The following is a 288,358-nucleotide window of genomic DNA, read 5'->3' as shown; positions in this document are numbered from 1 at the left end:
TGCATTGTACAATAATCCTGGGTCCACCACCATTTAATGCCCCATGCGGTGGTGATGGAACGGCACATGCACCTTCCCCTGACTCCTCCCACAAGTGCATTGAAAGATTGTGAGAATAGTGCAGAGGTCTTAGGACAAAAGATTAATGATTATGTTGCTTCTTTGGTGGCTAGCGCTTCTTTTATCTCTCGCCAGATACAACAATACCGGGGAGGCCCAGAAGAAGCCAAGAGAGCAATTGCAAAAGCGTGACGCAAGACCCTGATCTTAAAAACCCTCTGAGAGTGGGGGACATTGTCCTCTGCAGGAACTTTGTGAGGTGCTGGAATGCACCACAGTTCACTGGTCCACATGTAGTGGAGAAAGTGGCAGACCATTCTGTCAAACTGGAGGGAAAGGCGGTCTGGGCTCAGTTGGTGGTTGTCAAGACCTACAAATCAGTGGCCTCAACTGACAACAGCATCAAATACACCGACGGGGCCAATGCTCAGCACTTAGAAAAGCTACAAGCACGTTCTGCACTTTTACAACAGAGAGGAGGACATCCAATGGTCATGCGTTCACAAGCAGCAGAAGAAGAGACTGGACTACTTGTTGATGAAGACTAGGGCACATTGTCTATTTGTTTTATGTTTCCTTTTCCACACAGAGTCTATGTGAAATCTGATGTGACTGTACTGTTTTTTCATATTCATGTTGCCCTCTACCCACCACCCAGATACTTTCTCGAACCAATGTGTTCATACTGTACGGAGACCAAGCAGATTCTAAGCCGAGTATATTATCTTGGCTTTATAGAATATTTAGTTGAGCATGGTGAACCCCCAGTACTTTTTACAAAACGATGGGTATCCCCTTCATCGTGGACCTGGGGAACATAAAGGATCAAGAAAACCAAGGGAAATAGTCACACAGAAAAATTATTTTCAGTTTGGAATGAAAATTCAATCTACTCGGTTGGATAGCAAACAGGATAAGCTTGGTCAGTAGTCATAATTATATTGTCGTATTTTATTAATATAATAAACACAGTTGTAAATAATGGCAAAATATTAGTCATAGAATGTATACAAAAATATGAAAGTTCTAAGAACAATTCAATCTGATACTTCATGACACTATCTATATATAGAGAGATTTTTCATATGCAAAAATGTCCCTAGAAAACTGGGTACTAAATAGACTGTGTCATAACTGGCCAAACAACCCTATTATACTGATTATTCTTAGGGCTTATAGCTGTATTTCTCTCAAGTTGAAAGTTCAATAATGCCTCAATTCCATGAATATTAAAGACAAAAAGTGCAAAGTATCATCAAAGAGCTAAGACAGTGCATGAATGCTGACAGAAAAAAATTCTGAGTGTTGACTACAAGTATCTTGCATGAGCTAGCTTGTATGATGCATATCTCATAATATCTTATTTTTTGGTAGTTTCGACGAGCCCTTATATCTAGTCCAAGCCATAAAAAAGGGGAGAACTGATATTCATCTTCCTCAGGACACAAACACTGCAAAGAGACTGTTAGGAACACCATCCTTCGGTGTAATAGTTTTAATTCCCAGGCTTTATGTGAAAGCATTCCCTACGGACAATTCCTAAGAGCTAGACGAAATTGTTCCAAACTAGAGGACTACACGTCCAAAGCAGACATTATTCAAAACAGGCTACATGAAAGAGGTTACCCTTCCCATTTATTAAGACAATCTCGGAAGGAGAGGAGGAGCAAAGGACGAGATTGTGGCTGAAAGGGACAAGCGAAGAGAAAGAATAGCACAATGCAACCTGTTCCCAACTAGCACAATGCAGTTGGACAACCCATTCAATGCAAAATACTATGAAGGGAAATGGGTGTGTAGCAACCACGAAGGAGTGTGTTATTACGTGAACTGGTTGTTTGGTGACCACACAAACTACTGTGAGCACCTCAGAAGAATAACAAATATATGGCAGCCCAGAACAAAAGGACAGTCATACAAGGATGTGGTCAACAGGTCGAACAGAAGGGGGACTGAAGAGGGATGGGAAAGCCTTCTGCACCCTCCCCCTTCTACCAAGTTCATGACGAGGAAGAAGGCCAGAATAAACAGCAATCACCCATTCTATTTTGGACAAATTCCCAATGGACCCATGATTAACAAGTATGTCGGGAGGTATCCCCTCAGCCAGCCATACCGCTCGAGAGACATACATATCTACCCCTGGGAGGATGAAGAGCCACAGGCCATGATTAAGGACACATGTATGGACAGCTTGGACTAAAACACACAGAAGCCAAGTTGCTGATGCCGTTAGAGACACCACGACATAGAAGTGTTAGACATGAAGCACACGTGCCATCCGCACTGCGGGACACAAACACACACTCAAATACCTGAAGACCGCGTGCATACAGATCTGTAGATAGAGGACAGATACATATACATACTGTCATAGCTTGTATTATGTTTGCCATTAGCCAAAAGCAGCAACACTGAACCCACAAGAAACAATAGATCCTGAGCAAGGCTTGCAGATGCTTACATGTAAATAACCCAATGGAACAGCAGGAGCACCTATGAGACCTGACAGAACCAAGTGTGACTAACCTATGGAAATGTAGGATAGCATGGACACGGTAGAAACTACATTATTTTGAATAGAATATTTATCAATATACTTAGAAAACCAGAAGTCTGTGCATATGAATGCCGGAGCCAACGAGTGCCAGAGTGAACGGACGTGTTGCGTAGAGCGGACGAAATCGTATAACGAACAAGCACAGATTGCATCCAATATTGATGAGTGCGTAGAATGGATGAATACGTAGAGCGGCCGAATGCGTGGAGCATGGGACAGACAGGAGTGCATGCGTGGGACAGACAGAGGTGCATAAGTGGAGCAGACAGGAGTGCATGCGTGGAGCAGACAGGAGTACATGTGTGGCGCAGACAGGAGTGCATGCGTGGAGCAGACAGGAGTGCATGCGTGGGGCAGACAGGAGTGCATGCGTGGGGCAGACAGGAGTGCATGCGTGGAGCAGACAGGAGTGCATGCGTGGGGCAGACAAGAGTGCATGCGTGGGGCAGACAAAAGTACATGCGTGGGGCCGACTGGAGTACGCACGCGGACTGGAGAGCGCAGAGCGGACTCGAGCGTGAGGGGCGAGCCGGAATGCATGAATGCGTGGAACGGACCCGAGTGTATGGAGCAGACTGGGATGCATGGAGTGGATAGGAGTGCATGGAATGGACTGGAGCGCATAGAATTGCGTGACGTATATAGTATGGTTTGCTTAGTTATCTTAGTTACTACCCATGGTGATTTTACAGATATCATGAGGCTACCTTTAGGTCTCCCTTTTGGGCCCTTTCTGTGCTAACTGCTGCATTGTGCATCACCCATCAAATTGAATAATGTCGGTGTACAACGTCTCCTGCAGTGCTACGACTAGTAGCTTATCTAATATAGTAACTAATCCATCAGTATCAAATAGATGTACATGTCCCATAGTATTCCATGTATAAAGTCAATTAATATTATCATGGATACTCCGAGGTGAAATGAGACTTAAAGCCTATTGGAAGCCACTGCCAATACCCAATATTAGATGAGTCATATTTGTCAGGTGCGTTTTCACTACTTCGATTTACTAATGGTTTTGCCATCATTGTTACATCTGAGGTTGTCTTACTGCCGTAGCACTTTCACTTAAGCCAACATCCCCACCAACCACCCCAAGACCGACTGATGGAACCTGTGGGATGCTTGCTTGGACGCAAGCATTCGATTGCACTTGAGGGCGATTCCTAATTGTTGGTATTGACACCACTTGATATGAGTAGCCCATTCTCAGAAACTCAGCTTTGTGTGTCATCACATAACCTAATATTGTTTCTGAGGTGAACCAAACATTAGAGATAAACTCATTGGCTACCTCCACTTGGTCGACAATTTCTATATCTCATGTCGTAATTGTTCTCAGAGATACTACTGAGTGCAATAAGCATACAACCGCCACTCTATTTAAGGGATATTCTGTACCCTCTTTGCATACTAGGGAACAATTGCAATGCATTGACCTGAGTATTAATATCAGGTGCCTTGACATTGTCACCCGTACGTATAGGCCTCATTACGGCACTCTTATTGTTTTGTGCCGGCCATAAATGTGGGATTGTAATTTGGATCTTCACAGGGATTATGGATTTACCCCACACAACCATTACTGGGGCCATACCAGATGGCACCATATTAACCCCCTCAATAGGAGAGTTTGTTATGTCCTGCTGTGAGTCACACACTACTGGATAATTACCGTTTTGCCTCTCACTGTTGAGCATGAGCGAGATGTGCATGGATTTTTCCTGTTCCAGTGCTGATCCCTGTTGGCTTTTCTTGTGATAAACTGCAGTTTGAACTCGCCGTTGAGTGAGTCCTTTGTGTATCCTGCAAGAGGGTGTTGGGCCCTACAAGTCTGCAGACTTCCAGTGCCCGTCTAGCAGACCTGGGGGTCCGTCCCCAACAGTATTTTGAACTTGCTTGTATTTCTTCCATGTTGGATGCTTCCAATATCTCTATCTGGGATATTGCAGATTCCTCGCATATCATCTCAGCCATTTTATCCTGTTGCTCTGTATCCATACTGTGACTTAGCGGACGGTCTTGTCGCTTTTGAATATGGGCCACATTACGGTCTGGTGGTAACTCTGCAGGTGCTACCAGTGGGTTTACGCCAGACCCATAAAAAATTACTGGCGCTAACTTCCCGGTGCCACCAGGCTATTCCACGTCCATCATCCGGGAAGTCAGGCGCCGGCAATTTTTGTTAATCCCCATTTCCATGGAGGCCGATAGGACTCCATGGGAATATGGACATGGAAGCACCAACACCGTTGCTAACGGTGTCGGTGCTCCCGTGAAAACTCTGCGAGCAGCAGATCTGACCCAGGGACAGCACCCGCCCGCAGAGTTGTAGTGTGCCAGTCCAGAAACAACAGTGCCAGTAAACTTACCGCCACCATTGTTTCAGGACCGGCGCAGTTATAATGAGGCCCATATTCAATAATACTTGATTCTATACCTTTTTGAGGTGCCAGATGTTCTTCTTCAAATTCTACAACAGTCATGGTTGGGAGCTGAGCTTGATTCTGTTCAACCCCCTGTTAGGCTTCATTGGCAATAAAATTCTGAGCAGCCATTTCTGTAATATAACCCTAGTAAATTTGGTATTTAAAGTCCACAAAAAGAAAATGCCTGGTCATTTATTTTTCCATGTAATGACTCATGTAGTTTAAGCATCGTCGATAAAGCAAATTGTAAAGATGTCAATGTTTCTACTACGTTATCCTGATGGCAAGGGACACAGTGTATTGATATTGAATCAGGAGTGGAATGCTCTGATGAGGAATAAGGATGTGCCATATCTCCTCTTATCAGGCTATGAAAGTGGGGAAGCTGAGAATGATATCGGAAGCTCCCTAATTGTGTTCTCAGAGTTTCTATAGGGAGTGGTCTTTTTTCTGGCAAGTTGCTATTTGCCAACGTCTTTGTGACACCAGTTATAATTGTTTGTTGCAGGCCTGTTTCTGAGATAGCTCTCATAGCAATTGACCCACTCGGCACACTTTCTTCCTCGAGATTTGATATCGCTCGGGAGATGTGTTTTGATCCTCAAATGACATTCTCACAATGTCCTTTTGATTTGTTTGATTTGGCTGAGTTACGGGGACCTGATCCACCAACATGAGGGTGTCTTCTGAGGGCAGTCCATTTAAATCTGTTTGCCATGGGCCAGGCCCAGTTTTAGGAAAATATGCAGTCATTTTAGTAACTGTATTTTTGGGGACCGCAGTTTTTGTTTTTTCTAAAAGTCTTTCAGGTTCTGCAGGTGTAAGTGAAACCAACAGGACCATTTTATAAAGGGGCCCATTTATCTTGCTAATGTCAAAGTTGGGGCTTGTGCCAAAGTTAAGGGACTCAAACCAGTTGATGTTACAGCTGGCGGGGTCAGACACTGGTCCAAACACAGCACGTTCTCTGACCTTAGCTCCTTCAGCAATGTCGGCTGATTATGAGCAATGTCCCGCAGTCTCTGTTTGATTTGGTGGCATTTTAAAACTAAACATTCCTATTAATTGTATTTCTTCGATTTACAGACTAAAGGCAGCATGCTAGGAAGCCAGAACTATTAAGAACTACACTTCCACCCTCGCTCCAGCCTTGGCCGATTTCTCTAATCACCCTTTCACCGCTCTCAATATTTCCCCTCTCTCCTCAAGCACTCCCTTGTGCACCCCATCCTGAAAAAGCCTTCTGCCTATCCTACCTATCTGGCTAGCTATCACCTGATTTCTATTACTCCTTTCCTGCGCTATCTCCTGAAAAAGCTGGCCATCTCCCAGCGTACTCTCTATACTGAATCTGTTGGCCAACTCCCTGACCATCAGTCTGGTTTAAGAGCAGCCAGAGGCACCGAAACTGCTCTGCTGAACACCCATGAAGATTTGCTCTCTAATCTTGATTCCAACTCTGCCTCTGTTCTCTTCTTCCTTGACCTTTCCTCTGTGTCAATCACGCCACACTGATAAATCAACACTATGAGAACCTGCGCATCGTGGATCAGGCCTTGCCGTGGCCGACCTCCTTCCTCATGGACTGACACTCCCAGGTCCAACATGGGTCCTTTCTCTCCACCACGTCTCCCTCCACATGTGGTGTCTCCCAGGGTTATATCCTCTCACCCTGGCTCTTCAATGTCTATCTGGCCCCTTTGGCACACCTGATATCCACCTTCTCTTCTTAATTTCAGTGTTTTATGCGGATGACACTCAGCTTTCATTGAGGCTTCCCTCAGCCTCCTCTCCTTCCTTGCTCATTCCTGACTTTATATCTGTGATTCAGGAGTGTTGTGCCTCCAACAATCTCTGCCTTAATTCCAGTAAGACTGGGCTTCTTCTCATTAGGACCCCTGCTCCCGCTTTCCCTCTCTCACTCTGGCTGCCCGCCTTGGGCCCTCTACTCTCGCCTTCCAGTGAGGCAACTTGGTGTCATCCTCAAATCCACTCTCTCCTTCTCCCATCACATCTCAGACCTTGCCAATAAGGCCCACTTCCAGCTGCACCTCCTCAGAGGTATTTTACCTTTTCTCACCTTCCCCTAGGAGCTCACTGTCTCCAGAGCTCTGGTTCTCTCCAGGCTGGACTACTGCAACATAATCTTTCACAAACTGCCTATCTCTACTCTTTGTCCCCAGCAACTAATACAGAACAGGACTGCAAGACTTATCCTTGGCCTCAAACCCAAGGACCACATCTCTCCATTCCTGAAATCTCTCCAATGGCTCCTGGCAGCTGCAAGGATCAAGATCAAGACTCTGCATCATCCACAAGGCTTCATGGGACAGGGTCCCTATTATATCCAACTCTCTCTGTCTAAATACCTTCCCACTATAGTCCTTCACTCAGCTACCTCTAACTCTCTGTGGGTCAGACGCTACTCCAAGCAGAGAGTGGTGGGTAGATCTCTCCCCTTTACAGGTGCCTCCCTCTGAATGGCCACCTGTCCCTCTCAGACTTCAGCCAGACCACCTGAAGTTCCGGAAGCAGCTCAAGACCTTCCATTTCTCCCTTCCTTCTCTCTCTCACTTCCTTGCTAACTTACATGTCTGTTGAACTGACTGGCTGCTTGGTACCCTCAAGATCTTCCATGTTCCCCCTAGACATGTCTGTCCTACACTGGCTGCTGGCCTACCATGTACTGTTACTGTAACCCATACAGGCCACCTGCCTCCTTGCGCTTACCCATAGCGGCCCTGCCCTGGCTGCACTTACTCTGAGCCATGCTGCCCTGAACGCACATCCCTCTACACTTTCCCCTGAACTTCCCCCTCTCCCTTCCCCCTGCACTACTCGTTTTTGCACTTGCATGATCCAAATGCCATAGGGCCTAGTAGGATTGTTTGTCTTGTCTTCCCTCTGTCTTCTCTCCCTTGTCTTGTGGTGCCTAGAAACACTTGTGTACAGGTGTGTTATTCATATCTTATCATATCAAATATCATATCATATCATGCTGAAAAAACTTGAATTGCAAAGTTTACTTACTTTGGTCTTCTAATGTCTTGTGTCTTAACCACTCAGGCATTACTCACCTGCAGCTATAAGCAGGAAACAGCTTTCACTCTGCTCCGTCTCAATAGCAAAATACAGCTTGTCACAATAACGGGATCATGACAGCTACTCCAAGGAGCTTGGTAGGCCGCTCTCTGTCTCGCTGCCTCTAAGCACCAAGGCACACTCAGCATACACACCATGCATTAGCCTGATTAAGTATGAGCATACCGGGTGGTGCTGCAGAGAACAGAGCCACCTGCATGAGGTGAGGATAATTGATAAAAGAAAAATGGATACAATTCCAGTAACAAAGTATCCAAGCAGTCGCAGCCATGATATAGGAGGTGACTTCCAGAGGCTCCTGCCGATCCTGCATGTTCCTGTGGGTAACATATGCTAAAACTAATGGAATTGAGCTAGTACCGAAGCCATGGCTGTGGGAACATGCAGTGAATGATGGAACTGTCCTCTCACGAAGATCCAGACTGGGACAAGTAACAAAAAAGTCGAGAGGTCCGAGAAAATCCTGAGGTGTAAAGGAAGAAATGGTGCCCGCACCAGAACAAAGGAACAGACGGCTGAAGGAGCAGTAGACGAAGTGAAATGGGAACGCAACATTTCAAGTTGGTTACGAGGCACAACTATAAACGTTGCCACAACCCATTGAGCAGCGGATATACGAGCCCGCAATGATCCGACGGCAGTGAAATCCACCGTGCTGATGGGAGATGAGGAACGTAGGGCACACAAGCCCCGGAATGCACAGATTGCCTAGGAGGATACATATCGTTAGTGTAAACTGGTGCAGTCGGATCGGCAGGGGCCTGCCTTGACTATCCCAGCAGAGAAAACAGAGGTCATTGAGGATTGGGTGGCACGGACCCCTACAAGATGGAGTGGGTTGCACTCTGCCACGATTCGTCAATCAGCAAGAACTACCTGTCGAACTGGGAGACATTATACACAAACTCATGCACAGCGCTGCACACTGAGTGTGAGTAATATGATGCAAGTGAACCTCCTTTAATTTGGGCATACCCCGGACAATGTTATTACAGTAATCCACACACAAAAGCACTGCTAACGTGACATGCGAAAAGAAACTGACGAGCCACCAGCCTTTGCGGACCGTGTGAGGAAACATTAAAGGAGCCGAGCGGCAACAGTAGCACGATGAATGTAACTGTGGCACCTGACCATAGGCAGGAATGGAACAGAGCCTGACAACCTAGAAAACAGAAAGGGCCTGATGCTTGGCGATCCGATGCGGCTGGGAGGGCATTGGAACAAACTACCCAACGCATGAACAAAGATAGGGTGGTGTATGGCAGACCACTGAACAAGAAGAACACACGCAAGAACGGAAGACATTTTGTGCGAACTAAGATGCGGTGCTGCACACCGCTGAGAGGGATAACAGTGTTAGTGACCCGTCCCCAATACACGGGGACCCCAGGACAAGTTACAATATTTCCCGCAGGACCACGACAACTGATGCATGCAATGGCTGCTCACGCTGCGCCCCGAATGAAACCGACGAGTCAGCTGATACAGAGAACAAAGGATATAGAAGAGGTGAGGCTGCAACGTTATGTAGGTGGACATAACGGCACAATTCGAGGAAGGGACCTGATGAGGACAGACACCCAGAAATTGTAGGTGTCTGAGAGGTGAAGCAGCATGTGGAAGCAGCAGCTAATGGGTGGACAGCTGCTCAGGAGAGGAATAGCCACTAAGACCAGCTGGAAATAGGGGCTGTGCATACATAAAACAATAGGGTAACCCCACAGAATGGAATCAAGGAATGGAATACAGCCCTGGCAGGACTCCCAGGTGCGCAGCCGATTTAGAGTTAAAGCGGGGAAGGGGAAGGAGGTTACTGAAGTGGCAAGACTGAAGCATGAACTGCAAGAGAGCCAGATAGACTAGGCGAACACCAGAACACCTAAGATCGGGAGAGAACAGTATTGTGCTGGGCTAGACACTCCCAACGGGAAGTGAGGGTGGCAAGACAGCTGCACACACCAATTGAAAAGGGGTCACTTAACTGCAGGTGACACCACACACGTGGCGGCTGCAAAGAAAGGGGATACCAGCCTTGGCCAAGGGCAACTCACCCACAGGAACATACCGACGTTGAACAGCCTGGGACAACTGTGGGTATCTACCAAGGACACAAGGCTGCCTTGACATATGGAGATGGTACCCAGCCCAGCCCACTGGGAGTAGGGGGCAGGGATGCACGCTGGTCAATAACAAGGACGCAACAGCAGCTCCAGACAGTTTGAGGAATCCCAAGGCATGCAAAGAAGAACAGTAGCAGGTAACACGCAGAAGCAGGAAAGGCATCCAAATCAGGCAAACCCAAGGTGAAACAACCTTCCATAGACACCTTCACCATACCAACCCAATCAATGGAAGGAGTGAAAACTCTGAGACCGGGTACACAAGGAGATGCAACGGCAATACGCAACGACCAGCAGATCCTGGAGGCCATTGCAAAGTGGAAGGCATCGTGGGAGTCCAAGATTGATGCTGCCATTGCAGAATTGAAGACATCACTGGAGTTCATGATCGACGCGGTCAGCGTGGATGTCAACCTCCTGAGACAGGACGTGAGAGTGCTGGTGGAGCACACGGGAGGGCTGGAAAAAGAGGTGAAGGCTAACACGAGCACTGGCATCAGCAACGCTAACAAAGTCTCCACACTACAACAAGTGCGAAAAATGGAAACCAGAGCTGAGGAGGCGGAAGGACGGGCGTGCAGAAACAATATACAGATAGTGGGGCTCCCAGAAGGAGAGGAAAGTCCAGACATGACAAATTATGTTGAAAACATGCTCCTACAGGAAATAGTTGGTGGGACGCTCTCCAAGGGGTTTGCAGTGTAAAGAGCACACAGAGCCCTAATCAGGAATCCGCCACCAAGAGCCCCCACCAAGGGAGATCATTACTAAGATACTCAATTACAAAGACAGGGAAAAGATCCTGGAGCATTTTTGCAAGGGAGGAACAATAAGCAGCGCGTCTGCGATGATCACGCCGTACCCGATTACACCTTCCAGGTACACAAAAGCGCCTGATCTATGTGGCAGTTAAGAGGAGGTTGCGTGAAACTAGCCTCAAATACATGTTAGTGTGCCCTGCAAAACTGAAGGTCCTGCATAAAGGTAGAGAACTCTTTTTCGAGATGCCGGAGGACACGACGAAATGGATGGGCTCGACGAATTGCCCGGAGGGAGCAGACGTCCAAACGGAAAAAGGACAGGATAAGTGACTTTGTGTTTCTTCAGTGACTTACTCCCGATGAGGGAGAGATTGCGGGGTAACGTGTTGAGAGGAAGACAGTGATGTTGGGATAGTAGCATAATCCAAATATGATGAACACTAAAATTAATTGTGCAGTGCAGGAGACGCAAGGGCAGTTTAGGAACAAACTGCGCCTGGAAGCACACTATCATCCCCTAGAAGTTTGTGTAGTTAGGATACTAATAGTGTAGTATCCTCCTGCTGCGCTCCTAGTACCGGCTATAGGCCGGGCAAAGAACGTGATGCGGGGTAGCACAAGTCAAAATGCCATATGAGGAGAGTGGGGGCCGAGAAGGGAGGATTAGAAAATATAAAAAATGGGAGAATTGAAAATAGCAACCTGGAATGTAAGGGGGCTCAATAACTATATTAAATGCCACAGGGTTGTGATGTATTTTAGGAGACAGAGAATAGATATAGCTTTGTTACAGGAGAATCATTTGACCAAGGAAAAGCAGGAGGTGATAACAAGGAAATGGAAAAAAAACAACTTTGGGTACAACGTATTCTGTGTACATCAGAGGGGTCATAGGATGGTGTTACTTAGGGGGCTGGTGGAAATTAAGGAATTATGCATTATTAACGTTTATAACCAGAACCAAGATACTACAGCATACATCAGAACCCTCTATGCCAAGTTAAATCCGTATATGGACAGAACAGTAGTGTGGGGGGGGCTTTAACTGTACTCTGGAGGCGGGGATCAATAGGTCGGACGGGAAGGTCACACAACCGACCCCGACGGCGAAGGCCTTTTGCACCCTGCTGGAAGCTTTTACGCTAGTGGATGTTTGGAGATTGCTACATTCACAAGATAGGGGGTACTCTCATTATTCAGCCCCACAGAACCTACACACAGGCTATATTATATATTTATGGGATAGGGGGCAATAAAAAGAAGTGACAGAGGCAGAATACAAGGCCAGAGTCTTCTCTGACCATGCCCCGCTCATGATGAAGTGGCAAATTCTACCACCCAGAGACAAAATTCCGACATGGAGACTCAGGGCTGAAGCATTGAAGGATACAGGGTTCAGAGAAGACTTGAGGAAAGAGATAAAGGAGTATTTTGTACACAACACAGGTAGCGTAGACTCGGCTGGGACAGTGTGGAGGGATGTAAGTTCATGCTAAGGTGGGCAGCAATGTCCAAATCAAAGGTGCTGCAAGGTGAGGTAATGCGAGAATTACAGGACGCACAGCGGGAGCTAGAATTGAAGGTGAAGGGGGGCACAGTCTCCCCAGAGGAGGCTAAGTCCATTAAAAAAGACTACAACAAAAGTGCAGCCATCACTGGGGGAGGCTAAGTAATCTGAGTTACGGGAAATATATGGAGAGACAGCGCGCCAAAGGGGACAAACCAGGCAGATTGCTGGCCTGGCTATACAAAAGTGAGACCCAGAGACAACCCATTAGAGCAATACAAGGGACGGATGGTCAGCTACGAGAAACCCAAGAAGGAGTAAACAAATGCTTTTTCAAATTCTACAGGAGGTTATACTCAGACCCCTCTGAGGGAGACGAGATAGATGCCCTGGAAGTATTAACAGAGATTACACTCCCTAAACGTGGGGCAGCCGAAAAGGAGAATTGAGAGGTCCAAATAACAATAGAAGAGCTTGAATAAGTGATCAAGCCTCTGCCCGCAAACAGGTCCCAGGGACAAATGGACTCCCAAGTGAATTCTATAAAATCTACAAAACAGAAATACTTCCCCCAGTGCTGGCCATGCTAAACAAAGCATTTAACACACTAACTTTGCCCGGGTCCTTACGGGAAACTATTATTGTTCCTCTCCTTAAACCCAACAAACCAGAAACGGAGTGTGGATCTTATAGACTGCTCTTGCTGTTCAATCAGGACAGTAAGATCCTGACAGCAGTGATGGCGAATAGACTACCACCAGTCATACACAAACTCATACATTCAGACCAAACAGGATATGTCCCGCACAGGAACATTTCAGATAACCTGCGGAGGCTCCATCATGTTATAGACTATGTCCAGGGGAGTTCTCAAGAGGTGGCGATAATATCACTAGATGTGGTGAAAGCTTTCAACTCGGTTAAATGGCCATGGATGTGGGCAGTGCTGGAATAATTTGGCATCGGCCCAGCGTATTTGAAAGGAGTCTGACTGTTGTACAGTAAACCAGTGGCGAGAGTTAGAACAGGAGCGAATTTCTCAGAACAGTGGCAACTGAGCAAAGGCACCAGACAAGATTTCCCATGGTCCTCAATGCTTTTCATATTAGCAATAGAACCCCTAGCAACATGTCTAAGGCAGAAATTTGGAGAGGTGGGAATTAGTACCAAAGGTGGGCAACATCTGATATCGATGTATGTGGATGAGAAACTGTTGAATCTGAAATACCCGGAAGAGAACTTACAATATATCCTAGAAGTCATGGAGCAATAGGCGTGGTTGTCAGGTATAACAATTAACCCCAAAAAAGTCAAGCATATTCCCCCTAAGGGGATATGTAGGAGTGCCATACCAGAGGATGCCGGTTCTACAGATACAGTGGGAAACAGTGATGTTCAGATATCTGGGGATGGATATATATCACAATACTTAAAATGGGCATAGACATAATACAGTGAAGGCGGTAACTAAAATAGAACATAGTATGGCATTTTGGGAGAAGCTACCACTGACTATGATGTGAAGGGTGGCGTTGTTGAAGATGTTGGTATTGCCTAGACTATTACACTATTTTGCAAACATCCCACATACAATACCCAAGCGATTCTTCTCGAAATTACAAAGCATATGCAGGGGGTTTATTTGGCATAACTCTAGGAATAGAATTGCACTATGGAAGCTAAAGAACTCGTACGAGCAGGGGGGCATCAAGTTGCCGAATTCTGAAGTATACTATCTGGTCAGTCATCTACAATATGTAGCAAGATGGCTATCAGAAGATCAAACACTTGAGCATAAATTGTTGAGTTCCGAGTGTACTCTGTATTTCTGGAATGAGAGGATGTGGTTGCATGAACAACAAAAGGATGGAGAGGGCAGATTATTCAGCCTGTGAGGGAAAATGTGGGGTAGGGTGTGCGGCTATTGGGGAGTCTGACCATGTGCTCCCCACAGATCCTGCTGGTGGGACTAGAAGTTATAGATGAGCAAATGAGGCTGAACATCAGGAGGAAGTGGGAACCGGTAGGCATAGCGACAATGAGAGATGTGTGGCGGGATGGTGGGGTGCTGGGGTTTGATGCGCTAATGGAAGCCATAGGGTTGCATCGGGGACAACACATCACATTTTCTAGGCTGGTAAGCATTATCAAGGGCAAGTGATCCGAAGCGATGTTGGCCAAATAACCTGAAGACGTCATAGAGACATTTTATGATGTTTCTGACAGAGGCCGTGAAGTCTTTCGTATTTATAGGCTACTGATGTCTGGGGTTGGGAAAGAAGTGGTCCAGACAAGGTGGAACTGGGAGGAGGATGTAGAAGAAGCAATGGCAGATGGACTGTGGGTCAGGGCACAGAGATACCATAAAAAGGTGTCAAGAAATACGAGGCTACAACGGATTCAGCTATATCACACACACAGAGCATACATGACCCCTAAGAAAGTACCTCAGTTTAAACACGCAGGTGCTCACAGATGTCCGAAATGTGGGAAAGAGTATACAGGGATGGTACACATGTTTTGGTCATGGCCAGAAATAGGTGATTTTTGGAAGGAGGTAGCCCGCTTAATGGGGGACAAAGGGATAAACCTGGACGTGAGCTCTCCATGGGCGTGCCTGTTCGGAGGGTTCCCCAGGTCTAATAAAGCTAAACACGTGAGCAAACTAAAAGACCTGGCATACATACTAGTGAAATGCAGGATAGCGATGAGCTGGAAGGCGAGTCGGAGATCACCAGCACAGGTCTGGTGGCAAGATGTAAGGAAATTGGCTGATATCGAGACAACTGTGTGGCAAGAAGCAACAAACAGAGGGGGGAGGGAAAGGCAGACACGCTGGTTGCATGGAGGCTACTAATTGCGACATTATCTGCATCAGTCCCGTTCATTTCCGGAGAAGATAACCCATTAGAAGCCGAGTAGCAAAGGGAAGACGGATGGAGAGGAGAGAGAAGAGTTTGAGAAGTGCTGTAGACAGGGGTGTGGGGGATGGTGGGAGTTTGAGGGAAGAAATACAAAAAACAACATGCAACTGTATGTAAGATTTAACGTATATAATGGTATTGTGCCGTAGGGATGTCATGTTGGAAATAATACAATAAAATAATAAAATATACAAATAAAATAATTGGTTTGAACCAGTGTTCCAAACACCAAGGTACACTCAGCTTACACTCGCCAACGCTTTGTTCTCCCAGTTGCCGCCCTTGCAGTAGTGTGCACTGTTCTGCAGACTGCTACCATTGCCTAATGATGACACACACTTGTTTCCCCGCCAGACACTCCTAGTTTTATCCTCCATGCCACTTCTCTGCATTCCGAACTCGGCCCAATGTCAACAAACGCAAACCACAATGGACACCTAACGTTTTGACGCGCACATACCTTCACAGCACGAGTTCGACATTTCCTTACTGGCTGCCAATGGTTAAAGAGCTCCCCCTAACCCCAGCCTCACAACAAGAACAAAAACCAGAACGACTTTCTGTACTCCAGCATAGCGCCCATGATTATTTGCCTGTCTCGCTGCTTCCTTCTGCATGTTGTCTCGCCTGGCTTTCCGCTCTGTGCAAACTGCAGCTTCACCCTTGGGACAATACCCGCCCCACAGGCTCCTGCCCATGCACTTGCCAGCTGCTTGCAGTCTCCAGTTTGGCACCCCCTAAGACAACTCCAAACATGGGTGTACTCCAAACCATGGCATTGTATGCTGAGAGTCCATCACCAGGCACTTGCTAGGTCCCGGCGATTGTCTACAAAACACATGGTACAATAGCAATCTCCTGTCTAGAGCCCCTCTTCCAGCTGATTAAGTAACTTGCACCACCTTGCCTGTGAGTTCTGCCCCCAACGCACCTTCCTGCTGGCAATACTTGGGGTGTGGATAGGTCAGTGGAGAGCAGTGGTCATCGCTTTGCTGCTCCCTCTGCCACAACACTCCTGGTTCCTGTACCCTATATTCCTGCAATCCGAAGAAGTCCACCTCATCACCAAAATGTAGTGGGTTTGTCTGCCACAGAATACACAGGGCATAAGCTAAACTATAAGTATCTTTAATGTGCGTTGGAGTACAAGAAGGTAAGGACCATGCATGTTAGTATGTATGTATACATAAACCATTGACAGACACACTGGCCATCCATACCCAGCCAGCTTCCAGTTGTAACTGCTATTCCCAGAACACTCATACAATCACACACACTAACAATCCACGCTGCCCTTGCCACAGTCCAATGTCTTAGCGTTGCAAACTGAGATCCCAACAGCAATGCAAAAAAGGTAGCAGGCACTCCTCTCTTGCAAGAACATGGCATGATAACCTGATCTGTGGTTTTTACCCAATGTGAGAGTCTGCAGCCATTACTTTTAGCTCACTGTACTTTTCACAAAGGATGAATAACCATTTGCATATCAGTCTTTTTTCCTTCCACAAGGGCAGTCCAGCACCGAAATGCCAGGTAAACCTCCTTTGAACAAGAGTACCAATAGCAACCCCATACACGTGATTCAGCATTGTTGGGCCTCATCAGTTGTGAGTCCAGAAACTACCCTCCCATAATATAGGCAATGTATTTTGTTGGCTGGAAACCAACCGCCTCATATGTTCAGCATTTATTAGTACAGACTCATAAGCATGATCAGAGAGCGTCCATTTTGTAGGAATAGAATTAGCCATTTTGACTCATTTTCGCTTTTTGCTTTCTGTTCAAACTGCTTTGCTGTAAGTGTATTCTATTCCGTTATTCCGTTATTGCTCATGCATAAAGCAAGGCCACAAGATACATGTTGAAACACAATGCAGGCAACCCAGACAGCAATGCCCAGTCCCATCCCTCACAAGTCCTTGGAAGTAAGCAACAAGGCGTTTAATCACTATGCAGGTGCCGGCTAGTCTCGCTGACGCGGTAGAAACGGTAGAAACGAACAATAAATGGCTTGAATTATGCTGTTTTACGGCCCCCCTTCACTGAGCCCTGTAGAGCGAGCTGAACCCCTAGGACAAGAATAGAAACTAGAAGATAGTGTGGCCTGGAATGTGTCTCTCCCCTGCACGCAGCTTGCGTGTAAGAACAAGAGCAGTATCCCTAAAACAAAGAACCGTGTCTGCAAGTCCACAAATCGCAAACTGTTTCTAAATGAATGTCTGAAGGTGTCATATTCGTCACAATTGTCAATCATCAAATCCATTTCAAAGGAAGTACATTATGGGCGGTATTGAATATGTCATTACTGATAAGATGTTCGTTTTGTATATATGTAACTGTTGTAGAATGCTTGCTCTCTTGCGTCCCGCAACGTGCGTCTGGAGACACACGTTGCGGGACGTGAGACCCAGTTGGCCAACTGAGACTATTTGCTTTGCAATAAATCCTAGATTTTGGGACTTGTACCTTGTGTCTGGTGTATCAGTTTGTGTGTGGTGATTGTGCCTTGTTTCCATACGCGAGGGTCCACTAGGGGCCCCATCACAGTGAGGTGGAGCTGTGCCTCTCTGAGCACAGTGAGCAAGGGGTCCATGTATGGGTTCCTCTGGGTAACTTAGGGTGAACATCCCCAAGTTCCTTACAAAAATGCAACAAATGAAGCAGGCACCCCTCTCTCAGAAGAAAATATTGCTTTGCAAAGTCAACTATCTCCCCACTCAATGAAACATAGACTTTTTGACGAAAGGAGCCTTTACCAAGCATGATCAATCTGATGAAACTCTAATCTTTAACCTCATCACCTTTTAACTGTTTTTGCTATTGGTAGGCAGAATTGCAGGCAGTACCCCCTGGGAACACCACACACAATTAGAACTACAGGTGTAAGCAAAAACCAACCTTTGGTATAAGTCTGTACCACACACTTTTGAGGGAAAAGGGGGGATATGAGCAGTAGAAGAAGTTACACAGAAGTATCCCAATCACAGTGGTTCAAGTAGACACTTACACTCAAGGTTTATTGGTAAAAAAATACTTAAACATTTATTTACACAGTCATTTAGAAAACTTTCACTAGTAGGAATCAACTCAATATTAAAAACCAATATACTACAGTAACAAACTCTAAGTTATAAAGACAGTTTGCACTCCCCTGAAAAAGGAGCCAAATAGCACTTCAGTACTTTTCAATGGGAATAAAAAGCAAAGGTTTCTACAAAGGGTTAGATAACACTTCTTTCAGACAATGCAAAGGTTCAATGTACCACGAGGGTCAGTTCAATTCAATAGGCCAGCCCAAAGTCAATAGTCTAGTGTTCTTGGATAGGACAGCACAGTTCTGGTACAAATAGAGAAGTCTTTGTAAATGTTTTTAGAAGTAGTTCATGCGATAGGCCTGCCAGGTGGGAAAGTTTCACGAACTTCCACCATGAGAGTTAGGATCTCTCAACCATATGGCACATTGCCTTAAAGTGGAGCAAAAAGATGCAGCTGAAGACGTTGGTTCCTGGCAGGTCCTGCAGGTCTCGCTGTTCCTGAGCCTCAGTCATGGGGACAAGAGGGAGGACATCAGGGGACTCCTGCACTTGACGGGGTTGTCATCGGAGCAAACAAAATGGCATCACTTCAGCTCAAGTGTAGCTGTGGCTTCCAAACACAAACTTGTGTCCTTTCCCCTGGTTAACCTTAACCAGGTCTGAGAATGGAATCCAGGCATTTGCTGAGTTGATTGGTCCCACCAACTCAAAGGAAGAAGCCGCCCTTGAAGGAGCTTCTCTGTCAATTGGAGATCTGGCAAATCGGGGTTGCAGCAGGGCTTCACCGGACAAACCAACTGTCCAGTGGTCAGAGGTGTAGCCAGGATTGTCTAACAAGTGGGGCCATCAAAAAATGTAGTTGAGCCCATCGCAGTGACATTAACATCTGTACATGCCCACACAGCGCTGATGAGTGGGCATTTATAGATTTTGGGTGTGCTTTGCCCCCTCAGGCCATACCCTGTCCACGCCTCTGCCAGTGATTGCAGCAGCAGTCCTCTTCCAGCTCGTCTTTGGTTCTTTCGTTACAGTGGTCGACTCTACCTTCCAGTCCTGGAGACTCGCCTTTTAAACAGTTTTCTCCCATTCATTCCAGCTAAGCTGCCACTCACCCAGCAGGGTGGCTGTCCTTGCCGGACAGTCAGCAACCCAATCATGCCAGACTGCATTTGGGTCTCCTAGGAGACTAAGCACAGGGAGTTTCAGACACCTCCCTCACTTCCTGCCCACCCCAGACACTCAGACGCCATGGGCGGACTTCAGTCCTAGAGCCCGCCAAAGGCTCAGGAACAAAGGGACCAAACATAGTTTGGCACGCAGAGTTAAACACCAGAAGGACCTTTCCACAAAGAAACGATGAAAAAGATGACCAGAGTCTGTTTTTGCAAAGTGGGCCCCATATTGAAAAACATGGTGGCCCCGATTTTTAGCTACCAGTGTTCGCAGTCGGGAAAAATCATGGTAGTTCGTTATAAAACCACTGCCACCAGCCATTTCAATGGAAAAGGGTAGCTTTTGACAGCTACAATAGTGTTTAGACATAGGGGATACTAAGTAACCCCTTCAGCACTGTATAGGAAGATAGTTTGTGCTGGGTCTATGAATTTAAAAAGACTAGTAAAGTCAATTTAACTTTACATTCTCTGGGGAAAAGTAGTTCATCCCAGAGAAAGTAGTTAAACCTTGGGGAGTCCAAAGGACACACACCCCTCTGCCACTGAACTAAAGGTGCTGTGCGACACAACAATAAAAAGATGATACCTATGGGGTTATCTAAAACTGTATAACCAAAGAACACAAGATTAAAACACACATCAAAATACTCGAGAGAGTGGGAAAAGGCTCACACTTTCTCCAGGAAAAAAAAAAAAAACAAGCCCTCAAAATCCTGCTAATTTGCTGGGGGTCTCTAAGGTGAAGGGAAATAAGCACATTTCTGAGAATTCTTCCTAGCACGTATGAACATGTTTTTTTAACAAGTGGTGAAACTAAAACTGAACCCGAATCCACCATATTGAAGCTAATCACATCCTCCCCTCTCAATGTAACCACTCACTCCATCCACTCACAAGCACCCACTTCACACAGCATTCTGAAGCAGTCGTCTGACAGTGACGTGCAATGAAAGGGAGTACATTCCACTTTAAACTATATATATTAAATAAAATCAATGTGTTTACAAATATTTACTAAAATAAATATATTCACATATAAGATAGAACTTCAAATAAAGAGAGGTCATTTCGCCATGCAAGCCCATGGATCGTCTGAAAGAAATCTGTGATTCTTCTGCACTAATTAACATAATTGTAATGACAATACTATAGTGTGTTGCAATAATCACGCTGTTTGAAAACCTAATTCAAAATATATTTAACTGATGTTATAAACATCACTGTTAGTCAGATCCACTGGGGAAGAGCAGTATTGCCACTCAGTTTTGTATTTACATTACGGTAAGGAAGAGATCTGGTCAGGAAAGTTAGTTCGAGAGCCCTGCAGAGCCCCGGATCAAGGGCAATACTTGGAGACTTGGGGGTGTCCTGGCCTGCCCTGGCCCAATTATCCTCCCAGTTGTACTAAATCGAATGTTGTTTTGACTTGCATGATTTATTGGAAAATATCTGGCTTAGAGATATGTTTTCTCCGAAGAAATCTAATTGGACAGTGTTTCACACAAGATTCACGAAAAAATGTGTCTTACCATTCTGTCCCAGAGAAGTTACTTAACTTTACACAAACCGCCCCCTCAATCAAACAGACTCCCTGCCGCGACAGCCATCCAATCTGCAAAGCTCGGAATGGTCGATTTATCTTTGAATCCATTCACTGTAACCAAAGACCCTCCCTCCATTTGGGAGGGCCTACTTCGCTGGCGACACTGCCTACATGGCGGCGGTGCCGCCACCGGCCCACAAACTTCTGGCCATTAAAACCACGCAACATGACATGCTGTGATTATTATTTTTGCCGCCGAATTTGAGCGGCCGTTCATCAATTTGTAGATGAGGTGTGAAAATAGAGAGTGGGATCCAGCATCAAAGTCACATGTGTCCATAGTGCGCCCATAGTTTCCATAGTGCGCCCCGGCACTTCTCCCCGAGGAGGCGCTTTTGGGTATGCCCTCCGTGTAAACATAACCAAGGACCCCACTGAGCAACAACATCCAGAGCGGAGAGTAGAGGGGGCCGTGGGTCTTTCAAATAAATAGTAGCCTTTTTTTTACTGAAAAACGAGCTGCGAAAAAGACATTTGTAAAATACACAAACATACAAGGCCTTTCTGGATAAACACATTTGGAGAGCGTTTGATGAGATCCGATAAGTTCCACGACCTACAATTGCTGCGTGTGTTTCGTTGCGCACTTTCGCCCGTCACTTATCGGCTGCAAGAGGTGGGTGGTTTCGGCTGGAAACAGAGCCCGAGGGACTCCATGGGGCGACGGCGGCGCTCAGGTTTACGCCAAACACCGTTAACCTGAAACCTGCTCCTAATTCTCGCTTATTAAAAAAGTCTGTTGGCTGCTAACGCAATTGCAAACCCATTAGCGTCCTGCCCTTCGCAGGGAAGGAATGTAACTGAGGAGTTTATGGGCTGCGTCGTGATGGCTAAGCTACTGCTCTATTGGCTTTGAGAGGTGGTCCATTAGCGAGGCATTATATCCACACTAATGCTTCCAACGGAATCTCTAGCGGTCTGTTGGGGGGCTGGAGCAAAGAGGGAGTCTGTGGTGCCAAGGAAAGAGGTAGGGTGTGTGGCCACTGTGATGCGAATTACTGCTTGGCACGGAGCACATTATTGAAACTGGGGAGGTGGCAGGACAGACCTCTTAAACGACAATAAGGTTTGGCCTGTGGCCCGTCCGTCTCTCAGCCAGAGATGGGCAGTCCCCGAAGGGCAGTTTGAAGGCGATACATTACGCTGAAAGTCCGCTTTGCTTAAGCCGTTTTCGAAAAGAGAAATACAACAGGGAGGCGTGCTGAGCTGTATAGGAGAGAGAATTGTGAATTATGCACCACCCCAGTTCTATAAAATGGGCACTCATTTCTTTGAGCGATAAGGATGTTGCCCTCCTCAGAAGTCTAAAACGAGGCAGGTAGTTTGGCATAAAAGAATGCCGAAAAATAAATCTTTCCTTCTTCTCGAAAGACGGTCAGATCGAACTTGGGAATCCCGTGAACAAACATGGAGCCAAAGACGAGTTCCTAGCAGGGGGAATGGAAAAAAAACAGTTCATAAAACCCACGATGTGTTATTTCTTCTCTAGTTAATAATGTACTCATGTTTGGTTTATAAATGATTAATGTGTGTATTTTTGTTAATGATACAGGTAGAAAATGCCTGTATGAAAAATCATTATATCAACAGCATGGGGAGGCTGGTCATGTGACTAGGACCTGCCGCTCAGTTTCTCTGCCCACTAGCAGTTTTCGCAACTTCCTAGCTGCTGTTAAAGGACTGCAGGCCACCTGCATGAGAGGAGCTTTGAGGAGGCTGATGGTCACGTTACCAGGCACGGCCAGTCAGTTGCTTTGCCCCCCACAAGTTTTCCAGCCTTCCAGAAAACCTGTTTTCCTTTGCATTTGGTGAGCAGGTGCAACTCACTGCCTCTCCTTTCTTAACTCTTAGATCAAAAGCATTTCTCGGGTGGGCGTCCAAAGTGAAGCATAGATGAAGAAAAGGGTAATTCCTGTTTTGACCTTTTCCGACAGGGGTACCCTGGACCAGAACCCCAGCTCCTCTAATATTGGGTAATATCCCACAAATATGTGTTTAACCCCTCTTTCCCAACAGCCCATGCCTGCTATCACCACTCATTGCCAACCACATTGATCACCAACAACGTTGTGTACCACATTGCATGCAATATCATCCGCCTCGACATAGACCCCATCAGCACTCCATCATCCACCACTAGACAAAAACATATGCTCGCCAATGTCCACGCAACAACCAACCAAGCAGCAGACATCACCGACCTCATCACCAACATGACTTGGATGCCATCTTTATTACTGAGACCTGAATGACATCCACCCCCACCAACATCCTTGATGTCATCATTCTGACCGGCTACAGAATTCTAGAAAGAAACTGTCCAAACAAGTTTGCCAGAGGCTTTGGGATCATTAATAAGGTATAAGGTATCACAGCCACGTAATCAGCTGGACATCGCCACCATTGTCACTTTCGAAAACCTTTACTCACTTCCTGTTCTCCCTTCGGGTACAGTCACTTTTTACTATATATATATATATATATACCACCCAAGCCCAAAAACCTCCTTCATCAAAGACTTCTCAGACGTGGTCTCCACCATCTACACCATGTCTCTCAAGCATTCCAGCAACAACTTCCTCTGTGACGTAAACATCCCTGGTACTCCAGCAACCAATTCAATGAAGAAAGATCTCCAATATCTACACAACGACTCAACAATCTGATCCGCACACAGCACATGAAATAATCAACTCACAGGAAGAGTAATATCCTCGACCTCATCATCAAGGCCTACCCACCATCCATAACAGCTCTCAAATCCTGCTTGACTTGTCAGAGCATCTGGCAATCCCCTTTGACATTAACCACACAAAACCTGTCAATAAACCCATCAGAAACCCAAATAACAAGCCTTCAGATCATTCAAGAACTTCCCAGTGGAGGCTCTCATGGAAGGTCTTGCCAAACTCCACTTCACATGCCTTGATCTACCTTTGTTGAACCAGGACTTCGACTCGTGTTTCCAAGAAACCAACACCACCCATGCCCCAGGGAAACAACACACCCTGAAGCCTAAACCTTCTGCACCCAGTGCACTCAAGAATTCATCCTCAACTAATGAGCCATCAGAAAACAAGAAAATAATTGGCGACTATCCTGCAGTGCATCCAACCTCACCTTGCTGAATGAACTTTGAACTGCATGCAGACAACTGATCAAAATTGCCAAGGACAACTAATAAAATACCATGACCAATGACAATGAAAGCAGAGCCCTCTTCAAAGCCATCAAGCACTGCATCAACCTGCTGCCTGACCCACCCATACTGCACTCCATTGAAAAGTCTGCAGCCATACACTCTTTCGTCATCATCATCAACAAGATCAGCCTGATCCGCCAACATATAGAGGGCAATGCTGACAACACCCTATACAACTCACCTCTTAAAACCATAACTACTTGGACAACCTTCAAGTCACTCACTATGAAAAACCTCACTGCCACCCTAGCATCCCTCAAGGCCACATTGTACAAACACAACATCATCATTGCCTCCATACGCTCTGACAGGAGCATGCCTGTCTTACTTGACAATCATCAACAGCTCCCTAATTCAAGGCACCTTCTCATCAGCCCTCAAGACCAGGGAAATTCTCCTGCTTCTAAAAAAAAAAAGACACTGAAACCTGATGACCTCAGCAAATAACACCACATAACCCATCTGCCCTTCCTAGGTAAAACACTTGAGAAAGCAGTAGACATGCAACTCCCCAAACACATCAAAGCCAAAAACCACCGTCAGTACTGTCAATCTGGCTTCAGACCCACATGCAGCACAGAAATGGCTGCCATCAAGGTGATACATTATGTCCTTGTAATCCTTCATGATGGCCATCCCGGTTCTCCTTGATCTCACAGCAGCATTCGACACAGTATTCGACACGAGAAGACCACCAGACACTCACTGACAATCTCCATCGTCACACGGGGATCAGCAAGATAGTCTTCCTCTGGTTCAAATCCTACCTTTCTAATCAACACCAGCTCGTACTAATGGATTCCTTCAGAGCACCACCTATACCCATCACCTGTGGAGCCCCGCAAGCATCCATCTCGGGAGTCTCGGGAGATTAGCTCAGGGGCAATGTGCCAGCCTTGGAAGCAACACGAAACGGAGCAGCACAGGTCTGATCCCCAGGTCTGCACTTAGAAACCTCTGGGTATTAAGCACGTTATAAATAACCTATCATATATCATATTATATATCCTATCCCTGTGATCTTAAATCTTTACATGGAGCCGCTTGGAACCCTCCTCATTCTACACAACATCATCCACATCCACCAATATTCAGATAATCTGCAACTCTACCTCAAGATATGCTCCATCAATGACATACATAGGCTCAATGGCAGTGGCTCTTTCATCCAGTTGTAGATGTCTAGTGCCTAGCGGAAGCTCAACCACACAATGACTGAATTCCTACTGCTGACCTTCAACACTGAATATCCTGACATCCAGACCTGACTCTCTGCTATGCACCTCGAGGCCTTCACACCCCAGCTGGCCACTTTCACCAGGTCCTTTTGGTTCGATCTTGACAAGCACCTTTCATTCAAACTGCACCTAGCAATGATGATCCAAATGGATTGAAACAAACTTTCTGTCCTGTGGAAAATCAAGCTCTTCATCCCAGAAAACAACTCAAGATCTGCTGTCAAAGCCTTGGTCCTCTCTCACCTTAATGGTTGAAAGGCCCTTTTGGGTGGACTTCCAGACCCTCTGAAACCCGTGAGATGTGTCCTGCATGCTGCATCATGAATCCAAGACCACTGCAATTCAACCACATCACCCAATCCTCACGGAACTGCACTGGCCCTTGCCGTAAGCCTGTATTATCTTCAAGTCCTGTTGCATCATCTATAAAGCTTTCACCCTGAAGGCCCCAGGCTACCTCAGTCAGAAACTCAGCATCTCTGGAGGCCTGTGATCCACTGGCAGTAAGGACATGTTCAGACTTAAACTCGGCCGGTGGAGGAAGGCAAGAACCAGAAGACAGGTATTTTCTGTCTATGCCCCAAGACTTTGGAACCTCCTCCCATCAACATCGCCCTCTCCCTTATACAGTTCAGCATAGAGCCCAGGACACCCCTCTTCATGGAAAGGCTTCCTTGTAACTAGGCCCTCACACCCTCCACTCATCACCCCACTGTTTCCTCCAATGATTGCTTCTAGATCCCTTGCTGTGTAAGAGGATTCAATTCAATACTACAGCTAAGTCAATGCCTAGTCTGGGATACTGAATGGAAACCCTTATTGATATATCTTTATGTCCAGTTCATGAGTTCTGGATGACTACCCCTATATAACACCCCTCTCTTGGAATCCCCCTGACCCCACTGAGCCAAGAAGTAGTTCTGTTTTGCAAGTTAAAAGGTTTATTTGAGAATTTAAACAATATATATATATATATATCACACTTTATAATAAATTAATAATTGAATGTCACATTTAATCTGAGCAGTAATCAATAATGGATAGTCTGGCACTAGCACACTTCTTTATAATCAATGATGAGTGGTTATAGGATGGATAAGATAGCAACAATACTTTTATGGTTTCAAATGGATGCAAGGTGGAATGAAAATGCAGTACAGAAAATAACTTGATAGGGTTTCAGCAAAAGACAATGTAATCACTTTCTTGGACAATTCCCCCCCCAGCAGCTTATACAACAGATAGGAGTTTTGCAACACAGGAAAAATGCTTTGAATATAGTGACAATGCAGTGAGAAATATGCTGAAAATGCTTTTAATTCCCTTCAGGATGTTCAGGGTGAGTGAAATATACTTGGGATGAGTTCAGGCTCATTTTAGCAAGGATCTAGGAGTGACTAGCAGGTTAAACAAATTTTTGGCAAAGGAAAGCAAGGAAGCTGCTGTTTTCACACGTGGCTGGATTTTTAACCAAATCGCGAATCGCGGCAAAATTCGCGAATGCGTGAATCACGATTATGGCAAATGTATGAGTAGCGGGTTGGTTCTAAGCTTTTTGAAAAGCTGAGATTCTAAGCTTTCAGAGGAAAGTTAAACCAAGTTCCTAGCCCAAACGGTTCCAGAGATACGGACGATTAAATAAAGGTAGTTTTTCGGATTTGAAATTTTAAAAGTTCAAAGCGACAGGTTACAGCTTGCAGCTAGAAAATGACAGGTGACAGCTTTGCAAATGACAGGTGACAGTTAGGAGGCAGTTCTGGTTAGAGTAAAATAGTTTGGATTAGATTATGTTAACTAAGAGATTGGTTCTGCACAGTTCTGCTAGGTACTCACAATATATTTTTGAATTAGGCCTCCCACGGATCTGGTCAGGTTTTGGACTGGACTCCGGTTCTGGTCTCGGCACTTCACAGTGATCTGGATCAGCTCTCTGTTCTGCTAACAGCGGTCTGGGTCACTCTGGATCTCTGGCCTCTGGTTCTGGATACTGCTCTGCTTTCTCTGGGTACAGCACTGCTTCTGGATCTTTCTGCACAGCTTTCTCTGGACCCAGCACTGATCTGCACGGCTCCTGGATGCTGCTACAGCTGTTAGGTTTGCTGGATGCTAAGGCCTACTGAGAAGAGTTCTCAGTTTGTTGGTTTAGGCCCTTGCTTTGAGTCCTGAATAAAGTTCTTTGGAGTTTTAAAGTCTAAGTGTTGGATCTAGTATCTTCTGGATGTTGTGTGGTCCGGCAGAGCGCGTTGCAGCAAATGGATTTGAATGTCCTCTCTAGCTTCCAGTGGCTCTTTTTATGTCTTTTGAAAGTGGGTGTAGAGGCTAGCTTTCTAGGCCCAACCCCTTCAGAGTTCTGATAGGTTGGAGAATTCTTTGCGTTCTCACTGGAGAGCAGGATTGTGTGTCAGAATGATGTCATTTAATGGCTTGCAGAAAGGATACTCCCCTGTCAAATTGCACACAAATTTATATTTGACCCAAAATACACATTTCTCAAATACATAGTGGTTTGTCATTGCATGTACATATTACCTATCGCATGAGGTATACTCTGTTCAAACTCTGATGTTTCTAAGAGCTTGCATTCAGAAAAGGCAACATTTTGCGTTTTTTAACTGGCTTTGCAATATTAGTTTTTCATTAAAAATTATACACATATACACGGCCTGTCCATACATACTCCAGTAAATTCCCATGTCTCTAGCTTAAACACAGAGTCTGTAGTATACATAAATAGCAGGGTTTTGCCCCAGAACATCACACAAATTGGAGTTTGGGATTGAATCGAAGGTACATTTTTTAAATGAAGGCTCTCAAAGTTATACATTCCTGTCATTTGATTACAAAGAGTTATCAGTGTTTCTGTAAAATATATATTTTGCTTTCAATTCAGTTCTCAGAGTGTTGGAGTCCGCCTCCAAGACTTGGGTGGGTCAGTGATCACATGTGTCTTCTGGCAGGCAGGCCTTTGTTGACAGGAAACAGTCAAAATCAACATATCCTATTCAAGTGCAAGAGCCTATTGTGTGGTCTCCAGGAGGCTCCCAGCCAGTCTGCCTTCTATCAATCAAGAGGTCATGTGAGATTCTAACTCCTGGTGTGAATCTCTGGAGGTGAGAGGTTTCCCAGCCTTTGGCCTGTTAATTAAATCAGATTGTCTTCTGGGAACAGCATGTGGTTAAGATTTTAATTAACTCCCAGCCTTTGATGTAAAGGCCTCTCCTGCAACTCCTGACATACAGTTTCCCTGTCAGAGTTTAGACCGCTAGCGCCGCCCTCAGTCAAAAGTGGGTACTGCATGCAATTTTGGGATCTTTCTAGGATTAATGCATTCTAAACAGGAATGGTTCTTACATGGTAGTAAATCCTTGCTTAACATTGTTTTGATGGGGCTCCTTACAGTAAAATGGTTATGTGGAACCCCACAAAAGGGTGGAATCTTTAAAGTGGTCCAATGCAACTTTTTGACATCCGTAACAGTCGTTTTGTTAACAAAGATCTTTCTTTACACTGGTGGGTGGCAAGTTAGGTAACCATTTTGGTGTGCGCACAAACTGCGTGGTTCTCCTGGATTCTGGCGCACATGTGGGCTTTTTGGCCATCTTGGATTTTCTAAGCCCACAGCACCAAATGTTGCAGCATGATAGCTCAAACGTGGGTCAGGACACCCAACAAAGCCCCCAACCCGACTGCACTTTAAATGTGAGTCGATGGGGAGTCGGGTGCACAAAAGGTGATGACCCACGCACTGGTATGTCCGCATAATCTTCTTCCAATTCTGCAAATGGCACAGTTCAGCATCTTTTCCTCCATCCGGTATTGATCGATCGGTTCTCCTCGCCGGTCCTCATGGGAATGTTGGGCGGTACTCCGGGCCCCTTGCGTCTCTGCTCCCGGTCTCCGGATCGTCCTCCCTGGCCAGTCTCAAGGTTTTCTTTCTCCTAGGACGACAAAGGAAGAGCGGCAATACCTATTCATGGACATTTCTCCCCCACCATTGATATAGTGGGGTGGCATATATATTTTAGAACTCAACAGATATGATCATGCACATTTTTTTAAATTAAGAGACAGGAACACATAAACTTGAGAAACAAGAATTTGATAGGCTATATGTAGGATATTTAAAGTTAGGAATTGAATTACTCTGGAGCGGTACCCTCTGGGATTCCAGTGGATTCCTCCAATTGTTGCAGAGTGTGCCTGGAATGGCAACACTTCAACTGGTTGATGTGGACCCACTTGTCTTCCCCCTCTGCCAAACCGCCTTTAGGGATGTGGATCTTGTAGGCCACAGGGGAGATCTTGTCTATAATCTCAAAGGGTCCTTTCCATGTAGGCAAAAATTTCCTCTGTTTGGCCTGGTTCCTTTGGAAGTTATATAGGTAGACCCGGTCCCCCACCTGATATTCCTTCCTGGAAGTTTTCAGGTCATAGTGGGTCCTCATACTCTCAGCTGATCTTTCTAGATTCCGCTGAGCATAGGCAAAAGCATGTTGAAGGTGTTTCCTTAAATTCTCCACATACTCATGAGTTGTGGAAGCATTTATGAGTGTCTGCTCTTGGGTCCTGTAGAGCAAATGCTGCGGAAGCACCATCTTGCGTCCAGTCATCAACTCGAATGGTGACATTTTAGTTGCAGCTGAACGGGTAGATCTGATGGCCATTAGGACCAGAGGTAATCGGATATCCCAACTTGGCCCAGAATCTGCCACAAACTTCTTTAATATGCTCACAATGGTTCGGTTATATCTCTCTACTGCCCCAGAAGAAGCTGGCCTGTAAGCAAAGTGTAGCTTTCTCTTAACCCCCAGTATCTCCCACATCTTTGTCATTACTTCACTGGTGAAGTGGCTACCCCTGTCTGACTCAATCCTTTGAGGTAGACCAAAACGGGAAAAGATGTGGTTAATCATCAGGGCAGCTGCTATTTCTGCCTTGCAGTTTGGGGCTGGGAGACATTCCACCCACTTGGTAAACAAGCATGTCACAGTCAACATGTACTTATTCCCCCTAGCAGAGCGAATCACGGGGCCTACAAAGTCAATTTGCAAATCTGACCATGGCAGTGTCATCGCCCTCTTTTGGAGAGGCGCCCGGTGTGTGAGGGATGATGGCTGAAATTGTGCACACACAAGACACCCCTTCAAGTATTGGTCGAGGTCCTGTCCCATGTGTGGCCAGTATGCAACCTCTCTTAAGATTTCCAGTGTTGTGTGAAACCCCCTACAACCGGCGGTGGCCGCATCATGGGCGTGACTTAACATCAGGCTTCGGAATGAGGTAGGAACCACCCACTGATCGTGGCCAGCTTCGGATTTCCTTACCAGCAAACCGTCTTGGACCGGAACATTTTTGGACATTTCATCAACACTCTTAGGTCCTCTTTCCCAATGTAATCGGTATCCGTCAGGGGAAAGTTCTCAGGGTCATCAAGGTGTTGGTAAAACTTAACAATAATTGGATCACCCTTCTGAGCTGTAATCAAATCAGCATCAGGGGTCTCCTTACTCCATTGGGCAGTTGAAAGATCATTGTGAGCATTTGTCTGGGACCTAGTAATAGCAGTGACCTGGATTTCCCCCAACAGGGATTCAATCTCAATTAGATCCCCTTGGATGGCCCCGGTTTTGGCCAGCTGATCAGCTAAGTCATTTACAGTTTTGTCTGGTCCCTCTACTTTGGAATGACCCTTGATCTTTTTCCAGTAGATGGTCATCCCATTCGATGTGACCAGATCATCAATGTTTTGGATCAACTTCCCCTGTTTCAAGGGTTTGTTGTTAGCACATAACATGCCTCTGGTTTTCCAATTAACCAGGTGCTCCACGAACCCGTTCCGTACATAATCAGAATCTGTGATTATGACCAGTTCGTGGAGTTGATGCTGGACAGCAGTGAGGATGGCCTGATGACAGCCATCAATTCTGCCACCTGACTACTTCGGGGACCAATTTTGTATCCAGCAGAGGGTTCTGGGAACTCCTTCACCCATGCATTCCCTACGCCAGCCACCAGTTCTTTCTCCCCGTTGTTGTCAACATGGTAAGAGCATCCATCCACATAGACAGTGGGCATTCCCTCACACTTGTCCTCTTCAAAGACTTTGTGTGGGGAATTAAGGTATGCCTCCGTGTTGTCCTTGATTTTTAGACTTTCGTCCTCGAGACAGTTTTCTCTGGCACAATCATGCAAGTCAGTCAGACCTTGCGCGAGGGGACTCTTCTTGTTTTGGCCATATCTGACCTCCACAGGAAAGCCTTGCATTGACAGAACCCAGGAAGTAATTCGGGAATTACTCACATTTCCGGCCCGGATTCTGTCACTTTGGAGATATTGCAGAGGCTGGTGTGGAGTCTCCACTATGATGTGTTCCCCCTGGATAAACAGGCGGTAATTCTTCAATGCCCACACCGTTGCCAGGAGTGCCTTCTCACAATCGTTGAATTTTTCCTCCACAGAGGATAAAGGTTTGCTCGCATAGTCATTGTCATGCTTTTGGTATAATACTGCCGTCAAGCACGTATTAGAGAACCCCGTCTCCAGGAAGAACTCCTTGTTTCTGACAGGGTAAGCTAGGCAAGGCGCTTGTGAGAGGCTTCTTTTGAGTTGACTTACTGCCTCGGCTTGTTCTGGACCCCATTTCCACTTGACCCCCCCCTTCAGGAGATGAATCAGGGGTCTGGTGATCTCTGCGTAGCCCTCAATGAACTTTCTGCTGTAATTAGTAATTCCAAGGAGGCTCCTTAGTTCCCGCAGAGTTGTGGGGTCTTTCAGTTTCTGAAGTGCTTCCACTTTCATTTCCTGGGGACAGAGACCCTGAGGAGTAATCTCATGCCCCAAGAAAATAACACGGGTTCTACACCACTGTGCTTTCTGAAGGGAAAGTTTCACTCCGGCGGCCCTCAACTGGGTCAGAACATAACGGATCTCCGCTATGTGTTCCTCCACAGATGAACTTTTGATGGGGACATCATCTACATAAGCCAGGTTACCCCTCGCACCCAGGTCGGGCATGGCCTTATGTAGGAAAATGTTGAATTCATTGCCGGAGTTGAGGTATCCGAAGGGAGTCCGGATCCATGTGTACTGCTGGCCCCCAAAGGTAAAAGCCAGCTTGTATTGGTCCTTCCTACTGACAGGCACGGTCCAGTATCCATTGGTCAGGTCTATTGCAGTGAATACCTGTGACCCCTGGATCTGGGCCAGCCCTTGGTCAATGTAGGGTAGAGGCCATCGGGAAGTATGGACCCGTTTGTTGAGCTCCCTAAGGTCGGCGCAGAGTCTCCACTGGCCGTTTGGCTTCAATATTCCCAGCACCGGGGAATTGAAGGTGCTGTGTATTGGACAAATTATTCCCCGGGTTCTTAATTATTTCAGTAAGGGACTCCATTGATGCGAGAGGCAAGCGATATTGCTTCACAAACACTGGAGTCATGCCAGGGTCCATGGGGATTGTTGTTGTGTGGATGTCGGTGCGGCCACAGTCATATGAGTCTACCGCAAAGAGATCTTGGAAATCCAAGAAAACTTGTTTCAACTTTTGCTTCTGTTCCAGAGTTACACAGGCATCTGCTAGGTTGACTCCCTCTTCCACCATCTGCCTGAAGCCTGGAAAGACTTCTGGTTTGGCTATCTCAGCGGCCTCCTCCAGCTGGGTGGAGAAGTCCCTGGTCAGAGCGCTGATTTGGACTGGAAGCCCCAGGTGGGAAAGGCAGCCTTCATGAACCTGGAAAATCACCTCATCCCTTCTGAAGTCACAAGTCACATCCTCCTTACCATAAGGGCAGGAAGTGTACACCAGGAAGTTCCCCCCATGCCGGGTAAACATCCTGTCTGGTGTTGTATTGTCCTCACTGTCACTGTCAAAACAGTCCTTGGGGATTGGTCCTAACAGTTAATTTCCTAAATCGATGGAAAAATGTTGGTCATCAACCGCCATTCCAATAATGGTGCCTGCGGCTAGAGTAATACTCTTTAAGTCGCTGTTATCCACCTCTATTAGAATGGTGTCATGTTCTATGTTGACTAATGGAGTTGGGTTTACCCCCAACCCTTGCTGTTGGAGAGAAGCGTTTAGATGTATGTAAGCATCAGGGTTTTTCAAATGTTGTCCTCTTTTAACTTTCACTTCCAGGGAGATTTGTCAGGTCCTTTCTGGGATGGTGACTTCCTCTTTAATCTGAATTTCAACTGCATAAGGTAGCAATTGAGCTGACCTAAATGCTTTTTCTGGATCATCAAAGCCCATGGGATTATCTGCTAATCGGGACCAAGCTTTGAAGTTTATTAGGTCCAAACTAATGGCAAAGCGATTGAGAATGTCACTGCCTAAGTAAAAGACGGCAGTGACGTCTCGCACGACCCAACAATTATGGACTATGCTCTGGTTGCCAATGGAGATTTTGAGCATACACCTGCTTTGCAGGAGCTGTTTGGAATTAGGTGCTTCCAGGTCCATTTCCCATTTGTCTATCAGTTTGAATGTGGGAATGGCTGGATCTTTTGGGAGTTGGCGGAACATGGCTTCGCTGATGAAGCTCTTACCGTTGTTCACGCACACTCGAGCGAGAACAGAGTCCTTCCCATCATTTAACTGAACAGGGATGAACAACTGCTCTCCAATTTGCTGAATCGCAGCCAGGCTCTGAGCTGATTTCACATCTTTCTGGACTTTAGGAGTGGGAGTTTCTGATTGTGGATTAGTAAAGAATTTCAGGGTGTTTCCTTCCAGTGTGGAATACCACTTTAAACTGGAAGGAAGGTTGATTTTCAGAAATAGAGAGGACCCCCCATCACCAGTCTGTTGTCCTACTGCTATTACTGTCACGTCTGGAATTTGGTTGTTCTGGAAGTGAAATTGTACTTGGTCAGATTTTTGTTCAACCATGTGGCAGGTGCCATTTAAACTAACATTGTTGACACTCTGTTTTAATTTTATTGGTCGGCTATTCTGGGTCCAGAGGACCTTGTTTACACAATCTATTAGGGGTGACAACCTTCTCAGGAGGACATTCCCTAGTAAATAAGGGGTGCCCTCTGGAGTCACTACTATGACCGGGTGTTTCACCTTGTGTCGCCCAATTTTAATGTCCAAGTCTGCAGTCCCCTCAACGGGAATTTCCTTCCCGTCAAAGTTCTGCAGTTGTCCAGGAAGAGAGGTGAGAGGAATATGGTAATTCTCCCCCCTTCCGGCATTTAGTTCCTCAAAGGCCCTTTTGCACAGAAGAGTAGCTTGGGATCCAGTGTCCACCAGTGCCAAAATTGTACCCTGCCCCTGTACTTGTACCGGGGCATAGTATCTTCCCTCCTTCTCCTCAAGGGGGCACAGATAATGCATATTTTTGGACAACTGGAGGGCTAACTTTCTGGTTTTGGACATTGCTAGAGAAGAGATTTGGGCAGAATTCTGTGGAGAGTCTTGGGAATCTGAAAGAAAAAGTTGGCAACTGGAGATCAGAGCCATTGTGGGTTCCCCTGGTTCCGGTTCTGGGCCGCCCCCCCCCTTTTTGGAGGCAGTCACCAGGATGGGTTTGAACCAGGGGATTTTGGTATTGTGGGTTCTGGGATGAGATGATGGGCGGCGGTAGCTCAGTCTCCATATCTCCCCAGTCTGGATTGGAATCCCTTGGGACCCATTTTTCTTTGGGAGGAGTTCCCCCATCTCTGAAGGAGAAGGTCCTTTCCCCAGGATCCTCTGAGGATCCCTCTCTCTCAAATTGGAAGATCTGTACCTCCTCCACAAAGTGGGTCTGTTTGGGTCCTTTGTTTCTCCTACCCCCCCCTCTGCTCCTTGGGAGGCAGGCTTTCAGGGGCAGGAGATTTTGTTTCCGGTTCCTAGTTTTCCAGGGGCTGTTTACAAGTTGGGAAGGAAGCTTCCTCCAAGGCTTTACACCCCCCTTACCCTTGTGCCTCCTCCCTGGGAACCGGTGTGTTATCGGGGTGCTGCCCCGTCATTGTTCTGGAGCACCAGGTCCAGAGTTTGGGGCATTCTGCGGTGGCATGCTCATCTGAGGGTTCTGTTGAGCCCTCAGTATGTGACCCAGATCCCGTGCCATATTTTGGACCTGGCGCTCTAACTGGGAAACCCGCTCAGGCTGATACGGGGCTCTATTTTCTCCCCTGGGCTGATCCCGGGAAGGGTAGCTATCCCTTCTCTGGTAGTACCCCTGGTTGGGAAGATTTTGGTACCCGTCCACCCTTGGCCTCCCCTCTCCCGGATTAGGTTGTCTGGGCTCAGGGAATTGGGGAAAGAAGGGTGGAGGATTTTGGGGCTGGAAATTGGGTGGATACCTGGGGAAAAAGTTCTGCCCAGGATTTGGAGAATTTCTGCCCTCCTGGGGGAAGTTAGGAGGGAAGTTCCCCGGGTAAGGTGCTTGGCTGGAACACCCCCTTGGGCTGGAGGAGTCCACACATAACCCAGGATTGGTCGGTTTCCCTTGTAGCGGGGACTTACATAGTCAGGGGAGCTGGGGACCCCATTTGTGGGACTACCTCCTCGACTCTCTGTCTGTGGCTGGCCCGAGGGCCTTCTGGGCTGTGAATTATTAGGTGCAGGTAGGTTTTTAGGCCCCCCCATCTCCAAATCCAAAACGGGGGTGACCTTTACCTCTGCCACCTTGGCAGCAGCAGGGGTGCTGTTGGTTTTGGGATTTTTCTGGGTATTGATTTTATTTTCTATGGGCTTCTGCACCTCATAGATCCGGGTAGCCTGTTCAATGACCCAGTCTAAAGATCTTTTCTCATGAAAATCTCTCACGAGCAGGGTCATTATATATTTGGGCAAGGCATGGAAAAATGTATTGACAAATTCTCTGCTGTCTGTGCGCACCCTTCTGGTGGTCTGCGCAAAGGGACGTTTCAGTTCTTGCACAAACTCTTGTGGGGCCTGATCCTCCCCACATTGCAAATTGTAGGCTGCCTTGCGAGCCTCTTGAGGATTTCTGTGAACAGAAAAATGTTTCAAGATGGCCGTCTTATAGGTGGACCATCTTAAATGCTTTTGGTCCTCCAGCCCCTCAAAGGAACTGGAGTATTCTGGTGAGAAGGTCCACTCTACATATTGAATACAGCTTTGGCTGTCCTTCAAATGGAAAGTCTCCATCATTTGCTCGTAAAGCTCCAAGTGTTCCCAAACAGAATACTTGGCGTTCTTGTGATAAGGCGTGATGACACTCCTTATTGCCTTTATTTGCTTCAATGGGTCCTTAAGCAAGGCCCTTTTTGCCTTATTGGCCTTTTTGGTTCGGGTAACCCTGGTCCATTCATCCTCTGACTCAGAGGCACTGCTCCCAGAGGTTCCTGTCTGATCTTCCAGGTTTTCCCAGATTCTGCGGGCCTGGGATTGGCTGGCAGAATGTGGGGACCTAGTCTCCTGTGTCCTGCGCCGTTCAGAGGAGTCTTCAGATTCCTCCTTTCTGCCAGGATTTGATGGGTACCCCCCCCACTGACCTAACTGGGCAGAAGTTCTCAGGATGCCCTTAATGGGCCTATTCTCCTGGGGTTCCCCACTAAATTGCACTGTGCTTGGGTGCCCATACCCGGATGCCTGCCCATCCATTCCTGGGAGGTACTGGCCTATGAGCCCCATGCTTCTGCCTGGATAATAATCTGCCATCCCTGTGGCCCGGTGCTCATGTGCGCCAGTGGACATGGGGGTGGCAGAGTCCAGGGACTGAGAGAGATAAAGGCCTCTGGTACTAGGGCTCCTGAGGTTATGCTCAGGAGTTTCCTTTTCCCAGCGAACCTGATCTCTATCCGCCCCTGCTCGCTGTTGCAATGCAAGAGCCTGCGCTTTCAGTTCCTCAGTTAAGGCCTTACTAGACTCTATCAGTCGCTCCTGCATCGCTACCTGTTGTTGGAGCCTATCATTGTGCTGACAGAGAGCCTCATTTTCTCTCTGTGCCTCCTGATTGGTCCTGGAGTACTGGGCCAGTCTCTGCTGCAGGAGGGTTACCTCCTGAGCTGTGTCCCTATTGGCCTGCTCCTTTCTTGCCAGAGCATCCTCCACCCTCCTGGTGTGCTCTAACAAGTTCTGGTGTTCTTTTTGGAGGTCACCCAGTCCCTGGAGGGCCAGGTGATTTTCTTCCATTTTCCTTTTTAAGTGGCAGACTTCCTGGCCTAAGGTATCCCTTTCCTGACTAAGAGCCTGCATCTGTGCCGCCAGGTCGTCCCTTTGCCTTTGGAAGGCACCAGCTTTCTGGCGCTCCTGGTCAAACTCTGCCTGGGTATCCAGGTCTTTCAAGATCAGTTTATTGCTCTCTGCCTTCTCCCTATCTAGGTGGCTTTGCAGGGTGACTACCTGCTCAGCACATGCCCTATTGAAGTCTAACTGTTGCTCCAGCTTTTTCTGGCTCTACAGTAGAGAGTCCAAACCTTCTTGGTACTCCTTCTGCAAGGCCAGAAATCTGGTATCCTGGTCCGCCTTTTCCTGTTGCAGCACATCCATATCCTCCTTTATTTTAGTGATGTACCGTCTGCTGTCATTTTCTGACTCCTGGCTCCTGAGCAGCCTCTGCTCAGAAGAGTCCAGATCAGATTGGGCCTTCTGTAGTGCCAGCAGTTGCCTACTCGCCAGATCTTGGCCTTCAGCACATTTGTCCTGCATGGCTCCCATATGTAAATATAAATATGCCGCTACCCTGGCAATCTTGTGGTGCTCCTCCTTGTCCTTAGGGGCCATATATAGTTCACTCAGGGCCACATGTAGGGGACCCTGATCTCACCATATATCTGACCCTGTTTCAGTGACCTGTTGCGCGATTGCCTGCAACCAGACCGTTTGGTCCTGATGAGTCCACTCACCTCTCACAAATAGCTTATGTAAGAAGTGTTCTCTGGCTATTTTCATATCTACCAAGGTCGTCATTCTGGAATTTGAGTTCCTTCCTGACTTACAGAAGTTTGTATTTTATTTTTGCAAAACAGACCTTTTCCTTAGAGTGTTCCTTTGAGGAGTGCTTTACAGCGTAACACAGCGTGGTGATCCGACCGGTTATGTGTATCTGGTCAGCTGGCACACTGTATTAATCTGCACAAGTGATAGATCTAACCCAATCGTCCGGCTCGAGCCCCCACTTTGTAAGAGGATTCAATTCAATACTACAGCTAAGTCAATGCCTAGTCTGGGATACTGAATGGAAACCCTTATTGATATATCTTTATGTCCAGTTCATGAGTTCTGGATGACTACCCCTATATAACACCCCTCTCTTGGAATCCCCCTGACCCCACTGAGCCAAGAAGTAGTTCTGTTTTGCAAGTTAAAAGGTTTATTTGAGAATTTAAACAATATATATATATATATATATATATATATATATATATATATATATATATATATATATATATATATATATATATATATATCACACTTTATAATAAATTAATAATTGAATATCACACTTAATCTGAGTAGTAATCAATAATGGATAGTCTGGCACTAGCACACTTCTTTATAATCAATGATGAGTGGTTATAGGATGGATAAGATAGCAACAATACTTTTATGGTTTCAAATGGATGCAAGGTGGAATGAAAATGCAGTACAGAAAATAACTTGATAGGGTTTCAGCAAAAGACAATGTAATCCCTTTCTTGGACAATTCCCCCCCAGCAGCTTATACAACAGATAGGAGTTTTGAAACATAGACAAAATGCTTTGAATATGGTGACAATGCAGTGAGAAATATGCTGAAAATGCTTTTAATTCCCTTCAGGATGTTCAGGGTGAGTGAAATATACTTGGAATGAGTTCAGGCTCACTTTAGCAAGGATCTAGGAGTAACTAGCAGGTTAAACGAATTTTTGGCAAAGGAAAGCAAGGAAGCTGCTGTTTTCACACGTGGCTGGATTTTTAACCAAATCGCGAATCGTGGCAAAATTCGCGAATGCGTGAATCACGATTACGGCAAATGTATGAGGAGTAGCGAGTCGGTTCTAAGCGTGTTGAAAAGCTGAGCTGAGATTCTAAGCTTTCAGAGGAAAGTTAAACCAAGTTCCTAGCCCAAACGGTTCCAGAGATACGGAAGATTAAATAAAGGTAGTTTTTCGGATTTGAAATTTTAAAAGTTCAAAGCGACAGGTTACAGCTTGCAGCTAGAAAATGACAGGTGACAGCTTTGCAAATGACAGGTGACAGTTAGGAGGCAGTTCTGGTTAGATTAAAATAGTTTGGATTAGATTATGTTAACTAAGAGATTGGTTCTGCACAGTTCTGCTAGGTACTCACAATATATTTTTGAATTAGGCCTCCCCACGGATCTGGTCAGGTTTTGGACTGGACTCCGGTTCTGGTCTCGGCACTTCACAGTGATCTGGATCAGCTCTCTGGTTCTGCTAACAGCGGTCTGGGTCACTCTGGATCTCTGGCCTCTGGTTCTGGATACTGCTCTGCTTTCTCTGGGTACAGCACTGCTTCTGGATCTTTCTGCACAGCTTTCTCTGGACCCAGCGCTGATCTGCACGGCTCCTGGATGCTGCTACCGCTGTTAGGTTTGCTGGATGCTGAGGCCTACTGAGAAGAGTTCCCAGTTTGTGGGTTTAGGCCCTTGCTTTGAGTCCTGAATCAAGTTCTTAGGAGTTTTAAAGTCTAAGTGTTGGATCTAGTATCTTCTGGATGTTGTGTGGTCCGGCAGAGCGCGTTGCAGCAAATGGATTTGTATGTCCTCTCTAGCTTCCAGTGGCTCTTTTTATGTCTTTTGAAAGTGGGTGTAGAGGCTAGCTTTCTAGGCCCAACCCCTTCAGAGTTCTGATAGGTTGGAGAATTCTTTGCGTTCTCACTGGAGAGCAGGATTGTGTGTCAGAATGATGTCATTTAATGGCTTGCAGAAAGGATACTCCCCTGTCAAATTGCACACACATTTATATTTGACCCAAAATACACATTTCTCAAATACATAGTGGTTTGTCATTGCATATACATATTACCTATCGCATGAGGTATACTCTGTTCAAACTCTGATGTTTCTAAGAGCTTGCATTCAGAAAAGGCAACATTTTGCGTTTTTTAACTGGTTTTGCAATATTAGTTTTTCATTAAAAATTATACACATATACACGGCCTGTCCATACATACTCCAGTAAATTCCCATGTCTCTAGCTTAAACACAGAGTCTGTAGTATACATAAATAGCAGGGTTTTGCCCCAGAACATCACACAAATTGGAGTTTGGGCTTGAATCGAAGGTACATTTTTTAAATGAAGGCTCTCAAAGTTATACATTCCTGTCATTTGATTACAAAGAGTTATCAGTGTTTCTGTAAAATATATATTTTGCTTTCAATTCAGTTCTCAGAGTGTTGGAGTCCGCCTCCAAGACTTGGGTGGGTCAGTGATCACATGTGTCTTCTGGCAGGCAGGACTTTTTTGACAGGAAACAGTCAAAATCAACATATCCTATTCAAGTGCAAGAGCCTATTGTGTGGTCTCCAGGAGGCTCCCAGCCAGTCTGCCTTCTATCAATCAAGAGGTCATGTGAGATTCTAACTCCTGGTGTGAATCTCTGGAGGTGAGGGGTTTCCCAGCCTTTGGCCTGTTAATTAAATCAGATTGTCTTCTGGGAACAGCATGTGGTTAAGATTTTAATTAACTCCCAGCCTTTGATGTAAAGGCCTCTCCTGCAACTCCTGACATGCAGTTTCCCTGTCAGAGTTTAGACCGCTAGCAACGCCCTCAGTCAAAAGCGGGTACTGCATGCAATTTTGGGATCTTTCTTGGATTAATGCATTCTAAACAGGAATGGTTCTTACATGGTAGTAAATCCTTGCTTAACATTGTTTTGATGGGGCTCCTTACAGTAAAATGGTTATGTGGAACCCCACAAAAGGGTTGAATCTTTAAAGTGGTCCGATGAGCCACGATTTCAGCAACTTTTTGACATCCGTAACAGTGGATTTTGTTAACAAAGATCTTTCTTTACACTGGTGGGTGGCAAGTTAGGTAACCATTTTGGTGTGCGCACAAACTGCGTGGTTCTCCTGGATTCTGGCGCACATGTGGGCTTTTTGGCCATCTTGGATTTTCTAAGCCCACAGCACCAAATGTTGCAGCATGATAGCTCAAACGTGGGTCAGGACACCCAACAGCTGACAAATTGTCCACCCTCCCACTTCCCTGTTGTCAGCTCCCCACTCACTTGTTTCTCTGCTGTACTCACTATTTTCTTCCCCCTACACTGCTTCCTGAAGCTAGGCCTGTGCTCAGTAAAAACAAATATAATAATAATAATAATAATAATAATAATAATAATAATAATAATAATAATAATAATAATAATAATAATAATAATAATAATAATAAAACAACATTGTGCAATGCAAAAACACCTGTTATAACAACCCACTTTTATGATACTCAATTTATCAAGCTCAAATCATCCACTACAGTTTGCTAAAATGACTTGGAAGAAAGTGCTTGACACTCTGAATTGTCTTATCAGTTAGAATGTACTGATTGCCATTAATGGATTGGGACCCTCTGTACTCGATTATTTTTATTTGAGTGATTTGTATAGTGCACCGGGCAGAATATACTGAATCTGCACGCAGATTGATGACAAAGAGGAAACTCATGTACATCAACCCATCAGTCAAATGCAAAATTCAATTATTTGAACAAATATCTTTTTAAGGCTTTCTGAAATTTTAAGAGCTCTGCAGCACTCCGAAGCTCCCAGGGCAGAGAGTTCCAGAGTCTCGGGCCCTAAACTGCAGAGCACCTATCACCCCTAGAGACACATCTTGTGGCTGGAATAGTCAAGCAAAATTTATCTGAGGAACAAAGCAGGCGAGTTTGTTCATAACCTGTCAGTTTATCAGCAAGGTATTTAGGTGCAGGATTGTGGATGTACCGAAAACCCAGGCCAAGGTTTTTAAAAGCAATCCTTTCTTTAATAGGCAGCCAGTGGAGGGATCTTAGTAGCGTATATATATATCTGCTGCACAGCGTATGCATTTATAGCAGGTTAGAAGTTGTAAATCCTTGCTCCATCCCCCAAAAACATGAGTGCATGAAATCTGCTCTTGTGAGACAACCTCGAGAAGTCTGCAGGGTTGTTTAAATTCAAGGTACGTGTGATTCTAGGTCTATTTTTTGTGCCGTGACAAAGAAAGTGTCCAACTTCACCAGTTGTATTTGTTTTATTTTTTTTTTATACAATTGTTTATTTGTTTTTAGTCGAGAAAAACATCAAGACCCCAAATATTTCGCATTTAACTCATAACATTTGTTAATTTAACAAAATTACAATTCACAGATTAATAAAAGCAAGCACAATCACATACACCAAACAATCACAAGATTAAAATCAACGTAACCGTACAACAACGAAACTCAAAGCAAAAATACCCAGTCCTATAATATCATACTTAAACAGACGAATAAGCCATTTCACCAAAACTGCACATCTCCATACACACAAGGGTAGACTTCGTCAAAACTACTTCTTCATCTGTCAGGTATTACACTGAGCAAACGCTGTCAATTTCAAACGCAATGGACTTTACTAATCTTGTCGTCCTAATTAGCAAAGCGTTTGTTGCACCCCACATGCATTTAATCCAAATCCATTCTCTACTTGAGATCGTATTTGCATCTACGAAAGACTCAATAATTCTGCAACAAGCATTTTCAAAATGAGTGCAGTATAAAAAAAGATGTTTAAGGGTCTCATGTGTCTGCTTACTTAAACAGCATATTACACAAGTATCGTCTACAGCCTGTTTATACCAGTGCTTTTGTCTAACACGTGTATGTCACAAATGAAGTCTAAACAACATGAAGGTTTGACAGACCTTAGGACAAGGGCATAAAGTTAAGTACGCCATACGCGGTACTTGTTTGTGTGCAAATTTATAATATTCTGCAAAAGTAGTGTAACTGGCCATCTTCATGCAAGTGTCGACCCAATCACATTGGAACAATTTTTTCTTGATCGTTTCCTGTAAGAGCTCCAAATCTTCAATTGGAAGGTTAATCTTTTCCATAATCTCTTACATACGTTTTTTAAATTGGGACATAGAGGGTGGATTATTGTTCAACATCATAGTGTGTAAATCTATATATAGTGAATTTCGATGTGGAAATAATATTTTCGCAAAATTCACCAGTAGTCACCAGTTGTATTTGGCAGATAATGAATTCAGTCCCAACTCATGTTGTCAAGGGTTTTGACCCATGTTGAATCCTTAGACTGGGTAGATGTGGGGATGACTTGTCGCTGCCCATTATTCTATCCCAGAACAAACTAAATCAATAGACTGGGTGGATGTGTGGATGAGCTGTCGCCGCCCACATTCACGCCAGAATCCAGGAGAACTGCGCAGTTGGCACAAGACCACTACAAAGATACAACCTTCTTGTGGGGGGCTCCACATCACCACTCTACTGTAAGGATGCCATCAAAACAATGTTAAGCAAGGGTCCTATACTATCAAGAAAAAGACCACTCTATTGAAATGCAGTAATTCAAGACAGATCCCAAAAATGAATGCAATACCGGTACTCACCATTATCAGAAAGCCGGCGTTTTAAAACCACCAGACTTTTGTGTAAAACTGAACAGAGCAACCCAAACCAGGCCAAGGAAAGACTTGCTAAGAGGTGGATACAATATAAAACTATATTCTGAAATGACTTGAAGGAAGTAATTATTTAATGTATATGTAAAAATTGTAAGTTTTGATTTAAACTGGGAACTAAAGTGACATTTAGCTGAATTCTGCCTGACAACAACCCCCGACAGGAGTTGAAACTTGATCAAACTGCATTCCCAGGCCTGGCTGCCTCCTGCTTCCCCCCCAAAAGGAGATGACACCTCTCTGATTAGATTAGCGGGGGCACCTGCAGGAGGTTGAACAAAGCCTTGTCCTGGACTCAGGCAAATGTTATATTGGGGGTCCGTAAAGTGGCTTCCTCTTGGGAGAAGTGGGAGGAGAAGTGCCTCTGGGAGCCACCCGAGCTGGAGGCGGGGACAGACAGAAGCTTCCCCCATGTGCTTTGGAACCTAAACCACACCCATCTGAGCCAGAGCATAATTTTAAAAAAAGATGGATAATTCATAGTACGGACTTGCCAGAATTATATAAGTAATATCATTATTCTGGTGATATTTCTGTGCAGGTTTTAAGAGGTGTAAGGACCCTGTGGTGTATTCTGGAGGGTTGCTAGCGGAAAATAGGGTTTTACTCCAAATGTCTGCATGTTAAAAATCTGACACTTCATCAATTAATGTCCATACTCCTTGCGCACATTTGTGTAATTTCTGGTATATGTCCGATATTGGTAAACCAGTCAAAAAGCGCAAAATGTTGTCATTTTTTAATGCAAGCCCCCAGGAAGATCAGAGGCGGACAAGCATGGACCATAAGGAATATATAATGTGTACATGTAATTTCAACAAATTGTATATCTGGGAAATATGTATTTGAATCAAATATAGATTTGTGGGCATGGGAGAGGGAGAATTGGGCCAATGACAAGTAGAGAGGGGCAGGCTCAGTTATGCCACGCACACACCAACTTCCAAAACACATAAAAAGAGACTGCTGGGACAGGTAGGGACATTCATTTTCCATTTCTGCGGAGAATTTTGACGGCCGACATCCCATCCAGACAGTGACCAGAACCAGAGACCCATAGACTACAGAACTTTGACCTAGAAGGCCCACTGCAAGCAAAAGTATTCTCAGCAGGCCTTCAGAATCCAGCAAACCTAACCAAACTATTCTACAGCCGGGCGAGCTGTTTGAAATCTTTGCCAAGAACGTTTGCCGGAAACGCAGACAAGACCCAGACCGCTGTGAGCAGAACCAGAGATCCGGATCGCTGTGAGAAGAACCGGTGCCGATTGACCCGCCGAGCAGAGAGAACCGCCGCCGGATGTGTTGACCAGATCCGTGACAAGGTCTATTTCAAATTTATATTGTGAGTACCTAGCAGAACTGTGCAGAACCAATCTCTTAGTTAAACTAATCTAATTCAAGCTATTTTAACCTATTTAGAACTACCTCATAGGAATTGTGTGTGTCATTCTGTCATTTTTAAAGCTGCGCAACTGTCACCTGTCAATTCTGCAGATGCAAGCTGTCACCTGTCATTTTGAGTTTAAGTTTAAAGCCGAAAAACTACCTTCACAAAATCGTCCGTATCTCTGGAACCGTTTGTCCTAGGAACGAGATTTAACTTCCCTCTGAAAGCTTAGAATCTACAACAAGCCTAGAACCGAATTCCTACTTTTACCGCAATCACGATTTACGCACTTGCAAAATTTACCGCGATTTACGATTTGGCCTGATTTCGTTATCTGTAAAAAGATAGCCGCTTTTGCCTGAACTGCTAAAATTCGTTTGCAACCTAATAACCATCCCTGAACCATTGTTAGGGCTGACCTGAACTGATTTAAAGTGTCTACCACCCACCCTGAACCTCCTATAGGGACTTAAAAGCAATGTTAGCATTTTTCACTTCGTTGCCACCACATTACAAAGCACTCTTGCCCATGTTTTAAAAGGCATACCTGTTGTCTAAGCTTGCTGGGGGGGAACTGAATTCCGTATTGCATATAGGGGGGGGTGAATTGCCACCAGGGGAAAAGTGAACATATTATCTCTTGTGAAACCATATCAGTTTATTTTCTGTACTGCATTTATTCCACCTTGCATTTCCTTGAAACCATAAAGTATTTCAGCTACCTCATCCTCTATACTACTTCTAATTAACCAAATCAGTTTACCAGTAGAACATTATCCATTGTTGATCACTGTCATATTTTAAGTGTGATATCCAATATTAATTTATTATAAAAGTGTGATAGATATATATTGTTCTATTTCTCAAATAAACCTTTTAAATTTGCAAAACAGACCTACTTCTTGGCTCAGTGGGGTCAGGGGGATTCTAAGAGAGGGGTGTTATATAAGGGTTGTCATCCAGAGTACATGAACTGGACCTAAAAATATATCAATAAGGGTTTCCATCAGCATCCCAGACTAGGCATTGACTTAGCTGTAGTGTTGAAGTGAGGCCGCTTAACAAAGTGGGGGCTCGTAGTCGGGATCTTCTGGGTTAGATTTATCACTTGTGCAGATTAATACAGTGTGCTAACTGACAGGAGACATACATCCAGTCGGATCACCAGGCTGTGTTACGCTGTAAAGCACTCCTCAAAGGAACGCTCTAAGGAGAAGGTCTGTTTTGCAAAATAAAATACAAACTTCTGTAAGTCAGGAAGGAACTCAAATTCCAGAATGACGACACTGGTAAACATCAAAATAGCCAGAGAACACTTCTTACATAAGCTATTTGTGAGAGGTGAGTGGACTCATCAGGACCAAACGGTCCGGTTGCATGCATTCGCGCAACAGGTCACTGAAACAGGGTCAGATACATGGAGAGATCAGGGTCCATTAAATGTGGCCCTGAGTGAACTATATATGGCTCCTAAAGCTAAAGATGAACACGCCAAGATGGTTAGGATAGCGGCATATTTGTATCTATATATGGGAGCCATACAGGACAAATGTGCTGAAGGCCAAGATCTGGCAAATAGGCAACAGATGGCGTTAGAGAAGGCCCAATCTGATCTGGACTCTTCTGAGCAGAGGCTGCTCAGGAGCCAGGAGTCAGAAAATGAGAGTAGACAGCACATCATTAAAATAAAGAGGGATATGGACATCCTGCAACAGGAAAAGGCTGACCAGGATACCAGATTTCTGGCCTTGCAGAAGGAGTACCAAGAAGGTTTGGACTCCCTACTGCAGAGCCAGAAAAAGCTGGAGCAACAGTTACACTTCAATAGGGCATGTGCTGAGCAGGTAGTCACCCTGCAAAGCCACCTAGATAGGGAAAAAGAGGAAAGCAATAAATTGATTCTGAAAGACCTGGATACCCAGGCAGAGTTTGATCAGGAGCGCCAGAAAGCTGGTGCCTTCCAAAGGCAGAGGGACGACCTGGTGGCACAGATGCAGGTTCTTAGTCAGGAAAGGGATACCTTAGGCCAGGAAGTCTGCCACTTAAAAAGGAAAATGGAAGAAAATCACCTGGCCCTCCAGGGACTGGGTGACCTCCAAAAAGAACACCAGAACTTGTTAGAGCACACCAAGAGGGTGGAGGATGCTCTGGCAAGAAAGGAGCAGGCCAATAGGGACACAGCTCAGGAGGTAACCCTCCTGCAGCAAAGACTGGCCCAGTACTCCAGGACCAATCAGGAGGCACAGAGAGAGAATGAGGCTCTCTGCCAGCACAATGATATGCTCCAGCAACAGGTAGCGATGCAGGAGAGACTGACAGAGTCTAGTAAGACCTTAACTGAGGAACTGAAAGCGCAGGCTCTTGCATTGCAACAGGGAGCAGGGGCGGATAGAGATGAGGTTCGCTGGGAAAGAGAAACTCCTGAGCATAACCTCAGGAGCCCTAGTACCAGAGGCCTTCATCTCTCCCAGTCCCTGGACTCTGCCACCCCCATGTCCCCTCGCGCACATGAGCCCACGGCCACGGGGATGTCAGATTACTATCCAGCTAGAAGTATGGGGCTCATAGGCCAGTACCTCCCAGGAATGGATGGGCGGGCATCTGGGTATGGGCACCCAAGCACAGTGCAATTTAGTGGGGAACCCCAGGAGAGTAGGCCCATTAAGGGCATCCTGAAAACCTCTGCCAGTTAGGTCAGTGGGGGGGGGGTACCCATCAAATCCTGGCAGCAAGGAGGAATCTGAAGACTCCTCTGAGCGTCACAGGACACAGGAGACCAGGTCCCCACATTCTGCCAGCCATTCCCATGCTCGCAGAATCCGGGAGAGCCTGGAAGATCAGACGGGCACCTCTGGGAGCAGTGCTTCTGAGTCAGAGGATGAATGGATCAGGGTTACCCGAACCAAAAAGGCCAATAAGGCAAGAAGGGCCTTGCTTAAGGACCCATTGAAACAAATAAAGGCAATAAGGAGTGTCATCACGCCTTATCATAAGAACGCCAAGTATTCTGTTTGGGAACACTTGGAGCTCTATGAGCAAATGATGGAGACTTTCCATTTGAAGGACAGCAGTAGCTGCATCCAGTACGTGAAATGGACCTTCTCACCAGAATACTCCAGTTTCTTTGCAGGGCTGGAGCCATTCAAGGAGGTCCACATACAGGGCAGCCATCTTGAAACATTTTTCTGTGCACAGAAATCCTCAAGAGGCTCGCAAGGCAGCCTACAATTTGCAATGTGGGGAGGATCAGCCCCCACAAGAGTTTGTGCAAGAATTAAAGCGTGCTTTTGCGCAGACCACCAGAAGGGTGTGCACGGATAGCAGAGAATTTATCAATATGTTTTTCCATGCCTTACCCAAATACATAATGACCCAGCTCGTGAGAGATTTTCATGAGAAGAGATCTTTAGACTGGGTCATTGAACAGGCTACCCGGATCTATGAGGTGCAGAAGCCCATCGAAAATAAAAATAATGCGCAGAAAAACAGCAAAACCAACAGCACCCCTGCTGCTGCCAAGTTGGCAGAGGTAAAGGTCACCCACGTTTTGGATTTGGAGATGGGGGCCTAAAAACCTACCTGCACCTAATAATGCCAAGCCCAGAAGGCCCTTGGGCCAGTCACAGACAGGGAGCCAAGGAGGTAGTCCCACAAATGGGGTCACTCACTCCCCTGATTATGTCAGTCCCCGCTACAAGGGAAACCGACCCATCCTGGGTTATGTGTGGACTCCTCCAGCCCAAGGTGGGGGATCCAGCCAAGCACCTAAACCAGGGAACTTCCCTCCCAACTTCCCACTGGAGGGCAGAAATTCTCCAAATCCTGGGCAGAACTTTTTCCCCAGGTATACGCCCAATTTCCAGCCCCAAAATCATCCATCCTTCTTTCCCCAATTCCCTGAGCCCAGACAACCTAATCCGGGAGAGGGGAGGCCAAGGGTGGAGGGGTACCAAAATCTTCCCAACCAGGGGTACTACCAGAGAAGGGATAGCTACCCTTCCCGGGATCATCCCAGGGGAGAAAATAGAGCCCCGTATCAGCCTGAGCGGGTTTCACAACTTGAGCGCCAGGTCCAAAATATGGCACATGATCTGGGTCACATACTGAGGGCTCAACAGACCCTCAGATGAGCATGCCACCGCAGAATGCCCCAAATTCTGGGCCTGGTGCTCCGGAACAATGACGGGGGCAGCACCCCCATAATCCACCGGTTCCCAGGGAGGAGGCACAAGGGGAAGAGGGGTGTAAAGCCTCGGAGGAAGCTTCCTTCCTCACTTGTAAACAGCCCCTGGAAACCCAGGAACCGGAAACAAAATCTCCTGCCCCTGAAAGTCTGCCTCCAAAGGAGCAGAGGGGGGGTAGGAGAAACAAAGTACCCAAACAGGCCCAGTTTGTGGAGGAGGTACAGATCTTCCAATTTAGGGAGAGGAATCCTCAGAGGATCCTGGGAAAAGGATCTTCTCCTTTAGAGATGGGGGAACTCCTCCCAAAGAAAAATGGGTCCCAAGGGATTCCAATCCAGACTGGGGAGATATGAAGACTGAGCTACCGCCGCCCATCATCTCATCCCAGAACCCACAATACCGAAATCCCCTGGTTCAAACCCATCCTGGTGACTGCCTCCAAAAAGGGGGGGGGCACCCAGAACCGGAACCAGGGGAACCCACAATGGCTCTGATCTCCAGTTGCCAACTTTTTCTTTCAGATTCCCCAGGCTCTTCACAGAATTCTGCCCAAATATCTTCGCTAGCAATGTCCAAAACGAGAAAGTTAGCCCACCAGTTGTCCAACAATGTGCATTATCTGTGCCACCTTGAAGAGAAGGAGGGAAGATATTATGCCCCGGTACAAGTACAGGGGCAGGGTACAATTTTGACACTGGTGGACACTGGATCCCAAGCTACCCTTCTGTCCAAAAGGGCCTTTGATGAATTAAATACAGGAAGGGGGGAGAATTACCGTATTCCTCTCACCTCTCTTCCTGGACAACTGCAGAACTTTGACGGGAAGGAAATTCCTGTCGAGGGGACTGCAGATTTGAACATCAAAATTGGGCGACACAAGGTGAAACACCCGGTCATAGTAGTGACTCCAGAGGGCACCCCTTGTTTACTAGGGAATGACCTCCTGAGAAGGATGTCACCCCTAATAGATTGCGTAAACAAGGTCCTCTGGACCCAGACTAGCCGACCAATAAAATTAAAACAGAGTGTCAACCATGTTAGTTTAAACAGCACCTGTCACATGGTTGAAAAAAAATCTGACCAAGTAGAATTTCACTTCCAGAACAACCAAATTCCAGACGTGACAGTAATAGCAGTAGGACAACAGACTGGTGGTGGGGGGTCCTCTCTATTTCTGAAAATCAACCTTCCTTCCAGTTTAAGGTGGTATTCCACACTGGAAGGAAACACTCTGAAATTCTTTACCAATCCACAATCAGACACTCCCACTCCTATAGTCCAGAAAGATGAGAAATCAGCTCAGAGCCTGGCTGATATTCAGCAAATTGGAGAGCAGTTGTTCATCCCTGTTCAGTTAAATGATGGGAAGGACTCTGTTCTCGCTCGAGTGTGTGTGAACAACAGTAAGAGCTTCATTAGCGAAGCCATGTTCCGCCAACTCCCAAAAGATCCAGCCATTCCCACATTGATAGACAAATGGGAAATGGACCTGGAAGCACCCAATTCCAAACATCTCCTGCCAAGCAGGTGCATGCTCAAAATCTCCATTGGCAGCAAGAGCATAGTCCATAATTGTTGGGTAGTGCGAGACGTCACTGCCGCCTTTTACTTAGGCAGTGACATTCAAAATCCCTTTGCCATTAGTTTGGACCTAATAAACTTCAAAGCTTGGTCCCGATTAGCAGATAATCCCATGGGCTTTGATGATCAAGACAAAGCATTTAGGTCAGCTCAATTGCTACCTTATGCAGTTGAAATTCAGCTTAAAGAGGAAGTCACCATCCCAGAAAGGACCCGACAATTCTCCCTGGAAGTGAAAGTTAAAAGAGGACAAAAAATGAAAAACCCTGATGCTTATATTCATCTAAATGCTTCTCTCCAACAACAAGGGTTAGGGGTAAACCCAACACCATTAGTCAACATAGAACATGACACCATTCCAATAGAGGTGGATAACAGCAACTTACAGAGTATTACTCTAGCCGCAGGCACCATCATTGGAATGGCGGTTGATGACCGACATTTCTCCATTGATTTAGGAAATGAACTGTTAGGACAAATCCCCAAGGACTGTTTTGACAGTGACAGTGATGACAATACAACACCAGACAGGATTTTCACCCGGCATGGGGGGAACTTCCTGGTGTACACTTCTTGCCCTTATGGTAAGGAAGATGTGACTTGTGACTTCAGCAGGGATGAGGTGATTTTCCAGGTCCATGAGGGCTGCCTTTCCCACCTGAAGCCTCCAGTCCAAATCAACACTCTGACCAGGGACTTCTCCACCCAGCTGGAGGAGGCCGCTGAGATAGCCAAACCAGAAGTCTTTCCAGGCTTCAGGCAGATGGTGGAATAGAGGGTCAACCTAGCTGATGCCTGCATGACTCTGGAACAGAAGCAAAAGTTGAAACAAGTTTTCTTGTATTTCCAAGATCTCCTTGCGGTAGACTCATATGACTGTGGTCGCACCGACATCCACACCACAATAATTCCCACCCTGGAATGACTCCAGTGTTTGTGAATCAATATAGTTTTCCTCTCGCATCCATGGAGTCCCTTACTGAAATAATTAAGAACCTTGAGTCCCGGGGAATAATCTGTCCAGTACACAGCACCTTCAATAATCCAGTGCTGGGAATATTGAAGCCAAACGGCCAGTGGAGACTCTACGCCGACCTTAGGGAGCTCAACAAACGGGTCCATACTTCCCGATGGCCTCTGCCCTACATTGACCAAGGGCTGGCCCAGATTCAGGGGTCACAGGTATTCACATCAATAGACCTGACCAATGGATACTGGACCGTGCGTGTCAGTAGGGAGGACCAATACAAACTGGCTTTTACCTTTGGGGGCCAGCAGTACACATGGACCCGGACTCCCTTCGGATACCTCAACTCCGGCAATGAATTCAACATTTTTCTACATAAGGCCATGCCCGACCTGGGTGCGAGGGGTAACCTGGCTCATGTAGATGATGTCCTCATCAAAAGTTCATCTGTGGAGGAACACATAGCGGAGATCCGTTATGTTCTGACACAGTTGAGGGGGGCCGGAGCAAAACTTTCCTTTCAGAAAGCACAGTGTTGTAGAACCCATGTTAATTTCTTGGGGCATGAGATTACTCCTCAGGGAATCTGTCCCCAAGAAAAGAAAGTGGAAGCACTCCAGAAACTGAAGGATCCCACAACTCTGCTGGAACTAAGGAGCCTCCTTGGACTGTATAATTACAGCAGAAAGTTCATTGAGGGCTACGCAGAGATTCAAAGCCTGAAGGGGGGGGCAAGTGGGAATGGGGTCCAGAACAATCCGAGGCAGTAAGACAACTCAAAAGAAGCCTCTCACAAGCGCCTTGCCTAGCTTACCCTGTCAGAAAAAGGAGTTCTTCCTGGAGACAGGGTTCTCTAATACGTGCTTGACGGCAGTATTATACCAAAAGCATGACAAGGTCAATAAAGTAATCTCTTATGCGAGCAAAACTTTATCCTCTATGGAGGAAAAATTCGACGATTGTGAGAAGGCACTCCTGGCAACGGTGTGGGCATTGAAGAATTACCGCCCGTTTATCCAGGGGGAACACATCATAGTGGAGACTCCACTCCAGCCTCTTCAATATCTTCAGAGTGACAGAATCCGGGCCGGAAATGTGAGTAATTCCCAAATTACTTCCTGGATTCTGTCAATGCAGGGCTTTCCTGTGGAGGTCAGATATGGCCAAAACAAGAAGAGTCCCCTCGCGCAAGGTCTGGCTGACTTGCATGATTGTGCCAGAGAAAACTGTCTCGAGGACGAAAGTCTAAAAATCAAGGACAACATGGAGGCATAACTCAATTCCCCACACAAAGTCTTTGAAGAGGACAAGTGTGAGGGAATGCCCACTGGCTATGTGGATGGATGCTCTTACCATGTTGACAACCACGGGGAGAAAAAACTGGTAGCCGGCGTAGGGAATGCATGGGTGAAGGAGTTTCCTGAACCCTCCGCTGGGTACAAAATTGGTCCCCGAAGTAGTCAGGTGGCAGAATTGATGGCTGTGCATCAGGCCATCCTCACTGCTGTCCAGCATCAACTCCACGAACTGGTCATAATCACAGATTCGGATTATGTACGGAACGGGTTCGTGGAGCACCTGGTTAATTGAAAAACCAGAGGCATGTTATGTGCTAATAACAAACCCCTGAAACATGGGAAGCTAATCCAAAATATTGATGATCTGGTCACATCGAATGGGAAGACCATCTACTGGAAAAAGATCAAGGGTCATTCCAAAGTAGAGGGACCAGACAAAACTGGAAATGACTTAGCTGATCAGCTGGCCAAAACCGGGGCCATCCAAGGGGAGCTAATCAAAATAGAGTCCCTATTGGGGGAAATCCAGGTCACTGCTATCACTAGGTCCCAGACAAATGCTCACAATGATCTTTCAACTGCACAATGGAGTAGGAGACCCCTGATGCTGATTTGATTACAGCTCAGAAGGGGGATCCAATAATTGGTAAGTTTTACTAACATATTGAGGACCCTGAGAACTTTCCGCTGACGGATACCGATTACATTGGGAAAGAGGACCTAAGAGTGTTGATGAAATGTCCAAAAAGGTTCCGAATCCAAGACGGTTTGTTGGTAAGGAAATCCCAAGCTGGCCATGATCAGTGGGTGGTCCCTACCTCATTCCGAAGCCTGATGTTAAGTCACGCCCCTGATGCGGCCACCGCCAGTCATAGGGGGTTTCACACAACACTGGAAATATTAAGAGAGGTTGCATACTGGCCACACATGGGGCAGGACCTCGACCAATACTTGAAGGGGTGTCTTGTGTGTGCACAATTTCAGCCATCATCCCTCACACACCGTGCGCCTCTCCAAAAGAGGGGGATAACACTGCCATGGTCAGATTTGCAAATCGACTTTGTAGGCCCCGTGATTCGCTCGTCTAGAGTAAACAAGTACATGTTGACCGTTACATGCTTGTTTACCAAGTGGGTGGAATGTCTCCCCGCCCCAAACTGCAAGGCAGAAATAGCAGCTGCCCTGATGATTAACCACATCTTTTCCCGTTTTGGTCTACCTCAAAGGATTGAGTCAGACAGAGGTAGCCACTTCACCAGCGAAGTAATGACAAAGATGTGGGAGATACTGGGGGTTAAAAGGAAGCTACACATTGCTTACAGGCCAGCTTCTTCTGGAGCAGTAGAGAGATACAACCGAACCATTGTGAGCACATTAAAAAAGTTTGTGTTAGATTCTGGGCCAAGTTGGGATATCCGATTACCTCTGGTCCTAATGGCCATCAGATCTACCCCTTCATCTGCAACTAAAATGTCACCATTTGAGTTGATGACCGGACGCAAGATGGTGCTTCCCCAGCATCTGCTCTACAGGACCCAAGAGCAGACACTGATAAATGCCTCCACAACTCATGAGTGTGTGGAGAATTTAAGGAAACACCTTCAGCATGCTTTTGCCTATGCTCAGCGGAATCTAGAAAGATCAGCTGATAGCATGAAAACCCACTATGACCTGAAGACCACCAGGAAGGAATATACTGTGGGGGACCGGGTCTATCTATACAATTTCCAAAGGAACCAGGCCTAACAGCGAAAATGTTTGCCTACATGGAAGGGACTGTTTGAAATTATAGACAAGATCTCCCCTGTAGCGTACAAGATCCACATCCCCAAAGGCAGTTCGGCAGAGGGGGAAGACAAGTGGGTACATATAAATCAGTTAAAGTGTTGCCATCGCAGGCACACCCTGCAACAACTGGAGGAGTCCTCTGCATTACCAGAGGGGGCCGCTCCAGAGTAAGTCAGTTCAAACTCTAGAATATTCCACATATCAAAAATATAGTAACGTAATGCAAATGTTCCCTGTTAAATATTGTTTTTAAAATCAGACTGCAAAATGCATTCGGATGTATAAAATGTATTTGTTCGCCACACCATTAATAGTGATGGAAAAATGTCTAGGAATGTGTATTGCCGCTTTTGCTTTATCATCCTAGGAGAGAGGAAACCATGGAGACTGACCAGGGAGGACGACCGGGGACCAGGAGCAGAGACCCGAGGGGTCCGGGGTACCGCCCAATATTCCCATCAGGACCGGCGAGGAGAACCAATCGATCCAACTGGATGGAGGAAAAGATGCTGAACTGTGCCATCTACAGAATTGGAAGAAGATAATGCAGACATACCAGCACAGGGCTCAAAACATCCTTGGCACCGACTTCCCCTCGACTCGAATCAAAGCGCAGTCGGGCGGGGAGGTTTGTCAAGGGCTTTGACTCATGTTGAATCCTTAGACTGGGTAGATGTGGGGATGAGCTGTCGCCGCCCATTATTCTATCCCAGAACAAACTAAATCAATAGACTGGGTGGATGTGGGGATGAGCTGTCGCCGCCCACATTCACGCCAGAATCCAGAAGAACTGTGCAGTTGGCACAAGACCACTCCAAAGATACAACCTTCTTGTGGGGGGTTCCACATCACCACTCTACTGTAAGGATGCCATCAAAATAATGTTAAGCAAGGGTCCTATCCTATCAAGCAAAAGACCACTCTATTGAAATGCAGTAATTCAAGACAGATCCCAAAAATGGATGCAATACCGGTACTCACCACTATCAGAAAGCCGGCGTTTTAAAACCACCAGACTTTTGTGTAAAACTGAACAGAGGAACCCAAACCAGGCCAAGGAAAGACTTGCTAAGAGGTGGATACAATGTAAAACTATATTCTGAAACGACTTGAAGGAAGTCATTATTTAATGTATATGTAAAAATTGTAAGTTTTTATTTAAACTGGGAAATAAAGTGACATTTAGCTGAATTCTGCCTGACAACAACCCCCGACAGGAGTTGAAACTTGATCAAACTGCATTCCCAGGCCTGGCTGCCTCCTGCTTCCCCACCAAAAGGAGATGACACCTCTCTGATTAGATTAGGGGAGGTGCACCTGCAGGAGGTTGAACAAAGCCTTGTCCTGGACTCAGGCAAATGTTATATTGGGGGGCCGTAAAGTGGCTTCCTCTTGGGAGACGTGGGAGGAGAAGTGCCTCTGGGAGCCACCCGAGCTGGAGGCGGGGACAGACAGAAGCTTCCCCCATGTGCTTTGGAACCTAAACCACACCCATCTGAGCCATAGCATAATTTAAAAAAAGATGGATAATTCATAGTACGGACTTGTCAGAATTATATAAGTAATATCATTATTCTGGTGATTTTTCTGTGCACGTTTTAAGAGGTGTTAGGACCCTGTGGTGTATTCTGGAGGGTTGCTAGTGGAAAATAGGGTTTTACTCCAAATTTCTGCATGATAAAAATCTGACATTTCATCAATTAATGTCCATACTCCTTGCGCACATTTGTGTAATTTTTGGTAAATGTCCGATATTGGTAAACCAGTCAAAAAGCGCAAAATGTTGTCATTTTTTAATTCAAGCCCCCAGGAAGATCAGAGGCGGACAAGCATGGACCATAAGGAATATATAATGTGCACATGTAATTTCAACAAATTGTGTATCTGGGAAATATGTATTTGAATCAAATATAGATTTGTGGGCAAATTGACCAGGGGAGGATCCTCTGACCCATAAACAGACCTCATCATGATGACAATCCATTTCCTTGCCCCAATCATGGGAGAGGGGAGAATTGGGCCAATGACGAGTAGAGAGGGGCAGGCTCAGTTATGCCACGCACACACCCACTTCCAAAACACATAAAAAGAGACTGCTGGGACAGGTAGGGACATTCATTTTCCATTTCTGCTGAGCATTTTGACGGCCGACATCCCATCCAGACAGAGACCAGAATCAGAGACCCATAGACTACAGAACTTTGAACCTAGAAGGCCCACTGCAAGCAAAAGTATTCTCAGCAGGCCTTCAGAATCCAGCAAACCTAACCAAACTATTCAACAGCCGGGCGAGCTGTTTGAAATCTTTGCCAAGAACTTTTGCCGGAACCACAGACCAGGCCCAGACCGCTGTGAGCAGAACCAGAGATCCGGATCGCTGTGAGCAGAACCGGTGCCCGATTGACCCGCCGAGCAGAGAGAACCACCGCCGGACGTATTGACCAGATCCGTGACGAGGCCTATTTCAAATTTATATTGTGAGTGCCTAGCAGAACTGTGCAGTACATATCTCTTAGTTAAAATAATCTAATTCAAGCTATTTTAACCTATTTAGAACTACCTCATAGGAATCGTGTGTGTCATTCTGTCATTTTTAAAGCTGCACAACTGTCACCTGTCAATTCTGCAGCTGCAAGCTGTCACCTGTCATTTTGAGTTTACTTTAAATCCAAAAAACTACCTTAACAAAATCGTCCGTATCTCTGGAACCGTTTGTCCTAGGAACGAGATTTAGCTTTCCAACAAGCCTAGAACCGACTTCCTACTCCTTATACTTTTACCGCAATCACGATTTGCGATTTGGCCTGATTTCGTCATCTGTAAAAAGATAGCCGCTTTTGCCTGAACTGCTAAAATTCGTTTGCAACCTAATAACCATCCCTGGACCATTGTTAGGGCTGACCTGAACTGATTTAAAGTGTCTACCACTCACCCTGAACCTCCTATAGGGAATTAAAAGCAATTTTAGCCTTTTTACACTTCCTTGCCACCACATTACAAAGCACTCTTGCCCATGTTTTAAAAAGCATACCTGTTGTCTAAGCTTGCTGGGGGGGAACTGAATTCCGTATTGTATTTGATTGTATTCCTGAAGACTGTGTGTGTTACTTCCATCTCCTTGCATTGCATATGGGGGGGGTGAATTGCCACCAGGGGAAAAGTGAACATATTATCTCTTGTGAAACCATATCAGTTTATTTTCTGTACTGCATTTATTCCACCTTGCATTTCCTTGAAACCATAAAGCATTTCAGCTACCTCATCCTCTATACTACTTCTAAGTAACCAAATCAGTTTACCAGTAGAACATTATCCATTGTTGATCACTGTCATATTTTAAGAGTGATATCCAATATTAATTTATTATAAAAGTGTGATAGATATATATTGTTATATTTCTCAAATAAACCTTTTAAATTTGCAAAACAGACCTACTTCTTGGCTCAGTGGGGTCAGGGGGATTCTAAGAGAGGGGTGTTATATAAGGGTTGTCATCCAGAGTACATGAACCGGACCTTAACATATATCAATAAGGGTTTCCCTCAGCATCCCAGATTAGGCATTGACTTAGCTGTAGTGTTGAAGTGAGGCCGCTTAACAATGTCTAACAATAGCGTTTGGCATGGATGACGGTAAGCCAAGGGTATATTTCCACATCTGCCCCTGCAATTGGTCTAATAATGGGCCCAAATCACATAGATATAACTCCACACCATACAGCATTATAGCCTCTACTTTTTTAAGATAAAATTCTAGCAGAGGTGTTAATGAAAATTTACAGATCTTATGTTGTAATACCTTCATTTGACACTTTAAAGTCACTGCCTTGATAGTAAGAACTTCCTTGATTCTTTTAAATGACATGTTTTTGGATAAGTCCCAGATAGGGGAGTTCAACTGTCGTCACAATCGGAGCGCCGTCAATTCTCCATATGAAATGACGCACTTTTATTTTGTTCGCAAAAATGATAATGTTGGATTTTTGGGGATTCACCAACAAGTTGTTACTCATACAATAATGCGTAAAGCTTTCTAGTTTATATTGAAGTCCAGCCTGTGTGCGGTTGAAAAGCAATATGTCGTCCGCATATGCGAGCCATGACAAGGAAAGCGGTCCAATTCAAATCACAACTGATTTCTCCCCATCCCAAATCTCTTCAATCTCTGCAAGATACAAGTTGAAGAGAATCGCTGCGAGATTGCAGCCTTGTTTCACCCCTATCAGAGATGGTATGGCTTGACTTCAATATATAACCACCAGTTGTATTACCAGAGATTGCCACCTACCTCCATGGTTCACATAAACCAGGAATAACCATCACCTAGTATTGAATATTTGTGATGTCAGTGGGAAAAGAAAGACTTTTAAGCTCCATGATAAAAAAAAACAAGCTATGTTAGAAACCTATCATTGAAGGACCTACAAATCAGAAGGGACTCACTTAGAAAAGAGTAAGGTAAGAGTTTTGATTAGCAGTGAACTAAGACTGATGCTGTAGACTATAGTGATAACCTGCACTTTCTATGGTGTGAAGCCTTAGGACCCTTACCTGCGCTCATCCAGATCGAGGAGGTTTTCATTATTAGCACCCAAAGGATCCTTTTGAGGATCTAATTGTGGTTTATATTTTTCTTAGGTAAATTGGCTCCATGCATGTTGCACTTTCCCAATTTCCTGAAGGAATAAGTACAACACATACAGACGCCATGGAAAATAGTAAAGGATTAACTATTTCCATGGCTGCCATCAGAAAGAAGAATGGACCGAAGGTCTGCCAGAGAATGTAAGTCAGCTTGGGATTCTATGGGGGCTAGGACAGGGGGAAGACAGGAAGCGGCCCTATGCACTTGGGGCAACAAAAAACAGTATTGGACACGTGGTGGTGGATAGAACAAGGGTTGTTATTTATGCATTTTGCCTCCATGCCTTGTCACATGATTATCCAAACTCTCTCCCAGGTGTTGTGTCTTACTGCATGACCAAGATCCTTTTGCTTCTTCTACAAAAAGAATAATCAGCTTCTGCTAAATCCCACCTATGATCACCGTCATGATCCACATGATGACCATGACACTGACTCAAGGTGCCTTATCTATAACCCAAAACACCAAGGTAGAAGCCAATGATGAAATAATGATGGAATGTAGGGAAGGAGCCAATTCTGGGCCAGTCTTGAGCAAACCAATCAGATGTGCACAACCTTAGATTACTTTATGCGGGGTGCAGCAGTTTTCCATGGGGACACCTTACAGTATGATGTGAGTATTTTTCGCTATGGGGTGGCCAGTCTTTGAGTCCTTCCGTGCTGTCGGGGTGTCATTGTAGGTGTGGGAACAATACACAGGATACATGAGAGTAAATATCCCTCTTCTCACTCTTTAGTCCTCCAATAGAAAGGTTCTAATACCAGGAAAGCTGGATGGAAATGCACACACTATTTAATCAGTGATGTCATCAATGACATTTGTGATGTAATCTTTGATGTCCTGGATCTTAGTCTTAGCGGTGCACAGTGGGTGCGCTAGTTATGGTTGCTTAGCTTACCATAACGGGCACATTTCTGGGGGTTTTTGGTTTAACTTGCAAACATAATGTCTCTTTAACAACATTTTTTCACTGAATTTCATAGGTGTTTATGAGTGAAAATGTTTCATGCTGTTACATCACTGTATGTAAGTTATTAATAATTGCTCTTTTAACATATATGAAAGAATTGTAAACCTCCTTTAACAAACATATTTTTTGCAACGCATACTGATCTGTGTCATTATCAGCAGCACATGCTGGGGATGCAAGTCATGGTTGAATTGCTTAGGGCATGAGGCTTGACCATGACCCCAACCTCACCAAACCACCCCCGTTATCCACTGCTCCTACCCTGCATCCTAGCTCAGTGTCCGCCCTACCCTCAAAATGTGACAAATAGCCAGTGCTCATGGCTTGCAGCCATGGGCAGTCTCCATACTCCATGGGGCATGGGCTTCAGCCATGCCACATTCCCCAATAGACAAATCAGAGTAGACATTTGTCCTTGCCAAGGGCCAGGCCCATTGCCCAGGCAGAACAGTTATATCATAAATGTTTGTACTTACTTTTTGACACTTTCAAAAAAGTAAAATAGGATAGATTTGCAAGAGCATGCGTTCAGGTCCTTACTGATGCTCCACGCACAAGTTTGCTAAAATCCCGTCCAGCAGTTCGGGCTGCAGCTGCAAGAAGATTATTATTTTTCCCCATTTAAACCTAGGGCTTAATTCACAGTAGGCATTTGTCCTTGCCGATGGTCAGGACCACTGTCCATGCACAAAAGTTATATCGCAATTTTTTTACTTACATTTTGACACTTTGGATAAATAAAACACGAAACAAATTTGCAAAAGCATGCTTTCGGATCCTTGCTGATGAGCAAGGTTTATTATAAACCAGACCAGTACTTCAGGCTGTAGCCACAAGTAGAATAGTTCTTCCGATTCAAACCTCGGACTTCGTCGTTGCCGCAAGCCCCAATAAGCAAATCAGAGAACACCTTTGTCCTTGCTCAGAGGAGGCCTATTGCCCAGGCACCGAAGTTATATCAATTTTAAAATAAACCACAGGACAGATTTGCAAAAACATGCTTTGAGGTCATTGCTGATGTTCCTTGCAAATTCTTTCTGCAATCCTGTCCAGCACTTCAGGCTGTAGCCATGAGCAGAATTTGTTTTTCCCATTCAAACCTATCCCGATTTTGAAAAACTTTACGACATAGTCCCCTATTGGCCATGCCCACTTTAACCCCATGCCAGTCCCTCGTGGCCATGCCCAGTAGGCAGATTGTCCGGGCCTTTGGCCATGACCCGGATAACATGGCTAATGCCCATGGCCACATACTATACCTCATCCACCTAGGGTAAATCACAATTGTTTGTGCCTACATTATGACACGCACACATTTGCAAAACCATGCTTTCAGGGCTTTGCCAATGCTCCTTCCACGCGTTTGCTACAAATCTGTCAATATTTTATTTTTTGAAAAGTGTGAAAATGTATGAACAAATAATAGTCATATAACTTAGCCCCCACTAGACAAAAACCATTCAGACTTTGCGCAAACATTAAAGTTTGGGTCTATAATCTTTCTGTTAACGTTTGGGCAGATATGTCAAACAGCAACAACGTTATAAGCCATCTGAACATTTTGAGACACCCCTCTAATTTTGCCCGCTCTTGACAAAATCCCACCAGACCTGGCAAAAACATTGAATTCTGGGTCTAAAATCATTTAGCAAACTTTTGTGCATATTCGTCAAACGGCACAACATTTAGAAGCATTTCAAATATTTTGGGTCCCTCCTAATTTTTTCCCCTCTTGGCGAAACAGCACCAACATTTGCAGGACCATTCGGGGTCAGGTCTAAAATGCAATTGCAAAATGTCATGCAAATTCATTGAGTACTATCAAAAGTGTAAGCCGTCCAAACATTGCAGTTCACCATCCGTGTAATGCGGAAATATGCATGGATGTCCTCAAAAATTTGTCAAGTTTTCGAACCTCTCAGCAATGTCCCAGAACATTGTAGAAGAGAAACACCTGTTTTTTTGGCTTTTTATGGCCATATCCATTCCCATTCCCATTGTCATCACTCCTCAACTCCCCAGAGATTGTTTAATTTGTTTGACAAGTGCAATTTGGTGTTTTTTTATTTGTTTTACTGTGATGTTCGGGACGATGGGTGCTGTTTGTGAATGCAACATGGTGTCCATTTCAAACGTTTTGACGCACCTCACATTTTTATATGACCAATCTGTGGGCACGTATGATGTCTGCGAACCTCACGCTACACTCTGATTGGTCTAGGGGGTTGTCCGCAGACCACAAATCAGGAAATGAGTCTGTGGACCGGACCCAGATATCACACATATTTTTCCCTACTTTTTGGCCACTTTTTAAAAAACTACTGGAGGGATTTACACCACATTTGCAAAAACACACTTTCAGGACCAAGCTGCCACTCTTCAAGCAAGTTTGGTGCAAATCGTTCCAGCGGTTTGGGCTGTATGCGCAAGCAACATTTATTTCCCATTGTGTCTGTGATGATTTCAAAAACTTATAACTTTGCATCCCTTGATAAAACTGCACTGAGTGTGCTGTGTATTTTTTTGCAATGTTTGTTGAGGATTCGTCCATGGGGGACAAAGTTATAAGCCACCCAAAAAAGTGTTCTTCCTATGGGTTGAGCACTTAACCATAATGACAGGGCCGCTAACACAGGTATCTTGGGCTGATATTTTGGGCTGCCGGGCCGTTCTCCCCCGTTCCAGCCCCTGGAAAAAGAGATGACTGCCACATTATTTCCATTAGCATAACACAAAATGATAATGGAAATGTTGGATGATATTTTTTTTAAAAACATATTTTTGCAGGAGATGTCAGAAAGTAAGGTTGGTGTGAAATGAGGAAAGATGCACCAAGCACTAATATGGAGGGCCAGGTGGACAGGGGAAGATGTTGCATGTGTTTGATATGTAAGGTAGGGGCAGGGATTCTCATGCTCCTTGATTACAGCTTCAAAAGCACTATGAAATTGCTCCCCCCTTGCAGAGTGGTGTGCTGCAGTATATACAGAATACTATTGTCTTCGAAAGATATGGATCAACAGCCTCTTTTACCACTTGTAAAGTAGCTGCTGGAATTCTCTGTGCCACAGAAGTAGGCTGTGTGGTTATAGAAATTGGTTGAGGAAGATGAGGTGGAGGCAGACAGCCTACTACTTGCTATGAAAGGAACAACCTTTCTAAGAGCATTGCAGTGGTTGGATTTGGTGTGACGGCACATGCAGGAAGTCCAGTAGGAGTACTGTCCAGGTAGCACGTGACTGAGTACAACGTTGCACTTTTTTAAAAAAAAAAGTTTTTTATTGACATTGTACATACAAGGTAGGGTGCACCAGCAATCCCCACCTGCCATAGAATAAGCAAACAAAGGTGTCAACATTCTTATCTTTTAGTCCCACGCCCCTCCCTCCTCCCTCCCCACTCCCCCAACTTTGCAGCATACCAAGTCTTGAGGTTTTGCAGGTTATGGAAGTTGCCGAGAGAACATTCAAACATCGTTGTATACATTGTTATGCACTTTTGACATCGTGGGGTCCGCTTGATTCAAAGCAAACTGAGGGCCAAACTCTAACTCAGCCAGTGCTGAGATGGATACAGAGGATACGTAATAAAGCATATTTTACAGACCCATTGAAACGCAGTCATCATGGAGGAGAACCAGAGCCCATTCCTGCGTAAATTCGACACTGTGTCATTTTTCACTGCTGTAAGATTTTCATAGGTGAAAATCGACCTTAATTTACAAAGCCATTCCTCCTAGATGGTGCTAGAGCGCTTTTCCACTTTTGGGCCAGTGCTAACCTCCCCGCCCTCAACATGGCCCCAATGACTCTTGGGAATCCGTTCTGTTCCATCTCCGGCATGGGGGTACCCAGGAGGATTTCCAGGGGGAGTAGGGATGGGCAGAACCCCTCTATGTCCTTAATCCAGCTGAGCAGTTCCGACCAGTACACCTGAATGACCGGACATCCCCACCACTTATGGAACCATGTGCCCCTTTGGAGACATAACCTACGACAGAAGGGGGATACCTCTACAAACATTCTGGACAGGGTGGCCAGGGGGCGATGCCAGGAATAGAGAATCTTGAAGCTGTGCTCCATGGCAGCAGTATACAGGGAGCCCGTGAATATAGTTTTAAAAATTGCCCTCCATGTGTGGTCATCCATGGTCATGCCCAGCCTTTCTTCCCAAATTTGTTTAAATGGTTGTCTACCCTCCAAGTTAGCCGTTATCAGTGTACTGTAAAACTTAGATAGGGAGCCCTTCCGAGAGACACTTTTAGCTATTACATCTTCAAAGGGGGTGAGGAGGCGTTCAAGGTTGTCAGCCCACTGAGGGTGAGTCGGAATTCCCTTCAAGCGCAGATACTCAAAAATCGAGGGTGGTTTGTCGCCCAGTGCCTCACTCAATTGGTCGTAGTCTATGAAGCCCTCTTCACGGGAGAGTTGGGAAATCCTCTCCAAACCCATGTCTGACCATGCTTGGGCATCACGGAAGCCTCTGGTGTCTAGATTGACAGGGGGGCCCCACAATGATGTTAAAGGGGATGGCCAGGATGACAGCATTTTGTTATCTTTATTCGGTTTCCAGGCTGCCCATAGGACCGCTAATGTAAGGTGTGTTCTGAGGTGGGAGGGGAGGGCTTTAGGGGAAGCCCATAGCATGTCTCTGACTTTTTTCGGGTGGGTGTGGATATCTTCAATGTATGTCCAATATGTCCTCATATCTTCTCTCATATGTTCCAACATCACCCGGAGCTGAGCTGCTTTATAGTATAGCCTAAAGTCAGGAAGGCCGAATCCACCATGAGACTTCAGAAGGGTCAAAGTGGAGAACTTGACTCTTGCTCTCCTCCCGTCCCATATAAACTGAAGGACTCGGGATTGTAAAACCTTAAAAAGGCGTCAGGGATCACCACAGGGAGGGCTGCAAAGAGATACAGTAGGCGAGGGAAGACGTTCATTTTAACCGTAACCATACGCCCAAACCAAGAGAGTGGAAGAGGTGCCCAACGTTTGAGATCGCTGCTAATCTTGGCCAAAATTATGGGGAAGTTACACTGGTATAGCAGTGAAAGGTTCCTAGGAATGCAGGTACCCAGATACCCAGTGGACACTCGTTCTATTCTTACTCCCAATATTTCGGAGCAATCCTCAATATCTTGGTCCCCAGGACCCATAGGCATAATGCTAGACTTGGACGTGTTTATCTTAAGTCGCGAAAAGGCACCATAGAAATTTATAAGATCGAACAGTCTAGGTAGTGAAACCTGGAGGTTGGTTAGGTAGCCCAAGATATCATCTGCAAACAGAGAAAGTTTAAAGTCGCAATCACCACAACGTATCCCTGTGATTTCCTGGTCCGCTCTAATCGCTATGGCCAGGGGCTCCATTGCCAGAGCATATAGAAGGGGTGAAAGAGGGCAGCCCTGCCGGGTTCCTCTAGATAAGGCCAGGGGTTCTGATGTGCCACCATTGACCAAAACTCTTGCTGTAGGACCATTATATAGTGCTGAGACCCACCCACAAAAGTTGTCCCCCAGGCCCATTTTCTGGAGAACTCTACCCATATAAGGCCATTCAACATGGTTAAAGGCCTTTTCAGAGTCCAATGCCAGCAAGTAGCCCTCCACCCCCTGCCTTGAAGCCTCGTGCATGAGGTCTAGGGTCTTCCGTATATTGTCCGAACCCTGGCGTCCTGGAATGAAGCCTACCTGATCTCCATGTATTAGGGAGGGGAGGAGCTTCGCCAGTCTATTTGCTAAAAGTTTAGCCAGGATCTTAACATCCACGTTAAGAAGGGATATAGGGCGATAAGAGTGACACTGGGAATGATCCTTCCCCTCTTTGGGGAGTACTACTATCAGTGCAGACATCATCGAGGGTGGGAGGTTGCCCTGATCAAGTGCTGAGTGAAACATCTTAGCCATAAACGGGGCTAGCGTTGACCGATAGGTCTTGTAAAACTTGACTGTGAACCCATCATCCCCTGGGGCTGTTCCACTCTTCAAAGAGGATATAGTGTCTATTATCTCCTCTGGGGTTACGGGGAGTTCTAGTGTACTTGCTTTTTCGGGTGAGAGGCCAGGAATCTCGGTTCCATCCCCTGCGTACTCCGAGCAATACAGGAGCTCATAATACTGCCGAAAATGTTCAGCTATTTTACTATCTCTTACCGTCGATTCCTCTCCCGGTGAACGGATGGAATTCACCCTTCTATTGTTTCTGAGCTCGCGAAGCCTCCAAGCTAATATCTTATCCGCTTTTTCCCCTTTTTCCATGTACTTCTGTTTCAGGAAGGACAGCTTTCTTTCCGTTTGTCCCACCCGGAGGTCTGCCAACTTTGAGCGCAACCTTTGAAGCGCCTCCCACTTTCCGGGGAACATTTGCGTTTTTAATTTCCCACCCGGTTGGATAGCCTCTATCTTTTCCTTCAATAGTTTCTCCTCATGGCCCCTCTCCCTCTTTTTCCTCGAACCTGTCTCAATGAGAATGCCCCTAATGGTTGCCTTGAATGCCTCCCAGACTCCCATGACCCCGACTTCCCCATTATCGTTGATGGAGAAGTATTCTGTAATAGCTGTCAGGAGGGATTGGCGCACTTCCTTGTCGTGCAGAAGGAGGTTGTTACATCTCCATAGGGAGCCGGGTGTCGGGGCCGGGGGATACCCATTTTTATTCTAACCAAGTCATGGTCTGTCCAAGGAACAACCTCCACCCCCGATTCTGTGACCTCTCCCTGAAGCGTGGAATCAACTAAAATATAATCAATACGGGAAAATGTAGCATGAGGTTTTGAGAAAAATGTGAAGTCTTGCTTAGTGTGGTGTGTATCGCTCAAACCCAGATCTTCGTTAACTGTTTGGAAAGCCTCAGCCAATTTTTTATGGAATCGCTGATTAGGACATGGGTTTGGCGACCTCCTGTCCCGTTCAGGGCAAAGAACCATGTTGAAATCCCCACCAACCAGTAGAGTACCCTCGGAAAAAGCTATAATTTTCTCTCTCATCCCCACCCAGAAGCCATCTTGCGCCTCATTTGGAGCATATATACGAACCAGTGTAAACAACCGACCTCTCACCTCCCCCTTGACCATGATATATCGTCCTTCCGGGTCTACCCTCTGAGCTTTGAGTACGAAATGGGCCCCGGGAGAGACCAGTTGGGCAACTCCACGTTTCTTAGCCAAAAAGGACGCTGCATACACCTGTTCAATGGTTTTAGCCCTCAGCTTTGGTTCCTTGCCCCTGACCCAGTGTGTTTCTTGCACGAATAGGAAGTGGAGCCGGAGCCTTGAAAATTCCCTCACCAGCAGCGACCTTTTAGTGGGAGAATTAAGCCCCCGTACATTTAACGAACCCACTGTCAAAAATTGAAATGAATAATCCATCACAGCGATGGTAAAAGCTCATGTCTCCCTCCACAAAGCAACTAATTTCAGTGCTCCCGCAATACTTCCGCCCCCTGCTTTAGTCAAAAAACAGATCTGTAGTTACGAAACAGACCAGAAAACTTGGCTTGTCCCAGCTAAAACCCCATTGAACAAACCCCAACTTTTCCCTCCCCCCCTCCTTCCTGCCCCCTGAACGCCTGGTAGACCAGCGGCTTCATCCTGTCGCTGAGCCAGGCCACCAGTGTCTCCCCCCTCCGGGCTCTTGAACTCTTCAACAACAACAACTTGAGCCCCCCCACCCCCCTATAGCATTTAGATTGTGAACATTTACAGTGCTCCCCCTTTCGGAATAAAGTACAAACTTGACCGTGAAGCGTCCTGTGGTTCCTCAAGTGTCAGGTTGTCCAGGGGATGTCGGAGCCACTCTTCTAAACTTCCTGTGGCCTCGGACTTTACGTCTCTCCTGTGGAGCCTTTGTCCCCCCGGGGCCAACCGGCTTTCTTCCGCGCTCTTGCTCTCCCACCTCCATGCTTGGTTCATCGAGGAGTTCTCCCGACACCCTGCGAATATCATCCTCCGTGACCAGGGCATATTTGTATCCTTCCAGTTCGAAGGAAAGTGAAAAGGGTATCCCCATCTGTATCGAACCCCCTTGGCTTGGAGCATTTTCGTTAGCGGAGAGCACAGTCGACGTCTTGCCAGGGTGAAGGCGGACAGATCTTGATACACTGAAATCCGTGCCCCCTCCCAGTCCACCGGACCCTTCTTACGTGCCAGTTCCAAGATTTTGCTTTTCTCCGTGAAATAATGGAATCGTACGAGAATGGATCTGGGGCCTCTGTTAGCCGCACCCGCTCTGTGAGCTCTCTCGATAGTAGGTTCATTCGTATTTGCACCTTCAAAAAGAGTTCCCACCACTGCATTAACAGCTTTGATAATGTCCATTTGCGTTTCGCCCTCCCGCTCAGGGAAGCCCAAAAAACGCAGATTACAGCGGCGTTCCCTATTCTCTAAGTCATCAAGCTTTAGGGAGCATTTCTCTTCTCTCCTCTCGAGTTCCGATAAGCGCATGTCGAATTGAGTCTCAAAAATGTCATTCGAGGCTATGTTGTTTTCAAGCATTTGGACCCTGTCATCTATATTGTCCACTTTTTTTATCCAAGGTGTCCAACCGTATCGTTATGTCCGCTCTGAAGCCTCTTATTTCCTCCAAGAGGGCAGCCATACCTTTGGTGACTGTGCTAGTATCAGACATTTCCTGATGCGTCGGGGACGCCATCTCAGGGCAGGTTGGCGAGCTTGAGGGCATGCGTCGAAATCTCTGTAGGGATTCCTTCCAGTTCATGGGCTCCCCCGACCATCTCCACAAGGTCTCCTCGTGAACGCCCCACGTAAAGTGGGCTACGCCGCTGGGCCTCCAAACAACTCTAGAGGGAGAGCAACGGGGGCACTTCTCTGTATACGGCCTTGACTCTGCACTCTCTGTTGAGGCGGGAGGTTACTCGTGACAAATCTCCAGGCCACGGCCAACAGCGGTCTATCGCTCTCTGTCCCCGTGTTATTTCGGGACCCTACTGCTCAAAAAAAACCTCAAGGGGGCGGACACTGTTGTGGGGCCAGGCAGCAGGTGCGGTAGTAATCCTCTTTGCCCTTAATGCTGATTAATAATCTGGGGCGCTCTCATTCCCCATGGAGCTATCGGAGCTCTCTTCTCACCTCTCTTGGGCAACACAGAATCCAGGGAAGGCCCAATGGGGGAGGTAAGGAGGGACTGCTGTAGGCCCCCCTGCAAGGGGGAGGCTCCCGCTCTCTCGCTCCGCCGGTGGGGGCCCGGGCTCTCGGGGGCTCCCAATGAAGAATGGCCCTGCGGGTCGTGAGGGGGCCAAAAACTTTTGAGGGAGCAATTCGCGCCCTCTGTGTGCGCTCCCGCGCCAGTTCCCCAGTCCACCTGTGTCCCCTGGGGGACTACAAGCTGTAGGGCCCGGCACACGGCCCCAGGCTGTGGTACCAGAAAAAGAAAACCAACTCAAAGACGCTGAGTGATCTCGTCTGGGCGTCGATGGGTCTGGAAATCCCCCACCACTGTGTCTGGGGGTGGCGGGGCGCTCTTCCGAGCCGTCCGGCGCTGGTATGGGCCTCACGTAGGCCTCAGCTCACCGGAGCCCAGTGTGGAGCCGCTGCGCCAGGGGAGGTGGGGCTTGCTCTCCCTCCCGGGCTCAAATGGTTGCAAGGTCCGCCGCAAGGATGCCCAGTGTGGAGGGGGGTCGCTTCCCGTGGGCCCCAGCCCATCCGCGGCTCTCCATTACTTCTTGCAGAGCTGCGGCGCAGGGGAAGGTGGAGCTCTCTCTCCCTCCTCTTTCAAGGGGCCAGAACTCGGCGAAATCTCTGCGTCGGGCAACCGTAGTTGGGGCGTGCGGGGGCTCCGCGATGTCAGCAGGCTGCGAGGGGGGTCGGCACTGCACTCCTGGGGGCATGGGGGTGCTCAAGTCCCTCTGATGGTGCCCTTTGGAGGAGACTAGTGCAGATGCGTCAGTGCATCTCTGCGCCCCCTGGTGGTCGGGAACGTTGCACTTTAACGTGCATTTTACTTTTGTAGCTTTAGACTTTGGTACATTTGCAACAGTGGTAAAGAACTGCCACACCCATTATTGATCCTCTCGGTGCTAGAGGTAAGCCCTTCTTCTACCTCATCTTCTTGGTCCTCCTCAGTGTCTTTGGAAGCACTGCGCTTTTTTTTTTGTTGTGTAGGTCCTCCCACTTGGGGAGGAGGGATGTCTATAGCTGATGTCATTTTTAAGATACATAGCAATTTTGCTAATGTTCTTCCAAGTATGTGCTGTGTGCTAGATTGTTAATGGATAATGAGTAAGAGTAGGTGCAGGAGAGCAGCAAGGGTACATTTTGAGCTTGAAAGTTCCTAGATCAGTAGAAAATGCCATGCACGCATGGTGATGCTGTCTGAAAAATCTGTGATGATGTCAGACGTTCGCGCATGTCGCCGAATGTAAAAACATTGCAAAAAGTTATGCTAGAAAGTTGGAAATGGCAGAGTTTTAAGGTGAAACTTTGTAAAGTGGACAAAAATGTTGCTATATTGGGTTAATTATGATAAACAGATCAGCCAGTCCGATGCCCGGTCCATGATTCTAAAGGTATCATCTAACCATTTAATAAGGATACAATGGTTCACCGAATGAAAGGTGGACGAGACATCAAGGAGCACTATCCTCAATTGTAGTACAATCATAAATGCTATATACATTTTAACCATATCATTCCACCATATTACAAATACTGTATTACTATACTAGAATCTGTCCACTGGCCACCACCACCACAATAGATTTCAACATACAATATACCTTCAAATAACAAAACTCATCCAAGACCCACAACTATCCATATCATGTCCACGTACAGTATGAGGTGACCGCCGACTCTGCAGGACCTGCACACCCCTTTTTTTTTATATAAAACAACTCTGTATTATCTTCATTCCAGTCCCCTACCCTTTCCACACCCTCTTCCAGCCATCAAATACCCCAAGTGTTTTTTCCAAATTGTTTGTTCACAGCGCTGTTCGCGTACTAAAGTGGTGACCCACACCAACTTTTTTCACCTAGAAAAAATGCTCCATATCATTTTTATTCCGCCCCGACCCCTTCCTGCCCCTCTTTCGACCACCCAATAACAATGTTTTCGAGACTTTTTCTCACCACGCTTTTTGCAAATACCGATTGATACTCAGCGGTCCCAACATTGCGACCGTTTCCAAAAATATTACACACATCATGCTTTTCACCATCCAATCAGCAGGTGCGTCCGATTTCCACAGACATCACGCCAGACCCTGATTAGTCCGGGAGGAGTGTCCACAGACAAATAGGGAAGTGGGTCTGTGGACCAGACCCAGATATCACTAATTTATTTTTCCCTACGTTTTGGCCATTTTTTTTTTAAACTATTGGACAGATTTACAACACATTTTCAAAAGCACACTTTTGAGACCATGCCATCACTCCTGGCGTGAATTTGGTGAAAATCCATCCAGCTGTTTGGGCTGTAGGCGTGAGAGAAATTATTTTTCCATTGTGTCTATGAGGATTTGCACACATTTTGGGACCTCCCCTATAACTTTGTCCCCCTTGACGAAACCACAACAAACTTTGCAGAATCATTCCGACAGGGCCATATATTTTTTTTTTTTGCAAATTTGATGAGGATTTGTCCAGGGGGGCCAAGTTACAAGCCACCAAAAAAAGTGCTCTTTCTATGAGTAGAGCAACTTAAGCATAACTAATGGGCCGCTACCGCAGGCCCTGTAATATATATAGTTCAAATATAAACTGTTACCCGTTTTTATGCTCTATCACTATAATGAAAGATTTGCCTTGTATTCATATCCATTTCAATGATACTGCTGACAGATAAAAAAAAGAAAACCAAAAAAGTTTACCCTTTCGATTCTGCTATGATCCCACATGGGATCCACTAGCAGAAGCAAGCGGGTGGGACTCTGAAAGTCAGCAATGGAAAATCGAGACCATGTTCATGATTTTTCAGAGGGACACTGAATAGACACGTAGATGTGTGTGCAGAGCAGGCGGGAGAGGTTATTGGAAATGGGAGAAGAAAGGGTAAGAGATGACGCTTTAAGTAAAATGGATAAAATTGGGGAATGATAAGAATAAGGTATAAATGAGAATGGAACAGGGTGCAATGTAAATATTGTTTTTTTTATTTTTTATTTTTTAACCCAGCACTCCATAGATCTGTTTTCACTTGTTGAAACAAAAACAAAAAAAAAAAGAAACACCAATTAATTAGGCTTGCTTCATAAAGATTTTAATTCTCACCCCTTCATTCTTTTGTCCAGTTGCTTTATTAAAACATTGTGATGCAATGCCCTCTTGGCTCCCGGTTACAAATATGACCAAGCCTCCCTCGATTAAAAGGACTTCTTTTTACAGCAGTACATTAAAAGCAAACTCAAACCTGCCAAGCTTTGTATAAAAGACTATTTATTTTCTTCCAATTTGATAACCCCCGTTTTCAGTAATTCAATTTTCTGTGGTCAGAAAAGCTGTAATCCTAGAAACCAAATAAATATTTTAGATAAAAATGGAGCATTGAGAAGCCATATAATAATGTTAATTTTTTTTTTTACATGAAACCACTTAGAGAAAAAGAATATGTAAGGAAATTCATATTACACCTTTAGGTTTTTCCGTCTTTTGGTTCCCAAAGGATATTGACTTTTACGTTGGTTTAGCAGAGGGCAGTGTTTACTGGAAACAAAAAGAACGCTGCTTCCCTGAAGCGTATCTATCTATGAGCTCAACAGCATTTACATCACAGGGGTGATTTCATCAAGAATCTTTTATTTTTTATTTGAAAATGTAAAACTTTAAGCCAGTCATTAGTAACTGGGGCAGAAGGGTTGACCTAGAATGACCTGGATCCATCGTGAAATCCAGCTGCAGTAATAATGCCACATAGTGCAGCGCAATAGTTGCAAAACGAAAACCACTGTTCATCATTTGGTAACACGCAGATCACAGAGTTCCCCTTCTGAATGTTCTAATCAGGTGTTTTCAGCAGCTGACCATCGAATGTGAATTATTTTGTAAAGCAGAGTAACCTCGACATTATTCTTTTGGGGAAAGCTTTAAAACCTTGTTAGTAATCCTTATTTTACCTTCCATCTAGTGTCCTAGCCCCTGAAATTTACAATGATTTATTTCTTTTCTTTTTCCGGTGCAGCTCTTCGTCCACTTTCTTTTCTACAACGTTATACTTCATGTTTTACTATTATATTTGAATTGTTCTTTTGTGTCCTTCTGTTAATTGTTAGATTGCATATTATTTTAAATATGGACTGCTTGCTGCTATTTTTAACATTGTCTTTTTGTACAGGGCCCCTTTCTTTACTCTGGGAATAAAGGTCGCTTCATTGAATTCTTAAATGAATAGTGCATGCATAGATAAATAAGAGGGGAGAGGTGCTGTGTGTGTCTTCATAAAATGAGTTGCATTGTTGAAAATATGAAAGAAAAAGACAAGGGTTGTCTGTGCCGAAACGGGCCATGTTTTCCTAATGTATGAAATTATGAGTACTCAGGTTCCTTTATATATTAGATGTTTTTACCCAATAATCACTTGCTTACTTACAAAGTGCAACTTTGCCATAACATCTTGCTTTACCCCTTTATCACCTCTTTCTGCTGCAGAGTTTCAGACTCACTTTAAGCATTTTCTCCGTTTTGGGTCTTTTTCTTATTATTAGCTTAAATGAAGAGCTCCACTTACATCTCTTATCAAGGAGGCCTACAACTCAGTCAGTGGAGAACAGTGGAGACGTAGGAAACAAAGTGACTCACAATCATGCCACAAACACGCAATCTCCAAGAGACAACTATATTGGGTGGATGTCCTCAGCCTCAGGTATTTTCTCAGCAGAGGCCATCAATAAGGTTCTGTAGAGCCTGAAGTGGGAAAGAAGAGGACTGAAGAACATACAAATGGAGAAGTAAATGGCCACACATCTTATCCACCAGAAATGCCCCCCCTTTCACATCTCGCTCGCCTTTGCCCTGGGAGAGCATTCTGCTTACAACTTTCAGCAATGAAACATATTCCAAACATTAACCAGCCAATCCATAACACTGCATACATAAAGAGGTAGGTAGTCTCTTTTCACCTCTCACCCCTACACCTGAATTAAAAGACAGAGCTGCAGTCTCCTGCCTATAGATCCTGTCTCGGTGCCTGGCCTTTAGCTTGATCTTTGAACATTCTGCAAATTGCCTATTATCTACTGTTCCATTTACTTGAGATCCATCCATAACCTGATGTCCCCCGACGCGTACCCTATTGCTAACCAGCCGGATACTGGGTCAGAACAGGCAAACACTCACGATTAATGGTAATGTTACTCCGGGGCTTCTGTCTCTGTAAATTACTGACTCATGCATCTAGTCCACACCGAACGCTTACTTATGCATAGGTGCCTGTTCGTATATTAACATCAGCCCGTTTGCTCCGGTCCTGTAGCACCTGTAATATGATACATAGTTTGAACTAACTTACCCTCAATGCAAGCCCACTTCCTTGTGCACCAGTCCACCTAGATCAGCTTATTCCACATAGCCTCCCTGCCAATAGGGGACTAGGGGACTAGCCGACTTTGAATAGGTAACTGACCAATATATGTGGGACCAGCCTATTTGATCCAATTGCAACCATGCTAATGTGGGACTAGCCTATTTGATCTGATTGTAATCATGGTAATGTGGGACTAGCCTATTTGATCTGATTGTAACCATGCTAATGTGGGACCAGCCTATTTCTGATTTGCAACTACCCCATTGTTGTGGAGCTAGACTATTTTGCCGTTATCTGCCCTACCTATGAGGGTCTAGCCTATTTTTGACCTTATATGCGAGACTAGCCTACTTAACTGCTACCACCTCACTAACGCAGACTAGCATACTTGCTTAGCATTTGCCTTGCCCATGTCGTACTAGCCTTTCCGACTGGCATTACACACCACTACTGAATACCAGATATTGCAGCCAAACAGAGAATGCACACCAAAAAGTCCCAGTTGACCAACACACGACTGTCACTTCTTTGCACCCTCACGATAATTGCCTGCATCAATCTGATACCATGCTCCTTGCAGGACAGAAACCACAGACTACCAGCACGACTACCCCGTCTTCACAAGCCTAAGACTAATAGAATCAGGCTCCAAAACCCTACCCCAATTATAACACTACCAGCATAGATCAGGAACCCTCCAAATCAGTTCTAGAAACCTTGCAAAAAACACAGAACTGTGCCATCCCCCCTCTCTTCACACCCATACGAGAACCAATCACCCCAAATACAGACCCCCCCCCTCGCCAAGGACAGAACACGATGACAACAAACTTAGGAGCTCTTATTAACGCAAGATCTCTTATGGCACATACTACTGAAATTGCAACATATTATCCATTAATGATTTAGACATCTTGGGAGTTACTGAATCCTGGCTTCATGATGCAGCAGGACCAGCCTCATGCTCGCGATTCCAGATATATACCAAATACTCAGAGTAGACAGGCCCAATGCCAGAGGAGGCGGCCTAGTTATTAGAGCGACAACAAATCTGGCAGTAAGACTAACCACACCTCCCCAAATTAAATCTTGTGAAATACTCTCTGCCAAATTACCTATATCCAACAACCGTACACTAACTATCTTCTTGTTATATAGACCTCCAGGACCAATAGGCACCTCTGAGGAGGACTTACTGAGTTTCCTTACTAACAACACTAAGGGCTCTACACAGCTTCTACTCCTAGGAGACTTCAATCTGGGCTTCAACAACCCTGAAGACAAACACGCCCATTCAGTTGAAGCTATCTTGACTGAACATGGTCTTACCCAAAAAGTTCTTGCTCAAATCACACCAAAGGGAGAACACTAGACTGGGTCACCAACCTAAACTGCACTATCGCTATCACTATCACTAAAATAACACCACAACCCTGGACCGACCACCACCTAATTGGCTTCTCTTCCACAATAGAGCCCCAAAAGCTCAAAAATGCAGATATAGTACCCCCCCTCCAGACCAGATGTAAAAAAGACATCACAGCTGAAAAATTACTTCCTCACCTCCTCCCTACCCTCATCTCTCTCACTAACAATTGTGACCTTAATGTACTAGTAGAGACCTTCAACAACACTATTACCAAGGCCCTTAACATCATTGCCCGATCAAACTACGTAAAAGAAAACAGAAGTCCTACCTTAACACCTGGTTCACCCCAAGCTTAATGAACTACAACTTCAAAAAAGAAGACTCCAAGCTATATTGCAACACTTACCTACGGACGAGAACAAAGTCCAATTAACCAACTTCACCAATATGTACAAAAAAGAAATAATCCTCACCAAAAGGAATATGTTCAATGACAGAATTTCCAAGGCCAATTCCAACACCAAGGAGTTATTCACCATCCTCTGTGAAATGGAAACCCCCATTCCACCCACAGACAATGTCCCTAAAGATAAGCAATGGTGCACGAGTATCCAGAATGCTCTATCCAACAAAATAGCTACTCTTCAGACTAAAATAGCCAACAAAAAGATCATCTCTGCTCTCCGCTGAGATGCAACCCACCCTACCTACTGTAATACCTAGCACCAACACACCTTTCAGATTCACTAAAATCTCTATACTAGAAACGGAAAAAGTCATACTATCTCTGAAGCCTTCAAATTGTCAGGGTGACAGTTGTCCAGCACAAATAATTAAGGACACAGCTAGAGATTTAGCACCATTCATTTCTAAACTATTTAATGCCTCCTTCAAGACTAGCACTGTCACAAATAATCACAAAGAATCCTGGTTTATACCATTACTAAAGAAACAGACCCTAAACCCTTCCATCCCGACGAACTACAGACCAATTACCACGGTCCCTTTTCTCCTTAAAATAATTGCCAGAGTAGCTTATCTCCAAATTCAGAACCATCTTGTAGCTAACCACTTAGTAGGCTCCCGCCAATCCGGATTCAGACCACAACATGGAATGGAAACGGCACTTATTGATTTAAAGACTCAAATCAACGAGCTGAAGGACAACTGTAAAACAGCTATGTTACTCCTGCTTGACCTATCGGTAGCCTTTGACCTGGTGGATCACGCACTGTTATGCAAACACCTGGCGTCAGCAGCCCATTTCTCGAGTGATGCTATAGCCTGGGTACAATCCTTCCTAGCAAACCGTACGATGAGAGTGTTCTCCCCCTCAGCATCCGCAGACCCAATCCAAACTACCTGTGCTGTTCCACAGGGATCATGCGTCTCACTGACAATGTATAACATCTTTAGAAAGCCACTCTTCGACAAATTGGATAGACTGGGTGTCACCTACACTAATTATGCAGACGATACCCAGATCCTCATACCTCTTTGGGGCAATTTTGCTGAAGACACAGATATTGTAAACAAGAGATACCTCCTCATTCAGGCATGGATGACATCACATGGACTCTGCCTGAATGACGACAAAACTAAGATCCTGATATGGGCTCTGACGCTAACCTACGCTGCATTCAATATTGACGACAATGTAATTAAAGTAGAAACCGAGGTAAAAACATTTGGATTTTACCTAGACTCTACCTTATCACTAAAAAAACAAGTCAGCACCATGGCATCATCAACTGCCTATACCTGCAAACCTATAAGGGCTTGCAGACCCTTCCTTTCCAAAGCTAGCTGCATCACGCTCGCCAATGCACTTGTAATGTCCAAATTAGACTACTGCAATGCCCTATGCACAGGAGCTAACAAATACATCTTAGATAAAATGCAAACACTACAAAACAATGCCCTCAGAGCTGCTCTGAACATACCCAGTAGAGAGCACATCTCCAGTATTAGAAGAGACCAGCACTGGCTAAAAATCAGAGACAGGATCCTTCTCAAAACTGTATCCCTCACCTTCAAATGCCTAAACAATGCTGCACCCCCATATCTCTCAGACTGATTAGAAGAACCTCGACCCGCCCTACCAGATCATCTAACTCCAATTGTTTAGAAATTCCCAGATTTAAACTCTCCAAATCTGGCGTAGCGAGTTTCCCAGTTAAAGCAGTTCTATCCTGGAATGCACTCCCCCAAGCCTTCAGAATTGAACAGCCATACCCTAGATTTAGACACAATGGCCCTTATTCCGAGTTGGGCGGTAAGGGCTGGTAAGGAGACCGGTGCCGTTAAACCCTTACTGCCCAAATCCAAGGTCTGACCACACGTCCTTTGCGGGTCCCGCTAAGGGACCAGGGCACTAATAACGGGCCCGCTATTTGCGGGCCCGTAATTAGTGCCTTCCCCATTCCCATTGAGCCCTATGGGCCCTATGGGGGCTCAATGGGAATGGGGAATGTTCTACAGAATGGGAACTTACCAGGTCCTCCAAGGTCGGAATGACCCGATAAGTCCCCATTCTGCCAGACCGGACCCGGGTTTGGAGGCAGCCATGCCGCTAATAGCGCCATGGCTACCTCCAAACTTGGAATGAGGCCCAATATGTTAAACTGGCTTTGAGCTAATGACAACTAATACTTGCTTGTTTCGCTGTAACCATAAGTGCGCTTGACTACTCGACTACTCTTTTATTTAATGTACCATACTGTTGAATTAACCACTGCACTTCTTTTGTATGTTACTCCTTACCCATTTCACTCCCAATTTGCGTTACTGTACCTATTTACATGTTGTAACTAAGCTTCATGTATACATGTGTCTGTTGCACCCAGCTACCTAAGAGTTTGGTGTGCATTACCAAATAAATAAAAAAATAAGCAAACAAACAAACTGGGAACTGAAAAACCCACAGTTCCTGTGTCATGCTATTCCTGTGTAAAGTAGGGCTAAGGTCAGAGAACATAAGGTCTCAGAATGACATATTTTCCTTTAGACTAAAATTCTACACAAACAATGATGCTTCTTTCACATCAGCAATCCTCAATATGAGTAGGATTGTGCTCCCAGGCTTTTGCCCGATTTTAGCCACTAGCAGGGAATATGTACAGCTGCAGAACTGTGGGACATTCCCTTGTGAATTTTGACACAGATTGTCCACCAAGAGCGACCCAACCTGTGGAGCATTGTCTCTTCTGTATTCTCCCAGGGAGCCCAGGCAATGCATGTGTGACCCTTCGGCTAATAGTATCCATGACTTACAATCTAGATAGCGGCCTACATTATTTCAGCAGCATTCCTTTTACATTTGACATTACCACTGCATGCTTTACAGCTGTACAGGCTGATGCAACTTTAACAATGACATCTGTAAGAAGAACAAGTGGTGCACAGTTTAACTAGGACAAGAATGTTGTTGACAACTCAGACTTCTATAGAAGGGGTATGCCTGGGTATAAATAGTGCATACAGTGGGTGTGTTTGAATTAGCATTGATGTGAGACACTGATGTCAATTCACACAAACCAAAGTTAGCGTGAATTGGGATTTAGCAATACATAGCATTACACAGCATAGCATAGGCATAATGCATGCTTAGTATAAGGACTAATACCTTGACACTAATCCCCTAACATTTCTAATCACTAAACTCAAACCTCTAACTCACTTTTACAATTAGTGATTGGAATGGACAGCTTAGTCCATATCAAATGAGGCAGACTAAGGGTGCAAACTTGGTTGTTGATGCAAACTGTAGACAGATTCTGCAATGTTGCTTAGAAAATAAAATGCTTGAAATTAAAACAGTGCTTGCGATAGGCACATGAAGATCAGAGTATGAGGAATTTGCTAAATCATTTTGCCCAAAGTAGTCCCATTGTCTAAGTTGTTAGCACAGGAAGACAGAATGTAAGAATTTTAAATATGCACCCAGAGCTGAACCCTATACAAAGGTAATAGCTCGTTTTAGTTTTCTGGAAAATTACAGGGAGTGCACTCCAGCACAGATTTCTCTGACGGATGACATCACAGCCAGGGATGGAATATGGTATGTTTTCTGTAGGGAGCCATAAGTAAGGAGGAGGAAAGCAGAAGTGGACTTATAAAGGTGGAGAAGGAGGAGCTGGGGGCTTCTCTGTTTGGGCCGGGGATCAGGAGAGAGTGGAGAAAAGAGAAAAAGGTGCTGGGATCCGAGGCCTTGCTGAGTGACTGTGTACTGAAGACTGCAGTGTCGAGGAGGGGTCGCATGTTTTTTGGCTGAGTCCTGACTACAGTGATGGGACTGATGGCCTGCGCTAAGCCGTGCTGACAAAGTGACATCATTCAGTTGGTAATCATGAAGTGACAAATGAAGAGAGATGTTTACACATGTTATAGATAATCTTATACTCATCAGGTATTTCCATAGAAGATCACTTAGAGGGCGTAACTGACATTTTTCAGGCACTTGAGTTTGCCAGAGCCCAATATGGTAAATCTTTTCATCTTACAATAGACCCTGCTTCTGCTTGTTTTGTTCAAGGTTAAAATGAGGAAAATAATGTGTCATGGGAGGACTTTGAAAGAGAGATTAAGAGACAGTTCTCACCATATAATTATATCAAAGAGGCTAAGAATGCTGCATGCAGCATGCCACAGTTAGATGAGTTGCCATGCCCGTTCTTGCAAAATTTGAAAAGAGCATTCTCACGTTTTGATGTGGTATGTGACCCTAATTCAACAGAATTTAAAACCACATTTTTCAATGGATTTAAATAGGACATAGTTTCCCAGCTTGCCCGTGAATTCAACTGAGATTAAACCTTAGAATGGATCATTAAACAAGCCACTTAAATCTACAAAATAATCTTTCATGAGAAGAGAGAGTTTTGAAGTAAGGAACCCAAACAAAAAATTAAAGAATCTACTCCTGCAATTGTAGAGGTAAAATCTGGGAATATGCCATTGTAGACAGCTCAAATTCAAATAAGTAATGACACCCCACATAATCAGAGGGGCATGGCCTTGCAAGGAAAGGGAGGGCTGACCCAAACACCCATATTCCAATGAATAGATTGAAGTAACAGAAGCTCATACATTATTCCTCGGTACCTTGATAACTCACCAAAGGTGAGATGCTGGGGCCAAATAATACCCAGAATTAGATGTAAAACACGCCATACCAGGCCTTCGGGGTCCAGAGTAAATTGGACCCTGCCACAATTTTGTATGGAAATCAGGAAAGGCCAATGTATGTATATAGATTAATTAAAAATGGGAGCAAGCTGAGGGAACAATTTCAGCCAAGTGAAAGACAGAATGTAAACTACGCACCTCGTCATTATGCTCATCCTCCCCACTGCTTGACCATGTTCATAGGACAGTCACCCCACGCTCTTCGCGGAAACACAAATAGGAAGCATTCTCCTGAAATGTACTAGAACAATCCTGAGCAGGGTGAATTCTACCAGAACTGGACTAGAGCACAGAGAGATGAGTTCAAGTATATGGACAGATTCCAGTGCTTGGAGGCCCAGATAAAAATGTTGTCTGAGCAGACAGGGATACTGTGTGAGATACAGAAACAGCAACTGAATGAAAGTGCAGAGGGTCACAAGAGTGACATTGCAGGGAGTGATAATAAATGACTACTTAGCCAGGCTTCCCACAATGAAAGAGTGAATGACAGTTATTTACCATTGAATGAACAAATTAAATTGCCTAATTATCTAAAACCAAGAAAATAAATGAACCACAATACTATTGAAAATGAAGGGGGTATGGTTTAATCTGGGATTGAACCAAGTCATGCATGTGTATGAAAATGAGAAATAACAAAACAGAAATACAGAAGAACCACCTAAGGAACACAGAATCAAAATACAGCTTTTAAAGGATATGTCATGTGAAACAAATGAAATGATGGGTGATGCTACAAAAGCAGGTGAAGAAATAGCATTGCCTGACAGTTCTGAGAGTGTTCATGATCTCCACAAAAATGAAAGTATTGCAAAGATCAGATGGAAATGAATTTCCTGAAAAATATTTTGAGCCACTGATGTTTCAATGAGGCAAAAATAACAGCTATGGTACCCACAATAGGTAAGTGTCACACACCAGAAACCAATGCTCTGCCACATGACACTTATGAAAATACAGAACAATTGTTTGTAGCTGTAGCAAGATATAGTTGGGATTTTTGACTCCCTCTGGTGCTAATGGATATTAGGCCAACACCGTCAAAGTCCACAAACCTCAATCCACACAAAATTATGACAGGCATAAACATGTTTAGCCACATTTGTTAGCTCAAAAAAGCATTTGCAGAACACATTTTCTTTTGTGATGCACAATCTGGAAAGAGACGCTGAAAGTGCAAAATCATACTAAGATAAGAAAAAATATGTGAGAGAGTATGAAATAAGTGATCAAGTTTTCAAATTTGATTTTACAAAAGGTAAACACAAGAATGCCAAATTTCTAGCATCCTGGCATGGCCCATACACAATTGTGGACAACGTTTCAACAGTAGTCTACAGAATTGTGATAAAGGAAGGAGAGCTGACTCTGGAACAATTTGTCAACATCAATCAAATAAAGTGTTTTCACCTGAAACATGAGGTGAAAAGCATAGGACAAGCTTGAGAAACTGGTAGGAAATTAAAGATGTAGTTGTATACTGAAATCAAAGCATATTTACTTTGAAGGGTTTTACTGTAACAGGTAAGTAGATGCACTGTAGCAGGTAAGTATGTGTGAATGGAATTATTAAGATAAGTGGTAAAAAGTGGGATTCATCAGGTAAGTAGTTGTGCTTAAGAGTATGGATGTTAGGTGTGAAGATAAGTAAGACAGATACAAATACATAAAGAGTAAAGGTGTTTAGGCTTATAATATTGGATGTTTAGGTTAATGATAGGTAGTATACATTGCGACTTCCAAATAGGTGGAACGAATGTGGGATATGTTTGAGTTGTATATTTGTCATGATGTATAATCCATTAATTGGTTTTCATGAGTTGCAGAGGAATCTGTTATATGCTTTTGTTTTCAGGAAAAAGAATGAGAATGAGATGTTGTATAATCTATTTGTATATTGTATAATACGTAACATGTATTCCATATCATGAAGGAAAATGGAGTAATGGCAATAAAAAAAGGTATTTGACTTGATACTTAATCTGTATATTTCTCTTAAGATTTAGATATTAATCACTTCCTTCACCACCGACCCCCTGTACCTGGGTGTCGTCGGTAGGGACCCTTGGACCAAAACCCCCTGGACCAAAGAAGGGGGGAAATATGGCAAATGGGAAAGAATTCCACACATATTGAAATTGGAAACTTGCTACCATGTCAAAGAAAACTGTGCCATGGACACATGCCTGTTGATAAACAGACACATTTTGCAAAGCTCTAGGGCCAGCTCTTGGCCTTTTGATGGATTTCCCACCCCTAGTTTATAAGAGTTGTCATTTTCGAAACAATTCTATGCTATTTGCATTCATTCTTGCCTTATCTACCCTTGCCACATGAGCAATTGAAGGATGAACATTCATTTTAGGAGTGATTCATTCTATCGACACATACATTGGTTTCAACTCATTTTCTCTATGTGTGGAAAGCTACAGCCATCTATTCCTAAAATATGCAGCAGTTACTAACCACATGGACAAATATTGCAAGATTTATCTTTCAGCAAAAGGACTTGGAGTGACTTGGTTTTGTGATTCATTTGTAAGATACAACAAAAGATTATCAAACAAAAACAGGATGATGAAAAAGAGTTTATAAAAAAGAGGATTATTACAAAGAAAATCAATCAATCAAATCATATTTAAATAATTGCAACTGATATCTAATGTCACGACAACTTGTGAATGAGTGATTTTGCCAACGATAACAGATGGTTTTAAAGTTGTGAGTAGCAATACAAACACAAGTTTGACTGGCGGATGGCATCACAGCCAGAGCTGCAATATTATATGTTTTCTGTAGGGATCCATAAGTAAGGAGGAGGGAAGGAGAAGTGGACTTAAAAAGGCTGAGAAGGCCGGGGATCGAGAGAGTTTAGAGAATAAAAAAAGATGCTGGCATCTGAGGCCTTTCTGAGTGACTGCATGTGTACTGAAAGACTGCAGTGTCGAGGAAGGGTCGAGCATTTCTTGGCTGAGTCCTGACTGTATTGAGGGGACAGGCGGCCTGCGCTCTGCCAAAGTGACATTGATCCGTTGGTAAACATGAAGTGATAAATGAAGAGAGATTTATACACATGTTTTAGATAATTTTACACTCATTAGCAAAAAGTAAAATTAGGCATCATGAAAACCCCTTTGTTCTACATTCGCTGGAGAGCAAATGCATTTTCGTTTGTGAAGCTCGTTGCTTACAAAAGGGAAGGGAGTTATCATGCTCCTAAAGCTGTAAGTGCAACAGTTGTATCTCAAGGTTAATATTATTTAAAAAAGTGTGTTCTCTGCCAAGTTTAGAAAATGAAAGGCCTGCTTTGCTGTTCATGTAGGAGAGCCTTTTGCTAGGGGTGAGAAAGCCAGTAAAAGGTTGTGAAATTTCTATTAACATAAATGCACTGCTTCATTGTTGACAGATTGTGAAACTGCAGAAACAAATAAGCTGGAATATGTTTCTTCTCAGTCTGTGTTCAATGTTACATGTGCCCAATGATTACAAATCATGTTTATTTCTGTGTGTTTTTATTAAGATCTGCAGGCAATCTATAAAGTGTATTACAGAATAACGAAAAGCTGTGCCTTGCTAGTTATTGTGCGGAAAACCTATTTTTGGAATTTTTAGAGGATGCAAATGCATGTTCAAATTTAGATTGGTCTGCACAATGCGCAGTCCGGCAGTGACCTTAGTCAGAGTGCTGAATAAAAAAATATACATTTTGTAATGAGCTGATCTCCACGCTAGATATTAGAGAAACACATAAGTCAGCACATGAAATTGTAGAGGTCTGGAGATTAAAAAATATATCTGACACACCTAATGATTCAGTTCCCCTAAACACACTATGTGCCTGGGGTTTTCAGCAGTCAAACAACATATTGTACTCTGGTGGAAATCTATTGGACTCACTTTCAGAACTGCACTGTTCTCTTCTAAAGTGTGCAGACACATCTAAGCACAAAATGGTTGTCGGCAAACCAAAATAGGCATTGGCAGAGCTAAAAGTTTGGTCTTTTGTGTAGGCAAGGGAAGAACCCTTACCAGCCATGACCGTAGTAGTATTAACTGGCCATTGATGGTAACAGGAGCAAATTGGTGCAAAAGCCGAAGCTTGTTTTTGACAGTACTTCAGTGCAGAACAGATGTAATGTTTATACATCTAGTGGATGAAGACAGACCTGGTAAAGACATTTTGTTACATCAGTAGTAGGTTTACAGCTCCATTTCAGTCATTAACAGAAGACTGCTTTGAAATAAAACAATGGCAGGCACTTTGTGTGCAAAGTTTGATGGTAAGGCTTGACTAAAGCGAGCTCAACGAGTTTCCATGAGGAGGTATTCTGGGTGAGGAGGGGCAGGGACTGGGTGGGAATGGCCTTAGGGATTAGCATGGTACATGGCCAGTCAATGGGTGGACAAATAACCTTGTGTCATTTCTTCTTATATGTACTCTAATGAAATGTTGGATGAACTGAATTTAAGCCCAGTTCCCAAAACATTCCTGATTGCTTCAAATGTGATCAGCAAATCAACATGTGATCATACATCTGAAATATCCACCAAGCTATGACATTTAGCTTAATTCCATTTTGTATGACAGTCCAACATAAAGCATAGAAAATAAAGATGCCTCCGGCACAGTAATGGTAATTGATGACTCTTGGCTGTCAAGTGTTCTTGTTCCATGTGGAATCTTTGAGCCAGACCAGATAATGTTCTTCTTCGCACTGCATGCTGGGACTTGTAATGGGCAAAACAAAACTACACGTTTCAGCATGCAATTGGAAGCAATAACCTGGACTGGCATGCAGTGTCCCACATGGAACTAATAAACTTGTCAGGGAGGATAGCTGGAATGTCTTCAATATTTTGAACTACACACACCACCTCTGCTTCAATGATGGCCCTACACTAATTGGCGGTGGGCAGAGTCCCTCCCCAAGTATGGTGATAGCAGGAGAGAAAAGGAGACTTTTCCCATATGAGATTATCTGCTTGACTGTAACTAAATTAAGCAACTGTAAGGCTGAGCCCGGTGGAGTCCTATGCTAGACATAAAACACCCTGAATAATTCTGGGTGCAAAAGTGACAGCTGACAGGGTATATATACCAAAATGTATGCATACAGGGCGTCATATACACATAGAGCATTGCCATATATATATTCCCTGAAAAGAAATGATGTTATGCTTAGGTTGAAGCAACACAAATCTATCATATTCAGTGAAACAAACTTTGTTAAAGACATGTTATGGCTACGTTGTACTAAAAAAACCTTCCAAATTCAGGGGAAAACAGTGTTAAAGGGACGTTATGGTGCCAAGTAAAATCAAAAAGTAATTCACCAGTTATGGTAAGGTATGCAACCATAACTCGTGCCACCACCATGCACTAACACCCAGATCATAAAATATGACATAACAAATGACATTACATACCTGGGGTGGTTGTTTGGGTTCAGAGACAGTATTCATTTCAAGCTCAGCACTTCATTTGGTTATACCACATTGAAACCATGATGCACATACTATAAAAGTACTGTGCATGTAGAGCTTGACCTTGTGCTATATTCTGAAGTTATTTTGCTTAGGGTTTTCCCTGAGGTCATAATGCACAAACATAGAGCAACAATCAGGTCCCATGCTGATAAGATATTTCTCAAGAATGTGTATGCTTCTACTTATCATTGTACTACCTACACATACCATTTTAAGAATACTTTAGTTCTATGATCCATACTCCATTCATAGTTTCTCGTTATGTAATATTTGATTGCTGTATTCACAAAAAGAACTAAGAACAACGTTTCTTTTTCAAAAGCGCCTTTGATGTGACATAGAGAAGTTTATTACAAGGCTACTGATCACCTTTAATATGTCACCTTTGATATGTTGTAAATGACACTGTAAGCAGTATGCCTTATTCAAACCTTCCATTTGCATTGTTACACAGTTGCAATATCATAGGCCACGAGAATAGCTCAGGGGCAACGTGTTTGTCTTGGAAGCAAGACAACACATAGCAACACTGGTTTAATTCCCGATCTCACACTTAGAAACTGGTCTTCCGTGTTAAGTGTGTTATAAAAGAACAATTATAATTATATGTGGTGTTATTTGTGATGTCATCATTGATGTCCTGGGTGTTAGTGTTAGCAGTGCATGGTGGTGGTGCAAGTTATGGTTGCATAGCTTACCCCATCTGGCACATTTCTTGGGTTTTGCCTAATTTTACTTTTTGCTAAAATATTTTTCCCTGAATTAGATAGGTTTTTGTTGGTGCAACTTAACCATAACGTCCCTTTAACAAAGTTTTTTCACTGAATTTGATAGGTTTTTGTTACTGCAACCTAACCAAAATGTCAGTTTAACAACATTTTTTCACTGAATTTCGTAGGTTTTTATTCATGCCACCTAAGCATATCGTTCCTTTAACTACGATTTTTCACTGAATAGCTGTTTTAGACTTAACCACCACGTCCTTTTAACAACATTTTTTCACTGCAATTGATAGGTTAGAGGGCAACATTTGGTGGCGAACATTGGGATTACCCCCAATGTATGCCTATGGAGGTAATAACATTGGAGCTAGGTTTCACCTCATTGACTGGACCTTTCTTGATGCAACAAAGTATATTATACTTAAAAAGCAGTAATCAGTCCTGATTGCTCTCTTCTCTCGATGCTTGGGACTAATATTGTGGAATCAAAGGCAAATGCATTAACTGAGATTACAAATGTACATTTTAAGATGTTTCATACCAGTGGATGGGACCCAAACTGGTATATGTATTTCCATCAATTAAAAAAACAGATTTAATGTGCTGAAAAGGAATTAAAGGAGTAGGATTAGAACTGCAACCACAATCATTTAGTTACCCTAAAAACACTATGGGCCTCATTACGAGTTGGCTGTTAAAAAAATCAAATTACCCGGCATGCCGGTGCAGCCGTGTCTGTGTTGCACTGCTGCTGGAATCAACGGTTGATGAGGTAAGGCCCTCCAAACCCCTGATACAGGCATCATACATGCCGCAGACACAGGCACTGGCATCATAGATGCCGTACAGAACGGAACCGTTGATACTGGTAACGTTCATACCGGCACCGGAGTGCCGGTTCCGGAAGCAACGTCATTGCGCTGGAACGGGAAAAGCTCCAGCGGCCATCTTTAAAAACACAATCCATTGCAATCCTCTGCCTACAGCACCTGGATTGGCAAACTGTGGACTGTGTTAGCAAGGACATACCCAAGGCAACCCGAAAAGGCACAGTGCGGCTACGAAAGACACGTTTTTCTATTGAGGAACTTAACATGCTCGCCGACACTCTGGTCGAGCATGTGGATGTCGTGTTCTGCCCAGACATGCGCCGTGCGGCACAAATAAGAAAAAAAAAACATCTGGGAGGAGGTGGCGCAGTGGTTCTCTGCGGTGGAGACAAACACACGCACAGTTAAAGACTGCAGGAAATATTGGGATGATCTGCGGCTGCATGTCCGCAGAATCCTCTTGGCAATCCGCAGCCAGGCACAGGCAATAGGCACTGGCACTTTGGGAGGAAACCTGCAGCTCTGTTATAGACATGGAGGCCATTGAGGCTGTTGGCCATACCGAGATGGGAGTCCCATCATCGGTGGAAGATGATGAGTGACCATTAGCGTAATACAATAGTCACCAAACACACCCAATACCCCAAGTACAATGGTAGAGTTCAAATAGAAAGTAGATGAGAGCAAATACATAGGCCATCACCTCCCACCTAAAGTCAGCCCCTACAAAACCGCAACATCCCTGCCATGAAAACACACAACTAACCCCACTGACACAAACCTCATGGGTCCCCAATTGCAAACACACGCACCATCTGCAGGCAACAACACACGTATACATCACTGTAAAGATACAGGCCTGACGACTGTGCCATCCTATTGCATGTTGCACACATCTCCACTACCGATTGCACATGTGACCCACATCCAAACAGCACCTGGCACACAGCCCTTGAGGCATGCCTACATCACGCAAGCCACAATACACCTGTAGCCCACCCAACAGACACCATGCCCATCATGGCTGCACCAGAAGGTTTCCCAAACACTGTACCCCCCCAACTCCTGTTAGCACCGTGGACGCCCCTCCAAACTTGTTCACGAGAATGCACAGGACTCTAAATGTACTAGCATCAATGTATATAGGATGTACGTTCACCCATAACTGATGCTGTGCCTCTCTGTCCCCCACATGCACAGGATCGGACAGCGAGGCGGAACACACCACAACACCTAAAAAGCCAACATCAGGTCTGAAATGGGTGCAATGGGTGTGGGGCTGTTGGGGGGAGGTGGGTTTTGGGCATGGTGTGTGGTCATGGTGTGTGGGGATGTTGGGGGGTGGCGATGTTGGGGGGTGTGGGTAAGTGGGGATGTTGGGGGAGGTGGGTGGGAGGCATGGGTGAGTGGGGATGTTGGGGTAGGGGGGTGGGGGCCGTGGGTGAGTGGGAATGTTGGGGGAGGGGGGTGGAGGTGTGGGTGAGGGGGGATTTTGGGGGGAGGTGGGTGGGGCCATGGGTGTGTGGGGATGCTGGGGTTTGGGGGTGGGGGGTAGTTTGTTGAATATTGAGGGGTAGAGATCCAGTGTGCATAAGAAAAACACATGATTGGGCATTGCTTCTTGAGTGTGTGTCAATTTATTTCTAAACAGTGCCCAGTGCTCAGTGTCCCCCATTCCGAGTGCCTTGTGTCACACAGTCCATCAAAAGTATTGTGCAATCAAAGTTTGCCGTACAACACATCCTTCATTCACATTGTGCCGTGGTCGATATGCATCTTCTTCACCATCATCCTCCTCATCTTCTGGTGGAATGTGGTCCGTGTTCGGGGGCAGGGGTACATTGCACCGGATGCACATTTTGTGCAGCATGGCACATGCCAACACTATCTTACCTACCTTCTCAGGCCTGTAAATGAGTGCCCCACCCAACCTGCCGAGGCAGCAAAAAACAGGCCTTCAACAGGCCAAAAGTCTGCTCAATTGTGACACGAGTGCGTGCATGTGCACGGTTGTAATCCTCTTCGTGCCTGTTGTCGGGTTGCCTGATGGGGGTCAGGAAAGTGTATTTGTGAACATTGTTGTCATTCCTTGTGTGCAATGCCTGTATAGTGTTCATAGTCACATGCCATAGATTCATCATGACTGCACTTGACATTTCCTTATAGTAAGACCCAGGTAAGTGTACTTAGGGATGATCCCTGCTTGGGCGGTATGTGTGCCGTTCACGTCTTAGGGACCTTTCCATCAGATACAGCACTCACACATATGAGTTGATAATGACCATGATCTGCTGACATCTGTTGGGTGTGTTGCATTTGAAATGTGTACCATACATGTGGAATGCATCATGCCTGATGTGCTTCATGATACACAGTGGTTTGCTAATCATGCTAACGACTACTTGATGTCACCATGTACTTGTCCATCACTGCCTTCCACCATATGACCAAGGCCCAATGGCAATGGTGGTATGGTCCGCCAGTGACGGCAAACATTTCTGTGAGGGGGCTGGGTGTGTACTGGCATGGTGGAGCAGAGGTGCTGTGGATGGGTCCTGCGCCACTCGCTCATACGTTAGTGTTGGTAATTGATAGGTGATTACATACATTTCCTTGCTTGCACCATTGCAATTGCAAGTGGCCCTTGAGATGCCTGGCCTGGTATACTGGTCTGCAGTGTCCCTGAGGGGTGGGTGCAGTGACAGAGATTTCCATGTGTGGCAGTAGGATTTGCCACAGGCATGGCTGCATGTCCCGTGATGGACTTTGCTCCGTTCATGTATTTCAGGCATTGTGCAGGGTGGTGCATCGTGGTACTCGTGGGTCATGTCCGATGTTGTTCAAGGTGCATGTTCTGGGGTGGACACTGTGTATGTTGCTTACATTTACACACAGCTGTGTAGGCATGTCACATCTGCATCCATTGGCTGTGTCGAACATTCTGTTGAGGTGATTGGGATCACAGTTTTGCCACCCAGGTCGCTGTGTTCCCCCCCGACCCTGAACAGCAACCCTCATACCCCAGCTAGCAGACAGGTTGCCTATGTTTGTGCCACCCCAGGCAACACCCCTCATACACCAGCCAGCAGACAGATTGCCTATGCTTGTGGTCTACACCCAGGCAACACCCCTCATTGCCCTGTTGTTGGACTTACCCAGCAGCCAGGTACATTGTGCAGCGCATCGTGCCATGTAGCGGGGAAGCCTGGAGTTGTGCAGCACCATGGCATCATGTGTGGATCCCGGGAATCTTGCACAGCAGTGCATGATTAATTGCATCACGCACCATCTGGATATTCAGGGAATGGTTGAGCTTCCTGTTGTGGGACACTACCTCCTCAGAATGCCAGACTACCAGCTCCACATGGGTGCAGTCGATGGCACCAATTACGTTTGGCATGCCTACCAGTGCATAGTATGCTCTTTTGGTAGCATTCACCTCCTCTACAGTCCGTGATACTTATATGTGTTCCCTTCCATGTCTCAGGAGGGCATCTAGCACCTGGTTGAGCACACAGGAGAAACATGGTTGTGAGATGCCATGCAGCTGCCCCACTGTGTGCTGGTAGGTGCCTGGCTTTGGCAAGGAAGTACAGCACAGACACTACCGTCAGCAAAAGGAGAATGCCTGTTAGGATGTTGATGAGGCTTACTAGGTCGTCATGGATGAGGTCCAGTATTGTGCATATGGTGTCCCTGTCCAGGCAGTAGAGGGTGTGGATCTGTGCAGGGGTTAGGTCAAATGGACTGGTCCTTAGGCTAGGTATTGGTGGCTGCATGCGGGGTACAACTGCCTGTCCTCGTGGTATGTTTGGGCCCTGTCTCATCCCTGTTTCAATGCCAGCTGGAGAAGTAGCAGTGCAGGCATGTCCTCGAGCCCCAGTATTGCAACTGCTAATAGTAGCATTTTGGGTTTGGAAGGGGTGTGGTGTGTGGGTGTGATCCTTGTGTGCAGTATCAGACTCCATTGCCTCCACCTGTGCTGATTGTGTGCACCTGTGGCAGCTTTCAACACAGCAGAATGCTATTAACGGCTGCCTTGTGATGCCTGCGTTAACGGCATCATGGTACCCGTTCTTACCGGCATCTGGATGCCAGTAAGTGCATGTCCGTGAACCTCATAATGTGAACTTACTTACGGCATGCCAGTGTTACTGGCACGGCTGCCGCTTGCCTGTGCCCATTCCAGATAGGTGCTACCCAGTCACAACGGGTGCCTGCAGATGCCGGAAGCACCGGCATCGTGGGTCGTAATGCACCGGTCTGGTAAACAATGCCAGTGTTCCCTTACCGGTATCATTATTACCAGACTGGCAACCTTGTAATGAGGCCCTATGGGTCTATATAGTGGGCCCACTGACTTACATGGGCCCAGCAAAAATAGTTTTTACTAACAACCTCGCACGCTCTGAAGAGATTTGTCCTAGTAATGCGGTTTAACCTACATTTGCGGTAAATGGATTCCCTAAAAATCAAGGAAGGTGCAGGCTATGTAAATATGACCATTTGTTGGAAACAAACCGACATATTTTAACTAATGTCAAATCCTACGGTCTGTATATGTTATTCACTCAGGGAAGTTTGTCCATGACCCAGATTGGATCAAATAATTAGGGAAAGAGCCTTGTATATTTGAGCCTTGTAATTAGGGAACATTGCATTATATAGAATGTGGCAGGAAATTGTAGGGAAACTAGCAGACACAAGTAAACATTTAGGGGTAATGATGGAAGATAAATGTAAATAATTTGGAATCTAAGTTAAGTAACTGCTATGGAGACAAAAGATTATTTTAACTTGCGCATCACTGATAACAAATATTTATTAACCAATATTTATCTGGAAATTAGGGAAGAGTTATTCATTTTTTAAAGACAAGAACATAGAAAAGTCAATTGTTTTTAGAAAGTAATAACATTGTCACATGCCTATATTATTATATTATGCATGTTTATATGATGTATTTTAATAGATTTTTGACAATTGATGTGAAAAATTCAATGAACTAAAGCATATAAATAAATGATAAATATATATACATATATATCACTGGGCCTGTGGTAGCAGCCCAGTAGTTATGGTTAAGTTGCTCATCTCATATGAAAAACACTTTTGGGTGGCTTATAACTTTGCTCCCTCTAGACAAATCCTCACCAAACTTTGCAAAAACAGTATATGGCCGGCTCTGAATCTGCAAAGTTTGGTGAGAATTGGTCAAGAGGGGGCAAAGTTATAGGGGGATCCCAAAATTATTTTTTTTGCCATAGATTGAATGGAGAAAAACTTTGCTCATGCCTGCAGCCGAAACAGCTGGACGGATTTGCACCAAATTTGCGGCAGGAGCAGCACTTGGTCTCGAAAGCGTGCTTTTGTAAATTTGGTGGAAATCCATCAAGTAGTTTCTTTTTTTAAAACACAAAAAAGTAGGTGCAAAATAATTTGAGATATCTGGGTCCGCTCCGCGGACACAGTTCCCTGTTCGCTCCGCTGAGAGGACACTGATTGGTCAATGGATGTGCGTCATGTCTGTGGACAGGCAACGTGCACGCTGATTGGTTGGCGTGAAGCGTGAGGAGCGTCACATTTTCTCGATGCACCCGCCATGTTGGACCTGCGGACATCTGTGGATGGCGCATCGTGGAACAGAGATGGAATTTAATTTTGGGGAGTGTGTTGGTGTGGAAGAATGGCTGGAGAGGGTGGGGGGGTGAGAGATAGGTCACATACTGTATTTGTTTAGGTGGGAAAAGGCTGTGATGTGATTGTGCTGCCCGTGGTCACTGCGGCTGTTCGCAGACATCTAGGTCTTGTTCATGCTCCCACTGGCTCTATCTTTTGCTGCCCTTTCGTAGGCATTTTCTTTCTGGGCCGACATCAGCCCCCTCCTAGATTCTTTTTCAATCTTTATTGTTATGAGTTCTCATTTATTGGCCAAACAGGGCAATGCCGTACATCTAGTTAGTCTCTTTCTCACTCTCTCACTCTCTCACTCACATACACACACACTCAAATATTTTGATTGTGGTATGTGGGCTGCCTAGGGGGTATGTTTTCAAAGGTTTGTGTATTGGTTGCAGTAGTGTAATAGTATTTATAGGGCAGTGGACATGGTGTGTGGTAGTTGGTTTGTTGGCCTGTGCTTAGAATGTTGGTATCTAAGACTCTAGGCATTTTGGGTTGTAGTTAGTGGGCAGGTGTTTGCTTGCATGAGTGTGTTATGTTGTGGTGGTTGTGATTCCAATCATTGTATATTCACTGTTTGCTTTGTTGAGGCTGTATGCAGTGTTTTGTCACGCAATGCACCCAAGACTGTAGGCACTGATCACAACCATTGCAGTATAAGAAACCCATGCAAGCAATCAATTTGGGTTGTGTTGAGTGGTTACATGTTTGCTTTTATGGGTGTGTTATGTTGTGTTGTTTGTGACTCCAATCATTGTATACTTACTGTTTGCTTTGTTGACATTGTACGTTGTTTTTTCATGGTATGGGAAATTGGAGCAGACATTGGGCCTCATTATGACCCTGTCGATAGAGGGTTAACAGCGCTGGTAGAGCTGTTGGCCCCATTAACCCTCTACCGCCTCATTACAAGGTCTGCTCGCGGGACCCGCTAAGAACGCCTGGTAAAACCAGGCGTCCTTAGCGGGTCCCGCGAGCAGAGCAAGATGCTAACAACGGGCCTGTCATTAACGGGCCCGTTGTTAGCATCCTCCCCATTCCGATTGTGTGCTATGGGGGCTCAAATGAGAATAGGGATGTACCGGGTCCAGGTTCCTTGAATAGGGAAATATCGGGCCCTCCAAGGCCGGAATGGCCGGGTATTTCTCCATTCAAGGAACCCGGACCTGGGACCCAGTATGGGGTTAGCCATGCTGCTAAAAGCGGCATGTCTCCCTCCATACTTGTAATGAGGCCCATTGTTTTTTCATTCTCTGTGATAAAGGAAAATATCACATGTTAGTTAAGTTAGTTTGTAATGATATATTGCATTTCATAGCAGACATTTCTGTACTTTGTCGACCCTCATAGTTAGTGTTTTAGAAGCACTATGCTTCAAACAAGTGTACTGTGCAATTTGACCAGTTCCTGTGTTTGTTCGTAAAATCATTGCTTCTGTGGGATAAAAAATCCATGAGGATTAAAAAAAAAATGTTCTACATTATGGTACAATATTTTTCGGTGTTTGATTTCAGTAGGATGAATTGAATAGGTGTATGGTTTTTGGTTTGGAAGTGGTGGTACTATTGTTGTGATTAGATAGCAGTTGGTGTATTCTAACTGTTCATTTCTTGTTGCATTTTAGCAGTATTGTTTTATATGTTTGATTTTTGCATAATTTTGGGGCTGTTAGATACCTGTTGGCGTATGCTAACTTTTGATAGTTTTGAAGTTGTTGAGATAATTTTATATGTAAAAAGTGTTGTAGAGTTTCCTTAGAAAAATGTATATTGCAGTTGTCTGGTTGTAGTTAGATACTGGTTGGTGTCTTCTAACTGTTTATAGTTTTTCACTGTTAGATAGCTGTTGTTCTTTTCTATTATTGTATGGATTTAAAGGTTGTTGAGGACATTTTGTAGATGTTTATACTCAGGTTAATTAATACATTTTGGTCTTCAGAATATTAAATAAGCATTTACAAGATTTGCTGGTAATCTTTCTTTTAGAGTAATGGAAGTATCATTACATTCGAATCCTCCACATTTCTTTTTTATGTATGCAGTGTAATGACCTGCATTGGTTGTGGCTCCTTTGTGGTAGATTATGCCTACTGTTGTGAAGGTTTTCTTACCAAGTGATACTTGTCCATGTGTGAATCCAGTCAGCTTGCAGTTTTTGGTACCATCTGCATTGTACCGTAAAAGCATTACTATTACGTATTCACTGTGTGATTGTATGTTTAAAGTGGAACAATTACCAGAATTGCAAGTAGTACATAATCTGCCACTGTTTGCATTGTGTACAAGTTGCTGAAATGGAATGGATTCACAGTTAGGTATGGATACATACATGAAGCGTTCATTAGGGATTTGTTCCCGTGCCACACGGTTGCAGAGAGTGCATGTATGTTTCCATATGTATGAAATCTGGAAGGTTTCATTTATAGGTATGTTTTTGGTTTCTAGTACTTGTAGTAAGTACATTACACATTTTTGTGGATCTTCTTGTGTGTTTATAGTGAATCTGACCATTGTTGGTTATATTTCTGTGAAGAACTAATATATGCAAACATAATTGGTCCGTCCTGTTTGAGTAAAGGTTTTCAATAATTGGTTGCAATTAGAATAAAATATTGATTGCTACATTTGCATTGCAATTTACACCAGTTGCATTTGAAAATGTGAATGGCCCAGACAGTTCTGTGTCTAAGACTGTTATTGGAACTGTTTGTTGTTTCTTTGAAGATGTAGTTGGTATTGTTTCTGTAGTAGATCCTTCTTTGGTTGTGGTCATTGAAGTATTAGCTTCTTTTAATTTCTTTGGAGGGATGGTTGTTATATCCTGTTACATTTGAGTCTGAACCAGTTTTCTTTTACAAACTTTAGCTTTTAGAGGAACAGGATAGGTTTTTAGATGGGGTGCGTAGAAGGCACATAGTCTATTGCATTCTAGAATGCAAGGAATATCAGTGTTTACTTTACTTGCATCAAAGTTAACTAGAAAAACACCTTCAAGTGTGCGCAGGCGTGATAATGCTACATAGCTCATGCCTTCTTTAAACAATGTGCTGCTAATATCTATCAATGCTTGATCTAGGGTAAGACCTTGTCAACAATGAATGGTGACTGCATATGCTAGAGATAGAGAAAATTGTTCTCTGCGTACAAACATGTCTTTGAAAAGTAGGAATCGGCCTTTGAGCATCCTATCCTTTTAACTTCTGATAGTTTGTCAAAATGAATATTGACAAACTGAATGTTGTTGTCACGTGTGTATTTTTGAAAGCCAACAACTGTACCAAGTGCTCCATTAACTAGTCATTGCCCCACGTCAAGGTTACGTTTGAGCATTACTCTACAGTTTAAAGATAATTTTAATATTTTCTCTAAACCAGCTGTGTTAGAGATAGAGTTTTCTAAGGTATTTAGTCATGCCTGTGGCTTGTTCACACGTGAGCCGATTATTACATGCAATTTAAGTTACTCAACATGGCAAGGATGAGGAGCTGTATTGATAGAGCATTCTGTGATTGGTTGTTTGAGTCACGTGAGCACCAAGGCACACGTGACGAATCACGTTTATTTTTTCATCCGTGATGTGCTTTACTCGGATGACATGGTACAGAGCAGCATCCGAGTGGCTATGTGGACGCTTTAGCTTGTGCAGGAGATGGCAGTTTCTTTGTTGAGGTAAGACTGTTTATATTTGCTTATTGTGTACTGCGTATACATAAAGCCCGCGGTTGTAGCAAAATGGTTCTGCACTGACTTTAAGTACGTGATCTTCGTATTATTTTGTTTTTAGATGCAGATCATTGCTTCATTATACACATTGGAGCTCTTCAGTGACCCGACTCATTTTTATTTAGACTGTTTGGCTGAACAGCCTTCACTTTCAGGTAAATTACACCAGGGTGTTATTGGCTGTAGATTACAAGGTGCTGGGGCACACAAACCATTTTGGTTCAGGGATTTTTCACTCTTACATATAACTTGCATTATTTATGCTGTTTACACAGGTTCGTTGAAGACGACTTTTGCATTAATTCCGAATACAATTTTCAGCATAGTAGCAGCGTCAGTAGGACTTCAATTATGTAACATATATTTTTTGACCAAGTGACAGCCTGAGCACATTGGGTTGCACTTAAGAGGTGTGGTGGTGGATCGAGGAGTACTCAGTGTTATCAGGGCATGCCAGTAGTAATATCACTTTTGGATTGCGAGCAGGCACTCGGCCACCGGCAATTCGGGGCTTTAGTTTATGGGCAGCACATTTCATGACCTAGCCTAGTTGGGCACATTGTCAATATAGGTCCATGGTGTATAAGAGGGTGAGTTAGAACATGCTGGGTTTGTATTTGTCAGGTCCTGCTGAATGGTCCGTTGTATAATTTTGATTGATTTACCCTGTTTAACAATGAGGCTAATTTGGCCTCTGGCCTATGTGCTTTCTTTTTCTTTGCTATAATCTTATTGTCTATCATATGATGACATGGTCTGGAACATGTATGACGATTATGGTTTGGTGACCTTGGAAATATATGTATTCATATTTTGACATTATTTTTGAATGTGTTTTTGTTATCCCATGTATACATCCATTGGAATCCACATGCATGTATATGTCACAATTCAAATGTATGTTTTTTATGGGATATTTTGATGACAAAAATGTTCTTTGGATTTATTGGTGGTCGGATTGTATTGGTTCGTGTATGTAATCCAGAATTCTGTTGCCTTGAGAAAGACCGTAGAAGGTCAAAACACGTGTCGGCAAATCTTTCTGGCTGATGAAAAGCACTTTGAATACAAGATACATTGGACTGTAAGGATATTTGGCGTGTTAAAACACAGAGTACAGCACTACTGCACAGGTAGCATTTTTTTATGCAGCACCACTACATGGGTGTGGTGCATTGCTATATGTGTTGCCAGAGTAACATGGACATATGAGTAAAGACAGGCTATTCAGTCAAAAATGATTTTTACATATAAGATGCAAATCTATTTTTACAGTTAAAAGCACACATGTGCACATTCTAAATGCACACTATTTTTCACCTGAAATGCATATGTTGCAAGAGACACATTTGAAAATTAATAACTAACCTTATTAACAACTAACCTGACTAATAAAACTTCATTTAACATAACCCACTAATAAAAATGTGTCTCCACTGCAGAATTAGGCCTACTCTGAAAGTGAACTTTTAAACGCACATTCATTTTTTTTCTCTGCTGCTCTGTGCACATAACTACAGGAAGCAAAGAGCTCGTAGGAACAGGAAATCAGTTTGTTACAATTGCCACTGTAGAAGTGAGCCATTGTGTAGTGAGGGAGGAGATGACATGATTGATTCTGATTGGAGCAGCGTCATAGCAAGTATCATGCTAGAGGCTGTGATTAGAACTTTGCTGGAGAAGCTTGAGGGGTGGGGGAGAACAATCAAGATCTTGCAGAGCTGGGAGAAGGACCTGTTTCCTGGCTGGGGCATTCCTGCTGCAAAAGCTGAGAGTTCCAGGCAATAACCCCGGTTTGAGAACGGCAGACGCTTGTTCTCACTGGGGTTGATTTTCAGGGGAGCCAAATTCAGAAAGAGAATAGGCGAAGAAAACTCATGCTGAACAGATAAGGTAATTATAGAAGCGAGTGGGAGCTGTGCGAAAGTGTGCGAAACTGTTCAGTCAGCGTATTAAAGGGAGTCTCAGTCTCTTATCAGCATATTTAATGTTACCAATTGAATCTATTCTCGCAGCTCTCTGTTAATTTTATCACAAATAATGTTGTACCATTTCATTTATTTCTGTAAAAAAAGTTAAACTGTGTTCAAAAGAAATTTCTATAATACAAAAACATTTGAAAACAGATAGCTAGTGTGTATTATTTCTCTCTTTCATTTTGCATGGGGAAAGATTTAAACGTGGGGAGATTTTTAAACAGTGTAATTGTCATTTTAAAGCAGATGTGTGCATGATTCTATTTAGTATGGACAGTTGTGAGTGACTGTTTGTAGCATAGCCTGTTGGAGGTACATGAGTCAACGGGAAGAGAGACTCTCTGGACATAGTTCCCTACCGTATATAAGGTAGTGGAAATTAGCACAAAAATACCACAATAGCCCATGGTGGCACACAACACTAACACTGAAAATGTGGTATCCCTAAAATGTAGGCCTGAGGTCTCTCTAGTGATCAAGAACAATCTAGATAAAAAACAAGGGATTTTGGATATTGGGGCCACAAATAAACCAACCACTATACCAACCAACCACGCAAACTACTGAGCATACCATCTAAATAGGTCTGAATTCTGAAATAATGCAATGTATTATTGTCATGTGTGACCCAATATGAATACAGAGAGTGATTATTGCTAAAGGTATTTTGGCGGTAAGAAAATACTGCAAAGCCCCAAATATCCACAAAATACCCTACAGGACATTCATTTTGTGTTTCCATTCTTGTTTGATCACAATTAGTCATTTTATTTACACTTCTTTTGAAATATAGAGAGTCTAGCAGCGCAACGTATTTAGTGGAGCTCAACCTTTGTTGGTTTTGTTATCCTTGTTCACACATGGCTAGTGTCATACTGTGCACGTCCAGTTTGTCTCTGGAGCAAATTTGAACTATTGGTTGTATTTGTTTTTTTCAAAATTGTTTCATTGAATTGTGCACAGCTTGCAAGAGTTGGCATCAAGGACATACAGTTTACATTTTTGTGTGGTAATTGTTCCATGGCATCAGTAGCACATGAGTTATGACCGTATAGGTCATGGATGTGTCTGATATTAAAGATATTCTCTGCCTCTTTAGATAGAACACCAATCCGAATATTTTTCAAAATGTTGGCATAGGTGAGGTCTGCAGACTGTCGCATGTTTTCAGTTAATTCTTTGTATTGAAAATGTTGCCAAAGATTGACATTTCCTATGCTGCCGAGAGTTTTACGGCATAGTTTGTGCCATAAGGTTTTGAAAATAGATTCCCCTTTAACTGGTGTTAATTGAAGAAGATCTCTGAAAACAATAATGTGTTTTCCTCCAAAGAGCTCTTCGTAGTCTGTTTTGAGGACCTCTTGTAACCTGAGGGGAATCAAATCCAACATTAGGTTGGAGACCATGCTCACCTCATCTATTAGAAGCATTTCCATTTGTTACAAAACTCTGCATAGTTCCATTGCAGATTCTGGAGAAAGTTTATAGTAGTCTAATTTGTTTTGGTGTTCTCCTGGAAGGAGTAGTAATCGGTGTAAAGTGACACCACCTATGTTGTAGGCAGCTAAACCTGTGGGGGCAGTTACAACAGCTGACAGTTTGTTGTTTGTCAATTGTTGGAAGAACTTGCGGATGATTTTTATTAAGAATGTTTTCCCTGAACCAGCTTGACCACTCACATATAGCAGTATAGGTTTGTATTCTTGGCAGGTACAAGTTTGAGTTTCGTGCTGCATGCCATGTTCAATTTGTTTTCTTATTTCTAGGAAAATGCTGCACTGTTCATTGTTTAATTGTGATTTGAGTATAGCAAAGTCTTCTGTAGACTTTCATACTGCTACATGGTACTTTCTACTTCAGTCATGGCTAATTCAGCCTCATTTGCTATGAGTGTTTGTCCAAGTGGTTCTTGGCTTTCTGTTAGAGAAGGTTGATGATGTCTGGAGTGTCTATATTTAGTGGTGCTTGGAGTTCTTCTTCTTGTGTCTGTTCATTGTCTAACATTGTTTTGTATTGTGGGACGTGTATGTCTGTAATAGTGCTTGCATTTGCTTTGAAGGCATCTTCATAGGAGACATGGGTAGCTAATAAATCTTCATGTTTTCTGCATGGTTTAAAATGTTGTAGTAGAGACATGTAATACAGTTGTTTATGTTGAGGAGTTTTTAATGGCAATTTTGTATCATCAATTAAGTTTCATTTGGTAAATTTCCCTAGGCTGCCTTCACAATTTTCGACTTTGTATCTACCTTGCTTCTCATCTGGTTTAATATTATTTTTGTATGTGACGTTTTGGGCTATGTGGTATAGACACATAGTTTCCAAAGTGGTACTCTTGTTTGAGTAGTATGTGTCTGGTAAATTGTTTTTCAAAATGTCTTGGCTGTTGGGATCATTTTTGGCTATTGTTTCTATGTCTTCATATTATTTGAGAACTTTTTTTTCTGGATTTGGCAGATCCAAGGCTTAGCCATACTATGTTTTCATATTTTCCATACAACGCAGTACCGGGTAAACGCTATGCGGCTACGTAGCAGCCACAATCTCTATGGGAGAGCATTTTTATGCCTAAGCTGTACAATTTCTGTGACAGTGTTTGTCAGATGATATGTCGTCCCAGAGGTCTTTGAGTTCTATTTTTTCTGCTTCGGCTAAGTAGGCTTTGACATATTGTGCAATTGCAGTGGAATTGTCTGCAGTGTATTGCACATCTATATTTGCATTCCATAGGAGGGCAATGATTGCCTTGTAATCATTGATGTGCTTTGATCCTTCTGTTCTTTTTATGCAGTAAGTATTCTTAGGTGATTTACCTTTTACACTATGGGGGTCATTACGAGTTTGGAGGCAGCCATGGTGCTATTAGGTTCCTTGAATGGGGAATTACCAGGCCATTCCGACCTAGGAGGGTCTGGTATTTCCCCATTCAGGGAACCCGGACCATCCCCATTCCCATTCGAGCCCACATAGGGCTCAATGGGAATGGGGATAATGCTAACAACGGGCCCGTTAGTAGCAGGACCGTTGTTAGCATGCTGGTCCCCTCGCCAGACCTGCAAAGGACGTCTTCACTGACCAGACTTCCAGAGCGGGTCCCGCGAGGGAACCTCGTAATGAGGCAGAATGGGTTTAACGGCACCGGCACCTTTACCGGCAACGTTAAACCCATTCCACCAGGGTCCTAATGAGGCCCTTTGTCTTTGTCTTGCAATTTTTGTAGCAATTGTCTAGCATACATATTTTGAAATTGGTACCTGATTTCAATGTCTGTGCAACTCTGTAGCATATAGTTGCTAGTTCACTTTCAAAGAGAAGGTGGAATATGTATTCTACGTTTATATGTATTCCACGTTTTGTCTGAATCTGGGATCTTCAGAATACATTCGTAAAGAGCAGCATTCTGATCCATATTTGTGTGGGTCTTTCATCATACCTTCCTCCGTTTCCAGTCAGAAAGAGTAGAGTGAAGGCTGATGCTTCTACTCTTTTTTCCAATATGGTGATTGGAGATCCTTTGGCTTGCCGCATTCGGTAAGTTTCCAGTGCATCATTTATGGTGTCTTTAGAGTGCAATGGATGAATTGTATAATCGTCTCACATATTGGATTCTGTCGTAGGATCTAGAAGTTGAAATTGGCCCAGTTTCTGATGAGTCTTGAAATATGTTGGTGGTTTTGGCCTTTGCACTCCCAGAGTGGGTACATTTTCTTTAAAATAAACTACTTTGCCACAAATGCCTTTTATTAATTCAGATGGAGTTAGTTTTGTTGGTTTTGGTTGAAGGTGTATTATTGCTTGAAATGGGTGCACTGTTTGAATTATAATGCTCTCATACAAGTTAAGTTGTTGCAGTGGTTTTGGTATTGAGACTTATTCCAAGTTATTAGTGATAGCACATGAAGGTATTTGGTTGTTGTCACGTTTTGCAGTGCAGAGTTTGCAAAGTATTGAGGGGTTAGTAATTTGGTATTTGTTTTCTGCTATAAGATAGAGAGCCAATTGGAACCATTTGGAATCTTCATTGTCTTCTATTTTGTACATTATGTCTACAGTTATTGTGCTATTTTTATAAAAAGTCCTGCAGCAACACAGACACACATGGTTTGGTGCTTCAGCAGATGTGCTTTTAAACTTTAGTATTTCTTTTTTGTATGTGTGTAGTAGAAAGTTGCCATCTGTAAAGTTGTTTCAAGTCTGTTCTAAAGTTATTGGATTTTGTAAGTGGCTTTCACCTCCAAAATATTTTCTCTGGATGTGCTCTATTTCATCGAGTAGTTCTTTGGCTGTACCATGTAGCAGATTGCTATTTAAATGGGCCAGTGCTAAAGCAGGACTTTTGGCAAAGTACAGTTTATGAACAAGATTTCTTACAGTTGAATGGTGTGTTACTATCATTGTGATATGGTGGAAGGTGCTTTTGCAAATAGGTCCAGATATGCAGGCTAATGAATGTCCTTGTAGTCCTGTGTATTTGCGCACTGGACAGGATCCATAGTTTGTAATAGTTTTATTTTAAAATTATCTTTGCCTTTCACATACTGATTGAGGAACTGGTGTATAGATGTGAAAGATGTTTTTGCTATGTTAAACATTGATGTGCATGGCCATTTGTAGACTGGACGTATTGGTTCTGTGGAATGGAGAGTTGATGCTAACAGGCCGATTCATGGAATAATTAGCGCAAGTGGCCAAAAACGTGCGATTCGCAGTGGAATAGCGAAAATCGCAGTGCAAGTGCGAAAATCGCACGAAAAGCAGCGCACATCGATTCATGGAAGGCTGTGCGCGAGAAAACCATCGGATGTGCGCTAAAAAAAGTGTGCGGCGCACGTTGGCGCACAGGCCATCTAACGGCGTGCGCCAGGTCACAGCGAAAATCGCACAGGCTACAGCGAAAATCGCACATAGTGCGGCGCACACAACAAAAGTAGGCGGAACACAGGGCGTAACACTCGGAATGGGGAACAACTTGCCAAAATGTGGGCGTCACGGGGGAAGTACAGGGTGCAAGTGCGTGGAACGCCCACACGCTCGCCTACAACACGTATTCATGGAATCGAATAGGGCAAAAAAGCGCACAGTCAAACCAGCGCACAGGCACAAACACGACCGCCACAAGAAAGCAGGCAGTAGCGTCTCAGTGCCTGTAATAAATGTGCGCCAAAAGGTGCACCAACAAATAGCACCTATATACAGCCTTGATGAATGTCCTATACTGTGGCCCTCCAGGACAAATGACGTGCAAAGTGGTACCCACAAACACGGACACCGGCTGACTGAAAAATAACGTGTGCGTGTATTCCGGGGTGCGCGGGAACTTTCACACGCGATTTGGCTGGGTACGTGGATCTCAGGGGTGCGCGGGAAGACCCACACGCGATTTGGCTGGGTACGTGTATCTGAGGGGTGCGCGGGAAGTCCCACACGCGATTTGGCAGGGTACGTGGATTTCAGGGTTGCGCGGGAAGTTCCACACGCAATTTGGCCGGGTACGTGCGCGGGAATTTACACACGCGACTTGGCTGGGTACGTGGATCTCAGGGGTGAGCGGGAAGTCTCACAGGCAATTTGGCTGGGTACGTGGATCTCAGGGTTGCGCGGGAAGTCTCACACGCGATTTGGCTGGGTACGTGGATCTGAGGGGTGCGCGGGAAGTCCCACACGCGATTTGGCAGGGTACGTGGATTTCAGGGTTGCGCGGGAAGTTCCACACGTAATTTGGCCGGGTACGTGCGCGGGAATTTACACACGCGACTTGGCTGGGTACGTGGATCTCAGGGGTGCGCGGGAAGTCTCACAGGCAATTTGGCTGGGTACGTGGATCTCAGGGGTGCGCGGGAAGTCTCACACGCGATTTGGCAGGGTATGTGTATTTCAGGGGTGCGCGGGAAGTTCCACACGCGATTTGGCCGGGTACGTGCACGGGAATTCACACACGCGATTTGGCTGGGTACGTGGATCTCAGGGGTGCACGGGAAGTCTCACACGCGATTTGGCAGGGTACATGGATTTCAGGGGTGCGCGGGAAGTTCCACACGCGATTTGGCCGGGTACGTGCGCGGGAGTTTACACACGCGATTTGGCTGGGTAGGTGGATCTCAGGGGTGCGCGGGAAGTCTCACACGCGATTTGACAGGGTACGTGGAATTCAGGGGTGCACGGGAAGTTCCACACACGATTTTGCCGGGTACGTGCGCAGGAATTTACACACGCGACTTGGCTGGGTACGTGGATCTCAGGGGTGCGCGGGAAGTCCCACACGAGATTTGGCAGGGTACATGGATTTCAGGGGTGCGCGGGAAGTTCCATACGCGATTTGGCCGGGTATGTGCGTGGGAATTTACACACGCGATTTGGCTGGGTACGTGTATTTCAGGGGTACGTGGGAAATTCTACACGCGATTTGGCTGTGTGCTCCCAGGTATTCCCTGTACACCCTCCACGGCCCCTGCAGGCAGCCGACACCAAAGGGGACTACCCTGCACACCTGCTCATGTCACCCAGCACCCCCACCCCCCAGCATCCAGGGGCAGCCTCCATCAGGCCCCCACCCATGTCTCCTACCACCCCCACCCCCCAGCCACCATGGGCATCCCCCACCAGGCCCCCACTCATGTCTCCCACCCACCCCCACCCCCCAGCCACCATGGGCAGCCCCCACCAGGCCCCCACTCATGTCTCCCACCCACCCCCACCCCCCAGCCACCATGGGCAGCCCCCACCAGGTCCCCACTCATGTCTCCCACCCACCCCCACCCCCCAGCATCCAGGGGCACCCTCCACCAGGCCCCCACTCATGTCTCCCACCACCCCCACCCCCCAGCCACCATGGGAATCCCCCACCAGGCCCCCACTCATGTCTCCCACCACCCCCACCCCCCCAGCCACCCTGGGCAGCCCCCACCAGGCCCCCACTCATGTCTCCCACCACCCCCACCCCCCAGCATCCAGGGGCACCCTCCACCAGGCCCCCACTCATGTCTCCCACCACCCCCACCCCCCAGCCACCATGGGCATCCCCCACCAGGCCACCACCAATTTCTCCCACCACCCCCACCCCCCCAGCCACCATGGGCAGCCCCCACCAGGCCCCCACTCATGTCTCCCACCACCCCCACCCCCCAGCAGTGCAGGGGCAGCACCACCAGGCCCCCACTCATGTCCAACTCATGTCTCCCACCACCCCACCCCCCCAGCCACCATGGGCATCCCCCACCAGGGCCCACTCATGTCTCCCACCCCCCAGCAGTGCAGGGGCAGCACCACCAGGCCCCCACTTATGGCCCCTATCACCCCCACCCACCAGCCACCATGGGCATCCCCAACAAGGCCCCCACTCATGTCTCCCACCACCCCCACCCCCCAGCAGTGCAGGGGCAGCACCACCAGGCCCCCACTCATGTCCAACCCATGTCACCCACCACCCCCACCCCCCCAGCCACCATGTGCATCCCCCACCAGGCCCCCACTCATGTCTCCCACCCACCCCCACCTCCCAGCCACCATGGGCATCCCCCACCAGGCCCCCACTCATGTCTCCCACCAACCCCCACCCCCCAGCCACCATGGGCATCCCCCACCAGGCCCCCACTCATGTCTCCCACCACCCCCACCCCCCAGCAGTGCAGGGGCAGCACCACCAGGCCCCCACTCATGTCCAACTTATGTCTCCCACCACCCCCACCCCCCCAGCATCCAGGGGCACCCTCCACCAGGCCCCCACTCATGTCTCCCACCACCCCCACCCCCCAGCCACCATGGGCATCCCCCACCAGGCCCCCACTCATGTCTCCCACCACCCCCACCACGAGCAGTGCAGGGGCAGCCTCCACCAGGCCCCCACTTATGGCCCCTATCACCCCCACCCCCCAGCATCCAGGGGCACCCTCCACCAGGCCCCCACTCATGTCTCCCACCACCCCCACCCCACAGCCACCATGGGCATCCCCCACCAGGCCACCACCCATGTCTCCCACCACCCCCACCCCCCCAGCCACCATGGGCATCCCCCACCAGGCCCCCACTCATGTCTCCCACCACCCCCACCCCCCAGCCACCATGGGCATCCCCCACCAGGCCCCCACTCATGTCTCCCACCACCCCCACCCCCCAGCAGTGCAGGGGCAGCCTCCACCAGGCCCCCACTTATGGCCCCTATCACCCCCACCCCCCAGCCACCATGGGCATCCCCCACCAGGCCCCCACTCATGTCTCCCACCACCCCCAGCCCACAGCAGTGCAGGGGCAGCACCACCAGGCCCCCACTCATGTCCACTCATGTCTCCCACCCACCCCCACCCCCCAGCCACCATGGGCAGCACCCACCAGGCCCCCACTCATGTCTCCCACCACCCCCACCCCCCAGCCACCATGGGCATCCCCCACCAGGCCACCACCCATGTCTCCCACCACCCCTACCCCCCCAGCCACCATGGGCAGCCCCCACCAGGCCCCCACTCATGTCTCCCACCACCCCCACCCCCCAGCAGTGCAGGGGCAGCACCACCAGGCCCCCACTCATGTCCAACTCATGTCTCCCACCACCCCCACCCCCCCAGCCACCATGGGCATCCCCCACCAGGCCCCCACTCATGTCTCCCATCCACCCCCACCCCCCAGCCACCATGGGCAGCCCTCACCAGGCCCCCACTCATGTCTCTCACCCACCCCCACCGCCCAGCCACCATGGGCAGCCCCCACCAGGCCCCCACTCATGTCTCCCACCCACCCCCACCCACCAGCATCCAGGGGCACCCTCCACCAGGCCCCCACTCATGTCTCCCACCACCCCCACCCCCCAGCAGTGCAGGGGCAGCACCATCAGGCCCCCACTCATGTCCAACTCATGTCTCCCACCACCCCCACGCCCCAGCCACCATGGGCAGCCCCCACCAGGCCCCCACTCATGTCTCCCACCACCCCCACCCCCTATCCACCATGGGCAGCCCCCAACACGCCCCCACTCAAGTCTCCCACCCACCCCCACCCCCCAGCCACCATGGGCATCCCCCACCAGGCCCCCACTCATGTCTCCCACCAACCCCACCCCCCAGCAGTGCAGGGGCAGCACCACCAGACACCCACTCATGTCCAACTAATGTCTCCCACCACCCCCACCCCCCCAGCATCCAGGGGCACCCTCCACCAAGCCCCCACTCATGTCTCCCACCACCCCCACCCCCCAGCAGTGCAGGGGCAGCCTCCACCAGGCCCCCACTTATGGCCCCTATCAACCCCCACCCCGCAGCATCCAGGGGCACCCTCCACCAGGTCCCCACTCATGTCTCCCACCACCCCCACCCTCCAGCCACCATGGGAAGCCCCCACCAGGCCCCCACTCATGTCGCCCACCCACTCCCACCCCCCAGCAGTGCTGGGGCAGCACCACCAGGCCCCCACTCATGTCCAACTCATGTCTCCCACAACCCCCATCCCCCAGCATCCAGGGGCACCCTCCACCAGGCCCCCACTCATGTCTCACACCACCCCCACCCCCAGCCACCATGGGCATCCCCCACCAGGCCACCACCCAAGTCTCCCACCACCCCCACTCCCCCAGCCACCATGGGCAGCTCCCCGCCAGGCCCCCCCTCATGTCTCCCACCACCCCCACCCCCCAGCAGTGCAGGAGCAGCACCACCAGGCCCCCACTCATGTCCAACTCATGGCTCCCACCCACCCCCACACCCCCAGCATCCAGGGGCACCCTCCACAAGTTCCCACTCATGTCTCCCACCACCCCCACCCCCCAGTCACCATGGGCATCCCCCACCAGGCCCCCACTCATGTCTCCCACCACCTTCACCCCCCAGCAGTGCAGGGGCAGCCTCCACCAGGCCCCCACTTATGGCCCCTATCACCCCCACCCCCCAGCATCCAGGTGCACCCTCCACCAGGCCCCCACTCATGTCTCCCACCACCCCCACCCCCCAGCCATCATGGGCAGCCCCCACCAGGCCCCCACTCATGTCTCCCACCCACCCCCACCCCCCAGCAGTGCAGGGGCAGCACCACCAGGCCCCACTCATGTCCAACTCATGTCTCCCACCACCTCCACCCCCCCAGCCACCATGGGCATCCCCCACCAGGCCCCCACTCATGTCCCCCTGCACCCAGGTCCTCACAATCCCCAATCATGTGCGTTATGGTCAGCCTCCACAGCCAAAAGGCCCTACCAAGTAACCCATTCACCCACATGGAAATGGAAATTACATGTTACACCCCCAATGTTCATAAAGCAAATGAACCCATGTCCGTCACACACAATGGTTGCAAATGAATGGGAAAACACCCAACATGACATGCATGAAACCAATGAGATGATACCACACAGTGAAGTATGAAAACAAAATTGTATTAAAAAAAATTGAATGCAAATGAAATGAAACAAACTACAAGGGCAATGAAAAAAAGATAAGCTGCATGTCCGTCCAAAAAAATCAAAACTACAAATCCAAATCCAAAAAAATGTTGTTGAAAGTCACATTAAAAATAAAATCAATCCGAGAGAGAAAAATAAATGCAAAGACCATTGCTCCATGGAGAATAAATCAAAAATAAAAAAATAAAACAATCCAATGAAGAACTATGTACAAAACATCCAAGGGTCCATGAGCACAACTGAACAAAGGAAACCTACAAAATACCCTAACTAAAATCCAACTATATACAAAAAGTGGAGCAGTGTCCGTCGACTCCAAATCATAAGAAGAAACAAAGGAAACCTAAAACTAAAGAACTATATACAAAGGCGGCGGGCAAGTCCAGCGGTTCACTCCGTGGTGTTCCGAGCCAGGGCATCATCAAACTCCTCGTCTATGTTCCGGAGGCGGTCCTGTTCCATGGCCCCTAGGGTCCGCAGGGATGAAGCCATCTGCTCCTCCAACCCCCTGTGGATTGCCTCGAGGCACTCGGCCCGCCTCAGGGCCCTCCGCATGGAGTTCTCTGCCCTGACCATCGTGAGCCGCGCCTCTTCCGCCCGCCGCCGCTCCGCACCTATCTGCTGGCCCAACCGCAGCCACACGGAAGACACTTCCTGTCCTGGGTCCTCCTGCCCTCCGGCCGATGCCTGCCCCTCCGATGTTGATGGCCCCGAGCCATGATGCCTCCCACGTTGACTCTGCTGCTGCCTCCGACGCAACTGCCTCTGCCAGCACGACGGCATCCAGGCTGATGGAATCCACCGACGCCATCGTGCACGTGCCCTGCCTGATGATGCCGGCACATCCTCCATCTGCTCGGGTACAGTTGCTGTGGTGTCCACCCCTGCTGGACTTCCGACTCCCGACTGTGGTAGGGATGGGATCCCCACCGAGCTGGCTGCATTGGTCAGGGCAGGTCCACAGGGGGCCCTGGTGGCATCTGGGCCAGAAGACGGCAAGGAGAATGACCGGCGTATAGCCTCCACAGAGGAGGAGAGGGCCGCCAGATTGGCCGACACATGCAGGAAACCCCCGAACATGGAAGATCCCATTTGGGCCACGTCGGCACGGTGCTCTTCGTGATGATGTGCGTGCTCCTCCCGGGAAGCACGCACGTCATCACGAATTGCACCCGCGCGCATCGCGACCCCAATCAGGACCTTCTCCATACGGACACGGGTCCCCTCGTCAGCAGGTGGAGGGGAGTCAGTTGACATGGACATCCCCTCTACCTGCGGACGGGCCTGGGACGGGGCATCCCTGCTGGTGCATGGTGGTGCACTCACAGGGTCAGGGACAGCGACATGCCCAGGCCCCTCCACGGTGACCTGTGCTGCCTCCTGCCCCTGGACTGCACCACTTGCACCAGCAGGGATGCCCCCTCCAGGCCCCATGTGTGCCTCAGTGGCGGCCTCCTCCTCCTCTGTGGAAACCACCAACCTGGATGGCTCCTCACCGTCTTCCGCCATAGCAGGCCCCTGTGGGGGCTCACCCATCCCTTCCACTGCAGCCGTGGGGGCATCCCTGCCGCCTTGCTCCACAGCGCCATGTCCGCCCTCTTCTTCACTAGCCGCTGCGTAGAGGGAGACATAGAACACAAGCATCAGGGTACTGTTCAATGGTCCCCTAGACAGATAGCAATAGCAGATGAGTACCACTGTCAAAGTACACTTCCATCATGTCCCTCCACAACACATGGGTCAGTCCAGGCAAAACACACACAGTAACAGGCATGGTGCAGGCCATGGACATTTCCATACATGTCCAATGGACTCTTGAAACATACAATGATATGGAACTCACATGCATCATGGGTCATGCCTATCACATGCACACACTTCACCTCAGTCACATCCATCTGGCGTCATACACCCCAAACACAGCGGATACAAGGGTAACTAGGCTGCATCAGTGAATCTGTGCATTGTCACACACATGTGTCATGCATCCATGGCATTCACAAGTCACAGACACGCAGGTCAGGCACACAGACATGGCTACCACATATGTACCTGGCATCAGCACCCATCCCTCACCCCCACCCATGTCCAGGAACAGAGACTGGCATGCTCTCATGTGTAAAATCTGCATAGGGCTCCCCATTTCGCATTTAAACACATGCAACAACCATGTGGTTCACACATCACTGGTCGCACATGCATTACCATGATGTCCCTGCAGACATATATGCATACATGTCCTATGTCACACATACAGGCAAGTATCAGACAACCAGCACACCGCAATGCCCTGTCTCACACAGCAATGCTTGGACACTTACCGCTCAACTCCAGATGGGTCTCCCTCTCAAGGATCTGGGCGTGGAGCGCTGGGCGTACGCGTTCCAGGACCGTCATCTGGATGGAACTCTTGCGGCCCCGGCCCCCCTCCACGAGGCGCCGGGCCTTCACGAGGGTCCTGGACCTCAAGTCCTCCCAGCGCTTCTTGATCTTCTGGACGTCGCGGGTTGCCATCTCCTCCGCGTTGATGGCAACCACACAGTCGGCCCAGATCCTCTCTCGTCCTTCCTTGCTGGCGCGGGCCGATCCAAAGAGGGCATCATACTGCCCCAGGACATGCTCCACCAGGACACCAACTTCAGTGGCAGTGAAGCTGGTGCCCCTCTGCCCCTCTGGCCTGGGGTTGCCACTGGTGCCAGATGTGGAAGTGCCCGACATGGCAACCCCAGAGGCAGGAGTGGGTGGGCAACTGGGTGCTGGGCTGTGGAGCGATGTTATCCCAGTCGGGAGTCTTCTGTTCCAGCAGGGGTGGACACATCAACTGGACCCCTGCAGATGGCTGATGTTCAGGCACCAAATGGCAGGGCACGGTGGCAGCAGGCAGGCAGGCAGGCAGCAGCAGCAGATGGCACGTGGGAGGCTGCCCGGGGCACTGGGGGGCAGTAATTCGGCCTTCTGGGCAGGAGCGTGGTCTTCTGTGTTTTCGCGTGGCCAGCTTGATACGGAGTGATTTGGCACGTGAAAATCCTGCACGTCAGCGTGAAATTCGAGGAAAGGCCCTTAGCGCGTAAGCGCGTCAGCACGCATACGCGATTCTATTGTGACGTGACCCGCACGGATGTTTCCCTCATAGCACGTGATGATGGAGCACACGTGGAAAGACTGCACGTCAGAGTGTCATCGCGTGTAATTGGACAAAAGTGCGCGTACACGCGATTGGCCTATGTACGTGTATTTCAGGGGTGCGCGGGCACTTACACACGCGAGTACATCAGCGCACGTGTATACCGGGGTGCGCGGGAATTTCCACACGCTATTGGCCTGGGTAATGGATTTCAGGGGTGCGCGGGAAGTTTCACACGCGAGGACATCAGCGCACGTGTATACCGGGGTGCGCGGGAATTTTCACACGCTATTGGCCTGGGTACTGGATTTCAGGGGTGCGCGGGAAGTTTCACACGCTCGCCTGCAACACAGGCAAAGAAACACTTACGCCAGTAGGAAGCAGGCATACGTCGACCCGCGACGCATAAATTTGCACGCAAAAAAAATAACAAGCTCAGACGCCAGGATGAATATACCGTTCCTAGCAGCAGTGGCCGCGGGCTACCAAAGGAGGAGGAGGAGGAGAGTCAGGGCCAGAATATTCACACCCAGAACCAGCCTTTTCGGGATGCCAGATGACCAGGTGTATGGGAGGTACAGGTTTCCACCACACATAATACTGGACCTGGTGAGTGAGTGGGAGGATGACCTCACATCACCCACCCTGTGCTCCCAAGCACTCAGCCCCCTGGAGAAGGTCCTCAATGTACTGCACTTCTTAGCCACTGGATCATTTCAGCGGACAAGTGCCATAGTGGGTGGGGTGTCACAGGCCACGCAGTCACGCTGCCTACACCAGGTCTTGAACATCATCACTGCACGCCCATCAGTCCGCAGGCACATATACCTGCCCAGAACACCTACAGAAAGGCATGCTGCCGCCCTGGATTTTTACGGTGTGACACGATTCCACAAAGTGCTAGGTGCCATCGACTGCACCCATGTGGCTCTACGTCCCCCCAGGGCATCTGAGCACATCTATAGGAACCACAAGCACTGGCATTCCATCAACGTGCAGGTAGTATGTAATGCCAAGGGAATCATCACCTCAGTATATGCCAACTATCCCGGGTCCACCCACGACAGCTTCATTTACCGAATGTCCACCCTAAGCCGGGACCTAGAAGCTGGGCGGCATGGCGATACATGGCTGCTTGGTGAGTATGAATGCCACTGCACATGCATGCATGTCAGATACTGAGCAAGGTCACAACCCCACCAATGATACCAATCACCACCTCCACGGGGGACAGTGCCTACCCTCTCAGCCCCCACATGATGACGCCAATTCGGAACCCCACCACGCCACCCGAGGTAAGATATAACACAGCCCACATTGCAACCCGGGGCATGGTGGAGCGCACATTCGGCGTGCTTAAGTCACGCTTTCGCTCCCTAGACCGTTCTGGCGGGCAGCTGTTATACGCTCCCCCAGTAGTGTGCAGGATCATAGTGGCAGCATGTGTCATGCACAACGTTGCAACACGCTGGGGCCTGGCCGTGGACATGGTGGTGGCCCCACATCCCCAACCACATGCACGGCCGCTGCGCATGGGAGGGGAAAGGGCACGGGGGAGGCAGCCCGTACACAGCTAGTGGCTAATTACTTCACATAGAAATCACACCCCTGTGGAGTGCACACTGCCCTGGCACATACCATCTGACAATCAATGATGACTCAACCTGACACTGATCCTGAATGTCTGGAGAATCAACCGTCAAAACCATATCAGCCTGAGATTGTTCACCTGGAAGTGTTACAATGTGTGCATCCCTATCTACACAGACACCACCAATGCAGTTTCGTGAAAAAACACATTCATGCAGCTAAAATGAATACCCACTTGCAAAATGCAACATGAGGACAGTGCCATGTCACCCAACCCATCCCCAGCACCGCCACACGACACACCGTGCCATGTCATGCTATGTGCAGGTAAACACAGTAATCCCCACAACATGACACAAGTGTCACAATGTACAGTGTCCCTAATTGAAACTCGCGACACCTGAAATGCTCACAGTAATGCAGGACCAACAACACACTTGAGCAGGTATTTAGCAATAACACTTATCAGCTACTGACCCTCAAAACTACCATTAACATGACATTACGAATGTAAGGAATTAGTAGTCTCACCACCTGTAAATGCCTGCACTCCCACCACTTCCAACTGTACAGTGTTGCCGCCATGTAGAGTTGTAGGTGCACTGCTGCCAACATGGACCCCATCTCCAAAGTATAGGGCCTTGTGTAGACATGAGGAAAGGACCTGCAAATTAGGAGGTAGACACGGATGATGAGTTACACATCAATGCAACATCCAGTGTACAACACAACAGCAATATGCACTAGGAATGTATACACAGTATTGACTAGACTACCCACACATGTAGTGGGAGTCCAATGTCACCATGTACGTCAATGTCACTTGGGCACACCCTTTGCAAGCCCATGGAAACGGGAAGCAGGAGGGGTGTGTGTGACAAAAACCCAATCATCTGAACCAAATGCATGACAAGCCTGCACGTGCCCAGCCACAATGCAGCGTATGCCCACAGAAGCCACAGAAGGCAACACATTGTCCCAAAAAAAATAAAAATAAAGATAAAAAAAAAAAAAAAATCAAAAATGGCGATTAGTGGGCCCGGGGGGGTTGGGGAGGCCACCCAGGAGGTCCGAGGACAGGGTGCACACCAAAACCCACGTGTGTGGATCTTGCGAAATAAAAAACACCTCCATGGGCTCATGGCCCACACGGCTACCCTATTGTGGGAGTATCACTGCTGTCGCTATTATCACCCTGTGCAGCTGCATCCGGAGGTTGTTGCACTTTGGGAGGCAGCCCACGCAAGGCCCTAGTCATTTCCTCCATGGCTGCAAGCATGCGGGTGTGGTAGGTCTCGTTCTGGAGGATGAGTGTGCGGAGGTCCCCATGCAACAACTCACAGGCGTAGCTGCCAACACTGACATCCCCATTGAGGGTTCTGACCCTGGTGCAGGTGGGTGGGACAGAACAGAATGCCCGGACCTCCACCCTAGTTGCCTGCATCTCAGCTGAGAGCGTACGGGTGAGACGCTCCAGCTGCTGTTCTGTCCTTCGGTTTGTTGAAGCCTCAAGCTCAACAAGAGTCGTCCTGAGGTGAAGGAGCTCCAGCCTCAGGGCTTCCCTGTGGCCCTGGGACTCTATGGAGATGGCTTCCTGCAGAGTCGCCAGTGCCGCCCGTCTGTCCCTGTTGGACGCCAACATGTCCTCCCTGTGTGACTGGCAGATGGAGTCGGTTGCCTGCTGTAGTCGCTCCATCAGCCTTTCGGGGGGGACAATGGAAGTGGCCACCCTATCCATGGCCTGAGCCATCATCTCTGATTATGCTGCCTGTTGGGTTGCCATACCGTAAATGGATTGCTCCCATGCGGTATTGCCAGGTGGTGTACGGCCACCACGTCGGCGGGCACCACATCTGTCTGGGGCAAGGCGAACTGCGCCTTGCTGTGCCGGCACTGCCTGAGGCTGCAGGACTGCATTCCCTCTCTGATCTGCTGGCCCAGGAACAGGATCAGATGTCGCGGAGTGTGACCCTGCATCCGTAACCACCAAAGGCGTAGCTGCCAACACTGACATCCCCATTGAGGGTTCTGACCCTGGTGCACGTGGGTGGGACAGAACAGAATCCCTCCCAGGAACACTCACCTGCGACGGCACGTAGGTCTCATCATCCGAATCAACACCTGAGTACAGCTTGGGGGAGGTGCAGCCAGAGACACCCCTTGAGAGCACGACCTGCAGCAGTTGTAGGTTCTCACCCACCACCACACCACGTCCCGCACTGGTGGTCGGTCGGCCCTCAGACCCCTCCTGGGTCTGCACCATCTCCACAACCCCAGCAGTATCAGGTGTGTCTTCCCCTGCAAAGACATAAAAGCAAACAAATGGAAACAGGCATTAGCACCATGGCAACCACTGAGGGCTGAAAAGCAACAGAACCAGTACTTGATTTACACATGTCCCACATGACTAAAACCCTCCCATGCATGCACCCTCACTGCGTATGAAGGGCAGGCAAATGGCACACACTGATGACACCAAGATGGAAGATGAACACATTTTCTGCATGCTGCCTGGCAGTGGCATCACACATTGGCCTGTGATTGCCAAGTGAAATACACATGCCATCACACAGATGGCATGTACCATTGCTATTGAGTGAAGATGGAGAGGAGGGCAGCACGTATTCATTCAGTCCAGTTCCCTCATGTAATAGCTTTTCTAATTCAAACAGGTCTGATTTTTCACCTGGACCTGCCAGTCCAAAATGGTCCGATTGTACAGGGACATGTGTGAACAAATGATATCCAGGTAACAAAGTCACTCCACTTTACCATAGCCATGTCAGACATGTGATTAGAGGACTGAGAAATGCCTAGTAAAAGTGGTGGAATGCAAACAATCTGCCTGAATGAACAGAGAAAAATAAGCAACAATGTTGTGGCAAGGTAACACTTCAAGGGCAACTGGCGTGCTGTTGGGCTAGATGTCTACTGTTGGCAGAAGGGATACTGCTATGGCCAAATGCTGCTGCGCAGAATGTATTGCATGAAGCACATGGGTCACCCAAACGACTCAGGCGCACACACCCTCACCTGGCACACAAACAGAAGCCCTCACACACACACCATGCACATGGATGACACACACATGCATGTGCACTCACCGGACAATGCCTCATAATCAGGCAGATCTCCACACCTTGGATCTGTTCCTCCGTGACGTAGGTCCCAGCGACTGACTCATGTGGAGTGAGTTCCATGTCTTCCACTGGAGACCCACCTCTAGTCACTAGAGTTGCGGCATGACTTGAGGCCAGCTTATTCTTTGCCCTGCACTTTAGGTCATTCCAGCGCTTATAGCAATCATTGGCTGTGCGCCTCACGATTCCAAGGGCACTTACGATGTCCGCAACGGTCTGCCAGTGTGCCTGGCATTGTGCAGGTGTGGACCATCTCGTTATCATGTGCGGACACATACTCAACAAGTACATTCAGTTCGGCATCCGTGAAGCTGGGCTTCCTCGACGGGCCGGACTGTGTAGCCGTGTCTGGGGCATCAGCCTGTGACGGACGAGCACTCTTCCTCTTCCGCTTGGAAGGTGGTGGTGATCCTGAGTGTCCTGCGCCGCTCTGGACACTAGGGGCAGGAGCCCTGGTGGACTCTGTATCAGGAGTGTGGGATTGCACACTCAGCATGGGAGTTGGTGCAGGCATTGGCTCAAGTGTAATGGTGTCAGGGGGAATGTCAGCAGGATGGACTAGGACCAACACTGTCCTGGCTGGGTGTGTGGGAGCTGGGGTGGATGGAGCCGCAGCTGCCCCTGCAGCCTCTCCACCCTGCCTACTTGGGGCAGCAGATGACCTTGCTGCCCCTGATCCACGTGGCCTGATGACATCAACGTGCACCAGCGCACGTGTCATAGGCCTGCTGACCTGGAAGTCAGCCATGGAGTCAGCCAGGTCTGGTGCCACAATGGGCTGGTCCAACAAGGGCTGAGCATGGATGGTGTCAGCCACATCAGCCACAACCAGGGGGGGGGATTATGGGTGCCCTTGACTAGTCCTCCACACATGGGGGGACAGGGTCACCCTGCAAGTAACGACCACGTCCCCTACCGGATCCACCACGGCCACCACTTGTGGCTCGTCCACCTTTGCCACCCTTACGGATTCCTCGCCTCCCAACCATGGCACTGATGTTAATGTGCGTATGGGAGTGGCTGTAAACTATTGTCCTGGGCAATTGGGGGTCAAAGGGGTTGGGTACCAGATGGTAACTGTACCCTAGTGCTCTAGCAAGGCTGAATGTGACCCCTGGGGAAAGATGACGGGTCACGTAACACACAGGAAGCCCAAAAAAGGGAGATGACGTGCACGCAACCCCTCCTAGACCACGTGTGCGGAAAAAAAACCTGCACTACGCTGTGGCACCCAGTAACACAAGAATGAACGTTGTGTGTCACACGCAGCCTAGAATGACCTCTGAAGGGGTAGGCTACACACGGGGCAAGCACAGATGTTAGATACGTGCGTGACTCACCGTCTGCCATGAAAAAGAGCGTGAAAAAGAAGCGCGTTTGGTTGGCAACACCCCCGCCAAAAGAAGAATTGTACGCTGTCTGAGGAGACAGGACAACAGTAGAAGGGAACACTCTTTGAGGGAACAGGCCCAGGAAAACCAGAAAAAGAGAAAAAAGAGAAAAAGCTGTCAGAGGTAACAGGGAGTACGAACTTGAAACACCGTGAAGTAAATCGCGTGTGAACCGACAAGAAGTACAGATTTCACCCACTCGCTCTCCACGAAAAGCACGTACAAGGAAATGGTGTTCTACACATACCTTTTATGCAGGCCCACACGTCCAGCGTCACTTCCGTGTGTACGCGTTAGGGCCATTTCCACCAATTACACGCTTTGTCACTTCCGCGTGTACGCGCTATTTCCACCAATTACACGCTTTGTCACTTCCGCGTGTACGCGCTATTTCCACCAATTACACGCTTTGACACTCGGACGTGTCTTTCATTTTTTTAACACGCAACATTTCAAACGTGTGACATATTCAACGTGCACGTGACTTCATAGACCCGCATACGCTGGTGGCCTTTGGGCCAATGAATGTACTGACGTGTGCTGACGCGCTTACGCGCTAAGGGCCTTTCCTCATATTACATGCAGACGTGCTGGATTTTCACGTGCAAAATCACTCCGTATCAAGCTGGCCACGCGTTCACACATGAAAGACCACGCTCCTGCCCCCAAGAGCGCTGAGCACGCTCCCACCTGCCATCTGCTGCTGCCTGACTGCCTGCTGCCCACGTGCCCTGCCATTTGCTGCCTGCACATCAGCCAGGGGTGCTGTTGCTGTGACCACCCCTGCTGGAACCGAAGACTCCCGACTGCTTTTCCATCGCCCCACAGCCCAGCCCCAGGACCCAGTTGCCCACCCACTCCTGCCTCTGGGGTTGCCATGTCGGGCACTGCAACATCTGGCACTAGTGGCAACCCCCGGCCAAGGAGGCAGAGGGGCACCAGCTTCACTGCCACCGAAGTTGGTGTCCTGGTGGAGCATGTCCTGGGTCAGTATGATGCCCTCTTTCGAAGGTTGCGCGCCGACAAGGAATGACGGACTCGGATCTGGATGGACATCGTGACTGCCATCAACGCAGAGGAGGTGGCAGTCCGCGACTACAAACGTGTCAGGAAGCGCTGGGAGGACTTCAGGTCCAGGACCCTCAGGGGCCACTTGTCGGAAGATCAGATGAGGGTCCTGGAACGCATATCCCCAGCGCTCCACGTCCAGGTCCTTGAGAGGTAGACCCGTCTGGAGTCGAGCGGTAATTGTACATGCATACTGATTGTAAGCTGTGCGTGTGGTGTGCCAGGAGTGTGCAGGTTGAACATGTATTTTTATGTGGGCAAGTAGGGGGGGGTGTACAGGGTCGTGAGGGTGACACATGCGAGGGGTCTCATGTGTGACACATGGATGGTGCTTGTGTGTGTGGGCTTGCATGGCACAGGATGTGGAAGAATGATTGTGTGGTGTGACATGGATGTCGATAGGAACACTGCGACAGTTGGCGGAGGTGTACACATGCATGCAAGTTTGGTGGTGTGTGTGCATGTTTAGTGTACTCCCTATGTTGCATGTGATGTGTGGATGACCTTTGGCTGCTCATGCTGTTGTATGTGAATGGATGGTGCTGGCTGTTGCAATATGCCTGTGGTATGGCTCATGTGTGCAAGTTGAAATGACATGTGTGTTGGGGATTGTGATGCCATGTCTGAGGTTTACCAATGCCACTCATGTATGACTGTCATGTGTGTATGAGTCCATTGGACATTGCCTTGATGCCTGTGTTTTCTTTCTCCCTGTCTGCAGCGTCAACTGATGAAGAGGGCGGAGAAGGTGCTGTGGAGCACAGCGGCAGGGGTCGCACCACCAGCCGGAGACGCAAGGCCCGGATCCCTTCCCAGGTTCTGATCTCATCGGGGAGTGAGGAGTTCGGTGCCGTGTCCCAGGCCGCAGTTGCCGGGGGGAGGTCAAAGAGGTGGAGGTTGGAGTTGGACTCCTCGGCAGCAGAAGGGGCAGCTGGGACCCCACAGGGCCCAACGGAGGAAGATGGCATGGAGTCATCCAGGTTGGTGGGGGGTTTGGAGGAGGAGGAGGCCGTGCAAGCGACAGAGGCGGGGTCTGGAGGTGGGGATTCCACTGGTAATAGTGGTTCAGTGCAGGATCTGGGACAGGAGGCAGCACAGGCCGCCGCGGAGGTGCCTGTGTGCAATCCTGTCCCTGCTCCTGTCACTGCATCATCTTGCACCAGCGGGGATGCCTACCTCCAGACCCGTTCTCAGGGAGGGGATTGGCTTAAAACACCTGGCCTTCCTCTCCCTGCGGATGTGGCTATCCTGCACCAGGTTGAGCCTGTCCAGGGTGGGGTGGCGTTGCGTCAATGGGCCATGCGAGCTGACCTGCAGTGTTTTCATGATGAGTCTGCACGTCTTCTTGCATGGCTCGTTGACTGCGTTGACCCACTGGGACAGCTCCCAGGGCTGGATTCCTCCGTTTCCTGGACCTTGTTCCGACCCCCTCCTCCACGGAACCCCCTATGCCCCAGTCGTCCTCCATGCCATCTTCCCACCCATGTGTCACCTGGGTGCCCTGTGGAGCTGCCTCCGACCGTGCGGCCAGGCTGGTGGACAACAGATCCCTGCCACAGTCGGGAGTCGGATGTCCAACAGGGGTGGCCACATCAACGACAGCACCCCAGCTGGAGGAGGATGTGCAGGCACCATCGGACAGGGCACATGGACAGCAGCAGCTGCAGCAGCAGGAGGCTGTAGGTGGGAGCCACGATAGCTCGGGGCCTTCAACATCGGAGGGGCAGGCATCGGCCGGAGGGCAGGAGGACCCTGGACGGGAAGAGTCTTCCGTGTGACAGCGGTTGGGCCACGCCATAGATGCGGAGCGGCAGCTGGCGGAAGAGGCGCGGCTCACGATGGTCAGGGCGGAGAACTCCATGCGGAGGGCCCTGAGGCGGGCCGAGTGCCTCGAGGCAATCCGCAGGGAGTTGGAGGTGAACATGTCGGCGTCCCTGCGGACCCTCGGGGCCATGGAACAGGACCGCCTCCGGGACATAGACGAGGAGTTCGATGATGCCCTGGCCCGGAACACCACTAAGTGAGCGGCTGGACTGGCCCGCCGCCATTGTATATTGTTATTGAGTGATAGGTTTATTTATATTTTATATTTATTTGGAGTCGACGGACACTGCTCCACCTTTTGTATATATTTCCATTTTAGATTAGGTTTTTTGGTAGGTTTCATTTCTTCTGTTGGGATGATGGACCCTGAATACTTTGTACATAGTTGGACTTTGGATTTGGATATTTTTGGTGGCTGGGGGGTGGGGTGGCCTGGTGGAGGCTGCCCATGGTGGCTGGGGGGGTGGGGTGGTGGGAGACATGAGTGGGGGCCTGGTGGAGGCTGCCCTTGGTGGCTCGGGGTGGGGGTGGTGGGAGACATGGGTGGGGGCCTGGTGGAGGCTGCCCCTGCACTGCTGGGGGGGTGGGGGTGGTGGGAGACATGGGTGGTGGCCTGGTGGGGGATGCCCCTGCACTGCTGGGAGGGTGGGGGTGGTGGGAGACATGAGTGGGGGCCTGGTGGAGGCTGCCCATGGTGGCTGGGGGGTGAGGGTGGTGGGAGACATGGGTGGGGGCCTGGTGGGGGCTGGCCATGGTGGCTGGGGGTGGGGGTGGTGGGAGACATGAGTGGGGGCCTGGTGGGGGATGCCCATGGTGGCTGGGGGGTGGGGGTGGTGGGAGACATGAGTGGGGGCCTGGTGGGGGTTGCCCATGGTGGTTGGGGGGTGTGGGTGTATGGGAGACATGAGTGGGGGCCTGGTGGGGGATGCCCATGGTGGCTGGGGGGGTGGGGGTGGTGGGAGACATGGGTGGGGGCCTGGTGGGGCCTGCCCATGGTGGCTGGGGGGTGGGGGTGGTGGGAGACATGAGTGGGGGCCTGGTGGAGGCTGCCCATGGTGGCTGGGGGCGTGGGGGTGGTGGGAGACATGAGTGGGGGCCTGGTGGAGGCTGCCCATGGTGGCTGGGGGGTGGGGAAGGTGGGAGACATGGGTGGGGGCCTGGTGGAGGCTGCCCCTGCACTGCTGGAGGGGTGGGGGTGGTGGGAGACATGAGTGGGGGCCTGGTTGGTGCTGCCCATGGTGGCTGGGGAGGTGGGGGTGGTGGGAGACATGAGTGGGGGCCTGGTGGGGGATGCCCATGGTGGCTGGGGGGGTGGGGGTGGTGGGAGACATGAGTTGGACATGAGTGGGGGCCTGGTGGTGCTGCCCTTGCACTGCTGGGGGGTGGGGGTGGTGGGAGACATGAGTGGGGGCCTGGTGGAGGCTGCCCATGGTGGCTGGGGGGTGGGGGTGGTGGGAGACATGGGTGGGGGCCTGGTGGAGGCTGCCCCTGCACTGCTGGGGGGGTGGGGGTGGTGGGAGACATGGGTGGGGGCCTGGTGGGGGATGCCCCTGCACTGCTGGGGGGTGGGGGTGGTGGGAGACATGAGTGGGGGCCTGGTGGGGGCTGCCCATTGTGGCTGGGGGGTGGGGGTGGTGGTAGACATGGGTGGGAGCCTGGTGGAGGCTGCCCCTGCACTGCTGGGGGGGTGGGGGTGGTGGGAGACATGAGTGGGGGCCTGGTGGAGGCTGACCATGGTGGCTGGGGGGTGGGGGTGGTGGGGGACATGGGTGGGGGCCTGTTGGAGGTTGCCCCACACTGCTGGGGGAGTGGGGGTGGTGGGAGACATGAGCAGGTGTGCAGGGTAGTCCCCTGTTTTGTGGGCTGCCTGCAGGGGCCGTGGAGGGTGTACAGGGTACACCTGTGAGGACCCACCCAGCCTAATCGCGTGTGATTACTCCCGCGCACCCCGGTAATACACGTACCCAGCCAAATCGCGTGTGATAATTCCCGCACACCCCTGTAATACACGTACCCAGCCAAATCGCGTGTGATTATTCCCGCGCACCTCTGTAATACACGTACCCTGGCTAATCGCGTGTAAAACTTCACGCGTACCCCTGTCATACACGTACCCAGCCAAATCGCGTGTGACAATTCCTGCGTACCCCTGTAATACACGTACCCTGGCTAATCGTGTGTTTAACTTCACGCGTACCCCTGTCATACACGTACCCTGGCTAATCGCATGTAAAACTTCCCGCGTACCCCTGATATGCACGTTACCCGCTTTGCGTTCCTTGTTTGGCAGCCGTATCAACTGGTCCAGGGTTAGCGCAGCCCTTTGTGATGATTTAGCGATTTTGATGGCTTTTCCTTGCGCGAGGGCGTTCTTGGGGGCGTTACTGGCGCTGCTGCAGGGTCGCTGCGATACTCTGCGCCACAGCTGGTTTGGGAGCGACAGTTTTCTGTGAAATTCTATGAATTACCCTGATAGTTTGCTAGAGATATTTGTGTGAGCAGCATTTCTTGTTCCATGATGGTATTATTCATCTTTTCATACCCTCGTCCACTGCTATGTATGACAATTGGGTTTGTTTGTTTTTGTTTGTATGTTTCTTCATTGAATTATGGCTCTGTGCTTGTGGTGTGTCTCCATTCACCTGCACAGATGTTTGCAAAGCTATCTTTGTTGATATTCCGTTTGTTGAGAAGTCCTTGTTGTAGTTTAGTTCTTAGTTTTGTTAGTGGTTTCATTCTGTTAAAAATTAATATAAGTAATTTCCTTTTGAGAAAGATTGCACTGTCTATAAGAGCATCCAGGATTAGTCTTCTGCGGTAGGTTTTAAGGGTTGATCATGATTTCTCTCCTGTTTTTATAAGGTTCTGAAGGACTCTGTGGCGGACCATTTTTTGTAAAATAATTTTTTTGGTAGGCTTACTTGTGGCAACATCAATATTTAGAGCCGCAGTATTAGCACTGTTTAGTTTTAAATTTTGAAAGAGGAGTCAAAGTGTCTTTACTGCAAGCTGCATTAGTTTTGCTTAGTAACTGTATTAGCTGTTTTGTTGGAATTTTTTTGAATACATTCTGCTAGAGGTGGATGCCTATTGTGTACACTTTTATTTTGATTTGCTCTATGTTTGCATTGCTTTCTACAAAGTAGCTTTTTGGTAGGCATTCTTTGGTGTCAGTTGGAGAAAAACAGAAAGTCTGGGTTGGGATGTTGTGCAATGTATGTGTGCATTGTGCATGAGTGTCTGAGTATGATGATAGACATGTCTGTAGAGGTGTGTGATTGTGAATGGGCTGTTACTTGAGGTTGGGAAGGCTATTCTCGTATTTGTGTGTTACTATACTAGTGTTGAGATAACAATACAATGTGTACACCTGTTGAGGTGCAATTAGTAATACTGAATTTAATACTGTAGGGTTGATACAATTGGTTGTTCTACAATACTAGAGTTTTATAGTGTTTGAGTAACAGTTAGAACATTGCGACAGCATTGCACTTATTTTGGTGGATATGAAGAGTAGGTTTCTTCTGGGTTCTGTCTTGTACTTCAGACGCTGCTGGTTTTTAGGAGTGTGGCCTTCACTGCAATTGTGAAAGAAGGAAGTTAGTACATATGTCTGTTAATGTCACAGTAATTTCCCTTGAATAATAGATTAGTTACATTTGCAAAAGGAATTATTTCTAGGAAGAGGTACTGTATGTTTTAAATTGCATAGCTTTGTATATGAATGGGGATTTTGGAGCATCAGCTTCATTCCTAAGGGGGTTAGTGGAGTATTTATAGGTGTGTCCTATGAGGTGAACTTTTGAAAGTATGTGTTGCTGTTGCACTGTTTAGTGTGGTAATAGATTAGTGGAATTTGTAGTAGGGCGAGAAAGAACGCTTGCAAAAATATACAGATTCAAAGGGAGAATGTTTTTGTGTGTGTAATTCCATTAAATTCTTTTTTGCATAGATGTTTCCTACATGAGTGCTGGAAACCTTTCAGTTCTTTGACTTTGTTATGCACATTCCTATTAGCACTGTTCAGAATGTACACTTGTATTTGTTTGATTTTGCAAGTATGGCAAGTGTCAGGCATTCTGTTTGAATAAATATATTTTCTGTACTTGCAATGCTTTTGTAAGATAAAAGCTGGTCTCATGTTTTGTGTGCATTCTAGGAATTTCTAATAGTGTGTTAAAAGGTACGTGGTTGTAAAAATGACAGAAGGAAATAAGAGAATTATAGGTTGGACATAGGTTGGACATTGCAATGAGTAATATGGGTAAATTAAACTTTGGGAAGCAGACAGATCTGTATTTGAACTAGATTATAGGAGATGGGAATAATTAGAGTATGCTTTCTTTGCAAATTATGTGGAAGAGTCCAGATGTAGTGGTACTGCATTGGGATGCTGTGCATTTGGGATACATCAGTGTTCCTAGTTTGTTGAAAACCTGGTTCGGGCAGTGATGGAGGTTGTTCCAAAGGCCAAGGTGATTTTTTCAGAAATATTGCTTAGGGTACTATGAGAAAATTCTAATGTTGTCTGTCCCCAGCAAAAAATGGTGCAAGGTGTTTTGTTAACAGAGAGATGTCTGCTTTCCCTTTTTAAAAGTGGAATGTTGTCTTGTAACAACGACAATGTTGATTTTGTTAATGGTGACTATTTTAAAGCAGATGGCATTTCTTTATCCATATTGGGAAATTCTATGTTATTTCAAAATATAAGGAGTACTTTACAGAGGATAATGTGAAGACATCAGGAAGGAAATAAGTGAAAAAAAGAAAATTAAAGGTGTTTTTTTTATAAGCACTTTTGAAAAAAACAAAATAGGATCTTTTCAGAGCCACCCTCAAAGGGGAGGTGGGGTACACTATTTAAATTTTCATTCCCTACTCTCAGATTTCACGATCTGTCCGTGGACACCACTGCTGTCTGCGGATCACACATTTTACATACAGAATTTTGAGGCTGAGAGGCATGCACATGAGACTGTGCAGGCCAAGGGATTGGTCAATAAGGTTTACTGGGTGTGATGTGTAACTTTTGCAGAAAGTCTGTTTCCTGAAGGGAGAGTAGATATCTATGGCTGTGTCTTTCCAAAGGCAGATTGTCTGGATCTTGGGTGACTCATGTATAAATTGGTTGGAATGTGCATACAGATCGCTTTGGAATGGCTGCAGATCTCCTTCATGTGATTATTCACTGGCATGGAGTGCGCGGAATGAAGTGGTTAGATTTGGTTCCTCTTTGTGCCACTTTGATGACACACTGTCATCCAGACATTATCATTATTCATTGTGGAGGGAATAGTTTAGGACATGTCTCTGGAATCTTATTGCAATTTGCAATGAAAGAAGGACTTGGGAAAGTCCCGAGCAATTTTTTCTCGTATTGCGCAGAGACAAATGTGGCTGCGTTCTTCTTCATTTGGTCCATAAATGGAGAAAGTAAGGCACAATGTCATCAAGGCTGTTTGCACTTTTTCAAGAGATGTTGTTATGTCCTCTTTCACAATGAAAATATTATGTTTTCGTAGCACACACCTTTTTCACAGAGATGAAGTCCATCTTACTCATGCTGGGAATCAGATTTTTCTGCGAAATATGCAAAATGCATTGCAACCCTTTTTGGAATTAAATCAATCATTTTTCCAGTAGTTGTTGACCACTTAAAGTTTTCGAAACACAAACAAACAGCACAAAAATGCTCTTTTCAGAGCCACCACTTCCTCCCAGAGAAGAGTGCAATGGCGTTGCAGTACCCTAGAAAGGTAACGGTCTTCTGCAGCACGTATGGCCTGTGAGGCTGGCAGGGATGCGCTGCCCCACAGGGGAGTTTCTTGTGGTGACATGAGCAGAAACAGAGCCTGCTGTAGAGGAACTCAACCTACTACTTTTATCAAAGGGGACGACCCTCCAAATTGCCCCTGTGTGGAGTGATGTTAGGTGTCGCCATATGGAGGTAGTCCCGTAACTGTACAAATCTGGTTTGCCATGACTGAGCTCCATCTGGCACTCAGTGCAGCGCACCTTGTGTGCACGAGCTTTGGGTACCCCTCCAATGGTGGTAAACAGCCTCCACACCCAAGATTCACAGGGGCTGCTAGTAGTAGGGACTTTCACTACCTCAACCATGTCATACTCTTCATCATTCTCTGCATCTCCATGCCTGTTCCCCTTTCCTGGTCCTTGGGGTGGTGCTGGAGGGGGTGGAGGTGGTGCTGAGGCAGAACTAGCACCAGCAGCCATGGTTGCCATCTTCAATGGTGTCATGAGGCTCAGATAAGTCAGCAATTTGCAGAATATCAAATCCAGCAATGTGAAGCAGTGTCTGTCCTGAAACTCCAAAAACAGAATGAGAAGCAGCCCTGGGGTGTGGCCTTTTATAGAGGTGCTGGGGAGTGCATCGCGGACAGCTGCGCTTTCTGCGAACACTTCAAATGGCAATAAGCGCTCAAAAAGTTAAAAAAATATCCAGATAACTAGGGACATGGTCTGGGACATGTGCAAGCGTGACGTTTCACAGTAAAATATCTTGGATTCCTCAGAAAAGCACTTTTTTGGTGTCCGGGGCTCAGACTGTGTCCACGGATAAGGACCCACACTTAGCGTGGGTGCAGTCTCATGATGACGTCGCAGACACGTTCGCAAATCGGACAGCTGTCCGTAGGACACTGAATGCACGGGTTTGTTGTGCGCATGCATACGAGTGTTCGACGGACAGTGTTTGGGTACCCGAACAAATTAAAAGTGCGACACACTTGTGGCAGACAGTTACGGACAAGCGCAACGTTCGTAGGACCTGAGGGTGGGTTGTGCATGCAAATAAGTGTCTCCCGGACAGGGTTTCGGTCCCCGAACTAATTAAAGGTTTGTCACTACTTTGCAAACATGCGACGGGGTTACGTGTTCTACAGACACTTACACTTTGGATGCGGACAATACGAACAGGGGGTGTTCTTAGGACACCCCATTTTGATTAATTACGGACATGCAGACAGATTATGTGTTACACAGACACCTCCATTTTGATTGTGGACAGTACAAAAAGGCATAGTGTCCTTAGGACACCCCCATTTTAGATAATTGCGGACATCCCAGACAGCAGCATTGTCCGCGGACACCCAAACAACTGTTTAAGAAAAAATAAAACACAGAGAAATATAGTAACAGTATAGATAAAATGCTATTGTTGTACAAAAATATAGAAATTGTGAAAGAAAGGGGGAAGCAGTAATTGAGACATATACAGGGGATTTAGGGTTTTCTACATGTTGGATGGTAGGGGAGGACGGTATTGAAGACTCATCATAACGTTTTGGGTGATGGGGATTTTTTGGGGATGGTTGACTGGGACATGGAGAAGCGGTACAGGTGCATGTGGGACAGTGTTATTTAATTTTTCCATGATATGGTTTTCTAAAATGTTCTTCAAAACAATGAAATTGGTTATTAATTGATCCATGTTATGTTCTAAATGCTGTTGATGATTTTCCACACTATCTTTTTCAGTGATATTCTTATTTTCTGTATGTTCTGTAAAAAAGAAATGTGTTAGGTTCACATAAAATAATGTGTATTAATTGGTTTACTTTGAAAACTGCATTGTCTACCATTAGTATCACTGTTTTCACTCATTTCATCCTGGAAAACATTTTCTTCAAGCCACTCCAGCGTGGTAGTCATTTCTGTGTAAAAACAAAAAGATACATATTTTTTTTTTAGTGTATCCTACTATAGAAAGTTTATAACTATATGAATGAATATAGTGTACTTACCAGTTTGTTTTTCAGTTTTCCTGATAGTGCTTTGTAGATGTGCTGTTGATATTTGTTGTGCAGTTTCTGTATAAACTATCAGTGAGGTATTTCTGGTGGAGGCATATGTTATTTTCTTTTGGTATGTTCCATTATGTTTCATATCCGATGTAATTGGAATTTAGGTGTCTTACATATACAGTTTGTACTTCTTATTTATTTTTAAGGTAATTTATTTATATGCTGTTCTTCGAACATGTTCAGTGTGTTTGTTGTATGATACAACAATATAAAATACCCTCTGAGCTTTTGGACAGTGTTGATGTTGACCAAGCCAGTCCTTGGACATTCGCATGGTCCGTGGACATTTTAGTCACTAGCATTAAACAGGGGGTACAGGATGTTGTATGGTATATTTTTATAAACTAAGGGTATTCTAGTAAACACCTATGAAATTTATGATATCTATAGGTATATTCAGTGAAGAAATGTGTTTAAGTGATGTTATGGTTAAGTTGCGCTACTAAAAACCTATGAAATTCTGTGAAAAACTTTTTTAAAGGGACGTTATTGTTAAGTTGCGCTACTAAAAACCTATTAAATTCAGTAAAAAAATGTTGCCAGTTATGGTAAACTAAGCAACCATAACTCGCGCCACCACCTTGCACTGCTAAAAATAACATCCATGACATCAACGATGACATCACAAATATCATAGATTACATCACTGATGACATTGCATGTGCATTTACTATTTGGTTAATGTAATGTTGGCAGAAAAGGGATCATCAGGAGATGTGCAATGAACTACATACTTCATTACGCAATGCACTGCTCCAAAGAACTTTCCATTGCAGTGTTCTTTCTAGTACAGGAACCTACTCATACAGAAAAGTAGGTATTGACTGCAGCATACACCATAGAGGTGCAATATTTGTAATTTCCCAATGTTAGATAGTAAAACAGTGAATGCTTCTGTATCAGACTTTTCCGTACTGTGAAACATGTACTAAGTAGCTAATAGTGCACCACTTACTACATACTTGTATTACTACACACAAAATATAAAGAGACCACGATACATACAAATATAGAGCTTATGTAGGGAGAGTAAAGTAAGCAAACAAGAGGCAGAATCATTAGCAACTGTATAACTGCAATGATTAGTTTCACGCACAAAAATGATTGAACTCTAAGGAAAGTCGTGTAAGAACTTGTGAGAATGGAAACGTCTACAAATGTAATACCTTTTGAATTTTAAGTTTCTGACTGTCAGTGAATAAACCCACCTGGCCTAGATATGTCAGTGAACAAAAAAGAAGGGCATAGATATGTGATGTCATCAGTGATGTCATCAATGATATTTGTGATGTCATCTTTGATGTCATGGGTGTTTTTATTAGCAGTGCACAGTGGTGGCGTGAGTTTTGGTTGCCTTGATTACAATAACAGGCACATTTCAGGGGGTTTTCGGTTTTACTTGTAACCATAACATCCCTTTAACAATGTTTTTTCACTGAATTTCATAGGTTTTTAGTAGCGCAACTTAACCATAACATCCCTTTAACAAAGTTTTTTCACTGAATACATATATACATATATATGTGATCAAGCAACGGGAGCGTTGCGAAATGCATCGTAGTTCTGACATGCCTTTAATAAAGCTGGATATGGCATAAAGAAATCCTTTGGCGAATGGTGGATTTATTTTGGAGACAACTGTTGACGTCCTGACAGCTTCGAGTGCCGTCCTCATCTGGAAAAGCGAAAATACTTTTCCTTTTGGTTTGAATATATGATATGTATATATATATTTTACACAGCCTGTGGTAGCAGCTGTGTAGTTATGGTTAAGTTGCTCAACTCATAGGAAGAACACTTTTTGGGCGTCTTATAACTTTGCTCCCCTTCCTCACCAAACTTGTCAAAAAAAGTATATGTCTTGATCTAAATATTTTGACAAGTTTGGTGAGGGGGCAAAGTTATAGGGGGGGACACATTTTTTTTCCATAGACTGAATGGAAAAAAAAACATTGCTCACGCCTACAGCCCAAACCACTGGACGGATGTTCACCAAATATGTGACAGGAGCGGCAGCGTTGGTTCCAAAAGTGTGCTTTTGTAAATTTGGTGTAAATCAGTAAATATTTTTTTTTTAAATGACCAAAAAGTAGGTCCCAGAAAATGTGTGATATCTGGGTTCGGTCCGCTGACCCATTTCCCTGTTCGGTCCGCAGACAAGCCTCCGATTGGCTTACAGGGTGTTGATGTCTGTGGACATAAACATATAAAAAAACACAACATTGCACTTGTCAAAATAATCAAACAATCTCTGGGGAGTTGAGGGGTGATGAGGACGGGATGGAATATCATCATAAGAAGCCCAAAAAAATGGTGTTTTTCACCATAAAAGTCCACAAACAGTCCTGATGTTCACAAACAGTCCTGTGAAGTTTGCGGACACTTACAGGGTTGGTGAAAACTAATTTTTGGATGGCTTATAACTTTGCCACCACTCAATGAAACTGCATTGAATTGTGAAATTCTATTCTAGACCTAGTTCTGAAAGGTTTGGTGGGATTCTGTGAAGAGGGGGAAAATTTAGAGGAAGGGTGCCAAAATAATGTAAAGGCTTATAAATGTGGTGCCTTTTGACAAATCTGCACATATGTTTGCTAAGCTATTTTAAATCTGGATATAAATGTCTTTGCAAAGTTTGGTTGGATTCTGTCAAGAGGGGCAAAATTAATGGGGGTGTCCTAAAATATTGTAAAGGCTTGTAATGTGGTGCCATTTGACGAATCGGCACTAAAGTTTGTAAAAACGATTTTAAATTAGATATGACTGTTTTTGTAAAGTTTGGTTGGATTTTCACAGGAGGGGGCTAAATTAGAGGGGGGTCACAACATTTTTAGATGGCTTATAACTTTGATTCTGTTTGACGAATGTGGACAAAGGTTTTCAGAAAGATTATAGACCCAAGCTTGAATGTTTGTGTAAAGTCTGATTGGGTTTTGTCAAGTTGGGGGCTAAGTTATATGACTATTGTACGAACATAAATTTTGACACTTTTGAAAAAAATAAAACATGGGTGGATTTCAAGCAAACGTGTGTAAGGAGCATTGGCAAGGACCTGAAAGCATGGTTTTGCAAATGTGCCTGTGTTTTATTTTTTGACAAGTGTCATAATGTAGGCACAAAAAACATGACCTGGATAATATGGCTACTGGCCATGATCGCAAGGGACAAAACAAATTGGGTTAAAGTGGCCCTGTCCAACTGGGACCAGCTATGTGGTAGAGTTATTCAAAAGTGGGATAGGTTTGAAGGGGAAAAAAATGTGCTTGTGGTAATATGGTCATAGGGTTCTGTCTTTGCCTTCAGCATGCAGCCATGGAAAGGGAAGAGGTCGAAAAAAATGTGCTTGTGGTAATATGGACATAGGGTTCTGTCTTCGTCTTCAGAAGGCTGTCATGGAAAGGGAAGAGGGGCTCTGTATGGAGCACTGCCTTCCCTTTCCATGGTGGGCATCTTGGAAAAGGATTTTCCTTCCCACAGCGGGACGCCGCAGGTGTCCCGCTTTAGGAAGAAAAATCAATTTTTTAGCACCCCGGGTTCCCGCTTTGGGAACCAGGGTTGCTAATGGCCTTTATCCCCCATCGCAGGGCCTGGATTGGAGGATAATGGTCCAGAGCCCTCGTTATTTATTTATTTATTAGTGTTTCTCATGCTCCTTGATGACTGCTTCAAAAGCACTTTGAAATTGCTTTCCCCTGCAGAGTGGTGTGTTGCAGTACATACAGAGGACTGTTGTCTTCGAATGATATGGCTCAATACCCTCTTTTATTGTGTGCAAGGTAGCTGGTGGGATTTTGTGTCCCACTGAAGTAGGCTGTGTGGTTACAGCATTGGTTGAGGAAGATGATGTGCAGGAAGACAGCCTACTACTTGCTAAGAAAGGAACAATCTTTCTGAGAGCATTGCAGTGGTTGGATTTCATGTGGCGGCGCATGAAGGTGGTCCCATAGGAGTAATGTCCAGGTAGCCTGCGACTGAGTACAAAGCTTCACTCAGTGCATTTCACTTTTTTAGATTTAGCCTTGGTACATTCCCAACAGAGGTAAAGAACAGCCACACCCATGATTCTCTTGGGTGCTAGAGGTAGGCACTTCCTCTACCTCATCTGCTTGGTTCTCTTCATTGTCTTTGGAAATACTGTGCTTTTTTCGTTGTGTGGGTCCTCCAGCTGGTGGTGGTGCTTCTTGGAGAGGAGGGATGGCAATAGATGATGCCTTTGCTAAGATAAATAAAAGTTTTGCTACTATTCTTCCAAGTATGTGATTTGTATTTGATTGTTAATGGATAATGAGTAAGTATAGGTGTAGGATCTGTGCAAGGGTACATTTTGAGCTTAAAAGTTCCTAGATCAGTAGAAAATGCAATTCTGAACTGTCCTTGAAGCAAGGACCCGAACGTGAAGTGTAAACTTGTTCATGGACATGTATAATGCGGCAAGTGAGCGCATGGTCACGTGGCACTGTCTGGAAGGTCCGCAATGATGTCAGATGTTCAGGGACGTCCACGGAAGCAAAAACAGTGGAACAAGTATAGACATGTTAAAAATGATGGTAGAAGGTGAGAAATGGCAGAGGTTTAAGGTGAAACGTTGTAAATTGGACAAAAATGTTGCTACTTCAGGTAAGTATAATAGCATGCACTGGTAAAAAAAAACCATGAAATTCTTTGAAAAAAGCTTTGTTAAAGAAACTTTATGGTTAAGTTGCACTAATAAAAACCTATGAATTTCAATGGAAAAAACTTTGTTAAAGGGACGTTATGGTTAAGTTGCACTGATAAAAACCTATGAAATTCAATGAAAAAACGTGTTAAAGGGACGTTATGATTAAGTTGCACTAATATAAACCTATGAAATTCAATGAAAAAAGGTTGTTAAAGGGACGTTATAGTTACAAGTAAAATCAAAAAACCTCAGAAATTTGCCAGTTATGGTAAGCTAAGCACATAACTTGCGCCACCACTGTGCACTGCAAAGACTAACACCCAGGAGATCAAAGATATAATCACAAATGCCATTGATATGGCATAAAAGCTACTTTATAAGAAGTGAAATTAGAAGGCACAATGGTTGCAATATGCTTTGCTGTTTCTGCCTAGGACCCAGAGTCTGCAGTGATAGGGAGTGAGGGTATAAGTGAACATGGCCATGGTGTGGTGGTGTGTTTGTGTGCATTTTGTACTGTCTTGGTTGTATGGCTGCAGAAAACACACGCAAAACTAACCTTAAAAGTAGTGAAATTAGAAGCACCATGGTTTTGATATGTAGCGATGTTTGTGGGTAGGATGGGTTATACATCAAAGATGCTATGTCTAGCCTATAGTCACTGTACCATATTACTGCTATAGATTAGCCGTGTTGATTCGCATATGTATGAAATGCCTATAATAATACTTACTGTTTAATTTGTGCAGAATCCACATATGTTTTACATGACTGGAGTACTTGGCACACCTAGCCTTTTTTAATTTCTGTGATAAAAGAAAAAAACATGTTAGTGTTTGCATTTTATGAAGACTTCTTACATTGTATAATAGACAGTTTAGCTTTTTTTTTAGCCTCATACTTAGTTTACAAACCAGTGTACTGTGCATTGTGATCAGTTTATGTGTTTGTTTTTGAAATCCTTGGGTCTGGGAGAAAAAAATCCTTGTCGGATAAAAAAAAAACTTCATTTGCTATGGTACAAACTATTTCTTTCCTTTCTTTGAGTGTTTCGTTGTTCTTTCTGATTTATGTTATGCTTGTAGCCTTGTTGATATTTTTAACAGCATCTAGATACCTGTTGGCGTATTCTAACTGTGTATTTGTTGTTATGCTTCTGTGGTATTAATTTATCTGTGTTCTTGTTATACACTCTTGGGCAGTTAAATACCTGTTGGCGTATTCTAACTGTATGTAGGCTTTCACTTCATTTTTTGGTAATGTTGAAGTGCACATTAGTCATTAAATGTTGGCTTTAAGAAGATTAAATACACAGTTGTAAGATTAGCTGGCAATCTCTGCTTCAGAGTAATGGTGCTATCGTTACATTCCACCCATCCACATTACTTTTTAATGTATGCAGTGTAGTGACCTGCATTGGTTGTAGTTCCTGCATGGTAGATTATACCTAATGTTGTAAAGGTTTTCTTTCCCAGTAACACTTGACCTAGTGTGAATCCGGTCAGTTTACAGTTGTTTTTGGTACCATCTGCATTATAACATAGCAGCATAAATATTATGTACTTACTATGAGTGTTTTATCAGTAAGGTGGAGCGATTGTCTGAGTTGCAGATACTACATAATCTGGCATGGTTTGCACTCTGTACCAGTTGCTGAAATGGAATGGATTCAAAATTAGGTATGAATACATACACAAATCGCTCATTTGGGATTTTTTCCTGTATGACATTGCTACAGAGAGTGCACGTATGTTTCCACATGTATGAAATTTGGAAGATTTCATTTATAGGTATGCTTTTGTTTTCCAGTACTTGTAAGTACATTAGAAATTCTTGTGGATATTTCTGTGTGTTTATAGTGAATCTCACCATTCCAGCACAGTTGTCCAATTCTTGTCTTATTCCATGAACACTGTACATGCTGTCAGGATTGTTTGTTGCGTTTCTATGAAGGACTAACATTTGCAAACACAATTGGTCTGTACTGTGTAAGTAAATATTGTTCACCATTGGTGGCAAGTGAAATAAAATATTCATTGTGACGTTTGCATAGCAACTTACACCACTTTCATTTGAAAATTTGAATGGACCAGCTACTTCCGTTTCAGAGTGCTTTTTTCGGAGTTTCACTTCCTTCTTTGAAGAAGTACCTGGTTTACTTTCCCTAATAGGTTCTTCTTTGCTTGTGGTAATTGATTACCCTTTTCTTTCTTTTCTTTTCTTTGAAGGATTTGCTATCAGATTCTGTTTAATTTCTGATTGAATTACTTTTCTTTTACCACATTTTAATTTTTCTGGAACAGGATATTGTTTCAGATGGGGGGTATACAGTGACCACAGTCTATTGTATTCCAAGATGCAAGGAATATCAGCGGTCACTTTATTTGCATCAAAGTTGATTAGAAATAGACCGTCAATTGTACATAAGCGTGAAAGTGCTACGTAGCTCATGCCTTCTTTAAAGACTGTGTTTCCTATATCTATTAATGCTTTGTCTTGAGTAAGACCTTGGGATTTATGGATGGTGACTGCATATGCAAGCGTTAGAAAAAATTGTTCTCTACGTACATACATGTTTTTGAACAGAAGGAATCGAGCAGTTGAGTGCCCTATTCTTTTCACTTCTGAAAGTTTGTCAAAGCGAATATTGACAAACTTATTGTTGCTGTCACGCGGGTATGATTGAAAGTCAACAACTGTACCCAGTGCCCCATTAACTAGCCCTTGCTCCACGTCAATGTTACGTTTCAGCATTACTCTACAATTTAAAGATAATTTTAATATTTTTTCCAAACCAGCTGTGTTGGATATTGAATTTTCTAAACTACTTAGTCTTTTTGTGGCTTGCTCACACATGGGTAGTGTCATACCATGTACGTCTATTTTGTCTGTGGCACAAATTTCAATTATTGGTTGCATTTCTTTATTTAACATTGTTTCATTGAATTTGACACAGCTTGCAAGAGTTGGCATTAAGGCCATACAATTGACATTTGTGTGTGCTAATTGTTCCATAACATCAGTAGCACATGCATTATCGCCGTAAAGTGCATGAATGTGCTGGTTTTTCAATATTGCTTGTGCTTCCTGAGATAATACACCAACTCTAATATTTTTCAGGATGTTGGCATAAGTGAGATCTGCAGATTGCCGCATGTTTTCTATTAATTCTCTGTATTGGAAATGTTGCCAAAGGTTGACATTTCCTATGCTGCCAACAGTTTTACGGCAGAGTTTGTGTATTACGGTTTTAAAAATAGGTTCCCCTTTCACTGGTGTCAATTGTAGAAGATCTCCGAAAACGATAATGTGTTTCCCTGCAAAGAGTTGTTTGTAGTTTGTTTTAATTACTTCTTACAATCAGAGGTGAATTAAAGTCAACATTAGGTTGGAGACCAAGCTCACTTCATCTATTAGTAGCATTTTCATTTGTTTTAATACTCTGCGTAGTTCCATTGCAGCTTCAGCAGAAAGTTTGCAGCAGTCTAATTTGTTTTGGTGTTCTACTGGAAGAAGTAATAATTGGTGTAAAGTAATAAGTGGTGTATGTTGTAGGCAGCTAAACCTGTGGGGGCAGTTACAACAGCTTGTTGTTTGTCAATTGCTGAAGGAACTTGCTGATGATTTTGATTAAGAATGTTTTCCTGACCCAGCTTCACCACTGATATACAGTAGTATTGGTTTCTAATTGTGGCAGTTACATTCTTTATGTGTTGTGCAATCTGTTTTGTTACGTCTTCGAAAAGGGTGCACTGCTCTTTGTTAAGTTTTGTTTGTTGTACAGTTAAGTCTTCTATATTTTCTTGATAGTGACACATGGAATTTTCCACTTCTGTCATAGCTAATTCTGCCTCATTTGCTATTAGTGGCTGTCCTAGTGGTTCTTGACTACCTGTTACAGAAGGTTGACTACTGTCGGAAGAGTCCTTGGGGGTCATTACGAGTTTGGAGGTAACCATGGCGCTATTAGCGCCATGGCTGCCTCCAAACCCATACCGACTCCGCCCTGGTGAATGGAGGTATTACCGCCCCATTCCAAGGTTGGCGGGGCGGTAATTCCCCATTCACCAGGGCCCTTCCCCATTCCCATTTGAGCCCCCAGAGGGCTCAATGGGAATGGGGAAGGTGGTAATAACGGTACTGCAAATTACGGTACCGTTATTACCTCCAAAGTCCCTTTGCAGGTCCCGTCCTTAACGCCTGGTAAAACCAGGCATTAAGGGAGGACCCGCAAAGGGACCTCGTAATAGGGCGGTAAGGGATTACCGGTGCCATTACCGGTACCGGTAATCTCTTACCGCACGGGTGGTAATGACCCCCCTTATCTAGTTGGGCCTGAAGTTCTTCTTCGTGTTGCTGTTCATTGTGCAACATTGCTTTGTACTGCGTGAAGTTCACATCGGTGATAGTATTTTCATTTGCTTTGAAAGCATCTTCATAGCAGTCACAGTTATCTAGTATCTCTTCTCTTTTCTCCATGGTTTAAAAAGTTTTAGTAGAGACATCGAATACAGTTCTTTCTGTTGAGGAGTTTTTAATGAGAATTTAACATGATTAATCAAGCTTCGTTTTGTAAGTTTCACTAAGCTGCCTTCACAATCTGTGACTGTATATCTCCCTTTGCTTTCATCGGGTTTTACATTATTTTTGGATCCAAAGTTTTGAGCTATGTGGTATAGACACATGCTTTCCAAAGTGCTACTCCTGTTGAGATAGTATGTGTCCAGTAAATAGTTTTTTTAAAATGTCTTGGCTTTTTGGATCATTTCTGGCAATTGTTTCTATGTCCTCTATGTCCTCATATTAGCAGGACCAAGACCTTACCATACTATGTTGTCTGATTTTCCGTACAAAGCAGTACCAGTGAAACAATCTGCCACTTTATAGGCACCACATTCTCTATGAGAGAGCATTTTTATGCCTAGGCTCTACAATTTCTGAGATAGTGTTTTGTCTGATGATAAGTCATCCCAGAGGTCTTGAAACTCTGTTTTTTCAGCTTTTGTTAAGTAGGCTGTAACATATCATGCCACAGCAGTGGAATTGTCTGCAATCTACTGCACGTCTATGTTTGCATTCCATAAGAGGGCAATGATTGCATTGTAATCATTGATATATTTACATTCTTTGGTACTTTTTATATAGTACGTGTTTTTAGGTGACTTAGCTTTCACACTATGTCGAACTGAAGACATGAAGTTGTTCACTTCACCTGTTTCTGTAATTGGCCTAGGGAAACCAAACCGGCATTTGGTGTATTATTTCCGTTTGTTTTTGTATTTGCAACGACAATATTTGCCACATTTGTGTCTTTGAAATTGTAAAATCTTCCCGTGCAGGTCACTATGTATCCGTTGTGAAGGGATTTCACAAGTGACATATTTTTGGATGAACTGCAAAACAGTGGCATCAGTGTCCTGACCAAATTTAGGTGCACCTTTGATCCATAAAAGCATGTGAATATGTGGTGCTCCTCTTGCTTGGTATTCTTTTCTCCCAAAAAAGTGCTGCACTTCTCCGAGGGGAGGAACAGTTTTATTACAAATAAAGTGTAGCATAGCAATGAAAAGATGATGGAAATATCTTGACACATTAACTGGATCTAGAGAGCAAAGTTCCCCAGGTGTTAATAAATGTATGTTTAGTTGGTGTTTGATATGCGTAGGAACTCATGTAAATCTTCCCATGCATATTCTGAACAACTAAGTGTAACAAACCAAGTCAGTGGTCCAAGGTTTCTGATCATAAAACGTGCGTCTCCGTGTTGTTGGAACAGTATTCTTTTGTACCACGCATGTTTGCAAATACATTTGTTATACTTGACTGTAAACCTTCATCTTTATCTTGTATTCTTTCTATTAATTGTGTAGCTGACATATTTTGAAAGTGGGTTCCACTTGATAGGTTGCTAGTTCACTTTCAAAGAGTAGGTGGAATATGTATTCCACATTTTGTCTAAACCTGAGATCCTGCGAATACATTCGTATTGAGCGGTATTCTGATGCCGTAATCTGAGTGGGTCTATCATCATACCTTCAACCTTTGCCAGGAGGAAATAGCAGCGGAAAAGCACATGCTTCTATACTTTTTTCCCAAATGCTCATTGGTTTGTCGCATTTATTTAAGTTTCTAGTGCATCATCTATGCTTTCATTGGAATGCAATGGATGAATTGTGTACTGGTCCAAAAGAGTGGATACGGCAGCAGGATCCAGAAGTTCAAATTGTCCAGTTTCTGCTGACAGTTCAATTATTTCAGTTGGTTCCCGTAAGCTTTCTTCAATATGTATTTCCTTGTAGTTTTCGTTATTGTCTTTTAGATATTGCAAGGCTTGTCTAACTTTATGTAAGTCCACCAGTTGTTGGCAACATTTTTGTCATTGGTTGGTACACCTTTTACCAACACAATTAAATAATGTTGTCTTTTGAACGTTGCAGTCCTAGAGTGTGTGCATTGTCTGTAAGATCTAATGGCAAATAAACTACTTTGCCACAAATGCCTTTCACCAATTCAGAGGGAGGTAATTTGGCTGTTTTTGGGTGAAGGCGTATAATTGCTTGAAATTGATGAACTGTTTGAATTATGATGCTCTCGTACAAATTGAGCTGTTGCAAGGTGGGAACAATTCCAAATTATTTGTGATAGCACGTGAAGGACTTTGATTGTTGTCTAGTTTTGAAGTACAGTAACTACAACATATTAGGGGTTCACTGATTTCATATTTGTTTTCGGCTAAAAGGTAGAGAGCTAATTCAAACCATTTGGAATCTTCATTGTCTTCTATTTTGTATGCTATGTCTACGTTTTATGTGTTCCTTTTGTAAAACGTTCTGCGGCTACACCCACACACACATTGTTTGGTAATTCAGCTGATGCACTTTTAAATTGTACTATTTCTTTTTTGTTTGTGTTAATAGAAGTTTGCTATGTGCAGAAATGTTGGTAATCTTTTCTAAAACTATTGCATTTTGTAAGTGACTTTCACTTCCAAAATATTTTCTCTGGATACAGTGAATTTCTTCTTGTAGATACTTGGGTGTACCATGCAGAAGAGTCTTATTTAAATTGGCTAATTCTGAAGCTGGACTTTTAGCATAGTATGTTTTATACACTAGGTTTCTTACATTTGAATGATGTATTGATATCCTTTTGATATCATGGAAGGTGCTTTTGCAAATAGGTCCAGAAATGCAGGCCAATGAATGTCCTTGTAGTCCTGTGTATGTGCGCACTGGACAGATATCCATATTTTGCAGCACTTTCATTTTAATTTTCTCTTTACCTTTCGCATACTGATTGAGGAACTGACGTAAAGATTTGAAAGATTTATTAGGAATGGCACACATTGACGTGCATGGCCATTTGTATACTGTACGGTCTGATTCAGTTGAATCGAGAGGTAATTCTGAGTTTTGAGGGGATACTTTTCTAAGCAGTATTTCTTGTTACATGATGGCATTATTGATTTTTTCATATCCTCGTTCACTGCTATGGATGGCAATTGTGTTTGTTTGATTTTGTTTGTATGCTTCTTCATTAAAATATGGTTCTGTGGTTGTTGTGTGACTCCATTCACCTCCACAAATATGTAAGAAGTTGTTTTTGTTCACATTTCTTTTATTGATAAGTTTCTTTTGCAGTTTGGTACTTAGTTTAGTTAGTGGTTTCATTCTATTTAACATCAATACAAACAACTTTCTTTTTAGAATGATTGCACTGTCCATGAGAGCTTGTAGGATTATTTTTCTACAGTATGTTTTAAAGGGTGTGGATGATTTAGGTCCTCTTCTTATTAGATTCTGAAGGACTCTGTGGTGAAATATGTTTGATAAAATATTATTTTTACTATAGGTTCTTGTTTTTTGTGTGAAGAGTTTTGTGCTTTGTGCCACATTATTTTGTTGGAGGAGGTAAAGTTTTGGTAGTTGAGGCTTGCTTTGTTTTGGTAAACAAATGTATTAGCTGTTTTGTTCCAACGTTCTCTAGAAACTCTGCTACAGATGGATGCTTAGGTTGGAAACTTTATTTTTATTTGCTCTACATCTGCGTTCCTTTCTACGAACTTGCTTTTTGGTAGGCATTTTTTGGGGTCTGTTGAAGAAAAAAATGCATGGTTTTGTCTGTTGTACAATGTATGTGTGCTGTGTGCTTGCGTGCATGAGTTTGCTGGGTAAGCACTTTGTGGTGGTGTGTGAATGTGTATTGGCCTCTTAAAATGATTTGGGAAGTCTAGTTTTCTGTTTACATACTACTACAATGTGCTTTAGCTTAGAGTAGAAAGTGGGCTAGTGGTGAGGAGAAGCAGTAATAATGAACGTAGTGGCATTTAATTGAAACAGCTATTTGTTTTCTAGTACTAACATTCTAAGGGATCTGTATGTTATTTGAGTTCCAAACATATGGGGATTTGTGAGTCATTCTGCCTGTTAATCGTTGTTTAGTAAATGGCGATTTGTGGGTAGAATGGTTCAGAAATCACTGTTTGCTTTGGTGCACAAACTAAATACATAACCAACACAGTCTGTTTGAGGAATAGCTAGAATAAAAAAGGTTGCACTGTACTTACTTACGTAGTAGTCTTGACTGCAATTGTAAAAAGAAGAATTTAGTAACTTTGTGTGTTTAAAGCTGTGATGTGAGAGTACACGTTAATGTTGTATTTTTCATCGCAGTATTATTCTTTGACATTTGAACACAGTGGATGTGTGCGTTTCACTGCACTATGTGCTGACTTTCTATGTTACTTGCAGTATGCCAGTTGGATGCGCTTCAGAACTGTGTACACTTTTTAGGATACGCAAATGTCTTGTTTCTTTTAAGATGTGTTATCTATGGCAAAGAGGTTTGTAAGCAATAGGTTAGTATAATAAATGGGGAAAAATTCTGTACTTTCAGATTGTAAGTATGATTTTGAAAAATCAGGAGACCCTCGAAGGGAGATGTCACCACAGCAATGGGGAGCATTTACTTTTTCTCATACGATCGCATTGGAAGTAGCATTTATGTAGACGGTACACAGTAAAAAAATATGCCATTATCTAATGGAAAATCGAGTTTCCCACTAAAAAGGGAGGGTTCTAACGTATGTATAAGTTATGCAGAAGAGAGTAAGAATTAGTGCAGTTTGTTGGTGAAAAAGCAGACATCTTGTACTTGAAGGAGGAGCATTGGTATGTTTTGCCTATGCAGATTTAGTTGGAATAATTTGTTTAAATGAAATCATAAGGGTTGCACATGTTCTCTGAGTAAAATATGCATACCTATAGTTTATATGCGTGCATGTTCGCATGGATGGAGCTGTATGTAGAAATTCACGACATTTGGCCAGTAGTTTTTGAAGTAGGTGCTTTGCAATGATATGCAACTTGCATTCACAGTGATCAGTAGTACATTTGAAGTGCGAAATTTTGATGACAGAGTTATATGTAGGGCTAGTTAATGTGATTGGTGGATGGTTCTGTGACTGCTTAGCTGTGTCCAATGAGGAAATGGAATCGCGAGTGATGTGGAAAGAGTAGAAGGACTGGCTAAGAGGTACGTGCTGCACGTAGACACCGCTTGTCTGCAGGTAGGGCGTGTCACATACGGGTATCTACAGCAAATGGAACATGGAAAAGGGACTGTGGCCATCAGCCAATCAGATGTTCACATTGTTCCTTTGTGGCGAAAGAGGGTGCGTATACTGAAGATGGCAGAGGCGCAGAGGGTCAGGGTTTTGGTCCTTGGATACATGTTTGTCCAAGGTTTACAGCTGTATGCCGAAAGTAGGCATGTGGCACATCATTTTGATGTGAGAGGAGTGGAGGTGGTTTGGAGTACTGAGACTGATTGCAATGTTGCAGCACTTCTCCAAGTTTGCACTGAGATGCGAACGATGACCAGTCCTCATGTGGTACTTTTGCACTATGGTGCTTGCCATTAGGGCTACATGAGTTCACATACTTTGTTGAAAGATTTGGAACAGTTGGTTGAAGGAGTCATGAACATCTTTCCAACTGCGAATATCTTTTTTTCTGGGTTACCGCCTAGAGGAAAATGGGACAATAGTTCTGTTTTCTGTCCTGATCAACGTATTGGGAGGTGTAGCATTAATCGTGGCATGTGTGCTTTTATGTTATGTGCTGGTATGTTTTTCTGCAGCCACAAGAACATTGTACCCAGTAATTCGGCTTATTTCGAAGCAGATTGTGTTGCGTTATCTTCTTTGGGAAATGCCATGTTCTTTTGGAATGTGAGGCTTGCCTTGGAGAAGGTTCTGTAATGGTTGGAGGAGTAAAGTAAGAACAAAAAATAGCACAAAAAAAAAGAAGAATAACACGTCTGTAAGACATCTGCCAAAAAAAAAAAAAACAACAGCTCTTTTCCGAGCCCACCTTCAAGGGGAAAAGGGGAATAATATTTAAATGCACAGTCGGCTCGCTCTGGTGCTGTACGTGTCTGCCGATCATGGCGGTAGTTTGCAGGTGCCGCCTTTTACCAACAGGGATTTTGGGGTGGAGACGCATGCAAATGAGAATGTGTGAAGGTAGGGATTGGTCAGTGAAGGTCAGTGGGTGTGTTTTGAATGGAGATATTTAGTTAGATCGTCTTTTCCCTGACAGGAGACCAGACAGCCATGGCTCTGTGTGCTCGACAACAGATAATCTGGATTATGGGACACTCGTGGATACATTGGCTGAAGGTGTACGCGGAAAGTTGTGGTCCATCTGCAGATCTTGGATTTCCTCATGTGGAAGTGCACTGGCATGGCGTGCGCGGAATGACGTGGTTGGACTTAGTACCTCTCTGCATTACTTTACAGACAGAGCGTCATCCTGATATACCTATCATTCATTGTGGCAGCAATAGTTTAGGCCATGTTTCTGGCATTTCTTTGCAATTTGCAATGAAGGAAGGACTTGCGCAAGTCATGGACATGTTTCCAAATTGCCATATCTTTTTGTCCCGTATTGCTCAAAGACAAAAGTGGCTGCGTTCATCTGCATTTGGCCCACAAATGAAGAAAGCGCGGCGCAATGTGAATAAGACTGTTTGTGCATTTCTAAGAGATGTTGGCATGTCCTCATTCCACAATGAAAACATTTTGAGATGGAGTTTCTCACATATGCTGGCAATCAAATTTTTGTCGCAATGTGCAACATGCATTGCAACTTTTTTGGGATCATAGTAACCTATTTGGTAATCCATTTTTTACACCCTACATTTTTTGAAGCATTCTCAACACCACCAAAAGACTCTTTTTAGAGCCACCACTTACTCCCAGCGAAAAGCACATTGGTTTTGCTTTGCTTGCACCCTCCATTTTTGTGTGTCCCATGACTGTCCGCAGACTTTTCAAAAAAACGAGGCGGCCTACAACGGTCATTTCAAAGCTCTATTGTTGCACTGGTGGCTAGGTGGCTCTGAAAAGAGCCTTTTGTTAAATTTTGCTAACTTTTCAGTTCACTGCTTTTATGGACACGACACACTAGGAGAGGAGGGCAAGGAAGGTTGACGAAGGGACACCAACTACGTGGATAAGAAGGGCCAGGTGGAGATAGAAAGATATAGGGTGGCCTTCACATAGGTAAGGCGCAGTTCTTCTCGTGCCCGGTGACTGTAGCCTCAAAAGCACTTCGAAGACTCTCCCTCCTGCAGAGAACAGTACATATACAATATTGTGACCCTCGAAAGGTAAGGGTCAACAGCATTGCGAATGGCTTGTGACGCAGCTGGAGAAATGCGCTCCCTCAAAGGAGTGTCTCTTGTGGTGAGAGGATCGGACACGGATGATGCTGTGGAGGAACTCAATCTACTAGGTTCTTCACATGGCACCACCTTGCGAATGTCCGCACTGTGGAACGATGTTAAGTGTCACTTCATGGTTGTCGTACCAAAGCTGTACGCACCAGGTCTTCCGCGACTCAGCACCAACTGGCACTGGTTGCACTTGACCAGGTTTGCAAGTGCTTTCGGTACGTTCCCATAAACGGAAAACAACCGCCACACCCACGACTCCCACCCAGTGTTTGTACTGCGGAGTTCCTCCACCTCATTATCTTTTTCCGCTTTTTCTTCGAGCTCTACATCCTCACCCGTATATCCCTCTGCAGGCCCTTGGGAAGTTGGTGGCGGTGGAGGGTTTGGGGGTGGTGCTGAGTGTAATGCAGCAGTAGCAGCTATGGATGCCATAAGGATTTTTTGCCAAATGGTCGCTACAGCAGTAAAGGCAGCACAACTCTAACTGCTATAGCCAGAAGCACAATGAAGATGAGTTCGGGGGTGTGGCTATTTATAGGGATCGAAGGATGCGGCTCATGACCACATTGCTCGCTGTAAAATGCTGCAAAAATTGTAAATGACACAATCATAGGTGGAGCTATTGTATGGGAAGTGTCAAATGGTGATGTTATACTGAAAAGTACTTTCCCATTTATGTGTCAGTTATTTTGCAGAGTTGCGGAAGCAGACAAAATGTGAAAATTAGTCCACACGCTCAGCGTGGGTGTGGTCACATGATGACGTCCTGTACACATCCGCAAGGGAAAAGCATGGCTGCACAACAGCAAATGCAGACTAACACACATGCGCATGCGCGCCAGTGTTCTAAGAACAGTGGTCGGGTCCTGCAATTAATTAAAAGTACGCCACACGTGAGATGGACAGTTAGGGACAGGCGGGATGTTCACAGTACTTATGGGTGTACTGCGCATGCGCGTACATGATCTCATGACTGTAAGGACAGGTCCTGTCTCCTTAGGAAACCTCAATTTTGTTTGATAACAAACATGCTGGCCACCGCGCCTGTTCTACGGACGGTTCCATCTTTGTGCGGACGATACGGACAAATATAGTGTCCTTAGAACACTTCTAATTTGCCTCATTTATATACATCCTGCCTATCTACTATGTTCTAGGAACATGTTTTAACTCGGTGGTGAGCTGTATGGAGAGGTATAATGTCCTTAGCATGCCACATTCTGTTTCTTTACACACAACTTGCACAGATGGTGCCTTCTAAGATCAGTTGCATCTTGGTTGCCAATGGTAGGGGTAGGTATGTTGCCGTTAGAACATCCACATTGTATTGCTTACGGCTAACTCGAACAGGCGCGCTGTTCGCGAACATTTGAAGTCTTTTAAAAAAAGAAAATGTTCTCTGACCCGTATTCAACAACAACTATACAAACATTTTATACAAAATTACACGCACTTTAATCAACAGAAACTCAGGGGGATGCAGACACTGACACGAATATAGGGGAATTAGGGTTCAACACGGGCTGATTGTGAGGAGATGATTTGTGTGGGGAAGAATGGATGGATATTTCATCAAAACGTTTATTTTCTTCTTGAAGGTTTGGGGACGGTTTACTGGGGAATGGAGAAGGGGGGCAGGTGCAGGTGGGACAGTGTAACATACTTTTCCACTAACAAATTCTTCCACAAATTCCCTTAAACTATTAAAATTGTCATTCAGTGTCTCCATTTTATGTTCTATCCTTTTCAGCATGTCTTCATCTGTGTCCTTTGATGGCTTCTCTTTTTTTTTTCAGGCCCTGCTACAAATAAATATATATATATATATATATGTTAAATGGCCATAAAATAATGCACATTATTTTGCTTATGCAGAGCACTGTGTACCATCACTGTTGCTATCTTCAGACATTTCCCCAAGCGAACAATTCTCCTCCAGCCACTCCAAAATACTGCACATTACTGTACGCAAAGAACAAAAATACTTTATTTTTTTTGCACCTTATACCAAAAAAAGTGCACGCTCATATAAGAAAAAAGAAGTCAACTTACTTTTTTGCTGTAATTTGACTTCCTTGAAGTGTGTGCGTCTACGGTCGGTCCTGCCTACAGTGTTTACTTGGAACCATAACGTCCCTTTAACAAAGTTTTTTCACTGAATTTCATAGGTTTTTAGTAGCGCAACTTAACCATAACGTCCCCACAACAAGGGGCATCATAGGAGGGGGGACAAGAGGAAGAAGACACGGGGCTTGAGCGGAGGGTGAACAGGAGGAAGACACGGGGCATGAGCGGGAGGTCGGGGGAACAGGAAAGAGACACGGGGCATGAGTGGGGGTGGGGGGGACAGGAGGGAGACACGGGGCATGAGCAGGGGGTGGGGGGGTACACGAGGAAGACATGGGGCATGAGCGGGAGGTGGGGTGATACACGAGGGAGACACGGGGCATGAGCAGGGGTTGGGGGGCAGAAGAGGGAGACACGGGGCATGAGCGGGGGTGGGGGGAACAGGGCAGACATGGGGCAAGAGCGGGGGTGTGGGGGCGAAAGAAGGTAGACACGGGGCATGAGCGGATGGTGAGGTGGGAAAGAAGGGAGACACAGGGCATGAGCGGGGGGTGGGAGGGTGGAAAGAAGGGAGACACAGGGCATGAGCGGGGGGTGTGGGGGAAAGAAGGGAGACACGGGGCATGAGGGGGGTGGGAGGGAAAGAAGGGAGACATGGGGCATGAGTGGGGGGTGGGGGGAAGAAGGGAGACACGGGGCATGAGTGGGGCGTGGTGGTGAACAGGGGAGACACGGGCAATGAGCGGGGAGTGGGGGGAAAGGAGGGAGACAGACACGGAGCATGAGAGGGGGGTGGGGATGAACAGGGGAGACATGGGGCATGAGCGGGGGTGGGGGGAACAGGAGGGAGACACGGGGCATGAGCAGGGGGTGGGGCCCCCACCCCTCGCTCATGCCCGTGTCTGCCCTGTTCCCCCCACCGTGGGGAGAACAGGGCAGACACGGGACATGAGCAGGGGGTGGGGGGGTAACACGACGGAGACACGGAGCATAAGCGGGGGTGGGTGGAACATGGCAGACCCGTGGCATGAGCGGGGGGTGGGGCGAACACGGGGCATGGGCGGGGGTAGGGGGGACACGTGGCATGAGCGAGGGTTGGGGCTACATGAGGGAGAGAGACACAGGGCATGAGCGGGGGGTGGGGGGTACACGAGGGAGACATGGGGCATGAGTGGGGGGTGGGGGGAACAGGAGGGAGACTCGGGGCATGAACAGGGGGTGGGGGTAAAACGAGGGAGACACGGGGCATGAGCGGGGGTGGTGAGAACAGGGCAGTCACGGGGCATGAGCGGGGGGTGGGGGTAACACGAGGGAGACACGGGGCATGAACGGGGGATGGGGGAACACGAGGGAGACACGGGGCATGAGCAGGGGGTGGGGGTGCAGGAGGGAGACACGGGGCATGAGCGGGGGTGGGGGGAACAAGGCAGACATGGGGCATGAGCGGGGGGGTGGGGGGAAAAGAAGGGAGACACAGACATGAGCGGGGGGTGGGGGGCAGGGGAGACACTGGTCATGAGCGGGGGGTGGGGGTGGACTGGAGGGAGACAGGGGGCATGAGCGGGAGGTGGGGGATACAGAAGGGAGACAAGGGGCATGAGTGGGGGGTGGGGGGTACAGGAGGGAGACAAGGGGCATGAGCGGGGGGTGGGGGGGAAAGAAGGGAGACAAGGGGCATGAGCAGGGGATGGGGGAAAGAAGAGAGACACGGGGCATGAGCAGGGGGTGGGGGTGAAAGAAGGGAGACACAGGGCATGAGCGAGGGGTGGGGGGGTAAAAAGGGAGACACGGGGCATGAGCGGGGGTAGGGGGGAAATAAGGGAGACACAGGGCATGAGAGGGGGTGGGGGAAAGAATGGAGACACGGGGCATGAGCAGGGGGAAAGAAGGGAGACACGGGGCATGAGCAGGGGGCGGGGGGAAAGAAGGGAGACACGGGGCATGAGCGGGAGGTGGGGGATACAGAAGGGAGACAAGGGGCATGAGTGGGGGGTGGGGGGTACAGGAGGGAGACAAGGGGCATGAGCGGGGGGTGGGGGGGAAAGAAGGGAGACAAGGGGCATGAGCAGGGGATGGGGGAAAGAAGAGAGACACGGGGTATGAGCAGGGGGTGGGGGTGAAAGAAGGGAGACACGGGGCATGAGCGGGGGGTGGGGGGAAAGAAGGGAGACACGGGGCATGAGCGGGGGTGGGGGGGAAATAAGGGAGACACAGGGCATGAGAGGGGGTGGGGGAAAGAACGGAGACACGGGGCATGAGCAGGGGGAAAGAAGGGAGACACGGGGCATGAGCAGGGGGCGGGGGGAAAGAAGGGAGACACAGGGCATGAGCGGAGGTTGGGGGGGAAAGAAGGGAGATACGGGGCATGAGCGGGGGTAGGGGGAAGAAGGGAGACACGGGGCATGAGCGGGGGGTGGAGGGGAAAGAAGGGAGACACGGGGCATGAGCGTGGGTGGGGGGAAAGAAGGGAGACATGAGGCATGAGAGGGCGGTGGGGGGAAAGAAGGGAGACAAGGGGCATGAGAGGGGGGAAAGAAGGGAGACACAGGGCATAAGCAGGGGGTGGGGGGAAAGAAGGGAGACATGGGGCATGAGTGGGGGGAAAGAAGGGAGACACGGGGCATGAGCGGGGGTGGGGGGAATACGAGGGTGACACGGGGCATGAGCGCGGGGTGTGGGGAAACATGGGACACACGGGGCATGAGCAGAGGGTGGGGGGGAAGAAGGGAGACACGGGGCATGAGCAGGGGTTGGGGGGAAAGAAGGGAGACATGGGGCATGAGCGGGGGGTGGGGGGAAGAAGGGAGATACGGGGCATGAGCGGGGGTGGGGTGGGGAAGAAGTGAGACACGGGTCATGAGCGGGGGGTGGGGGAAAGAAGGGAGACACGGGGCATGAGTGGGGGTTAGGGGGGAAGAAGGGAGACACGGGGCATGAGCGGGGGGAAGAAGGGAGACACAGGGCATAAGCAGGGGGTGGGGGGGAAAGAAGGGAGACATGGGGCATGAGTGGGGGGAAAGAAGGGAGACACGGGGCATGAGCGGAGGTGGGGGGAATACGAGGGCGACACGGGGAATGAGCGCGGGGTGTGGGGAAACATGAGACACACGGGGCGTGAGCAGGGGGTGGGGGGAAGAAGAGAGACACGGGGCATGAGCAGGGGTTGGGGAAAGAAGGGAGACACGGGGCATGAGCGGGGGGTGGGGGGAAGAAGGAGATACGGGGCATGAGCGGGGGTGGGGTGCGGAAGAAGTGAGACACGGGTCATGAGCAGGGGGTTGGGGGGAAAGAAGGGAGACATGGGGCATGAGTGGGGGGTAGGGGGGAAGAAGGGAGACACGGGGCATGAGCGGGGGGAAGAATGGAGACACAGGGCATAAGCAGGGGGTGGGGGGGAAAGAAGGGAGACATGGGGCATGAGTGGGGGGAAAGAAGGGAGACACGGGGCATGAGCGGAGGTGGGGGGAATACGAGGGCGACACGGGGAATGAGCGCGGGGTGTGGGGAAACATGAGACACACGGGGCGTGAGCAGGGGGTGGGGGGAAGAAGAGAGACACGGGGCATGAGCAGGGGTTGGGGGAAAGAAGGGAGACACGGGGCATGAGCGGGGGGTGGGGGGAAGAAGGAGATACGGGGCATGAGCGGGGGTGGGGTGCGGAAGAAGTGAGACACGGGTCATGAGCAGGGGGTTGGGGGGAAAGAAGGGAGACATGGGGCATGAGTGGGGGGTAGGGGGGAAGAAGGGAGCCACGGGGCATGAGCGGGGGGTGGGGGAAAGAAGGGAGACACGGAGCATGAGAGGGGGGTGGGGGGAAAGAAGGGAGACACGGGGCATGAGCGAGCGGGGGGTGGGGGAAAGAAGGGAGACACAGGGCATGAGCGGGGGTTGGGGGGAAGAAGGGAGACAAGGGGCATGAACGGGGGGTGGGGGAAAGAAGGGAGACAGGGGGCATGAGCAGGGGGTGGGGGAAAGAAGGCAGACACAGGGCAGGAGTGTGGGGTGGGGGAAAGAAGGGAGACACAGGGCATGAGCGGAGGGTGGGAGGGAAGAAGGGAAACACAGGGCATGAGCGGTGGTGGGGGGAGAAGGGAGACACGAAACATGAGCGCGGGGTGGGGTGGGAAAGAAAGGAGAAACGGGGCATGAGCAGGGGGTGGGGGAGAAAGAAGGGAGACACGCGACATGAGCGGGGGTGGGGTGGGAAAGAAGGGAGACATGGGGCATGAGCGGGGGGTGGAGGGGTGGAAAGAAGGGAGACACGGGGCATGAGCGGGGGGTGGGGGGAAGAAGGGAGACACGAGGCATGAGCGGGGGTGGGAGTGAACAGGGGAAACACGGGCCATGAGAGGGGGTGGGGGGAAAAGGAGGGAGAGAGACACGGAGCATGAGCAGGGGGTGGGGGTGAACAGGGTAGACACGCGGCATGAGCGGGGGGTGGGGGAAAGAAGGGAGACATGGGGCATTAGCGGGGGGTGGGGGGTGGAAAGAAAGGAGACACGGGGCATGAGCAGGGGTGGGGGGAAAGAAGGGAGACACAGGGCATGAGCGGGGTGTGGGGGCAAGCAGGGGTAACACGGACCATGAGCGGGGGCTGGGGGGAAAAGGAAGGAGACAGACACGGAGCATAAGCAGGGGGTGGGGGTAACATGAGGGAGACACAGGGCATGAGCGGGGGGTGGGGGGAACATGAGGGAGACACGGGCATGAGCGGGGGGTGGGGGGAACACTAGGGAGACACGGGGCAATCAGCGGAGGTTGGGGGGTACAGGAGGGAGACACGGGGTATGAGCAGGGTGTGGGGGCGAACAGGGGAAACACAGGCCATGAGCTGGGGGTGGGGGGAAAAGGACGCGGAGCATGAGCAGGGGGTGGGGGTGAACATGGGAGAAATGGGGCATGAGCGGGGGTGGGGGGAACACGAGGGAGACAAGGGGCATGAGCGAGGCGTGGGGGGGAACACGAGGGAGACACGGGGCATGAGCGGGGGTTGGGCAGGAAAGAAGGGAAACACAGGGCATGAGCGGGGGGTGGGGGGAAAGAAGGGAGACATGGGGCATGAGCAGGGTGTGGGGGGTGGAAAGAAGGAAGACACGGGGCATGAGAGGGGGGTGGGGGGAAAGACTGGAGACAAGGGGCATGAGCAGGGTGTGGGGGCGAACAGGGGAAACACGGACCATGAGCGGTGGGTGGGGGGAAAAGGAGGGAGATAGACACGGAGCATAAGCAGGGGGTGGGGGTGAACATGGGAGACACGGGGCATGAGCGGGGGGTGGGGCCCCCACCCCCCGCTCATGCCCCGTGTCTGCCCTGTTGAGAGGGCAAGTCAGATGTCTGCGGACATCATGCAAGCCGCTTGCCCAATCCCCGTCCTGTCCGTGGAGCGAACAGGGAAGTGTGTCTGCGAATTTTTTCTGACCTACTTTTGGTCATTTTTTAAAAAACTACTGGACGGATTTTCACCAAATTTGCAAAAGCACGCTTCGGGACCAAGCCGCTGCTCCTGGTCCAAATTTGGTGATAATCCGTCCAGCGGTTTGTACTGTAGGCGTGAGCAAAGTTTTTTTTTCCCATTCAGTCTATGGATCAAACCTCACCAAACTTTGCAAAAAAAATTCAGAGTGGGCCATATACTTTTTTTGCAAAGTTTGGTGAGGTTTGGTCCAGGGGGGGCAAAGTTATAGGGGGGTCCCAAAAGGAGGTAGACAGACACGGAGCATGAGCAGGGGTGGGGTTGAACAGGGGAGACACGGGGCATGTGTAACGCTCACCTGATTCCCGTAGAGGCGCCGGTCTTGACTGGGCGTATACCGTATCTTCAAAGGTGATGTGTAACACACGGCTGGCTCTTTGGGCTGGACCTCTGTGCACTGTATGTCTGACTCGAAGGGTAAGATGTCTTAGGTAAGTGAACGCCGTGCTCTCCATCTGCCTCGGGGCAGGGTGCTGTAACCAGTTTCTTCACTGGATAAGGGGAGCAGGCCTCTTGACTTCAGAGGACTGCTGTCCGTCGTTTACTGCACAAACGGTAAGTTTTGAGTAATTCTAATGTCTTTAAAGTCTTTAGTAATGATGTTTCTTGTTTTGCAGGGTTCCGGCGATGGCGGATGATGGGCTGAAGTGAGTTGAAGATGGAGCCCGTGTGATGAATAGAAGCGCCTGGAAGCACGTAAGTAAGCGCTTGTTGCCTGCTTCACGATGCGCTCTAACTGTCTTTTTATTTTGCAGGTACAAGTTCGGAGCGGCTGCAGGGTGCCGGAATACCCACTGGGTTAGATGTGGAAAGGAGTAATGGCACGTGAGTATTAAAGTTCCCCAATGTCTTTAAACGCACCTTGTTTTGTCTTTCAGATGCGGGATGCAGCGCCGAAGGCCTCCGGAGCGTGCGAAGAGTTGGTAAGCTTTTGTCTTTCAGATGCCGGACTGCAGTGTGAAGACCTCCGGAGCGCACGAAGAGTAGGTAAGCCTTTGTCTTTCAGATGCCGGAATGCAGCGCGAGGCGTTGGTGACAGCCGATGGACCAGGTAAGTGAAGAGCTGTCACTGAAGACCGTAATGCTAACCTGTTCTTTCTTGTCTTTATAGGTGTTGCTGAAGACTGGATTCAGGATGGTAAGCCTTTTTCCTTAGGCCCAGGATCAGATGCAGAAGACAGGATGAGTGTTCTGCTGCAGAGGATGCAGAATAACGCAAAGCAAGATTCATCCATCGGGTGTGGTTTAAATAGCCTCCTGTAGTGCTTAGGTATCTCCTTCCACAGCCACGCCTAGGTAAGAAAAGAGTTCCTGCTTTCCAGAAGAGTTCCAGTATTCTGAATCTAGGGAGTGGCTCCTGCCCCACCCAACAGGAAAAGTAGTTCCAAACAGAAGAGGATCAGAGGCTCAACTGGCAGGCAAGTAAGCAGCATGGTGTGCTGCAGGTAAGTCCACCCAAGCATTATGAGCCCGGCGCTTCCAGCGCTGGGACTGGGCATATTTATGAGCCTGGTGCCACTGGCGCCAGGACTGGGTCCAAAAGGTCCCAATTGGGACTGGTTGGCACTCGGAACCTGGGTTATGGATCTGCTTCCAAGGGAGTTGGGAAAACCCTGACCTTTTGGAAGCAGAGATCATGACAGTACCCCCCCTCAAGGCCCCTCCCAAACCGGGCTTCTCCGGGGGTTTTGGCTTGTCAGGAAATGTTCAGTGAAATCTTTTGATTAGGCGAGGAGCGTGGACATATTCAGCAGGTTCCCAGGATCTCTCTTGGGGGCCGTAGCCTTTCCAGTCAATTAGGTAAAATAGTTTAGATTTGGAGATCTTGGAGTCCAGAATGCTTTTGACTTCAAACTCGAGTTCTCCATCAACTAGGATAGGTTTTGGAGATTTAGTTAGTCGGGTTTGAGGTTGCACGGGTTTTAATAGAGAGACGTGGAAGACCGGATGTATCTTCATGTGCAGGGGCAAGTCCAACTTGACCGCTACTGGGTTTACTATGGTAGTGATGGAATAGGGACCAAGGTATCTTGGGTTGAATGTGCGTGGCCCTTTTAGAGGTAGATATTTGGTGGATAACCAGACTTGATCCCCTACTTGATATTGAGGGGCTTCCTTCCGATGTTGATCTGCTCCTTTCTTGTATTGTTCTTTAGCCCTTTGAAGGTGAGAAACAGCTTCCTTAAAGGCTTGGGTGATTGTAGAACGCAGGTAGTCTATTGCTGGTGTTTCAAGATCTTGGAGGGGATCCAACTCCGAGGTTCGAGGGTGACTGCAATACAAAAGAAAAAACGGGGTTTTCCCAGTTCCCGAATGGACAGAGTTATTGTAGGCATATTCGGCTATCCAAAGGATGTCTTTCCAAGTTTTTTCAGTTTGTTGCAGCATGCAGCGTAAATACTGTTCCAGAGTTTGATTGGTCCTCTCGGTTTGTCCGTCGGTCTGAGGGTGGTGACTGGTCGATAGTCTCACATCAATTTGAGCCGACCGACAGCAACTTCGCCAAAAATGAGAAATAAATTGACTACCTCGATCCGAAATTAGAACCGAAGGAAAACCGTGCAGTCGGACAATGTTTTCGAGAAATTCTCGGGCCAGAGTTGCTGCTGTTGGCAAGCCTTTGAGCGGAATGAAATGCGCCATCTTGGAGAATAAGTCCACGATTACTAGAATCGTATTGTATCCGGAGCATGGAGATAGATCGGTGATGAAGTCCATAGAAAGCGTATGCCAAGGGCGAGGTGGGATGTCAATAGGGCGTAAGAGGCCTGCTGGTCTTTCCTTTTGACTCTTGTTTTGGGCGCATACTCCACAGGACATTATAAAGTAGCGCTTGATCTTTTCTGAGGTCTTGGCCATACCGGGATGTCCTTCCATTAAAGAATCTTGATAAGAAGAGATTACTTTTTTCTGTAAATCTGTGCTGGGTAGGTATAATCGTTCTTGGAAATGCAATAAGTTGTCCTTTACTGCAAAGTCCTTTCCCTGCAGATGCCAATTCTGTATGTCTGCTGGAGTTACAAGTTGCCTGGCTTTATCCTTAACTTCCTCTATGGATTCTGTGGCGATTACACCCAGAATTCTTTGTTCGGGAATGATTGGTACAGGTTTAGGGTTGATCAAGTGTTCTTCCACTCCCATCCGAGAAAGGGCATCAGCTTTACCGTTCTTTGTACCAGGTCGATAGGTAATTATGAAGTCAAACTCGGCAAAGAATAATGCCCAACGGAGTTGTCTAGAGGATTGGGCTTTTGCGGTTTTCAAATATTGCAGGTTTCGGTGATCCGTAATCACAGTAACGGTGTGTCGGGCCCCCAGCAGATAATGCCGCCAAGCCTTGAAGGCAGACTTGATAGCCAGAAGTTCCTTGTCAGTAATCGTGTAATTGATTTCAGGAGGCGAGAATTTGCGGGACCAAAATGCCACGGGATGCAACTGATTGGTTACCGGGTCCTTTTGTGATAGAACTGCCCCCATGGCAAGGCTTGAAGCATCAGTTTCCACGATGTAGGGGAGTTCGGGGCGAGGGTGTTTTAAGATTGGTGCAGAGATAAATTTAGTCTTCAAATCCAGGAAAGCTTGTTCCGCCTCGGTAGACCATTCAAAACGTTTGTTTTTCTTTAACAAGGCAGTGATGGGCTGGACTATTTGAGAGAATTCGGGGATAAACCTGCGGTAAAAGTTAGCGAAGCCTAACATGCTTTGCACACCTTTTACGGAGGATGGTGATGGCCATTTGAGAACTGCATCGACCTTCTTTGAATCCATACGCACTCCGCCAGGTGATAATATGAATCCCAAGAATTCAACTTCAGTCACGTTGAAAACACATTTTTCCAACTTAGCGAAAAGTTTGTGTTGACGCAATCTTTCGAGGACCATTTTCACGTGTTTCCGATGTTCAGATTCCGATGAAGAATAAACGAGGATGTCGTCAATGTAAACAGCAACACACACATCTATGAGCTCTCTGAGGACATCGTTCATAAAATATTGAAAGGCGGCCGGGGCATTGCAAAGTCCGAAGGGCATGACCTGATATTCAAATAGCCCATACTTGGTGCGGAAGGCCGTCTTCCATTCATCGCCCTCTTTTACTCATACCAAGTGGTAAGCTCCTCTAAGATCCAGCTTTGTATATATGCATGCTTTTCTGACTTGGTCCAGGAGTTCAGGGATCAAAGGTAACAGATATCTATTCTTAACGGTGATCTGGTTCAGGGAGCGATAATCTATACAAGTTCTAAGGTCTCCTTCCTTTTTTGGAACGAAGAACAAAGCTGAAGAAGCAGGGGATTTGAAAGGACGAATAAACCCATTTGCCAGGTATTGATCCAGGTATTGTCGAAGGTGAAGGTTCTCAGGCTCGGTGAGGGCATAAATTCTACTACAAGGAGGAGTAGATCCAGGTATCAGGTCTATCTGGCAGTCATAAGACCTATGAGGAGGTAGAGAGTTAGCCTGATCCTTCCGGAAAACATCTTGGTATTCTAGGTATTCGGGAGGTAACTGGGGAGTCTCTGAAGAAATTGCTGCCAGTGCAACACCAGGTGGAGGGTGACAAGTTGAGACACATTCTGGAAACTGGACCGTTCTTGCTCGCCAATCGATCAGAGGATTGTGTTTCTCTAACCAAGGTATTCCTAGAATAATCTGAAACTGAGGGGCCTTGATCACATCGAACACGATCTTCTCATGGTGTCCATCTTGACTTACTAGCGTCACCTCTTGAGTGGTATGCGTTACTGGCCCAGAGGCTATCTCCTTACCATCCACTGTAGTAATGACGTCCTTTACAGCCTTGGGACAAAGAGTTAGATTCATCCTCAAAACCATTTCATGATCCACATAATTGCCGATGGCACCGCTGTCGACGTAAGCTTCAATTGCATGTAATCGATCCGGATTATCAGGGCTAATGAGGACCATAGGTATCACGAAATCCGAGGTCACGGAACTGGTTTTCACGCTCGGCAAGAGGACCTCTATTCTTGTCGGGCGAGGTCGTTTCCCTGCTCAGAGTTTGTAACTTTGGTAACTGCAGCTCCTACTGCCTTCTTGGCAGGTTTCACCGGACAGTCTCGAAGAAAGTGCCCTGAGTTTCCGCAATAGAGGCATAATTGCAACTGTTTTCTCCTTTCCCGCTCCTTTTGTGTTAGAGGACCTTTCAGACCCCCTATTTGCATGGGTTCCCCGGAGTCTACTCCTTTGTAAGGAGTTGGCGGTTTGGAAAATACTCGAGCATCAAACTTGGAACGATCGGCCTTCCTGTTCTGCAGTCTGTGATCTATTTGAACGACTAAGTCTATATAGTCCGAACAATCTTGTGGGGGATTCACTACTTGGGCTAACACATCTTTGAGCTCTTCACTCTATAAAACAGCGTAATCCTTTTGTCCTCAGGCCATTGAGTTTCCACTATCAGTCTGTTGAAAGACGCAATATAAGCCAAAAGGTCTTGATTACCTTGTCGCAACGAAAGAAGCTCATTGTCCAAGGCCTGCCCCTGTGAATGTCTTGCGAACAGTTTTTCCATACTGAGCTGAAAAGCTTGAAAATCATGGAGGACCGGATCATCTTGATTTACTAGAGGGATCGACCAGTCTGCCGCATTGCCACTAAGGTATGAAAGCACGAAAGCTACTTTAGCTTGATCAGTTGGAAAGGCTGCTGGCCGGCATAAGAAATGCAACCGGCACTGATTGATAAATACTGCAAACCTCTTTGGGTCACCAGAAAATCGTTCGGGCAGAGCCAGAGGTACATTCCCAGGTAGGTTGATCTGCACTGGATTCATAGAGGATGTAGAAGGAAGATTTCCCCCAGATGCGGGTAACGGGGTCTGTCCGGCTTGTGACTGTAGCAATTGTCTAGCGAGATCATCTGTTCGCTCCTTGGAAATAATCAGTTCCCTTCTTAGAGCGTTCGTTTCCTGACGGGCTGCATGCACTTCTGCCCTTAGTTCCCCAAGTAACTGGGCTAGCTGGTCAGTATCCGAGGTTTCCATAGCGCCTGGACGGGGGTTTTGTGGTAGGCTTTGCATTCTGTAACGCTCACCTGATTCCCGTAGAGGCACCGGTCTTGACTGGGCGTATACTGTATCTTCAAAGGTGATGTGTAACACACGGTTGGCTCTTTGGGCTGGACCTCTGTGCACTGTATGTCTGACTCGAAGGGTAAGATGTCTTAGGTAAGTGAACGCCGTGCTCTCCATCTGCCTCGGGGCATGGTGCTGTAACCAGTTTCTTCACTGGATAAGTGGAGCAGGCCTCTTGACTTCAGAGGACTGCTGTCCGTCGTTTACTGCACAAACGGTAAGTTTCGAGTAATTCTAATGTCTTTAAAGTCTTTAGTAATGATGTTTCTTGTTTTGCAGGGTTCCGGCGATGGCGGATGACGGGCTGAAGTGAGTTGAAGATGGAGCCCGTGTGATGAATAGAAGCGCCTGGAAGCACGTAAGTAAGCGCTTGTTGCCTGCTTCACGATGCGCTCTAACTGTCTTTTTATTTTGCAGGTACAATTTCGGAGCGGCTGCAGGGTGCCGGAATACCCACTTGGTTAGATGTGGAAAGGAGTAATGGCACGTGAGTATTAAAGTTCCCCAATGTCTTTAAACGCACCTTGTTTTGTCTTTCAGATGCGGGATGCAGCGCCGAAGGCCTCCGGAGCGTGCGAAGAGTTGGTAAGCTTTTGTCTTTCAGATGCCGGAATGCAGTGTGAAGACCTCCGGAGCGCACGAAGAGTAGGTAAGCCTTTGTCTTTCAGATGCCGGAATGCAGCGCGAGGCATTGGTGACAGCCAATGGACCAGGTAAGTGAAGAGCTGTCACTGAAAACCGTAATGCTAACCTGTTCTTTCTTGTCTTTATAGGTGTTGCTGAAGACTGGATTCAGGATGGTAAGCCTTTTTCCTTAGGCCCAGGATCAGATGCAGAAGACACGATGAGCGTTCTGCTGCAGAGGATGCAGAATAACGCAAAGCAAGATTCATCCATCGGGTGTGGTTTAAATAGCCTCCTGTAGTGCTTAGGTGTCTCCTTCCACAGCCACGCCTAGGTAAGAAAAGAGTTCCTGCTTTCCAGAAGAGTTCCAGTGTTCTGAATCTAGGGAGTGGCTCCTGCCCCACCCAACAGGAAAAGTAGTTCCAAACAGAAGAGGATCAGAGGCTCGACTGGCAGGCAAGTAAGCAGCATGGTGTGCTGCAGGTAAGTCCACCCAAGCATTATGAGCCCGGCGCTTCCAGCGCTGGGACTGGGCATATTTATGAGCCTGGTGCCACTGGCGCCAGGACTGGGTCCAAAAGGTCCCAATCGGGACTGGTTGGCACTCGGAACCTGGGTTATGGATCTGCTTCCAAGGGAGTTGGGAAAACCCTGACCTTTTGGAAGCAGAGATCATGACAGCATGAGTGGGGGGTGGGGGGAATACGAGGGAGACACGGGACATGAGCAGGGGGTGGGGGGTAACACGACAGAGACACGGGCATAAGCAGGGGGTGGGGGGAACTGGGCAGACACGGGGCATGAGTGGGGGGTGGGGGGCACAGGGCATGAGCGGGGGGTGGGGGGTACACGAGGGAGAGAGACACGGGGCATGAGCGGGGGTGGGGGGTACACGAGGGAGACACCGGGCATGAGCGGGGGGTGGGGGGAATAGGAGGGAGACATGGGGCATGAATGGGGGGTGGGGGGAACAGGAGGGAGACACGGGGCATGAGTAGAGGGTGGGGGGAACAGGCAGACACGGGGCATGAGCAGGGGGTGGGGATACAGGAGGGAGACACGGGGCATGAGCGGGGGTGGGGGGAACAGGGCATGAGCGGGGGTTGGGGGGGTAACACGAAGGAGGCACTGGGCATGAGCAGGGGGAGGGGGTAACATGAGGAAGACACAGGGCATGAGCGGGGGGTGGGGGAACAGGGCAGACACGGGGCATGAGCAGGCGGTGGAGGGTAACACGAGGGAGACACAGGGCATGAGCGGGGGGTGGGGGGAACACGAGGGAGACACGGGGCATGAGCGGGGGGTGGGGGGAACAGGGCAGATACAGGGCATGAGCGGGGGGTGGGGTAGAAAGAAGGGAGACACGGGGCATGAGTGGGAGGTGGTGGTGAACAGGGGAGACACGGGGCATGAGCGGGGGGTGGGGGGGACAGGAGAGAGACACGGGGAATGAGTGCGTGGTGGGGGTACAGGATGGAGACACAGGGCATGAGCGGAGGGTGGGGGGTACAGGAAGGAGACACGGGGCATGAGCGGGGAGTGGGGGAACAGGGCAGACACGGGGCATGAGCGGGGGGTGTAGGGTAACACGAGGGAGACACGGGGCATTAGCGGGGGGTGGGGGGAACAGGGCCGACACAGGGCATGAGCGGGGGTGGGGGGAAGAAGGGAGACACGGGGCATGAGCAGGGGGGTGGGGGTGAACAGGGGAGGCATGAGCGGGGGGTGGGGGAGACAGGAGAGAGACACGGGGCATGAGCGGGTGGTGGGGAGTACAGGAGGGAGACACGGGGCATGAGCGGAGGGTGGGGGGTACAGGAGGGAGACACGGGTCATAAGCGGGGGTGGGGGTACAGGAGGGAGACACGGGCATGAGGGGGGAAAGAAGGGAGACACGGGGCATGAGCGGGGGGTGGGGGGAAAGTAGGGAGACACGGGGCATGAGCGGGGGGTGGGAGGCAACAGGAGAGAGACATGAGGCATGAGCGGGGGGTGGGGGGAAAGTAGGGAGACACGGGGCATGAGCGGGGGGTGGGGGGAACAGGAGACAGACACGGGGCATGAGCGCGGGGTGGGGGAACAGAAGACAGACACGGGGTATGTGCGGGGGGGCTGAGGGGGGTACAGGAGACAGACATGGGGCATGAGCAGGGGGTGGGGGGCAACAGGAGAGACACAGGGCATGAGCGGGGGGTGGGGGGGTACAGGAGACAGACACGGGCATGAGCGGGGGGTGGGTGGAACAACAGAGACAGACACGGGGCATGAGCGGGGGGTGGGGCGAAAAAGGAGACAGAAACAGGGCATGAGCGGGGGGCAACAGGAGACAGACACAGGGCATGAGCAGGGGGTGGGGGGAACAGGAGTCAGACACAGGGCATGAGCAGGGGGTGGGGGGAACAGGAGACAGACACAGGGCATGAGCAGGGGGTGGGGGGAACAGGAGTCAGACACGAGCATGAGCGGGGGGGCGGGGGGCAACAGGAGACAGACACAGGGCATGAGCAGGGGGTGGGGGAACAGGAGACAGACACGGGGCATGAGCAGGGGGTGGGAGGAACAGGAGACAGACACGGGGCATGAGCGGGGGGTGGGGAGAACAGGAGACAGACACAGGCATGAGCGGGGGCATGGGGGGAACAACAGACACGGGCCATGAGCGGGGGGTGGGGAGAAAAAGAGACAGACACGGGGCATGAGCGGGGGGTGGGAGGAACAGGAACAGACACGGGGCATGAGCGGGGGGTGGGGAGAACAGGAGACAGACACGGGGCATGAGCGGGTGGGGGGAACAGGAGACAGACACGGGGCATGAGCGGGTGGGGGGAACAGGAGACAGACACGGGGCATAAGCGGGGGGTGGGGGGCAACAGGAGAGAGACACAGGGCATGAGCGGGGGGTAGGGGGAACAGGAGACAGACACGGGGCATGAGCGGGGGGTGGGGAGAACAGGAGACAGACACGGGGCATGAGCAGGTGGTGGGGAGAACAGGAGACAGGCACGGGCATGAGCAGGGGGTGGGGGGCAATAGTAGACAGACACGGGGCATGAGCAGGGGATGGGGGAAGAGGAGACAGACACGGGGCATGAGCGGGGGGAACAGAAGACAGACACGGGGCATGAGCGGGGGGAACAGAAGACAGACATGGGGCATTAGCGGGGGGTGGGCGGACAGAGAGAGACACACGGGGCATGAGCCGGGGGTGGGGGGGGGGGAGAGAGACACACGGGCATGAGTGGGGGGTGGGGGGTAGTTTGAGAGACACGGGGCATGAGCGGGGGGTGGGGGGAGTGGGAGAGACACACGGGGCATGAGCAGGGGGTGGAGGGGAAGGTATGAGACACACGGGGCATGAGCAGGGGGTGGGGGGAGGGAGAGAGACACACGGGGTGTGAGCGGGGGCTGGGGGGAGGGAGAGAGACACACGGGGCATGATCGGGGGAGTGGGGGAGGGATGGAGACACACGGGGCATGAGCAGGGGGTGGGGGGAGGGGGAGAGACACACAGGGCAAGAGTGGGGGTGGGGGGAGGGAAAGAGACACATGGGGCAGGAGCGGGGTGGCGGGGAGGGAGAGAGACTCACGCGGCATGAGCGGGGGTGGGGGAGAGACACACGGGGCATGAGCGGGGGGTGGGAGGGAAGGGAGAGACATGGGGCATGAGCATGGGGTGGAGGGAGGAAGAGAGACACACGGGGCATGAGCGGGGGTGGGGGTGAACAGGGGAGACACGGGCCATGAGGGGGGAAAAAGAGGGAGACAGACACGGAGCATGAGCAGGGGTGGGGGTGAACAGGAGAGACACGGGGCATGAGCGGGGGTAGGTCAAGGTGGGGCCCACACCCCTGCTCATGCCCCGTGTCTGCCCTGCTCCAACAGTGCAGACATGGGGCATGAGCGGGGGGTGGGTGGAACAGGAGACAGACACAGGGCATGAGCAGGGGGTGGGGGGAACAGGAGTCAGACACAGGGCATGAGCAGGGGGTGGGGGGAACAGGAGTCAGACACGTGCATGAGCGGGGGGGCGGGGGCAACAGGAGACAGACACAGGGCATGAGCAGGGGGTGGGGGAACAGGAGAAAGACACGTGGCATGAGCGGGGGGTGGGAGGAACAGAAGACAGACACGGGCATGAGCGGGGGGTGGGGAGAACAGGAGACAGACACAGGCATGAGCGGGGGCATGGGGGGAACAACAGACTCGGGCAATGAGCGGGGGGTGGGGAGAACAGGAGACAGACACGGGGCATGAGCGGGGGTGTGGGGGGCAACAAGAGAGAGACACGGGGCATGAGCGGGTGGGGGGAACAGGAGACAGACACGGGGCATAAGCGGGGGGGTGGGGGGCAACAGGAGAGAGACACAGGGCATGAGCGGGGGGTAGGGGGAACAGGAGACAGACACGGGGCATGAGCGGGGGGTGGGGAGAACAAGAGACAGACACGGGGCATGAGCGGGGGGTGGGGAGAACAGGAGACAGACACAGGCATGAGCGGGGGCATGGGGGGAACAACAGACACGGGCCATGAGCGGGGGGTGGGGAGAAAAGGAGACAGACACGGGGCATGAGCGGGGGATGGGAGGAACAGGAGACAGACACGGGCATGAGTGGGGGTGTGGGGGGCAACAAGAGAGAGACACGGGGCATGAGCGGGTGGGGGGAACAGGAGACAGACACGGGGCATGAGCGGGTGGGGGGAACAGGAGACAGACACGGGGCATAAGCGGGGATTGGGGGGCAACAGGAGAGAGACACAGGGCATGAGCGGGGGGTAGGGGGAACAGGAGACATACACGGGGCATGAGCGGGGGGTGGGGAGAACAGGAGACAGACACGGGGCATGAGCAGGTGGTGGGGAGAACAGGAGACAGACACGGGCATGAGCAGGGGGTGGGGGGCAATAGTAGACAGACACGGGGCATGAGCGGGTGGTGGGGGGAAGAGGAGACAGACACGGGGCATGAGCGGGGTAACAGAAGACAGACACGGGGCATGAGCGGGGGGAACAGAAGACAGACATGGGGCATTAGCGGGGGGGTGGGGGGACAGAGAGAGACACACGGGGCATGAGCCGGGGGTGGGGGGGAGGGAGAGAGACACACGGGCATGAGTGGGGGGTGGGGGGTAGTTTGAGAGACACGGGGCATGAGCGGGGGGTGGGGGGGAGAGGAGAGACACACGGGGCATGAGCGGGGGGTGGAGGGGAAGGTATGAGACACATGGGGCATGAGCAGGGGGTGGGGGGAGGGAGAGAGACACACGGGGTGTGAGCAGGGGCTGGGGGGAGGGAGAGAGACACACGGGGCATGATCAGGGGAGTGGGGGGAGGGATGGAGACACGCGGGGCATGAGCAGGGGGTGGGGGGAGGGGGAGAGACACACAGGGCAAGAGTGGGGGTGGGGGGAGGGAAAGAGACACATGGGGCATGAGCGGGGTGGCGGGGAGGGAGAGAGACTCACGCGGCATGAGCGGGGGGTGGGGGAGAGACACACGGGGCATGAGCGGGGGGTGGGAGGGAAGGGAGAGACACGGGGCATGAGCGGGGGTAGGTCAAGGTGGGGCCCACACCCCTGCTCATGCCCCGTGTCTGCCCTGCTCCAACAGTGCAGACATGGGGCATGAGCGGGGGGTGGGTGGAACAGGAGACAGACACAGGGCATGAGCAGGGGGTGGGGGGAACAAGAGTCAGACACAGGGCATGAGCAGGGGGTGGGGGGAACAGGAGTCAGACACGTGCATGAGCGGGGGGGCGGGGGCAACAGGAGACAGACACAGGGCATGAGCAGGGGGTGGGGGAACAGGAGAAAGACACGTGGCATGAGCGGGGGGTGGGAGGAACAGAAGACAGACACGGGCATGAGCGGGGGGTGGGGAGAACAGGAGACAGACACAGGCATGAGCGGGGGCATGGGGGGAACAACAGACTCGGGCAATGAGCGGGGGGTGGGGAGAACAGGAGACAGACACGGGGCATGAGCGGGGGTGTGGGGGGCAACAAGAGAGAGACACGGGGCATGAGCGGGTGGGGGGAACAGGAGACAGACACGGGGCATAAGCGGGGGGGTGGGGGGCAACAGGAGAGAGACACAGGGCATGAGCGGGGGGTAGGGGGAACAGGAGACAGACACGGGGCATGAGCGGGGGGTGGGGAGAACAAGAGACAGACACGGGGCATGAGCGGGGGGTGGGGAGAACAGGAGACAGACACAGGCATGAGCGGGGGCATGGGGGGAACAACAGACACGGGCCATGAGCGGGGGGTGGGGAGAAAAGGAGACAGACACGGGGCATGAGCGGGGGGTGGGAGGAACAGGAGACAGACACGGGCATGAGTGGGGGTGTGGGGGGCAACAAGAGAGAGACACGGGGCATGAGCGGGTGGGGGGAACAGGAGACAGACACGGGGCATGAGCGGGTGGGGGGAACAGGAGACAGACACGGGGCATAAGCGGGGGTTGGGGGGCAACAGGAGAGAGACACAGGGCATGAGCGGGGGGTAGGGGGAACAGGAGACATACACGGGGCATGAGCGGGGGGTGGGGAGAACAGGAGACAGACACGGGGCATGAGCAGGTGGTGGGGAGAACAGGAGACAGACACGGGCATGAGCAGGGGGTGGGGGGCAATAGTAGACAGACACGGGGCATGAGCGGGTGGTGGGGGGAAGAGGAGACAGACACGGGGCATGAGCGGGGTAACAGAAGACAGACACGGGGCATGAGCGGGGGGAACAGAAGACAGACATGGGGCATTAGCGGGGGGGTGGGGGGACAGAGAGAGACACACGGGGCATGAGCCGGGGGTGGGGGGGAGGGAGAGAGACACACGGGCATGAGTGGGGGGTGGGGGGTAGTTTGAGAGACACGGGGCATGAGCGGGGGGTGGGGGGGAGAGGAGAGACACACGGGGCATGAGCGGGGGGTGGAGGGGAAGGTATGAGACACATGGGGCATGAGCAGGGGGTGGGGGGAGGGAGAGAGACACACGGGGTGTGAGCAGGGGCTGGGGGGAGGGAGAGAGACACACGGGGCATGATCAGGGGAGTGGGGGGAGGGATGGAGACACGCGGGGCATGAGCAGGGGGTGGGGGGAGGGGGAGAGACACACAGGGCAAGAGTGGGGGTGGGGGGAGGGAAAGAGACACATGGGGCATGAGCGGGGTGGCGGGGAGGGAGAGAGACTCACGCGGCATGAGCGGGGGGTGGGGGAGAGACACACGGGGCATGAGCGGGGGGTGGGAGGGAAGGGAGAGACACGGGGCATGAGCATGGGGTGGGGGGAGGAAGAGAGACACATGGGGCATGAGCGGGGGTGGGGGTGAACAGGGGAGACACGGGGCATGAGCGGGGGTAGGGCAAGGTGGGGCCCACACCCCTGCTCATGCCCCGTGTCTACCCTGCTCCAACAGTGCAGACACGGGGCATGAGCGGGGGGTGGGTGGAACAAGAGGTCAACAACGGGCATCATAGGAGGGGGGACAAGAAGAAGACACAGGGCATGAGCGGGGGGTGGGTGGAACAAGAGGTCAACAAGGAGCATCATAGGAGGGGGGGAAAAGAGGAAGACACGGGGCATGAGCGGGGGTGGGAGGGAACAGGAGGAAGACACAGGGCATCAGCGAGGAGTGGGGGGACAGTAGGAAGACACGGGGCATGAGCGTGGGGTGGGGAGAACAGGAGACAGACACTGGCATGAGCAGGGGTGTGGGGGGAGACAAGAGAGAGACACGGGGCATGAGCGGGTGGGGGGAACAGGAGACAGACACGGGGCATGAGCGGGTGGGGGGAACAGGAGACAGACACGGGGCATGAGTGGGTGGGGGGAACAGGAGACAGACACGGGGCATAAGCGGGGGGTGGGGGGCAACAGGAGAGAGACACAGGGCATGAGCGGGGGGTGGGGGGGACAGGAGATAGACACAGAGCATGAGCGGGGGTGGGGAGAACAGGAGACAGACACAGGGCATGAGCGGGTGGTGCGGAGAACAGGAGACAGACATGGGGCATGAGCAGGGGGTGGGGGGCAATAGTAGACATACACAGGGCATAAGCGGGGGTGGGGGGAAGAGGAGACAGACACTGGGCATGAGCGGGGGGAACAGAAGACAGACATGGGGCATGAGCGGGGGGGAACAGAAGACAGACATGGGGCATGAGCAGGGGGGTGGGGGGAGGGAGAATGACACACGGGGCATGAGCAGGGGGTGGAGGGGAGGGAGAGAGACACACGGGGCATGAGTGGGGGTGGGGGGTAGTTTGAGAGACATGGGGCATGAGCGGGTGGTGGGGGGGAAGGGAGAGACACACGGGGCATGAGCGGGGGGTGGGGGGAGGGGAGAGACACACGGGGCATGAGCAGGGGGTGGGAGAACAGGAGACAGACACGGGGCATGAGCGGGGGGGTGGGAGGAACAGAAGACAGACACGGGGCATGAGCGAGGGGTGGGGAGAACAGGTGACAGACACTGGCATGAGCGGGGGCGTGGGGGGAACAACAGACACGGCCCATGAGCGGGGGGTGGGGAGAACAGGAGACAGACACGGGGCATGAGCGGGGGGTGGGGAGAACAGTAGACAGATACGGGCATGAGCAGGGGTGTGGGGGGCAACAAGAGAGAGACACGGGGCATGAGCGGGTGGGGGGAACAGGAGACAGACACGGGGCATGAGCGGGTGAGGTGAACAGGAGACAGACACGGGGCATGAGCGGGGGTGTGGGGGGAGACAAGAGAGAGACACGGGGCATGAGCGGGTGGGGGGAACAGGAGACAGACACGGGGCATGAGCGGGTGGGGGGAACAGGAGACAGACACGGGGCATGAGTGGGTGGGGGGAACAGGAGACAGACACGGGGCATAAGCGGGGGGAGGGGGGCAACAGGAGAGAGACACAGGGCATGAGCGGGGGGTGGGGGGAACAGGAGATAGACACAGAGCATGAGCGGGGGTGGGGAGAACAGGAGACAGACACGGGGCATGAGCGGGTGGTGCGGAGAACAGGAGACAGACATGGGGCATGAGCAGGGGGTGGGGGGCAATAGTAGACATACACAGGGCATAAGCGGGGGTGGGGGGAAGAGGAGACAGACACTGGGCATGAGCGGGGGGAACAGAAGACAGACATGGGGCATGAGCGGGGGGGAACAGAAGACAGACATGGGGCATGAGCGGGGGGGTGGGGGGAGGGAGAATGACACACGGGGCATGAGCAGGGGGTGGAGGGGAGGGAGAGAGACACACGGGGCATGAGTGGGGGTGGGGGGTAGTTTGAGAGACATGGGGCATGAGCGGGTGGTGGGGGGGAAGGGAGAGACACACGGGGCATGAGCGGGGGTGGGGGGAGGGGAGAGACACACGGGGCATGAGCAGGGGGTGGGAGAACAGGAGACAGACACGGGGCATGAGCGGGGGGGTGGGAGGAACAGAAGACAGACACGGGGCATGAGCGAGGGGTGGGGAGAACAGGTGACAGACACTGGCATGAGCGGGGGCGTGGGGGGAACAACAGACACGGCCCATGAGCGGGGGGTGGGGAGAACAGGAGACAGACACGGGGCATGAGCGGGGGGTGGGGAGAACAGTAGACAGATACGGGCATGAGCAGGGGTGTGGGGGGCAACAAGAGAGAGACACGGGGCATGAGCGGGTGGGGGGAACAGGAGACAGACACGGGGCATGAGCGGGTGAGGTGAACAGGAGACAGACACGGGGCATGAGCGGGTGGGGGGAGCAGGAGACAGACACGGGGCATAAGCGGGGGGGTGGGGGGCAACAGGAGAGAGACACAGGGCATGAGCAGGGGGTGGGGTGAACAGGAGACAGACACGGGCATGAGCGGGGGGTGGGGAGAACAGGAGACAGACATGGGGCATGAGCGGGTGTGGGGAGAACAGGAGACAGACACGGGGCATGAGCAGGGGGGTGGGGGGCAATAGTAGACAGACACAGGGCATGAGCGGGGGATGGGGGAAGAGGAGACAGACACGGGGCATGAGCGGGGGAACATAAGACAGACACGGGGCATGAGCAGGGGGAACAGAAGACAGACATGGGGCATGAGCGGGGGGTGGGGGGAGGGAGAGAGACACACGGGGCATGAGGGGGGGCTGGGGGGGAGGGAGAGAGACACACAGGGCATGAGTGGGGGGTGGGGGGTAGCTTGAGAGACACGGGGCATGAGCAGGGGGTGGGGGGAAGGGAGAGACACACGGGGCATGAGCGGGGGGTGGGGGGGAGGGGAGAGACACACGGGGCATGAGCAGGGGGTGTGGGGAGGGAGAGAGACAAACGGGGCGTGACCGGGTCTGGGGGGAGGGAGAGAGACACACGGGGCATGAGCGGGGGGTTGGGGGGAGGGGGAGAGACACACAGGGCATGAGTGGGGGTGAGGGGAGGGAGAGAGACACATGGGGCATGAGCGGGGTGGCGGGGAGGGTGAGAGACTCACGCGGCATGAGCAGGGGGTGGGGGAGAGACACACGGGGCATGAGCGGGGGTGGGGGGAGGGGAGAGACACGGGGCATGAGCATGGGGTGGGGGAGGGAGAGAGACACACGGGGCATGAGAGGGGGTGGGGGTGAACAGGGGAGACACAGGCCATGAGGGGGGAAAAAGAGGGAGACAGACACGGAGCATGAGCAGGGGCGGGGGTGAACAGGAGAGACACGGGGCATGAGCGGGGGTAGGGCAAGGTGGGGCCCACACCCCCGCTCATGCCCCGTGTCTGCCCTGCTCCAACAGTGCAGACACGGGGCATGAGCGGGGGCTGGGGGGGAAAGAAGATAGACACAGGGCATGAGCGGGGGGTGGGTGGAACAAGAGGTCAACAATGGGCATCATAGGAGGGGGACAAGAAGAAGATACGGGGCATGAGCAGGGGGTGGGAGGGAACAGGAGGAAGACACAGGGCATCAGCGAGGAGTGGGGTGACAGTAGGAAGGCACGGGGCATGAGCAGGGGGTGTGGGGAGGGAGAGAGACAAACGGGGCGTGACCGGGGCTGGGGGGAGGGAGAGAGACACACGGGGCATGAGCGGGGGGTTGGGGGGAGGGGGAGAGACACACAGGGCATGAGTGGGGTGAGGGGAGGGAGAGAGACACATGGGGCATGAGCGGGGTGGCGGGGAGGGTGAGAGACTCACGCGGCATGAGCAGGGGGTGGGGGAGAGACACACGGGGCATGAGCAGGGGTGGGGGGAGGGGAGAGACACGGGGCATGGGGTGGGGGAGGGAGAGAGACACACGGGGCATGAGAGGGGGTGGGGGTGAACAGGGGAGACACAGGCCATGAGGGGGGAAAAAGAGGGAGACAGACACGGAGCATGAGCAGGGGCGGGGGTGAACAGGAGAGACACGGGGCATGAGCGGGGGTAGGGCAAGGTGGGGCCCACACCCCCGCTCATGCCCCGTGTCTGCCCTGCTCCAACAGTGCAGACACGGGGCATGAGCGGGGGCTGGGGGGAAAGAAGATAGACACAGGGCATGAGCGGGGGGTGGGTGGAACAAGAGGTCAACAATGGGCATCATAGGAGGGGGACAAGAAGAAGATACGGGGCATGAGCAGGGGGTGGGAGGGAACAGGAGGAAGACACAGGGCATCAGCGAGGAGTGGGGTGACAGTAGGAAGGCACGGGGCATGAGCAGGGGGTGGGGGGAACAATAGGTCAACAAGGGGCATCATAGGAGGGGGGACAAGAGGAAGACACAGGGCATGAGCGGTGGTTTGGGGCAACAGGAGAGAGACACAGGGCATGAGCGGGGTGTGGTGGGGTACAGGAGACAGACACGAGGCATGAGCGGGGGGTGGGGGTAACAGGAGAGAAACACAGGGCATGAGCGGGGGGGAACAGGAGACAGACACGGGGCATGAGCGGGGGGTGGGGGGAACAGGAGACAGACACTGCGCATGAGCGGGGGGTATGGGGAACAACAGAGAGACACGGGGCATGAGCGGGGGGCAACAGGAGACAGACACGGGGCATGAGCAGGGGTGGGGCCAACAGGAGAGAGACACGGGGCATGAGCGGGGGGTGGGGAGAACTGGAGACAGACACGGGGCATGAGCAGGGGAGTGGGGAGAACAGGAGACAGACACGGGGCATGAGCGGGGGGTGGGGGAACAGGAGACAGATACGGGGCATGAGCGGGGGTGGGGAGTACAGGAGACAGACACAGGGCATGAGCAGGGAGGTGGGGGGCCACAGGAGACAGACACGGGGCATGAGCATCGGGTGGGGGGCAACAGGAGACAGACAAGGGGCATGAGCGGGGGTGGGGGGTACAGGAAACAGACATGGGGCATGGGTGGGGGGCAACAGGAGACAGACACGGGGCACGAGCGGGGGGTGGGGGGAACAGGAGACAGACACAGGGCATGAGTGGGGGTGGGGGAACAGAAGACAGACACGGGCATGAGCAGGGGCGTGGGGGGCAACAGGAGAGAGACACGGGGCATGAGTGGGGGTGGGAGGGTACAGGAGACAGACAAGGGGCATGAGCAGGGGGTGGGGGGCAACAGGAGAGAAACACGGGGCATGAGCGGGGGGTGGGGGGTACAGGAGCCAGACACAGGGCATGAGCGGGGGCAACATGAGAGAGACACGGGGCCTGAGCAGGGGGTGGGGGGCAACAGGAGAGAAACACGGGGCATGAGCGGGGGTGGGGGGAACAGGAGACAGACATTGGGGGTGGGGGGATCAACAGAGACAGACACGGGGCATGAGCGGGGGGTGGGGGCAACAGGATACAGACACGGGGCATGAGTGGGGGTGGGGGGCAACAGGAGACAGACACAGGCATGAGCCGGGGGTGGGGGGAACAGGAGACAGACACGGGGCATGAGCGGGGGGTGGGGAAAACGGCGGACAGCCACGGGGCATGAGCGGGGAGCAACAGGAGACAGACACGGGGCATGAGCGGGGAGTGGGGGGCAACAGGAGAGACACGGGGCATGAGCGGGGGGTGGGGGGAAACAGGAGACAGACACGGGGCATGAGCGGATGGTGGGGAGAACAGGAGACAGACACGGGACATGAGCGGGGGTTGGGGGAACAGGAGACAGACACGGGGCATGGGGTGGGAGGAACAGGAGACAGACACGGGGCATGAGGGGGGGTGGGGAGAACAGGAGACAGACACGGGGCATGAGCGGGGGGGGTGGGCGGCGACAAGAGAGAGACACAGGGCATGAGTGGGTGGGGGGAACAGGAGACAGACACGGGGCATGTGCGGGTGGGGCAACAGGAGACAGACACGGGGCATGAGCGGGGGGGTGGAGGGCAACAGGAGAGACACGGGGCATGAGCGGGGGGTGGGGGGAACAGGAGACAGACACGGGGCATGAGCGGGGGGTGGGGAGAACAGGACACAGACGCGGGGCATGAGCGGGGGCCTGGGGGGCAACAGGAGACAGACACAGGGCATGAGCGGGGGGTGGGGGGAAGAGGAGACAGATACGGGGCATGAGCGGGGGGTGGGGAGAACAGGAGACAGACACGGGGCATGAGCGGGGAGAACAGAAGACAGACACAGGGCATGAGTGGGGGTTGGGGGAAGACAGACATGGGGCATGAGCGGGGTGTGGGGGGCAACAGGAGACAGACACAGGGCATTAGCAGGGGGTGGGGAGAACAGGAGACAGACACGGGGCATGAGCGGGGAGTGGGGGGCAACAGGAGACAGGCACGGGGCATGAGCGGGGGGCAAGAGGAGAGACACGGGGCATGAGCAGGGGGTGGGGGGAACAGGAGACAGACACGGGGCATGAGCAGGGGTGGGGGGAACAGGAGACAGACACAGGGCATGAGCGAGTGGTGGGGGAACAGGAGACAGACACGGGGCATGAGCGGGGGTGGGGGAACAACAGAGACAGACACAGAGGGTGGGGGCAACAGGAGACAGACACGGGGCATGAGCAGGGGCGTGGGGGGCAACAGGAGAGAGACACGGGGCATGAGTGGGGGTGGGAGGGTACAGGAGACAGACACGGGGCATGAGCAGGGGGTGGGGGGCAACAGGAGAGAAACACGGGGCATGAGCGAGTGGTGGGGGAACAGGAGACAGACACGGGGCATGAGTGGGGGTGGGGGAACAGAAGACAGACACGGGCATGAGCAGGGGCGTGGGGGGCAACAGGAGAGAGACACGGGGCATGAGTGGGGGTGGGAGGGTACAGGAGACAGACACGGGGCATGAGCAGGGGGTGGGGGGCAACAGGAGAGAAACACGGGGCATGAGCGGGGGGTGGGGGGTACAGGAGACAGACACAGGGCATGAGCGGGGGCAACATGAGAGAGACACGGGGCCTGAGCAGGGGGTGGGGGGCAACAGGAGAGAAACACGGGGCATGAGCGGGGGTGGGGGGAACAGGAGACAGACATTGGGGGTGGGGGGATCAACAGAGACAGACACGGGGCATGAGCGGGGGGTGGGGGCAACAGGATACAGACACGGGGCATGAGTGGGGGGTGGGGGGCAACAGGAGACAGACACAGGCATGAGCCGGGGGTGGGGGGAACAGGAGACAGACACGGGGCATGAGCGGGGGGTGGGGAAAACGGCGGACAGCCACGGGGCATGAGCGGGGAGCAACAGGAGACAGACACGGGGCATGAGCGGGGAGTGGGGGGCAACAGGAGAGACACGGGGCATGAGCGGGGGGTGGGGGGAAACAGGAGACAGACACGGGGCATGAGCGGATGGTGGGGAGAACAGGAGACAGACACGGGACATGAGCAGGGGTTGGGGGAACAGGAGACAGACACGGGGCATGAGCATGGGGTGGGAGGAACAGGAGACAGACACGGGGCATGAGGGGGGGTGGGGAGAACAGGAGACAGACACGGGGCATGAGCGGGGGGGTGGGCGGCGACAAGAGAGAGACACAGGGCATGAGTGGGTGGGGGGAACAGGAGACAGACACGGGGAATGTGCGGGTGGGGCAACAGGAGACAGACACGGGGCATGAGCGGGGGGGTGGAGGGCAACAGGAGAGACACGGGGCATGAGCGGGGGGTGGGGGGAACAGGAGACAGACACGGGGCATGAGCGGGGGGTGGGGAGAACAGGACACAGACGCGGGGCATGAGCGGGGGCCTGGGGGGCAACAGGAGACAGACACAGGGCATGAGCGGGGGGTGGGGGGAAGAGGAGACAGATACGGGGCATGAGCGGGGGGTGGGGAGAACAGGAGACAGACACGGGGCATGAGCGGGGAGAACAGAAGACAGACACAGGGCATGAGTGGGGGTTGGGGGAAGACAGACATGGGGCATGAGCGGGGTGTGGGGGGCAACAGGAGACAGACACAGGGCATTAGCAGGGGGTGGGGAGAACAGGAGACAGACACGGGGCATGAGCGGGGAGTGGGGGGCAACAGGAGACAGGCACGGGGCATGAGCGGGGGGCAAGAGGAGAGACACGGGGCATGAGCAGGGGGTGGGGGGAACAGGAGACAGACACGGGGCATGAGCAGGGGTGGGGGGAACAGGAGACAGACACAGGGCATGAGCGAGTGGTGGGGGAACAGGAGACAGACACGGGGCATGAGCGGGGGTGGGGGAACAACAGAGACAGACACAGGGGGTGGGGGCAACAGGAGACAGACACGGGGCATGAGCGGGTGGTGGGGGGCAACAGGAGACTGACACAGGGCATGAGCGGGGGTGGGGAGGAGGGGGAGAGACACGGGGCATGGCCGGGGGGTGGGGAAGGGGAAAGACACATGGGGCATGAGCGGGGGGTGGGAGGAGGGGAGAGACACACGGGGCAGGAGCGGGGAGGTGGGGGGGAGGGGAGAGACACACGGGGCATGAGCGGGTGGTGGGGGGGAGGGGAGAGACACACGGGCCATGAGCGCGGGGTGGGGGGAGGGGAGAGACACACGGGGCATAAGCAGGGGGTGGGGGGAGGTGAGAGACACACGGGGCATGAGCGGGGGGTGGGGGGAGGGGAGAGACACACGGGGCATGAGCGGGGGTGGGGGGAGGGGAGAAACACACAGGGCATGAGCAGGGGGTGGGGGGAGGGGAGAGACACACGGGGCATTAGCGGGGGTCGCGGGAGGGAGAGACACACGAGGCATGATCGGGGTGTTGGGGGGAGGGAGAGACACACGGGGCATGAGTTGCGGGGGTGGGGAGGGAGAGACACACGGGGCATGAGCGGGGGTGGGGGGGAGGGAGAGACACACGGGGCATGAGCGGGGTTGGGGGGGAGGGAGAGACACACAGGGCATGAGCGGGGGTGGGGGGGAGGGAGAGAGACACACTGGGCATGAGCGGGGGGTGGGGCTAGGTCGAGAGACACACGGGGCATGAGCGGGGGGTGGGGTGGAGGAGAGAGACACACGGTGCATGAGTGGGGGCTTGGTGGAGGGGAGAGAAACACGGGGCATGAGCGGGGGTGTGGGGGAGGGGAAGAGACACGCGAGGCATGAGCGGGGGGTGGGGGGAGGGAGAGAGACACACGGGGCATGAGTGGGAGGTGGGAGGGAGGGTGAGAGACAGACGGGGCATGAGCGGGGGTGGGGGGAGAGGAGAGACACACGGGGCAGGAGCAGGGAGGTGAGGGGGAGGCGAGAGACACACGGGGCATGAGCGGGGGGTGGGGGAGGGGAGAAACACACGGGGCATGAGCAGGGTTTGGGGGGAGGGGAGAGACACACGGGGCATGAGCGGGGGTCAGGGGACGGAGAGACACATGACGCATGATGAGCGGGGGGTGGGGGGGAGGGAGAGACACACGGGGCATGAGCGGGGGGTGGGGGGGAGGGAGAGACACACGGGGCATGAGTGGGGGTGGGGGGGAGGGAGAGACACACAGGGCATGAGTGGGGGGTGTGGGGAGGGAGAGACACACGGGGCATGAGCGGGGGGTGGGGGGGAGGGAGAGACACACGGGGCATGAGTGGGGGTGGGGGGAGGGAGAGACACACAGCGCATGAGTGGGGGTGGGGGGGTAGGTCGAGAGACACACGGGGCATGGGCGGGTGGTGGGGTGGAGGAGAGAGACACACGGTGCATGAGCGGGGGCTGGGGGGAGGGAGAGACACATGGTGCATGAGCGGGGGTGGGGGGGAGGGAGAGAGATACACGGGGCATGAGCAGGGGGTGGGGGGGAGGGGAGAGACACACGGGCCATGAGCGCGGGGTGGGGGGAGGGGAGAGACACACGGGGCATAAGCAGGGGGTGGGGGGAGGTGAGAGACACACGGGGCATGAGCGGGGGGTGGGGGGAGGGGAGAGACACACGGGGCATGAGCGGGGGTGGGGGGAGGGGAGAAACACACAGGGCATGAGCAGGGGGTGTGGGGAGGGGAGAGACACACGGGGCATTAGCGGGGGTCGCGGGAGGGAGAGACACACGAGGCATGATCGGGGTGTTGGGGGGAGGGAGAGACACACGGGGCATGAGTTGCAGGGGTGGGGAGGGAGAGACACACGGGGCATGAGCGGGGGTGGGGGGGAGGGAGAGACACACGGGGCATGAGCGGGGTTGGGGGGGAGGGAGAGACACACAGGGCATGAGCGGGGGTGGGGGGGAGGGAGAGAAACACACTGGGCATGAGCGGGGGGTGGGGCTAGGTCGAGAGACACACGGGGCATGAGCGGGGGGTGGGGTGGAGGAGAGAGACACACGGTGCATGAGTGGGGGCTTGGTGGAGGGGAGAGAAACACGGGGCATGAGCGGGGGTGTGGGGGAGGGGAAGAGACACGCGAGGCATGAGCGGGGGGTGGGGGGAGGGAGAGAGACACACGGGGCATGAGTGGGAGGTGGGAGGGAGGGTGAGAGACAGACGGGGCATGAGCGGGGGTGGGGGGAGAGGAGAGACACACGGGGCAGGAGCAGGGAGGTGAGGGGGAGGCGAGAGACACACGGGGCATGAGCGGGGGGTGGGGGAGGGGAGAAACACACGGGGCATGAGCAGGGTTTGGGGGGAGGGGAGAGACACACGGGGCATGAGCGGGGGTCAGGGGACGGAGAGACACATGACGCATGATGAGCGGGGGGTGGGGGGGAGGGAGAGACACACGGGGCATGAGCGGGGGTGGGGGGGAGGGAGAGACACACGGGGCATGAGTGGGGGTGGGGGGGAGGGAGAGACACACAGGGCATGAGTGGGGGGTGTGGGGAGGGAGAGACACACGGGGCATGAGCGGGGGGTGGGGGGGAGGGAGAGACACACGGGGCATGAGTGGGGGTGGGGGGAGGGAGAGACACACAGCGCATGAGTGGGGGTGGGGGGGTAGGTCGAGAGACACACGGGGCATGGGCGGGTGGTGGGGTGGAGGAGAGAGACACACGGTGCATGAGCGGGGGCTGGGGGGAGGGAGAGACACATGGTGCATGAGCGGGGGTGGGGGGGAGGGAGAGAGATACACGGGGCATGAGCAGGGGGTGGGGGGAGGGAGAGAGACACATGGGGCATGAGCGGGGGGTGGGGGGTACAGGAGACAGACACAGGGCATGAGCGGGGGCAACATGAGAGAGACACGGGGCATGAGCAGGGGGTGGGGGGCAACAGGAGAGAAACACGGGGCATGAGCGGGGGTGGGGGGAACAGGAGACAGACATTGGGGGTGGGGGGATCAACAGAGACAGACACGGGGCATGAGCGGGGGGTGGGGGCAACAGGATACAGACACGGGGCATGAGCGGGGGATGGGGGGCAACAGGAGACAGACACAGGCATGAGCCGGGGGTGGGGGGAACAGGAGACAGACACGGGGCATGAGCGGGGGGTGGGGAAAACGGCGGACAGCCACGGGGCATGAGCGGGGGGCAACAGGAGACAGACACGGTGCATGAGCGGGGAGTGGGGGCACAGGAGAGACACGGGGCATGAGCGGGGGGTGGGGGGAAACAGGAGACAGACACGGGGCATGAGCGGATGGTGGGGAGAACAGGAGACAGACACGGGGCATGAACGGGGGTGGCGGGCAACAGTAGACAGACACGGGGCATGAGCATGGGGTGGGAGGAACAGGAGACAGACACGGGGCATGAGGGAGGGTGGGGAGAACAGGAGACAGACACGGGGCATGAGCGGGGGGGTGGGCGGCAACAAGAGAGAGACACAGGGCATGAGTGGGTGGGGGGAACAGGAGACAGACACGGGGCATGAGCGGGGGGGTGGAGGGCAACAGGAGAGACACGGGGCATGAGCGGGGGGTGGGGGGAACAGGAGACAGACACGGGGCATGAGCGGGGGGGTGGGGAGAACAGGACACAGACACGGGGCATGAGCGGGGGCCTGGGGGGCAACAGGAGACAGACACAGGGCATGAGCGGGGGTGGGGGGAAGAGGAGACAGATACGGGGCATGAGCGGGGGGTGGGGAGAACAGGAGACAGACACGGGGCATGAGCGGGGAGAACAGAAGACAGACACAGGGCATGAGTGGGGGTTGGGGGGAGACAGACATGGGGCATGAGCGGGGGGTGGGGGGCAACAGGAGACAGACACAGGGCATTAGCAGGGGGTGGGGAGAACAGGAGACAGACACGGGGCATGAGCGGGGGGTGGGGGGCAACAGGAGACAGGCACGGGGCATGAGCGGGGGGCAACAGGAGAGACACGGGGCATGAGCAGGGGGTGGGGGGACCAGGAGACAGACACGGGGCATGAGCGGGGGCGGGGGGAACAGGAGACAGACACGGGGCATGAGCGAGTGGTGGGGGAACAGGAGACAGACACGGGGCATGAGTGGGGGTGGGGGAACAACAGAGACAGACACGGGGGGTGGGGGGCAACAGGAGACAGACACGGGGCATGAGCGGGGGTGGGGGGCAACAGGATACTGACACAGGGCATGAGCGGGGGTGGGGAGGAGGGGGAGAGACACGGGGCATGGCCGGGAGGTGGGGGAAGGGAAAGACACATGGGGCATGAGTGGGGGGTGGGAGGAGGGGAGAGACACACGGGGCAGGAGCGGGGGGGTGGGAGGGAGGGGAGAGACACACGGGGCATGAGCGGGTGGTGGAGGGGAGGGGAGAGACACACGGGCCATGAGCAGGGGGTGGGGGGAGGGGAGAGACACACGGGGCAAAAGCGGGGGGTGGGGGGAGGTGAGAGACACACGGGGCATGAGCGGGGGGTGGGGGGAGGGGAGATACACACGGGGCATGAGCGGGGGGTGGGGGGAGGGGAGAAACACACAGGGCATGAGCAGGGGGTGGGGGAGGGGAGAGACACACGGGGCATTAGCGGGGGTCGCGGGAGGGAGAGACACACGAGGCATGATCAGGGTGTTGGGGGGAGGGAGAGACACACGGGGCATGAGTTGGGGGGGTGGGGAGGGAGAGACACACGGGGCATGAGCGGGGGTGGGGGGGAGGGAGAGGCACACGGGGCATGAGCGGGGTTGGGGGGGAGGGAGAGACACACAGGGCATGAGCGGGGGTGGGGGGGGAGAGAGACACACGGGGCATGAGCGGGGGGTGGGGGGTAGGTCGAGAGACACACGGGGCATGAGCGGGGGGTGGGGTGGAGGAGAGAGACACACGGTGCATGAGTGGGGGCTTGGTGGAGGGGAGAGAAACACGGGGCATGAGTGGGGGGTGGGGGGAGGGGAAGAGAAATGCGAGGCATGAGCGGGGGGTGGGGGGAGGGAGAGAGACACACGGGGCATGAGTGGGTGGTGGGAGGGAGGGTGAGAGACAGACGGGGCATGAGCGGTGGGTGGGGGGAGGGGAGAGACACACGGGGCAGGAGCGGGGAGGTGAGGGGGAGGCAAGAGACACACGGGGCATGAGCGGGGGGTGGGGGGAGGGGAGAAACACACGGGGCATGAGCAGGGGGTGGGGGGAGGGGAGAGACACACGGGGCATGAGCGGGGGTCAGGGGACGGAGAGACACATGACGCATGAGCGGGGGGTGGGGGGGAGGGAGAGACACACGGGGCATGAGTTGGGGGTGTGGGGAGGGAGAGACACACGGGGCATGAGCGGGGGTGGGGGGGAGGGAGAGACACACGGGGCATGATTGGGGGTGGGGGGGAGGGAGAGACACACAGGGCATGAGTGGGGGTGGGGGGTAGGTCGAGAGACACACGGGGCATGGGCGGGTGGTGGGCTGGAGGAGAGAGACACACGGTGCATGAGCGGGGGCTGGGGGGAGGGAGAGACACATGGTGCATGAGCGGGGGTGGGGGGGAGGGAGAGAGATACACGGGGCATGAGCAGGGGGTGGGGGGAGGGAGAGAGACACATGGGGCATGAGCGGGGGTTGCGGGATGGAGAGAGACACACGGGGCATGAGTGGGGGGTGGGGGGAGGGAGAGAGACACATGGGGCATGAGCGGGGGGTGGGGAGAGGGAGAGAGACACACAGGGCATGAGCGGGGGGTGGGGGAAGGGGTACGGGAGAGAGTCACACGGGGCATGAGTGCTGGGTGGGTGGGAGGGAGAGAGACACACGGGGCATGAGTGGGGGTGGGGGGGAGCGAGAGAGACACGCGGGGCATGAGTGTGGGGTGAGGGGGTAGGGAGAGAGACACACGGGGCATCAGCGGGGGGTGGGGGGTTTTGTATGTCAGGAGACGAACAAAAACACGGACATGAGTCCCCTCCTCAGCCCTCCGCTGGCCACCGTGTGCGATGGCGTGAGCGGGGGGCTGGATGAACAGGGGAGAACAGAGCATGAGCGGGGGTTGGGGGGACAGGAAGGACACCCGGGGCATGAGCGGGGGTGGGGGGGACAGAAAGGACATGCGGGGGTGGGGCAGACACGGGGCATGAACGGGAGTGGGAGGAACAGGAGACAGACACGCTCCTGCTGACCTGACAAAGCCTCTCATGCGGGAAAGAAAGATGGCGGGCGTCTCTGAAGCCAGACGCACTGCACGCTTTCACCACATCCAATGAGAGAGCACGTCAGATGTCCGCGGACATCACGCAAGCTGTTTGCCCAATCACCGTCCTGTCCGCGGAGCTAACAGGGAAGTCTGTCCACGAAGCGCACACAGATATCACTAATTTTTTTTAACCTACTTTTTGGTCATTTAAAAAATAACTACTGGACGGATTTTTACCAAATTTGCAAAAGCACTCTTTCGGGACCAAGCCGCTGCTCCTGGTCCAAATTTGGTGAAAATCTGTCCAGCGGTCTGGGCTGTAGGCGTGAGCAACATTTTTTTCCCATTCCATCTATGGGAAAAAACAGAAATTTTGGGACCCCCCCTATAACTTTTCCCCCCCTGGACGAATCCTCACCAAACTTTGTAAAAAAGAGTGGCCATATACTTTTTTTGAAAGGTTTGGTGAGGATTCGTCCAGAGGGGGCGAAGTTATAAGCCGCCCAAAAAGTGCTCTTCCTATGGAAACACCAACTTAACCATAACTACACTGCCACTATCGTGGCAGTGTAATATATATATATATATATATTCAGTGAAAAAACTTTGTTAAAAGGGACGTTATGGTTAAGTTGCGCTACTAAAAACCTATCAAATTCAGTAAAAAAACACAGTTAAAGGGACGTTATGGTTCAAAGTAAAACCGAAAACCCCTGAAAATCGGCAGTTATGGTAAAATAAGCAACCATAACTCGCGCCACCGTGCACTGCTAACACTAACACCCAGGACATCAAAGATGACATCACAAATGTCATTGATGACATCACTGATGACATCACATGGCTGGCTCTTCCTTTTTTTCCTTTACTGACATATCTAAGCAACATAGTTTTCTTCAGTAACAGTCAGGAAGTAAAAATTCAAAAGGTACTATATTTGTAGACTTAGGGTCAAGTCATATCATATGAAACATATATATAGCGGAAGACACAGGCTTGGAAGAGAGCAATCCTTTCTGTGCATGAAGATAATCATTACAGTTATCAGCACTTTCTCATAGTTTAATTTGTATTACTATACCTTCCCTGTATATGCTCATATTTGTATACATTGTACTCACACTCCTTTCCTTAGGGTTCACTGACATCATTTGATACACATACATACAGAAAGTAGCACCTTTGAAACAGAGCAATCATTTCTCTGCATAAAGATAATCAGTTAGGCTATGAAGTCTGTCTGCTACTACTTCTGCTTTTTTGCTTATTTCTCTGTCCCTGTATATACTCATATTTGTATGTCTTGTTGTCTCATTGTGTTTTGTCAGTATTAAGTGTAATTATGTATTAAGTGGGTATTATTAGCTACTTATTACATGTTAGATTATGAATATTGCACCTTCATCATGTATACTGCACACACTGCCTAAGTTTCTGCATGAGTTGCTTAGTATACTGGATAGAACTTCATAACAGAATGCTATTTATATCAATGCATTGCTTAATGAACTAATTAGCTCATGATATTTATTCAAATGATTCTTCACACTTTTTTGTCAACATTATAAGAATCCCTCCTACAGAGTTTTCATGAAAAATAAATGCACATGTGATGTCATCAGTGATGTCATCAATGATATTTGTGATGTCATCTTTGATGTCCTGGGTGTTAGTGTTAGCAGTGCACGGTGTCATGAGTTATGGTTGCTTATTTTACCATAACTGCCGAATTTCATGGGGTTTTCGGTTTTACTTTGAACCATAACGTCCCTTTAACAAAGTTTTTTTACTGAATTTGATAGGTTTTTAGTAGCGCAACTTAACCATAACATCCCTTTTAACAAAGTTTTTTCACTGAATTTCATAGGTATTTAGTAGCACAACTTAACCATAACGTCCCATTAACAAAGTTTTTTTACTGAATTTCATATATTTTTAGTAGCACAACTTAACCATAATATCCGTGACTTTATATACATGTAACATAGAACATACTGAACCCCTAGCTACTGTTTTCGATGTCCGCGGACTACCGCCATGTCCGCGGACATATCGAAAATCTGAGCGTAGTGAATGTAAATTTAAATAGTGTGCCCCATTTCTCCTTTGAGGTTGGCTCTGAAAAGAGCTGTTTTTTTGTTTGTTTTTTTGCAGATGATTGACAGACACCTGTTATTTTGTATTTTCTTTTTGTATTTTTCTTACTTTACTCCTACAATCTTCACATAACCTTATCCAAAGCAACCCTTACATTCCAAAACAGAATGGCATTTCCCATAAAAGATAAGGAAATGCCATCTTCTTTAAAATAAACAGCATTACTGGAATCAATATTCTCATTATTACAGAAGAACATACCAACTCTAAGCATGAAGGCACACATGCCTCAGTTGATTACACACCTAGCATTGTTTTGCTGAGGACAAAAAACTGAACTATTGTCCCATATTGCCCTAGGTACTAATCCAGAAAAAAATACTTTGGCATTTGGAAGGATGTTCATTACTGCTTGAACCAAGTGTTCCAAATCTGCCAACAAAGTAGGGGCACTGACATAGCCCAAATGGAAAGCACCATAGTGCAAAACTACCACATGGGGACTGTTGAACCTGCCCATATATTCAAAAATATGTACAATTCCCTGTACATTGCAATCAGGCACAGTGCTCCACACCACCTCCACTCCTTTAACATCGAAATTCTTTGCAACATGCCTGCTTTGAGCATACTGTTGTAAACCATGCACAAACATATCTCTGAGCACCAACACCCTGACTTTCTCCACTTCTGCCATCTTCACTACACACAGGCCCTCATTACAAGTCAGACGTTAAGGGTTTAACTGCACCGTTGGCGCTGTTAACCCTTAGCGCCTGATTCACACTTTAACGCCTGCTTTTTGCAGGCATTAAAGTTCAAGGCCCTCATTACAAGTCAGGCGTTAAGGGTTTTAACGGCGCCGTCGGTGCCGTTAACCCTTAACGCCTGATTCACACTTTGAAAAAGAAATCACGGCTGAAAAACTACTCCCATTAATCCTACCAGCTCTCACCGCCAATGCCATTGAATCCAACCCTAGTGAGTTAGTTGAGTCATTTAACAATTCTATGGCCAAAGCGGTAGACTTGATTGCCCCTATCAAACCTTATGAAAGTAAACGTGAAGCTCACCTTAACTCCTGGTTCACTCCCCAACTAAAAAAAATGCGCGTCCAAAAACGCAAACTCCAGGCTATCTGGGGGCATACCCCTTCTGCCGACAATAAAACGACACTTGCCAACTTTGCCAAAAGTTACAAGAAGGAAATAATTCAAACTAAAAAAGTTTCATTCAATGATAGAATCAGTAAAGCCAATTCGAATTCCAAAGAGCTCTTCACTATTCTCAGAGAATTGAAAAACCCAATTGCCCCTATAGACAATGTCCCCAAGGACAAATCCTGGTGCACTAGCATCCAAAATGCCCTAGCAAATAAAATTACAACCCTTCAATCTAAAATTGCTAAGAAAAAAGCCTCCTTGAGCCCCAGCAAAACCCATACCACCCCACGGAAAGAAATACCAAGCACACCCACCCAAACCAACTGCAAACCCTTCAGATTCACTAATATCTCCATATTTGAAACTGAAAAGGTCATTCTATCCCTTAAACCATCAAACTGCCAAGGCGACAGCTGCCCTGCGCAAATCATCAAGGACGCAGCCAGAGATTTATCACCCTACAACTCGAAGCTTCCCTGTCAGAGCTGCCCAGGTGTGGAACGCATTGCCTACTGCATTAAGCACCAACCCACCCTACACCAACTTCAGATGTAAGGTAAAAAAATGGCTCTGCTCCAACGATAACTAATTTGCGCGGCACAGACGGCCATGATATTCCTGAAACCAGTCCATGACTACTCTGCTTTTACCCATTCACCTTTTGTATACACCTTCAATACTGTGACATGTTAGTTTTTCATTTCCAACTGTTTGTATTAACATGTATGCACTATATTGTTATGCTTTTCATCCTCTGTATGTAATCTAAACTCAAGTAATCTTGTACCTGCTGCGCCCGGCTACCCCTGGGTTTTGTGCGCATTATCAAATAATAAACTAAACTAAACTAAACGCCTGCTTTTTGCAGGCGTTAAAGTCCAAGGCGCTAAGTGACCTTGGTGCTAATTACAGCACCGTAATTCACAGTGCCGTAATTAGCGCCTTCCCCATCCCCATTATGCCCTATGGGGCAAAAATGGGAATGGGGAAGGGCAAATGGTGAATGGGGAATTACCGCCCCACTCACCTTGGAATGGGGCGGTAATTCCGCCATCCACCATGGCGGAATCCGGCATGGACCATGGTGCTAATAGCACCATGGTCCACCACCTGACTTGTAATGAGGGCCACAGTCTCTTTGAACACAAATCCACAACCTCAACATCTGATTGGCTTTTCCCTACAGTCTTCTTTCCATGCTGGATTTTATGGAAAACCCCGGATGTAGCACGCCCTGTCCGCAGACCGCATAACTCTTAGACAGCCCTTCTCCCATTTCCACTTCACTCTCTGTGCCATTCCCTCATTGGATACAGTTAAGCAGGCACACAATACAGAGAACGTCCTCAGAACACCCCCATTTTGTTTATTTTCGAACATTTCAGGACACCGCGGTGTTCTTAGAACACATTTAACTTGCCAGCGAACAATACAGACAACGTCCTCAGAACACCCCCATCTTCTTTATGTACGAACATTTCAGGACACCGCGAGTGTTCTAAGAACACTTTCAGCTTCACAACGAACAATACAGACAACGTCTTCAGGACACCCCCTGCGAACATTCCAGGACCCCACGAGTCTTCTTAGAACACTTTCAACTTGACACCGAATCCATTCTGCTTATTTACGAACATTCCAGAACAGCCGTGTTGTCCGCAGACAAATCGAACATAACAAAAGCGTCTAGCACATAAGAAAATACAACATTGCACCTATCTCATACTCCCTCACCCTCCCCAAACACTCTTACAAACACTCTTACACCCCAACACACTCCACTAAATACAATTTTTAATCCAAGTTTCATCGCGCTGTCTGCGGTCGTCCGCGAATGCAAGATGGCGGGCGCCACAGAAAATCTGACGCGCGTCACGCACCACGCCGTCCAATCAGCGAACATGTCGGGTGCCCGCGGACATCGCACAAGTCACTCGGCCAATCAGGGCACTGTCCACGGAGCGAACAGGGAAGTCCGTCCGCGAAGCGAACGGAGATATCACTAATTCTTTTGCCTTACATTTTGGTCATTTTAAAAAAAAAACTACTGGACGGATTTACACCAAATTTGCAAACACACGCTTTCGGGACCAAGCTTGGGTTAGAAAGCGTACTTTTGTGTGATTGGTGAAAATCCGACCAGTACTTTTGTTTCAAAGAACTGAAATGTACTTCTCAATAAATTAGTCATATCTGGCACTGCTGCGCGGAACTATTTCCCTGTTCGCTCCGAGGAAAGAAGTCTCTTTGGCTTGCAGTACGCCACGCTGTCTGCAATTTTGGACACGGCCGGTGGTTGGCTGGAGAGAAGCATGCTGTGCGTCAAAGTTTTTGGGAAACACTGCCATGGTGTATTCGAGGACAGTGCAGCACCGAAAGGGACTGACAGCCAGAATATACGCCATGTGGAGGTGGGAAGAGGGGTTGGAAAGGGTGGGAGAGAGAGAAGTAGTTCATCTGAGATTTGTGACTATTAGGTGGACGAAGACGGTCATGTGCCAGCAGTATCTGTGCGTACTGTGCTAATTCACCGGTCTCTGCACAGGCGACTACCATGTGTGGTGAATGCAGGCAGCCTTCGTTAGGTCTTGGTGGTAGCTGAATAGCAGATGGGGAGTGCATTGCAAAGAATATATTACGCCATGTGGCAGTGGGAAGAAAGGATGGAAATGGTGGGGGACTGAGAAGTGATTCATCTGAGATATATCAATAGGTGGACAAAGACGTTGATGTGGCAGCAGTATCTGCGCATACAGTGAGAATGCGCAGGTCTCTGCACAGCCAATTACCACGTGTGCTGCATACAGGAAGGCTTTGTTACGACATAATAGCTGGTGTGGAGACCTCTTTCCGTGGTGACTGGTGGGAGCTCATTTGCAGAAGGGAAGTGTATTGCACATGACATGCACATAGTAAGATGGCATGTACTCCAGAGTGTTGCTTGTGATAAACCCGTAGCCCATTCCATGCACGGATGGAGGCCTTGAACCGATAACTATGTGCCGTGGTTGCAATTAGGTTTCACATTGTTGCCTTCTGTGTGTGGTTCGTCAGCATGACATACATTGTTCATTCCATTTCCATGGTTATGGTGCTTATTAGCACATCCTACAGTGTTTACTCCATGGCTGCAGCTACTGGAGTGAACAGGTCTGCACTGAGTGCACTGGGTGCAGTGTTTTCATACTGTCAGCATAGAAGAGGGTAAAGTATAAAGTGCATATTCTATGTGCATGGATACTGCAGTGTGTGCAGTGGGTGCCTTATTCAAATAGTGTGTGCATAGAAGTGGATAGGGGTGAACTGCATATTCCATAGGATTGCGTAGTGTCCATTGCACGTGTTGCCTACTGTACTCCACTATGAGGTACTGCTTTTGTGCACTGAATAGAGTACAACATGTGGTGGTGGGAAAAAGGGATGGAAAGCGTGGGAGACTGAAAAGTGGTGCACATGGAATATGTCAATAGGTGAACAAAGGCGTTAATGTACCTGCATTATCTGTGCCTACAGCGCCAATTCACAGGTCTCTGCACAGGTGACTACCATTTGTGCTGAATGCAGTCAGACTTTGTTACTGCACGATAGCTGCTGCGGACACCTCTTTGCATGGTGACTGGTGGGAGCTCAATTGCAGAAGGAGAGTGCATCAAACATGATATGCACATTGTAAGATACCTTGTTTTCCGGTGTGTTGCATGTGGTAAGCTCGTAGGCCATTCGCTGCACGGATGGAGGCCTTGCACTGTCAACTAAGTGCTGTGGTTGCAATTAGGTTTTCCATTGTTGACTTCTGTGTGTGGTTCCTCAGCATTGGCTATATTGTTGATTCCATGGGTGTGGTGCTTCTTAGCACATACAACCCTGTTTACTCCATCGCACCAGCTTATGGAGTAAACAGCTCTGCAGTGTGTGCACTGAGTGCGGTGTTGGAATACTGTCAGTATAGAAGAGGGAAGGGTTGAAGTGCATCTTCTACGTGCATGGATACTGCAGTGTGTGAAGTGGGCGCAATTCTTCAATATTGTGTGCATAGAAATGGATACGGGTTAAACTGCATATCGCATAGGATTTCGTAGTGTCCATTGCGCGGAGTGCTGACTACTGTACTGCCATATCAGGTATTGATTTTGTGTACTGAATAGAGTGCTGAGAGCTTTACTATTTGCATGACAGTGGGTATGAGTTCTGGAGGATGTGTTATATTTGTAGATTCTGCTAACTGTTGCATGTTTACATGCATAGCTGTATTACGTGCAGTGGTTGGGTAGCACTGGTGGTGGCTGTGGCACAAGTGTGGTACTTGGGCACATGGTGCCATGCATGGCTGCATTATGTTGCGGTGGGTGTGGGCAAGGCCTAGACTAATGGGTGCATGGCCAAAGGCATAGGTCGTATGCCATGCACTCAATAGTCTAGGCCTTGCCCACACAGCCCACAGCAATGAAGTTTAGACTTCATCCTTCAGAGGGTGCTCACCTTAACAGAATGGTTGTGGAGCACATTTTAGACTTGATAGAGCACCAGAAGCCAGCTGCCATGAATATACTGTTGGTTGGTTCAGTTGCCAGTAACACCATCGTATGTGAATGAAAGTAGGTAGGGGTACCGGGGTCTGTGTTAAGTTTGTAGAATCTGCTAATAGGTGCATCTTTCTATGCATACCTGTGTAACGGTGCAGAGGTTGGGTAGGAGTGCCAGTGGCTGTGGTACATGTGTGGATTGTGGTACTTGGGGACATGTTGCCATGCATAGCTGGATTACGTTGCAGTGGGTGTGGGCAAGGCCTAGACAATTGGGTGCATGGCCAAAGGCCATAGGCCTTAGGCCGTAGGCCATGCACCCAAAAGCCAAGGCCTTCACACCACCCACAGCATCAATGCAGTTTTCACTGCATCTCTCAGAGGGTGGTCACCTTTACACAATGCTTGTGGAGCACATTATACTCTGCATAGAGCACCAGAAGTGAGCTGACATGCATATATTGTTGGTTCCATGGGTTTGGTCATTGTTAGGACATCCTTAGGTTTTCGGTGTTCGGCTGGAGATTGTGCAGTGAAAAGTCTTGCAGTGTGCCCACTCGGTGCCATGTTGAAACACTGTCAATATAGAAGAGGGTAGGGTTGAAGTGAATCTTCTATTTGCTTGGATATTCTGGTTTCTGTAGCTTTATGGGAGTAGGCCCAATGTTGTGAAGATTGTGTGGTTTGGTTGCCTGTGACATGATGCTTTGTGAATGGAAGTGGGTACGGATGGCGGAGGCTGTGGTATGTTTGTGGAATCTGCCAACTGTTGCATATTTGCATGCATTGCTATGTTATGGTGCTGGGTTTGGAAAGAAGTGCCGCTGCCTATGTTATGCTTGTGGATTGTGATTTCTGGGCACATGTACGCATGCATAGCTCCATTGTGTTGTGATGGATGTGTGCAAGAAGTAGACTCTTGTGTGCATGGTCAAAGGCGTGATGGTTGCCGGACTGGATGATTTTGGATGCCGAGCTGCAGTCGAAACTGCATTGGTGTGGCCAAGGCCTAGACTATTGGGTGCATAGCCAAAGGCTGTAGGCCGTAGGCCATGCGCCCAAAAGCCAAGGCCTGCACCACACCAAGAAAAAGCAGACGCAAAAAGAAAGGCTTTGAGGTGCTTCCAGACCCAGCGATGGTTCTCCTCAATTTTCAGGGAGGCAAGGGGGCTGTTGCAGATGGAGGCCACAGCCGAAAAAAGACACCTACCACCAACTGGTTGCTTGCAGAAGGGAATGACCCTGAGGAAGTTGAAGGCAGATGAGGGAAGAGCTTGAGCAGAGAGATATATAGGAAGTGACAGTTGAAGTTATTGAGGTCCCAGGGCCCAGAAGGCCTTGTGCATAATGCAAAGGGTGTTTCACCTTATTCCTCGCAGCCACTGGGAGCTATTGCAGACATTTCAGTGTAGGAGAGATACCATCCAGGGGCTTGAGTCCAAGGCCAAGTCGCATAGTCCTCTTCTGGATGAGTTGCAGAGGACAGAGAGTAGAAGCGGTCAGATTTAAAAAGAGCCTGTTTCAATAGTTAAGGCTAGAAAGAAGCACAGCTATGCAGACAGTGACCTTTTGGGATCGTGCTTTAGGTTGGTAAGATAGATTCAGTGCTGCTTTTGGTGCCATGTTTTTACGATTTATGTAGAAAGAAGATGAGTTAGTGAGGAAAACAATTGGTAGCATTGTATGAAGGAAAGCAGACAGTTCCTGTTTCGATATTACAATGTATGATATGGGTAAATGAAAATGTTGCAAGCACATACCATTGAAGTGCCCCTTGATGGTAGGGGATGGGGAAATAAACAGTATGCTTTTAAAGAACGTAATGGATGCTCAGTACCAGATACAGTCCACAGAGGCACTTATAACACAGTTGTAAACATACTGCAGAAAACGTTTTCTTACCTCCATTTGTAGTGATGGGTGCTCATGTGGATTAATGTGGATGCACAAATCTTGCAATCTTTTACTGAACTTTCTACTGGTCGTGCTTTCAAATGATAGGACACTTGCAGGCTGTATTTGTAACGGTACATATGAAGTTTTGTGCAGAACTGCCAGTGTTAGATGCTAACGTCTTGGATGGCATTGGTGGATGTGTATGTGACTATTTACCCATACACAATGAGGTAGTGGTGGAGAAAAAATTGTGGAAAGGGAAGAAGAACTGCTCCAACTTTAGTGGGGTGCGGCCCACGCGGTACTTTGGTAAGCGCACATGCCACATTCTGCGCTTCTTTCCGTACTGGCCAATGGAAATGGGGCTGTGGGGATTATCCAATCAGGTAATGTGGGTGTGGTTCACAGGAAGGGGCGGTCATACTGTTGTACATTACTCTGCGTAGTAAGGCTGGCTGACATGGCAAAATGCATTGTGTTGACTTTGGGTGATGTGTTTGTGCTAGATCTGCAGAAGTATGCCCAGGAAAGACACTTTGATGGCAATTTCAGTTTGGAAGGAGTGGACGAACTGTGGTGCGCTATCTATGACTGCAGTTTTGCCAATATGCATGCACTTTGCAGAGACCTCGTGTCAGACTCTAGTACTCCCTCCCTTCCTCCTCACCTAGAGCTTCTGGAGATCTGTCCAGTGATTCCCTCTTCTTTCACCTCCGATCCTTCTTCTTTTCTTCTCCTTTCTTCTCCTTCTTCTTGTCGTGCAAGTAACGGCGCTCTCCTTTAGAGGCCACGCTGCCGGACTTGAGAATTCTCCAGGCAGCAAGGATTCCCCTGGAGCGCGTCCCCAATAAGCAGGGAAAAGGCCTCCTGGCTAAAAAAAAAAACCTGCAAGCTTCCAGGTGTTAGATAGAGGTTTTTCCGGCTCACAAATTGAGGCAAAAAGTCTTCAAGAACTCTTTGATGTTCTTTTCTTGAAAGTCCTTTATCCGTGGATTCTACCACAGGGGGACTGTATGGGCTGTCTGGGAACAGCAAGCACTGGTACGATCTGTGCAGATTCCACTGAGGCAGAATATGAGAATGATCCGTGAGGTTTAGAATATAGGTGGCCACATGGGTGATAGGCGCCACATGGGTGACACCTCCGAAAGAGAGAGAGCAAGTATGGTGAAGACTCGTAGAACCGGTAAATAATCAGGAAGAAGGAAAGCCAAGAATGAGGAAAGTGAAAGAGAGAACTCTGGGATGAGACTCCGGAAGGCAGGTACTGCCACGGGAATCATAACAGGAGACAGAGGCACAAAGCCAGACACACAGGGAATCCGACTGGGCAACAGGGGATTAAGAAAAAGAAACAAGGCGTGAGATGCAGGAAGAACACAAGGAGGAAAACACAGAACAGAAGTAAGAAGGAAGCATTAGCTCCAAGATAGAAAACACACCAGCCTCTAACCGAACAATGTCGTGGGCTGCAATGCACCGATTGCAACCTGCAGTCCCAGATTATAGTGGTGGCAGCCATCTTGGGAAAACACTAGGCTGCTCTGCTGGAAACGTGAGGCAAATGCTGTGGCTAATAGAATCTCGAGCGGTTCCATAACTTCCATCGGGAAGGCATGACACCTGACCATGTTTGCTACTGTCGATGTTATCGCCATGAACTACGGCGCTATGCATATGGGTTAAGTGGCTTGTTTAGGATTGTTCCAACGACTGAAGAGGTTGCTGAATGTAGTGAAGATGCTTTTTTCCATTGCCAAGGTGCTTTTCTCATCCATAACACCAAGAAGAGAATGAGACAATGCTCCTGGAAGTTGTTCCGAGCCAGAGGTTGGAAGGTGTCTCATCAACAGAAGCATGTATACTTTTTGTCCGCTCATGGGTTGTTCTTCTGCAACAATGACTTCATTATTAGTTTTTCTAAGCAACTGGCATTTTTTTGTCACCAATTGGTAATGCTGTTTTGTTTGCCCATCTAGAGGATGCAGTGAAGAATTTACTGCAACATTGTGAGCACACAAAAACACAAAATCAAATCAAAACTGAAAAGAAGGTGTTTCACTAGAGGCACCTACAACAAAACAAAAGTCTCTTTTCAGAGCCACCCCTAAAAACAAACTCCCCTACCCTGGTTGCAATTTATTCCCCCACGCCCGCACGCAGCACAAAATCCACATCTGGGGATTTTGAGGATGGCAATGGAAATGGGGCTGTGCAGGCTGAGCTATAGCGCAATACCGTTTCTGGGTGTGGTGTGTACGCAGAGGACTGGCGTACAGAACTGATACTGTTACATGGAAAGCTCTTCAATGTGATTGGCGGATGCGAGTGGAACATTCTAACAGTACCCAATGACGGTGTGCTGAAAAAAAGAAAGTGTAAAGGGAAGAAGGAATATTTCGACTTTATTGGGGCACGACCCTCGCCGTACTTGGGGAAATGCCCACACCACATCGTACAGTTTTCAGCATGCTACCCAGAGGAATGGGACAGTGGGGACTATCGCAACTGAGGGTGTGGTTCACAAGAAGGCCTATTAATACTTTTCTCCATTACTGTGCGTGGAGAGCCGGGCTGACATGGTTGCCCTTACTTGCAAAGGCAGTGTAGCACAGCATATTCGGTCCAACATCAATTACAGGTCAAACCTATGTGGCCTGCTACTCTGTTCTGAAAAGCTACAAACAGATTGCGGAGCAGGTCTGCGGTGCAGCCTTTTGTAGGGCTGCTGTGGAGACCTTGCACCCGTAAAACAGGCCTACATTGTTCAAAAACATATATACATGTGCAATGGCACATTGTAGTGTGTTTGTAAGTGTGTACTTTCAGAAAAATACTCTGTTCATTGCACAACACAGTATTATTCCACTGTCCTAGGGTCAGGATCGTGTCCCCGAAATAAGGGCCTAAGCGCGTGGGTGTGGTCGCCTTGTGACTTCGTCACTGTTCTCCTTTGGGACGGCTGTCCGCAGGACGGGTTTTGGGCAGAATACATTGTGCGCATGTGCATAGCTGTCCGATGCAAACCATTGTCACTTCTGTACTGATTAATAGTACGACACACGTGCGCCGACAATTGTGGGACATGCTGGGTGTTTATATGGTGTAGCAGGTTGGGATGTTTATGTGTATACACACCTGTACGACGTGGGTGGGCGGCTCAAATGCATTAAAGTTTGTTTGCATATGCTGCACAGTGGCAGTGTTACTAGAACACAGAGGCACAGATAAACATGCATGCACTTGCACAACAACGAAACGTCCGTTCCCACACTTAATTATAGGTGGTGCAAAAGATGCTGACTTGCGGGTCATAGTGGCGTTGTATGGATGCCTCTATTGTCATTGCGGATAGGCTGGGCAGGTTGCTTACTTGCGGTCATTCATACGAGGACTGTGTGCTGCTGAGTCATAACGGCATTTTAAAAAAAAACAATTCCACATATATACTCAACAACAATTTCATTCATTCATGCTCACCATTAGGAATGGAAAGGGGTAGCACAAGTGGATACTTATTGTGGTGAATTGGGGATTTGCACAAGTTGGTTGTGAGGGGCGTAAGAGATGGAGGTATCACTGCAATGTCTCCCATCACACAGATTTTGAGGGGATTGCAGGCTGTGACATGGGTAAGGGGTACACATGCAGGTCTGCCAGTGCTGTTTTATTTTGTCCATAATATACCCTTGTACTCAATCTTTTCAGACGGCACACTTGTTCCCCAATTTTTCCACTTTGGTTTCCAGGCTGTCCATTTTGCTATTTAGAGAGTTTCTTTCATTTCCTATGCCTGTATTCTGTTGGCGAAGGGGTGCCGCTTGTGCTACCTTGCTTTCCTTTCCAATATGTTCTCCCACAGAAAATAAAATGTGTTAGGTATACATGAAGCAATATGTACTACATAAATTATATTTCACACTACTGTGCGTACCAACAGAGTTACTATTGTAAGTCACTGCTTAATGAGCAAAATGTCCTTCCACTCACTATAAGGTGCTTGCCATTGCTACGTACAAAAAAAAAATGTTCTGGCTCTGTACCACTGTATACTGCACCACCTGTGCAATTAACAGACAAAGGGCCTCATTACAACCCAGGCGTTAAGGGTTAACGCCACCGTTAACCCTTAACGCCTGATTCTGATTTTAACGCCTGCTTTTAGCAGGCGTTAAAATCCATGGCGCTAACCTGCCATGGTGCTAATTACGCCGCCGTAATTTACGGCGGCGTAATTAGTGCCTTCCCCACTCCCATTATGCCCTATGGGGCAAAAATGGGAATGGGGAAGGGAAAATGGGAAATGGGGATTTACCGCCCCACTCACCTTGGAATGGGGCGGTAAATCCGCCATCCACCATGGTGTAAACAGAGTTTACACCATGGTGGTACAGTTGGTGCACTTAGCACCAAGGTTGTAATGAGGCCCAAAATGTACTGTGCTTGCTACGTTGCAGTGATGTTCTGGTATTAGTACTTTCCCGTCATTACTCTGGCTGTTTGTTCTTTGTTCCCATGCACAGTAGCAGTGAGGTAAGATTGTTGAAGGGAGACGTCACTTCTGTTGTTGGTGTAATCCGTTATGGTGCAGTCCCTATGACTATGGCCCTCATTACGACCCTTGCGGAAATGGAAAAATGATGGCGGAAATGCAATACCGCCATCGAACACCACTCGTTGCGATCATGACCCGTCACCGTAAAGTACGATGCCATTAGCGACACCGCAGTGAACGGCAACGCTGACTGCACCAAGTACGCGCACGCGCGCCTTGCAAAACCGGAATCACCGCCATGGCGCAACGGTACGCGAATTCTGACCCTAGCGGACATGTACTGAACGCCATCAAGCACGTCGTAAAGTACCATTCCGCCATGGCGAGAAATACGGCAACGCGAACCAACCGTAAATGGCCCACTGAGTGCCTGTACTCCACTCCCTGGCCTCATTGCACAACTCCTGGCAGGCGCAATGTACTCACACTATGCAACCAGTGAAATCCACTATTCACCCATGCATGCCAACGTAGAAAAGCATGCAGGGGCTCAAAGCGCCCCGTGAGTGGGCATCCATGTACGGCATGTCACCATAGCCGTACTGACGCAGCACAGGCATGTGAAGGTACAACACATCAAAATGAAAATCAAGAACACATGACACAAAACAACAGTAGTCCCCCATCGCTTGCCACCAGCGCAAGGCAACATCCACAACAGCATCCTGAGGGGGATTGCACCAGCCCTGTACTCATGCCAGTAAACAAACCAACCATCAGCAGAAGCATGTACCACACAAGTCGGCAGAGTGACTGAGCAGCCAGGCTCATCCCAAGAGGGGCCGATGGGAGCTGCAGGGCACAGATGGCATCAATACAGAAGCTATTCCAATGGACATGACCCCAGTCCCCCTCCAACAAACGCACGCAAACACAGTCACCTGTGACCAGCCACATTCTGAACAACCCATCATTCCACCAATCGACCTGGCTGACAGGCACCAGTCGGCCAAAAGCCAATCCCCCGCCCCTGAACAGCACATCATGTAAACAGACACAATGGCAGCCTCTATCCGTGACCATACTGTGCTACGTAGGCAAACGCGGCCAGTACTGTACCACACAACTCAACTCAGAAGGCGGAACACAAAGCAGATCATCACGCAATACATACCGCCACAAAGCGAAAATCGCCACATCACCTGCAAAGAACAACGCAACACGACAAATATCGGAATACAATTTAAATGCACATCCAAATGACAAAGGCCCCACATCAATTTGCAAAATCCCACCAAAACAACCATCATCACCGAGGGCTGCATCTGCAATAATTGACCGGCTTCCACTTGTGTGACGCCCTGTACCATCATGGCACACAGGGCTTACATCAACGTTCCAAAAGGCAACATGGAAGCGGCAAGAACCGCAGGTCCGTCCCATGAGGCAGGCACTAGTCGAGCTGAAAGGCCGAAATGTTGCACCTAGCCACCAGTACAGCGTAAGGGCATGTGGCCCATTGGCGATCGTCCCATATGATCGAAATGGTGCTCCACTGATTCACCCGAAGCTGCAGGAGTCGAGAGTAAAAACCATCTGGAGGAGTGGCGTAGAGATGGCATCTGCAATAGGGCAGGAGATACCTGTCACCCAAAAGAAACACAAATCAACCGATTGCATTACGGGTCTCATGATGCATTACAATCTTCATTCAACACACCAAATCCACACCCATATGCATGCTAGCCCACTCCAAAGGAATATACACACCCCTAATCCAGCATCGAATCACAACGAAACCAATCGAGCTAAATACACCATTGGCAACGTCGGTTACTGTGCATGCGTCCGTCAAGATAGAACCCATGACATGGGATTAGTAACGTGCCTAGACACAAGTGTATGAAGGCGCGTCGAGACAGGGAGGATCCGACAAGGGCAGAGAGACGTATGTCCCACTATGGCAGCCTTGCATCACATAACGCAGGGGAAGGGGAGTGAACCAAAAAACCCATGTACATGGCAGACCCTAAACGGATTCATCAGTCCATGCATCCACACATCATTCCCTCATCCCGCAATGAAAACGCATGAATATTCACTCACATAATATGTGAAACTTCCATCGCGTCTGTGCGTAATGCAGTCCGCAAAAACCACTGTGCCCCTGGCCGGATCTGTAGTGTTGTGAAGCAAGATGGATTTGGGAACGTCCTGCCTCATCGTCCACTACGCTATTGCGCATCCCCTTCAATTCATATCATTCATTGCCTGCTCGTTATGGGCCATGTCCCAAGGACATTCTACAATAGAACGTTACATTTCCAGCCAGACCTGTGGGCGTATCCTCGCCGCTACTTCAAAACCCAAAATGCTGGCCTTCGAATTCCTCACTTGCAACATTACGTCGAAAAGGCTTCTGTGAACGCTTGCATTCACAATTACATCAATGTAGTGCGGCTGTGTGTCATGATGCTAACTGGCTGCAATCACAAATGGGACGCCACGCCCGTCGGTGAAGTACGTTACTGTGCTGCATGAGGGTCGGCCATCGATCGAGCCCTACATACCACTGACTCTTCACAGGTATGTAAGCGGCTGCAATCATAGCATGTGTAACAATGGGAGCATAGCATGAAAATCAGTCAAAGTACATCACACTGCCATCGGGATTTGATACATGATTCCAATCCCAAGATGCCATGCGGCCAAATGCAGCCTTACGTGCGGGCCGTGCTCGACCAGAAGGGATTGCATCTGCCACAGATTCATTCAATCAGCACAGGTGGAGGCCATACAGGCCGACAGCACATATATTGCAGACCCAAACCCCTCCCACAACCACTCCCACTCCAAAATGCTACCGGCAGGACTAGCGATGTTGGGCCTGGGGTACCAGATAGCACTGCAAGTGCTACAACTACAAGAAGACGACGAACAACAACAGGTACAACAACCGGGCGCACAGGGGAGACGGAGGAGGAGGAGGAGGAGGAGGGCAAGGCAGGGTCAGCAAGGCCCACAAGCACTGCCACTACCACCACGCAGGCGGCCCGCAATCCCACGCCTCCGAGCCGATCCGTTCAACCTCACTGCTGAGCAGATCCACACCCTCTACCGTTTGGACCGGGACACCATAATCGCCATTGTGGACATGACACATGCTGACCTCGTGAGCATGATAGATAGCCCAACCGCCATCCCACCCCTACTGAAGGTGGTGTCTGCACTCCACTTCCTGGCCACAGGCACCTACCAGCACACAGTGGGACAGTTGCATGGCATTTCACAGCCACTGTTCTCACGGACACTCTTCCAAGTGCACGATGCCCTCCTGAAGCACGCCGACGACCACATCACACTACCACGCACGTACCAGGAGATTACCAACGCTAAAGTGGGATTCCATGCACTTGGCGGCATCCCGGGTTGCATTGGTGCCATCGACTGCACCCATGTTGAATTGGTTGTCCCACATGCCATGGAGGTCCAGTACCGCAACCGGAAACAATTTCATTCAATCAATGTGCAAATGGTGTGTGACTCCAACAAGATATTTACGCATTGTTGTGCCAGATTTCCAGGATCTACCCATGATTCTATGGTCCTGAGGAACACAAGAATACCACGCTACATGGAGCGACACGCAGGGCACAGATCCTGGCTACTCGGTGAGTCTCATTCCATGCATGACATCGTGGCCCATTTGATGCGTCAATGACCTTGCAGGGGGGGGGGGGGGCTACTTAGCACTATCATTCCACTGACACCCTTTATTCGTCTCATACAGGTGATGCCGGGTATCCACTGAAGAGATGGCTCCTTACACCAATCCGGAACCCACAGAACGAGCATGAGGAGGACTACAACCATGCCCACTCACGTACCCGTGTGGTCATTGAACAGGCATTCGGCCTACTGAAGGCTCGTTTCCGCAGCCTCAGCAGGTCTGGCGGGGCACTCATATACAGCCATGAGAAGGTTTCTAAGATGGTCATGGCATGTGTCATGCTGCACAACATGTGCATACGTAGGAATGTGCCCATGCCCCCTGACGCTGTACTGCATGCACCTGAAGATGATGATGATGATGAGGGTGGGGATGTGGAGGCACCTCAAGGAGTCCATGAGGCACAGGATGCACGTGCAATCCGACAGAGCATCATAGATGCATGCTTCTAGCAACCACGCATGGTGCCTATTACACGGAAAGGGGACCTGTGGCACTGTGTGTGTGTAGTACAGGCACATTGTGGACTGTACGCCTATGAAGGCCTCGTACGCAAATATCAATGTCCACACATGTCATTGGATGATAATGAGGTGCTGTATTGTTGATGTGATTTGATTTATACACCCTTTGGACCCGCCACCCAGTGAAGCCCAACACACCCCCTCCACCCTACTACCTCCCCCCCCAACACCAGTGTCCAAATATGCATGCTGTCCGTGGGTAGACGCTATTGCAAGCCCCCTCTACGGGTATCAGGGGCACCCCTGCCCGTGGAGCGCAGGTTCCTGCCAGATCTGCGTTGGGGGCTGCCCTGGACGGAACTTGCCACGGATGAGGTCTCTGCCTGCTCGCGTCCATGCATGTCTCTGAGGGTTTGTGAGAGCTCCGAGAGCACACGGCGCACAGCAGCAAGTTCAGCACAGACGTCTTTGGACGTCGCATGCAGTTCCCCCCTCAGGCTCTCGGTGCTTTTCTCCATTTGTGCTCTCAGGCTCTCGGTGCTTCTCTCCATTTCTCCCCTGAGGCTCTCACTACTTTTCTCTATTTGTGCCCTGAGTGTCTCGGTGGATGTTTCCATGGCTGCCCTGGAACCCCCGCATTCATTTGCATGGTCCTTGAGTAGCGTGGACGCTTCCTGCTGTTGCTCGATCAGCAGGTCGAGGGACTGTTGCCTCTGCTGGGCCATGGACATTTGCGGTGGTGTGACAGGGGGGCTGCTCAACACATGTTGCCTTGGCACAGGACTTGTGGGGGTTGGCCAGTCGTCGTCTTCAGGGTGCCCCTGCGTGGTTTCGTCATGGTGTAGGGGATGGAACATGCAGGGGGATTGGGAAAGGTCATGGATGGTACCTACGTCGCCAGCACTGTTTTCCGTGTCGGAGCATGCTGGCATGACAGCTGTGTCACCTATGGTGCTGCTACCACCAGAGGCAGTGCCATCAGATACGTTCTTTGGGGGGACCTGTGGTGCTGGGGTTGTGGACTTGCTGGCTGCTGGGGTGCCTGTTGCAGTCCCCTCCAGTGTGCTGCCACTTGATTCCTGCTGCTGCCGTGTCTTGATCCTTGCACCTGAGGTGGAGGCTCTTGGGACGTTGGTCCTGGCCCTCTTTGCAGGCGTGCTGGTAGGGGTGTCCTGCAGCTCGTCGTTGGTATCGGACCCTGTGGTGGAGTAAAGAGGGGCGAGCGTTAGTTATGGGTCTGTCGGATTTGGAATGGCAACGTATCAAATGCATTGGGGTGGTACATGAGGCTGATTTGGGACTGGGCCTTGGAGGTGGTCTCATTTTCGTGTGGATTGAGGATGCATTCATTTGGCTGCCTGCAGTTAGGGGGTGCATGCTGCACATGTAGGGGTTGTTTATGGCTTCTTGATTGATTTGTTTGTTCATTCTGACTTTTAGAGGGCGCTGTCAGGGCTAAGTATGTATTGCACTATGGGGTCACATGGTACTGCACATGTTCGTGGTTTGTGGATTTCGCATTGTTTCTCTTGGCCAACCTACCTGATTCTCCGGATGTCGGCACTCCTTTCTCCATCCCTCCGACTCCCTCTATGCTCTCCATTCCTATGGTGGAGGCGCAGATTTCCTCCCAGGGGGTCAACTTGATGGGCGACTCTGAACCCCCCCCGGTAGCTGTGGCGATGTTCCTGTTCGCAGAAAGTATGCTGCGTACGCGGATCCGCAGGTCGTCCCACCGCTTGCGACATTGCTGTGGCGTGCGGGGTGTTGTCCCCACCGCACTTACGCGCTGTGCCACCAGGACCCATATGGCCTTCTTGTTGGCAAGGGCCGTCCTGGTCATTTGACTGGAGAAGACGACGGCGGAATTTTCCTGTAGAGTCTCGGTGAGCACGGTCAGTTCCTCTCGGGAGAAGTGTACCTGCCGCTTGCGGTCACACGCTTTCTTGGCTACCTTTCCCATATTTATTTTTTTAACTGGGGTTGCTAACGGGTTGGGATGTGTGTCAGGGTCGGATTTTTTATGGTTGTGTTGGGATTCGGATTTTATAGTTGTGCGGCGTGCTGTTTCCCGTTCCGGCCACATGCTTTTACTTCCGTTTCCGTATATTTACGGTGGCCGTAATTTGCGGTGCACGCTCGTTGCGGTGACCGCTCATTACGGTGACCGCTAAGATGGGTGGCGGTATTGCACCTGGTGCAGCGTACGGCGGCGGTAAGGGCCGTTTTGGGGTCATTTCCGCCATCGCAGCCTTTCGGATTCCGCCATGGCGTAATGCTCGTGCCCGATGGGTCGTGATTGGCCGCACTTTGCTCCTTCGTGCTATGGCGGAAACGCTATTTACGCTGTTGCGGTCCGGTCAGTCAATTTCCGCCAGGGTCGTAATGAGGCCCAATGTGCTGTTTGCTTCATAAGTACACAGTTTGCGGCCCTACTCTATTTTACCTTGCAATGCATGTACATGCTGCTGCTTCCATATGTTCCTTGTGTTTGCTGAATGGTACCAGTATGTAAGGGAGCCCCTGCCTTTCTGAGCAGGTTGCATGCCAAGCAATGTCCACGGCCAGATGCATTCTCCGAGACTGCTGTGCGCATTAACATGGCGCCCACAGGTTTAGTATGTTGTACAGTACATCGTCAAAAAGTAAGGGTATCCTGCTAAACACCTAAGCAATTCACTGAAAAAATGTTGCTGAAGGAATATTATGCTTAAGTAGCCCTAACAAAAACCCATGATATTCACTGACAAAAAACCTTGTTAAAGGGACGTTATGGTTAAGTTCCACTAATAAAACCCTATGTAATTCACCGAGAAAACACCTTCTTAAAGGGATGCTATGTTTAAGTTGCCCTCAGAAAAAAACGTATCAAATTCAGTGCAACAAGTACTTGGAAGGAACATTACACTTACTTTTCCCTAATAACAACCTATCCATATTATGGTTACAAGTAAAACCAAAAAGCCCCAGAAATTTGCCAGTTATGGTAACCTAAGCAATCATAACTCGCGCCACCACTGTGCACTGCTAAGACTAACACCAATGACATCAAAGATGACATCACAAATGTCATTACACGGCCCACGGTAGTGGCCGTATAGTTATGGCTAAGTTGCAAATCCCATAGGAAGAGCACTTTTTGGGTAGTTTATAACTTTTCTCTCTCTGGACGAATCCTCACCAAACGTTGCCAAAAAAAGTATATGGTCCCCTCTGAATTGTTTTGCAAAGTTTAGTGAGGTTAAGTGCAGGGGGAGCAAAGTTATAGGGGGGGTCCAAAAATTTATTTTTTTCCCATTGAGTGAATTGGGGAAAAACTTTGCTCATGCCTACAGCTCAAACCGCTGGACGGATTTGTGCCAAATTTGCTGTAGGAGCAGCGCCTTGGTCTCGAAAGCATGCTTTTGTAAATTTGGTGGAAATCCGTCCAGTAGTTTATTTAAAATGACCAAAAAGTAGGTCTAAAAAAATGTGTGATATCTATGTCTGCTCCGCGGACACATTTCCCTGTTCGTTCTGCGGACAGGACACTGATTGACTAATCGGCTTGTGTCATGTCCGCGGACTTGTGACGTGTTCACTGATTGGCTGGGGTGAAGCGTGATGTTCGTCACATTGTATTGATGCGCCCGCCATCTTGGATCCATGGACAGCATGGCGTTGAACGGGAGAAAAATACAATTTCGGGGAGTGTGTTGGTGTGTAAGAGTGCTTGGGGAAGGTGGGGGAGTAAGAGATGGGTCAAATGCTGTATTTGTTTAGGTGGCAGGTGCCCTTGATGTGTTTGCCATGTCCGCGGTCTGCACAGCTGTCCACGGACATGATAAATGCACTACTAGCTATCTTACTTTAGTATGATGTTGGTTTTGGGTTGTTAGCAGAGCATTTATTGTAATTAATATCCCAACAAGTAGGCTATATACCACCATTAAAATGTTTGATTCTATGGGTGTGTTATGCTGTGGTGGTTGTGGCCAGGGTCGAGAGTCTTGGGTGCATGGCCGTAGGCCTTCGGCCATGCACCCAAGGCTCTAGGCCCTGGCCACAACCACCGCAGCATAACACACTCATGGAATCAAACATCCATCAAATATCCACAAATCAAAAGTTTGTGTACTGTTTGATTTGTAGAGTTTGTATGTGAAGTTTTGGCTAAGTCATGCAATTAAGATTGTAGAGTTTGGTTACAAGTACTGCAGTATAACATATCCATGGAAGTAAACATTTTGGATTGTGTTGTATGGTTAGATGTCTGCTTGAATGGAATGGTTGTGTTATGCAGCAGTATTTGTGAGTTTAATTTATATATACTTACTGTTTGCTTTTTTGCGATTGGATATATTTTTTTCATGCCTTGGGTAACTGGAGCAGATATTCTTTTTCAATCTCTGTGATAAAAGACAAGATCATATGTTAGAGTTTGTAGTTCATAATGAGTCATTGCATTGCATAATAGACATTTCTGCATTATTTTGACCCTCATATTTAGTACTTTAGAAGTACTATATTTCAAACCTGTGTACTGTGCAATTTGCACAGTTTCTGTGTTTGTTTATTAAATCATTGGGTCTATGGGAAGAAAAAAAAAACAATGCTGGTTGAAAGAAATATTTCTTTCTTTGTTTTCAGTGCTTATTTGTTGTTTCTGGCTAATCTTCTATCTGTTGGCTTGTTGCAGATTTTTGGGGGCAGTTTGATACTTGTTGGTGTATTCTAAGTATGTACTTAAAATGTTATGCTAATCTTCTATCTGTTGGCTTGTTGAAGATTTTATGGGGCAGTTAAATACCTGTTGGCGTATTCTAACTGGTTACAACTTTTTATATATATTTTCAAGTTATTCATCTATCTGTTGGGTTGTTGCAGATTTTTGGGGCAGTTAAATGCCTTTTGGCGTATTCTAACTGTTTAAAGTTTTCTAATTGAAGTTTTGTTAATGTTTATGAACAGATTAGTTATTAAATTTTGGTTTTAAGAATATTAAATAAGTGTTTATAAAATGTCTTGGTAATCTCTGCTTTAGAGTAATGATACTATCATTACATTCGAACCATCCACAATTCTTTTTTATATATGCAGTGCAGTGACCTGCATTGGTTGAGGTTTCTGCGTGGTAGATTTTACCTATTGTTGTGAAGGTTTTCTTACTGATACTTGGCCATGTGTGAATTTAGTCAGCTTGCAGTTGTTTTTGGTACCATCTGCATTGTAACGTAAAAGCATTACTATTACGTATTTACTATGTGTCTGAATTTGTAAGGTGGAGCGATTATCTGAATTGCAGGTAGTACATAATCTGCCATGGTTTGTATTTTGTACAAGTTGCTAAAATGGAATGGATTCACAGTTAGGTATGGATACATACACAAAGCGTTCATTAGGGATTTGTTCCTGTGCCACATGGCTGCAGAGAGTGCATGTATGTTTCCACATGTATGAAATCTGGAAGATTTCATTTATAGGTATGTTTTTGTTTTCCAGTACTTGTAGTAAGTACATTAGAAATTCTTGTGGATCTTCTTGTGAGTTTATAGTGAATTTGACCATTCCAGCACAGCAGTCCAATGTTTGTCTTTTTCCATGAACACTGTAGGTGTTGTCAGGATTGTTGGTTGCATTTCTATGAAGGACTAACATTTGCAAACACCATTGGTCTGTATTGTGTAAGTAAATGTTGTCAATAATTGGTGGCAATTCGAGTAGAATATTTATTGCTACATTTGCATAGCAATTTACACCAGTTATATTTGAAAATTTGAATGGACCTGATAGTTCTGTGTCCAAGTCACTTGTTCTGAGTGTGTGTTGCTTCTTTGAAGAAGTACTTGAGTTACTTTGAGCAGTAGATTCTACTTTGGTTGAGGTATTTGATGAAGTATTAGCTTCTTTTGCCCACTGGCCGCAGCCTTGTACAATTTGTATACATCAGATTTTGAAGAGACTATAGCTACCCCACAAATGAATCCGCCAAAACTAAACTCCACATCAATTCCAATGATTCTTTATGCCGATGATATTGCAATCTTTGCCAAAACACCGAGAGGTCTGCAGACTGCCCTGAATAACCTCCAAAAATACATGGACACAAATCAGTTGGAAATAAACACCAGGAAAACTAAGATCATGTCATTAACCACACAAAAGGGCCCCTTTCAGAAAACACCATCATTTTTTCTACAGAAGGAAAAAATTGAGCAAGTGCAAACAATTAAATATCTAGGGATCTGGCTCAATAAATCCTCAGTTGAACAACCATGGATTGACCATCTGAAAAGCAAAGCCCATTCTCTAGCGCGTCAGGGCTTAATACTACATAAAAAGTTTTGGAAATATTCAATGAATCCAGTCATAATCTTTTACAAACAAAAAGTTGTTCCCATTTTAACATACGGCGGAGAGTCATTGATAAACCTATCAATAACCGTATGGGACCAACTGGAGCGAATCTTTTGGACAAAGGTCTTAGCCATCCCAAAATGTATTCCAACATCTAGAATCCGATTTGAACTTGGCCTCCAATCCCTACACTCAATCATACGGTGGAAACAACTAGATCTTCTCAGGAAAATAAACAACAATGAGAAGATTCCCGCCTTGAATATTCTTCGTCCAATCGCTGGAAACATCAATGCAATGGCTCTGAACAAATGGAAGGTATTCCTTAACCAAGAAAGGATAAGATATGATATATCACTTGAAACCCTACTCTGTAGACCCCAAAGAGCCAAAACTCAACTTGAATGATTCGATTGGATATCAACAATAAATGAAAAAAATGGATATAAACTTACGTTAAATTGTACCACCGAAGTTAGAGCCCTAAATGTGATCCCTCGCTATCTGAAGCTATTTCCCGACCGTCTTATTAGAGACACCTTCATGAGGCTGCGTCTCAATATACTTCCAACACAACAAATCCTTGCGATACGAGCGCGGAAAACCCTCCGACATCAAATATGCAGGTATTGCAAGGAAGATGACACTATCGAAACTTTGCATCATTTACTAATGCAATGCCCAGCCTTAGCAGACAAGCGCCTTGCAGTTGCTATACTCTATATGCAATCCAACAAACCTATGGACCGTAAAGAACGATGGGCACACATTTTATCTGGCAATAACATTTCTATGATAACTGCGGTTATCCGCTTCTGGCAAACAATCCAGACACACGGAAGACCTGATCATGGACAATCGCTTTATCTTGGATAAATGCAGACTATTTTGTTAAACTTTTGTGTGACCTAATGTAATGAGATGTTCTTAGATAAATGTAAGGTTTAAAGTGATAAACCATATGCATTTTAATAAAATAAAAAAAAATAAAAAAATTAGCTTCTTTTACTTTCTTTGGAGGAATTGCAGTGAGATCCTGTATCGTTTCCGCTTGAAGTAGTTTTCTTTTACAACGTTTTGCTTTTTGTGGAACAGGATGGGTTTTTAGATGGGGGGTGTACAGTGAAAATAGTTTGTTGTATTCTAGAATGCAAGGAATATCAGCATTTACTTTACTTGCATCAACGTTGATTCGAAATAGTCCGTCAAGTGCATGTAAGCGTGATAGTGCTACATAGCTCATGCCTTCTTTAAAGACTGTGCTCCCAATATCTATCAATGCTTTACCTAGGGAAACACGGTGTGATTTGTCAATGGTGACTGCGTATGCTAGAGTTAGAGAAAATTGTTCTCTGCGTACATACATGTCTTTGAAAAGAAGGAAGCGGGCTGTTGAGCGTCCTATCCTTTTAACTTCTGATAGTTTGTCAAAGAGAATATTGACAAACTGAATGTTGTTGTCACGTGGGTATGTTTGAAAGCCAACAACTGTACCAAGTGCTCCATTAACTAGTCCTTGTTCCACGTCAACGTTACGTTTAAGCATTACTCTACAGGTTAAAGATAAGTTTAATATTTTCACCAAACCAGCTGTGTTGGAGATAGAGTTTTCAAGGTATTTAGTCTTGTTGACACAAGGGTAGTGTCATACCATGTACGTCCAGTTTGTCTCTGGAGCAAATATCAATTATTGGTTGCATTTCTTTTTTCAACATTGTTTCATTGAATTTTGAACAGCTTCAAAGAGTTGGCATCAAGGACACACACTTGACATTTTTGTGTGCTAATTGTTCCATGACATCAGTAGCACTTGAGTTATGGCCATAGAGTGCATGGATACGCCAGGTTTTTAATATTACTTGTGCTTCTTGAGATAGTACACCAACTCTAATACTTTTTAAAATGTTGGTGTATGTGAGGTCTGCATACTGGCACATGTTTTCTGTTAATTCTCTGTATTGGAAATGTTGCCAAAGGTTGACATTTCCTATGCTGCCAACAGTTTTACAACAGAGTTTGTGCCCTAAGGTTTTAATAATAGGTGTACCTTTCATTAGTGTTAATTGAAGAAGATCTCCGGAAACAATAATGTGTTTTCCTCCAAAGAGCTATTCATAGTCTGTTTTGAGTACCTCTTGTAATCTGAGGTCAATCAAAGCCACCATTAGGTTGGAGACCATGCTCAATTCATCTTTAGTAGCATTTTCATTTGTTTCAAAACTCTGCGTAGTTCCATTGCAGCTTCTGTACAATGTTTGTAATAATCTAATTTGTTTTGGTGTTCTACTGGAAGGAGTACTAATCAGTGTAAAGTGACACCACCTATGTTGTAGGCAGCTTAACCCTTCGGGGGCAGTTACACAACAGCTGACAGTTTGTTGTTTGTGAATTGTTGAAGGAACTTGCTGATGACTTTGATTAAGAATGTTTTTCCTGAACCAGCTTGACCACTGACATATAGCAATATAGGTGTGTAGTTTTGGCAGGTACAGTTTTTATTTTCATGTTGTACATCATGTTCAATTTGATTTGTTACTTCTTGTAAAATGCTATGCTGCTGATTGTTCAGTAGTGATTTCAGTACAGTTAAGTCTTCTGTATCTTTTTCATAGTGACACATGGTGTTTTCTACTCCTGTCATAGCTAATTCTGCCTCATTTGGTATTAGTGGCTGTCCCAGTGGTTCCTGGCTTCCTGTTACAGAAGGTTGACTGCCGTTGGGAGGGTCCTCATCTAGTTGGGCCTGGAGTTCCTCTTTGTGTTGCTGTTCATTGTGCAACATTGTTTTGTACTGGGTAAAGTTTACATCTGTTATAGTACTTTTGTTTGTTTTGTTTTTAATGACAATTTGATATGGTTATTTAAGTTTGGTAAGTTTCATTAAGCTGCCTTCACAATTTGTCACTCTGTATCTACCTTTATTTTCATCTGGTTTTATATTATTTTTGTATGTGAAGTTTTCCACATGGTTTCCAAAGCGGCACTCCTGTTTGGGAAGTATGTGTCTAGTAAATAGTTTTTCGAAATGTCTTGGCTGTTGGGATCATTTTAGGCTATTGTTTCTATGTCCTCATATGATTTGAGACATATTTTTCTAGATTTAGCAGGACCAAGATTTAGCCATACTATATTTTCAGATTTTCCATAAAAAGCAATACCGGTTAAACGGTCTGCAGCTTCATAGTAGCACATTCTCTATGAGAGAGCATTTTTAGGCCTAAACTGTACAATTGTCATCCCAGAGGTCTTGAAGTTCTGTTTTTTCTGCTTTGGTTAAGTAGGCGGTGTCACATTTCGTGCAACTGCTGTGGAATTGTCTGCATTGTACTGAACATCTATGTTTTCATTCCTTAAAAGGGCAATGATTGCTATGTAATCATTGATATATTTTTCTTCTTCTGTCCTTTTTGTATAATATGTGTTGTTAGGTGATTTACCTTTGACACTATGTCTAACTGACAACATGATGTTGTTTACTTGACCTGTTGTTGTAACTGGCCTAGGGAAACCAAGCAGCATTTGGTGTAGTATTTCCCTCTGTTTTTATATCTGCAACGACAATATTTCCCATATTTGTGTCTTTGAAATTGTAAAATTTGTGCATGACGGTCATTATTTGTTGTTTGTGACGGAATTTCACAAGTGACATATTTTTCGATAAACTGTAAAACAGTGGCATCACTGTCTTGACCAAATTTAGGAGCATCTTTAATCCATACAAGCATGGTGATATGTGGTGCTCCTCTGGCCTGGTATTCTTTTCTCCAAAAGAAGAGTTGCACTTCTCAGAGTGGAGGAACAGTTTTATTACAAATAAAATGTAGCATAGCAATGAAGCGATAATGGAAATATCTTGAAACATTAACAGGGTCTAGAGAGTAGAGTTCTCCAGGTGTTAGTATATCTATGTTTGTTTTGTTTTTGTTTGCTATTCATAGGAAATCATGTAAATCTTCCTATGCATATTCTGCACAACTTAATGTAATAAACCAAGTGGGTGGGCCAAGGTTTCTTATCATACAATGTACATCTCTGTGATGTCGGAACCAGTACTCTTTAGTACCACACGTGTTTGCTAACAGATTTGTTATGCTTGATTGTAGAACCTCATCTTTTTCTTACACTTTTTGTAGTAATGGCGTAGCTGACATATTTTGAAAATGGGTACCTGATTTCAATGTGTGTGCAACCCTGTAGCATAGAGTTGCTAGTTCACATTCAAAGAGTAGGTGGAACATGTATTTCACATTTTGTCTAAATCTGGGATTTCAGAATACATTCGTAAAAAGCGGTCTTATGATGCTGTTATCTGATTGGGTCTATCATCGTACTTTCCTCCTTTCCTAGTAGGAAAGAGTAGAGGAAAGGCACATGCTTTTATACTTTTTTCCCATATGCTGATTGGTGATCCTTTGGTTTGTCGCATTTGGTACGTTTCCAGTGCATCATCTATGGTGTCTTTAGAGTGTAATGGATGAATTGTATAATGGTCTAAAATATTGGATACTGTAGCAGGATCTAGAAGTTGAAATTGACCAGTTTCTGGTGACTCTTTAATTATTTCAGTGGTTTCCCTCAGGTTTTCTTCAATATTAATTTCTTTGTAGTATTCATTATTGTCTTTTAGTTATTGCAAGGCTTGTCTAACTTTATGTAAGTCTATGAGTTGTTGCCAATTTCTTTTGTCTTGTGTAGATACACCATTCACTAAGACAATTAAAAATGGATCTATTGGACGTTGCACTCCCAGAGTGTGTACATTTTCTTTCAGATCTAAAGGTAAATAAACTACTTTGCCACAAATGCCTTTCACTAATTCAGAGGGAGTTAATTTGGCTGTTTTTGGTTGAAGGTGTATTATTGCTTGAAATGGGTGCACTGTTTGAATTATGATGCTCTCATATACATTTAGTTGTTGCAGGGGTTTTGGTAGTGGGAATAATTTCAAGTTATTTGTTTGTTGTCAAGTTTTGCAGTGCAGTAACTGCAAAGCATTAACCTCATTAGTGCCAAGGGCGAGGATTCTCATCCTTGGGATTACCTCCCTGTTGCCAAGGACGAGATACCTCGTCCTTTTTGGCACTCTGTTTTGTACGATCCCTGCGCAGCAGGGATCGCACAAAACTGTAATCCAACACCCGGGCTATGAGAGGGGGAGGTCCCCCTTTACTGCCCCAGGGTTGGATTACCTTCAGTTACACGTCGGCGTGCGTTAAGCACGCCAACGTGAAAGTGAAAGTGATTTTCCCAGCTGCAGCCATTTCGGGCTGCTGCGGTGAAAATAAAATGTGAGTGTTCACATTTCTCCCACTCGATCTCAGGCTGTATTTCAAGCTGGAGATCGAGGGAGGTGTCATTGGAAAGGGGAGATGCTCCCCCTTTCCAATGACACCTTGTGTGAAAGCATTGCTGGGCGCGGTGAGGGTGCAGAGCGAACAATCCGCGCCCAGCAATGCCCGCTAGACACCAGGATGTCTTTCAATGAGGGGAGGAGGTTGGAGCTGCTTACAGTAAGCAGCCCTTGCACTCCCGCACCCCAAAGCATGGAGGCACATATGTGTACAACCCTGGGAACAGATGGATGATCATCTGCCTCCATGGAAGAGGGCAACAAAAAAAAGATTTATGCCCCCAGGCAGTGTACATGAGGTGGCACCCCATCCAAATGGCAGGGGGAGGCCACCAGAAATAAGTGTGCAGATCCCCCAAAGTATGGGGCCTGCAGATTAAGGCCCCCCATGGGGGCTGATGGCTGATCATCTGCCCCTAGGTTAGGGAGCAAAATGAAAAAAAGAGAATTTTGCATGGGAGTGGGGGGGCCACTAGCCACCAGGGATTTATTTTATGGAAAGGGGGGGTGGCCCTCTCCCCCTCACCGCAAGAGGAAATGGGGGCACCCCTTGTAGCCTTCCCTGTGGCCAGATATCTGCTCCTAGGAAGGGGCATCTGACCCCAGGGAGGGCTGCATGAGATGCCCCCCTCTTATCTGCCCCCTGGGAGGGCTGAACGAGATGCCCCCCCTGCATTTGGTGTGGGGGGTGAGGGTCACCCCCGTTACATTACAAAATTATCTGGCAGTTTAGGGTGCCCATTAGCCCGCCCTAAAGTGAAGTGTACCATTTTCAATTTTTGTCTTTGTTTATGAAACTTGCCTTGGCGCAGAGGGGCACATTGGTGTGCCAATCTGGCCCTGGGGTGCCCAAACCTTACTGCCCCACCCACTGGGGGGCCTGTTCCACAATCTTTGGGGGCCCGCTCCCCCCACCTCAAATGGAGGGGGTGTGTACCTCACACCGCCGTTTGTAGGAGGCCCAGGGAGGCCTGCATGAGGTGCCTCCGCCACCCATTTGGGGTGAGGAGGGAGAGGGCCCCTAAAAGTTGTGGGACAGGCCCCCCAGTGGGTGGGGCGGTAAGGTTTGGACACCCCCAGGCCAGATTGGCACACCAATGTCAGTGCCTCTCCTCATGCTACTTGGCAGGATGCTGTCTACGAATGCCGCATTATACACCTTGTACAACGGTGTAGGGTGCCTGTCAGCCCCCGCTAAAGGGCAGCCTGCCATTTTGAATTTGTTTCTTTGTTTATTAAACTTGCCTTGGCGTAGAGGGGCACATTGGTGTGCTAATCTGGCCCTATGGTGCCCAAACTCTACTGCCCCACCCACTGGGGGGCCTGTCCCAAAATTGTGGGGGGCCTGCTCCCCCTCCACCGCAAATGGAGGGGGGTGTACCTCACGCAGCTGTTTGTAGGAGGCCCTGGGTGGCCTGCATGAGGTGCCTCCGCCACCCATTTGGGGTGAGGGGGGCCCCCAAAATTATGGGACTGGCTCCCCAGTGAGTGGGACAGTAAGGTTTGGGCACTCCGGGGCCAGATTGGCACACTAAAACATTTTAGGGGGGCTGTGGGGCACCCCAAAGGTACAGGGAATTTTCTAATGGGATGGGGCATTGAACCCCCCACCCCCACCCACAATGGAGTGGGTGCCATGTCATGCAGTCCTCCCTGGGACCAGATATCTGATCCTAGGAAGGGACTCCTGTGCCCAGGGAGTAGTGCAGGACAACCCCCCCTTATCTGCCCCCAGGGAGGGCTACATGAGATGTGCTGCCCCTCCAATTGGGGTGGGGGTGGAGAGGTGCCCCGTTCACATTAGAAAATTCCCTGACAGTGTAGGGTGCCCCTCAGCCCCTGCTAAAGGGCAGCCTGCCATTTTGAATTATTTTCTTTGTTTACAAACTTGCCTTTGTGCAGAGGGGCACATTGGTGTGCCAATCTGGCCCTCTGGTGCTCAAACCTTACCGCCACACCCACTGGGGGGCCTGTCCCACCATTTTTGGGGGCCCTCGCCCCCCTCACCCACGGATGTCCTCTTTTTGGAAATGCATGGGGTTCCCCGTTTTCCTTGCTGGCTTTGACACCCTAGGCCCTAATCTGTAGGTTGCCCACATGAACAAAATGTGCTGTGCCGAAAGGTTGGGGTTACCAGTGGGTTACCCTTTGCTTTTGCGCCCCCGGTAGGTGCACCCACAAATGTGAGGTACCGTTTTCATCGGGACATGTGTGGGGATGCGGGAAGGTAGGCCATGTGTTGTTGGCAAAGTGTTTCGGTGGGTGGCCTGAGCGAAATGTCTGAGAATTGTCTTTATTTCCAGCCAATTTCAGAGACATTTCCCTCTGTCCACTCACCAAAACACATCGCCAACAACAGATGTCATACCTTCACGCATTCCCACAGGTGTCCCGACGAAAACGGTACCTCACCAAACGAAGTACGCCGCCATCAACACATGGCCTATATCTGTATGGTGTGCCTGTCTGGAAAAAGTGTGAAACTCAGCTGTGATAACAGACTTGGGGTTACCTGTGTTTTATGCTTTCCCCTTGGCACCCAGGTAGGTGCACTCACACATGTGAGGTACCGTTTTCATCAGGACACCTGTGGGAATGCGGGACGGTAGGCCATGTGTTGTTGGCTGCATGTTTCGGTGTTTGAGCTGAGTGAAATATGCGGAAGATGCGTTTTTTCCAACATTTCGGACTTTGCGGGGGTGTCTGGGTAATACATTCTGGGCCGATTTGCGCAAGTCAGACCTCTGCGGATTCCCACAGGTATCCTCTTTTCAGAAATGCATGGGGTTCCCTGTTTTCCTTAGTGGCTTGAACACCCTCGGCCCATATCTGTATGGTGTGCCTGTCTGGAAAAATCTTGAAATTCAGAAGTCTGAAAAGACTTGGGGTTACCTGTGTTTTTGGCTTTCCCGTTGGCGCCCAGGTAGGTGCACCCACACATGTGAGGTAGGGTTTTCATCGGTACATGTGTGGGAATGCGGGTAGGTATAGCATTTGTTGTGTTTGTGTGGTTTTCACAACATTTTGACCCATTTGCTGGTGCCCTTTGTCACACAACCCTTTCATTTCCCAAATGTGCCCTACATTTAGTAGCTGCTTTAGGCACCATACACTTTTGTAACCTGCACAAGTCATCTACACTTGAAAAGGTATGCCTGTGCTCTTTCAAAAAAGGTATGCTTGTCGGTCCTCACCACATTGGTTTTCCTGATTTACACATGCTAAGTACGTCTGTTCAGGCCGTAAGCATGAAACTCCTGTGTACCATGGCTCAGTGTTTGGTTTGTGGTAATGCTTGTTTGTCATAGAAGCCATTGCTGTACCAAGACTACCATGTCCACCACATACCTTTTTTTTGGTCATTTTACCACTTTTCCCCAATCTATGCCATTTTCCCCTACCTAGTTGTTGCCCGACCTATGGAAATCACCGCTTCCTAAACTTGGAATTTTGTCTACTTTTCAGAAATGTATGCCTTTCTGTCCTCCAATTCGCTTTCCTACCCTTTTCTTCCATTCCGTCCATGCATGTCCAATTGGCAAAAATGGCCAAAATCGCCTACCTCTCACAAAAAAACAGTTGATAACCACACCAAAACAATGTTTTTTTGTTTCCAATCAACCTGTTCTTGAAATCCAGGAATTGGGGGAATTCAGCACAGCAAACCATTTGGTCCTAGCTCTTACAAGGAAAAAAACACAGGCTTCTTTGCACATCATTTTATTGGCATTTCTTGAAAAAACACAACATTTTTGCCCTGTTTGCTTATGGGGAAATACCCATGGCAGTTAAAGGGTTAAGGGGTCAGTAATTTTGTATTTGTTTTCTGCTATAAGGTATCTTCAATGTCTTCTTTTTTGTGTGTCATGTTTACAGTTTTTGTGCTATTTTTATATATAGTTCTACGGCAACACGCACACACATAGTTTGGTACTTCAGCGGATATATTTTAAAATGTTCGTATTCCTAGGTTGTCATCTGTACAATTGTTGCTAGTCTGTTGTAAAGCTATTGCATTTTGTAAGTGGCTTTCACTTCCAAAATATTATCTCTGGATATGCTCTATTTCTTCGAGTAGTTCATTGGTTGTACCATGTAGAATATTGTTATTTAAATTGGCTAGTGCTAAAGCAGGACTTTTAGCATAGTAGAGTTTATGGACCAGATTTCATATAGTTGAATGATGTATTGATATCATTTTGATATGATGGAAGGTGCTTTTGTAAATAGGTCCTTTAATGCAGGCTAATGAATGTCCTTGTAGTCCTGTGTATTTGCGCACTGGACAGGTATCCATATTTTGTAGTAGTTTCATTTTGAATTTGTCTTTGCCTTTCACATACTGATTGAGGAACTGGCGTAAAGATTGACATGCACGGCCATTTGTACACTGGATGTTTTGGTTCAGTGGAATGGAGAGGTGATACTGAGTTTTCTGGGGATGTTTTTGTAAGCAGCATTTCTTGTTCCATTATGCTATTATTAAGTTTTTCATACCCTCATCAACTGCTATGTATGGCAATTGTGTTTTTGTGCTTCTTCATTAAAATATGGTTCTGTGCTCGTGGTGTGACTCTATTCACCACTACAGATATTTAAGAAGTAATTTTTGTTGACATTCCGTTTATTGAGAAGCCTTTTTTTGTAGTTTAGTAGTTCGTTTTGTTAGTGGTTTCATTCTGTTTAAAACTAAAATAAATAATTTCCTTTTGAGAAAGATTGCACTGTCTATGAGAGTTTCTAAGATTATTTTTCTACAGTTGGTTTTAAGGGTCGTGCATGATTTATCCCCTGTTTTTATAAAGTTTTGAAGGACTCTGTGGCGGAACTTTTTTTGTAAAATACTTTTTTTGGTATGGTTACTTGCCACGACATCAAGTATTTATAGGAGCAGTGTTAGCAGTAGTGGTAGCTGAATTCTTGTTAATCACTATCTGTGTCGTTTTACATTTTGAAAGTGGAGGCAAAGTTTCTTTACTGCAAGCTTGTTTAGTTTCGCTGAATGACTGTATTAGCTGTTTTATTTGAACTTTTTGTACAAATTCTACTAGAGGTGGATGCTTATTTTGGACACTTTTATTTTGATTTCCTCTACTTCTGCATTGCTTTCTATGGAGTTGCTTTTTGGTAGGCATTCTTTGGGGTCTGTTGGAAAAAAAGTAAAGTGTGGGTTGGGCTTTTGTGCAATGTATGTGTGCTGTGTGCATGAGTGTCTGAGTATGATAGTAAGGATGTATGTGGAGGTGTGTGATTGTGGAATGGCCAGCTACAAGAAGTTGGGAAGGCTATTCTTGTATCTGTGTGTTACTATACTGGGGTTCAGATGACAATACAAAGTAAGCTAGTGATGAGGGGTAGCACTAATACTAAATCTAATGGTATAGAATTAAAATAGTTTTTTGTTCTGAAATACTAACATTCTAGTGTGTTTTAGTAAGAGTTAGAACATTATGGTAGTATTGTACTTACTTTTTGTATGGAAAGAGTAGGTTTCTTCTGAGTTGTTGTTCGTACTTCAGATGCTGCTGCTTTTCAGGAGAGTGGTCTTCACTGCAATTGTAAAAGAAATGAGTTAATACATTTGTGTGTTTATAGCACTGTTGTTAATTTAGACTTTGATTTTAATGCTTTTGTAGTAGTAGTGTTTTTTGATTACTGAACATAGTGTGAACATGCAGTTCCTTTGCCTATGTGCAACCTGTATATTTTACTTAGAATCTGTTAGCTCAACATGCTTTGCAAATGAGTATAATACTAAGCGGATGAAACTCACTTGGCTTTTTAAGGCTGTGTTATTGGATGTTAGGAGATAGAAGAAATAATTGTATATTTATTTTGCTATTTGTTTAGGGAAAATGGCAGAAACTGTTTAGAAAAGCACGGAATGTATGCATTTGTGAAGGTATGGGTAATAAAGCAGAAGGATATGATGTAGAGGCAGTGGTGTTGTTTCAGCTGGGAGCCTTTCTAATGAAAGTGTCTATCTGTGTGAGTGTATACAGATGCATGAACTCATCCTGGCTGTGTGTAATTTTATAATACACTAGAAAGTGTTTTTCTACAAATATACTGTTATTTCTCCATCTTTTAATATGAAATTACACTTTTTTAGATAGCTGTGTGTGTAAAAAGAAATTGGAGAGTAGATAGGTTTGCAAGTGACAGTTGATTATAGCAGATGGGAAAAATGACAGTAAGTTCATGTTGTAGGTTATACAGGTTAAGTGGCAGTTACCCTGTTTATATGATTTTATACAAGAGCTGTAGATGTACTGTGCAGAAAATATGCATACCTATAGTTTGTATTCATGCGTGTGGATATGCATGAAGCTGCAAGTCGAAATCTTGGAGACTTGTACAGTAGTTTTTGTAGTAAGTGCTTTCCAATGACATGATACTTGTACTCAGAGTGATCAGCAGTACATCTGAAGTGCTGAACTATGATGATGGAGTTAGATGTAGAGTTCTTGGATGTGATTGGTGGATGGTTGTGTGACTGCTTAGCTGTAGCCAATGAGGGAATGATACAGAGTGTAAAGTGGATAGGGTAGAAGGGCTGCCCAAGAGTTACACGCTCCGTGGACCCACGGCTGTCCACAGACAGGGATTGCCACATGCGAGACTGCTGAACATATTTGGCATGAAAATAGGACTGTAGGGATTAGCAAATCAGGTTTTGAGGTTGTGAATTTGTGTTGAAAGAGGCTGTGTGTAGTGAAGATGGCAGAGGTGGAGAAAGTCAGGGTATTGGTGATTGGAGATATTGTGCATGGTTTGGAGCAGTATGCTAAATGCAGGAATGTGCCAAACAATTTTGTTGTTAAAAGTTTGGAGGTGGTGTGGAGCACTGTGCTTGATTTCAATGTGCTGTGAATTGTACACGTTTGTGAAGATATGGGCAGGGTGAACAGTCCCCATGTGGTAGTTTTGCACTGTGGTGTTTTGCATTTCGGCTATGTCAGTGCCCCTACTTTGTGGCAGATTTGGAACACTTGGAACAAGCAGTAATGAAAGTCCTTCCAATTGCCAAAGTTATTTTTTCTGGTTTTGTAACTAGGATCATATTGGACCATAGTTCTGTTTTTTGTCCTCAGCAAAACATTGCTAAGTGAGCAATCAACTGAGGCATGTTTGCTTCAATGCTTAGAGCTCGTATGTAATTTTGTAATAATGAGAACATCGATTCTGTTAATGCTGTTTATTTTAAAGAAGATGGCATTTCTTTATCTTTTATGGGAAATGCCATGCTGTTTTGGAACATAAGGGTTGCTTTGGAGAAGCTAATGTGAAGATTTTAGGAGCAAAATAAACCCCCCCCCCAAAATAAATACGAAATAAAAGGTGTCTCTCAAGCATCTGCAAAAAAAAAAAAAAAAAAACGCTTTTCAGAGCCAATCTCAAAGGGGAAATGGGGCACACTTTTTAACTTTACATTCACCATGCTGAGATTTTCCGATTTGTCCGCGGACACCACGGTTGTCCACGGACAACACGTATTACATACAGGGATTTTGGGTTTGAGAAGCATGTAAATGAGATTGAGCAGAGCAAGCGATTGGTCAATAAGGTATACTGCGTGTGTTGTGTAAGGATAGAGTTTGTCACAAAGTCTTTTTCCTGAGAGAAGAACAGATAGCTATGGCTGTATGTTTCAGAAAACAGATTATCTGGATTTTGGGAGACTCATGGATAAATTGGTTGGAGGTGCATGCAGAACGCTGTGGAGTGGCTGCACATCTTGGATTCCCTCATGTGGAAGTGCACTGGCATGGAGCGCATGGAATGAAGTGGCTGTATTTGGTACATCTTTGTGCTACTTTAGTGACACAACGTCATCCAGACATTATTATTATTCATTATGGAGGGAACAGTGTCTGGAATGTCATGGACATGGTTCCAAATTCCCAAGTAATTTTTTCCCGTATTGTGCAGAGACAAATGTGACTGCATTCTTCTTCATTTGGTCCACAAATGGAGAAAGTGAGGGGCAATGTCAATAAGTCTGTTTGTGCCTTTTTAAGAGATGTTGGCATGTCCTCTTTTCACAGTAAAAATATTATGTTTCGTAGCACATACATTTTTCGAAGAGATGGAGTACATCTTACTTATAATGGCAATCAGATTTTTCTGAGAAATATACACAGTGCATTGCAACCTTTTTTGGAATTATATTAATACATTTTGCAGGAGGTTTTAATCATTTGAAGTTTTTGAAACACAAAAAAACACCACCAAAAGGAATTTTCAGAGCCACCACTTCCTCCCATAGAAAAGTGCAATGGTTCTGATAGGGCAGTACCCCTAACAAATAAACATCTGCGGACTTCTAAAAAATGCACAGGGCCCTGCACTATTTATTTGTCACTTCTATTTTTAATCTGTGAAAGACGGCTCTGAAAAGAGCCTTATTTTTTGTTGTTTTATTTTTGTTGTTTTATTTTTTTTTGCTTTTTTAAACACGACACACAAGGAATGGAGGGGAAAGGAGGGTACGGAAGTGGCACCAACAATGGGGATAAGAAAGGGCAGGTGGAGAGAGGAAGATGTAGGGTGGGCCTTATTCAGGTTATGGCCAGTCTTCTCGTGATCCTTGACCGAAGTCTCAAAAGCACTTCGAAGATTCCCCTCCGCACAGTACTGTGTCGCAGTACATGCACAATATTGTGACCCTCGAAAGATAAGGGTTAACAGCATCATGAATGGCTCGCGAGGCAGCTGGAGTGATGCGCTGTCACACAGGAGTGTCTCTTGTGGTGGCAGGAGCGGAAACGGAGGATGCTGCAGAGGAACTCAACCTACTACGTTTATCGCAAGGTAAAACCTTACGAATAGACCCACTGTGGAACAATCTCAGGTGTCGCTTCATTGATGTCGTACCAAAGCTATACGAACCAGGTCTTCCACGACTCAGCACCATGCAGCACTGATTTCAGATCACCTTATTCGCACAAGCTTTTGGCACTCCAGCAATAGTGGTAAATAAACGCCACACCCAAGACTTACGGTGAGTGCTGGTAGTAGGGACTTCCACAACCTCATCCTTTTCAGCCTCTTCATCACTCTCATCTGCATCCTCACGCCTGTTCCCCTCTGCAGGGCCTTGGGGAGGTGGTGGTGGTGGAGGGGATGTGGGTGGTGATGAAGCCGAAGCAGCCATGGTCACCATCTAGAGGAAAGCAGGCAAGAGTCAGCAGCAATGCAGTGAATGCAGGTCAGAAGCAATGCTCTGTCAGGTAGCCAGAAGCACAATGAGGAACAGTTCAAAAAAGGCTCAAAAAGTTACAAAAAAGTATGTAGATCACCAGGGACATTGTCTGGGACATGTGCAATGGTGAACTTTTAAGCACTTTTAAAATATTTGGGGACCTGGCCAGTGTCCGCAAATAAGGACACAGGCTCAGCGTGGGTGCGGTCACATGATGATGTCACGGACATTTTCGCGAATGGGAAGGCTGTCCGTAGGACACCAAATGAGCATGTTCAGTTATGCGCATGCTTGTGGGTGTTCTACGGACAGTGTTCTAGTCCCCAAACTAATTAAAAGTGCGACACATGTGCGATGAAAAGTTACTGACAGACGCGATGTTCGTAGGACCCATGGGTGTGGTGCGCATGTGTTCTATGGGCAGTGTTGAAGACCCCGAATAAAATGAATGTGCGTCAAAACATTGCAGACACGTGGACGGGATAAGTGTTCTATGGACATATCCATTCTGGTTGCAGACATTGGGAACAAGGGGATGTTCTTAGAACACTTTAATTTAAATAATTACGGACATGCGAACGGATGTCGTGTCCTGCGGACACTCCCATTTTAATTACGAACAGTACAAACAGGTATAGTGTCCTTAGGATAACTCCATTTTGGTTAATTGTGGACATTACGGACATCGAGTGTGTTCTAAGAACAGTTCCATCTTGATTGCGGACAGTACGGACAGGTATAGTGTCCTTAGGACACCTCCATTTTGGTTAATTGCAGACATTCCGGACATCGAGTATGTTCTAAGAACAGTTCCATCTTGATTGTGGGCAGTACGGACAGGCATAGTGTCCTCAGGACACCTCCATTTTGGTTAATTGCGGACATTCCGGACACCCGCGCCATCCGCAGACACCTCAACTGCCTTTTTGAAAAAAAGCAAGACACAGAGGAATAAAGTAACAACACACATAATATTTTATTATTGTACACAAATATACAATTTATGAAAGAGTGGGGGAAGCAGAAACTGACACAAATACAGGGGAATTAGAGGTTTGGAGATGAAGGATGGCAGGGGATGAAGGGATGGAAGTCTCATCATAACCTTATTCTTGGTGGGGAGGGTTTGGGCATAGTTGACTGAGATATGGAGAGGGGGAAGAGGTACATGTGGGACAGTGATATTTAATGTTTTCTTTTTTTATGTGGTCCTCCACAAAATGTTTTAAAAGATTGAAATTGTTCATTAGCATATCCATTTTTTGTTCCATTCGCTGCAGAGCATTATCTAATGTCTCTCTTGGTATACTATTTTCACTGTTTGTATGGTCTGTTAAAACAAATGTGTTAAGTACACATAAAGTAATGGTTATTAATTGGCTTATATAGAGAAGTGTTATGTCTACCATTCGTATCACTGTCTTCACTCATTTCATCACGTGGGACATTTTCTTCCAGCCAATTCCAAAGTACTGGATATTTGTGTAAATATAGAAAGTTTAGAAATATATAAGAAAAATGAAGTTTACTTACTTTTTGGTAAGTTTTGTTGTTACTGTTGTGTAGGTCTGCTGTTGCTTTTTGCTGTGCAGTTTCTGTGAGGTAATTATGTTGGAGGCATATATTGTTTTGTTTTGGTATATTCCATTCTGGTGCATATGCTAGTTAAATGGATGGTTGATGTCTTACATATATAGGTACCACTTCTGATTTATTATTACATATAATGTGTTAATGTGCTGCTTTTTGAACTTGTTCAGTGTTTATATTGCATGATACAACAATGTAAGATACCCCCTGAGTTTTTGGATAGTGTTGCTGTTGACCGTGTCTGTCCGTGGACATATGCACAGTCCGCGGACATCAACATCACTAGCTGGGGGTTCAGTATGCTCTATGTTACATGCATATAAACTAAGGGAATCCTAGTAAACACCTATCAAATTCACACTATGTTTTCTATATTCAGTAAAAAACACTTTGTTAAAGGGATAGTTGCGCTACTAAAAACCTATGAAAATCAGTGAAAAAACATTGTTAAAGGGACGTTATGGTTCCAAGTAAAATGGAAAAACACCTGAAATTCACCAGTTATGGTTGTAACGCTCACCTGATTCCCGTGGAGGCGCCGGTCTTGACTGGGCGTATACCGTATCTTCAAAGGTGATGTGTAACACACGGCTGGCTCTTTGGGCTGGACCTCTGTGCACTGTATGTCTGACTCGAAGGGTAAGATGTCTGCAGAAAGAAAATATGGGATTAATGAACTGGGTTATTGAATGTCTCCCTCTTCTTCCCTTTCTCTTCTCCTGTAGAACCCCAAAGGTTAACGCTCTCACCTTAGGTAAGTGAACACCGTCCTCTCCATCTCCCTCGGGGCAGGGTGCTGTAACCAGTTTCTTCACTGGATAAGGGGAGCAGGCCTCTTGACTTCAGAGGACTGCTGTCCGTCGTTTACTGCACAAACGGTAAGTTTCGAGTAATTCTAATGTCTTTAAAAGTCTTTAGTAATGATGTCTCTTGTTTTTGCAGGGTTCCGGCGATGGCGGATGACGGGCTGAAGTGAGTTGAAGATGGAGCCCGTGTGATGAATGGAGGCGCCTGGAAGCACGTAAGTAAGCGCTTGTTGCCTGCTTCACGATGCGCTCTAACTGTCTTTTTATTTTGCAGGTACAAGTTCGGAGCGGCTGCAGGGTGCCGGAATACCCAATGGGTTAGATGTGGAAAGGAGTAATGGCACATGAGTATTAAAGTTCTCCAATGTCTTTAAACGCACCTTGTTTTGTCTTTCAGATGCGGGATGCAGCGCCGAAGGCCTCCGGAGCGGGCGAAGAGCTGGTAAGCTTTTGTCTTTCAGATGCCGGAATGCAGTGCGAAGACCTCCGGAGCGCACGAAGAGTAGGTAAGCCTTTGTCTTTCAGATGCCGGAATGCAGCGCGAGGCGTTGGTGACAGCCGATGGACCAGGTAAGTGAAACACTGTCACTGAAGACCGTAATGCTAACCTGTTCTTTCTTGTCTTTATAGGTGTTGCTGAAGACTGGATTCAGGATGGTAAGCCTTTTTCCTTAGGCCCAGGATCAGATGCAGAAGACACGATGAGCGTTCTGCTGCAGAGGATGCAGAATAACGCAAAGCAAGATTCATCCATCGGGTGTGGTTTAAATAGCCTCCTGTAGTGCTTAGGTGTCTCCTTCCACAGCCACGCCTAGGTAAGAAAAGAGTTCCTGCTTTCCAGAAGAGTTCCAGTGTTCTGAACCTAGGGAGTGGCTCCTGCCCCACCCAACAGGAAAAGTAGTTCCAAACAGAAGAGGATCAGAGGCTCAACTGGCAGGCAAGTAAGCAGCATGGTCTGCTGCAGGTAAGTCCACCCAAGCATTATGAGCCCGGCGCTTCCAGCGCTGGGACTGGGCATATTTATGAGCCTGGTGCCACTGGCGCCAGGACTGGGTCCAAAAGGTCCCAATTGGGACTGGTTGGCACTCGGAACCTGGGTTATGGATCTGCTTCCAAGGGAGTTGGGAAAACCCTGATCTTTTGGAAGCAGAGATCATGACAGTACCCCCCCTCAAGGCCCCTCGCAAACCAGGCTTCTCCGGGGGTTTTGGCTTGTCAGGAAATGTTCGGTGAAATCTTTTGATTAGGCGAGGAGCATGTACATATTCAGCAGGTTCCCAGGATCTCTCTTGGGGGCCGTAGCCTTTCCAGTCAATTAGGTAAAATAGTTTAGATTTGGAGATCTTGGAGTCCAGAATGCTTTTGACTTCAAACTCGAGTTCTCCATCAACTAGGATGGGTTTTGGAGATTTAGTTAGTCGGGTTTGAGGTTGCACGGGTTTTAATAGAGAGACGTGGAAGACCGGATGTATCTTCATGTGCGGGGGCAAGTCCAACTTGACTGCTACTGGGTTTACTATGATAGTGATGGAATAGGGACCAAGGTATCTTGGGTTGAATGTGCGTGGCCCTTTTAGAGGTAGATATTTGGTGGATAACCAGACTTGATCCCCTACTTGATATTGAGGGGCTTCCTTCCGATGTTGATCTGCTCCTTTCTTGTATTGTTCTTTAGCCCTTTGAAGGTGAGAAACAGCTTCCTTAAAGGCTTGGGTGATTGTAGAATGCAGGTAGTCTACTGCTGGTGTTTCAAGATCTTGGAGGGGATCCAACTCCGAGGTTCGAGGGTGACTGCCGTATAAAAGAAAAAACGGGGTTTTCCCAGTTCCCGAATGGACAGAGTTATTGTAGGCATATTCGGCTATCCAAAGGATGTCTTTCCAAGTTTTTTCAGTTTGTTGCAGCATGCAGCGTAAATACTGTTCCAGAGTTTGATTGGTCCTCTCGGTTTGTCCGTCGGTCTGAGGGTGGTGACTGGTCGATAGTCTCACATCAATTTGAGCCGACCGACAGCAACTTCGCCAAAAATGAGAAATAAATTGACTACCTCGATCCGAAATTAGAACCGAAGGAAAACCGTGCAGTCGGACGATGTTTTCGAGAAATTCTCCGGCCAGAGTTGCTGCTGTTGGCAAGCCTTTGAGCGGAATAAAATGCGCCATCTTGGAGAATAAGTCCACGAAATTACTAGAATCGTATTATATCCGGAGCATGGAGGTAGATCGGTGATGAAGTCCATATAAAGCGTATGCCAAGGGCGAGGTGGGATGTCAATAGGGCATAAGAGGCCTGCTGGTCTTTCCTTTTGACTCTTGTTTTGGGCGCATACTCCACAGGACATTATAAAGTCTCTGATATCTTTTTTCCAAGACGGCCACCAGAAGTAGCGCTTGATCTTTTCTGAGGTCTTGGCCATGCCGGGATGTCCTTCCATTAAAGAATCGTGATAACAAGAGATTACTTTTTTCTGTAAATCTGTGCTGGGCAGGTATAATCGTTCTTGGAAATACAATAAGTTGTCCTTTACTGCAAAGTCCTTTCCCTGCAGATGCCAATTCTGTATGTCTGCTGGAGTTACAAGTTGCCTGGCTTTATCCTTAACTTCCTCTATGGATTGTGTGGCGATTACACCCAGAATTCTTTGTTCAGGAATGATTGGTACAGGTTTAGGGTTGATCAAGTGTTCTTCCACTCCCATCCGAGAAAGGGCATCAGCTTTACCGTTTTTTGTACCAGGTCGATAGGTAATTATGAAGTCAAACTCGGGAAAGAATAATGCCCAACGGAGTTGTCTAGAGGATTGGGCTTTTGCGGTTTTCAAATATTGCAGGTTTCGGTGATCCGTAATCACAGTAAAGGTGTGTCGGGCCCCCAGCAGATAATGCCGCCAAGCCTTAAAGGCAGACTTGATAGCCAGAAGTTCCTTGTCAGTAATTGTGTAATTGATTTCAGGAGGCGAGAATTTGAGGGACCAAAATGCCACGGGATGCAACTGATTGGTTACCGGGTCCTTTTGTGATAGAACTGCCCCCATGGCAAGGCTTGAAGCATCAGTTTCCACGATGTAGGGGAGTTCGGGGCAAGGGTGTTTTAAGATTGGTGCAGAGATAAATTTAGTCTTCAAATCCTGGAAAGATTGTTCCGCCTCGGTAGACCATTCAAAACGTTTGTTTTTCTTTGACAAGGCAGTGACGGGCTGGACTTTTCGAGAAAATTCAGGGATAAACCTGCGGTAAAAGTTAGCGAAGCCTAACATGCTTTGCACACCTTTTACGGAGGATGGTGATGGCCATTTGAGAACTGCATCGACCTTCTTTGAATCCATACGCACTCCGCCAGGTGATAATATGAATCCCAAGAATTCAACTTCAGTCACGTTGAAAACACATTTTTCCAACTTAGCGAAAAGTTTGTGTTGACGCAATCTTTCGAGGACCATTTTCACGTGTTTCCGATGTTCAGATTCCGATGAAGAATAAACGAGGATGTCGTCAATGTAAACAACAACACACACATCCATGAGCTCTCTGAGGACATCGTTCATAAAATATTGAAAGGCGGCCGGGGCATTGCAAAGTCCGAAGGGCATGACCTGATATTCAAATAGCCCATATTTGGTGCGGAAGGCCGTCTTCCATTCATCGCCCTCTTTTACTCGTACCAAGTGGTAGGCTCCTCTAAGATCCAGCTTTGTATATATGCATGCTTTTCTGACTTCGTCCAGGAGTTCAGGGATCAAAGGTAATGGATATCTATTCTTGACGGTGATCTGGTTCAGGGAGCGATAATCTATACAAGTTCTAAGGTCTCCTTCCTTTTTTGGAACGAAGAACAAAGCTGAAGAAGCAGGGGACTTGGAAGGACGAATAAACCCATTTGCCAGGTATTGATCCAGGTATTGTCGAAGGTGAAGGTTCTCAGGCTCGGTGAGGGCATAAATTCTAGTACAAGGAGGAGTAGATACAGGTATCAGGTCTATCTGGCAGTCATAAGACCTAAGAGGAGGTAGAGAGTTAGCCTGGTCCTTCCGGAAAACATCTTGGTATTCTAGGTATTTGGGAGGTAACTGGGGAGTCTCTGAAGAAATTGCTGCCAGTGCAACACCAGGTGGAGGGTGACAAGTAGGGACTCATTCTGGAAACTGGACCGTTCTTGCTCGCCAATCGATCAGAGGATTGTGTTTCTCTAACCAAGGTATTCCTAGAATAATCTGAAACTGAGGAGCCTTGATCACATCGAACACGATCTTCTCATGGTGTCCATCTTGACTTACTAGCGTCACTTCTTGAGTGGTATGCGTTACTGGTCCGGAGGCTATCTCCGTTCCATCCACCGTAGTAATGACGTCCTTTACAGCCTTGGGACAAAGAGTTAGATTCATCCTCAAAACCATTTCATGATCCACATAATTGCCGATGGCACCGCTGTCGACGTAAGCTTCAGTTGCATGTAATCGATCCGGATTATCAGGGCTAATGAGGACCATAGGTATCACGAAATGCGAGGTCACGGAACTGGTTTTCACGCTCGGCAAGAGGACCTCTATTCTTGTCGGGCGAGGTCGTTTCCCTGCTCAGAGTTTGTAACTTTGGTAACTGCAGCTCCTACTGCCTTCTTGGCAGGTTTCACCGGACAGTCTCGAAGAAAGTGCCCTGAGTTTCCGCAATAGAGGCATAATTGCAACTGTTTTCTCCTTTCCCGCTCCTTTTGTGTTAGAGGACCTTTCAGGCCACCTATTTGCATGGGTTCCCCGGAGTCTACTCCTTTGGAAGGAGTTGGCGGTTTGGAAAATACTCGAGCATCAAACTTGGAACGATCGGCCTTCCTGTTCTGCAGTCTGTGATCTATTTGAACGACTAAGTCTATATAGTCCGAACAATCTTGTGGGGGATTCACTACTTGGGCTAACACATCTTTGAGCTCTCCACGTAGACCTCTATAAAACAGCGTAATCCTTTTGTCCTCAGGCCATTGAGTTTCCACTATCAGTCTGTTGAAAGATGCAATATAAGCCAAAAGGTCTTGATTACCTTGTCGCAACGAAAGAAGCTCATTGTCCAAGGCCTGCCCCTGTGAATGTCTTGCGAACAGTTTTTCCATACTGAGCTGAAAAGCTTGAAAATCATGGAGGACCGGATCATCTTGATTTACTAGAGGGATCGACCAGTCTGCCGCATTGCCACTAAGGTACGAAAGCACGAAAGCTACTTTAGCTTGATCAGTTGTAAAGGCTGCTGGCCGGCATAAGAAATGCAACCGGCACTGATTGATAAATACTGCAAACCTCTTTGGGTCACCAGAAAATCGTTCGGGTGGAGCCAGAGGTACATTCCCAGGTAGGTTGATCTGCACTGGATTCATAGAGGATGTAGAAGGAGGATTTCCCCCAGATGCGGGTAACGGGGTCTGTCCGGCTTGTGACTATAGCAATTGTCTAGCGAGATCATCTGTTCGCTCCTTGGAAATAATCAGTTCCCTTCTTAGAGCGTTCGTTTCCTGACGGGCTGCATGCACTTCTGCCCTTAGTTCCCCAAGTAACTGGGCTAGCTGGTCGGTATCCGAGGTTTCCATAGCGCCTGGACGGGAGTTTTGCGGTAGGCTTTGCGTTCTGTAACGCTCACCTGATTCCCGTGGAGGCGCCGGTCTTGACTGGGCGTATACCGTATCTTCAAAGGTGATGTGTAACACACTGCTAGCTCTTTGGGCTGGACCTCTGTGCACTGTATGTCTGACTCGAAGGGTAAGATGTCTGCAGATAGAAAATATGGGATTAATGAACTGGGTTATTGAATGTCTCCCTCTTCTTCCCTTTCTCTTCTCCTGTAGAACCCCAAAGGTTAACGCTCTCACCTTAGGTAAGTGAACGCCGTGCTCTCCATCTGCCTCGGGGCAGGGTGCTGTAACCAGTTTCTTCACTGGATAAGGGGAGCAGGCCTCTTGACTTCAGAGGACTGCTGTCCGTCGTTTACTGCACAAACGGTAGTTTTGAGTAATTCTAATGTCTTTAAAAGTCTTTAGTAATGATGTCTCTTGTTTTTGCAGGGTTCCGGCGATGGCGGATGACGGGCTGAAGTGAGTTGAAGATGGAGCCCGTGTGATGAATGGAGGCGCCTGGAAGCACGTAAGTAAGCGCTTGTTGCCTGCTTCACGATGCGCTCTAACTGTCTTTTTATTTTGCAGGTACAAGTTCGGAGCGGCTGCAGGGTGCCGGAATACCCACTGGGTTAGATGTGGAAAGGAGTAATGGCACGTGAGTATTAAAGTTCTCCGATGTCTTTAAACGCACCTTGTTTTGTCTTTCAGATGCGGGATGCAGCGCCGAAGGCCTCCGGAGCGTGCGAAGAGCTGGTAAGCTTTTGTCTTTCAGATGCCGGAATGCAGTGCGAAGACCTCCGAAGCGCACGAAGAGTCGGTAAGCCTTTGTCTTTCAGATGCCGGAATGCAGCGCGAGGCGTTGGTGACAGCCGATGGACCAGGTAAGTGAAGCGCTGTCACTGAAGACCGTAATGCTAACCTGTTCTTTCTTGTCTTTATAGGTGTTGCTGAAGACTGGATTCAGGATGGTAAGCCTTTTTCCTTAGGCCCAGGATCAGATGCAGAAGACACGATGAGCGTTCTGCTGCAGAGGATGCAGAATAACGCAAAGCAAGATTCATCCATCGGGTGTGGTTTAAATAGCCTCCTGTAGTGCTTAGGTGTCTCCTTCCACAGCCACGCCTAGGTAAGAAAAGAGTTCCTGCTTTCCAGAAGAGTTCCAGTGTTCTGAACCTAGGGAGTGGCTCCTGCCCCACCCAACAGGAAAAGTAGTTCCAAACAGAAGAGGATCAGAGGCTCAACTGGCAGGCAAGTAAGCAGCATGGTCTGCTGCAGGTAAGTCCACCCAAGCATTATGAGCCCGGCGCTTCCAGTGCTGGGACTGGGCATATTTATGAGCCTGGTGCCACTGGCGCCAGGACTGGGTCCAAAAGGTCCCAATTGGGACTGGTTGGCACTCGGAACCTGGGTTATGGATCTGCTTCCAAGGGAGTTGGGAAAACCCTGATCTTTTGGAAGCAGAGATTATGACAATGGTATGCTAAGCAACCATAACTCGTGCCACTGCCGTGTACTGCTAAGACTAACACCCAGGACATCAAAATGACATCACAAATGTCATTGATGACATCACGGATGACATTGCATGTCTGGATCACTCTTCTTTCCTTTACTGACATATCTAGGCCACATGGTTTTCTTCAGTAACAGTCTGGCACTAAAAATTCAAAAAGTACTATATTTATAGATTTATACTTCAAATATATTCTTACAGTAATTCACTTAGGACCCACTCACATCATATGAAACACATACATAGGGGAAAACACAGACTTGAATGCTTTGTGTGTATAAAGATAATCAGTAAGGTTATCAACACTTTCTTATATTTTATTTTTTATTTTGTATTACTGTACTTTCACTGGACATGCTCATATTTGTATGTGTTGTTGTCTGTTTGTGTTCTGTGTGCAATAATGTATTAAATGGGTTTTATTACGTACTTATGAAATGTTTACAGTATGCAAAACTCGAATAAGAAAGTATTTATTATTTTAGTATTTAACATGGCAAGATTATTACTATTGAATCTCCATCATGTTTGCTGCACACTATGCCTATGTTAGTGCATGTATACCTTAGTATATTGGAATAAACTTCATAATGCAATTCTATTTGGATTAATGCATTGGTTAATGCACTACGTACCTCATAATATTTATTCCAATGATTCTTGACACTTTTTTATAAACATTACAATAAGAATCCCTTGTGCAGACTTTTCATGAAAAGTAAATGCACATGTGATGTCATCAGTGATGTCATTAATGACATTTGTGATGTCATCTTTGATGTCCTAGGTGTTAGTCTTAGCAGTGCACGGCGGTGGTGTTAGTTATGGTTGCTTACCATACCATAACTGGTGAATTTTTTTAGTTTTACTTGGAAACATAACGTCCTTTAACAAATATTTTCACTGCATTTCATTGGTTTTTAGTAGCGCAACCTAACCATAACGTCCCTTTAACAATATATGTTACACGGCCTGCGGTAGCAGCCGTGTAGTTATGGTTAAATTGCATAACTCATAGGAAGAGCACTTTTTGGTGGGCTTATAACTTCACTCTCCTTGGATGAATCATCATCAAACTTTGCGAACAATGTCTATGGCCAGCTCTGAATTATGGCAAGTTTGGTGAGGTTTTGTCAAGCAGGGGCAAAGTTATAGGGGGTACCAAAATTTTTTTTCTTCCATAGAATGAATAGAAAAAAACTTTGCTCATGCCTACAGCCCAAACAGCTGGACAGATTTTCACCAGATTCGTGGCAGGAGCGGTGGCCTGGTCCTGAAAGTGTGCTTTTGTCAATTTGGTGGAAATCCGTCCAGTAGTTCTTTTTAAAAAGATAAACAAGTAGGTCCCAGAAAAATGTGTGATATCTGGGTTTGGTCCACGGACCCATTTCCTTGTCAGGTCTGCAGACTGCATCCGATTGGCCTAGAAGATGACGTGATGTCTGCAGATATTGGACGCGCCCACTGATTGGATGGTGAAAAGCGTGAAGTGCGTCTGATTTTTGGAAATGCCGCTGTGTTGGATTCTCGGACTGTGGACATTGCGGTAAAAAAACATATTAACAAACACAACATTGCATTTGTCAAACTTATCAAACAATCTCTTGGCAAGTTAGGGGTGATGAGGATGGGATGGGATATGGCCATAAGAAGCTGAAAAACAGGGTTTTTTTCACCGTAACAGTCCACAAACCATCTGGATGTTCGCAAACAGTCCTGTGAAGTTCGGGGACACTTAAGTTTTTCGGGAGAAGTTCTTGGATGGCTTATAACTTTGGCACCACTCAATGAAACAGTATGAAATTTTGGAATTATATTCTAGACCGAGTACTGACAGGCTTTGCAAAGTTTGGTGGGATTCTGTCATGAGGGGGCAAAATAAGAGGGATGCCCAAAATATTGTAAAGGCTTGTTAATGTGGTGTCATTTGAGAAATCTGCACAAAAGTTTGCAAAACGCTTTCAAATCTAGATATAAATGTTTTTGTAAAGTTTGGTGGGACTTTCTCAAGAGGGGGCTAAATTAGAGGGGGGTCTCAACCTTTTTAGATGGCTTATAACTTTGTTTCCATTTGGCGAATGTGGACAAATGTTTTCAGAAAGATTATAGACCCAACCTTGAACATTTGTGTAATGTCTGAATGGATTTTGTCATGTGGGGGCTAAGTTATATGACTATTGCATGCAAATACATTTTGACACTTTTGAAAAAATAAAACATGGGAGAATTTCAAGGGTTCTGTCTTCGCCTTCAGCAGGCTGCCATGGAAAGGGAAGAGGGGCTCTGTATGGAGCCCCGCCTTCCCTTTCCATGGTGGCCATCTTGGAAAAGGATTTTCCTTCCTACAGCGGCATGCTGGAGGTGTCCCGTTGTAGAAAGAGAAATCAATTTTTTAGCACCCCGGGTTCCCGCTTTGGGAGCCAGGGGTGCTAATGGCCTTTATCCCCATCACAGGACCTGGAATGGAGTATAATGGTCTGAGCCTGCATTATTTATATATTAATTAGTGTTTCTCATGTTCCTTGATTACAGCTTCCAAAACACTTCAACATTGCTTCCCCCTGCAGAGTGGTGTGTTGCAGTATATACAGAGGACTGTTGTTTTCGAAAGATATGGATTAACAGCCTCTTATTGCTTGCAAGGTAGCCGGTGGGATTTTGTGTCACACAGAAGCAGGCTGTGTGGTTACAATATTGGCTGAGGAAGATGATGTGGAGGAAGACAGCATACTACTTGCTAAGAAAGGAACAATATTTCGGAGAGCATTGCGGTGGTTTGATTTGGTGTGGCAGCACATGGAGGTGATCCAGTAGGAGTAATGTCCAGGTAGTCCATGACTGAGTACAAAGCTGCACTCAGTGCATTTCACTGAGCGGTGGTGGTTCTTGGGGAGGAGGGATGGCAATAGCTGATGCCCTTTTTAAGATAAATAACAGTTTTGCTTCTATTCTTCCAAGCATGTACTATGTACTAGCTTGTTAATGGATAATGAGTAAGAATAGGTGTAGAAGCTGTGCAAGGGTATATTTTGAGCTTGAAAGTTCCTAGATCAGTATAAAATGAAGTTCTGAATTATCCTCGAAGCAAGGACCTAAACACGAAGTGCAAACACGTTCTTGGACACATCATCATGCCTCATGCGAGCTTATAGTCACATGGCACTGTCCAGAAGGTCCACGAGGATGTCTGATGTTTGTGGACGTTGACGGAAGCAAAAACTGTGGAAAAATTATCGAAGTGTTAAAAATTATGCTAGAATGTGGAAAATGCCAGAGTTTGAAGATGACATTTTGTAAATTGGACACAAATGTTGCTATATTGGGTAAGTATATTTTCATGCACTGGTAAAAACCCATAACATTCTCTGAAAAAAAGCTTTGTTAAAGCGACGTTATGGTTAAATTGCACTAATAAAAACCCAAGAAATTCAATGGAACATTTTTGTTAAAAGGACGTTATGGTTAAGTTGCACTATTGAAAACGTTATGGTTACAAGTAAAACCGAAAAACCCATGAAATTCACCAGAAAGTGGTGGCTCTGAAAAGAGCCTTTTTGTAGTGTTTGTTTTTGTAAGGCTTTAAGTGGCCAACACGTACTTGAAAAAAGATTGCTATACTTGCAAAAAGGGCTGCAATGCATTTTGCATATTTTGCAGAAAAAGCTGATTGCCAGCATCAGTAAGATGGACTCCATCTCTGGGAAAAATGTTTGTACTATGAAACATAATATTTTCATTGTGGAAAGAGGACATGCCAACATCTCTCAAAACGTCACAAACAGCCTTGTTGACATTGCGTCTCACTTTCTTCATTTGCGGATCAAATAAAGAAGAGCGCAGCCACATTTGTCTCTGTGCAATACGAGAAAAAATTACTCGGGAGTGTGGAAACATGTCCATGACTTTCCCACGTGCCTCTTTTATCGCAAACTGCAATGAGATTCCAGTAACATACCCTAAACTGTTCCCTCCACAATGAATAATAATGATGTCTGGATGACAGTATGTCACCATAGTGGCACAAAGAGGAACCAAATCAAGTCACTTCATTCCACGCACTGCATACCAGTGCACATCCACATGATGGAATCCAAGATCTGCAGCCACTCCATATTTCTGTACATGCACCTCCAACCAATGCATCCACAAGTCTCCCAAAATCCAGACAATCTGCCTCCTAAAACACCTAGCCATAGTCATAGCCATCTGCTCTCCTCTCATCAATCAGATCTTCTGGCACAGTCTCTCCATATACACCACACCCAGAGAACCTTATTAACCAATCCCCTAGCCTGTAAAGTCCCATTTCCATACCTCCAAGCCTCAAATTCCCCGGATGTGGCACGATATGTCTGCGTACTACCGTGGTGTCCATGGACATATCGTGCAAGTGGCAAGGGTGGGGACAGAAATTACAACCAAAGTAGCACATTTCCTCCTTTTTTTTGGTCTTTTTTGGTCTTTTTTCTGTCTTTTTTCTAAATATTTTGTGCTACATGACTTCACAACAACTTTCTGATTGAGTTCTGAATATTACTAAGAAATATCGCATTACCACAACCTGCAAAAGTCATTCCATCACAAAAAAATAATTGCACCATCTTCCAAAAGGTTCTCATTTTGGAATGATGACATGCCTACAGAATACATACAAGAAGATGTTCCTTTATTAACAAGACATCTTGCAATGTCTTGTTGAGGATTAAAAACACAATAAGACATCCATGCAGTCCTAGGTGGGATTTGGGAAAAAAATAACTTTGCAGATGGAAATAGCTACATCAGTTCCTTTAGCAACTACTACAGCACACCCTGCAAACTTATTGCACTCAGATACCCCAAATACATTCCACACAATTAACCACCAAGTTATCTGGAGTGTTAAAAACAGCCATATCTTTACAATGTGTAAACACAACTTCCAAATGTCTCCTTGGCACATCACACCACATAGCCTCCACTCCCTGCAATCCAACATTGGCAGAAAGGCCACACATCTTTGCATACCACTGCAGATTAGTGATAAAACCATTGCCCACAATCCACACACTAACTCTGTCCATCTCTGGAAACACAGCCATCTCCACTACACACAGCAATGAGAAAAAAATGATTTCCTTCTCTCCCTATGAATGACACCCTCAACACCTAATTGGCTGATTGGCCAATCCTCCCACCCCCATATCCATGCCATGCATGCTCAAAAACCCTGGATGAGGCACGCCCTGTCAGCGGACAACCGTGGTGTGCCCTTCTTCCCTTTCCACTCCCTCTGTGCACCACTCCCTCATTGGTACTTTTAAGCAGTCACACAACCATCCACAAGTCACATCCAAGAACTCTACATCTAACTCTGTCATCACAGTTCAGATGTACTGTTCATCACTCTGAGTACGTCTCCTGTGATTGCAAAGCACCTACAGCAAACATTACTGCAAAACTCTCCAAGATTTCTGCTTCCAGATTCATTCACATCCACATGCATCAACACAAACTACAGTTAGGAATATTTTGAGCACAGTACAGTTAAATGCATATGAACAGGGTACCTACTACTAACCCTGCATAATCTGCAAAAAAACCATACTGGGCCTCATTCCAAGTATGGAGGTAGTCATGGTGCTATTTGGCCATGACTACCTCCCATACCAGTAACGTGTCCGGTTTGGTGAGATGGGGCTTTACCGGTCCAGTCCGACCTCGGCGGGACCGGTAAGTCCCCATTCACCAAACCATTCCCCATTCCCATTTCAGCCCCCAGAGGGCTCAATGAGAAGGGGAAAGTAGCTAATAACAGTACCGCAATTTGAGGTACCGTTATTGGCTCTGATTTCCCTTAGCGGGTCCCTTCCTTAATACCTGGTAAAACCAGGCATTAAGGATAGGACCCGCTAAGGGAACTCGTAGTAGGGCTCAAAGGGATTACCGGCACCGATGTCCTTAACAGTGCCTGGTATCCCTTTGCGCCCTAATCGGAATGAGGCCCAGTGTCATTTCTCCCATCTGCTATGATCAAGTTTTGCTTGCAAACCTGTGTGCTGTCCAAGTTTTCATTTACCCATATCACTCATTGTATTGTGCAAACTGTTATTCTCTTCATTCATTCTGTCATTTGTACAACCACTGCCCCCTTAACAAACCTATTTATCCACATTTCAAATGGCACTGTTCTCAATAGGGACATGCATTTGTTTGTTTTTCCAGTAATAGTGCATTCTGTTAATTGGCCATAGGATGTACATGCAGTTTCCGTTCTCAGTGTCCATTCGGAGCATTTTACATAGAACCTGTCACATGAACTTGCTTTAGAAATGATTCCAATAGGATTTTCTTTTTTTCATGTTGGAGATGAAGTTTCACAGTCCAGTATTACAAATCTCTTGGCAAACATGTGTGGAACAAAAGAGTACTGGGTCCGACGTCACGCCGTTGTATGATGTATGCTTCACAGCCTTGGCCCACCCACATGGTTTGTCACTTTGAGTTTTGCAAAGTATGCATGGGAAGACTTGCACGACTTCCTATGCATAGCAAACAAAAACAAAGCAGGTATTGACATAAAAACACCAGGAGAACTCTGTTATCTCGATCCAGTAAACATATCAAGGTACTTCCATCATCACTATATAGCCAGGCTGCACTTCATCTATAATAAAACAGTTCCTCCCCTCTGAGAAGTGCAATACTTCTTTTGGAGAAAAGAATATCAAGGCAGAGGAGCACCACACATCCTTATGTTTTTGTGGATTAAAAATGTACCAGAATGATGTCAAGACAGAGATGCCACTGTTTTGGACTTCATCCCCAAATATGTCACAAGCGAAATCCCTTCAGAAACTTCAGAGAGTGACCTACATGCCCGCATTTTTGCAATTTCAAAGACACAAATTTGGCAAATATGGTCATCACAAATATAAAAACAAAGGGAAATATTACACCAAATGCTGCTTTGGTTTCCCTAGACCATTTTCAGCAACAAGCCAAGTGAACAGCTTCATGTCTTCAGTTAGATACAGTGCGAAAGGTAAATCACCTAAGAACACATACTGCATAAAAAGAACTGGAGATTCAAAGTACATCAATGATTACAATACTATCATTGCCCTCCTATGGAATGCAAATTTAGATGTGCAGTACATTGCAGACAATTCCACTGCAATTGCACGATATGTCAAAGCCTACTTAACAAAAGCAGAGAAAACAGAGCTGAAAGACCTCTGGGATGGCATATCATCTGACAAAACACTGACACAAAAAGTGTACAGCTTCAGTATGAAAATGCTCTCCCATGGAGAATGTGGCTGCTACGAAGCCGCAGACTGTTTAACCGGCACCGCCTTGTATGGGAAATCTGAAAACAATCTGGCTAAACCTTCGACCTGCTGCATCCAGAAAAAGAGTTCTCAAAACATACCAAGAGATAGAAACAATAGCCAAAAACAATCCCAAAAGCAAAGGACATTGTGAAAAACAACTTATTAGACACATACTACCCAAACAGAAGTACTGCTTTGGAAACCATGTGCCTATAGAGTATAGCCCAAAAATTCTCATACAAAAATAATATTAAACCAGATGAAAAAAAAGGTAAACACATAGTGAAAGGTTGTGAGGGCAGCCTAATTAAACTTACCAAAATCAACCTCATTAATCATATGAAGCTATGTATAAAAACTCCTCAACACAAAAAACTATACTACATGTCCCTACTCCAAATTTTTAAACCATGGAGAAAGGAAGAAGATTCATTAGACAGCCCTGACTCCTATGAAGATACTTTCAATGCAAGTGAAAGCACTATAACAGACATACATTTTACACAGTACAAAAACATGTTGGACAATGAACGCCGACAAGAGGAAGAATTTCAAGAACAACTAAATATAGACGCTCCTGAGAGCAGTCAATCTTCTCTAACAGGAAGCCAAGAACAACTTGGACAACAACTTATACCAAATGAGGCAGAATTAGCCATGACAGAAGTAAAACACACCATGTGTCAGTAAGAGCAATCTACAGAAGAGTTTGCTGTATTGAAATCACACGTAAACAATGAGCAGCATGGCATTTTCTTAGAAGTAACTGAAACTATTGAACATGGTGTACAGCACGAAAGTAAAACGTGTACCTTTCAAGACTATACACCTATACTGCTCTTTGTAAGTGGTGAAGCTGGTTTAGGCAAAACATTCTTAATAAAAATCATCAGCAAGTTCCTCCAAAAATTAACAAACAACAAGCTTTCAGCTGTTGTAACTGCCCCCAAAGGTTTAGCAGACTAAAACATAGGTGGTGTCACTTTACACTGATTGCTACTCCTTCCAGTAGAGCACCAACACACATTAGACTACTACACACTTTCAACAGAAGCTGCTATGGAGCTACACAGAGTTTTAAAATAAGTGAAAATGCTCCTAATAGATGAGGTGAGCATGGTCTCCAACCTAATGTTGGCTTTGATTCACCTCAGATTGCAAGAGGTCTTTAAAACAAACTACGAACTAACGAACAAACTACGAACAACTCTTTGGTGTAAAACATATTGTTGTTTTTGGAGATCTTCTTCAATTAACACCGTGATAGGAGAACCTATTTTTAAAACCTTAGGACATACACAAAACTCTAGGCAGCATAGCAAATGTAAATCTATTGGAACATTTCCAATACAAAGAACTAACACAAAACATTCCTCAGTCTGCAGACCTCACCTATGCAAACATTTTGAAAATTATTCAGACTGGTGTACTATCTAAGGAAGCAGATTCTATGTTGAATACCAGATGCATCCATGACCTATGAGGCCATAACACATGTGCAACTGATGTCATGGAACAATAAGCACACAAAAAATGTAAAATATGTCCTTAACGCCAACTCTTGCAAGCTTTGAACAATTCATTGAAACAAGGCTGAAAAATGAAATGCAACCACTGGTAAAAATTAACTCCATAGACAAACTTGACGTGCATGGTATGACACTACCAATGTGTCAATAAGCCACAGCACGACTAAATACCTTAGAAAACTTTATCTCTAACAACGCTGGTTTAGAGAAAATGTTAACACTCTGTTTAAACTGTAGAGTGATGCTGAAGCATAACCTTGATGTGGAACAAGGTTTAGTTAATGGAGCACTGGGTACAGTGTGTACAGGTGTTGGCTTCCAATCATACCCAAGTAACAACACCATTCAGTTTGTCAATGTTCACTTCGACAAACATTCAGGAGTAAAAAGGATAGGACACTCAACACCCTGATTCCTTCTTTTCAAAGACTTGTATGTAAGCAGAGAACAGTTTGCTCTCCAGCATACATAGTCACAATTCATAAATCACAAAGTCTAACCCTAGATCAAGCATTGATTGATATTGGCAACACAGTTTTTAATGAAGACATGAGTTACGTAGCACTATCACATCTATGTACACTTGAAGGACTATGTCTAGTCAATGCTTGTCCTTCCTTGTATTATAGAATAAAATAGACCACATGCACTCTACACACCCCATCTGAAAATGTATCCTGTTCCTCAAAAACTCAAACTTTGTAAAAGAAAACTCATGCACGCAAAACGTATACATAATCTCTCAATAGTACCAACAACAAAATTGAAATCGGCTCATACTCCATTAACTCCATTAACTACCAAAACCACAAAAGGATGTACTGAAAAGTAAAATGCATACCCAACTCCCCAAAATAAGGCCACTACCTCTACAAAGAAACCACATTGACTCCCATCAAATGACTCAGACACAGAACTGTCTAGTCCTTTCAAATGTTCCAATGCAACTGGTGTAAATTGTATGCAAACGCAGCAATCAATGTTCTATTCCAATTGCCACCAATTCTTGAAAACATTTACTTAAACAGTGCAGAACAGTTGGGTTTGCAAATGTTAGTCCTTCACAGAAATGCAACAAACAATCCTGACAACACTTACAGTGTTTTTGGAATAAGACAGGAATTGGACTACTGTGCAGGAATGGAGAGATTCACTTTAAACCCACAAGAAGATCCACAAGAAGTTCTAATGTACTTACTGCAAGTACTGGAGAGCAAAAACATACCTATAAATGAAATCTTATAGATTTCATACAAGTGGAAACATACATGCACTCTCTACAACCATGTAGTGCAGGAACAAGTCCCTAATGATCGCTTTGTGTATGTATCGATACCTAACTGTGAATCCATTCCATTTCAACAGCTGGTACAAAATGCAAACCATCTCATATTATGTACTACTTGCAATTCTGATAAACGTTGCACTTTACAAATATAATTGCATAGCCAATACGTAATAATAATGCTTTTACAATACAATGCAGAACCAAAACAACTGCAAGCTTTAAAGCTTCACACATGGACAAGTATAACATGGCAAGAAAATCTTCACAACAGTAGGCATAATCTACCACACAGGCGCCACAAGCAGTGCAGCTCACTATACTGCATACGTGTAAAAGAAATGTTCATGGTTTGAATGCAATGATGCATCCATTACTCTGAAACAAAGATTACCAGCAAATCTTTCAAATGCCTACTTAACATTCCTGAAACCAAAATTTACTAACTAATTGTCAAAAGTAGAATAACTTAGTGCTGAATACCCACATACTACTTAAAACGAAAAGTCCTTTCTATGAGCAACTACAAACTTCCCTGAAACCAACCACAGAGAGATTAAGGCAGCAGCTCTCAAACAAAACCCATGTCAACATGCAAAATGGGCAAATAAGTGAACTACACCCATGGTGCTAAAAGAAAGGAGTACACAGTAGTGAAAAATGTATATGTACCATCAAAAATGAACGTGCTTGAAAACATAACCTAGAAAACTGTAACCAGTTAGAATACGCCAACAGGTAGCTAACTACAGCCATAGTACTTCAATATTACTTCCAGCGATCAATCTGCCAGATGAACTGCAACCATAGTACTTCAATATTACTTCAAGTGATCAATCTGCCACAAGCAACCTTCAGCAATCACAGTGCTACAAACAAACCCTCAACAACTTCCAAACTATCAACAGTTAGAATACGCCAACAGTTATCTAACTGCCCCCACAATTCTGCAATATTACTTAGAAACATCAACAACCAAAAACAAAAAGAAATACTGCTAACAAGAAAAAAACAGATAAACATTTAGAACATGCCAACTGGTATTTAACTACAACCATACAAATATCAATTCCAAAATGAAATCACCTCAATTATTCCTATAAATAGTGGCCATGTCACTAAACCAAACTATGCAATGTAACAACAATTAAACATAGAAGTTTTTTTTTCCACTGACCCAATGATCATGCTAACAAACACAGGAACTGAGCAGATTGCACAATGCACTTTTTTAAAGCATAGTACTTGTGAAGTAAGGATCAACAAACTATACACATGTCTGCAATGTAATGCAATACAACCTTACAAAGTACCTACCCTAACATGCTATATTTTCTTTCAACAGAGAATTAAAGCATTAGACAAAAACATATCGTACATTTCCACAAACCATGCATCCTCAAAAATAAAAATATACAATTATTGGTGTCACACTTCTTTATAATCAGCAAATATACATTCTTTACATATATTTCTCCAGCCCTTATACCAGCATAAAAGGAGAATTTCAGGGGTTTTCCGGTTTTACTTCGAACCGTAACGTTCCGTTTATAAAGTTTTTTTTAGTGAATTTCAAAGGTTTTTAGTAGGGCAACTTAACCATAACGTCCCTTTAACAAAGTTTTTATACTGAATTTCATATTTTTTTATTAGGGCAACTTAATCATAACATCCCTTTAACAAAGTTTTTTTTACTGAATATACACTTTTATCATGTGAATTTGGGAGATATTTACTATCATTCCCTTACTTTATATACATGTAACATAGAACATACTGAACCCCCTCGCTAATGATATTTGAAGGGCACGGACTGAGCGCCTGTCCGCGGATGGGTGCGGACAAGATCAACACTACCCAAACAGTCAGGGGGTATCTGAAATTCTTCTATCATGCCATATAAAAAATGCACAAGTTTAAAAAGCAGCACATAAACACATTATAAGTAGTAATAAATAACCATTCGAACCTACACGTCTCACACATAACCCATCCATTTAATTACCATGTAGAATGGAATGGATTATACCATAACAAAAAAAGATATGCCTCCAACGTATTACCTCACAGAAACTGTACAGCTAAGAGTGACAGTAGACGAACACACCACAACGAAGACAAATTACAAGAAAGTAGTAAGTGAACTTAATTTTTCTTATATGTTTGTATACCTGTGTATGAGGTGCAGAACAAATAATGTATATCTGTTGGTTTCACACAGAAATGTTCAGTACTTTGGAGTGGCTGGAGGAGGATTTTCTGCATGGCGAAATGTCGGAAGATAGCGATAATAATGGTACACACTTCTCTGCATAAGCTAATTAATAGTCAGTACTTTATGGGTACTTAACATATATATATATATTTATTTTTAACAGACCAGGTAAAAATCGAAGAAAGTCCACCAAAAGACACAGTGCAAGACACCTTGAAACGCATAGAAGACAAAGTGGACATGTTAAAAGAGAATTTTAATGGGTTAAGGCAATTTGTGGAGGACCATGTGAAAGGAAAAATCAGATATCACTTTCCTACCTGTACCTGTCCCCCTTCTCCATTTCCCAGTGAACTATCCCCAAACCCTCAAGAAGAACATAAACGTTTTGACGAAACTTCCATCCCTTCATCCCCTCTCAACCAGCCTGTGGAAACCCCTAATTCCCCTATATTTGTTTCAGTGTCTGCTTCCCCCTCTCTCTATTAATTGCTGCATATGTGTTTAATAAATAAAAATGTTATGTTTATTTTAAAGGAATTGTTTGGGTCTAATTTTTTTTTTAAAAAAGAGTTAAAATGTCCGCGGACAGCACGCCTGTTCGGCCTGTCCGTAATTAATAAAATATGGATGTTCTAAGGACAATACACCTACCCGTACCAAGATGGAACTGTTCTTAGAACACACCAGCTGACCAAGATGTACGTAAATCAACAAAATGGGGGCGTCCTAAGGACATTATACCTCTCCGTACTGTTCACAACAAAGATCAAACTGTTCTTACAACACACCAGGTGTCCGGGATGTCCGTAAATGAAGATAATGGGAGTGTCCTAATGACACTATACCTGTCCGTACCATCCGCAGCCAAGATGGAACTGGCCATAGAACAGGCGCGGTGTCCGGCATGTCCGTAGCCAAACAAAATGGAGGTGTCCTAAGGACACTATACCTGGCCGTAGTCAGCACAACATCTACGCACATGCGCACCACACCCGTAAATCTTGCGAACATCTTGCCTGTCCGTAACTGTCCGTCTCACTTGTGTCACACTTTGTGTCACACTTTTAATTAGTTTCAGGACCCGAACACGGTCCTTAGAACACCTGCGCGCATGCGCACGACCGTTCCTGTGCATTTGGTGTCCTGCGGGCACCTATTTCCTTCGCAGATGAGTTCACGACGTCATCATGTGCCCGCACCCACGCTGAGCGTGTGTCCTAATTTGCACACTTTGTCCGCTTCCGCAACATTTCAAAAGAACTTATGCAGACAAATTATTTTATAATACAAAATCACCATTTCACATGTCCAATACAATGGCCCTAGCTTTCAACATATTGTTTGGAACTTTTTCAATGCTTTTGAGTGATTAATATGGTCACAACGTGCACCCCTGCACCCCTATAAAAGGCCACACCCCTGAGCTCATCTTCATTGTACTTCTGGCGATTGTTGATTGAGTTTTGCTGCCTTTAGTGCTGTACCAGAGATTATCTCACCAACCCTAATGGCATCCATGACTGCTGTTGCTACATCAGCCTCAGCACCACCCCCAAACCCTCCACCACCACCACCTCTCGAAAGGCCTGCAGAGGGAAATACGCGTGACGATGTAGAGAGCGAGGAAGAAGAGGATGAAGAGAATGAGGTGGAGGAACTCCCTACTACCAGCACTCGTCGGGAGTCGTGGGGGTGGCGGTTGTTTACCGTTTTTGGTAACGTACCAAAAGCATGTGCGAACCTGGTCACCTGTAAACAGTGCAAGTTGGTGCTGAGTCATGGGAGACCTGGTACGTACAGCTTTGGTACAACCATGAAGCGACACCTAACTTTGTTCCACTTTGCGGACATTCGCAAGGTGGTACCATGTAAAGAACGTAGTAGGTTGAGTTCCTCGGCAGCATCCTCCGTGTCCAATCCTCTCACCACAAGAGACACTCCTGTGGGAGAGTGCATCCTTCCAGCTGCCTCACAGGCCAACGCGATGCTGTTGACCCTTACCTTTCGAGGTCACAATATTGCATATGTACTGCTGTGCAGTACTCTGCAGGGGGGAGAGTCTTCGAAGTGCTTTCGAGACTACGGTCACGGAGCACCAGAAGAAATGTTACCTACCTAAATAAGGCCCACACTACATCTTTCTCTCTCCACCTGCCCTTTCTTATCCCTGTGCTTGGTGCCCCTTCCTTACACTCTTTTCCCCTCCTCTCCTAGTGTGTCGTGTGTAAAAAATCCCCAAAAATATAAACCAACAAAAATTTTAAAAAGCTCTTTTCACAGCCGCCTTTCTCAGTTTAAAAATGGAACTATCAAGTAAACGGTGTACACCCCAGTGCATTTTTCAAAAAGTCAGCGGACAGTCCAAGAACACACAAAATTTTAGGGTGCCACCGTAGCAAAACCAATGCACTTTTCTCTGGGAGTAAGTGGTGGCTCTAAAAAGAGCCTTTTGGTGGTGTTTTGTGTGTTTGAAAAACTTGGATTCATCAAAATGTAACAAAGGAAGCTTCAACTACATAAACTTCGCGTCCTCTATCAAAATGTGGCACGAAACAGAAAATGCCTTACAAGAATTCAGCTACCAATACTGCTAACACTGCTCCTATAAATCCTGATATACTAGCAAGAAACCATAGTAAAAAAAGTATTTCAGTAAAAATGTTCCACCACAGAGTCCTTCAGAATCTAATAAGAAGAGGAGCGAAATAATCCTCAACCCTTAAAACCTACCGTAGAAAATTAATCCTAGAAGCTCTTGTAGACAGTGCAATCCTTCTCAAAAGGAAGTTATTTATTTTAGTGTTAAACAGGATGAAACCACTAACAAAACTAAATATTAAACTGCAAAGGAAGCTTCTCAATAAACGGAATGTCAACAAAAATAACTTCTTAATATTTGTCGAGGTGAATGGAGTCACACATCGACCACAAAACCATATTTTAATGAAGAAGCATACAAACAAAATCAAACAAACACAATTGCCATCCATAGCAGTGGACGAGGATATGCAAAACTCAATAATACCATCATGGAACAAGAAACACTGCTTACAAAAGTATCCCCAGAAAACTCAGAATTACCTCTCCATTCAACTGAACCAGACTGTCCAGTATACAAATGGCCGTGCACGTCAATGTGTAACATTGCCAACAAATCTTTCAAATCTTTACGCCAGTTCCTCAATCAGTATGTGAAAGGTAAAGACATATGAAAATTAAAGTGCTGCAAAATATGGATATCTGTCCAGTGTGCAAATACACAGGACTACAAGGACATTCATTGGCATGCATTTCTGGACCTATTTGCAAAAGCACGTTCCATGATATCAAAAGGATGTCAATACATCATTCAAATGTAAGAAACCTAGTGTATAAAATATACTATGCTAGTCCAGCTTCAGAATTAGCCAATTTGAATAAGACTCTTCTGCATGGTACACCCAAATACCTACAAGAAGAAATTGACCGTATACAGAGAAAATATTTTGGAAGTGAAAGCCACTAAAAGGTACACCTAAATTTGGTCAGGAAAGTGATGCCACTGTTTTACAGTTCATCCAAAAATATGTCACTTGTGAAATCCCTTCACAAAGGACACATAGTGACCTTCATGGACAAATTGTATAATTTCAAAGACACAAATGTGGCAAATATTGTTGTTGCAAATACAAAAGCAAAGGGAAATACTTCACCAAATGCCTCTTTGGTTTCCCGGGACCAGTTACAGAAACAGGTGAACTGAACAACTTCATGTCTTCAGTTCGACATAGTGTTAAAGGTAAATCACCTAAGAACACATATTACATAAAAGGAACAGAAGAATCAAAATATTTCAATGATTACAATGCAATCATTGCCCTCTTATGGAATGCAAACATAGATGTGCAGTACATTGCAGACAATGCCACTGCAGTTGCACGATATGTTAAGCCTACTTAACAAAAGCAGAAAAAACAGAGCTGCAAGATCTCTGGAATGACCTATCATCAGACAAAACACTATCTCGGAAATTGTACAGCCTAGGCATAAAAATGCTCTCCCATAGAGAATGTGGTGCCTAAGAAGCTGCAGATCGTTTAACCGGTACTGCTTTGTATGGAAAATCTGTAAATATAGTATAGCTAAGTCTTGGTCCCGCTAAATCTAGAAAAAGAGTTCTCAAATCATATGAGGACATAGAAACAATAGCCAAAAATGATCCCAACAGCTAAGACATTTTAAAAAACAATTTACTAGACACATACAACCCGGTCAGGAGTACCACTTTGGAAACCATGTGTCTATACCACATAGCCCAAAACTTGCCATAGAAAATAATATAAAACCTGATGAAAGCAAAGGTAGATATAGAGTGACAGATTATGAAGGCAGCTTAGTGAAACTTACCAAACAAAGCTTAATTAATCATGTCAAATTGTCATTAAAAACTCCTCAACAGAAAGATCTATATTACATGTCCGTGCTACAACTTTTTAAACTATGGAGAACAGAGGAAGGGATACTAGATAACTATGACTGCTATGAAGAGGCTTTCAAAGCAAATGAAAGCGCTATTACCGATGTGAACTTTACGCAGTACAAAACAATGTTGCACAATGAACAGCAACACGAAGAAGAACTCCAGGCCCAACTAGATAAGAACACTTCCGACTGTAGTCAACCTTCTGTAACAGGAAGTCAAGAACTACTAGGAAATCCACTAATAGCAAATGAGGCAGAATTAGCTATGACAGAAGTGGAAAACACCATGCGTCACTATGAAGAAGATACAAAAGACTTAACAGTGCTATAATCAAAACTTAACAATGACCAGTGCACCATTTTTGAAGAAGTAATTGCACAATGTGTAGAACACGAAAATAAAGAATGTACCTGCCAAAATTACAAACCAATACTGCTGTACGTCAGTGGTGAAGCTGGTTCAGGCAAAACATTCTTAATCACAATCATCAGCAAGTTCCTTCAACAATTGACAAACAACAAACTGTCAGCTGTTGTCACTGCCCCCACAGGTTTAGCTGCCTACATTATAGGCGGTGTCACTTTACACCAATTACTACTCCTTCCAGTAGAACACCAAAACAAATTAGATTATTACAAACTTTCTACAGACGCTGCAATGGAACTACGCAGAGTAGTACAACAAATGAAAATTCTACTAATAGATGAAGTGAGCATGGTCTCCAACCTAATGTTGGCTTTGATTCACCTCAGTCTGCAAGAAGTACTTAAAACAAACTATGAAGAACGCTTTGCAGGAAAACATATTATCGTTTTCGGAGATCTTCTACAATTGACACCAGTGAAAGGTGAACCTATTTTTAAAACCTTAGGACACAAACTCTCCTGTAAAACTGTTGGCAGCATAGGAAATGTCAACCTTTGGCAACATTTCCAATACAGAGAATTAACAGAAAAATGCATCAATCTGCAGATCTCACATACGCCAACATTTTAAAAACTATTAGAATTGGTGTACTATCTCAAGACGCACAAGCCATATTGACACAACCGGCAGATCTATGCACTTTATGGCGATAACGCATGTGCTACTGATGTTATGGAACAATTAGCGCACAAAAATATCAATTGTATGGCCTTAATGCCAACTCTTGCAAGCTGTTCCAGATTCAATGAAACAATGTTAAAAAAAGAAATGCAACCAATAATTGAAATTTTCTCCACAGACAAACTGGACGTACATGGTATGACACTACCCATGTGTCAGCAAGCCACAACAAGACTAAATACCTTACAAAATTCAATCTCCAACACAGCTGGGTTTGAAAAAATATTAAAATTATCCTTAAATTGTAGAGTAAAGCTTAAACATAACCTTGACATGGAGCAAGGACTAGTTAATGGGGCACTGGGTACAGTTGTTGGCTTTCAAACATACCCAAGTGACAACAACATTCAGTTTGTCAATATTCTCTTTGCCAAACTTTCAGAAGTAAAAAGGTTAGGGCGCTCAACAGCTCGATTCCTTCTCTTCAAAGACGTGTATGTACATAGAGAACCATTTTCTCTAATTCTTGCATATGCAGTCACCATTCATAAATCCCAAGGTCTTACCCTAGACAAAGCACTTATAGATATTGGAAACACAGTCTTTAAAGAAAGCATGAGCTACGTAGCACTATCACGCTTATGTACACTTGACGGTCTATTTCTAATCAACTTTGATGCAAGTAAAGTGAACGCTGATATTCCTTGCATTTTAGAATACAATAAACTGTGTTCACTGTACATCCCCCATCTGAAATCATATCCTGTTCCAGAAAAAGGAAAACGTTGTAAAAGAAAACTAATTCAAACAGAAATGCAACAGGATCTGACTGAAAATCCTTCAAAGAAAGCAAAAGAAGCTAATACTTCATCAATTACCACAAGCAAAGAAGACCCTATTAGTGAAAGTAAATCAGGTACTTCTTCAAAGAAGGAACAGAAACTCTGAAAAAAATCACTCGGACACAGAACTATCTGGTCCATTCAAATTTTCACATGAAACTGGTGTAAGTTGCTATGCAAATGTAGCAATGAATATTCTATTTCAATTGTCACCAATTGTTAACAACATTTACTTACACAGTACAGACCAATTGTGTTTGCAAATATTAGTCCTTCATAGAAACGCAACAAACAATCATGACAACACGTATAGTGTTCACGGAATAAGACAAGAATTGGACTACTGTGCTGGAATGGTGAGATTCACTATAGATTCATAAGAAGATCCACAAGAATTTCTAATGTACTTACTACAAGTACTCGAAAACAAAAACATATCTATAAATGAAATCTTCCAAATTTCATACATGTGGAAACATACATGCACTCTCTGTAACAATGTGACACAGGAACAAATCCCTAATGAGCGATTTGTGTATGTATCCATACCTAATTGTGAATCCATTCCATTTCAGCAACTTCTACAAAATGCAAACCATGGCAGATTATCGCTCCACCTTACTGATACAAACACATAGGCCCTCATTCTGAGGTTGGTGCTAGTCATGGCGCTATTAGCGCCATGACTAGCACCAATACCGTCACCGACTTGGTGGTATGGGGACTTACCGGTTTAGTCCGACCTTGGCTGGACCGGTAAGTCCCCATTTGAAAAGCCATTCCCCATTCCCATTTGAGCACCCATAGGGCTCAATGGGAAGGGGAAGGTGTCAATAATGGTCCGCAAATTGCGGTACCGTTATTGACCCTGGTATCCCTTTGCGGGTCCCATAGGGAGGGACCCGCAAAGGGACCTCGGAATAGGGCGCAAAGGGATTACCGGCACTGGTGTCATTACAGGTGCCCGGTATCCCTTTGTGCTCAGGTCGTAAAGACCCCCGTAGTAACTACATAATACTAATGCTTCTATGTTAAAATGCAAATGGTACCAAAAACAACTGCAAGCTGACTGGATTCACACACGGTTAAGTGTCACTTGGTAAGATAACCTTCACAACAATAGGTATAATCTACCACGCAGGAGCCACAACAAATGCAGGTTACTACACTGCATATATTAAAAAGACATGTGGATGGTTCAAATGTAATGATAGTAGCGTTACTGTAAAGCAGAGATTACCAGCACATTTTTCAAACACGTATTTAATCTTCTTAAAGCCAAAATTTAATAACTAATGTGTACGTCAACATTAACAAAAATTCAATTAAAAGACTATGAACAGTTAGATACGCCAACAGGTATCTAACTGCCCAAGATTGTATAACAACCACACAGATAAATTAATACCACTGATTTGTAACAAAAATTACACAGTTAGAATATGCCAACAGGTATCTAACTGTTTAAAAAATCTGCAACAAGCCAAAATACAGAACCTTAATCTGAAACAACAAGTGAACACTCAAAGGAAACAAATAAATAGTTTGTAGCATAGCAAAGAAAGTATTTTTCTTAATCCGACAGGATTATTTACCCCCAGACCCAATGATTTGAAAAACAAACAGAGAAACTGAGCAAACAGGCCACAGTACACTGGTTTGTAAACTAAATATGAGGTTAAAAAAAGCTAAAATGTAAATTATACAATATAATAAGTCTTCATGAAATACAAACACTAACATGCTCTTTTCTTTTATCACAGACATTGAAAAATAATATTTCCTCCAAGTACTAAAGTCATGTAAGAAATATATTGAATCTCAACAGATTAAACAGTAAGTATAATTTCACACATTTCATACATATTCGAATCTATACGTCTGATCTATGGCTGTAATATGGTGCAGTGGCTGTGGGCAGGGCCTAGAGTCTTGGATGTATAACCTACGGCCTACACTCTGCGGCCATTCAACCAAGACTGTAGGTCCTACCCACAACCACCGCAGTATATCAAAACCATGGTGGATTATAACTTCACTGCTTATAACTTTGGTCTTGGGTGCATGGCCTGTGGCCATGCACCTAAGACTCTAGGTCATGCACACAACCACCACACCACATCACACCCATGCTGACTTATAACTTCAGTGCTTATAACTTCAGTCTTGGGTGCATGGCCTTTGGCCATGCACCCAAGACTCTAGGTCCTGGCCACAACCACTGTAGCATATCACACCCATTGTGGCTTATAACTGCAGTACTTACAACTATGGTCTTAGGTGCATGGCCTTCGACCATGCACCCAAGACTCTAGGCCCTGGCCACAACCACCTGATAGATATTCAATTCTATGGCTGTATCTATGGATGTGATATGCTGCGGTGGTTGTGGCCAGGGCCTAGAGTCTTGGGTATATGGTCTACGGCCTACGGCCTGCGGCCATGCACCCAAGACTCTAGGCCCTGGCCACAACCACTGCAGCATATCAGAACCATGGTGTCTTATAAGTTATTAGCACACCCATAGAGTGAAACATTTTAACTGCAGCATGTACTCAGTTTGCACCCAGGACTCTAGGCCCTGCCCACACCTACCAGATAGATATTCGATTGTATGAGTGTGATGTATGAATGTGATATGCTGCTGTGGTTGTGGGCAGGGCCTAGAGTCTTGGGTGTATGGCCTACGGCCTGCGGCCATGCACCCAAAACTCTATGTCCTACCACAACCACCGCACTATATAAAACCCATGGTGCTTTAAAACTGCAGTGCTTATAACTTTGTTCTTGGGTGTATGGCCTTCGCCCATGCACCCAAGACTCTAGACCCTCCCCACAACCACCTGATCAATGTTCTAAACTATGGGTGTATCTATTGCTGTGATATGCTGCGGTGGTTGTGGCCAGGGCCTAGAGTTTTGGATGTATGGCCATAGATATTCGAATCTATGGGTGTGCAGTATATAAAACCCATGGTAGCTTATAAATCCAGTGCTTATAACTTTGTTCTTCGGCCTTCGGCCATGCACCAAGACTCTATGTCCTGGCCACAACCACCACAGCATATCACACCCATTGTGGCTTATAACTTCTCTATGTATAAATTTGGTCTTGGCCCTCCCCACAACCACCTGATCGATGTTTGATACTATGGGTGTATCTATAGCTCTGATATGCTGCGGTGGTTGTGGCCAGGGCCTAGAGTCTAGGGAGTATGGCCTAAGGCCATGCACCCAAGACTCTAGGCCCTGGCCACAACCACCGCAGCATATCACACCCATGGCGGCTTATAAGTCAGTACCACACCCATAGAAACAAAACTTTTAACTACGGCATGTACTCAATTGAATATTCACTAACACCATGCGTGTCCTTAGAACAGTTTCAACTTGCCTGTGCACAGCACAGACGGAAGTACTATCCTTATGAGACCCCTCATTTTCAGTAATTACAAACATCCCGGACAGGGCGGGCATGGCGAATACATCATTAGCACCTGCTGCCTAAACAAATACGGTATTTCACCTATCTCTTACTCTCTGAACCTCCCCAAGCACTCTGACACACCAAAACACTCCCCGAAACAGCATTTCGCCTCTGGTCGGCGCCACGCTGTCGGCGGATCCAAGATGTCAGGCGCATCAAAACAATCTGACGCATATCACGCCTCACTCCAGCCAATCCGAGGACACGTTGCGTGTCCGCGGTCATGATGCGAGGCCCTTAGCCAATCGGTATCTTGTCCGCGGAGCGATCAGGGAAGTGTGTCCGCGGAGCGGAAATAGATATCACTAATTTTCTCAGACGTACTTTTTGGTCGTTTTAAAGAAAATTACTGGATGGATTGGCACCAAATTTACAAAAGCACGCTTTCGGGACCAAGCTCCTGCTGCAAATTTGGTGAAAATCCGTCCATCGGTTTGGGCTGTAGACGTGTAAGTTTTTCCCCCATTCAGTATATGGGAAAAAAACAATGTTTTGGGGCATAAAACTTCACAGTGGCCCATAAACTTTGTTTGCAGAGTTTGGTGTGGATTCGTCCAGGGGGAGCGGAGTTATAAGCCGCCCAAAAAGTGCTCTTCCTATGGAAACAGCAACTTAACCATAAGCCATGTAATATATATATATATATATATATGCATAAATATATTCAGTGAAAATACTTCGTTAAAGGGACGTTATGGTTTCAAGTAAAACCGAAAAACCCCTGAAATTCGCCAGTTATGGTAAGCTAAGCAACCAGCGGGAGATAGGATTTAGTGTCGCAAAAGCAGGTCAGCCAGGTCGATGGGGCAAGTGATAGGATTATCACATAATGTCGGCGCACAGCAGCCTGATTTATCATTTGTTTAGTGAACAAAAAGTCGGGTAAGGCCCATAGGAAATTGTAATGTCAGCAGACATAAGGAGGGTTCTTAGAACACTTTCAACCTGACAACGAACAATACGAACAGAGTTCTCAGAACACCCCCTTTTTGTTTAATTGCAAACATTTCAGGACACCGCGAGTGTTCTTAGAACACATTCAACTTGCCAGAGTACAAAACGGGCAGCGTCCTCAGGACACCCCATTTTGTTTATGTACGAACATTTAAGGACACCGTGAGTGTTCTTAGCTCAATATTAGCTTGCTTGCGAACAAAACGGACACATACTCCGTCCTCAGAACACCCCACCATTTAGTTTATATAGAAAATTTCAGAACAGCCGTGTTGTCCGCAGACAAATCGAACAAAACAAAAGCGTCTAGCACATAAAAAAAACAGAATATTGAACCTATCTCATACTCCCCCACCCTCCCCAAACACTCTTACACACCAACACACTCCACTAAATACAATTTTTAATCCAAGTTTCACCGTGCTGTCCGCGGTCGTCGGCGAATGCAAGATGGCGGGCGCCACAAAAAATCTGGCGCGCTTCATGCACCACGCCGTCCAATCAGCGAACACGTTGCATGTCCGCGGACATCACGCAAGCTGCTTGGCCAATCGAGGCGCTGTCCGCGGAGCGAACAGGGAAGTCCATCCGCGGAGCGAACGGAGATATCACTCATTTTTTTGCATTACATTTTGGTCATTTTAAAAAAAAAATACTGGACGGATTTACACCGAATTTGCAAAAGCACGCTTTCGGGACCAAGCCCACACTCCTGCTGCAAATTTGGTGTAAATCCGTCCAGCGGTTTGGGCTGTAGGCGTGCGCAAAGTTTTTTCCCATTATGTCTATGGGAAAAAACAAAAGTTTTGGGACCCCCCCATACCTTTGCCCCCCCTCGACCAAACCTCTCCAAACGGGAGCGAAGTTATGCCACCCAAAAAATGTTCTTCCTATGGAAACACCAACTTAACCATAACTACATGGACGCTATGGCGTCCATGTAATTAATAGGGTGACAATAATCAGTTTATGTGAAATCATCCATTCTGAAAATTCTATATCTAATAACTTTTAAATCCAAGAACGGGTCTGCATTAAGGTTCTGAAATAGGTGCCCGTGCACAGGCCCCCCCCAAAAATGAAAAATGTAAACTGTGTTATGATTCAAAAGATATGAAATTCAAAAAAGAGTTTTTGTTCACTTTTGAAAATAGTTTTCCATTACAGAAAATGTCTCACTTTTGCTCACACACACAGCCCAAAATGCTGGATGCATTGCTGCCAAATAAGAAACATGTTTGGCACAAAGTGCTTGAAGGAAGATTTGGTATAAATCTGTCAAGTAATTTATGTTTTTAATTTGGAAGAGAGCGGCCCTGTAACCAAACTTTAGTAATAACTCCCATGATTCATTGCTGGAGCTAAGTCTTTTCATTTTTGTAATCCACCAATTTGAAAATAAAGATGAGGATCTAGATTATTCTGGGGGAAAATTGACTTAAAATGATATAAAAGGAGTGGGTAGAACACATTTGAGCATCTGCGTATGGTAAGAAAGGGGGATTTGTGAAGGTGTGGGCTCTGGAGATTGTGCAGCGTATTAACGATAAGTAAATCTGCAATCTAGCTTTGCTATGAGTTGCAAAAGAAGAGGGCAAATACTTCACAAATATGAGATATTGAAATGTGGCAAGCACAGTAAATGCCAGTAGGGGGAAAAAGGAAAATGTTATGTTAATTTAGGACACAATCTGCACATTTTTATGATAATAGAAATATCCAGGGATTTCTTTATAAATGTATCTAAAATGTTTGGGAGGGTGGTTTAAGGGTGATGATATTGTCAGGGGTATCGGAATAGCTTTGAAAGCTTTCATTTGGTTCATGACATTGAAAATAATCTGCACCACCAAAGATCAAGTGCTGCCCATGCCTTTGTTTTGATTGGGTAAGATTTTCACGTGACTTAACAGTGAAGATCTCAATTTTCTCGGCACAGCATCAGCAAAGTTCTTTCTAACCCCCCACCTGCCTCATTCTCGCCCCAGTAGCCCAGTCTTTTGCATTACCCACACCTCCCACTTCCTTTTCCCAGTACTCTAGTAGTAAATTGTTGCATATCCTGCCTCCCTCTACCTTGTCACGGTATCCAATGAGTAATCCTTTACATTGCCACCACCCTCCTCTTCCATGTACCAGTATTCCATTACCCCACCTCCATTCTCCACGTCCCATCCATCCTTTACACCCTTCTTGGTCCCTGTACCCCAATATTAATCTATTGCATGACCCCCATCTCGCTCTTCCTCATCCTGGTTTACGATTAGTAATCAATTACATTACCACCACCCTCCTATTTCCTTGTCCCAGTACCCTATTAGTATACCACTATATTACTCCACCACTCTCTTCCTCATCCCAGTATTCCAATACCACCACCTCTCTGTTCCTATTACCTGCACTTCATTACCATTGCCTCGTTCATCCTCATCCTAGTACCCCAATTAGTAATCAGTTATGTTATCTCCAGTGCCCTCCGCCTCATATGAGTACTCCATTACCCCTGCCTCGCTCTTCCTTATCCCAGTACACCATTAGTCATATATTACAATCCCTCAGCCTTTCTCCTCCTTGTCCCTGTACTCATTAATCCCCACCTCCCTCTTCCTCGTTCCAGTATCCCAATAGTAATATATTGCATTAGACCATTTATCTCTTGCCATAACCCCATTAGTAAACCATTACATCACCACCAACTCCCTCTTATTTATCCCATCGGCCATCCACTGCAAAATTTCTGCATCCTGTTTCCTCTTCCAAGTACTCCATTTCACAATTATCCTCAACTCCCTCTTCCTCATTCCTGTACTCCATTACCCTCACCTTCTTCTGGATCATACCAGTACCCTATTCATAATCCTTACAATTGCCCCTAACTCTGTATGTATCACCCCAGTACAAAATGAGTAATCTTTCCATTACCCCACCTCCCTCTTCTTCATCCAAGTACCTCTTTATTAATCTGTTACATCTACTCCTTCCTCCCCTTCCCATTACTCAATAAGTAATATGTTACATTATCAGCTCCTCCCTGTTCTGCACAGCAGTACTCCACTACCCGCCTCACTGCTCCTTGTCACAGTACTTTGTATCCTCCCCCCTCTCCTCATCCCAGTACCCCGCTATTAATTGGTTACATTACCACCACATCCCTCTTCCTCAAACCTATACCCCAATAGAAATCAGTTGCATTACCACAGTTCCCTCTTCCTCACCCTAGTACATGAGTACCCCTCCTTTCTTTTCCTTATCCAAGTACACCATTGCCCAGATATAGCTCTTTCTTGTACCAGTGCTCTAGTGCCCCAACCTCACTCCTCCTGGTCCCAGTACTCCATTACCCACATCTCCCTCTTCTTCATCCTAGTACCCCATTATTAATCCCTTACATGTTCACAACCTCCCACTTCCTTGCCCCAGTACCCCATTTGTAAATGGTTGCATTTCACCTTTATTTTGTGTCCACTCGATATAAATTAATTAATAATGGTGTACTGAGATGAAGAAGAGGGTGTTCAGGGTAATGCAGTGGATTACTAACAGGGTTGTATGCGTAGGAATGGGGAGGTGGGGGTAATGCAATGGATTACTAACAGGGTTATAGGCGTAGGAATGGGGAGGTGGGTGTAATGGAATGGATTACTAACAGGGTTATAGGCGGAGGAATGGGGAGGTGGGGGTAATGCAATGGATTACTAACAGGGTTATAGGCGTAGGAATGGGGAGGTGGGGGTAATGGAATGGATTACTAACAGGGTTATAGGCGGTGGAATGGGGAGGCGGGGGTAATGGAATGGATTACTAACAGGTTTATAGGCGGTGGAATGGGGAGGCGGAAGTAATGCAATGGATTACTAACAGGGTTATAGGCGTAGGAATGGGGAGGCGGGTGTAATGGAATGGATTACTAACAGGGTTATAGGCGTAGGAAAGGGGAGGCGGGTGTAATGCAATGGATTACTAACAGGGTTATAGGCGTAGGAATGGGGCGGCGGGAGTAATGCAATGGATTACTAACAGGGTTATAGGCGGTGGAATGGGGAGGCGGGGGTAATGCCATGGATTACTAACAGGGTTATAGGCGGAGGAATGGGGAGGCGGGGGTAATGCCATGGATTACTAACAGGGTTATAGGCGGAGGAATGGGGAGGCGGGAGTAATGCCATGGGTTACTAACAGGGTTATAGGCGGAGGAATGGGGAGGCGGGGGTAATGCCATGGATTACTAACAGGGTTATAGGCGGAGGAATGGGGAGGCGGGGGTAATGCCATGGATTACTAACAGGGTTATAGGCGGAGGAATGGGGAGGCGGGGGTAATGCCATGGATTGCTAACAGGGTTATAGGCGGAGGAATGGGGAGGCGGGGGTAATGCCATGGATTGCTAACAGGGTTATAGGCGGAGGAATGGGGAGGCGGGGGTAATGCCATGGATTGCTAACAGGGTTATAGGCGGAGGAATGGGGAGGCGGGGGTAATGCCATGGATTACTAACAGGGTTATAGGCGGAGGAATGGGGAGGCGGGGGTAATGCCATGGATTACTAACAGGGTTATAGGCGGAGGAATGGGGAGGCGGGAGTAATGCAATGGATTACTAACAGGGTTATATGCGGAGGAATGGGGAGGCGGGGGTAATGGAATGGATTACTAACAGGGTTATAGGCGTAGGAATGGGGAGGTGGGAGTAATGCAATGGATTACTAACAGGGTTATAGGCGGAGGAATGGGGAGGTGGGAGTAATGCAATGGATTACTAGCAGGGTTATAGGCGTAGGAATGGGGAGGTGGGAGTAATGCAATGGATTACTAACGGTTATAGTCGGAGGAATGGGGAGGTGGGAGTAATGCAATGGATTACTAACAGGGTTATAGGCGGAGGAATGAGGAGGTGGGTTAGAGGTGGAGGAATGGAGAGGTGGGGGTAATGCAATGGATTACTAACAGGGTTATAGGCGGAGGAATGAGGAGGTGGGTTAGAGGTGGAGGAATGGGGAGGTGGGGGTAATGCAGGGGATTTCTAATTGTATATTGGGAGGAGGAAAAGGGAGGTGGGGTTATGAAAAAGATTACTAATGGCGTCTATCATGAAGAAGAGAGAGACTTGGTAATGCCACTGATTACTATTGGAGTACTGGAACAGGGAAGAGGGGGGATGGAGTAAGGCAGCAGATTATTAATGGTCTACTGGGACCGGAAAGAGTGAGACACTTTGGCAGGTTTGAGAACCTAGTATGTGGCGGAACAACCTTGTAAATAATACGATTACATCATACATTCTGTTAATCCTTTTTGTAGATTATTCAACAGAACAGCGACAATCTTTTTCATGAAATACAACGTCTTCTGGCACCATTTTTTAAACTGGTGAAACATGCATACGATTTGGGCCTGCCATCTTCTCAAAGGTGTTACTGGCACACTTCGCAAGGCACTGTTTTAGTGGGCTGGCACACATATGTATTGTTGTACTGTGCATCCAGTGTTTGTTTCAGGCACACACTTCTGGAACAGGCTCTTGCATACGTGTTCCTGCATACGGTTGATGACTTGCAATCTGACACAGTCACATAGTTCCCTTGCAGGCTTGTCTTTAAATCATGCAGTATTGTTGCCTAAGTTAACCCACAAATCGAGTAGTATGATGTGTTATTGTATTTTAATATTATTTTTGGTGAATAGCTCACATGTTTGCCATATCCCAGTTGGATGGTTCTGTGCATACTGAAATGCTCATACACATTAATGTGGAGAACACAAGTAAGCTCCATCACTTTTAATATGTACATAACCGCTTGATTTTTTAATTTTTAATTTATTTTGCTTGAGGAAGGGTTAGTTCAGCTAGATGTTAGCTAAATGCTATTCATTGTATATAAATGTAATCGTCATAGAAACCACCAGCAGCTAAGCTGCACCATTCTGCACAGCAACCCATGGAAACCACTGTCTCACTTAACCACACACCAGTCTAGGATTCTACCATTTCGCTCGCACTCCTTAGCGTCCTTGCTTATCTTTAACTTGCAAAAAAGACCACATTCTACATTGGTATGAGCAATAATTTGTGGCTAGCCATATTCCAGTTTATCTAAAAATAATGTGCCGTATGTGGAACAAAAACTCTTCACCTTTTAATTCCTTAAACAGTCACGAAATGTAATAATAATGACTGGTAATAATAATAATAATAATAATAATAATAATAATAATAATAATAATAATTGAATGTCATTGCGCATGCGCGTGTAACACAGGCATACTCAGTGTTTAAGGCTGAAATGATTGTAACGATCTCCGGGTTTTGTTGAGTTTAATGGAAGGAACATTTAGAACATTGAAACGCCTACCCTGCACCAGGGACGCATGGACTTTAAGAAAGCAAAGCGTGGGGCAATGTTTAGTTTGGGCCTCACTCTCGTCTGCCTTTTTGGAAAAATAAAATCGGTGGTAATGCTAACTGCCAAGCCCCTTCCACCCCCGCCATTTCTGATTCCAATTAGCCAATCCAGCCCTGAAAATAATTACAACCATCTTCCAACCCGCGCCTCTTAAAGATGAAATCTGACGCCCAGGTGTTTGTCTTTCTGCCATGGGGGAAGTCAGGTACGCGGGGCATGAGCCGTGTATTAACGACGTGTCAGCAGGCTGACATGTTCCCTAAACGCTCGAACACCAAGGGCGCTAATGCAAAAATAACAAGAAGGCCTTGCGCCGAGCGCGTATTAGACGGGCCGTCCCCAAGGGGCGTCGCTGGAACCCAGGTGGTTAATGTCAAGATTGTCATCTCGCGGAGCAGCAGTTTTAAACATAGGTAAACAGAGCCAAGTGAGCACCTTGCCATATTTCATTACTGTGCCCTGCGTAAAAATCTATTAATTCCAGATGCAGAAATTATTAGTGTCACGAGTAAATTGCACACGTCATATAGAGCTGTCTTATAACATGAATAGAAATGAACACACACACACACACACACACACTCCCCTCCCCCTCTATCTCGCTCTCTCTTTCTCTCTATCAAAACACATTCTTAATGAGGAAATGGGAAGGTAGGGCTCTCTATTAAAAAGAGAAAGTAGCAAACAGTGTCAGAAATCGTCTACTGGGAAAAGAAACAAAAGCTAGAGTATCATGTTGTATTACTGTAATCTAGAGTATCTATACATACACCAGTCTGACCCTGCCCACAAAGAAAGTCGACCCCGAAATGCCAGGCAGATCTCCGTTGAGCAAAGGGCCAGCAAGGCCCAGTGTGCCACTCTCCTGACAATTGTCGGCACTATGGTTGTGACAGGCACAACAGAAATAAACTCTTACCATCATATGTGTTTCTTCCCCAGTGGGTGTCATCAGTGTGGTGTGTGTGATGTTCAGTACCTCTCTAGGATGTGGCGGTCCATGTTTGTATTATCCATACTAGCTTAGGGTGAAATACCAAAAGTAATCTCATTGCCTACATTTGTAATTTCACAGCTGGGACCTTGTACGTCAGGCATAGCCAGGTCCCCACACCAGCAAGTTTTCGTCATTTGCATGGCAAAGTGCGCATTTGCATGGTAAAAGGTAGCATGCGCGTGTGTATGCGTGTACACCACTTTTTGCCCTGTACCTTTGAACTCCACCATGCAAAGTGAATAAACGCTGCCTGGTATGCTTGCATTCAGGCAGCGGGTACTTTTAATTGTGAAAATTGCTTACCATGCAAGCATGGTAAGCAGTTTTCATTATTACAATTAAACGCTGCCCGACATGTTTGCATGACAGGCAGCATTTCATTTTACTCGTATGGTAAGCAGAGTTCACAGTTAAAAATAAACGCTGCCCAAAGTGTGCATGTTGGACAACAATTAATTGTTGGCAGCATGAACAATGGATCCCTATGGGGGTCCGCTAGCTTTATGTTGGTGCATAAAGCCAGTCGACCCCTTAGGGACCACCAGCATTTACACCACCATGAAAATCAATTCCAGCACAACTGCTGGAGCATTTTTTATGACGAAGAGGAAGTTGGTGGAAACGCACGTCGCGTACTTCCCCTCTTTGCTGCCATATAAATGATTGAAAATGATCCATGGGGGTCGACAATGTAAGAAGTGGTCTATTGGGAAACTAAAATAGCTTCTTCTTGGGGTTGTAACACACTCAGAAGAAAGTTTGTTACCTTTTAGTTAAGTATGGCAAACCAGAGCAGAATGTCCATTTGCACTGATCAGTAACTGAACTTATTATAAAAATAATTGAAATTCCCAGAAAAAAAAATGAAGTTAACAGGACGTTATTACTGTCATCTAAACTCTAAAAAACACCATTTGCCAGATCCGGTTTTCTATAGAATGTAATCTAAGTGGTCTTGTATTGGCCTGTCTGCCGCTATTTGTGGCCTCGCTGTGCTTAGCTCTGTAAGAAAAAAAGGGTAGTAGGGTTCAGTAGTGGGCCAGTGGGAAAGGCAGGTTTGAAACCTGTGGTGTTGATGAAACCATACCTCGGCTCCTTCCATTTACTACCTAACACTTGCTGTTAAGAATAACATTACCACTAACATCACACATGGTACACACTTCAGGCCCAGTAAAACTGCCAGCAAAGCTCATCTGATGTTATGACATAGGCATCATTAAACTGGTTGCGGTTTAGGAAAGGCATTAACAAGAAGCCCTGGGCCCAGATTACAGAATCATTTCACCAGTGAAAGTGCAAAGTTTCATGATGTTAACAGTAGGGAAAAGTTTGCACCACTCCTAAAAAAACTGGGACATTGCACCATGGCAAGTGCAGTTCTTCATGGTATAAGCACCAGGGCATAAATTGCCCTAGTGCAAAAAAGATACATTTCCGATGCATTTTTGCACCAGGGAAATGTTTTCCCTAGTACTAATACCATTCTGTATTAGTACTAGACAAATATTGCTCTCGTGCAAAAATGCCACACTGCACGTGTCATGGTGCAATGGTTTTATAAAATGTCCCAGTGTTTTTAGAAAGAGGGCAAACTTTACCCTAGTGTTAATAACGTGCAATTTTGGATTTGAGAAACGTGTCTGTAATCTGGCCCCTGGAGGTGATCAGTCAGAGATATGGGATTAGTTGGTAATATGGGGAAATATATTTGACAGTTGTCCCTTTTTGCAAGATTAAAACATTAGCATATCTAAATATGTTTTATGCTGACTCTCCATTTTTGTATTGTATATTAGGTGGTGCTATAAATACTGCCCATAACCCACCAGTTCCCCACCAGCCCAATGTTAGGGTGAATTCTCATAAATGTGCAATTCCTCCCACCTTAAAGCCCTCCAGTTCTTTTGCGAAACTTTGGGACTTTGAGCTTTTTCATTTTGTTGGTTTTATGTGTTTTCTTTGGTTATGGAGTTTAACCAACTCCATAGGCATCATCTTTTACAATGGTGTCACAAAGCACCTTCAGTGCAGTGACACAGGGAAGTCTCTCAGATTTCCCAAGGTTTAAATACCTTCTCTGGGATCAACTACTGTTTCCCAGAACAGTGGAGTGAAATTGACTTCATGTAGCCCAGTACATTTCTAGACCCAGCACACCCTATCTTACAATAGAGTGCTGGAGGGGTTACTTAGTATCCCCTATGTCTAGTTACTCAAATAACAGTCAACTGTTACCCTTTCCTGTCAGAATAGCCGGTGGAAGTGGTTTTACAATGAACTACCATGATTTTTCCCGACCGTGAATTATTCGTAGCTCCGGTAACGTTAAATCGCTGGAGCCAATCTTTTTAAAGATGGCGCCCAGCCATCGTTGCTAAACGCAGGTCCCTGTCTCCTTTTTTTGCCATTTCTTTGTGGAAAAGTCCTTCTAGAGTTTTTCTCTTTGCGCCAAACCCGTTTCGGTATCTTTGTTAATTTGCCTTTGGCGGGCTTCAGGAGTGAAACCCGCCTCTGGCTCCAGAGTGTCTGGGGTAGGCAGGAAGTGTGGGAGGTGCCGAGACTCCCTGTGCTTAGTCATTCGGAGACCCAAATGCACTATGTGTTGATTGGCTGGCTGACTGTCCGGCAAGGACAGCCACCCTGCTGGGTGAGTGGCAGCTTGGCAAAATCAATGGAAGATAACTGAATAAAAGGTGAGTTTCTTGGCTTGGCAGGCAGAGTCAACCACTGAAACGAAGAAACTGAAGAAGAGCTTGAAGAGGACGGCTGCTGCAACTCCTGGACAGTTGGTTTGCCCGGTGAAGCCCTGCTGCAGGTCCGAATCGCCAAGTTCACATCGACAGAGAAGCCCTGCAAAGCACTCCTTCTCCCTTTGAGTTGGTAGGACCAATCAACTCCCAAGTAACCCACCTCGAAACCTATCTCAGAGCTGGTTGCATTTTCTCAGAGTGCTGCAGGAAACCGTAGAACCAGGGAGTGGGACACCAGATTGTGTGTGTTGCTTGTAAGCTGGCCTAAAGCGTTTGGAAGATCCTCCGGACTCCTACGACGTCGGACCGACCAAGCCTGACCCTCTTCAGCTAAGTGCAGGACCTCAGAAGCAAGGACAGTCCACTTTGACAGCCAGGACCAGCGTTCTTACCAGTGCGGTAGCTGAAACACGAAACAGCCACTGAAATTGAAGTTTGCCATTTGTGAACTTTGACCAGTCCCAGTGCACTGCAGGAGTCCCCCAACACCGTCCCACTTGTCCCCACGACTGAGGCCCAGGAACAGTGAGATATGCAGGAACTGCCAGGAACAGAAGTCATCAGCTGCATCTTTTTCTTCATAGTAAGATACTGTAAAACAAGACTGAGAGAACATACCTCTCACTGTGAAAGTGCTTGAAACTATTGCAACTCGCAGGCTTAATCAGCTTGTGACCCAACATATGATTCTTCTTTTTACAAGCTACTTCTAAGCTTGTGCAGAGACTTTTCCGTTTAACTACCAGAACTGCTTTATCCTATCCAAGACTTTAGCCCATTGACTTTGGGCTAGCCTATTGAATTGAATTGACTCTTCTGGTGAACTCAAAGTATTTGCACTAAGAATAATTGTAGTCTTTCATGTTCTGATAACCTTTGCCTTTTATTTACTTTTGAAAGAGTGTACACTATTGAAGTATATTCGTGTGTTACTATATGATCGCCTCCTTCTAATGAGTTTTTTATAACTGACTGATAAATACATTATTAATTGTTTATATAAGAAACCTTGAGTGTAAGAGTCTATTTGAATACCTGTAACTGTGAATCTTTGTGTAACTCCACTACAGCTCACATTTTCCCTTTTGAGATAAGCCTGGCTGCTCAACACGCTACCAAAACTGTGTAGTACAGACTTATACCAAAGGTTGGTGTGCTTACACCTTTTGTCATAGTTGTGTGTAGTGTTCCCAAAGGGTACTGCATACAAACGTTGCCTAACACCCAACAAAAACACTCATGGGATCTCTTTGTACAGTTCTGTGCTTTTATGGGCATGACAGTGTTATATTGGAAGGCCTTCAAAAGGTTATAACCTAATTGCACTTGTAATCCAGCTCTTGCTGTAATAAACATTTCTTAATCACGTATGCCTCACTCAAGCTAATTTATAAGCAATAGGTGTTTCTTTGAATATACTCCCAATGCTGATTTTCAGTTAATTGCACGTATTGTCAAAGCCAATAGTTTTGGCCCTTGTTGGGCATTTCATAGGCATTTGCCAGGCACTGCCATAATCGGTACAGATACTAACACCCATTTACCAGCTGTTGCCATTCTGTGGCCAGGAAGGTCCATTATAGACGTGCCTGGAAAATTCCTATCCATGTCTACGCAAAAGACAAAACGTTGTGCTTTGCCAGTGCTTGTTTACAATCTTTGTAATGATGTTAATGTGACTGTTCATTAATATAAAGTCTTATTTTGAAAAAAGAGTAAACTTTTTAGACTATTTTAAAGAAAGCCTGTTCTAATCTGTCACTTTTCTTTCTTTGCTAAATTAAAACTTTTAGACTTGCCCTTTCTGCCATTTGGTGCCTTGGGTACTATTTGCGCGCCTTCTATGTAAAACAATACTCTTTGGCACATCATAAAACTTTTAAAGTACAAATCCGATCTCAATAAAATATGTAATTCTCAAAAGGAATGAAACCGGCCCTGAGTTTGAAATCTTAAGTCGTTATTGGCTCTAGCTAAAAGCACATGAAACAGACTCGATTTACACACGGCCAATTGTCCACTTGCATATGCGCTTCGCAGGCTAAAATAGCGAAAGCACGTGCATTCCGCAGTGAGCCTGCACGTGCATCGCCGTGTACATGCAGATGCACTGCTATGCTGGTGCACTGCATTCACAGAATGCGGGTTACGGGAGTGTTTAGGGAGGCACCGCTGCAGTTGAATGAGCATCGCCCATTCACGGAAGAATAGGTTTTCAACTCCTGTCACTCACACCTTTGTGCTTGGTCTCACCTGACACCATACCACTGCTAAATGCACAGTGCCACCTTTCAAACAGAGGTGGAAATGTAGGAATCTCTATGATCACTGCTAACCCCATCACTGCGACCCCCAAAATTGCAATTATTTGTATTCAACCCCCTTTACACCACATATATATGTGGGGGCGAGACCCCCGCAGCCCGCTCTTCTTGTATTATATACCATTACCCCCCCCACACACTTATATATGTGGTGTAAAGAGGGTTGGAAAAAAAAAGTCAACAATTTCGGAGGTCGCTGTGATGGGGGCGCAGTAATGGTATAATCCCGAAATTTGCAGTGAAGACTCCATCGCCTGGCCCTTCAGGTTGCTCTCAAAATACACATACTAGGGAAGGGGCTGACCCCAGCTCCGCCAACCTAAGTCAGCCAATGTTCACCTGGGGAAGGCTCTGATTAGGTAGCGAGTCATGTGTTAGTGTAGATTTGAGGTGCTTTTGGTAAGGATAATAGTTATTACCCAATGAAACTGGTTCTCGTTTAATGGACATCCGAAGGATGCGGCTGAGCAGCACCAGAGTGTGAATTGAACAAAGCCAGAGTTAATTAATACACGAATTACTTCTGAAAAGACACAATTCTTTCTTAATTCAAAACAAAATACATAATTAAATTCATAATCTGCATGTTCTCAACCCCTCGGACAATAGATTCCCCAAATGCATCCTAAATGTGCGTGGGGGTTGCTTGTGACCCGCCACACACTTCTCTATGAACCTGGGAGCGATACTGCTGGGAAATAATGAGCCAACTCCGGCCCCATTCCCCACCCCTGTGCAACTAACTGATCCGCACCAGTCCGTGAACACAGAGAGGGCAGTTCCACCCTTATGCTCCGGGCCTTTGCCCACATCTAGGAGAAACATCTCTCTGCCAATGTACCCAAAATAGTTTTTTTTTAGTACAGTACACGGTTCACTTCTAAGCAGTGCTGCCACGGTGCACCTGAGCTACAGATCAGAGGCACTCCTCCACATTCATGTCACCTTGCGGCATACAATCCCATATGTTGCTCCAGAACTAGACATTGGACCTTATTACAAGTACAGCGGTAAGTGGAAAAAGATGGAGTAATGGAATTAATGCCACTTTTACTGCTCCACCGAATTAAGAATGAGAAAAAATAGGGAGCAGTGGAATTAGCCCTGGTTGAATTACTGAATGTAGAATTACTGCTGTGACCTGGGGGAAGAAAACGATAGCGCTATAGCACTAGAATTAAAAACTGTAATTCCGCTACACTAGAAGGGCAGTAACTATACCAAAACATGGGTGCAGCTACCACCACCAAATATAGGGAGCAATGTTCCCTCTAATTATTTTTCTCTATGTGCGGAACCAGTTGGCTGTTGTACGCACATTATTTTCCATGTGCGCAACTGACTGAGGTAAGCCATTTTGTGAGCTACCGCCGCAGAAGAGAGTTTGTAAAGGAATGTCCCCTAACATGAAATGTCATATGTGATTATACAGAAAACTCAACCAGTCCAAGACTTCCATATCTGCCACAGTGCCTTGCAAGCGTAAATGTCAGCCTCATTAGGAGTTTGCCAGAAAATGTTAAAGTTGGCGGTATCTCCATTACCGCCAACTTTACCACTACTCCAAATTACGATTTCTGGCCTGGAGTTGAAGATTTGCCTCCAGGAAAGTCCTCAAGGTAAATCCTCCAACTCAACGCCAAAATCTTTGGAATTTCTGCTGCAGTAATTCTGCCAAAAAGCCACATTGAGTCCAATGGCCTCAATATGAATGGGGAATTACACCGCCACCACCAGTTGTGGAAATTCCTCCAGACCAAGTGGAAGCAACAGTAATTTGTTTGGGCGGTATTCTGGCAGATTTACGCCGGGATACTGCCCCCAGTCGTAAGGAGGCCCTGCATGTTTTATGCCACTGGAAAATCATTCAATTGTGTTAGAAAACACAAATATCTCTTAGTTGTGTCCCCAGATATCTTGTGCAAACAATATTTATTCTTAAAGACATTTTTCTTTGTATTCTGATTTTTCAAAAAAAGGGAATTTTATTCTTGATGCAGTAATCACAAGTGGTCAGCCGACACATGTTTCGACCCAAAGGGTCTTTATCAATGCTGCCGTGTTATTGTTCATTGACCGTTAGGTAGCTTGGCTGTTGGTCGTGGGTTGGGTTAGGTGGGTTCCACTCCTTGAATAGGCTGGCTTGTCAGCCTGTTACTGCTGCAAACGACATCCCTGGAATTTGTGGCCCTCAAATATCTCTTGTCATAACTCAGGTGGCTGAAACGCAGACAGAATACATTTTCCAAGCAATGTGTCAAAAACATGCTGAAAGGAGTTCAAGTGCCACTTTATTGAAGTAATTCAAGGGCCAGGAGAACATGCTTCTAATAATGTGTGCAAGGATGATAGTTGCATCAGAATAGCTGCACCTTAGAATATGATGATCCAAATTTCCTGTGCCTATGCTCACTATCCACATTACGTTCTGCTGTGGGTAGTGATAACACTAGCCTTAACGATAAAAGACCTATGCACCATGCATTTTTACTCCCTAAATAGGAAAATGTGCCTAACAAAAACGAGAAACAATGAACATATTGCTTCAACCCACACAGCTCCACTGATATTTTTTTGAATAAGTGACCAATAGAACAGTGGCATAGGAAGGAAGGAACACTAATAATATTAATGCCCAATCTCAAAAGGAATTTTATGGGGCAAGAACATCTTTCAGTAAGCAGAAAATGGCTGTTGGCAAAGCTAATAACTATTTTACTCCCTGAAAAATCATTTGACTCCAAGTAGGGGCCAACATCTGATTAGAGCCCTGCTTGTGCCCCTGGAGTGAAATGATGGGCACATAATAAAGTGTGTAGTTTTGCCCACCCTTCCACACCACAGCATAGACAAAATTAAACAAGAGACTTATTGAGGTTTATTATGGAGCCCTGTTGAAGAAAATCACACATATGTCCCTTTTAAATTAATTGCATCAAATCATCAGAGATACAACTGATTGAGTGCCTTCTTCTGTAACTATGGATCCCTCTTCTGTAATTCTTTGTGATCAGTTAAATAAGATGCAGGGAGATGCTTGAGACTGCACACACAGAACACATGGTTACATTGAAAAGCCCTCTGCAATTTAGCATAGAAAGAAGAAGAAGGTGCTGTTGTCTAGATGGGTACTAGAATTTTCTAATTCTTTGGCAAACATGCAACACATTTCCTTCAGTGTACTGCCAAAACGTCTGACTTGGTCTTTTGAAATGTGTTGCTTTGTTCATCACCTTCAATCTGCAAGTAGTGATGCTTCCACCCATGCCTTCCCCCTGCCCCTGGGCTTGGCCCAATACTAGTTGACGGGGCACTGTAAAAAGTGAGGGATTGTAGCAGTAAACACTCACTTGGATATTTGCAGACCCACAATACTTTGCAAGCAAGGCATGTTTACATGCCTCAACATATGATGTGCATTTTAAGAATGTCATGACTCTGCATGTACACAATGTTTTTGCAGTGCATATAAGATTGTTTGCAACACACCCCACCCTTATATCATTGTGTATAACTACACAAGTGCTCAGTGAAACCATGTTTGAACAGAAGCGAGTTAACATATAATGTGTGAAGGTCTATGGCCAAAGGAACTCTGATACTATGGATGAATAATCCCAGGCATAGTCTATACCCATTATCCCTTGTAGGCTAAGTAAATGATATTGCAATGTTGCTCTCTGCTTGTAGGGTAAACTTTGTAATGCTAAAGTAGGAGACGCTGAGCATCACATTTATCTTTCAAATTTTTAGAGAGAAAATTAATATTTGAGTTTTATAATGTGTTAACTTACAAGGGGGGCGCTTCAAAGCACTTGAGTGACATATGTACAGAAAAGAGTAGCATGGGATTTGGTTACACATCCAAGTAGCCAGCCTACTTACAGTCAGTATCCGATTTTTGAGCTGGTAGTTCAATTATATAGTGTGGGTAACGCTTTTGGTAAGGCACAATGAGTATCAGAAATTCTGGTGCGTGAACGTTATTCATGTTACAACAAACAAAACAAGTGGATGTAGACAGTCTGCTAACCTTTTGCAGAGCCGAGAGGAAGAGTCAATGAGCCTCATTATGACCCAGGTGGAGGACCATGGTGCAAATAGCACCATGGTCCATGCCGGTAACTTACCGACTCCGCCATGGAGAAAGGGAGAATTACCACCCCATTACAAGGTTGGCGGGGCGGTTATTCCCCCTTCCACCATGGCCCTTCCCCATTCCCATTTTTGCCCCATAGGGCTCAATGGGAATGGGGAAGGCGCTAAGAACGGTACCGCAAATTGTGGTACAATACTTAGCACCAAGGTCCCTTTGCGGGTCCCTACTTTAACGGCTGGTAAAACCAGCCGTTAAGGTCGGGTCCCGCAAAGGGACCTCGTAATCAGGCGCTAAGTGTTTAACGGCGCTGCAGCCTTTTACAGCGCCATTAAACACTTAGCATCAGGGTCGTAATGAGGCCCAATGTTGTCCAGTAGTATCTTAATTTACTCTGGGGCAGAAGTTGGAGTTATAAGGTAAAAGTGTGCTAGAGTCAGGTTTAGGAGTCCTGGGTGGGGGGGGAAACCTTTGGTTAATGTGTGCAGGCAGACTGGTTAGATTGGTAAGATTCTTCTTTTCATGGAACCAGTTCTTCATATTAGTTTTTAACCTCTTTTGTTGTATTTTGCTGTTAGAGATTTCAGGTACATAGTAGTGTAATGCAAATTGGCAGAATATCAAGATTAGTTGCTTATTTTAAGAGAAAGAACATTTCAGGTAAGTGCTAAGGCGTGTGCCTTATTAAATCTCTTTGAATAGGTTAGAATTGTCTGTGTGCGCTGCTAGGCTGACACTGAGCGTGCTATCAATATACAGTCACACCACTGCTACAATAATTCAATCCAATTATCCTCTTATCTGACAGTTCTTCAGTCTGTGTAAGAATTGGTCATGGATGACAGGTTTTTATGTTTCACATAGACCCAGAGTTCCTCTGTTTCCCTGTTGTGATGTCTATTCTCTAAGCAATTAGAGATATCTATCATTTTGAAAGTGCATTTCCAAGAGGGGAGGAATGTCCTCTCCTTGATTGGTTCCTCTGGAAATTGTAGAGATAAATCTGGTCACCTACCCTGTATTCTTTTTTAGATGTTCGGAGGTCATTGTACATTTTGTTACTTACCGCAGATTTGTTCATCTTTCGCTGGGCATAGACAAATGCATGTTAAACGTGTTTCCAAATATTTTCTACGTGTCTATTAGTGATGGAGGCTTTCATAGTTATAACAGATGTTGAGGCAATACCATTGTTCTACCCATCAGGAGTTAAACGGGAACATCTTAATAGCAGAGGTAGGGGTAGACCTCGGATCCATAAGGACTAGTGGTAATCACAAGTCCCAATTGAGTCCAGAATCCACAAAACAACTCTTTAGCATTCCTACTGTAGTTTTGCTGTATCGTTCTACCCCCATGATGGATGCCAGGTGGTAGGTGATAGGTAAATTTCTTTTGACTCACTGAATCTTCCACATCTTAGTCATTACCTCACTGGTGGCAAGACTACCCCATTCAGACTCAATCTTTTTTGGGAGACCAGTTCAAGAAAAAGATGTAGTTAATTTACAAGTGGCAGCAGTCACAGTCACCATATATTTGTTGCTGCGTGTAAAATGAATTACTGGACCAGTAAAGTCGATCATCAGATCAGACAAGGGTAATAACATACCTCTTTTTTTGTAAATGAACCCAGTGAGAACTTGGTTGGGGTTCATCACACACTCGACACCTTATTAAATATAAATGTAGGTCCACTCCCAGGTATGGCCAATATGCCACTTCATCTTTTTTTTAGATAAGGTATTATTGTGTGACATCACTAAATTATCTATTGTTTGGGTAAATGTCCTGTTTTTCAGCGGTTTGTTTTTTGCACACAGCATACTCTTGGATTTCCAAATGACCAAGGGTCCAACTAATCAATCTGAATAAGTAAATATTACCAGTTTCTGGAGTTTATGATTTAAGACAGTATGGCACTTTTATATTTGGACATCAGTTCTGTCACTTGACTACTCTAGGGGCATTGTAGTCGGGTGAGGGCTCAAGGATGTCATTCACCCACATTTTTCTGATCCCAGCTACAAACTCATTTGCATCATTTTCTTTCATCTGGCATGACCATCCTTCAGCATGAACTTTGGACATTTCTGGGCAGGTGTTGTCATCATAGAACGTGCAAGGAGAATCTAGATATGCCTCAATATTATTGGTTGAATTTAATTCTTCATCTTTAATGCCCATACCTTGTCAGAACTGATTTGCTGAAATTGATCTCAACAGGTGATAATGTTTCATTATTGTAGGATGTCACATTATTAAGCTGGTCACGCTTCTGATATTACAGACCATCCAGCTTATAGCAAATTTGTGATCCCGCAAAATGATACAAAAACCTTTTTTTTTAAAGCTCAAAAGCTGCAGTTTTTACAAAAACACCTGCGAAAAGAGCAGTTTTTGTAAAAACAGCAGTTTTTTCAAAAAAAGACACAAGATGCTAGGTTCTCAAAACTTATTTTAACATGAGTAATTAAATGAGCAAGCCCATCTCATCACGTTCACACAAAAAAGTAGCCCAACCCACAAAGAACATCCAAATGGGTGCATCTCATATGCACACATTCAGATGTCCGTTTTCACCTCTTGGCCCATTTTGCACAAATTTAGGGGGTGTTTCTGTGCATTTAAAAGTGCCTCCCGAATTTACAAACAGGATGCAATTTTAAATGTGCAAAAAACTAAGGTATCCCCATTCACCTGCTTTGGATAGATATGTGGGGGTGGGGGCTCCCTGCATGACAGGGTCTTTTCCTGGCCCTGTAATGGCATTTATTTTTTTATTTTTTAAGTGTGACAGCAGAGGTATGAATCACCTCTGTCTCACTTGCATTTTGTTCTCTTGAATGGAATAGAAATGTTTTTTGGATCATATTTTACAGTGACAGGCACCTTAAGGGCCCGTCACAGTGAAATCAACTTGGAGATTGGAGAACATATTGTCCCGAGAGTGCTTCTGACAGCAGCGGGCCAGCACATCATTTGCGCTACAGCTCATCCAAATGGAAATGCTCAGGTTACATTTGAGAATAAGATGGTCTGCTCATTTTCAAAAATAGGTTATCCTAAAATAGCAGGTCCTATGCTCTATTTTTAGATGCTACATTCTTTGAGGATCTGTGCAAAATAGACATTTTAAAATGTTTTAAAAATAGTCACAATATGAGAAGGAAAGGAGAGGGGTGGGCTGATGGGTTAGGCGGAGAGTGATATGTAGGAAAGCAGAGGGAGAAAAGTGGGGCAGAGGGGGACATTTTGGGCAGCAGAGTAGAGAGGAAGCAGTGGGGTGGTAGGTCAGAAATCAGAGCCAAAGCAGCAGACCAAAAAGCAGAGGGCAGGGGTGGACTTGGAACCAAAACAGGCCCTGGAAACAATGTTCAAAGACGCCCCATTTGCTATATTTTCATCAAGCCCAGCCCTTTTCCCATGAGAACTTTGGAAATAAAATAGATAAGCACACAAAAGAGGCCTAGGGTGCAGAGGCCTACCGGGAAATCTCCAGAGTTCACTTTTGGCCAGTCCACCCCTGGCAGAGGGAGCGCAGGCTACATGGGGAGCGGTGGGCCAGACATCAGAGAGGGAGTGGTTGGCCATAAGAGCCAGTAAGCTGCAGATTGGAGGGAAGGATGAGGGAAGAATGCAATAGAATGGGAGAAAGCATGCAAGATGCAGAAGTTGTGAGAAAGAGTGAAGGACTGTAGACTGAGGGAGGAAGTGGGAAGTAAAATGTGTATTTATGATTTGGATTGTGGCAGGGACTGGGGAGTGCAAATTGTGATTTTTCAGTGTTGCAGAGCATGTAAGTATGTGCATGACTGGGAGTGAGAGGTTTGAAAGTGTAAGATGTGATGGAAAATTGGTGAGTGTGAGGGGTATTGGTGGGACAGGTATGTGACTTGGGGATTGGGGAATATAGAAGGGTAATTGTGTCACCATTATAACTGATAATGATCAATACAGTTAATTCTATTAAATAATTAAATAGGCATACACATTACAAACAGTGCTCTGTCAAGCCAGGGACATCAGAGACTCCCCTTATTAAATGTATACAAAAGGTACAAATTCCACACACTGCCTCTTTCCTGCAATGTGACAATCTTATACCCTCCAATCCATAGACAATGTGCCAGAAAATACTGCAAAAAATAACGTGTGCTGTAAAATCTGCTTTTTTAAGCCGCAATATGTACAATGACATGCTGCAATTTCCTGTAGGATCTGGATATAAGACCTCGGTTACAAAATGAATTGGAAAATCCTGCTTTGAGGAAACATGATTTATTTTAAATAGGACAAGCCTAGCAACGAGTTTGGGGAAGACTTCCTTAATGTTTTCTCACAACCTCTTTTTGAGAAGTCCCCCCCTCCCATTTTACTCCTGCCCTCAATAAATGGACCAATGGCTGTATGATTTCAGTATAATCTTCTATGAATGTATTACTGTTATAGGTCAATCCTAAGTGACGTCTTAACTCACATAGATGTGTGGTCTTCTTCAGTTTCAGTAGAGCATTCAGCTTATTTGTCTGACGATTAAGGTGTGTGGCTGTAATTACATGGGACTGGAGAGTTTACTGTGGTACTGCACCACAGTGCTTTCTCAAGAAATAGTTTTGCACATGCATTTCTTAATTGGGTCAACACATGGCAAATCAACACTGCGTGTTCTTCAACAGTCTACAAAGTACAAGCAACCTGGTGTATGTAGAAGTATGTTGAACTCATTCCCTCGATCAATGTACCCAAACAAGGTATGGGTCAATGCATACGGATACCCCAAATATAAAGGCAAGTTTATATTGATGTACACAGAGTACTGAGATAGTTCAATATCCAATAGTCACATCAAGGGCATAATGAACTTTAGAACCTTGGATCTGTTCAAGTCCCTGTCAGACAGGGCTCCTTGACATGTGCACCCTTTCATTAATCTCCCATCACAGAATCTCAATTGTCAGCTGGGGTGTATGATTCCTAGCACTCTGTATCAGATGAACCATCCCATGGAATTCCGTGTTTTTTTAATCTCTCTGAGTGACTCCATGAATGCTAGAGGCAAGCCGTATTCTCTAACAAATACTGTCACAATATTAGGGTTCATTGTTATTGTTGTCTAAAAGGGACATGCTCCCACAATCATAAACAGCTACAGAGAACTTGTTATGTGGAAATCTAAAAACGCCTTCTCTCAATTGCTGTTTTTACTTCAATGTCTCACATGCATCAGCCATACTGACCTGTCCATTGACCATTTGACAGAAGACATGACGTATTTCTGGGGTAGACATTTCTGAAGTATATTCTAGGTGGGTGGAGAAATTTTTATTTATGACATTTAGCTGGACGGATGACTCCATATTGTTGAGGTAGTTACTAGTGACTCAGAATACTATTTTATTCTTCAAACATAGTTCAGGTAACATCCTCCACCCCCAGGGCACCAAGAGTATACCATAAAATCCCTCCTCCAGCCCTGTAGAATATAGAGAGTTTCTGGTCTGCTATATTATTGTTATTTTTTTTTTTAATTTGTTTATGCTTAAAAATCCTTTACAAAAAGAATTAATTGCAAACAATGTCATCAAATGTCTTAATATATTTTTGTTATACAGATCTTCAGTTATAGGACCAATGATGTGGTTGGTTAAGTTCATGGAAAAGTTTCTGTGTCAACAGCCATTGCAATGGTAGTGTCTTCATATAAAATTATGTTTTGAGGAACAATATTCTCAACCAATATTTAAATGAAATCATTGTTGAGATGTATTAATTGAGTTGGAAAAAAAAAACAGTCCTTGTTGCTGAAGAATAGTATTTAATTTAAAAACAGTTATTTCATTGAACAAGGTTTGTCCCTTCTGATCATTATTGACAAAGTATAATGGCGAGTAGCTTCGGGAATAGTACCTTCTTCTTTGATTCGTGCTTCAGCAGCACAAGGTAGCAATTGAGCTTCTCTAAATGTTTTTTTCAAGATCATTGAAATCCATTAGGTCTCCTCTGATTTGGGGCCAGACCATATTGATAATAAAATCCAAATTAATTGTGAACCGATGTAGTACATCTTTACCAATATAAACATCAGAAATAAAACATGTTATGACCCAGCTACAATGATGTTTAGATTTGGATCCAATAATCATCTTCATCACACACCTTCTAGTAATCCGGTGCTTTCAAACCATCACTTCAAGTCTAGATTTCAATTTTTCTTTTAGATTAAATATGTGAATTTTCAGTTACGTACATAGTTGCCACATCAATCTTTCACTGATGAAGCTTTATTATTGAGATAATCAGACCTTGGAAAAAACTGAATCCTAACCTTCATTAATTTCCCTGGCGTGGTAGCTAAACTATGGGCCTCATTACACGCTAGGCGGTAAGGGAATAACGGTACCGGTAAGGGATTACCGGTATCGCTAAATTCCCTAGCTAATCACGACCCGGACTGGCCGCTATATGCGGCACCGCTAAGAACGGTGCCACTAATAGCGGCCAGTCCGTGGGCGCGCGACCCCTCCTGTCGGAAATAGCGGCATGGCGCTAATAGCACGCCATTACAAGGCATGCGGACATGCTAATAGCGGCATGGTATTGGCCGAAGAAGCCCATACCGGCAAGGAAGAAATACCGGCATCGCGAACCACACGTTAAAAGAGCTGAGTAGTGTCCCCACCTGCCACAGGTGTCCACAAAACCACAGGTGGAGTCAATGGAGACTGGGGCAGCTCAAAAGGACCACACCCCTTCCCACACCAAGATGGTTCCAATACTTGCAGCATTACATGGGCTGGAGGACATGATTGCATTGCAGCACCAACAACAACAGGCACCACAGACATGACGCAGGGGGAGGAGTATGGCGATACTGTCCCAGCAAACCACACCAGTGCACCCAGTCATACCACAGAGGCAGCCAGCAATCCCCAGGATTCTAGCCATTCCATTCAACCTAACCCCTGAGCAGATACACACCCTGTGCCGTCTGGACCGGGATACCATCACCACCATGGTGGACATGAATCACAACGACATAATGAGCCACATACACATCCGTACTGCCATCCTCCCTCTACTGAAGGTGGTAACTTTGCTCCACTACCTGGCCACAGGCACCTACCAGCATACGGTAGTGCAGATGCAGGACATTTCATAACCAGTATTCACACGCACGCCCACCCAGGTGCTCGATGCCCCCCTGAAGCACACCAGTGAACACACATCCCTGCCACGGACACCCCAGGAGATCTCCAATGACAAAGTTGGCATCTATTCACTTGCATGCATCCCAAGTAGCATCGGGGAAATCGACTGTACCCATGTGGAAATGGTGCCCCCACATCACAATGAGGCTGTCTACCAAAACAGAAAGCTTTACCACTCCATCAATGTCCAAATGGTATGTGACTCAAAAAAGAGAACAACAGTCGTGACCGATACCCCTGATCAACCCATGAATCAATGGTCCCCCGGAACTCAATGATACCACGCAACATGGAGAGCCATGCTGGACAAAGTTTGTGGCCACTTGGTGAGTAGCAGGGCAGGCACATGGCAGTGTGATGTGGGGTGTGTTTGGGGGGGAGAGATGCATACTCCAAATGGTTGTGGACTGTCGTCCGTACAATAAAGGGACATACAGATGTACGCCAATGTCCACCAACGCAGCACACAATGCAGAGGACACAAAACCACATGCAAGCAGTAAACTGCACAACAAAGGCATCAATCCATAACGCAATACATGACACATCTATCCACATGCACATTGCACATCATACCATACCCTACATGACACAAAGCTACTACATGCAGCCAATATGCATAATGTAAATGTGCGTTGAACAACATCACAACAGATATGCGCCCTTGAGTGCATGCAAAGGGATCACCTGTAGCCATTGTACAGAACCACACCCGTACACCACTACTGATGTGCCACTTCACAGCATGGAAACATTGGAATCATAATGCCAGTACACTAGCAGTGTCGTACAAAGGTTGCCTGGGCCCAGGAACACCTAGGATCTATCCACACCCAGGACATTGGAAATACTGCCAGAGGCATGCATGGTGAACGTCCACTTGCAGGGACTAGCTTACCTTCTCACATTGCAGTTACACTGATCGTCTCCATGCATGCTGGGAATTGTGGATGCTAATCAGAATGCTAACAGAATCAGTGTGAAATGTCCAGGTTGCAATTGAGGTGACCAGTAACAAGGCCCCATTGTTCCAGCCATGCAGGTGATGCTGGCTATCCCCTGAAGAGTTGGCTCCTTACCCCTATATGGAACCCACAGAACAGGCACGAAGAGGAATAGAACCTTGCACAGAACCGTACCCACGTTGTGATTGAGCAGGCATTTGGCCTTCTGAAGACAGGGCTCCGGTGCCTAAACTGGTCGGGTGAGGCTCTCCTGTACGGCCATGACAAAGTGCCGAAGACAACCATGGCATGTGTCCTGTAGCACAATATGTGCATCAGACGGAATCTGTCTATGCCCCCTGACATTGACATGCAACCACCTGATGAAGATGATGTTGATGTGGATGAGGATGGGGAAATGGGCCACCAGGACATGCAAGTGGCAATGGCCAGGAGGCACACGATGTACGTCAGCATCTGATTTATCAAATATTCTGAGAGACAAGGGTCAACTATTTTGGATGGAGATGGGTATTGTAGCCCTGCTTTATGTGGTGAGGCGCACAATGGACCCTGTCCCCAATAAAGTACACTATGATTAATTTGTGAACAAAAAGTGCATAGCCCCAACTGTGCAAACACCCTTTCCCCCCTCCCCCACAACACTTCCAAAAACACCCTTTCCCTCTCCCCCACAACAATCCCAAAAACACCCTTTCCCCCTCCCCCCACAACACTCCCAAAAACACCCTTTCCCCCCGCCCCTCACAACACCCCCATGTGTGGCTTGTAGTGCGTAGGTGTCCTGCTGCACATGTGCCAGCTAGTTCTTGCTGGCCCCACTTCTCATGGCCTCCACCGCCATTGGGAGGTTGGGATGGCGTGCGCCTCATGGTGCGCAAGGAGTGGCGGCGGGGGCTTGTCTGATGAGAACTTGCAGAGGAGGAGGTGCCCGGTTGATCCTGTGGTGGGGAGGGATATTGTCGCTCGATAGCATCCACTATGCGTGTGAGAACCTGCCTCAGTTGGGCCATCTCCTCGCATAGCCTGTTTGTGCAGGCCTCCATGCCATCTCATGTCTAGCTTGCATTCGACCTAACCTCCTCCCTCAGACGGGCTGCCTCTTCCACATGCTGGCCAACCAGCACTGTTATTTCCACCTGCCTCTGGCTGATGGCTGACAGGTCATGGCGACTGCGTCCAGTTCTTGGGGTGGCTGCTGTGCCCTGGTCCATGCCATGCCTCAGCCATCAGGCGAGGACACCCGAGGGCTCCAGCGCCCTTCCACGGTGTCGTTGCCAGGTTGTCCGTGGCTACTTGATTGCGATGGTGGCCGTGGGCTTGGCTCAATGGATTGCGGGGGGCTGGGGGTCTGCCTTTGCGTTTCAAGGTCAATGGTCTCCTCAACGTCCGACAGCGGCGCAGTGGCTGCTGCCTCACCAGTGTAACTGGTGGCAGCAGAGAGTGGGCCCTCCATGCTTGTTTCCAATGACGGGGGGAAAACTGCCGTGGGTGCAGCTATTATAGCAGCCGTGGCTTCAAGCCGTGTTGAACTGGCGCTCTTGCTGCCTTTACCCCTCTGCTGGTGCTCACACCTCCCGGTGCCCTTGAGGTGGTGGTGGTGTCCCCTGTCTCCTGTGTCCTGGGCTTTTTCTTGGCTTGGGAAGCATGTGTCACAGTCCCCTGTTCATCACTGTCTGCCTGTGATCCTGTGGGGGACAAAAATAGGGAATATCTTTGGTGATGGTTCTACGTGCCTTATGCAGAATGAATACGTCATGCCGCTCTATGCATTGGGACCTCTTTAGTTGGGAATTCGGTAATGGGGATGTTGGGAGGATCATGCATGACTGGGTCTGTGTTGCACGTGTATGTGATGATGCGTGCATATGTGTGTGTTGGGGTGTGACACTCACATTGGCAGGGTTGTGTGCATGTATGTTTGTGGCTGGATCCATGGGCTGGTTCTGGACTCAGATTTGGGGGGCCCCTCACCCTTCACAGTGCATTGTTTAATGTGTACACTCACCTCCATCTGATGAAGTGGGTGCACCACGCTCCATATCTCCGACTCCCTCGATGAATTCCACGCCAATAGTGCTGGCACAGGTCTCCTCCCACTCCCAGAGTTTTATTGGTGAATCAGCTCCACCTCCTGTGGCCATAGCCAGGTTGCGATTTTCAGCCAGAATGCTGTGGACCCGGAGCCGTAGATCATCCCACCGCTTTCTGCAGTCCTTGACAGTGTGGGTGGTGGTGCCCACCGCACTGACTTTGTGGGCAACCTCAGCCCAGATGGCCTTCTTCTTCACGAGGGTCTCACGCTGCATGTCATTGGTGAATACAACATTGGAATTTGCGGCAAGGGTCTCGGTTAAGATGATCAGCTCCTCGCTGGTGAATTTTTCTTTGTGCTGCCGATCAGCGCCTTTCTTGATGGCCTTTGGCATCTTCAGGGTGTCCGGGATGATTTGGTGTTGGAGTAGTGTGGAAACAGGTCCTGGCTGCGGAGGATGGCAATGGATTGTGTTTTTAAAGATGGCCACCGTGCTCTTTCCCGTTCCTGTGCGATGACGCTATTTCCGGTTCCGCAATTTTACGGTCACCACTAATAGAGGTGACCGCTATTTGCATGTAGCGGGAGGTCGGAAGTGCTATCAGCGCTTTCGTCGAAGCCGGTAAGGGACTTTTTGGGGTCTTTTGCGGCGTGGCGGTAGGGTCATTACCGGCATGTCGCCGTGCTCGTGTCCGCGTACTCGTAATGCCACGCTATTAGCGGCATCATGCAAAGCCGGAATCATTAATAGCGCCATGCTGGTAATGGCCGGATTTTACCGCATAACGTGTAATGAGGCCCTATGTATTTTATGTATGGTGTAATCCACTGGTTGATCTTGATCCTCACTGGGGGCTCACCGTGGATAGAATTTCAGTGCATTTCCCTCCAGATTGAAAAAAAACACTTGTTATTTGGATGTAGATTTATTTGTAAAGGTTTGGTGGACGTCCATTACTATGATCTTTTTGGAAAATAATCTGCACTCAGTCAGGTGGCAAGGAACTTTCAGATTGACTTTTTAATTTAAATAGACAGCAGGTATTTGGTCCAGCAAACAAGGTTCACACAGTCTAACAAAGACAAAAGCCTTTGAAGTAAATTTTTACCCAGGAAAACAGCTGTACTCTGAAGAACCAAGGTTATCACAAGGTGTTAGAGTTGATGTTGCTCTATTTTGGTTACTACTATAGTGTCCCCATCTACTGGGATGTCCAGTCTATTAAATTATGCAGCTCACCAAGAAGGGGTTTGAGGATAATACAATAATCTTCTCTCCTTACTGGTATCAGAATATAAAGCAGATTTTGAGATATCAAGGTCATCTGACACCCTATATATATGAGAGCCAATAAACCAGACTGTCTCTGAAATGGATAGCCTAAAAAACATATATCTATCATCTCTAACTTACAGAGAAAGTGTGAATTAGTGGATTTTTCTGACTGCCTTTTATTGATGTTTGAGGATTTGTGAGCCTGCCCTTGGGCCAGCACCTCATGGGCATCCCCCTAAAATTCAAGTTCATGTTGGTTGGTCAGAGACCGCATAGTAATACAAAAACATTATGAAAATTGGAACAGGGACTTCCCTTTCCTCGGTTTCCATGTCACTTATCTTGGAGGGAAATGCCTAGAAATATCTGAAGAGGAAGGAATACTCATTTGTTTCAGAATTTCTGTAGAAAATAATATATATTTTTTTCTCAGTCACGTGTCTAGGGAATACTTGGTTAATCACATTAATTTCTTATAAATGCTTTTTTTCAAATTTCTCCTTATTCTACTTCTCTGCCGTTTTGGGGGTGGCAATACATCTTTGATAGAAAAAAAACCTGGGTTCTATTGTCACAGAGTTCTCTTTTCAAAAGCAATTGTTACATGTTTCTCTTCACTAAATTGAAATTGTGTGTTGTTATCTTATTTTACCTCAAACAATAAAGAGGGCTCACTATTGGCCTATGTGTGTGTTCACGGGACATAAAAGACTGCCTCTCAAGCTTGGCATATAATGTATGCCCTATCCCCCAATTTCTCTTTTCCTTGTGCATCTTGAATTGGAACAATGTTCTCTTTTCATTGTCTACCCTGACCCATGAACATTAGAATCTGGGTTTCCCTGTTAGACTCTCATGATTTGGCAAATGCTCCCTGTCAATTGTTTCATCTGTCGCTCAATTTGTGAAATCTTCTCTCCACCATCTGAACTACTAGGTGGTCATTTGCCATATTTCTGTACCTACCTAGAAGGATAACTTAATCTTCAAGAAGATTAATTCTGATAATTCAGATAACCATTATTCTATGATTTATCCAGTCTCCATCATCATGGAACTAGGATCTATTATCCTAGAACCTAGGTGGAGGGTAGTTGCCTTGGATATCAGTTCTAGGTGGTGCTCATAGGTTACTTTTTCTGGTAAAATTCTGATTTGGATTTCCTTGGGAACCAATATGATTCTGAGTTTTCAGTATTTCTCTCTGATGGAGGAACATATTTATAGGCATGGACCTAAATGCAAGTCTCCAGTTTTGTGGGCTGAGCATTTTGCATGCCAGGTGGAGGACTAGTCGGATGGCTTTGAATAGAGGAATTTCTCTGACAGATGATATTTATAACAGCAGAATCTTAGGGCCCCTCTTTTTCTAAATACAACTGTAGATAACACTTTAAATCAGATAACTTAAGATGTTGTGTGCAGACATTTGCTTAGGCTTCCTTCTTTTTTCTTTTAATTGCATAGGATACTGTACTTAATAGATCATCAGAGTTTGCACGATAATCCACTTACGTGACCTTAATTCATCTAAATCATGAAATAACTGAGTCACCACAAACTTTGAAAGGGCATGGTGGAAAGTAGTTTTGCGATCTCGACTCTCGCAACTGTGTGAGAAACATCCAATTTATCTGTTCAATATTGCCCTGGTCATTCTTCAATTCAGCTGTCGCCATAATCTGTGTGTACAATTCCAGATGTTTCCAAAAAGTACATTTTGCAATTGTATGACATGCTCACAAAAATCTTTGTATGGCCTTCATCTGTTTAGTTAACTCTTTAACAAAATGCTATTTCTCTCTCTCTCATTACTTGCCTACAACTTTCCTCATCAGAATCAGAACCACTACTTGTACCCCTCACCCTTCTAGCATATTTGCTCTCCCTTTCATAATGACTAGGGAGGTTTATTATGTGTATGGTATGGGGGTCTTCTACCTTTTGTCTTCCCCTTCGGTCTTCTGTGTTATAGCCCTCAAATTATTTCGGAGGGAATGGATAATTAGGCATTTCTTCATTGTGTTGATCAAAAGCAGTGTTTCCCAATCTGCCTATGGGTTATGATAAATCCCCAGAATCCTTCACATGTGTAGGGGCATTTAGAATGTCACGTTTGGGTTGCATAGTTGTGTCTATCACTATCAGCCACACAGGCTAAATGGTCTCTCTGCAGGATCATATGTTGTAGTTCGTGTTCTCCTAAATTATTTTCATGCATGCCTTCGCTTATTCTCAGTTTGGAAGTACTCTCATTCCCTCTGAGAAGGTCTGCGCAGTGGAGAGTAAACCTCAGGAATAGGAGAGAATATCTTGTAGTCCATGAAACTTACTTGTCTCTGAGCTTTAGCTGGTGTTTCCAATCTCAACTTAGTGTATTTAATTTCATGGCATTATTATTCATTTCAATTCTCAATTGTTCCCTAGATTCATTTAGGATGGCATGACTAGTTTTGAATGCTCTTGTTTTGAAGGTCAGAATTTTTTGCATTGATCGGAACTCCCTTTTCTTTCTGTCAAGCATGTATCTCTTCCATTAACTCTTGCTTTATGCACTGCCAGATACATATTTATTTCTTCACTTCATTATCAAAATCCTTCATTATTTTTTCTGGCTTCTCTCTGAAAGTCATATTCTCTTCTCTTCTTTTCTCTAACTAGTGTGGTGAGGACATATTACTCTGATCACTTTGTGTATGGGCCTGTGTGATGAATTATTTCCTGAATCAAAGCATGTTTTTCTTGAGCTACATTGGTGATTTGATATTTCTTTATTTGTATATTCTGGTTTAATTGATTAATTTCAGCTTACAAATCAACATCCTTTATGATGAGTTTGAAGCTGTTTACTGACTTTCTTTTGAACTGCATGCATTGTTTGTTTTCATTATATGATCTAATAGTGCATTGGTATCTGTGGTTTCATTATTTAAGTTCCTCTTTAATTTGTCTTGTGTCTGTAGACACTTACAATGAATGTCAGAATTGTTTATACATATTTTTGCCAAACATGTTCTGACTGTTCTGCACACTTTCAAGTCCTCTTGTATTGCTTCTAACAGAATGTTTTTTCTGTAGTATTAGATTTAGAGGCTTCCTGACTGTATCATGTCCTGCTCTAGATGGTAACTAACATGTTGCATGAGTGTTAATTCTGCTGATGTCTTTTGAACACTTTGTGAGGCCTGGTGCAAGCATATGTCTTTTTTAGATAATCTGTTCCCTATCAACTTAAGGTGGAACAAGAGACGGACCGTTTCACAAACATCTGCCTCTCTCCTGTTTAGAAATGCAGCTCATATAACATTCAGTTATGCTTTACCAAGCAGGCGTCATTCTTCCTAAATATATGTTCCTACTCTCTGCACGCTTCTATTCATATTCTCTCAGCATGACACGAGATCCTGGATCACACATTGCCTGTGCTAGTCAATACATGGTCAAAAGCCACTTTGAAACCTGTCCTTGTGACCTGTGATGGGATGGCTAGACTGTATTTTTGATCACATTTCTAGATGAATAAATGGAATAATAATCAATCTGCAGTCAAATAAACAATATTTGTAATTTATAGTCTCACTTCAGAAATGTAATGTTTAATCAAAATACAAATCCACTAAATATAACTCACACTATCCCTCCATTATCTTTCTAACATAAAACTAAAAAAAAACAAAAACTGGTATTAGACAATGATGCAAGACCATTCCCATTTAACACACTTTTTTATGTATTTAAGTGAACGTTTTGTGATGTTCTAAATTTCAGCCCAACCTCAATGAGCTTAGGGCCCTTTAGGATTGTTCATATGTAATGGATGGGATCACACAGAATAACTCCAATCCATATAACCGAACCAACTCAGGCAGGTGGGAAAGTGCTGTTTTATTAACAATTATCTAAAACAGAGTTTATAACAAACATCAATGTACGTACTCTCAGGTTCTCTCAGCGACCTTCACAAAAACCATAACGTTTACATCAGAAATCTGTCAGAGGTGACATCATACTACATGGCAATAATGAGAAACCTATCAAGGGTCGGGATTGGCTTAAGAGGAACATCTAAATATACTTTCTATAGGAACTAGGATTGTGATTGGCTGCCCACTATCAGGTGGACAACATATGTCTACCTTTAAAACATGTCATCTTCAGAAACATTTGATAAACAGTTTCTCGTTGGTTTTCAAACTATATGATCCTTCATTATATGCACCACTACAATTGGTTGGCATGCTTGTGCCAGGTCTGGAAGATTTGGTTCACTTAGCAGCAGGCAATCTCAAATCCAGCTGCAAGGAGATGGGGCATAATACTATCTGCCCACCCAATTAATTCAGCTTCTCTATGTACCCATGCCTTCTGCCATGAAGATTGTCTTTGAACATGGACTTGGAAAGTATACTTTTCTTTCAAAATACATGTTAGTGAGAGTACTCACTATTGTGTTCTGGGACTCTATTTTCATCCTTGGCTCACGTGACAGGAGACCACGATTTGGTCAATTTTGCAGGTTTCAAATGCTCTAAATGAATTAAACTTGGTATTCTTGGTGTTCATTCTTTGCACCTTAACAAGGAATAACTCATTCTTTGCACATTTGCTCCTTTCTAGAATAGATAGGTGACTTTGGCTGCTTCATTCTTGACTCCATGGCAGACAACCTTGTCTTGCAGCTCCATGATTCTGCTTATTCTTGCTGTGACACAGTTTTCGCTTCCCACTTCATGTATCTTGACCTACTAAATTCATGATACTGATGTCTTGCTTCTTTCAATGGCAGTTTCTACTGTGTCCTATTCACTACGTATAGCTAGCTTCTATGATGACTTAGTCTATCTTGTGTTTCAGCATTTGTACAATTATTGAACAGTTGATTTTCTGCAGCACTTTGTGCACGTGTGATCTCCTTTTTTGTTTTTAAAAGTTCAGTTGATTCTTTACTTCGTCATTAGTTTCTTCAGGATCTATACATGGTCCTCAGCCAGTATCTCAGGACATCGTACATACTCTTTTGTGACA

Source organism: Ambystoma mexicanum, chromosome 3q (assembly GCF_040938575.1).
Source record: "Ambystoma mexicanum isolate Mex_15411 chromosome 3q, UKY_AmexF1_1, whole genome shotgun sequence".
In the NCBI taxonomy this organism is placed as follows: Eukaryota; Metazoa; Chordata; class Amphibia; order Caudata; family Ambystomatidae; genus Ambystoma; species Ambystoma mexicanum.
This window is presented reverse-complemented; position numbering follows the sequence as displayed.